General features: G+C 41.0%; 5 protein-coding genes and 1 long non-coding RNA gene across 11 annotated transcripts; 5 read left to right on the top strand and 1 right to left on the bottom strand.

Annotated features, from left to right (window-relative positions):
- Nucleotides 1–18,213: 18,213 nt before the first annotated feature.
- Nucleotides 18,214–20,880, top strand: LOC131564226 (C-type natriuretic peptide-like). Its single transcript, XM_058814565.1, has 2 exons — nt 18,214–18,261; nt 20,392–20,880. Exons 1-2 carry the CDS (start codon nt 18,214–18,216, stop codon nt 20,878–20,880), a joined length of 537 nt encoding a protein of 178 aa, XP_058670548.1.
- A 167-nt stretch (nt 20,881–21,047) lies between these two features.
- LOC131564471 (uncharacterized) lies at nt 21,048–62,717 on the top strand. Its single transcript, XR_009275383.1, has 3 exons — nt 21,048–21,212; nt 39,257–39,330; nt 61,401–62,717. It is a non-coding gene; the product is annotated as an uncharacterized LOC131564471 (long non-coding RNA).
- A 5,178-nt stretch (nt 62,718–67,895) lies between these two features.
- PREX1 (phosphatidylinositol-3,4,5-trisphosphate dependent Rac exchange factor 1) lies at nt 67,896–191,263 on the bottom strand. 2 transcript variants are annotated; one of them, XM_058814926.1, is made up of 40 exons: nt 191,084–191,263; nt 131,385–131,456; nt 129,911–130,033; nt 125,595–125,699; nt 122,663–122,764; nt 115,811–115,972; nt 115,274–115,407; nt 111,412–111,527; nt 110,306–110,455; nt 109,138–109,285; nt 108,163–108,263; nt 107,615–107,718; nt 106,884–106,933; nt 102,766–102,841; nt 100,427–100,499; nt 99,011–99,153; nt 97,223–97,315; nt 94,945–95,093; nt 93,967–94,052; nt 92,276–92,412; nt 91,660–91,831; nt 90,233–90,420; nt 89,320–89,481; nt 88,542–88,752; nt 87,102–87,363; nt 85,246–85,452; nt 83,197–83,285; nt 82,734–82,816; nt 82,027–82,117; nt 80,251–80,379; nt 79,516–79,557; nt 77,693–77,910; nt 76,560–76,659; nt 75,784–75,927; nt 75,031–75,145; nt 74,529–74,595; nt 73,598–73,785; nt 72,825–72,927; nt 72,214–72,281; nt 67,896–70,010 (listed from the first exon to the last, which is right to left on the bottom strand). In XM_058814926.1, exons 1-40 carry the CDS (start codon nt 191,240–191,242, stop codon nt 69,968–69,970), a joined length of 4,965 nt encoding a protein of 1,654 aa, XP_058670909.1. In that variant the 5' UTR covers nt 191,243–191,263; the 3' UTR covers nt 67,896–69,967. The 2 variants fall into 2 exon arrangements, with proteins under 2 accessions (XP_058670909.1, XP_058670910.1); XM_058814927.1 differs by having other exon boundaries at nt 87,102–87,360.
- A 13,004-nt stretch (nt 191,264–204,267) lies between these two features.
- On the top strand, nt 204,268–235,240 carry ARFGEF2 (ADP ribosylation factor guanine nucleotide exchange factor 2). Its single transcript, XM_058814427.1, has 39 exons — nt 204,268–204,494; nt 209,780–209,810; nt 210,625–210,748; nt 211,622–211,768; nt 212,603–212,782; nt 213,168–213,636; nt 214,271–214,342; nt 214,611–214,759; nt 215,145–215,275; nt 215,786–216,020; nt 216,282–216,381; nt 216,603–216,742; nt 217,164–217,272; nt 217,788–217,989; nt 218,737–218,848; nt 219,443–219,648; nt 220,519–220,603; nt 220,695–220,866; nt 221,985–222,136; nt 222,324–222,452; nt 222,784–222,942; nt 224,030–224,177; nt 225,011–225,110; nt 225,877–225,917; nt 225,988–226,157; nt 226,780–226,931; nt 227,081–227,253; nt 227,670–227,830; nt 228,684–228,814; nt 228,924–229,053; nt 229,493–229,628; nt 230,450–230,588; nt 230,728–230,782; nt 231,034–231,148; nt 231,413–231,543; nt 232,578–232,746; nt 233,136–233,274; nt 233,856–233,973; nt 234,640–235,240. Exons 1-39 carry the CDS (start codon nt 204,356–204,358, stop codon nt 234,814–234,816), a joined length of 5,628 nt encoding a protein of 1,875 aa, XP_058670410.1. The 5' UTR covers nt 204,268–204,355; the 3' UTR covers nt 234,817–235,240.
- A 3,436-nt stretch (nt 235,241–238,676) lies between these two features.
- On the top strand, nt 238,677–259,395 carry CSE1L (chromosome segregation 1 like). Its single transcript, XM_058814483.1, has 25 exons — nt 238,677–238,783; nt 240,959–241,054; nt 241,606–241,748; nt 242,756–242,857; nt 243,267–243,412; nt 243,711–243,801; nt 244,064–244,171; nt 245,064–245,156; nt 246,399–246,566; nt 246,654–246,783; nt 247,465–247,530; nt 249,052–249,254; nt 250,238–250,322; nt 251,058–251,119; nt 251,838–251,974; nt 252,133–252,236; nt 252,846–252,943; nt 253,802–253,952; nt 254,440–254,648; nt 255,159–255,256; nt 255,464–255,549; nt 256,622–256,703; nt 257,145–257,291; nt 258,104–258,335; nt 258,867–259,395. Exons 2-25 carry the CDS (start codon nt 240,970–240,972, stop codon nt 258,954–258,956), a joined length of 2,916 nt encoding a protein of 971 aa, XP_058670466.1. The 5' UTR covers nt 238,677–238,783; nt 240,959–240,969; the 3' UTR covers nt 258,957–259,395.
- Nucleotides 259,396–260,677: 1,282 nt separating this feature from the next.
- STAU1 (staufen double-stranded RNA binding protein 1) lies at nt 260,678–287,861 on the top strand. Of its 5 annotated transcripts, none has more exons than XM_058815013.1 (15): nt 260,678–260,795; nt 267,210–267,486; nt 268,273–268,397; nt 269,115–269,271; nt 270,162–270,300; nt 270,987–271,152; nt 275,912–276,010; nt 277,342–277,572; nt 278,125–278,268; nt 280,463–280,609; nt 281,417–281,489; nt 282,878–283,197; nt 283,933–284,055; nt 285,380–285,465; nt 286,110–287,861. In XM_058815013.1, the coding sequence occupies exons 2-15, from the start codon at nt 267,294–267,296 to the stop codon at nt 286,120–286,122; spliced, it is 2,016 nt and encodes a 671-aa protein (XP_058670996.1). In that variant the 5' UTR covers nt 260,678–260,795; nt 267,210–267,293; the 3' UTR covers nt 286,123–287,861. The 5 variants fall into 5 exon arrangements, with proteins under 5 accessions (XP_058670996.1, XP_058670993.1, XP_058670995.1 ...); XM_058815010.1 differs by having other exon boundaries at nt 286,096–287,858; XM_058815012.1 differs by having other exon boundaries at nt 277,360–277,572; nt 286,096–287,857.
- Nucleotides 287,862–288,358: the final 497 nt, after the last annotated feature.

The raw sequence follows: 288,358 nt of genomic DNA, 5'->3' as shown, positions 1-288,358 counted from the left end.
TGAAGAACCTTTGCAAGTCTTTGGTTTGCCACGAAGGGTTTCATTCCAGAAAGAGGAAGCCGTCCCCCACATCTATGGAGATGTTGCTCTGTGCTGTAACACACGGTCCTTCAGGATCCCTGCTATTTCATCTGCCCCAGGAAGAGATTTCTATGCTTCTCTGAGTTTGCTCCCACCCACACACCTTTAGAAATGCAGACATATTTTGCTGTGCAGAAACAGCTTTGTGATACCTTAGATATTACTGTTTTCAAGGATGCAAATTCAGAACTCTTAAAATACAGGATTTCAACTGAAATCCATAGCACTGCTTCCTGCAGAAGCTGGACTGGAAGGTTTTCTTCTCTGACATGGACAACTTAACTCTCAGCTAGAAACGGCTAACAAATCTTTTCCAGTTATGTAATACTAACTCCTCTCCGTTTCTGTATATTTTCATCTTTGTTGAGCAAGGTCAGGAAACAAGTCCTGTCTCTAGCTAGTCCTCTCTGTTGTCAACAACCAAATTCTAGGCATTGCTGAGCATATATCATTATTTTTTTCCATTATGCCATAAGAGCTCTAGCTTTTATATCCTTGGCATGTCTGTCTTTTCACTCCTTTAGCAACATTTCTTTATCCCCTGCTTTAGTAAGTGTAATTACCATCTTACAAAACCACATGAACACTTACATCTTTGTGCACACATTTACAGTAATCAACAATACTATTTCTTTTCTTTGCCAACAGTCTTGACAACTTTCAACTGTACAAGAAGTAAACAATTTTAACTACAAAGTTTACATACCTGTTTCTTTATGCAGCATGTAATTTATACTCAGAATACCAGCACCACAAGAGACAATGATGAAGAAGCGAGATTTTTTTCACTGCATTTTAAAATGGCTGCAGCAGATGCCTTTTTTTAGACCTTGGAAGAATGATGATTCCATTACTTGTAGTATTCAGCAATCAAATCTCCGAGTTTAGCCTAAAGTGAGTACTTTTCCTTACTTTGCATCTTCCATTACACTGATATTAATCATGTTTAACCACTCATTTACCTCTCACTGCTACTGCATTTTGAGAGGACTGGCACATTATTGATTTTTGACTTTTACCCTTTAGAAGCTGGGTAAAGGGCTTTGCAGTTGCTTAATCAAAAGTGACATGATGAGGGCAGGGGAGCTGCAGACCTCAGCAAAATAGCAACTAAACAACATGCCAAGTTATGATAAAATTAAATTAAGAGTCAACAAAGAAAGCAAAATATAATAAACAAAAATTATAGCAGATAATCTCTATAGCAGACCACAGAGTACAAAGCACTCCTTTGCCTTGCAAAGCATGTTGCTAGGAAAGAGGAGACCAAGATTAAGAAGGAAGTTAAACTACAAATTCCCACAAAAAGAAAAATGCAAAGCCATGTTCTGTTACAGAATTGTCAGTTAATGTGATTTGGCTCAAGCAAATTCTCAATTGTTTATCAAGCTTTTTTCTCACAGGAAGCAACACTTCAGCACTCCAACTAGCAACTGTAACAAGAACAATACACAATGTAATATTTTGATAGCTGGCTTCTTCTCTGCTTGCTAAAAAAATGGTATTTTTAAGAAAGTCAAAGAATTCCATTTTTATCTTTTTCAAGAGTGCATATAAACCCTTAATTTCATCTACAATAGCTAGCAAATTCTGCAGTAAACAATAGATATAAGTACATTATAAACCATAAGAACAGCAGTAATGTTGGCTTCATATTTTAGAAGAAAGGCCCACATGGAAAAAAAAAGTGCGTAAGAGATAGTTAAAATTGTCAGGTTCTCATACAACCAAGTTAGAGAGGAACAACTAGAAGGGGGAGAATTTGTGGACTTACAAATAAAAGAGCTTCAGTTCCTATTGCTCTTTCCTGAAATTCTCAGCTTTATTGGTTTTTGACCCTTGACATAATGTTTTGGTCTGTTTGTCCTAAGTTATGCCACCCCAATTCCACCAACCTCAGTGTAGAATATGAGAACCAGAGGAAATCAAATAATTTATCAAGAAATATCTTTCATTAATGTGCTTATTTTTCCATGTATCACATTATTAAAATGTGTTACACCCTGGCAAAAGATATTCTCAAAATCAAACTACGTGGACCAGTGCAACTCTCATCAGAAGTTTGTCATGCACCCTGCATCTACAGCACTCAATTGTCAGTAACTGTTTACACTATGGCTACTATGCAGTAGTATCTCAGGTCAGATGCCAGTGACCTCTCTAGGATCTCTGCTGCTGAGTAAAATCATATATTTTGTCAAAGGCCACTGCAAACATTCCAGTATAACTTATTTTGCAAGTTAAATGGGAACATACAAGGTGTGCCATCCATAGCATGACTTCAATCTGGCACAAAGAATGCAAGCGAAGTAGTTCTGATATGAAAGGTGGCACTACTGCAGGGGAGGTGCTGTTCCCTGGCTACATTAACTGAATGAAGATTATTAATAAACTGTTTATGAAAGTGAAGCTGACCCCTTAGAATGTGATAAATGACAGAAGAAGTTCAAGAAAGGAAAATCAATAATGATACATCTTTAAACATAGTACACATAAGCCTACACATGTGCAAACAGCATGGGGTAACTCCCCTAGCCAGATTTTCATCTGTCTGGCAAAAGATACTGTCAAAAAGAAAGGGTCCTTTGGGAGAAATTTGAAATGGAGGATTTCAAGACTGTACCATAAACAGAAATTACTAGTAAATTTTCAAAGCCTTGTGATGTTATACCTACAAGTTGTCTGAATTCCAGTTTTTCACAATCTGCTACATTTTCATTTAAGTATAATGCAAGAAAATAAAATTGCAATGCTCTTACTTAAACAGTATGATTTGCAAGCTCTTGTATCAAAAAGGAAAGTAAAAATATAAAGTGAAAGGGAGAACATTAAAATTTAGGAAATGGTATTGTTCATACACTGTAATTCATGTACAGCCCGCTCACTTTAATTGTACAATTAAAAATATTTTCATAAATGCTTCAGCATAGAGAGTGCAATAACAAAATACAAAGGTTTTCTTTCTGGGGGTGTTCAGTGTCTTGGCAGATCAGAAGAAATATTGGTGGAAAGGCCTTCTGAACTCTGCTTTCCTGAGTTCACTCTTAAGGACAGCATATGTAAATACTAATTGGTCAAAAAGCAGAAGAAAGAGAAAACGAAGTTACAAAACAAAACAAAACAAAGGGGCTGTTTTGTTGGGTTGTTTTTTCCCTTCCCAGAAAGCTGCTAGGCATGCAAATGAAACCATGGATCATATAATCAACACTGGTTTTAGTTTTTGCGCCTGAGTAAGATTGTTAAATCAGAAAGACCAGTCCCACAACATCCTCAGCCGAGTCCCTGCTCCACGTGAGAACAGTTCTTAACACACACACAAAAGAAACTAATTTTTTTCTCCCTAAAGGCTTTTTTTCCTTTTCCTAGAAAACAACTGTATAGTATTTTCTCAAAATTCAACAGTGTCAAACTGTCAGAAAAAGCTTTGAGAGACACTAACACATTCCAAAGTTCTTACAAAATAAAGGACAGCAAGCAATGCAATTACAGGAGGTAATACCTGCTTATTCTCTACTATGAATGTGTGCTCTGTATTCTGTGGTCTGTTGTCAAGAGAACTGTAAGATGGTATCCTATAACTGTTATCATTGAATTGTGGTTTCAAATAACATGAAATGAAACCTATCTTTTATAGTACAAAGATCTTAGCTGATATCTCTTTCTTCCTTAGTCTTATCATTATTTACAGCAATTGTGAGCAGTAGGGCCTCCTATTTACTCAGACAGAAATCTGGTGCGCTTCTTATCTGCAATACTCAACCCTTCTGACAGGCATCATGAAAGTTTAACATCACCTTTCAACCTTACCTCAATCCAGCCATTTCATGAGACCTTTTACTTTGACTGGACACTTGGACTAGCTTGTAGTTGCTGTGACCAACTCTAATGCAGGAGTTTTGATGAAATGGCAGGGAAGTAACTGGCTCCCCAGCTATAGGTAACCTGATGAAAAGGCTACTGCTCACCAAATACTGACTAAAGACAAATTTATCTATATTTTTTCCTTATTCTGCCTCCACCCCAGTTAAAAAAGAATATCAAAAATACAAATGTTTCTTACTAATCACTACAACACGTTTTATATATTTAACTTCTAAAATACAAGTGTCTTCATCCAAATAATCCTACCAATTCATGTTATGCACAATATTCAGTTCCCTACTAATAAAAAAAACAGCCCCAGAAGGAGACAACAACTATTTTTCTGATACTATGTGGCAAAGTAGTGCCAAAGTCAGATGCTGCGGAATATAACTACACTGTAAAAACAATGCAATTATCCCTGTTATATTTCATAATTTGAGTAAATTAAAGCAAAATGCTCAGTGATCACACTAGTCAGTAGCAGTAAATTCCAGTAAAACTAGTTTAAATTTGGACGACTATTTTGTATAAAATGTTAGTGTTTAAGTAACAAAGAATTTGGTTTGCTTGGGTTTCATGCAGTTGATATTATTTTACATTGCATTGCAGGAAATCTAAGCCACAGGAGCAGGGTAAAACACAGCTGAGTTTGTGGGCACATATTTCCATTTTTTGACACCAAACAGTGTTTGAAAATATGAACCAAACTTATTTGCCTATAAGACTTGAAAAGAATATTCACCATTTTGATTCAATTCTAATGATTGACATGATTACAGCTACAGGCAATGAGTTGGTCACACAGCCTAACAGTCTGAAAAGAGCAGCAGTAAAATGAATGGAATGAGAGTTTGTTAGTTACTTAGACCCCAGAGATCTTGAATTCCACAAATTCTGGTTGGCATCATGCACTGAATCACAGAACCATGCCAAGAGAACAAAACCAATAATAAAGCACACTGCATCATATGATACCCACTCTGACTACCAAACAGTTAATTCAAACCAATGCAGTTTTGAGGATGTAACAGCAAAGTATCTAAAGCTAAAATAATAAAGTGCCGAATATAATAAAGTCATTTCAGAGTGATAGTGCTGAATCATTAAACTTGTAACAAGCAAACTCTTACTACACTGAACACAGAGGTAAAGCTGGCCTTGCTCTTGCTGTCTCTGAGGTTACATGATAGATTTTAACCATTGTTCAATGGCTAAGCAGACAAGAATCATAGCATATCTGCTTCTTGGTATCCTTCCTATCCAGAAGGATACCAACTGGTCAAAAATATTCACTCAGGCAAAAAGGTACCTAGTAAAAGCAAACAGGGAGCTCCCTTTAACTTGCTAGCAGAGCAAGTAATGCACGGGTGGCTTCGAGAAGATGTATCTGTCACTTGTATTCCTCTTTCAGTGGCTATACATACATGCTTTTCTTAAGTCTAGTTGCATGCTGATCCAGACTCTGGCATAGAAAAAAAAAAAAAAAAAAGCTCATTTTGGCAACAGGAGGCCTTCCTGAAAGCATAGTAACTGAACTCTGACACTACTCAGATACTCTGAATCAACAGAGGCCATTCAATTCGACATCTGTTCAGCAAAGCTAATCACATTCAGTGTTTAAACTTTAGAGCAGACAGTGAGATGAATTAGAAATCTGAATTCTTAGCAAGTAGAACAGGAAACTATTGGCAAGTTTTTAAAAGCCAAAAATTCCCAGGGTTCCCTTAGATGAAGAAAATTTGAGATGTTTGCTTTGGAATTTTAACTCGCCACTCAGCAAACATACACTGTACCATTAGTTGTCAAAACAAGTAAACTACTGTCCTAACAGCTCCACTATTGGAAGCCTACTTTGCTTGGCAAATCAATTATTAAAACTTTTCTCTCAAGAAAAATAAATCCTTTCCCCATTTTTTTCTTCATTTATAGCACTATAAGCGAACTATTTTACAAAACAAGCATTATTCCAATAAAGCAAATAAGCTGAGGTAGGTAAATCACAAACTCATTGACAATAAGTTTTATGAAAAATTAAATAGCTGACATACAGCAACATTACCATGAGCCTCTTACTCACACTGCTGTATTTCTCAGCATGACACTGGCACAACTCTGTTTCTGAGGTATAAAGAGACTCCTAATTAAATCTTCATTCTTCAGTGTACCAGGATTTATTCTTCTTTATATGAGCTGGGATTATTATATTTAATGATGAAAAATGTTAATTTTCTGCCTAAATTCACCAAATTACAGATGGGATTTCCTTACAATTTTTTGTTGTTTCCAATTTCTTTAAAATAAAGTGCAACACGTTATTTTGGTTGAAATTAATTGCACTACTATTCCAGTCCCCAGAGCAGGCATCTGAACAGCATCATTCTTAAAAAATTTCCAGTTTAACATATGGGTAGTATTTTGGAGTGATCTTAATCCACAGTCATAAAATTCCACGTAATTGCCTGTGTCTTAATGGCCTTAGGCTTTGAATACAATCATGGGTCTTTGAACACTGCCTGTCAATTTTAGTGCTTGAGTATTGACATTGTATCTCTTTTAGGTTCTTTTCAGCCCTTTAATGACAATGCCAATTAATAATGCATCATTCTCTCTCCTCTAGGTAATTTTAATTGCTGTAATTTATGTCCCTAGACAATTCTTGCACTACAGATGGAATCTATACTACTGTAATGATTTAGAAGATCACACTCTCAAGGTCCTTAGCAGATAAACAATACAATTTCAAGTTTATAGACATCATCTATAATTGACATCAATTACTGTTCAAGGAAACAAATAATGATATTACAGGTAATAAACAGATCATTCTTATGTTCTGGAGCAGTGTGGATTTCACCATTAAGGCTTTGACAATTAATTGTAGCTTCGTAATGCTTTACAAAGATACTCAGATGCCTTGAAAGGGAAAAATGCACCTGAAATTATCAAATAGAGATACTTGTCATCTTTCACTGATCCTTTCTCTTTAGACACAGTGCTGTTTTTAACAGATGAGACGACTAAATGAAAGAGAGACTGAAAAGCAAAATTTGCTGTGTCTAGCAATGCATATACCATCATTCAATTTCCAAGCACCCACTGAAGAATTTCTGAAACAGTACACATTTTAAATTAGTCTATAGTGAAGTCTACTGTTGCATGTTATCCTTGGAACTCATCTGAAATACTCCATAAATTTACAGGCACAAGTAAACAGAAAAAGGTGAAATCCTTTATCACTCTGGCAATACATGTTAAGCCAAAGCATGCCAACTTACACAGGTGACATCCATCATTCTTCTTCATTTTTAGAAATTATCAATTTACACCTGCAGACGAAGTTTGCATCTAATGACTTCAGCATTATTGTCAAGCTCATTTTGAATTTTTTTTGTGCCATACATCTGACAAACCTCCTACTGTTGTGAACTGTCATAGCAGATGAGTCACTTAAGAGGTATACACCTTACTCATATCTTATTTAGCACTGCAGTATTTCTTTTTAATGTCATGTATTGTACCTTATTCTCAAGCTGGGGAAAAGCTCAGCTTCATATTCATATCCGCTCATAGTTCTGATGACTCCTTCTAGTTTTCCCTCTAAGGAATAAAATGTGCAGAGGTGTACCTTCTCTTATGTCTTTCAGAAGAAACATTCTATTCCAATCTCTGCTACCTTCTTTTAACTCCACACACTCACCTCCTTCTCCACTTTTCAGTCTCTAATAACAAATGCATGGGCAACAGCCACTTTTCTTTCAGACCTGTATCTGAGGATAGCCAACATGTCAGACCCACAAAATTAACAAATGCCTTTTTCTTTCCACATAAAAAACTCCCCTTCCCCCAAGCTGACAAACTGGGATCTCTTCTTCACACAGTTAGTCTCTGCAAACTGCTAACGGAAACAAGACATCTTCAAAGAGAAATAGTCTAAAGAGGCAAGACTAAATGCCTTTTCTCTTCCCACTGAATTATCCCAGTACAACTCTACTGAAGTCACTTGACTCCAAATTAATACCATAGTCTATTCTTGCCCCGCCATAAGTAGATTCAATTTGGTATTAAACTCATGGGTTTAACAGCTGCCTCTCTTCTTATCTTCGCAGAGTTTTACTCGGCCAGTTGGGTGTTATAGAAGAGTGACATTTGCAGGCATCAAGACAGTTGGATGGTGAAAAAAAAAAATCCAAATTATTCCACATATATTCAAGGCCTGAAACAACAAAAACTAATTCAATAAAATTCAACAGAGCCATGCTTTATTCTTTCTATAAACATTCTCAAAAAGACATTAGCATTGCACTTGGTTTAGGAAAACACTGTGGTATAAGGGAAGTTTCTTTTTTCAGTCTTAAGCATCCGCAGTACCTGGGGAGATCACAATGTCTAGTTAAATTCTTCCTGAAAGAAAAGTGGATTGACAGAAGTTACTTGAATTCTGCACTCTGTTGAAAACTAGTTGGCAGATGAATTGTTGTCCTTCTCACAACAATTAGGGAGCACAAGGAGGAGAAAAGAGAAAAAGAGGCAGACAATTAAAAGCTTGGTACTTTGTCTCAGAGTTTTTCGGTATATTGTTTAAAAAGAAAACCATAACAGGATGGATTTGAATATATTAAATATGTATAGTAATGGAATCAGTACCCATAAACAGCCAGCACTAACTTCCTGTAGTCCTTACCCCTAAAGCTGTATGGCAATTTACATTTTCACTTTTGAGAGGAAGGTTTTTGAAATTATATCCATTGGGCTAAACAACTAATTCATGAATGTCATTAACAGACAACTTACAGTCATGTTTAAAAAATCAAAACTCAACTTTTTTTTTTTACATATTTGCCTTTTAAATACAAATCTAGTCTCAAAATAACACCATTTTTTCCATTAGTGTTTACACTTCAAACAGAACTACTTTCAAGCCCAAATATTGGAGATGAGCTTCTTCACACCATTCCTATATTACAGAATATTTATGCAAAGTATTTTCAGTCCTTTGTGACAAACAGCGGTAGTATCTAAAGTGTCCTCAAGTGCCCACAATGTAGGCAGTGGCAATTAACCTTCCCGCAAGTGTCAAAGTGCACTGAAGAAAGAAATCAAACAAGAGCGGACTCTCTGACAAGTTCAGTTAGGTAACTGAAATTAGGACCATTACAGAGATAATTTCTTTTCTATAAACAGATAGAGATATTATTTATTATGATATTCATCAAGTAGTATATGAAATCTTTAATGATAATTCAAAACATTTTTTTCCCCTTTTTGCTAATGTACATGCAATGAGAGTCATATTCAGTGGAGAGAATTTCTGAAATACTATTTCAGAAATGTTCTAACATTTTCCTTTTTCTGTCATTCTCATGCTTCCCTACTTCCACCTCAAAAAGTTAATCACAGTTCATCGCATTGTGAGGTACTCAGAAATTACTTGTGATAAATGAATGCATGACATCAGACTGCCCCATCAACAAGAGGGCAAAATTACTTTTACTCACAAAACTTAACCTGAACACATACCACATGAGAACATAAACCGGAACACAGTATATTTTTCTTACATGGTCTTGAAGGAATTAAGGTTCAGCCTTCGATCTAAAAAAGTTGTTTTTGGCTTAATAGCAGCAACTGCACATTTGTACAAATTAATAGAAACATCAGATATATCTATACAGGAATAACTTCTCTCATTGATTTCTTTTTAATCACAAGGGATATCACTGAGCTCAGCATTTGAAACATATGAAAAGCATACTCCCAAGCCCTTTTAAAAGTTTGCAATCTTTTTTCAACCACTAACCAAGAAAAGCAATTCCCTTATAAATTTATGAATAAGGGAATTACACTGTGTGTAATTCCAATCTTCTCAGTCACAGCTGTTTTTTTCCTCTAGCAGTAGGAATACTCAGAGTTGAAATAGGGAAAGGACCCATGGAGACCACCATCAAATCTGAAATCCTGTTAAACAGCTAACAATACCAAAACTAACAGACCCTGACAGAATAAGCTCATAAAAAGAAAGACCAGGGACTAAGCTGTGGAGCACTTTAACTGCCTTTATACACAGAACTCCCTGTACTCGCAGATGACTGACAGAAAAAGTTCTCATTTTCAAGATGCTCCAGTTAGTAAAGAGAGAGGGATTTAATATCTCACAATTTAAAATTCCTTTTGTTTCAACTTAATTTTCAAGAAAACCAAAACAAGACAGAGGCTGATATTCTACATCTTCTGCTGCCATAAGAAAAAAAACCAAAAAACAAAAAACCCCCAAATATCCCAAGAAGATACAGGACACATTTTCGTCATTTAAGTTTAGGCACAAAGCCACATTGTAACAACATAAGAAACCACAACTTAGTATTATTTCTACAGATTCACTCTTTTTTTCACCTTTATGAAAAGGAGAAGGGCTGCAGTGCCCAGTAGGATTCAGTGTGGTGGATCTTTTACGTACATGCCCTTAAAATAGAGGAAAAAAAATCAGTTTAACCACCAGGTAGGATATATGCTAAGTCCCATCTAGATGGCAGTGGTTTCACAGCAAGCAACACCACTTGTACAGTCCTGTCTCAGGATAAATGTTTTTATTATGTTCAATTTGTTTTACAGGTAACAAGGAAATGAGGACAGATAAAAGGATATGCCAGTTCTTTCCAGCTGGTGCAGGTAGATTGATGATCTTGAGCAAAATTGCAGAACATATCCATGGCATACACTGTGCAAAGACACTGCTTATTTGGTGTGGTGCTTGAAGCCACCTGACTGAACAGAGAAAGTTCCCAAGAATCTGTTAATGGAAATTTCTCCTGTCCCTCTAGATATTGCACATTTGTAACATATGATCATCAAGAAGTGATTCTTATGTCATAAAAAGTCCCAAAACAAAACAAGTGTCTGAACAAGTGTCCTGTGAAAGCCCAAAGCTCCACATTCCCCTGCCAAACCCATCTCTCTACACAGACAACAAAGGACTCAGGATTGCTGTAGAAGTGTTTGTCTGTTTTTTGCAGAGCATTCAAGAAGTTGTTTCTAGCTGTTCTTGTTGCTGCCACAGGTAAAACAAAAAATAAGTAAGGATTTTATCTCCAAAAGAAATTTCTGCTAAAAACTTCAAGGAACAGGCAGCACAGAAAGGATTGGCTCTAGAACAGCTGTTTCTCAAGGCTTCACCCTGTAAGCACTCGATGTTCTAATTGTCAGAAAATGCTCAGGTTGTTTTGAATTATGCATTACTTAACAGATCTGTAACATATACAGTATGAACTGCTACTATGAATGGGTGTGAATAACAATTCCACGTTTTTAGCTGATTATTGTATAACTTCACTTCCTTAAAAAGAACATATACTTCATGGATGAGCCCACCCAGGTGCCAGAGAATCTCATTTACATCAGAAAAGCAGTACTCAGACTACCCTTAGACAAGATCTTCATTATTATTTTATGGTTATATTCAGATTTATTTGCATAACACATCCATTCAATAATATAATTGCATCAGCTGCAAACTTCCCTAACAACATCTGTACTGGCTCTAGCTTAATTTAAAGCATGAAAAAGAGGGGAGTTTCTGGGAAGCTGCCAGTAGTAATGTCCTCCTGCACTTTAAGCAAATAGTTTGTTTCCTCCACAGGAGACAGATCAATACTCAAGAAACAAAAACAAAATCAAGAAAAGCTAAAAGCTTAGTCATGTAAATCAGGGGGGAAGAAAAGTGAAAGAAAGCTCCTCATTGGCATTCTAAAACTTCTGCAGACCCCCATGGCCCATTAGCTAATTTCTGTTAAAACACAGAGCTCTGGAATGATAAATGCCAATGGCACATTTCTAAAGGTTTGTGGTTACTGAAATAAACATGCCCCTGTTCCCAGGACACCAAGAGACAGAAAATTAACCAGAGGTTAACTGGGTCATTATCTATAGCACAATATAGGTCACTGCAGATTTAATTTAGTTTGTATTCGGCTAAAGAATCAAATACAGCAACCAGTTCTCACAGCAGGAAAGCACGTAACTTATCAGCATGCTGATGTATCTTAGATACCAGGGCACCATGTCTGTCATGATTCATACCAATTTTAACTGATGTCACATTATTTTGATGAATTGAAATACAGCATCTACACACACATGCATACAACTTAAATGGTTCTGAATCTAAGTATTCAAATACATGCACAAATACTGAATATTAAACATCAAAGGTTTTCCTCCAAAACAAGGTTGGCAAGAAAGTAGTCAAGACACAGACCTAAAAAAAAACATCATGTGGGTTAAGAAAAAACCCAAAACATTAGGCTTTAATGAGTTTGATCAGCACCCAAATAACATCATATAAGTATTTCGTCTCAATACAGTCTCTTATAAACAACATACCTCAGCAGCTCTAACATGAGAAGCCCAATAGCCCAAATGCTGCAAGAACTGGTAATACTGAATAAACATATAGAACCTGTTAGTACCCCACAGATATGCATCAGTCTGCCCTAAGGAAGAGGATTTTGAAAGACTGCATAAATTATCAAGAATCCCATATAATGTATTTCAAACCAGAGGGGTCAAGTTACTTTTTTAAAGTAGATTGATCTTAAGGCCTTGAAACAAGATTAGACAGAATAAAACAATAAATAGATTTAAGCAAGCACTTTGAGATCTTTAATACTCTGTAGTAAAATTTTTATTACAAGTGTGTAGCTCACCTAGAATTCAGAGACATCTAACACCCGCATTAGTAACTTACAAACCTAAAGCTTTTCTTCACTTCATGCAGAGCTACAGAAATATGGCTCATGAGTTCTCTTGCCAAAACTTGCATCAAGATCAGAATTTAAAAAAAAAATAATAAATCAGCCTTTAACAAAACTCCATTCCATAGTACTATTCAGTCTAGCTTCATAATCACATGAACATACAATTTCTGCAGCACAGGGTTTTAGAGCAGATGATGTAAAACGTAATAGCATTTAGACATCAGAAGAATCACCAAGCAAATCATCCCCTGTGGAATCCTTTGAACCCTTCAGGGAAATCCTCAGGGCCTTGCCCTAGAAGAATATACCACAGAGTCACCACCTAGGCTGAAAGACAAGATTTCCCCATGGAACCTTGCCACACTGTGACCCACCCCAGTTTACGTTCCCTGTATGTTCCCAAGACTCGTGGTTACTCCTTCCCCCGTCTCCTCGTTGGCTGTGATATCCCCGGTGGCCGGCCGTGCCTTCCCTGTAGGCCGATGGCCTGTGCCCTGCCCTTCGCGCCGCCCCCGTGCCCTCAGACCCCTGGCCCCCGGCCCGTACTCAACCTCGTGCACAGCGCACAGCCACGTCCTTTGTTCCTGATTCCCTTTCGGCATGCTGGAACACACCTTTGCTGGAACTAATCATACAAAAGGCCCTTCTGCCTCTCTTGGCTGAGCCAGCTGTGGTGAGTGTGGTGTGTGGACTAGACTGCTTTGCCTGAATGCCTGCCTAGGCAGCTTTTCCACAGGAGATGCTTATTGGGAAATAGGTAGCAGCTTCCACTAAACCCCCTTGCTGCTACAATCCCCCAATACAATATGGTTTCCACACCATATGCTTTAGTGTTATTGTTTGGAATTTGTTCTCCCCCCATCCTCCAGCAGATGATGTGGAATATTCAGTAACATCTAAAATTTATAGTCAGCTAAATGTTATTACACTCCTGAGACATCTTTTTACAATACAGTAATAAATCAACCCATAAAAGGCTTCCTGGGAAATTAGTTTATTAAGTGCCTCAGTTCTAGGCCTACTAAGAGTCAAAGAAATCCTCATCACATTCCAACTTAACACAATAACCTTCATAATATACTAAACACATTCAGAGGTCATCAGATAAGCAATTCTAAATGCTGCTGCTTCTGAATACAAAGGTTACATGGGACTTAGAATACAGTTTTAAATTAACGAGTCCTACTGGTTTTATAAAACTAAGCTACAGAGAATCATTGTTTTCTTTCATTGGAAATGTTATCTCTCAACCTGCCATTTTTCTAAGAATTTCCTCTCTTTTTCAGCTGTCTTTTTTCCCCAAACAATCTTATTCTAGTCATAGTTACGCACACATCTTCAAGTTACCTTCTCTTCATATCACCTTACTGATCCATACTCAACAAAGAGCTCAAAAATGCAAACTGCCACCCAAAAGAAAGCTTCAAGAACCTTTGTGCAAAGTGCAATCCAAACATAAATTGTCAAAACAGTAATACAGGTTCAATTTAGTGAAAACATTAATTTATAGGCAAAGAAATTCCATCAAGGGTTACTAATTGTGACATGTAAACTCAGTACAACTTGCAGAACTTACTGAGCCATGGGGACTTCTCAGTATCATACCTCTTTACATCTGTATTTTTCTTACATGCTAAAGTGCCTATTATCAGCTGCAACAAGAGAATACAATGAGCTTGATAGCTCATTGTACTAAGGCTGTGACTGCCTTAGTGTGAGAATAAGAATATTGGATTAGGCCAGGGCGTTACTTATCTGCTGTGGCCCAGAACTATCTTTACTTTTGAGATTCTTAAACAGGTATTTTTTAAAATAGACCAAGAAAATATACACCAAGTTATTTTCCAGTTTCTGCTGATACAAACTGAGATACTCCATTGCTCAAAATACGTTTTCACCACCTTCAGTACATGCATGATAATACTGCTTATAAACCCACCCCAAAATAAGGTCTTGAAACCTTATTTTGCAACATCATTGGCCTATTTAGTAAGGTAGAAATGGATAATGTGCCCCTCAACTATGTAAACATGAACATAGCTAGGAAAGTGGCTATTGTGGCACGCTCTCTCTCACCTTTTCTGTAATTTAAAGAGACTAACTACTTCGAATTTGTCACATGAGGTTTTGTAAAGAAGGAAAGAAAAGTCAAGGTACTCAAGTAGAAGTCTGACATATCAGAAGAATCTGCAGTGAACTGCATTGTACTTGAAGTGATTTCTAGCTCAGCCTTGCATTTTCTGCAACTTACACACCATGAATAGGCTTACTGTAGTATCATGATTAAATCCTACTTTAGAAATAAAACAAGTTCCTATCTGCAGTAAATAATTTCATCTTTGAACTCCATTTAAGGCTCCTACCACAAAGAATAGTTGACATCTTCTGCAGAGGTTTCCACTTGAAGTACAATAACTTCTCTATTACTGGTTTCTACAGAATACATGCTAACAAAGGAAAGAAGACAACACAGAACAAGTATAACAGTTCTTTCTTTAGTGACAATATAATTAAAAAAGTAAACTTGGACTATTTCTTTCAGAACACAGTACAACACTCGAAACACGTTTAACCAAGAGGAATCAGACACTCTTCCTAAGGCTACTGTAAAACAGGAACAGAATCTGGGATCAAAGGTTCGAAGGAAGCTACTTCTGCAGCTGATGATCTTCCCTTCTGTGTCAGCAAAGTACAGAAGGTGAATACAACAAACAATTTGAACACTCACTGTTTTGCAGTATCAGGGTCTATTCTAGGTTATAACCTTTCTATAGGTTATAACCTTTCTAGAGGTCGCAGGAGTTTACTCAAAGTTAAATTAATTTATAGATGACATTATTTTTCCTTCCCCCCCATCTCCCCACAGATGATGATTCATTTCTTCTGATTGATTCCTCTACTGGAAACATTTCTTCAAAATAGTGAAGCGCAGGATTCTTGTCAGAATAGTGAAGTGCAGGATTACAAAACACAATTTTCTGGGAAGCTGACATACACTCAAACATTTCATTTTAATTGACTTGAACTTAATAAGCTTAGTTTGTGTTGTGCAAAATAAATCAAAACTAGACAGTTCATTTTCTCACAGCATATAAGAAAGGGACAGGAAATAGCAGAGACCAAGAGTATAAAAACTGGCATGTTGTACTTCAGTGTTTTAAAATCCTGATCTGATAATTGTGAGACTTTTCTCACCAAAAAATAAAAATTAAGACTTTGATCAAGAGTCAGATTAACTGAGTCAGTGAGATAAATCCAGAGCAGGTGTCTTAAAAACAGAGACCAGAAGTTTGAAAGACATTTAATTGTCGTTATTCTATGATGCTTTCAAATTTCATTTCAGGTTTGATTTGGGGATTTGTTTAAATTCAAAAGCACAACTGAAAAATGTGTTTAATACTACACCACATAACTTCACTGCATTTATTAGTATTAGTAACATATATGCTACACACCAGTGCCAACAAGATATTTCAATTTTTGTTGCTATGCACACATGTCTGCAAGGATAATCAGCATACTGGAAAATTCTGACCTTGGTTTAGGTTTGTTTTAAATCAAAACCACTTTGGAACAGCGGTTTCCCATGGATGTTAGGTGCTCAGTGCCAACCATCTTGCTCTAAGAGGCTGCCTGAAGTGTAATGCAGAATAGCATCTAACTACACACTAGGTGATGAGGATGAAGCTGCTTAGCATACACTAACATGTCAATCAAGAGCTCAAATTTAGTGTTAATAGCTTCTCTGCTTCTGATATAAAACTTCCTTACTACATAGTCGCCATTAAATTTTTTCACACACGTAATTAAAACAAAGGACTAACTTAGCTTTATCCACCACAGTAATCACAGAATATTTTTGATAGTTAAAAGTTAAAGCTTCCAGCAATTCTTAATATTTTTTTTAATGTAATATAACTGTTCTTTTAATTGATTTAATTATAACATCTTCATTCTTACAAAAACTGGCAAAAATTTTTGAGGTATATGAAAATTATTTTTGCAATTTTGAAAATTAATTACTATCAAGGCTATCTGGTTCTTTGCAAACTACACCCATATTACAAGATAAAAGCAGGATGAACTCAGTTTTATTGTTTGATAGCACAGTAACTTCAGCTGTACCTTTAATGAGATAAATGGCACTGGCTGAAATATATACTCAGTCACACTTTAGAACATTGGTGCAGAAGCTATAAAATATACTGAGAAATTGTTCTAGATAATAACCTACTCTAAATGCATGACATTGTTGAAGTTTTTATGATCTGTAGCTAGCAATGTTAGTACTCCAAGATGAAACCACAAATCCTTAATCTACTAGAGACAGGAAGAGTAAAAATTACAAGGATTATCTGAAACTAGATTAAGTCTTTCTCTAAAGGCCTTCCCTAAAGCCATGGTTAATGCATTCACCAATTAAACATGTAAGTTAGTATTACAGTTAGCCATCTGATGGAAAACGACTTAACAAGTGAACTAAAATTGTTAAAAACTAAAAGACACTCTCAAAATTTTCAAGACTATTACAAGAGGAGCAAATTGAAACTGCACCATTTTTCTAGAGTGAAGTGCTGGACTACTTGCCTAATAAAAGCAGGACAAATTCCAATTCAACAGCAGTGCCTGAAAGAAAGGAAGACACCAACACACATATTAAGTATGCAAATCAGTCTCCAGCTTTTTTTATAGAGGTGAAAATGAATCCTCTTGTGCTTAGAGGGGAATATTTTTGTCTTGCCATAGAACAACTTCCAAAAGAATATTTACATTTTCTACAGTCTGCAATCTTCTCATTTACCATTTGTCAGGGCCCGAAGATCTTTTACTGTACATAGGCTGTTTGCATGTTTAATGATCATTTTAACAAATGTCACAGTCTGAATTTAAAAATCAATTAATATTGCTGATGTTGCTAATTTAACACTATTAATATCATAGTGTAAACAGCTACAGAACCTACAGGATCTTGTACTGTATCTAAGTCTGCTGGTTGCAAGTCTGCTCTCCAACAGACAGTACCAAGAAAATAACCCATGCAAATATCACAGGCAAGGTAATTTAACAGAATTTCTAATGATTGCTTTAATCTTACAGTTAGACTGTCAAAGAAGTATGACTAAAGACAGATCATTAGGTAGAGATTTAGATGTACTACTTAGAACTCATTTATCTACTCTTACAGATGCCTCCACTTTCATTAGTGTGCTAAGCTCAGAAACAGTTGGAAGACCCCAACTGGATCACAGACACCACTGCATCATGATACTGCTAGACATCCTACAAAAGATGAGGATTGACCCAGTGAATTAGAAGGTAGAAGACACACTGCAGTGCTGTCTTTGATGGCAACCATACTGTCTCACACTTCCGTCTGCACAACTAAGTTACATTTTTAAAGTAATTTGTCTCCGCACATATTATCTATGGAAAAAAAGCTTTCTAAGAGCAGAAACATATAATTTTTCTCTAAACCACTCAAGTCTTCCACATTGACTACTTCTTCCTCCAATAAAGAATGGATGACAAAGGAGTCCAGTTATTTAAGAAGTCCTTCAATGGTGCTGTACTGTAATACATAGGAAAATAAAAAATTAGGTACTAGTCTTCTTATCATGCATCTACCAAGTATTTGTTGTTGGACAAGTATTGAAAGTTTAGTTCTTAGTATTTTGGCACCTTAACTTTCCTTAGAAGCAAGCTGCAATTTCCTAGACTGCATATTTCAGCATACATCGCACAAATACATATTTCTATTACACAGCAAAAGTGTTTGCTTTATTCTATCACCTTCTCTCTCACAACACAGAAGGCGTTTACTCATTTATAAATCAGCTATATTTGCAAATGTGATATCACCAAGTCTGTTTGAATTACCGTTTGTAGATAAGCAACCATAACTCTTCCAACCTGAGATCCTTATAACAGAAATGCTCAAGAGGAAGTCACAATAGTGAAATACATAGACTTTCTTAAAAACAAAACATAGCCAGAGCAAAATATCATCTGTTACAACTTAACATTTTGTTTAATGAAATAATATCAGCTACTTAGGTAAAAAAAAACTACAGACATTTTCCTATCCATTTAGAAGAAATGATGGAGAAGCTGGTAGTGAAAGGGGAAATGAATCAAATTAGTTTATGCAGTACAGACAAATGCTTTCAGCTAGAAATTACCCAAAATAAGATTTCTTGCAAGGAATCTATTGAAGAAAAAAAAAAAAAAATAAGAGAAAACAAAAAAGCCCATCAAATAATATATAGCCAAAATACAAGCACAATTAAAAGTGTCTTTTTTTTTTCAAAATATCCAAGTCCAGGGGAAAAAAAAAATCCAACAAAGGACTTGAGACCAACACTCTATTTTCTGAATGAGACTAAAACAAACACCTACAAACCCCTCCAAATGCAAATGACAAAATATCCACACTAGGGGAACCATGTGATACTGGAAACCTGGCCTTTAATTCCATGATTTGTGTTGAAGAGTGTACAGAGTTCACCTAACAGAGATTAAAAATAAAGCTGTCCTACTTACACTAACATTTTGCGCATTTAACTTCTCTCATGTTCCCTCCCACCCCACCTCCAAAAAAAACAAGAGGAGCAGCTAAGGTAAACTGAGATGGTAGCAAGGACAGTTTAGCTTTTGAACTGCACATTTAAACTTTTCAGTTTCACTGCTTCAGAAAATTTTATGAAATGCAAGGATTAGTTAAAGTCTATAAAAAGGATTGACTCTGACTACTCTAATAATACATTAAATCTAAAATATATGCTCATTGGTGTCAGTTTTACTTTCACATAATGGGAAATTCAAAAGAAAAACCATACATTAGTGGGGATAAGCTACAGAATATTTTTGTGCAAATTCATTGAAATTATTCTTGGAGAGGAGAGAGAGAAGGAAAGAGAATTGCTATGTACATAGCTAGCACAAAAACAAACACTCCAGTTGCATCCTTCAGAGAACTCAACCACTTTATACTCTAGTGCATAAGTTCTAAAAGCACAGCCTACCATGCCTTATATCTTACATGCACTGAGAATAAACGCTATTGCACTACAGATTAATTTTGGAATGCAGCTGCCACTTAACCAATTTAAAGGCTTTTCACAACAACTCTCTGATGGTATAAGAAGACATTCACTATTAATAGGAAAAAACAAAAAAGCCAATTTATTGCCATGGTAAAAGTTTTGGAAAAAAAACATGGTATTTTACCAATAATTTCCTACTAAGTTTAACATTAGTCACAGAAAAGCATAATCACTTTTGCATCCATTTACATGTCTGAAGGTTGGAGAAAACAAAGGAGATGACACAGATGCTGCACCTCTGCATGCTTTAACAGCCATACATGATTTTAAAACAAACCAACAACATCAACTAAAGAAACCAAAACAAAAAAACCCAAACACAAACAAACAAAAAAACTCTGAGAAAAAAATAGTCCTACAGCCAAATTTATGCCTAGTGCCTTGCAGGGTTGTTGAACACCCCAGCACAAGGCTAGAAATCAGAAGTTTTTAGTACAGGACGTTATTTGCCACTGTCTCACAGACTGACCTTGGGCAAGTCACTTCCCCGGCATCTCAGCTCCCCACCTGACAGTCCGGCCCCCACTCTCCAGTGAGCGCCGAGGACCGAAACCCGGTAACTACTCACTACAAGCGGCTCTGCATGGGTGAAGCTGGAATACAGGGAAAGGGGGAGCGGGAAGAGGGAGCAGCGGTTCCCCTCACCTATCGGTGATAAGAATTCCCCCGGCACGGATTCCGTCTCCCACCCGGGAAGCCCTTCCCCGTTTCCCCAGCGCACCGGTTGGACTGGAGGAGGCGGCGGCTGCGGCTCCCGGCCCCAAGCGCGGGCGGCAGCCGCGCCCTCCGGGCCTCGCGCCCTCCGGGCCTCCCGCCCTGCCGCAGGAGCGGCCCCAGCGGCCCTGGCCGGCTGCCAGTGGATGCGGCGCCACTCGCAGCCTCGCCGGGCGGACACTCACAGGTGCTGGAGCCGTGAGAGGCGACCAACGTTCCGCAGCGGAGGTGGTCTCCGCAGCCCGGCGGGAGGCGAGAGATCTGGGCTGTGGGCGCTGCTCCCCCGCCGCGGAGCCGCCACTGCGGCGCGCCCGCCCGCCCTTTCCCGCGTCGCTGGCCAATGCGGGCCGCGCCAGGAGCCGGCTTGAACCATCTGTTGCGAGGCGCCTCCTCCAGCCCCTCGCCGGGGGCTCCCGCCCAAGCGCAGCCAAGGAGGGGCAAGCCTGCAGGGAGCCCGCGGCCCCTGCAAGGAGCTCTTCGCCCTGTGCGTCTCGGGGGCTGGGGCCGAGCTCCGCCTCCTTGTCGCCCCTCAGGAATCGCCCCGGCCCACGGCTACCGCTTCTCCCTCAGCGTTCGGCTCCCCTCACAGCGCGCTCGGCGCCCGCCCGCCCGGAGAGCCCCTCACGAGTGCCAGGTGGGGCAGCGAGAGGATCCGCGATGCCAGGGAGCAAAAGCTTCATGTGGGACTGATCCTCCTCAGGTGTGTAGGCGATAAAATCCCGACCTGATAAAATTTTTGCACTTCCCACCTAATAACAGGAATTCTCCACATGGAATGTTGCACGGAGAAATGTGTCTCATCCTGCTTCGTTGTGAGAAACAGGGCTAAAATCTGTCTGTTTTTAGACTTAGACGTTTCTTGTGATCAAGCTCTCCCAAAAGACTCAAGTCTCTTTCACTATTTAACGGGTTTGAGTTTTAGCCTTTCACGTTCCCAGTCGGAGAGTTTTCCCACAAACCTGATAACAGTCTATCTGCACAGTCCTTTATTTTAGGTCTTCACCCCAGGCAACAGTAGTTGAGATACTTATAGCATAGGTGTAAAATTTCACCAGAGCAGAGCAATAGTTCTTGTTTTACTTCTCTTTTTGTATTAATAGTTTCCTTGTTGCAGACCTCTCTGATTATGATTTTTAACCAAGTGCCTATGTTTCCTGTCGATTCTGCAGAGAAAATCCAGGGACTAAGACACTAGCTTTATTCAAACAGGTTCTAGAGTAATATTTTTAGGAAGTCATGTCAAGAAAAAGATGCAAATTTCTCTCAACTTTCCATAACTTAAGATAATAATCTTGAAATTCATGCTGTGTAAAGGAAAAAAAGTGCATTTCTTTAATGGGTGAACACAAGTTCTAATTTATTTTTTTTTCATTTTTTGAAACTGTTGGATTCTTATATCTCATGAGAGCAGTGTCAAATTATGGATTTAAAACCGAAATATGGACCAGACACAATTTGCAGGACTTGAGGATTTGACATATAGTCAATTTTATGATGGGCTGAATGTCAAAGGGTCAAAATAAGATGGCTAATCTTGCAATTAAATTAATCATGGGCCCTTTGCTTATTAAAAAAAAAATATTTCTGGAAGCCAACCAGTTGTATTTTATCCTAGTGCTGTTGTGACATGGCTTGTAAGTGGTTCAATATGTTACTCCAAATGGACACGTTCAAATATGGGATGTATTTCTTGCCCACTAAGTCATATCTTTGCATTAAAGGGGCTCAACATAGCTGGGTTTTATCTTATTATTACAAAAAAACTCTAAAAAGTACACAAAATTAAGTGATTGCAATCTTTCTTGTGAGACTCCAAATGGATGAAATTTTGTCCTTAATATGCATGTGTAATGCCTCTAAATCTGAAGGGATGATTTGTCATTATAAGATATTTTTAAGGAACAATTTCTATATAGTTATAATTAACAGAATGATAGATTGACTAGTGAATCATCCATTAATCTTACAAAGCTGTTCTCAAGCTTAAGTTATTCCCATATATATTCTAATCAAGACTGAGCATAATAATTTTGTGAGATATTGTATTTAACATTAATGCGAGGTTTAGTCTTACTACTTCAAGAACGTTATTATTGATTTTATTAATATATAGAAATTCCTTCTAACAGCTTAAACAAATTGACCTAGGTATCAAATACATGCATGAAAAATTGCTCTTCACTTGAGTGAACAGCATGCTGTCATATATGAAAGACAAAGGATGGTTGCAAATAAAACTACACATAGGCACACATCTGACCTCTGAAACAGTGAAAATACAAATAACTTGTTCAAGTGTACAAAAAATCTTGGCAAAATCTATAAGCCTAGGCAGGTAAGTCTGTCTCAGTCCATTGCTACAATAAACAATGCTGGTAAACATAAAACCTTATGTCTTAAGTCTCAAAGTAATATTTCTATTTTAAGTGGTTTAATTTACAAAATGACTAGAGCAAAGACAGTTGCTTACTTTTTAAAAATATGTGTTCTTTCTGCTTGCTAATTACCCTTTTATTACCTTTGGTATGGATTAACAATATGACGAGTTCTGCATGCATATACCGTGCATATGTGTTATGGACATTAATAGGGCAAGATCAATTTAGGGTATATCAATATTTTGATATACACTAGCTTTTTTTTTTTTTTAATCCCTAATGTCTTGGAAGATCCATTAACCTTAAATCAATCCAACAAATCTGATTGTTGTTGCCAACTTTCCTTTTCCAAATAAAGATATATCAATTTACAGTAATAGCATCAGTAATTAAATACTTGTGTGAAGATAAAAGCAAACCCTAAGATGCAAATAGTACAAACTTGAACCATGGATTTAGTTCCAGGTCTTGAAGCAGGCTGTTCTCTGAAGTGAACCAGCTAAAACCATACAAGGGGGAACTCACCATGTGAGTGCAAAAACAAAGTTTGAATTTTAACCCACCTACTGCTTTTCCTTTTTTCTGTATGTTAAGTTCCCGGTGGGAAAAAAACCAACCCGGGACTGAAGAAACTACTCAGAAACATACCTTGGACCCTCAGTCATAAAGAAGTTGCTTTGTTATAAAAAGGCAAAACAGCAAAACAGGTCTGTGGCAATGTTGCCACTTTTTATAAAGTGTCAAAAGTAGGATTTGGTTTGTTTTTTTTTTTTGGTTATGTGCCAGCGATGACTCAGGAGCTGTTATGAAAATGAATGTGCTATTTCAAATGTGGCAAGACCTAGCCTAGAATTAGATAGTGTAGCATATTTACCTAAACAAACAAATCTATCTCGGAAGCTGCAGAACTGAAACCAGTTGAAATGTCATTTAGCTGCTGACACTAGTGAGCAAGCAAAACCATGGAGGGACAGTGCTAACTGCTGGTGCCAGCTGATGGTAAGTGGAATGTTAAGCTCCTACCCCACAGGGCCATGTCTTCTGCTGTCAAACTGTATCTGTAAGAGGAAGGGGAAAAACAGAACAGTAACAATAACAACAAGAAGTACTTAAGGAAATAGGCATCTAAACTTCAGCCGGTAAGATAGTTGTCCATTAGATTCCAAGATAAGTCTGTGTAAACCCAGCTACAAAAACTGTGAGTTTTTGCCTGTTTTTTGATGACTGTGGTAACTGGTAACTGCAATCTCATGTTTCCTATCCCCTTCCTCAGAACACATTAAGGGAAATGGATCGTAACTCCAGTGCTAACTGGGAAGTGTTCAGCAATAACTATCTGTAGCTTTTAGAGCACTTTTTTGTTTCAAAGGGCTTTGCAACCACTGATTAGTTAATCAGTTCTGTGTTCAATTGTGGGGAAGCACACAATCTGTCCTCTAAACAGTTGGGCTTTGTCATGGGTCCTAAAGATTGAACTTTGCTGTGAGTTGGGTGAGTGGGCAGGTGCAGGGAGACAGTACTGGCGTGATAGCTGCTGAAAGCATGCTCTTTGGATAGCTACAAAGAACATGCTTAACAGTAGCTGTAAATCTTTGCCTTTCTTGAGGTGTGAGATGGTACACAGAGTAAAAATAAGCCTCATTATCACCTTCCACAAGTTAGATTTCTCCTTTGATGTGTTACATATAAAGGCAGTTGCTGTGCTGACAGAAGGATCAGTCATCAAGTTCCTTCTGCTACCCACTCATGCTCACAAATTACTTTCCTTTTCTGACTTTCTGTGTCTTTATAAGCATCACTTGCTGTATTCTTTTCTACATTTAACCTTAGACAGATTTAATTTTAGACACAATCCCTCTATAACATGGAATCTGCCTTTTCAGTCCAGTTCATCAAGATGAATCCACTTGTCTGGATGCATTCACTTACACAAAGTGCCTTCGCTTTAGCTAAGAATGGGACTCCTTGGCTTTGTACCTTCTACAGCTTCTGTCTTAGAACACTGATCCTGCCTTTTTCAGCTGGTAATCTAAGTGATCTGAATGATATGTATCCAAAAGTTACCCTTTTCACAGCCCATTTACAACACCAGTTGTTGGTAACTAAACAAAATTTCTTAATTTGAAGTGCATAGTACAGTCATGTACTTCAAGTGTACATAGTTAAAATGGAGTGCTGCCAGTGAGGCTGTATGAACAATTGCATGTATCACACATCAGTACTGCATCTGGCAGATTGTTATAGAATGTATTTTTTCAGGATTTGGGTAGAAGACAGCACCTGAGACATTTTGGCAAGACTAGCAGAACTTTTTTTCCTATCTCCAGTGTTGCAGTGTGAACCTATTTCCTGTTTTAGACTTCCCAGTCCCTTCCCAGGTGTGGCAATACCTCTCCCTTCCCGCTCCCCCTCGCCCCCTTGCTGAGTTCTGTCAGTCAGGCTTAACATTCCAGCAAGGCCGTGGTGTGGTTGGTCAAGTTCAAAAGATGCCCTTCAGCTCTGTGCTTATTGGCCTGTCTGTGTGTTCCCTGAGACCCTCCTCCTCCCACCTGGTTGGTGCTCACCTGTCCCTTCTCCTCCCCCGTCCCTGGGGCTTAAACTGAGCCAGGACCATGCGGTCAGTATTCTGTTGGAGCTGTTACCAAGATTCAGATGTCTGTGACCATGGAATAAAACTCTGGATGTAACCCTCTGACGGAATCTGCTCCTTTTTTGTCTTCACCGTCGCCTGAAGCCTTTCCACCAGAGGTAAACTGAGTTTCTACAAGCCTGGCCTCTTTCCAGTGCCTAGCTGCAACATCCTGCCAGCCAAAGGTGTCTCTGAGGTGAAACACCACAGCTGCCGCCTTTGGCCCAGCAGCAAGGGTCAGACGAGCCCAGACACGTTCTACCTGGTAATATTGGGATCCTATTCCAATACTCCAGTATGTTGAGGAAAAGCATCTTGAGAAAGAATACATGAAGTCTTTTCAGTGGGGAGAAAGAGACAGAGGGGGAAAGTACTTCATATAGTTTAGAATTCTCTGCCAAGTTACTTGCTGTAGAAGCTTCTGCAGGGACACTTTGTAAGCAAAGATTCCTTGGACTCTAGTAGGAGACTGAATATTTTTGTAAAGATGTACAGCTTTACACTGCATGACCAGGTTCACTTTATTTACTGTGAAATGGCTTCCTGCCTGCTAAACTGAAAAAACACTGCCTTGCTAGCATTTTAGCTGAAGAAAAAAAAAAGATAAAATAAGTACTTCAATATTGCTTTATTGCAGTTTTTAGACTCCACCCTTCAGACAGAAAAACAAAAAAATTATTACATTAATAAATGACCCCCTCAAGATCTGAAAACTGCCAGGGCTGTCTGTCTCCTCATTTCTAATGAAGCTTTGCAATTTCAACAAAGTCACAAAGTTGTGATTGTACCGATACCAATACCACACCTGTACATACACGTGTGATGTGTATGGGTGAGTGACCTGCTTTAATTGTATTTATAAAGGGAAAGATCAAATAATCCCATAAAACATGGTACAGATCTCATGATTGATTATTTAATTTTCAACAAGGGAAGTTAAAAATGAGACTAAGAGAAGAGGGATCTCTGAAGTTACTCACTCTTGCAAATACAGATTGTGCACAAATCTGACACAGTTCATATGTGTTGAATGTGCATAAGGCATTTTTCTGATTACAAGTTTCTGATTACAAGCATGTTTCCCATTATTTCTGTATTTCTAAAGCAATGTCAATTGACAAAAGTGCAATTTCTTCATTCTTAAATGCCTGAGGAATTTAACACAGTTATCTGTGGGAAATGTTTCTGTTGGTATTTGGAGGATGTATTTCACTTATACAGTGGTACTACAGGTAGACTAGTATATTAATCAGTAATTTGCAGATGAAGAACAGTACTCCTGTGCTCCTTAAGGCTTTAAGTCAGCTCCAAGTTTCACTCTTCACCAACAACAAACACTCATTGGATTACTGCTGTTTTCAGTCACACATGTTAATTTGTGCTGTATTTAAACATTTTTTTCATACTTCTTGTTTTACATCAAAAATATAATAAAGTAAAAAGTAGAACTACAGGCTAGGCTACACAAATATACATTGGTAGATATTAAGAGAAGCAGGAACCATTGTGACAGATTAACTAGATGATCTGGCATCTTGTTTCTCTGGTTATGCGGCAAATCTTTCCAGCTTCACTGATTACCACTGTCTCTACTACGGTAAATGTTCAATACCACAGATATGGTTAGGCAGTATTTAACTTGCATATGCCATGTGTTTTGTACATATCGAGCCTTAAAAATCAAACTCTCTTTTTGGGACAAGCAGTTTGAACCACAGTCACAACTGTATTTAGCTGTTAGCCTTTACTACTTAAAAGTTTCTAACAGAATTGCCATTTTCTTTATTGACTTAGTATATGGACTCAAATCAGACCTGCACCAGTGAGATACATGTCAGTAGATATGAAGACAGATTTGGAATCTCCAGGGTCTCAAAGACAGTTGAATTGAAAGTACTTGCTTATGCTAGACAACAGAGAATATATATGCAAAAGCAAAATTGCTTTTGAATTTTATTCTTCTCAAATATAGGCACTGCATATATTCTTATATGTACTTTCTTTATGTTGTAAAGAGTTTTCCTGAGCAATATAGATGTGTATAAACATGTATTTTATTGAAGGATGGACAAGTGGTAGGATTGAAGTCAAAGAGCTTTAGATAAAAATTAGATTGTGAAGAATACAGCAGGTATTAGTCACAAATGAGACATCACAGTAAGACATCCTTCTTTGCGCATAACCTTTCTTTATGTAGAAAGCAAGTGTACAGTCCCATGCTGTGCTCTTCTTGCTGCTTGGCATGTTGGTACAAAGCATAGAAATAATAAACAATTTCAACTGTTTTCTTTGTTACAGAAAGAAATTCTGATTTAAGAAATATGTGCTGTCTGTGACATCACATGCTGCAATTCCTAATTGCATGAATCTTTGGGGTTGGCCTTTGAGTTTTGTGTTGACAGAGTAGAGAAATGTGAATGTGCACAGAACGGGGGAAGGGACTGAGCTGTGCAGCTTCTAGGAAGCAGGAGCAACTAATGAGGATCTCACACAGAGGTTTTCATTGTATGGTTCTTATGAGAGAAACTACATTGTGGAATAAATACCCAGACCATTGTTTGATTTTTAACCCATTCATCACTAAGATGAAATCCTGCCAAAGTAGGTTGACATTTCCCAGAATAAAAAAATGGGTTCTATTTTTTGCAAAAGGATTGAAATTTTGTCTGGAAAAATCCATTGAAGCAGGAGTCTTTTTTTATTAAGCAGATTTTACCAGATAGTGTCCTTTTCCAGTATATGGTGTCAAACATATTATCCCCCAAAAGTTATATAGGAAAATTTAGTTTAATACGTTTGGAACAACAGCCATAAGAATCATGATCTTTACAGGCAGAATGTAAACTTAAATATTTATAAGTATTTGCAATAATGTTTATTTCTATACTGTGATGATATAACAAAGAATAACTGCTGAATATATAAAATTGTCATGTGTTATTTGCAACCTGAAAATGTTTCAGAATAGAGAACTCCCAATAGCTTTGACACCCACACATTCAGGTTGGACCCTAAAATACATGAGTCATGCTGTTTTGGCTACTGAACTGTACAAAATAACAAGCAAAGGCAGTGCAAAGGGATTGCAGAGTAACATTACCTAAAGCAGAAATGATTTAGAAAAAAAAGTTCAAATTATTTCCTGCCATGTGGTGGGTGGATTATTTTCTGGGTTTGATTTTTCTGGGCTGTTACTTGTTTGTGAGGCTTTATCCTTTTTTTTTTTTTTATCATCAATGAAAATCATTGTGTTTCCTAAATTAATTTTCTTTCTTTTGAGAGGTAGTTGTCATTTGAAATTTCATCCCATTGCTTGACCACACTGGTGTTATGTTTATTTAATGAATAGGTTAATATCTTAGCACAATGCATGAGAGAACTGAATATGAAGGAGTATTTCTTATAAATTGTATTACATTCTTTTTATTTTTTGTGTTTCTTGCTTTGTGATTATGATGCATGAATATTAGTGTGGACAAAAATGAGTAGATTCTATATTTTGTTCTGTTTGACTGTAAAACTCAAAACTCAGCTCTCAGTTTTTATCAGCAGCTGTTAAAATAAAGAAATTTCCAAGTGTAGTCATATAACTTAATACTAAACCTGGAAAATATAGATTATGACTGGTTGCATATGCATTTTTATTTTACCTTCTTTTATTATTTGAAGAATTAATCTAAAATCAGACCTTCCTTTTTGTGTAGCACATGGTATGCCTTTTTAATGTTGGGTAATACAGAGTAGTGCATGTGAAGCATAATTTAAAGTTTTGTCAGATGATGTTTCCTGCTGTCTGGGAAAGCGCAGCACAGATAGCTGTACTGACTGTTGGTTTTAAGCCCACTTCACTCTAGAGTTCCTATGTCTGGTATTCCAGTTACTCTGTTATTTGCAACTGTATGAGTTATGCATATATCTGCATACAGTCTTTTGAGAATAACCAAAGGCTCAGTATAACTAAGTGTCAGAAATCTCCTAAGGGCTTTTCCTCAATATCGTCATGGCATGTAAAACTTGCTCAATCCAGGGCTGGGCTCATTCCCTGGGGAGCCTGGGCAGTGACCCAGAACCCTCTAGGGGAAGAACCTTTTTCTAATATTCAACCTAAACCTACCTTATATAATTTCCTGACATTCCCTCAATTATTCCTAATTGATTATTGCTAATTATAACTTTTAACACAGAGTAGAGTAATAGTATGTGGTACTGCAGAATGCTATGGTGCTGTTGCGCTAGACTCGATGTGAACAGCTGATTAGGAGAGATCCTATCCAAATGAATATGTTAGGGTGAGGCCCAAAAATATTAAGGTATATGAAATTACAATTTAGGATAACATTATGTTATCCAAGCAAGTTTACCAGGAGAAGATAAAATCTCTGTCTATCAGAGATGGGAACTGAACATTGCCTTTATTCATCGTATTTTGCTTTTCTAAAGATTCAACATACGACATATTGACGGGAAAAGCAAAGATCACATCTTATGGAGATTTTTTAATTTGTTTCAGTATAAATGGAGCACATAATGAAATTACTACGGCCAGGGACATTAAAAGTAAATTATCCAGTTCTTCATAGTCACACAATGTGCCTGGTCTCAGACATGAGTCTTCATAAGTCCAGATTTACTTAGGGAGGTGATTGTCACAGATATTTAGAATTACCTCCAGAGATGTGGACTGGTTAGTTATGAGTAATCAAGTGAATAAGTTTGAAAGATGGGGATATGATTTTAAAATAATGTTAGTATTCAATGCTTCAAATTTTTGGTTTTGTTGCTGTTATTATTCTTCTGGGGTCATTTTTAAATGGTATTGAAGATTCATGCATACTTAGTCCTAGTTAACTCTAGTTTCTTTGGGGTCTTCTGTTGCTAGTCAATGAAAAGTGATTTGTCCAAAGGCAACAATACTCACAGAGTGAGATGGGGAAGATGATGAGGGACACTAATGGATACCATTAGATATTTCAGACTGGAAGTTTAGGTTAATTCTTACTTTGATCTGCAACTATCATTCCAATTATGCAAAAAGTTGGGAGTTTTTGCACAGAAGGATTCTACACTGTTTGGCGATGTTTCTTGTGATGATGGTTCATGACAATAACTTTAGATCAGATTTCATGGGGTTTTTTTCAGAGTAGATCACTAGTTACTTTGACTCCTTTTTTAGCATACCAGCTGCAAAATTAAGGCAGAATATTTAATTATTTCAGATTTACTGTAAACTGATTTGGATTTACAGTTTTCAGATAAAACAGCTACACTTTAATTGGAAAGTGTTAGTTCAGAATGTGTGAATATATGCAATATTTGTATGTATGTATGTGTGTGTGTGTTAAAAATCACTCCTTTAATACTGATGTAATTTACAAAATTACTGTAAACATTTGGAGTAGGAACCATTGAAGAAGATGCAGCTGTGACTCCTAATGGCTTTGGTTTAGGTAAGGTAGTAGATCTTGTGAAACAATGTCACATAGATCTATATGCCTAAAATGGGGTTTGGGCAGTGGATTATGGCAAAGTCTGATTTGACGAATGTAGATATCTTTGTATCATCATGTTTCAGTATGAGTATAGCATTTGAAAATGCTTACTGAGGGAATTTGTTTTGGTCCAAACTTTCATGTCAAGAAATACAGGATTACACTGTTTTCCCTTGAAAAACTGAGCAACATGTTGTTAAAGATGGACTAAAGAGGAGCTACTCCTTTTCAAAATGAAAGTTGAGGGGGGTGGGTAGGGGTGATGTTAGTTTTCATTTCACAGCTTGTAAAACCTGTCTAAGAGATTGATCCTAGAATCAGTAATACATGTTGAAAATGTACTTTACAAGCAGACATGGTTATGAGGAGTACTTACTAGGAAAATGTGAACAGCTTGGGCGTCTAAACTTGTAGAAAAGATGGAGGTTAAAAATGTGCATAGTGATGGTTATCTCTGTCTGCCTCCACCATTTTTTATGACCAGCTTCTGGTGAAAAGACAATTGGGGCAAACTCTTTCTGTTTCCTGAACAATCCAGCAACTTATGGAATATTACCATGGCATTCAGGTGGACATCCTCAGATAGCATCTGTAGGAGAAATGAATCTCACAAAATAAAAGTATGGCCTCCAAGAATTTATAGTATTTAATTTCTTTTTGCAGCTATCCCATTGTCGCCTGCTTTACACTCCATTTTAATGACAACCTTCTTGTACCATTGTCTCATGTCCCATCTCTTGTAATTACTTAGTCTTGGGTGGCACTTATTGCTCCATACAGCAAATAGCCTCCAAACCCAACCAGATGAGTAGTAGTTGCTGTTTTATTGATTTTGGTGGTAAAAATAACAAATTGAAACCATAACATTTATTTACTCAAAGAGCATTAGGCTTGTAGTTACCAAATAAGAACTGTATTCCCACCTTAAATTACCTTGAAAATAAAATCAATAGCTTATTTAAGCAGGTTAAACAAGAAAAAAATTAATTGTCCTCAAAGAGACAAATAACAAGTTTCATTTAAAATAAAACTATACTTGTAAAATAGCAGAAGGGATTGCAGGACAAAATTGGGATATGCTGGTTAACAGAGGGAAAAAGAACAAAATAAAAACCCCACAAAGCTGAGCAAACAAAAAAATCAAGTCCTTATTTCTAGCCCCCTAGAAGCATTTCAACAGCACTTTTCAAATGTAAGGTACCTTATGACAGAAACAATAAGAATGAACACACTCCTGACTCAGCTGTAAATTCAATGGGGATGCTAAATGTTTTCATCTGAGAGGCTATTTTAAGAGGTAAATTCTGTTGGTCGAATGGCAGCTCATACATATTTAGGCCGAAATGGTATAGCAGAGTGATTTAATTCAGATCCCCTATTGCCTGTGATCAGCCTCTCTCAGAATTCTGAAATAGCCAGTTCTTACTTACTGTCTTCTCTTGATGCCTTTACACCTGCCATGTTTCTTGTTGAAGTGAACAGTTACTGTGAGGTAAAAAGCAATGCCCAATCAAGAAAGTATTCTGGAAACAAAGGTGCAGGTTCTTGGTTCTAGAGATTTTTTCATCTGGGACTAATATTTGTATCCTGACACTGCAGTTATTTTAAAAGTAATGATACTGTGATGTTAAAAGTGACACCATTTGCCAATAGGACATGGCAGATCATGTGTGACAGGTGTGCTCTCTGCTGTTTTGGACAAATCTAGTGTAAGTGTGTTCTGTGTGTTATCTGGTAAATACAGGGGAAGGAAAATTTCATTGGCCCACCTATAATCTTTATGCAATCAGATTTTAGGGTGTTTATGAAGAAGGAGGAACAGAATACTTACAGGGTTCTTTCCTGCTGTCATCTCCATCCTACACCCTCTTTCCACACTTGTTTCAGTTAAGCACTGAATCTTCACTGTATTGGAATTGCTACACATAATCTGGTCTTTGTTGAGTGCGTTCTAAAGAAGTTCCTCAGCTACCTCTCCACAGCATTTTGCTTCGTAAAGCAAGTAGCTTTAATCAATCATCTAGGGGGTTTCAGGGGCTAAAATCACTTTGAAATAAAAAAGAAGCCTACAGTGCTGCAAATTGCAGGATACATCTAAGTGGGTAAAACTCAACTCTACCTAGAAGGCTGGTGTCATTCAAGTATTTTAGAGTGAGTTTCACCTGCTATGGCTGAAATAACAAAATTTTATGTAGTTTTCCTAACTTAGTGTACTACACAGACAGCCTAACATTAATACATATAAATTTCTTGGAGCAGGCACTGTAGTTCTGATCTTGTTCTTGCATAGATCATAGCAAAGCTTTCAGAGAAGAGAGTTAATGAGGAAAGCTCAAAATTAATTTGAAAGCAAAAAAGTTATTCTTAAATTTTAAATTTACAAATGCACATACTTACTAAGTTTGCAGCTCCTTTGCAAGAGAATAGCTGTAAGCATTATAATCAAAGTAATTGTAAAGAAAGCATTCTGCATCTTACTTATCCTTCCTGGAGATTCACAGTCTAAACATGTCTGTGAAGTTCTTATTTCTTCAGATATTTGGCATGAAAATTCTGGACCAATGTACAAACATAAATTTTTCAGGAGGTACTAAAAATACATTACAAATTAATGCTGTCACAACTTGCTCAGTTTTAGGTGCATTTGTTCATAAAGTTTTTTCTTTGTGGTCTTTAGAAACTGAAGAAGCTGTTATTAAGTGTTAAAAAATATTTTCACCTGGTCAAATACTGCACTTTCACATTCTTGTTTTGAACTCACTTCATACAAGAGTTTAATGTTTTTCCTCGGTGACTTTATATTTTGATAACTGTTATTAAGGAAGTAAACACAATCCAAGAAGATTCTTCCTCTCTGGAGATGCTTGAAACATGTTTTCATTTGTTTTCATCTTTGTGTCCCAGCCCTAAATCAATATTGATTTTGATGTGAAGGGTAAGTGTTAAATGACTTACTGTAAAACTTGTACTGAGGAAGCATGCTCTCACTCACCTGCAGGCTGAAGGGCAATATGACATTTAGGTCTAGACCTGCTTGGATTCTTGTTCTTTAAGGACTTCAGTGATGCACACAGCGCTTTTGATGCAGATAGGCAATCTGAGGAGGTTACATAAAGGATACCACCCCTGCCAGGAACACAATAGCTTAATGTTAACATTTTACCCCATGAGGAATAATTTACTGCTGGGAAAGGAATGAGGACTGATGACTTGTACAGCCCTGAGGTCATCAAGAAGTCACTTAGGAATTTTCTGTTGACTTTGATTTTGTTTTAACTTCTTCTCTGTGCCTTAATTAATCCAACAGTAAAATATATGGGAACCTGGGGACTTGATAGCACTCTTGAAGCCATGTCCATCTGTAAATATGAGGGAGTTGCTCACACCCAACTGCAGTGCTGTGCCCCCAGAAGCACCAACATTAACCCTGGCCTTTGTTCCACAGACTGCTTGGTTGTGAGTAACTGCCTGGGAACCCCATTCTGTGTAATGTTACTGAATATTTCCTTGGTCCACATAGGAAACATTTACAGGCGTTTTCTGGTTTTGGGGTTTTTTTTAATGTGCAAAAAGTAAATAGCAAGCACAAAATGCTGCAAATTCCCTTTCCTGGTCCTTTTGCAAAAGAAAGGAGAGAAAGATTATGTGACAAGTGAACTGTTACAAATCTATTTTAAAATACAGGTGAGTACATTTACACCACGGATTTGCAAAACAGAAATTAATTGTTTTGTATTCTGCTAGGGTGGACAAAGTTTTTTTTCTTCTCTTTTTGATTAATAAAAGGGAAGGAAGGAAGAAGACCTCTGTTCTTGACCTTGTTAATTGTTCATTGTTAGCTTCTACAAAGTATAGAGTATACAAACAAGATCTTACATGGAGCTGTGTCTCAGTGGTTTGTGAGTATTGTTATTAAACTCATATTTAAGTTAAAATAAATCAACAACATAAAGATAAAAAATAACCAGCTTAAAGGTTGTGTGAACCCTGATGTTCTGAGTGCAACAAGAGCCAAATGCTGTTTGCAGAAAACCAATGAAGCACAAAATATAGCAGCATGTGTCCCTCCCTGTGTGCATTATTATCTCTCACACATTATCTGAGGCACCCCATCTTGCACAGTGTGTGGCTGAATAACCCCCTGCTGCTGAGTGGATTCATGCCTGCTGTTCATTTTTGAAAAGTGATTTTGTACAATTATCCTGCTAAATATTGATAGCTTTCACCACTCCGGCCATGGCTAATTAAAACACACACTGTGTAAAATTTTAATTAGGATTCACGTCAGGGTGAATAATGATAAAAAGGAAGGAAAGGAAGGAAAGGAAGGAAAGGAAGGAAAGGAAGGAAAGGCAGGAAGGCAGGAAGGAAGGAAGGAAGGAAGGAAAGGCAGGAAGACAGGAAAAGAAAGAAAGAAAGAAAGAAAGAAAGAAAGAAAGAAAGAAAGAAAGAAAGAAAGAAAGAAAGAAAGAAAGAAAGAAAGAAAGAAAGAAAGAAAGAAAGAAAGAAAGAAAGAAAGAAAGAAAGAAAGAAAGAAAGAAAGAAAGAAAGAAAGAAAGAAAGAAAGAAAGAAAGAAAGAAAGAAAGAAAGAAAGAAAGAAAGAAAGAAAGAAAGAAAGAAAGAAAGAAAGAAAGAAAGAAAGAAAGAAAGAAAGAAAGAAAGAAAGAAAGAAAGAAAGAAAGAAAGAAAGAAAGAAAGAAAGAAAGAAAGAAAGAAAGAAAGAAAGAAAGAAAGAAAGAAAGAAAGAAGAGGAAAAGAGGAAAAAAAAGGAAAGAAAGAGAGAAAAACAAAACCAGTTGGTGTTTGTGGGGGGACTTTATTTATGACCTGCTGGTTTGCAATTGAACCTCTTTTTTATCCTCAGATTTATTTCCCCTCCCAGGTTGTTCTCAACTCCTGATCTGAGGGTGTGGAAGAAAAGAGTTCCTCAGTGTGAGCCTGTACTTTACACATTCTCAGTAGAGGGTTACATGTTTTCTACTGTGTTGGTTGCTATCCTTTCAATTGCGCAATAACGATGGCAGGAACCGGGCATTTCCTGGGGATTGATGACCACTGAGCTGGAACCTTGGCCTCAAGAAAGAGAAGGCAGTCATTAACTTCAACTGGGCTTCATTCATATTCTATACATTGGTTTTGGTTGCGCATAAGTCGAAATAATCATTGAAGGATAATATATGTGAGAGAGGAAATAAACCCTTATTTTAACTTACATGGCCCACATTATTCCATTTGCTTGAAAATGGAAAAAATTATGTAGAATCTATAGGGAGATACTTCTCATGAAGCAATGTGTAAAATTCGAGGCGTTTGATTGTTATGTGTCAGCTGCATAGAGGCTTTGGAAGTGTTTTCAGGCTTCTCTGATAAGGTTAAAATTTAATGCGTGCAAGTTTTAATTAAAAAAAATTATAGAAAAGGAGTGAGCAAGTTTACACCAAAAGTAATTTAAATTCAAAAAGCCATCTACATTGTGTAGGGACATTTATTTCTATTTGGGGGCTGACTTTGTTTCCCTCACCACTCTCCATATTTGAGGACTTTGCATTTAGGTGTTAGACAATTACAAGTGTGTTCATAATACAAGTAATTTCCTTCAGTGCACTAAAATAACATTATTTAGTGTTAACTAAGACTGTGACTTACTTAAGGCACTGCTAATTTTTTTTTGCATCCATTGACTAACAGACTACATAACGGGCTTTCTTCAGTGAGAAAGGTTAAAACCGAGAAGGACTTGTGTTCGTGGACCAACCTCTAGGATCTTAGAATGGTAATGAAGGCAACAGCTGGCTACAGCTGAGCCTTTTGGCAGCACATCTTTTTAATACATCATATCTACAGAGGAGGCGAAGTCAGACAAGATTTTAAAGGACCTCTTACTACACTTGTACTGCCAATTTATATTTGTTCTATTCTCCTCAAACTGTGAAGAAAGAAATTAAATTGTAAGTATTGCTGGCTGGAGTATATGAATGATCCAGATTATGTAATGTGAATCAATGAAGAGACATCATCATTGTTTAGAGGTAAAATTAACTGAATATGGAGAAAAGACTGTTTGCATTCATAAAACACTGAATTTATCATCTTAATAATATTGGAAGAAGGTGTATAGGAAGGAAAGCTCCAATGTCAAATATTTGTCAAATGAGCCTTTATTATTCATCAGTGTGTAATTTAGTTAGGGGTAATTTATTTTTATTGCTGATTTTAGGGGGTCATTCTCTGTAATTCTAAGCATGCTGAATTCAGCAACTCCTAAAGCTGGTGGCTCCTTTGAGCTGAGTCCAACCCTGGCCCATCTGATCTGTGCTTTGCCTAACTGTTAATGGAATGTGATCACAAAATATCTTTCAGCTCTTTTTTATTTTTTAGTTCAAATTGTAACCAGTAGGAAAAAATTTTGCCTCATATTATGTAAAAGTTATGTGTGCACTGTTTATATATTTATAGATAGTGATTGCAGCTAAATTTTAGCTTATTTTCATATTCTGTTGTGATTTGGATTTTTCTTTAGACAATATAAATATGATGACAGGTTCCTAAGTAACTGATTTACAGCTCTTCTAGAGCAAATAATAATTAATAGTCATAAATGTTCACAACATTTAAGCAGATGCAGAAGCCTAATATGACAAATACATATACTAATTTGGAAATCTGAAAAAGCTGCTGTGACTGTTTTCCAGCATGAAGAATCCTGCTTTTGAAGGGACTGTCTTCCCGGGCAAAACAACAACCTCTGCTAATGAGCATGTTTGTTATTGTGCTGCATGTGGTAATTTGCTCTTACCATATTGTTATGGGGCAGTAGGGGCCTGAGCCATCAAACCCATAATCAGTATGCTGCAGTTCATTTCACCCCATCGATGTTGGAGGTAATTTTGTGTCATCCACCTTCTGTCCTCCAGTCCATTCAATGGTAATTGAACAAGTACTGGGTACTAGTAATGCAACATAAGAAGAGATCAATAGCTCGGCAGCTTTTGGATCAGCCTGTAACAAAATATAATTGAGTTTGGCACATAGATCTGTACAGAGTTAATGTCTTACCTGCTGAAGAACAGGATCCCCCCCAGGTATGGAAAAATTTGGATAGTTTGGCTGCCACAGAACATGTTGGGGTGCAGTGTAAATATACTCCATGCCATGGAACCACTTCTAAACCTTTGGGGCTAAGCTCTGTGATGAACTGCTGGGTTTCCACAGGTTCCAGATCCCGTGAAGATATTTCAGCTCAGGCATAGCATGAGGCTGAGTTTTCTGCATTCACATCCTGCTGTTGCTGAGTTTAGAAGCTGCCAGAACTCAGAGCCAGGAGGGTATTAACTACTAGAAAACAGCACTGAGGGTATAGCACGCTGCAAACATGATACTTCACTCTGCCTGTTGCCCTTAACGTTGACTGGTAAAAAACCAGTTTAACGTGCCTCCGGCACTGAATAGACATTCAGCTATTGCAACAATGAGCTCTGCTTAAACTTTTGTTTTCCTGTGCCAGTTCTCAGAACATCTTTAACAAAAGGAACAAAACTGACACCACTGCAATGCAGTCAATGTCTTTTCCTCTTTCAACTGGCAGTGCATAGATGTTAGGGGAAACGTAAAGTTACAGATTATGTAGTTTTGTTGTCAGGCCTTGGGAATTACTTTTTAATTTATCTTTTAATTTTTAGAGACTACATGAAAGGCAACAATATATAATAGATGTGGCAGCATTATAATGTTGACATTTCAGAATTGTAGAATGTTGAATTTCTCCAGATGTCAATGAGTATCCTGCATTTATATTTCTTTTTCTCCCATTGTAACATGAACTTAACATCAATGTTTTATTAACGTTATTTTATTATTCAAGTATCAAGATACGCAAACCCTAAGCTTTAAGATATGGCTGTAAACTCCTCTGTTCTTCTGGTGACACTGATCATTGATGAAAATGAACTAAAACAGGTTTCTTTTTTCATTGTGTAAGGAATGTTCTCCATTTCTGCCTTGAGATAATGTTTTTGTTCAGTGCAATGATGAATTCTGTGTCGAATGCTTCCATCAGAAGCATAAAAAGAAAACAGATGTGTTTACATTGTCTCCATGGAGACACAAAAGCACAAGCTAAATTCACACTAGCATCAGGGAGAAGATTCCTCCTACTTTGCCTTCCAGAGAAGGGGAATTGCAGACAGAATATTTGAAGCAAATGAGACAGAACTGACTATAGACCATTTTTCTTGCTTGCCTTTTCAGCAGAGGATTCTTTGATCCTTCAGTGAAGATTCCGGGATGCCATGATGGCTGCTTGTATTTCTACTAGGATTTTGGTAAGAGTTCAAAGTACTGTAAGAATACTTGTATGAATAAGTACTTGTATTAATGTTTTAAGTAATGATAAACTGGTAATTCTCTACAGCTACTTCATTCGTTGTCTCTAACATTGGAGTCACTTCAATTTATTGAGTGGGCAGGCATTATTAAACCATATGATGGTTGTAAACCATGTGATGTTCCTTCTGTTCCTTCTGCTTCTCCTCTTGTTTGGAGGACCATTGACTAGGTTTGCATAGACATTAACTATGAAATATTTTCCTGCCATATTTCCATCCCTTTGCACATGTCTATTTTCGTGGATCTTTACAAACCACTGTTTCTGCAAGCAACTGCAATTTGGCCATATGACACATCTGAAAACTGTTTGAGGCTCATAGTGACTGGGAAAGGGAGAAATTTTTTCCCTTTTCTGCTTTTTATCTGGAGACCGTGATTTATTTACAAGTGATACAGGGCTGAATATATCCTTTTGAAGTGATGTGGCTTTTTAAGTTAGCTGGAACTCAAGTAATAAAAGAAGAAGAGATCTTACCTTTAAATTTACCTTTTCCTTACCAGAGGAAAATAGGTCAGTACATTACATATGTGATGTCAAATGAAACTTTATGCAGTTTCGTATTCCACTCACCTAGTAGTGCTTAGCAGTCTAGTAGATTACTAGGATTATAAATCTACTGAATATGGTTTATTCCAATATGATTTATCCTGATTCCTGCTGCAGTCACAGGAATGGACACTACTGCTGTTAGTGACTGCTTATTTTATTAGCTGCTCTTTTGTTTTTTCTTCTGACCAAAATAATGTCTGTGTCACTATCTGCTGTCCAAAGATAATTTTTGAGGGGGCTAGGGCATTGCCGAGGCACTTACCCAACTACCAAAGTTTTTGTTATTTAATACAGAACAAATTATCAGAAAATAGAGGAGAAGGAACAGAATCAGTTGACATTTAAATACAAAAAGAAAACTGTTCTTGTAACCAGTTTAGTCACCAAAACAGTGGCATTTGAAATTCACCAGCCAGTTTGTTTTATTTTCGTGTGATGTGTTCACCCTTCCCAGGAAGTAAATGATACATAAGTATTCTTCACACTGACCTAGAGGGGCCTTTACTTCTGCAGCTGGTATCAGCTTGTCTTACTCTCATAACTACAAAGAGACAAAGAAAACACAGATCGTACTCTATCAGTTCTAGCAATCTATGGCATCTCAGTTCCAAGTAAACAGTGGGACCGGGTCTTGAAGTTAAATATGAGAAAACAAATCATAGAAGTTATTTCTGCTGATATAAGTAGATGAGCTCTTTTAAAAATTAATATATAGATACAAACTGACTTGGCTTGCTGTCATTAACTTTGATCACTTTGTAACTGATGTACACTAGGGACTTTAGGTTTGCCCGGTTCCTGACATTTTAGTGGAAGAGAAACGGCCTCAAAAGATAATCAGATACTGTTCTCCCCTCAGTTTGTGCTGAGCTACAAATTTAGGTAAGGAAGACTGTAATCCTCATAATAATATTCCATGTCTATGCAGTTATCTTTTGGTCATAACGTTATCCAGCACTTTTCTCAAACCTCTTTGAAAGAATGGCACCTTAATGGCAGCAAGTGTCATTATATTCATCCTGTGGCTACATAATGAGACACTGAGATCCTAAGGAAATAGAGTAAAGGGTGATTTATGACTGCTGATCTGACTCATGCTATTGGTGCATGAAGGTGACAGAACATAGAAAGGAGATGTCTTATCCAGTTAATTTAGTGAGAGGGAAAGCGAATGCGTAATATGATTGTTCTCACACAGCTTAACCTTGCACATGTGATTTAAAACCCCACGTTGGGAGACTAGTCTCTCTTTGATTCCTACATAGTCAAAAGAGAGAGATAGTCCTGCCATTATCTCTTACAGGAGCTGTAGAGAACAGAAGCCTAATCTTACTGCAATTCCGGCTTCTAAATGGTTGAGATTTACTTCATATTTTAATTGAATTTTTATTAAGAGTTAATGTTAAATACTGCAAGAGAAACTGATTTATCAATACTGTTTCTGCCAGGAAAGCCACTTAAAATGGAAGAGCCTCGGTACATTTAAAACAAGATTTGTTGATAGACTGTGTGAACCTAAAGGCAAACTGCAATTACATGCTGATGGGTTATTGGACATTTTCCCTGAATATTTTACACAAACTTTTTATTTGTTCATTCAGGAAACGTGGAGCACTTCAAAGCAACTATTTGCATGAAACACAACACTTTGATTGGCAGAATTCCATCATCATTGGTACAATTGTCAAGTAGATACATAAACAATAGGCAGCTAATATTTTTATCCTGAAGGGACAGCTCAAGCCAAAAGCATAATTTTTAGATGGAACATCCTGATGGTGTTAGTGTGTACACACTTATTGGTGGAAAAAAAATGACCAGTGTTGTCCGGGAAGTCTGTTTCAGAGGACTTGCTTGAAGATTCTACACATACAAGTGTTCAAGTACAGGCTTCACTTCAAATTACTGCTAGCAGAAGCATTTATCCTTCTTATTGTCATTCTTCTTTTAGAGTTATAGTGAGTTACAGTGTCTGAAAAGGTTATGAAGTATGAGTTAAGAGGAGGAGGTGATCATTCCTACACGAGAGCAAAACTGGTGACCCTTGTATTATACTGCAGGAACATAACGCTTCTTGGTATTTCTTAGGGTAGAAAAGCCACATAAGTTAAAGGATGAAGCTAAGTAAACACTGTGAAACTGCATTCAAGGGTAGTTACTCAAATGCATTCAGTTCAACTGCACTTGGATAGTTTTTCCTTTTTGTATTTCATTACACTTTCATGTAAATAGACCTTTGTTTGTCTCAAATCCTGGGAAAAACTGCATATATACAGGCAGTTAGGAAAAAGACTAATTATTTATTTCCACCTTGGAGGAAACAATAACTGACCATCTATGTCACAAAGTAGACAAAATCAATTGAAAAACAATAGTTTTACAAACCCTGTCAGGCTGTAACATACTTACAAATAGAGTTATGCATAACCAACAACTTCATAAATATGAAGGTCTGTTTGCAGAAAATTACAAATGTTTTATTCATGCCATACATAGTTCATTACGGATAAAATCCCTGCATATTTGATTGCAAGATGAAATCCTCCTGTGCCCTTCTCTTGTATGTGTAGGAAAGTGAAGAAAGTATATATTTGCCAGCAAAATCTAAATCCTCTGAAGGTGAGTGGGCTAATTGTACAAAAGTCTTTTACTAACTGTAGAAGTGTTTCTGTGGAGCTATTTAACAAAGTTTCTTTTCACAGAACCTCTCTTTAAAGGGGGTGGGTTCTTCATTTCAGAGAAATCGTATATATTTGGCTCTCGATTAATAATGCTTCCTAGTGCTGAAATGCAAAGGCTCAGGCTGAGTTGAACCAGCAAAAAGACCACCCCTAATTATGATTTCTCATAATCCATCTCCCTACAAAACCAAAAATAAATACAAAATGCACCTTAACTTGCTAAAAAGAAGAGAGAAAGAAAGGAAGAAAGGAAAAGAGAAGAAAAAAAAAAGGAGATATGAGGGTATTTCTCTTCTTGAGAACCTCAAGGATAAACTTAATGGCTGCTTGCTCACTGTGGATGTGATCAACCAAAGTAGTGCATTCAAGAGATTCTGAACATCATTCTTTCCACTCTTTTACATCTGTTATGACGCCAGGTTTTGGAAAGGACATTCAGAAAAAGTTGGCCATGGAAAGCAGGAGGGGAAGGGCCAAGATCATAATTCAAGCCTTCAGCCTGGCTGGTTTTCTTGTAGCTACAGTGCAATGCCAGAACTGCTTGCATGCAGACTTCCAGTGTAGTTCTGATCACGCTCGCCGCCAACAAATTTCAAGCCAAGAGGTGGAGATGCTACAACATGGAGGTGCTTTTGTGGCCCATAGAGTACATGTCTCCTCCTCACAATACCACAAAAAAATTTATATTACTCAGGATAAATGAGTAGAATTAACAAATAAAGGCATTTGTCTATTAGGATGTCAAATAAATACAATAAATAAAATTAAGTAGGGCAATAGAAGTAAAGTGACAAACCTTTTTTGTTGCCATTTTGTTCTTTTTGAATACAGTCTTAATCTGGTCCATATGTTATATCGATGAAATATACATGATCATTGTTAAGGAAAGAAGAGGAACATCTTCTGTCTGGTGATTAGTTTAGATCATTTTCTCAAAGCTAGACTAAATAATGTTTACATAGTACAGTCCATCATTCATTATTTACAAGAATTTTCTAAAAAATTTTTGAGAAGGAAAACCTGGAATTTGGTAGATTAATGACCACAAAAATTCAGTAGTTCATACAAGAATAATCAAACTGCAGTGAGAGTATTTACCTTTAAATTAGCAGTCTTGTACAGCAGCTTCTACCCTAGAGAAAATTTATCTTTTCCACTGTAGCTTGTCTGTTGGTTATTATAGAGTCAGTTGCCACCTTGATCCCCACTACTATCTAAGCTCCAGCATTTCAACTGGCGGTTCCGTCTCTCGGTGTTTACCCAGTACAGCTTCAAGCAGAAGAACCCATTGACATCAGCGGGAGCTGCGCCTAGATAAGAACAGAAGATTCTGGCCCCTGAATTGTAACTCTTAGTGCAATGCATTTTCCCTGCTAGTTGGGACACACATTTATGTAACTCTTCATGAAAGATTTTTGGTTTTCATTTGTGGAGCAGAACAATGAAACTGACTAACCTTACCCATAAACTTATTAGAGCCTTGAGGGCATCTGGGGGAGAAGTTGTGAAAGTGCTCAGTGCTTTCCATTCAGATGTTACATCATCTCTTGAATTTAACTGAACTCAGGTAAGACACTGGCTCTTCATGTTTATAATTTTCAGAGAGGCAGAAATTTAGCAATGTGCTGGATCAGCTGTCCTCTTTTCTCCTAAGCAGTGCATTTACAGCACACACGTGCTCTCAGGTGATTATTCTCTTATCGATTATGGTATCTAAACGTTTTTCCTGATAAATCTAGTTCATATAAATCAACAGTTCAAATTACGTGTTTTCTGGGTCTCAGGAGGAGACGTATGGCTCACTTTTGGTTTAGTAACTTAGGGAGATTGAGGTTTGAATAATGTAAATGGGAGGTGAGTGATAATTTGTGATGCTATGAGTGCAATTAGTGAGATAAATACAGAGCGAGATTAATTTTCTCTGAAAAGAGGCAATCTGATTGCTATGCAAAAAGCACTTTTATTTGTGATACTGGCTGTTCGTAATGTGGTTTGCAATGCACAAAGTGGCATTTTGATTTGGAGCTTAAAAGAATTCTGGGATGAATAAAACATGAAATTAATTGCCAGAGAAGAACCTTTGCCAGACTAGATGAGATCTACTGTACTGAATAGAAAATATAACTTATGACAGGGTCTGTTCCACTCCCAAAGGAAACTATGTCAATACCAAGAAAGGTTAAAAAGCACTTCAAATAATTTGCAGTCCCAGAAGTTCTTCCTGTTCATATGTGGGTTGAGGGTGCATATGTAGGTTGAAGGTAAACATATATTCATATGTCCTATCATCCTGCACCAGGTATTAGAACAGAAATATGTAAAACATCAAACTCCATGCTTTGTATTAATATATTTGAATGATTTGCAGTCAATTTTCACCTAGGGAAAGATAGGCAAATAGGCAAATTTATATGTTTTGATATATGGAGGTGTTACCGAAATCCTTGAAATATTTGGGATAAATAAGACTCTTTGCCTTTTTAGTGTTAGGGAGAAAGACAGTACTTTATTCTTGACTGACAGGTGTGTGTATGTAGATGACAAAGTTCTGGCCTCCACACAGACCCCAGTACAAGACTTTTTCACTTCTCTATACACTTTTAGCAAACAAAGAAATTAATGTTCATTGGTTTTAAGTTGCATAACTGCCTTCATTAGTTAGTGTTCTGTCCCCTATTGGTTATTGATTTCTCACTCTTCATGCTAATCTGGTCCACATTCTTTAGTCTTTATCTCTTGCTCAGACAGGGAGACTCCAGCTCTCCAGACCTTAATCTCCTTTGTATCTTCTGGTTATGCCAATGTCCTTGAAGGACCCTAAATTTAAAATCTCAGATGCCCAAACTTCAAATCCCTTTGGTTTTGTTTATTGAAGCTTGCCAGGGTTAGTTTTAACAAACTTTAGGTTTGGATGATTTAATGATCCAAATAACAATGTCTGTGAAGAAACTTAACTGATGCTGGCCGAGAGCGGATACTGCATACAAGTAATTAAAAATTAACTGAGAAAGTTATATACTTTCCAACAAAGGATCCTAAGTCTCTATGTGAAGTTGTATATTAAATGTTCAAAGTACTTATAAAACCCTGCTGAAATCGGGAAACACTCCACGTCCCCGTGAGAGTCCTGGATATCTGTTTAGGAATCTCAATTTATGTGTGTGTGTTTGAAAAGCCTGGAAGATTGGGCATGAATCTCTGAGTAGCTGTTGCTGAAGCGAACAACTGTTGCCCTGTCGATAGATGGACTTATAGGGGAACTTTAATTGGTATAGGAGAACTGAATTTCTGTCTCACAGTAGAAGTCCAGAAGAACAAATTGAATGTGCATATATAATTTTAGGAAACATATAGTAGTGAATATTATTTGAGTTGCATTATTTTTTACTGAGCTATTAAATTCAGCTGAGGTTTGTTGTGGATTTGCCCTGAATGAATAAAGGAGCAGGGTTTTTTTTAGGTTGCTAACAAGTAAATTTTGTTCACTTTAATTCTTGTTGTATTTTGTACCTAGAGTCCACTTGAACATCCCTTGGAAGTGAAATCCAGAAAACAAACCAGTCTGGAACAAAGTAGGAAAAAATGCCATGAGGGAAATTAATAACCAAAGGAAGAGGAGCAACAGCTATCCTAGTTTTGACAGATTCTTACACAAAGTACACACAAACTCCTACAAATCTAGAGCTATAAAATTTAATATTCCAGTATGCTTTTAGAAAGCACATTAAAGGGTTGTGTACATGTGTTGAGTGTCATATGATCTGTAGGAGAGGAAAGAAGATAGTTTTGAACCTCCTTGTCTAGTGAATCATGCCAGAGACCTCACTGAAAATCACAATCCTACTGGAGGCTGTGATAGGAGGGAGTCTTACTGATGTGGAGTATGGGAATGTGATCTCAGAGCATGATTCTTTGTTTGTAACCTGAGTGATAATAGATACAGAAGAAGGAGATGAAAAGAAGTTTAAAGGAAGGAATTCATAAATGAAGATTTTTCTTTTTCCAAAATGTGCGTAAGTTTCATGAATTACTCTTTATTTCTATGTAAATTATGAATTAAAGGTAGAAAGCTTAGGGGATTCACAGGACCATCCAGCAGAGGAAGAGATAAGCAGAATATTTAGCTAAATGATCTTGAAATTAATAAAATAGTCATACCAAAACAATTTTTGTATCAGTATTTGTTACACTTTTATTGATATATTTTAGCTGGATGTTTTCTGCAGATCTGTGAATACAAGTGAGATGAAGTATGTTTTAAGCAAATAGATAAAGAAGGTAGAGATTTCTCTGAGAAATAATATCCATACCCTAGATATTCAGGGTTTTGTCTGCAATGTAATTAAGCAGAATTTGAGCTCTTTCACATGTAAATTAGGTCACTGAGAGCACTGCCAATCTTAATCCTTTTTCTCATTGTTTACTGGGCTTTGCGGGTTTACAGGCTACCTTTTAACTGGAAATTCTTAACATTTAAATATTTGTGTCTTTTCAGCATTTCATTTCTATCATATTGTATTATAGGATGCAAATCATACCATGGTAAATTTAATCTTGGATTAATAACTGTGCCTTCTTAGACTTCCCTGAGGCAACATTTAACAGAAGGACAGTTAAAAAAAAACTGTCTTACCTTAAAATTTCTAGACTCACGAGTATTTCTCCAGTCTATGAGTATTGAATCTCTGTATTTGACCTATTGCACTTGTAATAAATAAATGAAATATATTTGTTTATGAAAAATTTCAGCTGCCTATCGGAGCAAGCATGAAAAATTTTCAGATATTAAGATCTCTTTAAATCATGAAACATGATTATAAACCTATTTGAGCCTAGCTCAGGTATTGTGGATCAGATCTTCAGCTGTGGTTACCACTTGTATGTGTTGTCTGTGGACATATTCCGTTTACATCCAGAAGTCTAGAGAGTAGTTTGTGGCTATTGGATTTTTATTTTTTTTTTGCTCACATTTAGACTCTGTACAAGTGGCATTTCAAAATACAAAAAAAAAAAAAAGAATATGTGCAAACTGTGTGTGGGGCAGCTGTGAAAAAATTTGATTCATTGGTTAAGAATGGATGGTTTGGAATTCTCAGGATAATGTTATGTGGCTCTGGATGAAACCATAAAAGCCTTCTCCTGTTCAAAGGTCATATGTACCATCGTGGGACTCTCATGCTTTCCAAACACCAAGTTGTTTACACACACAGATTATTGCATCAAATCAGCACATGGTGTTGCAGCAGTATGAATATTATGTTACTTGACATTTCAATATCTGTTCTCCAGTGGAGAGAGGGTTTGTCATACTGGTAAAAAGATTCAAATATAGTTTTTTGATGTCCATATTAGGGATTGTGCAAGAGTGACACTTTAATTAAAGAAAGGAAAATGAAAAGCCCAGCTCTTTAAGCCAAGTACCTAACACTGGTTCAAAAACTAGATTAACCAAGCATAAAAAATACCCTAGAGTCAGGGGAGGAAGAAAACCCAAACTCTTTACTTTAAGTAACCTTGAGTGGGTTCATGAGATATTAACTGAATATAAACTGACCCAGTGACTCTCTAGCTTGTGGTTTCCCAGACAAATAGGGCCAAAAAGTACACTGAGAGACTATCAGAACATTCCCTGAGTTCCAAACCAGGATTAACTGTCCTTTGCAATATGTTTGCTTGGCCTGTACTTAACAACCATCACAATGTCAACGTAGCAACCTGTCCCCTTATTTCACTTTGGTTGCGGTTAGATGAAGATTTTGCAGAGGTGCTATGTGTAACATAGCACTGGACCAGCCAAGAATTGTGCATTTTAGTAAACTCTGCTGTAGACTGACTGCACTTCTCTGTACTCAGACTGATCTGATCTCGTAAGGTGTGTAGTGCTCTTTCCAGCTCACCTTGTATCTGCTTGACCTAGTGGACCTTATGGCCAGGTAGCCATTTTTCTCTTTTAAATTTGATTTGATTGTTTTGTCAAAAGATTATTTCTTAAAAGCTAAAGATTGACAATTTTATTGTCTTCAGAATTTGCAGGGTGTATCAATACAAATCTTAATGCTATTATTTGAAGAATGCCAGAGTGAATAAGAAGAAATGTATGTTTCTATAAACAGAGAATGTGATACTGCTACTGTTATATATAACAAACTGCTAAAGAGAATTTTTATTAAGTTCTGACATTTGAACAAGCCTATTAAGAACAAGTCACAAGCTATTTTGTTTTCAGCCATTCAAAGCTGCTCAGTTTAGACACATTCCTTGTTTTCTTTGTAGTAGCTTGAAACCACTTTGTTCTACATCTGTATGGTCATCTTGATTAAATTTTAATATGAAAGGCAGACACATAAGGCCTGGTGAACTAACAATCAGGGATAAGGTCACCATCTGCTCATTTAGTCAAAGTTTTGTGCTTAGAATTGCTTTTTACATTCAATTACAGGCCCTGAATGGCTCTTACAAGGATCAAATGAAAACAGGAAACCAGCAGAAGGCACCTGTCTGTTGTACAGAAACTCGTGGCAGAACTTCTTGATGTTTGGGTCCATTAAATTTCCTGAAGCATTCTTGGGAATGCTTTTGGCTTTTACTTTGCTTTCAGAATTTTCTCAGCTCATTACATGTCCCTGACTTCTGTACTGTACTGTTGCTCAGCCTGACAGTGTTTTCTTGTACTGAAAAACGGGACTGACCGATTCTCATGGTAATGAAAGATTCTGCACAGACAATTCCTACTCCTGGCTTAATCCTTGGGCTTGGAGTGGCTGTACATATTGAGTGTAAAACAAATTCTCAAATCCTGTTATTTGTACCATCTGAGTAAGGAGGGAGCAAAATGAGAGCATTGGAGAAAACAAATCAGGTACACTGATTTGGTGTTGCCATCTCTTTTCTGTTTTGTTTTGGACTTTAATTAAAATGTCTTTTGAATTTTGAGCTCTCTGAAATCTGGGGAGTGGGTGGATACTAGTTACTAGTATGTATTTTTTATCTTAGGGTTATGATCCTGTTCTTCTTCTAGTCAAGGTAAATGGTACCGATTTACAAGGAAGATGAAACTGACTTGTCACTACACAACACACCAAAGTACTTTATACTCCAGGAATCTATGTCATCTTTCAGGAATATTTTTTCAGGCTTTTTCCTTTTTAAAATCTACTCTCTGATTATAATGGTATTTTAGTTGTATCAAACCAACAGATGTGTAAAATGTTTGTTTCTGTGAGTCCATTTCTTTACCATGTTACTGCTTGTGCTGTAACCATTTCTTCTGGAACCCAAGCTGAAAAACCATTTGTTAAGACATCATACATCTCTAAAGTTTCTTATAACTCCTGCTGTGAGACAGGGTCTCTATCAGCATTAATGACTGCAACTGCTATACAGCACAGTGGCCTCTTGTCAAGATTTGGGTGGCACCACAGAAGTATTACAGGGACCCTTGTCAGAGTATGTTTTACCCCAGGAAAGATCATCCCATTTTCAAGAACATATCTGTTATGGAGAAGTACTTTTCATTTCCTTTTGGGGGCTTAGTTGGAAATTGCCAATTACTTGTATATCCTTCCATTCTCCTGAAGTTTTGTTTTGTTATGGCAAGTCCATATGGCCCTTTTGGTCATTCAGGTGCTTGGCTGGGAATTGAGGCACAGGGGTATGTGGCACAGCCCTGCATGTCTGATTCCACTGTCTGTGCCAGTGCTGCTCCTGCTTTAGAAAATGGGATGAGGCTGCAGGCATAGGAACGGAGGAATAATTAAATAAGTACTTGGTTTACCAGGACTCATTGCATAAAAGAACGTGTAGTCTGTTTCAAATGGAGATTTTCACAATTTACCAAGCTTTTGTTCCCTTCTTCTAGCTATGTATTTATTCAGTATTGCTGCTGCATTTGGTGGCCTGTGCTTTCCAGCCATGCCATGCAGTGTTATTTAACTGTCTGTAAAGCATATTTGTCTGTGCAATTCAATTTTCATCCATATTTTTCTAAGTGTTAACGTTTCTTCATAGCATAATCTTACTCTTTTTAAGCTTGTTAACCCTTTGAATGTGGATTCATAATTTTCATCACCTATACAAAAATGCTACAATCTGAGGACAAGCCTTCAGAATAGGTAGGTACATATTGCCGTTTGTGCAGGCAGGGGAACTAAGCATCATGCTTTTAGAGTCACATTTTCACAGAGCAGAACTGATACCATTAGGTTCCCTTGGGATCCCACGTCAGTAATGGGCTGATCTATCAGCACATTGTTGTCATCCATTCCACTTGGAAACAATTTATTTTCTGCTTTAGATCCAATTATTTTGAACAGAGTTCTATAAAAAGTAAAGCAGTTTATATCAATTAGTAGAAGCAAACATATGTTCTGTAGCTGTGCAAAGATTCTATTTAAAATTCTCAAGTAAAGTTAAGACATGCATATTTTAAAATAAAACATAACATGTCACATATGATTGTGGCAGAAGGGGAGCTGAAATGCAAAAACATTATGAACGCCACAGAAGACGTGTGTGAAAGCCTAGAAATATTGATATGTCACCTAGTTACTGTGTGAGAAGCTCTGGGAAAGACTTTTCCATCATGTGCTTTGCAGGACAATTTCTTTGGCATAACAATTGAGTGGCAAGCCTACATGTTTTGCTGCCCCTGAGGCCTGACAGAAAAGAGTACAACCAAATCTGACCATGGAGGGCACTGGCTCTTGTGACTTAGCATCGTGGTCACCAAGCAGCTGAGGTGTCCATCATCTCTCACAGAACAGCTGCTCAGTGGAAGTGATTGACCCCAATGGGCCAAAAGGCAGCCTGTGCTGCCTTTTACCTGCCTAAGTCATCTCATGTGTGATAGGACCTTTTCTGCATTTTGGGACGCTGATGAGGAAAGGGTAATCGAAAAGAGGGAGCAAGCAAAAATAAATTGACATGGAAGTACAACAAAAGGGGGGAAAGACAGAAAATTTGGTCTTTGCTATTCTAAAACTGAGAGGGCAGCAGTGTGAATGATGGTAGGACATTATAGGATTGGTTGGGAATTTCTGAGGACAGGAGAAGTGGGAGATACTGTAAGGGAAGGGAGCATGGGAGAGATGGCAGAGCTACAGAGTTATCTCAAAGTAGGGAACATAAGTCGCTTGACAGCAACCATGGTATGAGTAGGGAGCCACGACCTGCATGAGAAATTCGTGGACAGAATATCACTGTTCAACACCTTGCACTGGATTCATGAAGAAAAAGACTTCATATGTAACAAATGCCTTCCTTATAAGGCAGCCATATGTATGCATGTTTTTGAGGCCTTTAGCCAAGAAGGAAGGGATTTTAAGGATGTAAAATAGTTTGTGTTCTTAAGAAGAAAAACAGATGTCAAACATCAGGTAGTGTCATGGGCATCACTTGCACAGTTCACTTCATGGAAGATAGGCTCAGGATGTTTCTGTGGGAATTGGTCATCCCCCTGCATTGGTACTGGTAAGCTCTGGAGGAAAGCCAGGTGTGTCTGGTATTTTTCACTATTTATAAGGCATGTTTGCTCTCTACTAATTAATAATTTGTTATGTGGATGAAGGGCTTTTCTATTGTCAAAATTGTTGTTGTGGAGGAAAGTACAGTATATCAGAGTAACTGACGTGGTTGATACACTGTGACCCTCAGCCTAATCTGAGACAAGGGAAATTTCAAAATTGACTGTCTTCTCTGAAATCAGAGGAGTTGCATCAGTCTAACATGTGGTTATAGAATCGTGTAGTTAGGCATTCCTGTGTAATTATGACAGTATTTAGCTGAGGTCTGGATTAGTTCATTCAATCATTATGAAAGCACAGCACCATTTCAACATGCTGTAGTTCTCAGCAGATGGAGATGTATTTCAAGCCGTGTATATGTTTGAATGAGACAAGGCAAACATACAGATAAGTAAAAATAGACTAGGACCCAAAGTGCATTTGCTTTTTCTCTTAAAAGCTGAAATACTGCTTGACAACTACTGAACATCTTGTCCTCTTTGAAGCATTTGGTTTTTATTCCATGAAGGTAATATGGTCACATTTCAAAAAATGTTGTTGTATCTTGATTGTATTTCTTGTTTAATGAATAAATCTCACTTTCAGGGTCTCTGAGTATAGAAGTTACAGTTATGAACTATAAAGGTGTTGAAATTTTGCAACAATGAATCCAATGAAGAGGATTAAATATTATTTCTGTACTGTAGACAAGAGAGACTGATGTTGTTTTCCTACCTGTCACTATGAAATGATAATCTGGCAAGGGATGTATGACTTTTACTGACTTTCATGAGCCTTGGGAATGTGAATGCATCATGTGGTACATTTTTGCAGTCCTTAAAGACTCAAACATTCACCATTTCTTCCAGTCCTCAGGAAACAAATTCTAAGTGTAATAAACCAGAGATGGTGTATTTTTCAACTGAGTTATCTCTACAATAATAATAATTTGCATTGTTAATGCACCTCTTTTACATGCAAAATATGGATAAATATTCGTAGATTGGATTTTCTCTTGGTAAAACTAAAGACTATAAAGAGACTTAGTTCTTTTGTGAAGAACTTTAAGGTCTAGTAGTGAAAACACTGTGTAAGAACTAGGTACTACTAGCTTTTATTACTTTTTTCAAAAGACTGCCAGGGTGTCAAGGGAACCAAATGTGTGGAATGGTGTTCTTATGTTAGAGACTAGTAAAGATTCAAACAAATAACTAAAGTACTTACATGGGTTTACTTAATTTTAGACATTTGAATAATATAATCCCTAATGAAAAAGTTGATGAACCTCTATTTTATCACAATTTGTAGACTTTACAGAGAGCCTTAAATAGTGGGAGATGTATAATTTTTTAATTAGATTTTGATAATTTGTCCTGGGGTACATGTGTATTCATGAAATCTCAGAGTGCGCAGTTAATCAGAAGGATGGTGTTCAGCACTTGCACAGCCTAAATTGTGTGTGCAGCTGCATAAATGTTTGATTGCAGTAACTGGTATTCAGAAATGCTTGTGCTGCTTTTAAGTATGGCTGTACGTATGTTTGGCCAAGTTTTTTGATTATGATAGATTGCACAGTTTTAAAAAATTGGCAAATACATGCATGAAAGTATGATTTTAAGTTGTATGTACCTTCCCCATGGCTGTGGGTGGATGTAAATAGGGAATGCAAACACCTGATTAGTTGATTGCAACTGAATGTACAAGTTCTCTGTGAGTTGTTATTGAAAGTATTTGCATAACAGACATGTACACCCTGGTAAAATAGTGACTAAAATAGGAGCTTCTCACCTCATTGACATATTCAAATTAGGAATACAAGAGAGAACAGTTTTGGGATGTAGTAGTTTTCTAAACTACACTTCTTGAATGTATGATTTATCATTTAGAAGGGCTTTCCATCAGAAGGTTGTTTTGGCACTGAGGTAATGATGTTGTGTACTGTGAAAGGATGGAAATGAATCATTCTGTAGTTGCTGGGGAAATAGCTCTTTACTTTTAGCTTGAAAGCAGGGACAATGCAGGCTAGAATGGTGTAAAATTGTAATGAATCCTGTGTGGTATCAATCTATCTTCATGACAACAGATCCAAACTTTGCAATACTTCAGCTGGCGCATAATGAATATGTTATATCACTATGCTAACAAGCTGCTTCAATGTTTTTGTGGATTCCAAAACACTATTGAGGGCATGGAAGCTGTTTAGCTGTATCTAGGTAGAAATGAGAATGAGTGGATATGACTGAAATCCTGTGCAATAATAAGTTCAGTTTAGATTTATGTGAAGCAGGATTGCTTTTTAAAAAACAATTTCCATTCTGTAATGGGTGATAATGATGTAACTGAATACATTAGCCAAATCAAGATTTGAATTTTAGCATGAATTGCACAGTATTAACAATTTTAGGATTAACTAGCAATGGACCATGTGTTCTTCAGATTATGATAGCTGTTTAAAAATGAGCAATCCACTCGATGTTTATGTAACAGGGCAAATTTTATCAAGCCTGTTGGAATTGCATCAGATCCTGGTTTTAAAGTTTGCTTTTTTTGTTTTGAAAAACAGTTTTGTATTGCATTATTCTTCCCAGAGATGCCCGTGTAGCTTTGCAGTATTGTACAGGTTCACTAAAACCTTGACAACAAGATCCGATCCCATTCCAGAGATTCATTCTTGCTAGCCTAATAAGAACATGGTCAATTATTATCCTTTTAATCCCACTGCATTTCCATGAGGAGCAGGGAAAGGACTTACTTCATTGCTTGGCATGTCAGGATTCTGCAAATCTACTGCTACTATTTCAGTCCTGATGCTCATATGGAGCGGAAAAGCAAGTCTTGAAATTACTCCGGAATTTCAATTGAGGTAGATAAGAAATTAGGCCATGGTAGCTCAGAAAGTAATGAGAGTAAATAAGGATGAGAGTAAATGTACACAGCCATCATAGCTGGTTTTTACTGAACTTGGAGACTATCAATTACATTTTTACTCCTATCTGGATATTCTGAGAATCAAAAGTTTCCTTACTGTATCCTGACTACATACACTTTGAATCCACCATGCTGATCTGTTGCTCAGAACTGAGACAGAGAATAGCAATTCTATTCTTGGTAGGTCACAGAGGAGAGGAAAGCTTCCATTAGAAGTCTCTGCTCTGGTAGACTTTCAGCCTAGGAAGTAATGAGTAACATTGCTGTTCCACTTCAGCAGGCTGTCAAATTAAATAAGTTTCTGTGATGATGCTTCTGGCATAGCTGGCCTAATGCATATGCAATTCGTGTATTCAAGTAAGATAAAAATGAAATAATGTGCACAGCGAGTGTGTGAGCTGGAAAACCTTATGTGATTTCTGTGACTAAGGTAGGTGACTTGGGTGTTCAGCTGTGTTTCCCTGGAGCAGGAGGAGAGGCCTCTGGTGTTGAAAGTTGTAGCACTAGTACAGCTGAATGATCAGAAGTTCCTGAAATGATCAGAAGTCTTCAGGCTACATGCCTATCCCCTTGGCACTAAGAAGCAGAGTGACATGAACTGCAATGGCTCCAGCTGTAGGACATATTAGAGTCCTTTCACTAATGCAGATATCTCTAGATATAAATTGCAAAACCTACATTGCAAAGTGAATGGCAAAAGCCTGACTTTGAGATGTAGAAATACTTGAGTGAAATCAAAATTTCCACAGGCATCTATGAGTTTTGAACCTATTTTTCACAGAGACCTTGATGTTTGTTCTAGCTTTTAGCAACTGCTGTCCAGAAACAGAGACAGGGCTCTTTTACAAGTCATATAGGAGCTGTTGCAGCTGACTGACTCTCTGGGAGCTTACAAGGGCTAAAAATATGGGAAAGCTTTTCCTCTGTAATGCTGTTTTGCCTTGTGTCTCTTAGAGCTTATACTGAGCACCTTTTATTATTGAAACAAGAGTTAACCCTGATCCAATATAAGATCCTAGATTTTTATTTTACAGAGGTAATAACTGCATAACCCCCTCTTCCAACTAGACAGGTATGTAAAATGTCGAGTGAGGCAGACTAGCTTCTGCTTAGTGTTCAGCAGTTGAATACTTTGCATGCTGGAGGGCATGAGGCAGGGAGGGAAATGGCAAACAAGACTGGGAGACCAAGGACATCCACTGCTTGAAGACAAATTTGGTGCAATTGGTGTAACTCAAATGTGTCCTGTTCCGGAAATAGGCTGTAATATTACATTATCCAGATACAGAGTATAAGGACAGGCAACTTTCACTGAGAACAGAGGAGGAGATATGAAAGTCTGAATGGGGAAGGAAATTATGCTGAAAACAGAATAGCATTCACTTGGATGGCAACTAAGAGATACCTTGAACTTGAGGCTAAAGACTGAAATGGTAAAACAAGTATAACAGAAAACAATTACAGATCTCCCATCCCATCTTCTGGATGAAAAGAACAGGAGATATTTATGAAGATGGGGAACTGTACTTGGTCTAGGACATTGATCATATGAAACTGCAATTACTCTGACATTGACTGGAATGAGAATTACAGAGGGATTTAGGAAGCTGGAGTTGTGTGTATTGACAGATTCTTCCTACCCTGCAGCTTGACAACCAACAAGATTAGAAGCCATTTGGACAAAGCTGCAATGGCTAAGCAAGGCAGCACATCTGCTGATACCAGCACTCAGGCCAGAATGACATTAGCTGAAAGTTAGGATGGAAGGAAATTGATGTTGAGTGTGAGTACGATTCTGATTTCCAGATGTGAGGAAATCCATGCTCTATTGTACTCTGTGGGCCATAATTTTTGGGTGAATTGAAGTGAATGTCATTTTACTGGATAACGTAAAAGGTTCATTTTCAAGACTACATATCCTGACATAGGTTAGAAACAGACTCACTGACGCTAGAGGGGTTTGATTGTATTTGTCTTAAACTTTTGAGAATATCTAGCTGATGCAAATATGATTTCTAACAAGGATCAAGGAAGTAGACAGCAAGACAGCAAGTACCTGGCCAAAATTGCAAAGGTCTAGCTTTTATAAAGGACAAATGAAAAAGGAGATTATGCCTGTTAACTAATAGATTACAAAATACTGGAAAATGACAGGCCCAGAACACAATTTAATTCAGTTTGGTTTTATTAGACAAAATGAAAGAATGTGGTGGTTTTAAAGAAAAATGTAAAGAGACGTTGAAAAGAAGTAGATCCTTCTAATGATCAAATATTAAACAGGATTTATGGTCACTGAGACATGTTGCTGCAGTTATAGTAATCATATCCATCAAAAATGTACCTTCTCCAGGTATCATCTGATATATACCATATATATGCACATTAGTTTGCAGTAAAAGAGCGAGAGACAATAGCTTTTTGGACCTTTTCATTTTCCTGCTATCATGTTGTTTCTGATACACGAGTTGTGCTGTGATACCTGTCTAAGCTATTATCTCACGAAAAGCAATTAACTCATGATTTGGTGTGTTCAGCCAAATAGCCTTGCATTTGCTTTGAGGTTTTTGTGACTGTATGAGGGTAAACCCAGCAAGTTGACATTGAAGAAATGAACCTTTAAAGCTGTATCAGATGGCTACAATTTAAATCTAAACTAATATACTATACTATACTATACTATACTATACTATACTATATTATACTATACCTAATATAATTAATATAAATATTCCTCCTATAGTGGAGGTATAGGAGGAAAGTTTACAGAGAATGTAAAAAGTGTTTAAAGAAACTTACTAAAAAGCAAACTTTGTGGATAAATACTGGCTAGTGGGACAAAAAGCTTCACCTTTTCTCTTGCTCAAATAGTGCAGTAATGTTTAAAAGTAACACTTTTTCATATGTGCATGACAGAACACTATAAAACAAATACATATTAATGCAAAGTCTGTCATTTCTCTCTTTGGACTGTTATGAGACAGGATGGTAGAAGCTTAATGGAGAAATAATGCTAACCTCTTCCATGTTGTTTTCCTTCATGCCATGGCAGTGTGCTTCCATCCAAGTGACATACACTGCGGTAGCTAGTGTTGACATACATTTTCTAGTCACTGAGAGACTAAAGGCTGCTTTTCATTTACCTATTACATCTGAAAGAAAAGTTGCTGCTCTCCTTAGGCATAGACTACGATAATTACCAAAACATAAGTGCAGTTTTCTTTAAGCCAATTGACTCAGCGGAGACTGGCTGCATCCACAACTAGCTGAAACTGGACTAGTTTTTGTAGATGCACAAGAATTTTTCCTTGAAAGGCAATCTCTGTCCTCCAACCTGTGGGTGAGGTGAATTTGCTCCACAATGCTCCAGGCTGTGTTAATGTGAATTTTCAGCTTCTTGGCTTGAAATAAAGTTAGCCAGCTTGCTTAGATCCCACAGAGAGTATGCCTACATTTATTTGCAAAATGCCTTCTTGCCACAGTGTGATCCAACATAAAGCTATTGAACTTGGAGTGTTCTGTCTGCAGAGCTTCAGTGTGAGCCTAGAGTACACTTATAACCTCCAAGGGACTGGACGATATCTGCCTGGAGGATGGAGAATTGCATGATGTGGAAGTAGTTAATGCCAGCCTGCAAAAAGACAGCTTGAGGAGGAGTTCTTGCTGGGTAGAAAAAGTTAAGACTGACAAGATAGTAATAAATATTTTTTCTGTGGGATGCAGATGACAGCAGTTAAGTGGTTCAGACAAACCACAGAAACCATCACACATACCTACTGAAAGGCAAATTACAAAGATGCAGAGAAAGCCCTATTCCAACAGCCCTTACATAATTTTTCCTGCAGAAGTCTTTTAAAAGCCACATGACATAATTTACAGGAAGACCCATGCCCTTTCTTTCATTGACATAACATTGTGGACTAACTTGTGGTGTATATTTACAGTGATGTAATGAATATTTGATGTAAAAAATTCTCTCATGGGAGCTTCTGTGAGCTGTTTGCTAGGTATGTTCATCATGACTTTTGTAGTGTTAACTCTTTGAATGGGCAAATTATATTACTCCACTTATTCTGCCAGACTCTTGGTAAAAATCTGCAAATTTCTTTTGAATTGAGATTAATGGGGCAGCATCACACAAACCCCAACTGGATCTGTCCTAGTAACCTAATAAATTTCAAACTTTCATACTTCCAGGATAAATATGCTTTTAAAATGTGGTTAGCATTAATATCTTTTAAGAACCACACCAAATTCACTATATTTTTCAGCAGTCTGTCCTGGATATTCCTTCTGTAGAGTACTTCTAGAACTTCAGCAAAATTAAGGAAATAAGCTGTTTCAAAAGCTTTTTTTTTTGTGTATATACATTTTGCAGGTCAGACAGTAAGAGTTTACACAGCCACACAATTCCTACTACTTCTTTAGGAAAGCAAGTTTTTTTCTACAAAATGCTATGGGTTCTAAGGGATCCAGTTCCAACACTTCCCCTGCCATGAGCAAGGACACCTTCTCCTAGCCCAGGCTGATCCAAAACCCATCCAGTCTGGCCTTGGACACTTCTGGTCTCTGGGCACCTACAGCCTCCCGGGGCAGCTCAGGACTGATGCTGTCCGTGTGGACCATGCCTGAGGCAGGGAGGATTTACAGAACGTGCCCAGGATGTGCTCCAGGGATAATGGTGGGAGCTAGGAAGGTGCAAGGGGGGGAGATGGACACAGCACAAAGGGGCAGTGGCAGGGAACAGTGCTGAGAAGCTGCCTGTTCTGAGTCACAGCACTGGCACCAGCGTTTCTCCATCGAGGAGCCTGGGGAGAAGGTGATCTCTTCTGCTTTTTCAGCTTCTTTCTAATGTACAAGCTTCTGAGCATATTTGCACAAATAACTAAAATACAAGTAATATTAACATACACCTGCTGACTGACAGTTATAAATTTGCTGGTCTTGAAATATAGTGCTAAAACTAATACCAAACAAAAAGCTCTGGGAACTGTGCGTCTTCAAGAATTTTTCTTTCTTTTAGACACTAAAGAAATAGTAAAGATGGTCACAGAAACAAGAAAAGCAGCTTAGCTGTATTCCCTCTGCTATCTGCAACGTGATTTTTTTCACTGAGGTCAAGCGTGCTGTTTTCTGCATGTCTTTCCCTGTCTCCTACTCCTAAATGCAGTTCTGTGTCTTTTTGGAGCTTTCTTATTTCTGCAGAGGGAATCACTGCCATCTCCTGGTCAAGTAACAGAGAATAATAAAATCCTTCCACCCACTCATGAGCTGTACCATTGTTCCACTCTGTGGAAGCAGAGATTTTCATTGGGGATCCCTACGGGTTTGGTGCAGGCAATTCCATGACTATTATACCAGTTATTTATCTGAGCATTCAGAGGAATAGGGAACACTTATTTCATTGTAGGTTGGCTGTCTGGTCCCACAGGTCTTGACTACTTAAATTTGTACATTTGTTCCATCTTTGGTGTAATACGTAAATGGAGATAAATCCATTATTTGTGCTATAAAAGTGGGACAATTTAAGTGCTATTTCCTTAGACAGTGCCTTAGACTTCTTTAAAAATACCCTTACGGATCAACAACACTCCTTTTTGTTACAGATCCACATAAATTCAGTCTGTACTTTCAGTTTTGCTTCCTGAAGTGGCTATATCAGCACAGGTCAAGAGCATAAAAATCTGTTGGAGTGAACGGCTAAAGGCGCAGCTGGATGCCATCAGTCCTGCTAACTAGTCATACAGTGCCAATAAATGCCTTATGCTTTCCTTGCTATTTAAGAAATAGAAATATACTTGTGACTGCATGTGAAGAGACAAAACTATTTCCTTTAATTTATTAGGAACAATTGTTTCCATAAGACCTTTATGTCTCTCCTAAAAATCTAAGCTTCAGTATGATTATATTTTCTGTGATCTTTCTTCATCAGAAAATTCTAACTTATATTTAAATCAGCTTAAATATTTATTTACCCAAATACTGGTTTGGAATGAGCATTTCCTAATTTTTATCTTCTAATAACTTGCCTTCATTGTGACCTCTGAGTTCATAGCCAGAAGTAGATTAAAAAACCCACTTGAGTATAGCCACTTCAGAGTGAATCTGCCAACTACTGCTATGTAAAGGTTGCACTTTGAAATGTCAGTATGCATTGTAACTTGTGGGTCTGGAAAAGACTAATGAGTAAGGGGGGAAAGATGGGAAATACCAGTACAGTATTTTGAGACTTTGGCTTGTGTATTACAAGAACAAAAATGTTCTTAAAGAATGAGACATGGGGTTTGCAGCCATTTAAAATTTAGATTCATTGTGTTTGTTCACATCCTTTCTGTGCTCTAATTCCACAGCTTTCCCAGTCGGCCGCGTGGAAGAAAAAATTTGGCCAGAAGCTGACACCACTTCTCAACAAGATTAGGAGCAACCTTTAATCTATTTTTTTTTAATTCCTGGTTCCAATTCAAATATACAATGAAGGACAATAGGGGTTTTTTTACCCACCATGTAGTCTGTGGGACGTTCAGGATAAAGGATTTTGTGCATAATGGTTTTCATCTTTTTGCTTCTTAAAGAGTAGAGCTTATTTTATGGCATTCTTTCTCATACTCAGTAGGCTTCTGCTTATCCCATTAACTGTTTCTAGTAAGCAAATTATCTGAGCATTTTGTTATGCCCCAAATATGCATACATCTGTATCATATGTATTAGCCAAATGTTCCAAAAACCCCCATGCAGCAGAACAGATAATTGTCAAAGTTTTCTCACCAGGAAATAATTCAGAAGAAATCAAACCTGGCCCTGGTAAGTTTTGGGGTTTTTTAATTATCTTTAGTAGACATACAAGATGAATTCAGATTAAGACTTTGACCTGTCTTTGATATAAAGTCCAACAACAGCAGACAGCAAAGTAGGAATGGTGGCAGATTTAATAATGGATTTTACCCACATTCAGCAGGCCAGCAGGGCACTCATTTCAGAGACTCATAAGATTATTCTTTCCCCGTGAAATCCTCTTGCTGCTTTCTGGTTCACTGACAGCATCTGAAAATGTATTCTGATCTGATATAGTGCCACTAACAAAGTATTTAAAAAGTATTTAACAAAGTAATTCTCTCTGGCCTTACCAATAATGGAAGTTGCAAAAGATTTCACTTCTAAACTGGTAACTAATCTTTAAACTCACCTCAAACACAGTACTGAGAGGAGGAGAGAGTGCTTCTCCTGCTCTGCAGTCCCTGCTCTTCTCCTGCACCTTGTGGTGATTTGCTGGACCCTGCTGTGAGCTGATTCAGCTTGCTACCTGAGCAGAACGCATGCCACCAAAAGAATGAAGCGATTGCTGCTGAGTTAGCAAGCTGAACCAGTTCAAGAGAAATGGGATGAGTGCCAAATCTGGCCCAGGACACACCAGAACTACAAGGCTGGAGCCCTTTCCTCCAGTTGCAGCATCAAATCTCTGAGTACGTGTACACCCATCTCTCAGGCAAGCTCCCCCGTTTGACCTTCCATTTAAGTATACATGACTGCTGTGCCAAGCAGCATCTAGAATAAAAGAAAGATATTTTCAGGAAACTAAATTAAACAAAGGGGAATCTGTTGGTTTCTGTAGAAGTTCTGTCGAGGGAAAGACTAAATAAGAGAGAAGGATTTCCATGTCGCCAGATGTATCAATCACATGGGTGTCCTATGTCTAAACTGTTGAAGTTTTGTGGCTCTGCAAAGAGTAATTTATTAAAAACATCTTCCATTTAAGACAAAACATTGAGAAGAAACTATAATTAGAAAAAAAAAAAAGAAAATAAATTATTATTTTTACAATCTGGAATATTTTCATCTTTGTTCTATAGCATCCCCCATTAAATCATGCTGTAGCACTTAGTGCAGGACTGAAGCAGCTGTATATAGGGTGATCTGAATAAAGGGAACCAAAATCTCCTTCCCCTTACACTGACTATACTTCTACTGCTTTCAATAGAGATGTATTATTAAAAAAAAATTAGCTAAAAGTTTCTTAGTTCCTGTGGATGAGATTCAGCTGCAGGGTTAGCTATTGATCTTCTAGTGGTGATTTTAATTTTAATATCAAGTGATGATTCCTTCTGTGAAGAAGCTGGCTTAAATGCCAGGGGAAAAAATGCATTCTGACTTGGTTTTGTGAAGCAATCATTTCTTAGGTATTTTCAGTCAGGAAATGAAACAAAGAATGTCTCAGTCTTCCATTTGGCTGTCCCATGCTCTCCATTGTTTTGTGGAAAAGAGGAAAAAAATCAGATGATTAAAATCCTTTTCAATCTGCTCTTTCAGAGAATGTTATCTTCCTCAGTTTTTTTCATTACAAGAGCTGATGAACTGTAAGAGATTGCTCAGAGAGAGAATTGTGCATATAGTCTTACCATCTGACTTTTAGTTAATCTTCCAAAATGCAATCCATCTGAGTGCTAACTGTAGTGAATGTAATGGAATATAAGGTTAAATTGAGAAACAAATCCTGGCTTCAGGCCAGTCAATAACTGAATATTTAGACAATCCCAAACTGCTGCCACTTTAATGTAATTAAAGTGTACGGAAAAGACATCCTCCTTCAGCACCTACCAGAAGCAGCTTCCATTACAGGTGATAGCACCCTGAATATATTCAGGCCATACTGGGAAAGGAGTGGGAATGGACAGTTGTCCTGTCTTTAAAATCTGTCTTGAGGAGTTTTGTTTTAAAGAGATTGCAGTTTATTGTGTGTATCAGTTCTGGGACACACATGAAAGCTCTGAATATGTTTGAAGATTTTTATGGTCTGTCTAAAACTGGTGAGATTTAACACTTTTGAGGGTAGTTATGAGAAGTCTCTCTAGCGGTTCATCACCTGTGTCCTGTCCAGATGAACAACGGAGTAATATCTGTGGAGTCGTATTATGCAAAAAATCGTGGGAAGGACATAACAGGAAAAAGATATGAACAGTGAAATTAATTTTTAATAATCACCCTTAATGGTGTTCATTCAGTTGTATCGATCAAAAATTGCTTTCTGAAAACAATTTCCTGTGACTGCTTAGGCTGTATTTGCTTATTACTCATTTGCTTATTACTCATTATTATATTAATAAGTGGGAAAATTCATTTGGAGAAAGAGAGAGCCTAGGAGTGATTCCCTGCATTTCCTCTGGCTTTCAGAGGCAAGAAGCAATTTTGCCTGTTTGAGTGTCATTCAACTGCAGTAAATGACCCTGTAGTGTGTCATCACTACAGGGGCTGATGAATCCTTACATTAAAAAGCTGAGTTCGATATGTATCTCTTTTGGAAAGCTCATTATTTTATGGCTGTGTATAACTGGATGGGTTTGGAAATTTCCCGCTGACAAAAAAAATCCAAATTATCCCAGTGGAGCTAACTGAATATTTACTTATTTTCTCCCTTTAGGGGATCCAGCTACACCAGACAGCATTGCAAATCTAGGCTACTGTTCTCAATGTCCTTTCAGCTGTAGATACAGGCAACATAATTGTAAAGTGATAGTGGAGATTTCTTTGCTTGAAAGGGATATTTAGCTTTAATTCTGCAGCCCCTGCCATTTTTAGAATCTGACAATGGAAATTTCAGATTCACATCTAACATGGAAGAGGGCACATCTAATTATTTGGAAGAGTGCACTCTGTCCTTTAATGAGTTTCCTTAAACATGAATCCAGAAGTAGATTTTTACTGTGATAAACACTTTATACAACTTTAATGGTTACCTAGTATTTGGTTATTCTGGGAGGAGAAAAGCCTTGCATTGACTGTCTGCTGATCACGAGCAACCTTCTAAAAGACTGGCTTGGCCCAGCAGAAGATGTTTCCATCTGAGGAAAAGATGACTCTCCTTCTCTCCTCTTCTATCTTGACGTGGTAATTTACCTTCTCTGTGAAAACGACTTTGTTTCTTGTCACTCAAGAATTTCAATGCAATTTTAATGCAGTCATTTCAGTTAGAATTACATCTTGTTCTCATTTCCCATCTATACAGAGGTGAAATACATCCCTACTTCATAGTTTTAAACTACTGCTTAAAAAGTTGAAATCTTCTGTTGTGTTTGCGTTCTCTGCTCAAACCTGTTGGTTGTTGCTGGTTTGCAATCAACTCCATAACACTGATTCCACTGAATTTATTGAATCTTCACCCAAGCAGACAGAAGAAATAAGGCTCAAGGTTTGTAATTTCTTGCAGAAAGACACACCATGTGTTGTACCAGCTCTAGAATTCCTTATTATTTCCAAAAAGTATAATTAGCTCCCTGAAAAATAGAACTGATGGCCACATTAACTTTCATGCGATAATTTGCAGATAAATCCCATCAAAAACCCCAGTACTCAAGCACCTCTAATAATATGAATTTCATTTTTGCACATTAAAACTGTGATAAAGCCATACTAATTATTTTTAATTATCTCAAGATGAGACTGTCACTCATGTAAGTAATTATGTAAGTAATTTAAAGCTGGTTAAACAGTAATGCATCTTTCTGCATTGCCTTCAAAGTGCTTATAACTAAATTTAATTTTAAGCAGGATCAAGAAAATAATCACTGATTCAAACATTAATTACTAATTTTAATCCTAATTCATTTTAAAACACACCTATTTTTTTGCAGACTCTGCAAGGCATTAATTGACATTTTACAAAATGAGTCATTATTTTGGCAAGGAGAAGTATTTTTCAAACAGTGAATCATGACAACCAGAAAGGGCTGTTTAAAAGCTCCAAGGGAGACTTGGCAGCTCAGTGAAAGCAACTCTATTTAGCAGCACTTTGGCTTCTCCGGGATGACTGGAAAAATTGTGGTAACTCTCTTCTCTTCACACCAGCCAGAGGCACTGCTCTCTGCTTTCACTGCTGCCAGTGGGTGAGAGAGCTGGAGAAAGTGTGTCCTAAAGCAAAGAAACAGCTTTATTGAGACATGCTGGAACAGGACAGAGAACACTTTAGAAGGGTAAGAATCAGGAGGTTTACTGCATTATTTCTAATCCAGTTTGAAATGGACAGAGTTTGAGCAATCTGTTCAGGATTTGATCCAGGACCCAGAGCCTTGCAACAGAAGGGCTGGGGTTTTTTGGGAGGTTTTCTGTCTAGACCCTCTGTACCTGCTAACTTCCCTCGTTAGGAAGTGGGAGAGTTACAACACCCTCCAAAATTGGGACAGATTTTTGGATGTAAATTCCATTGGTAAAGAACTACCTTTTTGATATGTAAGTTGTAAGAATTAAACCCAATGGCTGACTGGTTCTATAGGATATGTTAAGAAAAGCTGCATTAATATATCAGTAATTTTTTTGATAGTAGATCTTAAGCCCCGATGAGATTATTATAACGATCATGTGCAATAAGTGACAAATGTTACGCGTGGGTTTTACTACTTTTTTCTGCAGCTAATTCAATTGCTCAATTTTGCTCACTCAAATCATGTGCTTTGTAAACTCAAGGGTGACCAGGACTCCACCGAAGGGAGTGTACTGCATATTGACTGCATACAGTCAGCCTACATGTGTTACGCTTACCAATTTCACCTCTCTCACCTTTCAGGTCCTCAGAGAACCCATCTTAGAACTGAAGAGAGCTTGCATGCTCTCCTGCTGCCCTAGGCACCGCTTCAGCCTTTACAACACGCTTCGCACAAGTTTTTTCTTTTTTTGTCAAAGCCTGATGGAAGGGAAACTTTCAGTCCTGACCATTTTTTCTCCTTCAGGCTGTATTTATGTTCAGTTTCAACTGTCTTTACCTTTCTCATTATTATTTTCTTATAAACCATCTGTTTTCTTCAATACCTAGCTAATGCATTTTCACTTATTTGAACAAAGCAGAGGCCTGAATACTTCTCCATCATAACTGACCACCAGTTTCCAATCCAGGCTTGAGCTTTCACAATTCTATCAAATTGCCTCTGTGTCATCTGGTGACAAACTCTATGACATGGTCCTTTTATTATCAGTTAACAAGAAATATAACAAAATATTTTGTTCAATATTCAACAGCATGAACTAATATTTGTGTGGAAAAATCTAATCCCACTAATTTCAGCCTGTTCAAAGTCCTTCAGCGTTGTTTTGTACGTGTACCAAGATCCTTTACAAGATTAGTGTCTCTCAAATCAGCATCACCCCAGCCTGCCAATATATGTGCTTCAGGGGCTAATGATAATGTTCAGCAAACTCAGTTATGGGACAGATTCACAAGGAATTCCACTCACAGCTGCCACCCAACCATACTCACCTCATCATCAAGCTGCTATAGTTCCCATGTTCTCCATCTTGACTGTTTTCCACATTTTCCACACTTCCACTGTATGAGATACTCCAAATCTACAAAATCTGCACTTGTTCTGTTGTGCCAGGCCTGATTCTTCACTTTTAGCCCTGGAAATTCTGCAGACCTAATCTCTCTTTGCTTGCAAGTTGGTTCATGCATTGCCCTCTTCTTTTTCCACTTGAACCTGTTAGTTCCCAGCACTGGTTCAAATGCCACAATTTTACATCATCAAACCAGTTTTTATTTTCTACCTTAACAGGAATCTGTGGTCTCCCCCACAGCTTTAGGGGACTGCACAAACAGGAAGAGTTCAGCTCCACACTGTCAGTTTGAGCTGAAATCAAACCCACCTTTCCCCTTGTCACTTAAACTTCTGACTGCTCCCCATGCCATACAAGCATATCAGAACTTTAAACTGCTCAGCAGAATGGAGGGCAAAAGTACTAGCGGGTATAACAGAAAATAAGATCAACCTTCTTTCCTTATAATATAAACCAACTTTTAATAATAAAAACGTCTCTCAAGTTTTAAGTGAGAATAACACATACATTTCAGTGTAAAATAGTGCACAGTGTAAATGCCCTTGGACACCCTTCTCTGCATCTGTCATGTTGCCAGAGGCTGCAGGCGTGGGCCAGGATCTTGCCCAGGCCGTTCTGCAGAACACAACTGATGGGGACCCAGGCAGGACTCACCCCACAGGTCCTTTTTTACTTTGGGGTAAAGTAAAAAAGAACCCAGGGGGTGGGGTTCCTATGGTTCTTACAGTATTACGTTCATTTGAAATTCTGGATTCAGAGAAGAAACATCCATTTTTTCTTCAAAAAGCAAATGGTAAGAGTAACTTTTCCAAAATGAACAAAAAGTGCATTGAAATAGAGACCTGCTCATCTGGTTGCATGCCAGAATGGACACCCAGTACCAAATCTGTACGCCAAAGCTGGCAGTCCATAGGCTGTCCTAGTTCCCTGCAACACATTGCTGCAGATCAGAGGAAAGAAAAAAAGAGAAATAAAGAAAAGAGAAATAAAAAATAAAAAGAGAGAATAAAAAATAAGTTCCTTCCCCAAAACAATTTCAGTCTGTGAGAGAAGAAAACACATATTAAAAAAATTAAGAAATGAAATTCAGAACAAACTGCATCTCCTAATTTGCCATAAACAGTTTTGTGTTCAAGAGAAGATTAGAAAAATTAGAGAGGTCTTCATGTCCAAATGAAAACATCCATTAGTTTTTGAGTTGCTCTGGATCTTAACAAAATAAAATTAAGCCCACTAAAAAACAAACAACAACACAAATAAAACCCCCAAACCTTTATTTTCTAAAATATACATTACTGCAAAGTGCTCCTGGGTTCCTTGACTGGGAGCTGGTTTAAAAGAGGCTGTGGAGGAACAGGAATGGGGAGTTTCTTGTACACCTGCTGTGTTAGGGAGGGCTGGTCATGTTAAGGCACTCACTCCAAAAGAACATTATTTCTGTCCTGAGACTGCTGACATGCTTTGATTAGTTTCAGCCAGTAACTTGGAAATAACTACAGTGCTTAAGGTAATACTGACAGAATGAAGAACAATTTTTCAAACAAGTAAAAATAAAGAACATTATATACATGATTCCTTTTTTCTTTTAACTTAAAAGCACCCCTAATACATCTTAATAACTGTATTAAAGACTACTTAAATATTGAAGATTTTAAATAATGTAGATTTTTTTCAGTAAACTGGGAGTAGCTGTGTAACTGCCATTATATTGGTCCCATTTAAAACAATATAATTTTTATTTTCATCTTGTACATATAATAACATGATTGAAAACACATATTATTCCACTCCACATAAATAAGTATAGTTCTTCTGACCTGTTTTAAAAACTACATCTGTTGAAATAATCAGATTATCAGACTGTATTTTTTCTTTGTAAAGTTTTTGTAAAAATCCTATACTCCTCTTCATTAGCACTGATTCCAGAGTGTATAATCACAGGGCATTAGTAAAAAGTGTTAATAAAAAACCTGAAAGCTACAGTAAGTAAAATGAAGCAATGATAAGAAGTATTACGGAATGTATACTCTGCAGCATAGAGAGATTATCTCACTGGGCTGAAGTGGAAAATTACTCCAGAAGAAATTCTTTATGTTCCTATTTGAATAAACCATAGACTGTGCTATTCCTTGCTCAAGTGCAGGTCAGATGATGGAAAAGTGGGGTCTATGAAACTACCACCTAAAGGGTGTTGACCAAAACCTGCTGGCAGTTAAAGGGGCGCCAGGGGCAGTACAGGGAGAGAGAGGAGTGTCCAGCAGGATTTTCTGAACCAAGCCGTATCTTGAAGTCCACAACTTTCTGGTGGTTGCACAAACAAGTCACCAAGAGAACTGTGCTTTCTTGAAGCATAATGGTCATTTTCCAGGCATCTGAATGGCAGCAGCATCCATTCTTGTCTGGCGTGTTTGTTTCAAGAACTTGAAGTCAAGGAAATGCACGGATCCTGCATGGCTCCAGGAATTCAGAGGCAGATTGCTGGGGCCAGCAGGTCCCTCTCCTCCAGAGCACAGCAGCACCATCGGGGCCAGCCTGCAGGGTCTCCGGCCAGGGCTGCTCAGAGCCCGGCGCTCTCGTGGGCTGCCAGAGGTGCCTCTTACTCCTACAAATCCCCTTCTGTAGGTGGCTGGCACAACCTATAGAGCCTTTAGTGCAGAGGAAGAGTGGGGAATGAAAGATCACGGGGATAATGACAAAGTTACTGGATCCACATACAAGGGTCAGCAGCTTCGTGGTTACTCTGCAAGCTTTAGTGGTAATGATGTACCAAGCATACTCCTACTGTTAATCTTAGTAACTGCAAGTTTAGAAGTGTCACTAACCATTTGTTAACTAAAGCATTTACAATCATTGTTTACAATATTATTTGAGACTCTCCATCACTTACTCTTAACCTTGGTTCAATTTGATTTTTCAACAGTCCCTTCTCTCTTTTTCTATTTCTTTTGATTTTAAACCCAGTTCAGCACTTTTCCTGAACAAAAAAGTTCTTCCTGTCATACAGGCTGGGATACCAAAAACATAAAAGAACATATCTGCTTGTTGACATGCTTGAACAAATCTTAAAATTAATAATCATCTTCTCAGAGAAATTTTTGACTCACAAGATTAACAAATTGAGAATAGTGGTTAAACACATGTTGAGCACTAAACACATGTTGACTTGTCATTCATGTATGTCTTGGTGAGCTTTTACTTGGCTTTTTTCTTCTTTACATCAGAATAAACTCAAGTCTTTTATAACTTCTCTTTCAAGACAGCTATTACAGATTTGTATCAAGAAATATAATCCTGGGAGTTAATTCACCAGATGTCCTTTTAACTTTGCTCAGCTTTGTTTTGCATTATGATGGAACCCAGTAGGAACACACATATCTGAGCTTTATTGTCCTGAAATAATCCAAGTAAATAGTTCTGGAATTTTTCACTGTGATTTAGAGTGTACTCAAAAGAAAAAAAAAAAAGCCTGATCTTGTGATTTGTTTTTAAAACTGCTTCTTTTTGAAAGCAACATGGTTATGGCCACATCAATGGAGCCAAAGTAATGTGTGGCCATTAATATGGCAAAATACCTATACTGCCAAAACACTGATGGATGGCACCCTGGCCATGGTACAGGAGCCAACACCATTGTTTTATTTGTTTTTGAAATAGCAATTAAAATTTAACAGAAGGATAAGGTTCTAAATGCAAAATTCTACTCTTTTTAATATCTCTGAGTTAATGAACCAAGACTGTTAGAGGGAGCATCACCAGTGTCTCTAAAGATTAAAATCATTTTCTATAAACATTTTGAGGAGTGGACAGGAGAGAAAAAAAGAGAAAAATTAAAAGAAGGGCTACTATAGACTAACTCAGAAGTCTTAATGGGCAAATAAGATATCAGTGTTTAAGGATGTTTTCTTAACACGGAACCAATGTGCTCTTTGGAGGACTCAGGCACTAGCAAACACATTTATTCTGTCTGAAGATATGACACACACTTCGCTAGACCTTTGCTGATGCCAGATGCTGAACCTTTTTTGGTGCCAGAATTGTTTGGCCTTAACGTAAAAACTGCCGTTAATAACAGCAGAAACAGAAGTTTCTCTGGTATTTGTACAGACAGATTCCGTATATATCATCATCTAAGCCACGACAAATTGGTACTGCCTTTGTGGGAAAATGCTGTCTTACAGTTTATTGAAGAACATTCTTTTCTCTCTGAGAGGTGAAATTGGAAGAAACTGACCAAAGATACTTTACTTAAAAGTAAATGTATTATTCTCTTGTAGAGAGATATAAACATCTCTATCTCCCATTAGATGCAGTGGGATTCACAAATGCACAGTACTTTTCAAAGCTGCCTTCTAGACAAACCCATATATAACCCTGGGAAACTGAGGTTCCTTAGGGTTGCATTACTGTGTGGTTACTCTGACTGGAAGTGCTTGCTCTTAAACCTGCTCTTCCAGAACTAACCATCAGATTCTTGTAAGTACACTACTGTATTGTCTTTGCATATCTGCAGTCAAATTTGCTGTTCAGGAATTTTTCTTTCTAAACATTCTAGAGACGACTGACCATCACTAGCTTTGCCAACTCCTAGAAACAGTCCAAAAAAGATCAGCTATGTTTGATTCAGAAAATGCAGAAATCCTTGAATCTGATGATCTGTAAATTGTAAGCATCAAACGTGATTAATCTATAGTGTGTACTTAGTTTAGTACAGGGAGAAAAAAGAATGATTTTTTTTTCTTTTTTTCCAGTATTGCTACTAAGATCATCTTTGGTTACAGCAGGAACTCCACAGTTTTTACAGAAACAAAATTAGCACTCAGAGAAAATGTATAATACATAATAACCTACCGAGGTGCATGCTGTGGCATTTGGTCCATCACTTTCAGATTCTTGGCAGAGATTTCAACCCTTGGTCCCTGTGGAAACAGAGAATTTATGGTACCAACAGTATTGATAAAGCAAATGATCCTTAGGAAAATATATTATAATGGGAGTGTGGTTCCTATTTGAGAATCCATTAACTACTTCTAAAATACTTGGAATCCATTGGGTGGATACAATTATCATCTATGTTAACCTAAAAGATAAATCAGTCCCAAACTACTTTATAAGCAGTGCTGTCTAGCATTAGGTAATTTCTGCTATTTTAACACTATGATTGAGACTGGTTTTTTTCTGTACAGAAATTGTCTTAAATATTCTGCACATTCTCTCTTTTCTAGCTGTCAGGGCACACACAGTATACACTGAGGCATAGGTTTGAATTGCTGTAGAAGCTGTACATATAAAAGTTAACTTGTTTCTGTCACACACAGGTGTAGTTATTCAGCCATTAGTAGGAGTTGGGACTTGTAGGTTTGCAGCGCACAAAGTACCGTGCCACAGCACAATAAACTGGTGTTTGCTCCATGGTGTCACTGGACAACGGTGGCGTGCAGCAGACACACGTGAACGCTCACCTGCTTTCGCATGATGTCTGTAGCCTGCATGATACACCTGGGCAGGAGGCCGTGGCTGCGGGCCAGTATGGCTGCTTGCTCCAGGGACACGCTCAGCGTACTCCTGAACAAGGGAACAGGAGTTAGGAAATCACAGATCACAGCTTAGAAAATATAAATAGGCTTAGAAAGTATAAATGTGCAGAACACTTACCTGTTAAGTATTGCTTCCAGTAGCTATTTGCTTTTATTTACTTTTTTAGATTTTTTTACATTAAAAACTATTAAATGACCTCAGTCTTGCTGCACCTGGATATGGCAATTATTTGAGTCTCTAACATCATTACTACAAGGCTGTGTGTCACTGCTCTTCTGCATTGATTTATTTTAAAGGGATTCACAAATTAATCTTTACTTTTGAGACACTGGCAGAATAGTGGTTTGTTTCAAAATCAACGTGTGCATACACCAAGATTCTAAAGCTATTTTTGAGCAACTTCCTACATTTTCAGTGTGCAACTGAAGACAATGCTGACTACAACTTCTATGCAACAAGATCACTTGGTTAGTTGCATTGGATGAGGCACTGAAACACAAAATTTTTTGTGTCAATACTACTTATTGACAAAAGTATTAAAAGTTACAACCTATCCTGAAGTAAAGACGGCAGCACATTTAGATCCTTATTACATTCTCTTAAAATTTCCCTTATTTTGCTTTGAATAGGATCACATCTCTAGAAAGGACAGAAGCTGCCATCACAGAAGTAGCACACAGATTTAACCCTCTCTCACCTCTGCATCCCAGTGGCACACATGGTGATCTGACAGGCTCCCAGCCGGTAGCAGAGCTCAGAGGATATGGGAAGCAGGCCAGCTCCTGATGAGGCATTGCTGGAACATCCTGACTGCATTGGCTTTGTACTAATGAAAGACTTCAGCAGCCTGCAAAGCTCATCCATTGCATTGATAGGGCGAATAAGCTAAACAAAGCAATACAAAAACAATCCACAGCATATTAACACCAAGCTATAAAGACATTTACAAGTCTTTATACTATTGTCTAAGCACAATATTCTAGACAAGCGTTAATTGCCTCACAGTAACAACTATTTACAATATTTATGAACTTTGGAAGTGGCAAAATAAAATTACTTATGCTTGGGACAATTTTTTATCACAAATCACACAGATTGTTTACAATGTGTATTACAATTGCAAAGACATTCCCTGCAGTAGCATTTTAATGCTTTACATGCATATATCCACATCACCTGCCCCGTTCGACAGACTGCCTACATGTGAGATGCTGGGCAGCACTATTTTCTTGATTTTTCTGCAACAAAGTGTACATAGTGAACAAAGTGTAACAAATTGCAAATTGAACGTTTGTTCATTTTCATGCATCTGTGGGAGAGAAAAATGAGCCCATTCTGTCTGGCATCAGACACCATGTTTGGCAAGGGCAGGCAGGGCCACACAGAGCCTCCTTAGTGCTGCAGTGAAGGGGGTTTGTGTCTACCCTGAACACTTTCTTCTCAACAAAAGAACTGTAGCCAAGCTTCAGAGAAATTCAGAACCCCCCTTTAAGGTCGGGAATATTTTAAAATGCTGTTTGTGTTTGTATAGATCTGCCATACAGATATCCAACAACTGGAATTTTAGAGAAGTTGAAATAATACTTCCATGAGAGAATTTGTTGCCGAAATAGGCACAGAAACAATACCTGGTCAATCTTCACTGCAGTAGTATTGGAATCAGTGGGCAAGTTGGATCTTTCTAGGTAAAATGTCCTGCAAAAAGGCCAGTAGGTACTACATTAGTTGGGTTTGTCCCACTTCAAGCACATATATGTATACTATCTTGTATAAAACAGCTGAGAAGGCTATGCTAAAAATCTTGCACTTGAAGATCTGCTTCCTTATTGAACCATTGAGATTGCAGTATTTTACAGAGTCTGCACTAACATATTCCAAATCCCCAAATAAGAACAATATAATTCTAGCTCTGCACAAAACTCTGAGGTCAAATCTGCATTCCTTCTGAATGGGCTAATCTATTGGGAAAAAATTATTAAGTTTCCCACACAATGAGGATCTCCAAAAATCCTATTTGTACAAAAACCTCATCCAGAATGGAACATCTTTTTCATTAAATTTTAAGGCCCTTAATAAGGAGTGCTCTGAAATTGTCAATGTCTTCTAAGGCAAAGCAGAAGTACAAAATACCTGAGTTTACGGTAGTATTGCTGCACTTTTTCAAGTGAAACACCATTAATTTGCTGTGGGAGTTCTTCTAGAGATGAAGCAGCTGGTTGTGATTGCCCCTCTGTACTCTCCAGAGCTGAAGAAGAAAACACTTTACTAAAGCTATGTTATTAGTGTTTTTTTAAAATTCATTTATTTATCTCTGTGTCGCCTCACTGCTCAGCAGATGACTGTTGGATCATGTCAAGGCTGATTCTGTCAGTCTACAAATTTAATGCTTTTCCCAGTATGGGAGTACAGTGGTAGCATCACAGAGATGAGTTTCACAGAAAGCAGTTCTGTCTGACAGCAATTACTCCCCATTGGTGGTCCCTTGAAAGAAATTTCCTGTGTTATATTTTGGTGTGAATATTTGCTTATCAAGTTGATTTCTAGCTCAGATGATTCTGTCACGGTGTTCGCTTCGTAAAACACTTCTCTGTAGCCTGGGCACATCTCTTAATCCTACACTAGATCAAACTATCCATGTAGTCCAGTATAATATCTCCATGACTAAGGCATAAAAAAGCCCCAAACAAGCACATCTTGTTCTCATGACTGTGTCTAATTCTAAAGTCCAGCACTCCCCCAGGGCCCTAAAATAGAAATATCTGGTTCCCAAGTGAGTCTGCAGGTCTCAGCTGCTTTTTTAAAAGCTTCATGGTCATTTTTTATTTTTAATCTTTCAAAATCAGTAGTTAGCTTATTTTTCTCAAGAAAGCTTTTTATAGTCACCTTTTGTAAAGAGCACTGTGTGCAGTTTCAAGGTTCCCCCATTCTGAAACCGAGCAGGCAGTTTGGAGAAGTAGTAGCTGTCAAGATAAAAGGTAACCTTCAAGGCCTGACGACTTCCTTCGACGTGGTAGACGACATGAGTATCTGGAGAAATAAAGATGAAACACTTGCTGATTTACCACAGCAGAAGAATTGTGAAATCATTGCTATTTGAGTTTGTTAAATTATCTAATGACATATCACATTACCATAACGTGAATAAGGGAGAGTCTTTTATGGAGAGAATGCAGGCTCTGAAATCTTATACTTAAAAGATCATAGTGTGACCTAGTATGATGTTTGATCCAAATACAGTAAATATGGTTAATAATTAGAATCCCATGTTGTTTCATGGCATTTCATATCCAGTAGACATGAAGAGAGTGATCTGGCAGGGTAAGACACTGGACACTGAAAAGCTGGGAATTCACCACAGCGAGCATGGTGCTAATTCTCTGTCACATCTCCTCCCCCTGCCCAGAATCACACAGATGAGGCACAATGGCACGGGCCACAGCTACACAGCACAGAACATGCACCACCATTCCATCGTGTCAGTCCTGCTTTAGGGGCTGTGTGCTTCCAAGGGAAGCTGAAGGAATACAGCAGTGCTTCAGAGAAGCTGCCCAGTGCTCTCCCGGTGTGACATGGTCTCTTAGATTTACAATCATAGAGGATATTAGTCCATAGAACATACCAAAAAAAAAAAGTGCCTCAAAGAAACAGGGAATACTCACTTGCTACAAGACTTTCATCCAGCTGCTTGAAAAAAAAGGCAACTTTGTCTAGTTCAGCCAGAGTAACCTGGATGTCTTCCAGCATGGTGCGCTCCTCCTTCTGTAGGGCAAGGCAACAGACACAAATAGGCTATTATCTGCCAGAAGATGAGTGACAGGAAGGTACTATTGTTAGGGGCATGGTTTGGTTCAGGACACTTAAAGTAGAGTGCAGAGCCTTCCATTAGCTCCATCCCAGCTAGAAAATTACCAACAGCTTTTTAACTCTGTGATACAACTATAACCACCCTTTGCTAAGACGTCATTTGATGTGATTCACAGAGTCGAGAGGGTTAAAAACAGAGTAAGTTTGAAAGGATCTCTTTCTCCAAACTTCACAAACGTAAAGAACAGCTTAGCAGTTCCTGCAAAATAAATACTGATACCTTCTATGCAATGCTAACAAATAGCAGTTACACACATAGATAGTTAGGACTGTATTTTATAAAAAATCTCCACACTCAATCTACAATGTCTACAAAGAGGAAAAAAACCTCCCTTCTCTATAATATTAGAGCTACTTGTCTGTCTTATGCGTCTCTTTTCTTAGCATTTTTTAGAGTTTCAGCAGCTGATCTCCTGTAGCTGGGGCTCATCTGTTCATTAGGTGCAAATTAACCATGCATGCACGGCTCCTCTCCTTAGACCTGGTGCCTCAAGCCCCAGCACCACAGACTTCTCACCACAGAGAGAGACTGAACTCTGTTTGGCTGAACTCCTGCAATACTCAGAACTTCTTCACCCGTTTGGGAGATGCGTGTCCTCACCAGGGGATGGCAGAGGACACTCATGCTATCAACAGCTGGGCACTAAAAGCTCTCTAAATGCAGTAGTATTATTCCAAATATGAAGGCTGACTGTTTTCTATAGTGTTCTAGTGTGACAATGGGTCCAGCATTTGTGCAGAGATGAATATGCCTAGATAAGGAATAAGGCACTTGGCTGTCAGCTGTGGAAATCTCCAGAGTTTGCAGTAGTGAGAGTCTGAATATGCTGCTGGAATGCAGATAAGAGGTACCAACAGCTCTGGCTGTGCTGAGTGGCAGAGAATCACACATAAGCAGACTCAAGGATACCACAATTCTTATTCTTACCACAGTGGGGGAGAGAAGAGACTGGTAGTTCAGTAAAACTCCAGTGGCTGCTATCTGTTCCAGCCATTTTCTGCTAGCATCTCTGCTGCTCTCTTCATACTCCCCATTGTTGTTGTAACGATAGTTGAGAGCAGCCAGTAACTGCTCCGAAAAGGTGCAAACAGCAGCCACAAGAGACTGACAGAAGATGGAATCACGTCTCAGTTGTAGCTCAGTATCTGTCAGAGAAGGGGAGAGAAGCATAAAGAAGTTATGAATACACACATCTTCCTTCTCACTGCCAACAAAGTAGTTTATGTGTGTGTGTGCGCGTGTGCGCGCACATAATGTTTGGCTTCTGCTGTAGCTTTGCAATGACTGCACAGATAACCTCTCCTTGCTGTGTGACCTGGATGGATAGATAAAGACAGCACAGCTGGCACATGCACATGTTGCGAAATTTTCTAGTTCAATTGACTGTTCATTACTCCCTCTGCATGCTCCTTCTGACTGGAAAGAAACTAAGTATTGGAAAGTAACTAACTCCTTAGTTACAGCCATATCTGGATTGATTCCCTTCTTTTTACACTTACAGGATCAAGAGAATTATTGAAAGAAGGTCCCCACCATTACTTCTCTCCTGGGCTATTAGAGATTAATCTTCCCCCATCCATCTGTATTTTGTGGGCTTCCCATATGCCTAATGCATTAACTGGGCCCATCCATATGGTACCAATTGGTTTGTTTCTTGGGAGAATTTCCCCCATGTTAATTTTGCTTCCAGTGTGCCTGCCAGGCAGCCACATGCTGGTCAAATCAATCTTGTCATGCTTCAGGGGACTGCAGGCCAGAGAGGCACATGAATAAGTAACAAGTTACTTCCCAGGTACCCCCAGCCCCTCCAGCACGTTCTGCAGTGCTGCAGCAGCCTCTCATTGGCAAGGCACTGCTCCCAAGGGAAAGAAGCTGAAGACATCACTCAGAGGCTTCGAAGGTCTGGATTATTTTTATAAGCACTGAACACAATAGACTGACTAACACACTCCAGGCCCTGAGCCATATTCTCAGCTTAAGGGCAATGACCCTTCTTTCCAGCGGATGTTCATGGAAACGCTGCAGGAGATGGGGCATCCATAGAGAGACACTTTGGGAGACATTTTATCTGCTATCAAAACCCAGCCTTTATGGTCAGTAGACTGGCACACAGCATGGATTGGACAGACTCACAGACCAGCCCTGGCAGAGGCTGAGAGATAAGTTAGAGACATACAAATCTCTGATCTTCGTTCTATGAAGATTTGAGAATCAAGTGTGGCACCAGTTTCCAGTTACATATTATGTTGTTTTCAAACAAAAGGACTCCAAGTAAGTGCTACAATTACAAGAAGACTGTGCCCAGGTTCCTTGTAAAGACCTGTCCCTTGCTCTGCAAGTACGTTTAGCATGTGGTAACAGGTTCCTGATGTCTCCAGCGTATTTGGGTTCTCCTTGCACATGTAAGGTCTCCAGTGTATTTGGGTTCTCCTTGCACATGTATTTCATCAACAGATGAAAATACATGTAATTTCAGTATGCCTGCTCAGTTTGGAATGATGACAGAGTCCACGGGCTCAAAAAAGTTGTGCAATAGATCTAATTTTTGCTGCATGTTCTCACCACAGCAGGAAGAGTAAAGGGAAGGAGGGTTCTCTTCCATCTGAGAAGGAGGACTGTACAAAGGAAAAAATGAAGACAGAAAAACCCCGTCTTAGGGAATTCTTGGGTATGTTTTTTTTTTTGGTTAAAAAACACAGTCTTAGGGACTTCTTGGGTAAGTTGTTTTGTAAAAAATGAAAACCCCTTACCTGTGCATTTTAACAAGGCCAAAAGAAGCTGATTCTTCCCATCTAAAACAGTGAAGAAAAGAAATGCTGTAGTCAACATTATACCATGGTACATGTGATTGCAGCTGGTTAACAGTTTCCTAATTCCCCCCAAATGCCTGGCACCTGCATGGCCACCTCTATTTACTCTGATAGCCCCGTGCACAGACATGTTCATGACTGAAAAAAACTGTAGCAAAGAATTTTACTGGCTACACAATCCGTTAACTACCATAAATTACTGGAAACAAATTGCATTTGCAGATGAAACCCTAAGGAGGTGATTACTATCCAGTGCTTCACACTGATCTGTAAACATCAGCTTCATCTCCTGTTTCAGTTCAACCAGACTGCAGTGGTTTAGGATGTTGTAATATTTGATTAGCATTCCCTTCATAGTTTGGAATATACCAAACATCTCTCTCTTCAATTTCTATAAGGGTTTAAAAAGCACAGGAAGATAGATCAGTCTGACATCAATCTGAGTGGGCTGATGAAATAAAGTAAGGGGGGGAAAGTTCTCTGGAATTGCTGCACAGGTGCCATTTTACCATAAAGCACCAGGACTCTGCAAACCATAATCTGCTGTACCTGGTCCTCTCTAGAGCCTGGGACAGCCTTATTACAAAATGAGTTAAAATTATGAAATCAACTGCTAGATTTGATTAAGATCTCTTCTCCCTGAAGCTAGTAACAAACATTTCCTTATTTACAGACCTTCCACATGTTTCTGTATGATGTCAACAAGGCTCTTGATGCGCAGTGGAAGGTTCCATGGATCTTCCTGAATGCTGGCTTGAATATTATTCCGGCACCTAACTGCGGTTTCTTCCTTCTGTTTAAATTCTAGAAAACATGGAATGTGTCAGCCATTTAAGAAATGCCACATAACTAAGAATGGCTTAGGAGTTAGAATGTGAATACAGATGAAAGCAGATAAGCAGTACCAATGGCAGAGAATTCAAAAGATCCTTAAATAGAACTAACAGAGAGGGCAAAAACCCATGGTCCCATTATCAGCAGTCTCCCTGCACTGCTTTCAGGACTGTGGGCCCGGCTGACACGCACAGTGCAGGGGGCTCTGCCCCACTCACTAGACAAAGAACCCCTGCTTCCTCTGCCTTTAATGACCTGCAGGCAGCTGTACTGGGTAGGTCCAGAGAATAAGATCAACTTTCTGGCTGCAACTGTCACATCCCGTTGTACGATGAGAAGAATGCTTTTGCCTAATGAAAGCTAACTATTAATTACAGAGTCGAAAATTTATTCTCCATGACTTAGCTATGTATTTAAGCCAAACACCTCATTTTTTGCGATGAAGTGCATAAGCAAACAGAGAACAAAAAAAAAATTATGCCAAATAACTGATCCTGGACAGGACCAGAAGAGCATTCCAGGCCCATCCATCACAAAAAGGTGGCTATGGTAGCTATTAAATAGACACTGTGGTCCAAGATTCCATCTGAGTGTAGGCAGGGCTTGTCTGTTCCTCAGTATGATCAGTTAAATAAAGACTCAGCATTATTAATCTACTTTTAATAAATGAGATTCTGTTTAAGCAAAGTAAAAGAAACATCTGTTATTTTTTCACTTCATTCCAACAGTGAATGGAAAGGCTAACAGATGCTCCTCAAGTCTACACAAATGTGAATGTGTTCATAGAGATGAGTACATATACCAGAACTTCACAGGAGTTATTTCTGGAGTCAAAGAAAAAAAAAAAAAGTAGGAAAATATCTCTAGTTCTAGAGTTTGCCACCGTAACTAAAAACTAGAGCCTGCAAGAGGTTGGAGCTCTCACCTCCTGCAGCACCTGAGCTACAGCAGGAATAGTAGGGAATATTTCAGCTTTCAAGTGGGAAAGGAAATGCAGCAAATATTTCAAAAATAAAATCCTGTGTATTTCAGGCAGAAAAGAAACATCCTGAGCCCTAAAAGACCATCAAGACCAAAGTCATCACACTCCCTGAGGAAAAAGAAAATATGGTATCATCTTTTTGCTCTCTATGGGAATTAGTTTTCAAAATAAGTGTTATGTGAGGATGAATTTACTCTGGCAATCATCCATCTGAAGAAAAGCAGAGCAAATCATTAAGCAAACTGAGGTAGAACATTTGGTGCCTTGTATGTTCAGTAGTCAATGCCTCATCAGCTTATCACAGCACTCCTTCACCTTGAATCTGACTATCCTTACTTTTTTGTACCCTTCCAAATACGTTCACAGCAAAGCGGGAATTTGGAAACTTGTGAAAGGGCTGCGAGAATTGAGCAGCATGTGACAAAAGAGGCTTCTGTGTGTTTCAGAAGGATTGCCCATAAAAATTACTTTTTGGAGATTCAATAATTTCAGTGGTCAGACATGATATGTGCCTAATGCACGACTGGGTAGACTGCAGAGTTAAGGATCTCTGTGTGGCCACAGCACATATGCTTTCATGTTAAGCTCTGAAGTCTTGGAAATCACATTATTAAACAGTCAATCTATTTCTTTACCTTGCAAACTGTGGTCCATGGGAAAGTGCTTGGTTTCCTCAAAGGCCTTATTTATTCCTGGTCCTTTCAGAAGTGCATTGATTGCATCAACCTACAATTGGAACATTATCAATCAGTGTCAGTAAGACTTGCAGAAGAAAATCTGAACAGAACTCCTGTTGGAAACTGCCACAGCCCTTACACTGTTTGTACTTTGGAATGACTGACACATAGCAGTCAGACTTTGTAGCCATGAATTGGCCTCAAGAGCCATTTAATTTAATATTAACATTTAACAACAGCATTTTGCACAATGATGATCTATGTGCTGATGAGGTAAGAGAATAGCCAACAATTCTCTGTGGTTACACATTATAAACACATCTGCACGCTAAACTTGTGAGAACCTCATGAAATCTGCAAATGTGATCAATTTTCATCAAATTACTTGAAGTTTGTCCTTTTTTTTATGAGAGCTTTTTTTCCCTTAGTCTTAAGCCTTAGGTAGGGCAAGTCGGCCTTGCTTAAATCACAAGGCAACTTTAATAACACAGATAAATGTGATTCATCAAACTGTCCTGTAATATACTTGCTTACTGTATACCCCAAAATCCTGATAGTATGCGTTCCTCAAAATATTATTTCATAACACAATTTAGTACTTAAAATTTCTTGATTACCATTGATAAAGAGAAAGCAATTCTGTGTAAGAATAATGCTTTACATACCTGGTTAAAAAGGTGTTCCAGACAGCCATGAAGTTTGTCTTGCTTGTCTAAGGGTATTCTCATATCATTGGGAAGCTCATCTCCTAATGCAGGAGAAATGAAAAGCTTTGAATTTACAAACATGATCTATGATGAGGCATGGGCACATCTTCACACTGGTGTGAAGTAAATAATGATTGCTGTTTTATCTCCAATTCTTAGGCCAAAATACTCATTATTTTCATATTACGCAAGTGTCCAATAACTAAAGAAAATTACCCCTGCCTAATACCTCTCCCATGTTCCAAATTTACTGTGGTTTATTAGAAAGAGGCAAATCTGTATCTTTATGTTCTTGTGATTAGTTTTGAAGAGACCACCGGTGCAAATTAAATATACAAGCGCTTATAACCAGCAAAGACTTCTGAGCACTGCTGAACGGCCAGGCACAAGAAGGATGCCTGTGACCTGTGCACACACTCACCTGATCCCATCTCATCACTGCCCAGGTAAGAGCTGTTGCTCCGCACGCTGGTGTAGGACAGCACAGAGTCCCGGTTACTGTTACACTCACTGCAAAGGAGAGCACAGAGGGCACTGAACAAAGGCTGTCCCCACACCCAGGCACCCACACTGCTGTTCGGCTTCATTAGCACTGTCTCCCCAAACCTAGCTCTGTGAAACTGAAATGACTGAAATTAATGACATGTACAACAGCCATTAAACAAGGACTGGAGCTGGGCTGCCCAAGGATGCCTTCTTCTATTTGCAGTTAACACGGAATGCTTAATACATCATCCTGCTTCTGTAAATAATGAAAACAGACATCTCCACTAAGCGTTTGCTACCAATTCTATAGTGTTCTAGTGTGACAATGGGTCCAGCATTTGTGCAGAGATGAATATGCCTAGATAAGGAATAAGGCACTTGGCTGTCAGCTGTGGAAATCCCCAGAGTTTGCAGTAGTGAGAGTCTGAATATGCTGCTGGAATGCAGGTAAGAGGTACAACAGCTCCGGCTGTGCTGAGTGGCAGAGATTCACACAGGAATATTAATACTTATGGCAACTACTCTGCAATACAAATCCTTATGAATTACACCTCCAAAATGATCACAGAAAAAAGCCTTGTTGGCTATTGCAAACAAGATACTTTCTTATCTACAATTTGCTTGAGTTTGTAGCTAATCAATGTTCTTTTAAATCAAAACCCATAAAAACACATTCCCCCTCAAGTAACTGCTATCTGTAATATATGCTTAATTGTCTGCCTCTGTGTAATATGGATAAGACAGAATAATGTTTCTCAAACATTTCTCAAACAAATGTGTGGAATTCTGGAACAAGTGACAAGCCCAGAGAGACTGTTTGTGCTGACCCTTTGCTACCCAGAATAAATTAGCCTCAATTACAGAAGTTTAAACTACCGGGAAACCCTATTAACAGGGAAAGAAATAAAGCACATTTCCCTCAGAATGCTCCAAAGCACATGTGCTGATTGAAATCTCGCACAACACAGATGCCCCAGATCTCAGCACTGCAAGTACTCATTCTATTCCTTTACTGACTTCATATTTGCTGTCCTCTGAGGCGATCAATATTCAACCAGACAAGACCCCAAGCAACCAATCTTACTGGCCCTGTCCTGAGCAAGGGACTGGACTGTGCAAAATCCAGAGACCCCTTCCAACACAAACTGTTCCCCTTCTGGAGTCCTGCATCAGTGGCACCTATTGCTACTGGTACAAGTGCCCAACAACAGCAAGTGAAGCATCAGGACTGCAGCAGGAACATTCCAGAGACAGGTCATTCATTCATGAGAACATTCCAGAGACAGGTCATTCATTCAGAGCTGGAATCCTCCCAGCTCTATGGTCTTACTAGAAATGTAAAAATGGCCTATTAAGGACGTTAAATTGCAGCGATCAGACATGGCCACAATTTGTTACCCCACCTATTCTGAACCTGTCTCCAAATGTTTCCCCCTAAAATAGAGAGAATTGGGAATGAGATTTCCTTTGGTAGCAAATATTCCTGGAGAGCTAGAAGTCAATCACGTCCCAAAAAGATTTTGAGGCACCTGAATAAACATTTCTGTTTGTGGTTTCAAAGGGCCATTAAAATAAAAACTCAATGTCCATTTCTGTTTCTCCATGTCTTAGACTTCCAGGAAAACTGGCTGCAGAACCAAGTGTTAATAACAGCTATTATAAGACCAAGTAGTCTGAGAATTCCACTGGACTTCTGTAGTTTCTGGCTACAAGACACAGAAAGTGACACTAGACCTAATTATTTAATTTTATTCACTTTTCCAGATGCCTTAGTATTATGGCATTATTTTGGGGGAACTATTTTTGCTGTGTATGTCTCCAGGGCAATAAATATAATGAATACATCAGTGAAGTGAATACTCTACTAAGTGAATACTACATAACTGACTGACTGGAAAACAACCTATTTGTCGAATCCATACTGTAATGAGAACTTTGAAACACAGTACTAGTAAGGTGCAAGTGGCACAATCTTCAGACTGACCTGTAGGAGTCTCTGAAACTCATTGTGTCATGTCCAGAGTCTTCTTGGTCCTCCTCAGAAACTTTGAAACAGACCTTCTTGATTCCACCATGCTCAGCTTTGTCAGGATCACTTTCTTCCGTTCCCAGGGAAGGTGAGGATGTGTCCTCAGTAGATGGTGGCTCACAGGCACCACCTTCTGTTGGTTCTGTTATGGTGGACAAAAGTCTGCAGAAGCACAACACAGAGCTCTCAGTCCCACAAATGAACTGTCACAACTAAGGCTAAATGCAGCTATGCGTAATCAGAGCTACCTTTGTAAGCACTTTACATAGACTACTACTCAACATCTGATCTGAACATGCTCTCCCTTTGAGGCCATTCTCCCTTGTTCTGTCACTCCAGGCCCTTCTAAAGAGTCTCTCTTCATCTTTCTTCCAGGCTCCCATTAGGTATTGGAAGACTGCAAGTAGGTCACCCCAAAGTCTCTTCTCCAGCCTAAGAATCCCAATTCTCTCAGCCTTTTCCCATAGCAGAGCTACTCTGTCCCTCTGATCATCTCCATGGCCTCCTCTGGATTATTTCCCACATCCTTCCTGAGCTGGGCACCCCAGAGCTGGAAGTAGCTCTGCAGGTAGGGTCTCACCTGAGCAGGGCAAAGGGGCAGATCCCCCCAGCTTCACCCGCTGCCCACACTGTGGGGCTGAGCCCAGGACACAGATGGCCCAGGACTGAACGATGCTGTCAGTGCACACTGATGGCTTATGTCCAGCCTCTCAGCCACCAGCACTGCCAAGTCCTTCTTGGCACATCTGCTTTCAGTCCCTTTATTCTCCAGCCTGTCCTGACTTGGTGCAGCTCCTCGCACTTGGTCTTGTTAAACCTCAGGAGATTCCCATGAATCCCAGTTACCAGAAGGTCCTGTTTCCAAAGGTACTCTACTTCTGTAAGGTGTATCATAATCACTGTAACCATGGTGGCCTGACAGTCCTCACTTTCTTCCTCCAAGGCACTGGATTTCTCCTCCTCAGCTCACTGGCTCTATCCAGCAGCCACCACCCTTCTGTATACATGTTGAAACCAAGGGTCCATGTGCTTTCCACTTAGGTGAAGTTTTGGTCATGTGCTATTTTTGGCAGGGATACAGTTAATTTTTTTTCCATTGGCTGTATGTTGTGGATTTGTGCTGAGCACAAAGCTGATAATACAGAGATGGTCTTGTAACTGCTGAGCTAACACAAAACCAAGGCCTTTTCTGCCCCTCGTAGAGCCACACTGGGGAGGGGACTGGGATGTGTGGGAAGACTGGGAAGAGACACAGCCAGGACAGGTGACCCCAGCTGACCCAAGGGGTATTCCAGATTGTGTGACACCATGCTCAGCATATAAAGTGGGTGGAAAAGGAGGAAAGAAGGGCTATTTGGAGTGATGGTGTTTGTCTTTCCAAGTCACCACTGCACAGGATGGGACCCTACTCTCCTGAAGGTGGCTGAACACCTGCCTGCCCACGGGAAGCAGTGAATGAATCCCTGGTTTTGCTTTGTTTGCATGCACCTTTTGCTTCAGCTGTTGAACTGTCTTCATTTCAACCCTTATTTCTGCCTTAAGACAGACAAAATCTCAAAGGCTCTTGACAACACATAGATTCTTATTTTGGAATATACAGTAAGCAAAACAGTGGCATCAAATTCAGATAGACTTTTAGAAGCAAAAGACAGTAATACAAACACTAGTGGATCTGCCCAGGAGTAGAAACAAACAGCGGCAGGTCTGAAGAGGCAGACAGCTGGGGCTGACAACACAATGTGCTTTTGGAGATTACTGCCTCAATATTATAAGGATTTCTTTCCCCAGTTCATATAGGATTTTGTACTCACTTATTTATCTGAATGACATACTGCTTCATTTCCTTCACCGCAATGTCTAGTTTGTTAAAAAGATGCAAGTAGGAGTCCTGCATCTCCCAATCTTCCTGTTTCAGCAGAAAACTGAGTCCCCTTTCTTCCCAAATTGTTCCTCCATTCTGCTGGCCAAAGCTACCATCAAGATCTCCATCTTCTGGGGCTGGACATCTCCAAGATGGTGCAGCCATAGTGGTGATGCAATGTTGAGTATATGAGACTGGATTTAAGGTACCTACTAAACATTAAAGGATCTAGTTAGTAGGCTCTCACAACTTTCTCCACTCCATCCTAGTGATGATCATTTAGGATAAGTGGAGTTCTGACAGGAAAAACTAAAATTTCACTGAACTGTTTTATATAATGACATTATATGACAAAATCATTCTGGAAAAATACCCAGAGAAGTTGGGCTTTTTTTCCTGTCATGCTAACAAGATATTTTGAATTTACTGCAATTCAGAAACTGGCTAGATTATGGAAGTAAAGATCTATGTTCACATGTATACTCATACAGAAAACTTAGAAGCTCTCTAAAAGCATTTGTTGAGAAGTTAATGAATTTGGTTTCTCAGGAATCAGTCTATGCTATTATTCAAGCTCTACAGACATTTACACTTACACACACACATACATATAAAGGAGTAGGATTCTGTCCTTACAGAAGATAAATTAAGTATTTTTCATTTAGAATTGCTGACAGTTTTGGTGCAGCACTTTGCTACCTACCTTAGCTTATATTAAAAATCCTACTGCCCAAGCAAGCAGGGGTCCTTTACAAACCTCAATTTGAATAGTCAATGCCATTGCTCAGAAAGTTGGTTAGTCTATAGTTCCCTCTTCCAAACATTCCTGCACTCTGACCGTCACAAGGCAATGAATCAGAAGCATATTAAGTCAGATCATGATTAAAAAAAATGCTGGATATAAATAACCAGACTGTAGGAGAAATGCTGCACAGCAGCAATTTATCAGATAACAAGATCCCCTGACACAGTAGAGACTTTCAACTCCACTGCATGGAATTTACTTAGTAATGAGAGTAGAAAGCAGCACTACAATGTGATTGACTTCAGTTTTCCCCCTGAATGAAGCACTAGCACTGCCATCAGCCCCTGGTCACTTTTGGTCAGCAAGTCACCTCTACTAAGGGCAACAGCACCCTGGCCACGTAACAACCATGAGATCATGCCCAAACAGTTCATCTAGCAAAAAAATGGCACCTGAAGCTCCTCTATGCTTGAAGCCATTACTTCTTCACAACACAAGAAGGTTGCCATTTAACTATAAATTTTAACAAGAAAGGGTACTGGCAAGACTATGTTTCCTTGGAACTTGTATTTGACCTTGCTGAGCAGTGGAAACAACTAGCCTTTTAAACAGATGAAATCAGTATGATTGGAAGTTAATTATCACCTTGCTCTGGATCAAGACCAATAATAGAAGGTTTCCGTCCAATGCGAATACTGAACGATCTCCCTGCTGAGGTAGTGCTTTTGGGGTATGACACCTCCATGAGGTTAATATGGCAGTTGGTGGGGCAGAAATCCAGGCTGTTGAGGGAATGAGGTTCCATAACAGCTTGTTTGAAGGCTGGGCTCACCTTTGTTTTCAATTCATCTGCAAACTGGGAGAAATAAAGTAGGTGTGTGCTACTGCACCTTCAAAAAAATTTGAAGCAATACAGACAATTCTTTTCTCTTCCTGCCGCCTACTCCAGAAATCCAGGAATTCAGATTTCTGCTGCAGCTGGAATAACACATTTTAAAAAAGCTCATAAAACAACAAAGGAAAGCAGTTAGCTATACCTCCTAGCACTCTCTTTTCAAGCAGCTCAGGTAACTGCACAAAAAAAGCACATGCTCTTTGTTTGTTTACATCATGATACACTGTAGTTACATTCATGTTAAATAAGACATTCATCAATCCATTCTGATATTTATTCATTAATACAGTGGAAATTAATCTGCAATAATATGTCTTAACTCACAGCTCTGACAAGCAGAAAGGAGTGATTTACAGACAAGGTATTTTCACTCAAAACTTGCAATTTCAATAACTTGCAGAACTGTTCTCATGCTTCCAGGATACCCACCTCAGAAACAGTTTGGATTCATTAATAAAGAATACTAAGACCCACTTAACACAATGAAGTATTGTTTCAAGACTTCACCAATAACTAGTACTGTTGTACCTCTTGGTAGCTTGTGAGCCTCCTGCTAATGCTTTCCAGCTTAGTGTCACAGATTTGCCGGAATTCATACTGGGGCATGGTGGCCACAGCACTGCTTAGGGATATGAGCCTTTCGCAGTTCCTTACGAAATGACTGTCCTCTGCGGCAAAGGCCTCTAAAATCTAAACAAAAAGACAGGATGTCAATGGCATGAGTCCTGGCAGGGAGGGAAAATACAGTTCTCTTCCACTCAGTGAGAGGTAAAGTCCCATGGTTGAATAAAGCTGCCTCCAGAACAAGCTGCCTTTATTACTGCTTGAGAACCACTAATGTGTCTAATAGTCAGAGTCATCTACCATTCCTTAAAAATGTTTAGAATCAAGGAAGTGGATCCAAATATCCACTGCCCAAGTTACCTGCTCTAGCATGCTTCCATGGGACATAACAACAACGTTACTGGGATGTGACAAACTGTCGCTATTAGCTCGTTTTTGTCAGAGATGACCAAGCCACTCAGCAGTCTCTGCTGCTTTCCAGTAGCAGCAGTTCTACCCAATTCCTGTAGCAACCCATCCAGCTTCTCAGGTGGGAAAAAGTTGCTTGATTTTCTTGCAAGGTAAAGCAAATTCCTGCCTGAAAAGATTGATCTTAAATATCAGCTGAGTGTATGCTACCAGGTAGATAAAAGCAAGAATTCTACAGCTGAGGGCTCCCCTCCATCTCCTCAACAGCTGAAGTCCTGGAAGTACTTGCTGATTACTCATACCAAACAAGCTATTGTAACTCATTCTAATGAATAAAACTCTAAGCAGGGCTGAGAAGACCAATGTGAACCTCAACTGAAGTGCCAAGCCCACAGAGGCCTATAATGAGCTATATTATTGGTTTCCCATTCTGTTTAGGCAAAAGCTGACCATGTGTGGTTTTCCGTACCTTCGCGGTGAGAATGAAGCAACCTTTTGGTTCCACAATTTTCTCCAGGACAAAGGATTTGATCCCTGCACTGCTAACATATTCATATACCACCCCGTGCTCCAGGTGGGTGTTATCCACAGTGAGGCTGATGAGCGGGGTTTCTTCTCCAATGACCAGCGGAGAAATTACAGTCTGTGGTGTCTGGGCTGGAACCAAAGTAAGTCATTAGACACGTCTGGCAGCACATGTGAACAGAGGCCTGCCCAGACAAGAGAAACCTGCTGAGAAGAATATTGAATGCAGAGACACATTGGCTCAAAGAATGTCTTGAGCTAAGTGCTGCTGGAGACTGAGAGAATATTCTTAGGAAGACACTCGCTGTTGGCCATTAATGGAGACAGTGACAAAATTTTAGATAATACACATGCTCCAATCCCCATTCTGATGTTCTTCCATGTATGCGTGCACATATCCACGCTCAGGACACTACTTCTAGTTCTGTTCACGGATCCTAGCAGAAGCTTATAAGGGAAGGGAAATATGTAATCTCTGAGTCCTGTTGTCTGCAGCAACTCTCTGGAAGACTGACGTGTGAGGCAGGGACATGGTGAGGAGAAAACATTTTTTAGACAAAGCAGTTCTACTGTCACTAGAGACCAGATTCAAGTTCCAGTCAAACTGAGATTTGCCAGGGAGCTGCTCACACACTTCTACCACGGCACAGCTCCAGCTGTTCCACTGCTGGAACACTCTGTGACAGTGAAATTACCAGCATCACCAGACCATACATGGGATCCACACACACGTGCATCTGTTCCCAGAGAAGTTGCCAATGGCATTCAGAGAGTCCTGTCTCAGTCCTTTGGATTAAATTTTGCTTTAGTAGTCTCCCTTAACATCTACTTTTCTGAATAAGCCCTCAACATGAAAGTAGACCTGTTTTTTGAGCTATGCTTTCAAAAGTTGGAGGAAATTCACCCATACCTTTTCCTGAAACAGTGGCAACATGCCTTGAAGACTTACTCCAGATCAGAGTAATTTAACATCCTAATTTTTAATCAAAAATAACAGAAAATGTGGATTATTTTAGGTGGAGTTACTTGCAGATGTCCCCTCTCCATCAGCTACTGCTCATAAATGCATGGTTTGCAGGGGCTACCAAAAAGATTCTAAAAATGCTGACTATCTTCATTCCCATAACTGGCTGTCTTGTAGAGAACAGAGAGTCAAAGGTGCATGATTTCTATGTGCATCTCAATTTTTTCTTCCCCTGAATAAACTGCAGCAAAGAAATATGTCCTCTGGCAGACCTCATTCAATTACAAAGCTTTGCTAAGACAAGAGATATTCTACAATAATAATTATACCTTATATTTCTACTGTGGTTTTCCTTCTGAAAGCCCATGAATTGTCCCTAGGTTTTCTTCCCCCATGAGAACTTTTACCTGATTCCTGTTGGCTGCTTTGAAGGGGCTCCAGTTCTGCATGTCCTTCTAGTGCAGAGTTGTCTCTGCTGGAGCCCAGGCGACTGCCATTCAAACATGCAGGGGATGCTGCTTGCTGAACTCTGTCCTCTTCAGCATCTTCATGTGTTCTGTACACCCACTGGTACAACCCCTTTCAAGAGACATAGGCTTCAGCTAGGACCTCAAAATGCCCAATCTCCAAATATTTGGACTATAGAGGTGAATCTAGCCATCAATTCTGTGTCTTCTAAGTAGGCTGAAATACCAACATTACCCCAGGTTTTCTCTGAACTTCAGAGAACATAAAATTTAGATCAATAGCTGGGTAAACTTCCATGGTTAGTAACAGTTAATAATTTTCAGTACTGTATGCATGAAATGGCTTTCATATTATTTGTAGGTGTTTTGCAACTATGGGAAAATGGAATCAGCCCCCCTCAGTGATAGCAGGACCCTGGCATAACAGCAAACCAGTCAAAACAAACATGTAGACATTCTTTTTCTGACTATTTAGTGAGCATAAAAACACAGGAACAGAGGAGGGCAGAAGAAAGGTGGGAATTAATGTACTTCCTTTGAGGCTGTGTGTTCATACCAGTGCTTCCTGCTGCCTGATCCTATAGGCTGTGAAGTGCTCCAGAACTTCCTTGTAATTTCCATGTGTTGCATTATTCCCATTAACTTTCAAAATACACTGCCCTGGATGAAGGCCTACGGCTGCAGCCTCAGAACCTGAAAATTAACAGGAGAGAAGTTAAACAGAAATGCCATCTGCCTATGGATGAGAATACTGGAAAGTTTGCAGAAGCTTTCCGGTTAGAAAAAGTAAGAAGAGCTGGGTCAGTCCTGTCATGCCTTTGCTACTATTCAGAGAGCTTTGTTGTGTAAGGATAACATCATGTGTCTATCCTTCATGTTTTCAGCAGTGCTGGCAAAAACAGCCATCTCCTAGGTCTAAATGTATTCATGCTAGAAATTTCCATTTCTGTGGGAAATTGTTTGGGATTCTTATATGGGTCTCTTTTAGCCTTATGGTTACATTAGCTATGGTCTTGTTTAAGTACAAACTGTTGTATTTTTTCCAGCCTCTTGCACCTGGAAGACAGAACACTTGCATGTTACACAATTTGCTACACAAAAAGACTACGATGTCAAACGTAACTATTCTTTTCCAGGCAAAATCCGGAAAAAGAACAATGTTCCTAGCTGCAACTTCCAGCTTGCACTCCAAACAGTGAAAAAGTGGTTGCAGGTGCTGCTATAAAATGGTGTAATAAATGTGTGTCCCTGGGAACACCATCTGTGGGTGCTGCCAAACTAACTGCACTCAGCTGGAGATACTCATTTGTTCTGAAGGAAGGAACTGGTGTATGTCTAAAAGGTTGTATTTTCTGCATCTGCTTAACATGAAGGTTAAAGCTGTGCTTTGCTTGTAGCTAAAGGCAAATATGCCAGGCACAGAAGTAGAAAATATCTCTGTCAAATTGTATTTTCTCCTTTTAAAAAGATCAAGGTGAGCCTTTTGCCTCTTATACTGGCAATTTGTAGCAATATATCCTGTGTAAGGGAGAAGTAGTCTCCAAGTATTATGTCATACTTTGTGATGTCCAGATTGTGTTACAGCTTGTCTACCAACCTGCTGATCCTACAACACCTTCAGAACCCAGACCCAAATTGTGGATGACTACAGGTAAAAACATTGAGGAAGCCACAGACAGCATGACCCTTCAACTTTTTCTCAACCATCTCAGTTTTACGGGCTTTTTTTCCCCTGTGGCTGTTAAGCTTTACCTTAGTAGCTTCAGAAGAAACAAGGGAAGGGTCACTAAGCAAGTCCATTTCTAGCTTGCAAGAGCTAAAGTGAAAGTGCCTTCTAAAGAGTCCATGGTACTGTGCATTGCAGCATTCAAATTTCTTCCACTGTGGAATTAAACTATTCCTTGTATTGTGTTGATGGGATTAGAGACCCAACACTCAGTTCAAAAGAATGATACCATTTGTCTTAGAATCTATTTAGGTGATAAGCAGTTTGAGGCAGAAAATCTCTTTTGAGGCAGGATATCTGTTCTATGGTTATGTGAATGTGATTCTTGTCTGTTACAGGTTCCTGTCACTATGGTCACTAAATGTATCAGGATTTGTACAGAACAAGCCAGACAATGAAACCTGGATGTATCTTTGTTGAAATATATATATACACACACACAAATACCCACACTTTATATACACACGTCTATCTATTCAGCTGTACTCCCAGCTTAACTGTATCACAGAGTTTCTACTTACCTCTCCCTACTGCGTGAACGTATGGTGGTGCTGCTCCCCGGATCTGAAAGCAAAGCGCTCCAGGACAATCTGGGATTTTAATAATCCTGAAGGTAAATAATGGAGAAGAGAAAGCATGGTTTTCATTTAGGCTGCCAGAGCTCTGGGCAGTTCCTAACAGCATCTTTCCTTAGCATTCACAAGTGGGTTTGGATGAAAGCAAGCATCCACAGCGTTTACAAATAAATAACAAATAAACAGACCTGAAGAAATATACTCCATCTTCAATCTCCAAGGCAGATATGAGATTCTATTTGTTAATTAAAATTTGGCACTTCTTAATTTATTACATCTTTAAGTGAATAAACATTTGACAGAGACTTTCTAAGGCATTTATATTCACTTCCATTTCTGTGCAAACTTCAGTGCAGCTGTGCTGACCTATACCAGCAGAGGATTTTTTCCCACTAAAAAAATTTAAAAAAACAAAACAGACTGGACAAGACATTCTGGACTAGAATTCAGCAACAAATGTTCACTGAGATTTTCAGTTCTATGGATTACAGACGCTAACAATACACAAGACACTAACAGAGCCAACTCTCATTATAAGAAACAATAATAGACTGAAAAACTGTAAGGGCTGATATTAGTAGTCTCATCAAAAAATAAGCCAAGCTTCAATGAGTGGAAATTGTTTTCCCATGCACATAATAGAGTATGAGAATCTTCACACCTGAGTTCAACTTTGTTTGTAGACAAGGAAACCAAAAGTCATCTGTAGTATAAAGAGAACACAGGCCTACCTCTCCTAGCAGCCCAAGAGTCATCACTAAAAACAAGCCGTGACACTTGTACCTCTCATTTCTGTCATGCTTTCCTATTGAGTGGCTTCTGCACAGCAAAGTGTTTACACAGGTTTCACTACAACTCTAGAAGTACTACTTAGTAACTGACATTTCTCAATAATCTTTTCTCTCTGGCCATTTTGGCACTTACTCCTTTGCTTTGGTGGCTACCAGAAGCCTAAGTGGCCTTCGTGAGCAGAAGGACTGGGATAAGATTGTTTCCACTTCAGCAAATGGGCGTAGGAATACTAAATCCTCATTGATGGAATATATCTTTCTTCCTGCTTGCAGGCCAGCCATCTGCAAAGGGAACAAACACCACAGAGCACTTTGGATCACTGGCAGCAACACTGAAAGCTCAGGCTCCAATGTTCAACTGTTCCCTACTTATGGACATTTCTTGGATTACTTTCACAGGGAATACCCTATAAGTAGTGTTGGTTCATCAAGTCACTTGTCACTCCCCCTTAAAGTTTTCTGCACTTACAGAAGAAAAAGATATTTCGCCAGTATCTTTAGAAATATGTCACTCTACAGATGTACCTTAGTTTGCAATGGATATATCTTACTACTTTTCTGCTACAAATTTTAAACGGACTATTAAAATAGGAGACTATAAAAAAACAAGGGGTGGGGGGACACAATTGAAAGCTAGGGTCCCATGACAGAGTTGCTGTGATACCCAGTGAGACACAGAAGTTTGACCTCCCAAACCCTGGGCACAGGAGCTGTGGGCAGTTTTCAGCCATCAGCCTTGCAAAACCAACCTATAGCCAGTCAGCAAATGTAACCTGGTTTGAAGTGGTGATAAGAACTGTCTCTGCTTTAAGTGAAGTACTAGCTCTTCATTAGCTTAAAAAGCCATTAGATTTTGACTTCAATCCCTAGGTTTTGCACCCAACTTTAGTTATTTGGCAATGGTCACAGATGCAATGACAAGACTGAGATGCCCTACTGTGCCCACTGGACAATAGCCTCAAACATACCCCTTGATGATCTCTACCAGTTAAAATGTAACATAGCAACATTTGGACTAGGTATTAGGTATCAAGGAAACAGTAAAAAAATTATTAAACCTTCCAGATTATAATTGCTTTATATAATTTCAAGGTTCAGCAGTTGAGGTTCCTCCTAAATGTGGCAAACCCTTTTCTATTCTGCCTGGAATCCACTGACAAGTTTCTTGACTTGAAAAAGGAGGTCCACACAGTACTAGTCTCACAGAGACTCTGGCTCAGGAAGATGCAGATTTAGTTCTTTGATGGACCAGTATTATTAGATCAAATTCAAAAGACGGGCTCATGGTCAAAGACTATCTTGAAAGATCAAGAAAAAGATTCCTTAGAAAATGGTGTGCTGCCATTTTCCTCAAACACAATAGATCTGTAGGCTATTCCCCAAGCTTCCAGCCAAAAAAAGGGCAGAGGATTATCTGGCAGGCAATGGTTCAAAGCACAGGTTTAGATTAATAACATTTTTGGTCAACCTGTGTTGATTTTGAGCACTAGATAAAGCACAAGTTTGGTTTCTTTGGTGACCAAAAATGAAACGAGAATCAGGAATACTGAAATAATTTCATTCTAACACCCAACTTCAGTTCAGAATTCCTTCCCATGTGACATTTTCAATTTGCTAAAACCAATCCATCCACTTCAGCTATTTCCATTAAGCAAGTAATCCAGGAGTTATTTGTAGTCCAAGGAGTAACCAAAAAATTTTAATGCTGACATTCAAAAATTCTGTAATAGTTAATTAAAAGTTAATTAATAGTTAATTAAAAGTCCAGGACTTTTAATTAGAAGCTCTGTCTTGTGTGCAAATGTGAAACCCTTGACAAGTCATTTAGTCCTCTCTTATCTTCAGCAATGTAGCTGTGCCTTATTTTGGTAAATGGAAGATGACATTCTGTCCTTCACATAAGAATTCTGCAGGGCTAAATGGGTGATTAAGAAATACTCAGATCCTAGGACATTTGGGCCATCTATGTGCTTCAAAGAAACAAAGCAAATATATTCTGTAGAACTCCTAAAAAATACCATAGAGAGAAATGACTGCATGCTTTTTAAGGGAAAACACATATCTAAAAATACAGCTTCCATTGAAATAAACCTGTTTCCCCATTAAACATCTTTGCTATCCCAAAAGAATGTTACTTTCCTTCCCTCCTTAAATGAAAGTTGCTAAGGAACCTGAGGTAAGCTGTCATCACACAGATACTGCTCTCATCCTACCACTTACCAATAATTCAAGTCCCCCAGTAATGCCAAAACACTTATCAATTTACAGAAACAGCTTATTACCAGGAATTGTAGAAGACAGCCCTCTTCTATTAGCTGCCTTTAAAGGAAACAGATTTTAAAAGGATGGTTTGTAACTTTTCTAAGTATTGAAACATTCTTAGATACCAAAATAAGAATGTGAAGTCCTACCTCGGCAGAAGACTCTCGTCGAACTGACTTCACCACAATTGCTTTGTTCTTTTCTTCTATGTCAAATCCATAGTCATCTTCTTCTGGTAAAATCTTAAACAGAGCACAATATTTACACAAATTTATGCCTCATAAATATGGAGTTCACAGAAAAGGTGAAGACTGGAGATGAGAAATTAGACTTTTCACTACAAGCCACAATTGATCTGGACTTCTGTTTTAAGATGGAAAGTGACTACCAGATCATTTGGTCTGATTGCCTACAAAACATGATCCATAAAATTTAATCTTAGTCATTTCTGCATAGATCACTTAATATATATTAAAGTAGATTTTCCAGAGTTGCTCAGGTATGATCTGCAGTCTTTAAGAATTGAAAAATCTATTCCCACCCTTGAGAGTTTTTTCCAATGGTTAATCAACTATTCTTTTAGAAACTGCATTTGATTTTAACTCCTAGCCCTTCATCCTTCAACAGATCTTTCACTTCTGGATTACGGAATTCATCATTATTCAGTATTTTCCATTGGTGAATGTACTACAGATTGAGTGCAGTTATTTGTTTATTTTTCAGAATACATCCCACCTACCTGATAATGAATGATCTGAGTGCTTCTCAGCTATCAGTTTCACACAAAATGCAGATCTCAGGCCCACCTTTTATAGATCTAACTACACACTACATAGTTCTAGAGCATAATGGCAGTCTGATGGCTAAAATTCTATCTAATGATAGGACAATTGCTGACATCCATAAGACAGGCACATAGGCTTTGTGTAAGGGAAAAAACACCAACTCCATACCTTGTGCTCAGTTTGCACCTTACATGGTAGACAGAAGTCTTCCTAATTCTTGCTCCTGAATTTCTGCTTCCTCTTGTTTGCACTGAGGTCATACAGACCCACCTTATACATATTCTTTAAAATCATATCAATCGCGACAAATACACATTTCATTCATCCTTTTCTAGTAGTTTATTAACAACAGTAAAAAGCTTAATAACTCACTTCCTATTACTGAAAAATAAACAGAGCCTAGCTACTGGCAAATGGACAAGTGGAAAATCTAACTGATAAATATCTTGCATTTGAGTAAACATTATGTATTTAAGAATCATCTGATAAAACAGAACTGATTTAAGAGGAAAAATAAAGCTACTCAATCTAGCATGCCATGGAGGAAAACAAATTACTCAGAATTGTTTCCTTGCTTCTGATGATTTTTGCACTATTATAAATACTGTCGTTTTTCCTTTAAAGTCAATTACATCAGATTATAAAGGTCTTTTAATAGGAAATCGCCTAGAAAAAAAAAATCCAAGAACCAGAATAGTTCTGTCCTGCAGGACCCATACAGTCAAGTTAAAATAGTGCATAGCAAAATTTCTGGGGAAAAATCCTTATCAGGTGATGTTCACATTAGAGGATGCACAAGAAAGTAAAAGGACTAGAAATTAAGTTTGTCAAATTTGGCTATTTTTAAGTATTTTCAGAAACAATGCTAGTAGTGCTTGTTCAACAAAGGACTTTGGAAAATCAGCTAAATTGCTGGTTAGATTTTTTAATGTTGCAAGTGGAATGAGTTTCAGCCCAACACAACATGCAATTTATCACTTCATATTTGAGATTAAATGGAAAATTTCTGGACTACCTCTCCTCTCCAATTTGCACTTTACATTTGAAGGGAGTATTCAGGTTCTTCTGCTGAATTTTAAAAGCATTTGTGAAATAGACATTTAAAAACCTAGAGGCTTTGATATGCCTAACTTCAGCTGCCATATTTCTTACCAGAAGATTCTTTCCCAGGATGTTTTCCACAAGCTTGAAGTCATTACGCAATTGTTTGCTCTTGGAACTGGTGCCCTCCATCTCCTCATCAGCATAAAAGCGGAAATACAAGGATTCATCCTTAAATTCACTTTTCTCCAGGACTGAAAATTAGATATATGAAATATATATGCATTTACATGGAGAAAAAAAGAGAGAAACAGATGAGAAAGTTAAAGGAAATTCTAAATATTTCCCCCATCTTTGCAAAACACAGACCTTGATGCATCTCTATCAGCCAGTTCCTCAGCTCTGTATTTTTAAGCTAATTCTGTGTTTTAGGACAAGAATTTTCCTGACAGTGCATAGTAGCTCATAACATGATGTGACTTCCCTGGCATGCAGAACTTACATAAAATGCTAAAGAACCTCTTGGAAGGAAGATGCTACTCAAGCCTCATGCTCCTTTCCCACATCCAAATGAATATTAAAAAACTATAAAAGGAGCAAGGATGGGTAAAGGGGCAGTTTAAAACGTAAAGTGTTCACACAGACTAAGGCTCAACTTTAAAAAAATAATTGAGAGAGAAACGAGATCTACAAAATTCTAGAAGGCATGAAAATGTTCTTTACCAGTTTTTCAAATACGAGACCTGGGGCCTTCAAATAAAAGCAGCAAGTGATGAGCAACTCCTACATTCAACATGTACTTATGCAAAGGTCTTCCTTGACAAAGAACGTAATAAATGCCATAAGTTTGCACGGGCTCAGAACAGACCAATTTCTTTAAAAAAGGCCCCAACTATTCTTACATTGTTATTAACTACTATGAAAGGTCTCTTAATTATGTACAATAATCTGCTCTCAGAAACACTATTTAAATACAGTGAGCAAACGTTACTATGACTCAAACTGAATGTTTCATTTGACAAACTATGTTTACTCTTAGGGCTTGTATGTTCTATTTCATATTGATACAGATGTGATTTGTTTACTTCCCCTGTTTGAGGATGGATGATGTCTAACTTGGCAATTTGGCACTTCAGATTTGGATGCCTCAGCACTGAGGACTGTGTTTGTTATCCAAGAGGCAAGAACTAGCCAATTTTACTTAACAGCTGATATCTTTTGGTGATATTTCAGGACAGCATTTGGCTTGTGCATTGCTCACATGGCTCTGGAAGAGATGCAGTGAAAAAACATGCTCCTTCTAGCTTGTCTAATCCCTTCAGTGCTTCCCATAACTATCAGCAAGCGGCTTCCCTTGGGAAGGCACCAGGCTTAGCCATGTATGAGCTTGAGGACTGTGTTCTAGAAGGACTTGCAGTAAGGCCTGCAAATTGTGTATACAGCATGTATGACACAGCCCAAAATAGCTAATCTGACCGAAGTAAGAGCTCATTTCATTTGCTGGGAAAAGCAAAATTGATTCATTACCATGATGCATGAAGCCGTTATTGCAGAGTCCCACACCCAGTGCGACAGCTTCCTCCCGAGTCTGACAGTCTCCCTAGAAACAAGAGAATAATGTTACACCTCAGACCATTTTCTAAGACAAATTGTTCCCCCTTCCCCAGCTCATGGCTTGCAGCTCTGAAATTAGCAGGATGATCCGTGTAGGGAACAATAGCAAGCCATTAAAACAGGTATCCCATTGCCCAAACATTTTCATTCCTCCAGACAGCATCTCTCCCTCCTACAGCAGCCAGGGGATCAAGGACCAGCACTGGGGAAAAATACCATATTACCTCAATGTAAAGACATTTTATTTGAAATCAGAATGTTTGACTTCAGGACCCATTCGTCACAGACAATAAAACTCCTCCTTTGAAGCTGAGAGATCCTGTCCATATTCAGCTCAAGGGAGAAAAGGCTAAGTATGTGAACTCCAAAGGTCAGACAGGTTAAAACTACAGTTTGCATATATAGCAGATTACAAAGGCTTCTGTTTCTCACTACCTGAAGCCTTGAGCATAGTCATTCAAAACAGGTACCAAGGGTGACTTGCAAATTTACAGACTTCCCTGAAAGAGCAGCCTTAAGCTTTATATCTACAAGTCAGTTAAATACAAGAAATGCCTAGTTTTCTCAATATATCTGCTAATTTGCAGCCACAAGGGAAGACTTGACAAACATGGTTGTACTTTTTAGGCAGACAAGTAAGTTTCAAATAGTGCTGCTAAAAATCAGAAGGCTCCAGTGGTCTTACAAAGATTGTTAACACTGGTCCCTTGATGCGAGATGAGCAAAGGGACATGGGGAATCTGGTGTCTGCTATCTCAGTGAGAGCAGCTGCTCAGCTCATTCCATCAGGGAGGGCACCTGCTGCTTTGGCAACAGGAGCAATTTCAGTGTATTACTTTCAGTCCTATTAAACAAGAAGCTGTATCCTACACCAGTATTACACCTTTTTTGCCCTCTATCTGAAGAACTAGATACCCGAAACCTTTCACAGCAGCTGCAGGCTAGGGTACTGACTTTGTTTTTAGCAAAAACAAAGTGTTTCAAGCACACTCTGATCTTGCCAGCAGCACATCAGTCCAACTTCAAAAGCCACTAAGGACAGCAGTAGTTATTTGTCAAGCAAATCCTGGCAAAGACCATCACTATGGTGTATCAGCATTATTTAAAGACAGGACAGAACAGGATCAGCTCTGGCCATACCACAGCACCACTAGCTTTTGTTAAAGAGGCTGAGAGCAAAAAAGATACAATATTTACAAATTAAAAACTAAATAGTGTTGTCTTGGTAGAAAAGGCATCAAGGCAGTTCTGAAAGAACTGCATGACCATGTAATCACACAAGAAAATAGCTTTAAGAAACCAAAAGTTTAACTTTTATTATGAACTAATTTCAAGTCTTCACAAGTCTTCTCTCATTTTCAACATCCTGTCATGAGACAACGCTTAACACTCACATTGTGTTATTTTATGGGATAAATGGATAGTTTATTTTACAGAGACTGGGATTTAAAAATCCCAATTTACTATTTCAACTGTAAATAAACTGGAGAAGAAATGTCTTCTAATATTACCATCTTAAACCTTTAGCAGTCTATGCTTGTTCTAGGCAACAAAAGCTTTGCATAGGAGGGTCTAAACTAGACTTGGCTACCCCTATGAAGTTAACTTGGCCTCAGAACATTCCCCTAGCAAAACAGCATTCTCTAATTAGAAAATACAGCTTTAGTTTATTCAGCTCGCTAAGTACTTCTAAATGTTATGTAGGTATTTGTCCAAATACAATAAAGGCAGTAATGAAAATCTTCAGAAAATAGAGCCATTTACAATGATCAATCTTGACAAAATGTGTCTCGACCTTTTCATACAGAAACTAGATGTGAAACTTGATACACTAGTTTTGACGTGCTCACTTAGGTTTATTCCATACAGTCTCTCCATTTGAGTCATCAGAATTACAGAAACAGTTTACAGTCAATACCACAGTGAAGAAGCATGTCCAGAGCGCATTACTATTACTCTTATTACTATTGCCACCATTAAATTATTATTACTGCTGTCTAGTTTTGGTAATGATGTGATGTCTGAAGCCCTAATCATGGTAGCTGGTTGCTTTGCGATGTGTAAACCCAGCAATTAAGATGGTCTCAGACCAACACTGTTGATAGCTCCCTGAGAGGAGGAAAGAAAGCAGATGCACACAGACAAAAGCAGCTCCCAAACCACTTTTAAATTTTCCACTGATAAATTGAAAAAGGAAAGTTTTAGGATTATGAAGTGTTTCTTAGCAGAGAGTATCTTACAACTTTTCTTACCTGTGCAATAAGCCAGTCCACTAGTTTACTTGCAGGGATTACTGATTTGTATGTCTTTAGGTGGTAGTCACGGTCTCTAATTAAGAAAAAAGAATTCAGGGAAAATCAGGACAAAAAGACATACATTTCTTTTACACTCTAAACCTATATATACTATTTTGACCTACTACTAATGAGCCATCTTTTCTCTGTAGAAAGTTTTAAACTTCTCTAGCAGCTTGAATTAGGAAGATACTTCAGATCAACACAAAGTAGTGTTACTTAAAATTTCTCTAGATGTTGTTTCAAGCCATCTTCAGGGAGCTCATATTTCCACCAGAGGCAACCAGAAGATTCTTTTCACAGATGTCCTAAGCTGCTGCTGTAACTCAGGTTAGAATACTGCCACCAGCAGTCCCACTAAAAATCACACTTTTCTGGCTGGAAATCATCCAAAATCCATTGATGTCCAGCTTATATCTTTTGGCTCAGTAACAGTCCCATCTATAAGTTTCAATAATACTTTTCTAACATTTACCTATTAATATATTCATAGACAGGGACTCTACACATTCCCTCTGTGCCTCCTTTTTGTGAGGCTCCTGGAATTAGGCAGCTTTTAGTCTATTCTGCCAAGAGAGATTTTACACACTTGTTCAGCTTTCACTTCCTTTAGTAAAATAACACGTAATAGCCAGACATAAATATAATATGCAGTATCCTTTAATGGAATTAGATAATTTCAGTCATGTAAATAAGAAGGGTTGTGTTTAGTTCTTGTAACACAACTGGCACCAGCTCACACCTGGCCCTTGCAGAGAGCAGCACTGTTCCTTCAAGAAGAAAAAGGAACCCTATTGTAACTTGATGCTTTTTGCATTTTTCTTCCATTTTTCTTCTCAAAGACATGGAGATCATTGATGGTTTTTGCCTTTTGTGAAGTATTTCTAAAGAATTTTGATACAAATACAAGAGGCAGATGTGGCTCATGACATTGGGCTCTAACACCTTTCACCTCCAAGGTCACTGGATTTAATCCAGTTTGGAAGATCATAAAAGCAATTTCAAGGCTGTTTACTGGCCCATGTGAACTAAGTTTCATGGTCTTCATACAGTTCCTAGTTCCACATCACAAAAGCCATTACCACAATTAATTTGCATTAATTGGCTCCCTCTCATTGAGAGTCTCAGTAGAGAGGCCAAATGCTGAATGGGTATGAAGAATTAATTCCTCTCTCACCCTTAGGGTGGTCCTTGTATTTGAAGCTTGAGCTCAACTGGCATGACTGTAGAAGGAAGCACAGCCACTGAGGCTGCGTTACAGTCTGGATGGATCTATGAGGCAGACTTTATTCTTCAGTTCTGTCAAATCAGCCTCTTTCATTACCACCACACTATCTGAATCTGCCTTTTCCCTAAAAATAGAATATCCAAACACCATCTAAAACCTGTCCTACCCAAACCTGTTCCTTTTACTAATTATCTAGATACAAGTATGTTGTGACTGGCTTTTGTAAATACATGCAGCAGAAATGCAGAATGCAGGGTGTGAGAAATTAGAAAGAAAAGTGGGACTTCAAGAGCTTGGGAAAAAACCAACAAAACATGACAGCATTTCCAGTAATGTGTCCTCAGAAAAAAAGCTCTCCTCATAGTGCTTACACACAGTTTTCAACTTGTCTCCCAGTAATGCGCTAAACACAGCACAAATCTGTAGGAGTTTTCTGGGCAGATTTCCCCTCTCACACTCTCATCTTGAGAAAGTGTACTTTTGAAATGTCACCACAATAAAGGACAACATTAAAATATTGAGCACTAATGAGTAGGGAGTTCCAGATGAGAAGTAACTCTCAAAATTTTCCTAGTGATGCTGACAGTTTTGATAAGTTGCCATCAATCTTGGTCCAAGACCCAGTCTTTCCCTGCTTGCAGGTCATGTTGGTCAAAATCAACTTTAGTTCACTCTCTTTTCTCACCATTTCAATCTACCCTGAACAGGAGCAGAACATGAAAGACAGATCATTATCCAGAACCATGAACTTCAGGTGAATAGCCAAATATAGAGGTGGGAACCACTGAAATTTTGGCAGAACCTTGCTGCCTTACAGAAACTAGAGGAATAGAATATTCTTCACAGGGTCTAGCCAGCAATGCACTGACATATTGTCCATCACATACATAAGTGGGAATAAGTTCTTTCACCTCACAACTTCCCAGAAGTGCATCAGAGATACATTCAGAATTTTCAAAATGTTTTACTTCTTATACTTCAATCCCCAAAGTAGCATGATTTATTTCCAGTGGTGTACATCATGTCACAGTGACAGGGTGTCAAGATTTAACTTGAGGAAAAACATAAAGGCAAAGACTACTAGAAACTCCAAGGCTTCCAGGGAATAAAACTAAATAGAATTGTATCTCAAGGTTGTCAATAAAACAGTTTTGAATCCGTGATTCCTTCAGATCCCTGTGGCACATGTACCTGCTACTCCAAGCTGCTTTGCCAATTTTCTAGAAGGAAGGTTGCACCAGAAAAGGCAGCATGAGTGAAGGGATCAGCAGTCCTAAGGTGCTAGATAAAGCAGTGATCCAAAGGCACAGCTCAAAGGAATGGCAACGAACTCGGCAAAAGCTATCTTCCTTAGGCTAAGGTGAGGCTTGTCAGAGGCAAGAAGTCATGATAAGAAGACAAAACAAGGACAGCCTGAGAGATTAGGTTTTCTAACACAGCTATAAAAGGAAGAAGGAATAAGAAAGAGAAAAGGCAGGAAGAAGAGCCTGAACATACTGAGAATCAAGTCCATTCAGAAGGATCCTAAATCTTCAGAGAGTCTGGTACCTTTCAATGATTATACACAGTTTGTGTTCACAATGTCACTAGCACAGATCAATCCTGATATGAGAAGCTATCCTAATAGCTTCTCCAGCTGGAAAGCTATTACAAAAATAGCACATCAATAAAACTCCACAAGATGGGCCTAGGGGAGTTATTTTGTCGCTATTGATTCCCTAAAGCATTAGAGTAGGTCCACTTCATTTTGTGGGTACCCTGAGTTCAGGAGCATTTTTTGAACTTCACATCCCATCATTTCTACTCTGCATATGAATTGCCATCTTCGGGGTGAAATGTGCACTTGCAAATACACATGTGCATCTATACAATCATTTTGTCTGTTACTGGCACCATCATGCTTCCCTGCTCTCTCCACACCTTTTGGGATAAGTGAAATCTGTGCCATTGTAGAACAGTTATTCTGGGAAAAAATCCAGAGTTCTAATGATGCAAATTTATGACTTATAAACTGTAACTATCATTGCAGCTCCTTTTAGCATGACAGTGGCCTCTCCAGTGAAAATTCAGTTGTACAACTCGTAGACAAGAGGTCAGTTTTGCTAAATTTGAGAATCCAGCCATCTCCACTAGACATATTTTCTTTCTCATCAGTTTTTTATTTGTAAAAAATTAAGTTCTTCTAAGTGAAAATGCCTAATCTTCCATGCAGTTGTAGAACAACTACAGAGTTCAGGGTGGTTTCCAGTATAGGCCAGAAATGTTCATCTGATGTCACAGTAAGGTGAACAACATCTGAAAATCATCTCCTGGGCTCTGGAAAGAGTTACCTAGCATTTGCAGACTACCTCAATTATTCAGCAGTTATTTATACAGAGCCAAGTTCTTAAGATTCCACACAAAACTTTCAGGGTTTCTTTCAAATTACAGCTTCAGCTTTTATTCTGCTTCAGACTGGCTTTTGCTTGTTTAGGGTGCTCTGAATGACAGAATCCTAGCACCATACTGGAATCTGTTTACATCACTTCAGCATCTGCTGGCATTTTCTATAACCCAAATAATACAGTAACTACAATCCCCACCACATGGGGCACCACATCTGCCATGAATCAGAGCCACTGTAACCATACCCAGCTGCTCACTCTCCCTGAATCCCCAGTTCCAACATCCTCTAGCAGCAGCACTGCAACTATAGATCTAAGCTGTGGAGATGCAAGGGCAGTAGAAGAGCCAAGAAAATTCAGAAAATTATTGCTTATAGTAAGAAACAATAAAGATTTCAATAGTAAGGTCATATTTTTAACAAAGCCAGATAATAAATACAAAGGGATCACAAAGGGGAGCTTACTTGACCACTGGAGTATACAGGCAGTGCAGTCGGCAGTACAGCCTCACTCCCTGAAGAATGGAAGACGCAGAGTGTTAGCAGCTTTTTCCTTTTCAAAGAAACATTGACTAGCTAATGCTAACAAAACCTGGACACTGATGTCTCTACTCAGCTGGAATTTTTTATTTATTAGTATTGATATTCAAAACAGCTCCTTTAGTCTCTCTGTCAAACATTCTTCCTTCATTCCTGGCTTTCAACAGCCAGAAATCTGTTTTTACCTCTAATCACCTCCATTCCAACATTTTCTCCATTAATCCTTCCTTATAATTAACCCATTAACCAATGTCCATAAGAAAAAAAACAAATTTATTAAAAGGTATGCAGACAAATATGGCATCAACAGAACTCATTTGACAAACAGTTATTAAGAACAGTTAAATATTAATCTTTTCTATCCCCCTGAACCATAATGCCCAGATCTGCAGCAGATGTGTTACCACCTATTGTTTTAAAACATTTTGTTACTCAACTGGGATTGCAATCAGCAGTCTTGGGTGCAGTCACAATTGTATTGGTGTTCATTGCTAAACTCTGCTTCCTCTCCCTAATGTGAATGTCTCCTCTGGCATTAGGATGGACAGCTCAGAACAACACAGATCGACAGCAATGGCAATCTTCCACACAGCAGGTCAATGACATTCAGAGGGAGAGCAAATCACAAGGTTCCAACTAAGAATGATAAAGCAAACCTTGGACACGATGTCTTCCAATTCACTTCTTGGCTTGTATGTTCCATCATCATAGCGAAATCTGTACATCACCTGTTCATTCTTAAACTGGTGCTTATCTGAAACTAAAATATCAGCATGACAATTTAAATTGTCTTTTGTCCCCGCCATGTTCTTTATAGGCCAGTTGGTAAAAACTGGATTTTTAAATTTTTACATCAGATTCAGTTTACGTAAGTCTTTGGAAACAGTCCTAGTGAAGGGAACTGGGAACATCTGACCTTTCTCAATGAGTTTTGAACTAGATGTTGCAAATTCCCACAATAGCTTTCACAGCACTTACAGCCATTTTTGCAGTTGCACAAAACCCTGCGACTCCAAAAGCAGAAGCATGCTGGTGGCAGGAAATTAATCCCAAAAAGCCCTAAACATTTTGAGGATTTGATGGGTATGGCAGCAAAAAGCATTTCAACATCATGTGAACAGTTTCAGTAAGTTTTCTACCCTTATTTCCAGGGCATTACTGAAATCTGGAAATCTGGTTTCTTTTTATGATATGGCACACTCACCATGATGAATGATTCCATTTTCCAAGAGTGCCTGTCCCAGGTTGACCCCTTCCTCTGGTTTGCTTATCTCTCCAATTTCAGTGAGCCAGGATACAAACTCGCTGCAAAGGGGAGCAGAACACACAAACTTAGCTCCAAGTGGCAGCAGGCACTTGCCTCTGTGAGTCATCAGCCAATCACAGGAGACTCTCCTTGGAGCAAGTGTGAAAACTGTTGTAAGGAATGGTACCTCTACCCAGTGGCTTCATTTCCTACATTCCTGGAGGAAATGCTCTGTAGAAGAATTAGCCTCTTCCCATCATTGCCCTAAGCTCACTGACAGTGTGCACACAAAAGGAAAGATGACACAGCTGTATCTATAAGGATAATGCAAATCCTCATCTTATGGACCCAAGATGTCCACAGAGACTCTTCTGCTTCCTCACGTGTCATCCTTCAGAATTAGTTTGTCATTATTTTGTAATATCTAGCTGAATCAAAGAGGTTTTTTCCAGCCAATGAAGCCCTATACTTCTAACAAACATATCAGGTCATATGATGCACAAAATTTCATTGGTGCCTGTTACACTGACAAACAAGAAACTTCTACATACAATCCTGAGGCTTGGACAGTTCACTGGGTTTAAGTATCACCTGGAAAGCATTTTCTTGTATACCAAAGAGAGTCCAGGTTAGGCCACCCACAGCCTGGAGCTTGTGGGAGTTTAAGGTAGTTTTCTTACTCCTTCTGATGATCTGAAGCAGCTATTATGACTTACTGTAAAACAGAGTGAGCTGCCACACTATTCAGCCTGGGTATGGTGTGAAACAAAAATCAATTATTATTTTTTAATAAATCATGACTGTAATGGGGCTTATGGTCCTTGTAATTAAGCTGCATCAAAGCACATCTGATCTGTGCCACAATGACATTCCCAGAAATTCTAGAGTCTATTAACTGATGTGAAAGACCTTTTCAATTCAAATACCACTTACTTGCCAAGAAAGCACTTGGGAACAGTACTTAATTTTCTTCTCCTATCTTTGATAAGGTTCACTTTCTTGCTCATCATCATTTGGTACAGCTTCTCTCCTTTCTCTGCAATCATGACATATGCATCCCTCTCCATTCCCAGTTTCAAACCTGGAATAGAAAGCAGAAACTCCTTCAGATCTTTAAGATCAAACAAAATGTTTCCTTGAAGTCAAAAGCTGAGGCCAAACAGCAAAAAATTGCAGAAACACAAAAATTTTACTGACTTATTTTCCATTTAAAGGGGAAATTACGTATTTTTTTTTATCTGTGTACAAAACAGTCATTGTTAAGTTTAGTACCACTAAGATGCAGCTTTTCTTCCACATTTTAAAAAGCAGCTTTAAACTTAGGGTTGTATCATACCACACAAAACAGAATGGATTACAGAACCTGAAGAAAGTCCAAAGCAAGATGAGCATGGGTCAGGGCAATCCCAAGCACAAATACAGGCTGGGAGAATGGACTGAAAGCAGCCCTGGAGAGAAACACTTATAGGTGCAGGTGGATGAAAAGTTGGACATGACCCAGCCACATGCACTGCCACACAGAAATCCCCCCCCATGGGCTGGCTGATTCACCAGTGTGAGCAGCAGGGGAGGGGGGTTCTCTTTAGATTTGCAAATTGCTTTAGGAGGACAGCATTCGCAAAAACTGTTTTGGTGCTGTAGATGCTTTATGTGTTCTAGCCTGAACATGTCATTTTCGGGATATGTTACTCTAGAACTTGCAAATCTGGGCAACTCTGGAGTCCAAAAGAGACAAATTTTAGACACCTCCAAGACTAGCTTGAGAACAGGCAGCCTGAAGTGGCCATGCCTAATTTTAGTGGAGATCGACATTAGGCAGAATTTAAGTGATCACTGTAAAGCTAGAGAAAAGGAGAGCTGTACATTTTTTAGGAAGAGAAGTTCATCCTAACTGCTTTATGGTAAGATACTGCAATGAATCAAGAACCTTCTGTGACCTCAGAGCTGTTTCCTAGCTTTTGGAAAACATTAAGGACAGATTTTCATTTTCTCCATGGAAGAAAATGTGTATCCTTTTTTCTTTCTCTCAAATACATTTATGTGCATATACATTTGTCCTACAAGATCATTCAGTGCAGTACAAAATACATCATCCACTTACTCTCTCTCTGCTCCCTTTCCTTGATTATAGCATCCAGCCACTTCTGTTTATCCTCAGCAGTCTTGGCCATACAGACAAACCACTTGTTTTTGGCTGTGTTGTGAATCTTCCAGCCATTTGTCACCGTGTAGCCATTGCTGTGGTAATCTGCTGCAAAAAGTCCAAGCACAAAGCACACAGTGAGCAGGAAGCCTGCTCCTTAAACCAAACCAGTGTGGGACACTTTCAGTAAAATAATCTTCTTAGAAGACCTTGATTCCTGAGGTGTCCCTTACTGACTGCCCATGGAACCAGCTGTACTTACCACTCTGCAAGTACAAGTATCAACAGGCTGTTCAAACTGACTGAATGCTTCAGTCCCAAGTGTGACACTTGCTGATTTCACCTCAGAAGAACTGAAGTCTTTTAAATACAAGGCCATCAGTGGAAGAGTCTATGATGTTTGTTCATGGTATTTGTTCTGAATTTTCTGGGGATACACTATCTTCCTGCACTGTAAGGATTTCTGTCCCATGACATGGAAACTCTTTATGTATCGACTGTTTAAAGGACATAACACTAATTCCTGGCTTATTACAATAGGGGCAGTGGTGGTGTGGCCTTTATGGATGGAATCAGAATCCCACCCAGTCTTCCTGGCTGTGTCAGGATACAAGAATCCTAACAGAACTGTCATTCCCATATTTTGCTCATGGTCACATTCCATGCTACTAATTTGAATACTAAGACTAATATTTAGTAGCATTCTAAATGAGAAGAAGAGCCATAAATTATGGTATTTTAGCTGTAATGGCTCACATTGTGAAAAAAAAAAAGGACTAAAAGAAGACAGAAGTAACTTTTATTAAATTAACTTGGATTGGGACCAAAAACAGATAAACTTTGGGAAAACATACTCTTAATAAGGTCATTTCAGAAGGAAGGACTAGTGCCCGAAAGCATTTCCAGTCTTTCAACCACATAAGTTGGTCCAATAACGACGGTGCTACAAGTTCCATAAATTGCTTCAGATTTTGCTAAAAGAGGTAGACAAGTACTTTTGCACTACCTTCCAACACAAGAGCTGAACTTCCTGTGTTCTTAGAAGACAATATTTAGTAACTTACCTGTTCCATCTTCCACATTCTCTACTTCCATGACTTCTGTATTTATTCGGCCTCTGAAGATATAAAGGGACCCGTTGATTGACTTTGTCCTTTTAGATGCTTTTTTCCCAGTAACTCTGCAATTAGGATGAAAACTGTTATAACACATAAGCAAATGGTCTAACATATATATGAATAAATCAATCTGAGATATGACTATTACAGCAGGATTTCAATATAATGACTGGTGGTATCTCACCATACCTCTGATGTTAAATAATTGGAATACTCATTCAGATTTCCAAAATAGGTGTGTACCAGTGTTAGTATAGCAATAACAAGCTTGTTTTTCCAGATTATGTGAAGATGGGGGTGGCTTCAAGATGTACCTTCTTGATGACTGACTGAAATACATGTCCATGAACAGCACATGGCCTCGGGATGACAACTGCAGCATCACTGACTACATTACATTTGACTCCTCTGTTTGCCTAAAGCTGTGATCATTTTGTGGAATGCACCAAACTTCAAATATGAAACAAACAATGTAAAGAGGCCACTGGCACGCGTGTTACATGTTTTTGTAGGGAAAATTCTGCTGGGGCAATTTTGCACCCAAATTTACATCATCCATAAGCTTTACAGTGTCTCTGTTGAATTCAGGAAAGCACTTTTCATTACCAGTTATTGTGACAGTGTTCACAGGGGTTCTTGGATGAGGCAAGAGATAAGAATGTTGACTCTATGTTCAGAAGGCTTGATTTATTATTTTATGATATATATATATATATATATTACATTATTACAATACTAAAAAGAATAGAAGCAAAGGTTTCCTCTCAGAAGCTAGCTAAGAATAGAATAGAAAAGAATGATAACAAAAGGCAGTTCTCTCGGACTCTGTTTGAGATAGCTCGGTTCTTGATTGGTCATTAATTATAAACATCCAAAATGGGCCAATCACAGATGGACCTGTTGCATTCCACAGCAGCAGATAATCATTGTTTACATTTTGTTGCTGAAACTTCTCAGCTTCAGCAGGAAAAATCTTAAGAAAGGATTTTCACAAAAAGATGTCTGCGACAAGTTATGTTCTCTTTTTTATGGCTAAAATGGGTTTAAAACTATCCAAGTAACACCTGTTGTGTTTTACTATCCAAGAATAACCCTGCTACGCAAGCCAAAACACAACTGGTAATAAATGGTCATTAAGAGATGGCAGATGTCCAAATTCCAGTCAGTGAAGGCTCTGCTGCGGCAATTTGCCAGTACTTCGTAGGATTCAAAAAGTATTGCAGTAAAAATCAGCTGAGGAAAAAATTTCTTGCTAGAGTGAAATACCTATGGTATTTCTATGGTAAAATTGAGGTGAGATTAGAATCACCCATTTTTTTGGAACATTTTTTTCTTTTACAACTACCTTTAGAAACAGACATTTGGTGATGACTACGTATTTACATCCAATCAGACTGACAGGGACTGTGATCTTGAAGCTCTTGGATCCTTTCCTAAAGACGACTCCTCAAGTCAAAAGAAAACCTGCCCTGGAAGCCCTAGGGAAAGCCTTGAACTGTTCAGCCTATTTCCCTACATGAAACACACTGTTCCTGACATCAGGATTCAATTTATACAGCAGTCTACAATCCTGCTAAAACTAAAAAACAATACTCAGCTCTGAAAATCTATGTCATCAGTTTGACAGACTTTCCTACACTTCTGCAAAAGGAGCTATTGCAGAACTAAAATCACAGATCTAGTTCTGATTTTAAACACATCTTACACTGGGTTTGACAATCCTGCTCCTAATTTATGTTATTGTGAAAAAATATGATGTCCAGATTGGCATGCTGCATTACTGACTACTTATCAAAGACTAAGCCCTGAATTCTGACTGCATTCTTAAATCAAGAAATACTCCACTGATTTCTACAAGTTAGAACAACACAATGAGATGAAAACTAAGTCACTTAATCTCAAATTAGGAACAGACAGAGACAGTTTCTTAATGGGGTTTCGGTATTTTTTAAGGTGTGTCCCACCAACATGTTAGTTATTTGAGAGCAGCTGGCCAAATGGACACACCAACACAAAGGAAAAGACACTGATTTCCATTGTAGACTAATTATAAATTGCAGCAAGACAGCAGAAATATCCAAAATTAAGGTAGCTCAGCGATCAAAATATATCTTGTACATTAGGCAACTTTCAGCAGACTTAATGAAATATTATGCTTTTTAGTGGAAATCAGATTCTCAACATTCCATCAGTTTGAGTTACATTGTCAGACAAAGGTAAACAATACCAATCCCTCGAGAAATCCAAATGTTATAGCAGGTTCCTCCAAAATTAAGCCAAACTACAGAGGAGCTTGGTAATGTCTCCTGTATAAAAAGAAACTTCTTCTTAAAGGGCACTAGAAACATTTTGTTTTCAAAATCTTAGTGTTCCAGGAAAACTGTCTGGACAGTGCTGGAGTTAGGCTAACCTCAACTACAAACTGGCTAGAAAAACAGCTTCTAAGAGCTCTGAAGGAGTAGAAGATTAGTATCAAATTAACTGGGCTTTTTAAAGGAATAGTTTCTGTTAAAAAACACATACATTTCTGAACTCTGTTTCATACAGAATTTTGGACTCTGGTAAACCTGGTAAAGGGTCCAAGTGAAGTGTTTCCTCTCCTATGCGTCATTTCAGAGTCAGAATGCTTCAGGTAGATAACATTTTAATTATTTTAAGTCTTTTAGATTTAATGGTGCATTTTTTAAAGTTTAAACATCTATATCTCATCTAATTTTGAATGTAGGCATCACCTAATAATCTGTATTTAGGTCGTATAAATTCAGTATTATAAATTATAAAAACACAAAAAAAATCTGAACATTACTGAAATTAGCTTTCACAGCTTAATGGTTCCAAAATTTCCCTGGGGTGGGGGCGGGGAAGCAAGAAAGAAGAAGAAAAAAAAAGATAAAAAGACACAAATTTTGAGAAATTAGAATTTTCTTTGGAGAGAATACTGGTTTTACAAAATATCTGATTGTGTTGGCTGTTCTATTTGGCCATCACCAGTAAGAAAGTATAACTTGAAGCAGGAGGATTGTATTACAGGAAAGGGAGGTAGAAAAGAAGGGAGTGCAGAAAATGCACTGTAAATTCAGAACAGACCAAGACATGAGAATGAGACTGGGGCTGTGAAGGTGAAAAGCTCAGGAACAGAAATACCACATAATTGCTGCTGAAGCAAGTTGCCTTCTACTCTGCCAATGCTATTTTAATTACAAGCAGCAGGTTTGAACAATACTTAATGTTTATCAGGTGGGATGATCCAAAAAAAAATTACCAGGATAGGAAAGGAGGACAACAAACAGAGCACCTGGGCTGTAAATACTGACAGCAACAGCCAAATCTTTATCTCTTTCCCACTCCCCTGGGCCCTGCATCTATTTTATGTTTGCTTAAGTCTTCCACTTTCCCCTATCTTGGTTTTTTAGCATTTTCCACATCACCCTCTTATGCTTAGGATAGCTTCACAATATAAGCTGGCACCTTCACATTATTCCTGGAGATGCAGCTGCCCTCGGAAGCTTTCTGTCTGTAAGAACTCACCCTGAGCTTTAGCTGCACTGTTTTAATTCCTCTTTGGTCTGTACACTTCTCAGAGGGGCGCTCTGATACTGCCTGGAATATTTATCCTACCACATAGTGATTTCTCTCTCCTATTGCCTAAATGATAGAACTAGCCATGAACAGAGGAAATTTCCACCTGTGACAGTCCTACAGAAGCAACAGAGAATACAGTGAATGATCAGTAAATGATCACAGCTTCCACCTACATTCCACCTACAAGTCTTCTGAAGGGTAGAACTGAAAATAGAGAGAGACTCACCTTGATTTCCTCTTGCAATAGACCAGGAGATTATCAAATAGAAAGAACATTCTCTCCTGGATGTTTCCTGCTGAGATTTTTAACAAAGTCCCTTGCAGCAAGAGCTGTGTGCAAATATCTGTCAGATTTGACCCCTGAAACATAAAAAAGAAATTAACTTTCCTTTATGAGTGCACAATGAACATCTTTTACTAACACGCCCTTATTTTATCTGCCATTAAACTGAAATAACTGATGCACTCATAAGGATTTCATCCAGATCTATTTGCCTTTCAAGTGAGATCTACCCATTAGAAATGTCAGCTCCAATCTAGCTCTAACACCTTCCTTTCTTTCATAATCTTCTTGTTCTGCTACAATTTAGCACCAGCCTGCACACACAAATACACTTTAAATTCCAAATTCCTCTGTGTGATGCTGCCCACACCTTCAAGAGTGTTTACACATCACAAAAGAAACAGAAATCCCTGTGCGTAACATGAGCCATTAAACCACGCAGTTAACAGCCTCCAGGAGCTTGCTGGTCCTGCATCCTACCTCCCACCCTTCGATGTGGGACTGCAACTGTTCAAGGGCTTCCAGTTTCTCCATCTGTCTCTTGGTCTCGTTGATATTTGTACAGACTGTCTTCATTGCCTGCAGTGCATTCTGGACAGCTGGGTGATCAGGATGCTTGGAGGGAGTCCTCTTAGCTAATTCCTTATAAAAAAAAGAGAAAACATGGAAACTGAGAAGTGGTTCATGGAAAGGTTTGAGCATTAGCAAGCAATCCTACAAGAAAATGCCAGAACCATTGCAAAACTAAAGAGAATTTGGAGGCATTTTACTGCAGATGCTGTTCTCTATTCTTCATGTGCACAGGGTTAATATGAATGCTGTTAAATTAATGAGTTAATGAATTAAAACAATTCCTCATGTTAAATATTAAGAGAGCTACATTAAGAGAGCTCAAGTATGTTTTGCTGTGTCAGATATGTTTACTTTGTATGTTTAGAAGGCTGGGGCACGAGTCCTGACATCGAGACAAACAACACCTGGGCTCTGAACGAGTCCATAAGAGTCTCTGCTTCACTTGTGTCAAAGCATAACAGCCCAGTTAAGCCCTGTCCACTGAAAAACAGCAGAGGCAAAACTCAGAACCTGACAGTATTTGGCAAAAGGGGCAACCACTGTCAACTCACAATTAATCATTTTTTATAGACCAATAGTATTTCATAGTCAGCCACAATTGAATAAGAATACATTAAAGAAATCTAAAATATGGCTGGTAATTTAACCTTCATACATAATATGGTGTTTAAGACTGAAATACTTAACTTTCTCACTATCCTTTGCCCCAGTGTATTATTTGGTTGTTTAAAAGTCCTGTGCTGCTGAATTGCATCATTCTGCACGAGACACAAGAATGAATTTGGATACAGCCAGAGAGCCTGCCCAGTACTGTGATCTGGAGCTAGACTGCTTCCACCCATCTGTGATTTACAGAGTAAAAGATGCACAGGAAAAGGAGACTTGCTGCTACAAATGTCAGTTGATATCAAAATGAAATTCCCTGTGGAAGTCTTTACTCTACTTTTGCTGAAAGTGAGGCAAGAAAAGTAAATGTGCAAAAAGCAAAGGCAGGAGACAGGTGTTGCACTTTGGTGACACTAGCCTCTGTGACTGCAAAACAGATTACTCTCACTAAAAATCAGTGAAGTTCTGCAGCTGCAGTGTCACCCATACTGCACTGGGAACAGGTATGTACATACTAGCACTGTCTAAACATCCCATTCAGAAATATCCCCAAAACACAGAGAAAGACCTTCATTCACAGCACGCCCTGCTGCAACAAACAGCCTCTTCCCCATGCCAGTCACACCCTGGGAGCAGGAGAGAAGGCTGGCACCAGCAGGGAGGGTGCTGGCTGGGACTGGCACTGCCCGTCCACAGCCCTGTCTGAAGCTGTCCAAGGCAAAGCCGTGCTATCCTGACACTGCCCTTTTTCCCAAAAGAGCAGAGCTCAGCACTTCTGAAACACAGGGAGAGAGATCGGGGTACTTATTTCTTTTAGTGACACATTTATGATGTGTAAACTCTAAGAGCATTTGACAACATTTTCAAAGAGAGCTGAAAGACAGCCCAGTATGGCAATACCTGGGTAACCTTTATCCTCCACAAAGCCCACAGACATCGCTGTCTGGAATTGCTATCTCCTGTACTGCAACTTGTGTGCTAATAGGGTCAGGAAATAAGGCTGCTGCCAGTTAGAGAGAACTACTTGTCAGGAGTTTCTTAAAGTAATTAATAAAAGACACTTCTTTTCTTTTTTTTAAGAAGTCTCTGACATCCTTCCCCATGTCCTCCCTCACTGCACAATATTGACTGTGTACTTCAAACTGACAGCAAATACACTTCACAGCTGAAAGTTACACATTCCTTTATTTGAGAAATTCCTTCCTCCTACCTTTCCTCCCCTGAGGACACTCGGGCATGGCCTAACATGGACTTTGTCCATGGGCTGCTGACAGTGTGCACTGGCTGGTGCAGATCCCTGCTGCCAGGCTGCCCTGCTCTGGCACACACCGACCATGGCCTCAGAGCTCAGAGCTGCGGCCCTCGCTGGCCTGCTGAGCAACAGAGCTTCACAGAGATAACAAGAGACAACACACTCCTTTATCAGTTCAACAAGTTAAGTTAATCAACAGTTCCGCTCCAAATGTGCTAAAAAAAGAAAAAAAAAGGCAACAAAACCCAAACCACCTTTATGTAAACACAGACGTGCCTGGCAGTTTTATACTTGTATTTTACAGCTCGTAACATTTGCCTTTACTAAGCATAAAATAAATGATACATCAGACTTCCTCTGTGTGCCTGCAAATCACAATATTTTTTTTTATTCTGTGTACTGTTAAAACTTGTACTTTATGTCAATGTCTCTGCAGGGTAAACACTTGACAAGCAATGGTGGATCAGATAAAATAGATTAGCTTCAACATGCCACTAAACCTACAACATATGCTAACTTAAAATGCAATAAAAATGTTTCTGGTTTTATAAATATCAGCAGTTATTTGTGATTTTATATATGTGTGGAAGACAAAAGCATGATTTATAAATTGACAGTGCTCCTTAGAGCTCTTTAGGGAATAGACTATTTTTAATATTATGCTACACAGAATTGGATTTCAACCACACAATGTCATGAATCTAAGAGCAACACAACTTTTCTTGGAGGAGGGAAGGGGGGGAGAAAAAGCCAATCCTCCAAAGACAATTATATTCAATTACGGCCAAATAGAAGATTCTGTTTCTTGAACAGCTACAAGAGGAATGGAGAGGTGAGGGAGGCAAAAAGGTAAGCTTCCTTCATCCTGTTCTGTATTCCCACCAGTGGCTTCCCATCTTTCCTTTTCCAAGTGCAGGCAGTGATTCATGAAGGCCTGTGTATGCCTCACTGCTGGGCTCTCCTTTCCAGGGGATTCTGACTCTGGTAACTCCTCTGCATACAGGTTTTTCTGCCCCTCCCAGGGCCAGAAAAACTCTTCTCCACATGAAGCAATACATAATTACTGTCCTAATTGCCCATGGAGTTGTATGCCCTCAGATATTTTTAAAGGATTAGGGTGGAATGTGCATTTCTGGCTGGAGTTTGAGCAAATCTTCGACAGACCAGACCTCAGGCAAGGTCCAAGCCCTGTGGGCTCTAGGCTCCCAAGAGCAGCAGGGTGCAGCTGTCATGTGCTGTGCATTCCTCCTGTGCCAGAGGAAGGAGACAGAAGTGGCTGTGCCTAATCCCCACACGATGGTATGATTAACTCATTGATTACCACTGCCCCAGGGTTTGCTTCCTGCTGACAGAAATGCTCTTTATTAAGGGGAAAAGACTATTTTTGTTCAGAGACTGGTTTACACAACAGCTGCTTCTACTCTTAAGCAGTAGAGTTGAGATTAGTTAATAGAGTCCCACAATTAGAACAAGTGGGACAGAGCTGCCTTCACCCAAACCCCACGCTAGAAGATGTGCTCGGCAAGTTCTCTGTGGGAAATCAGCACATCCCTCCGGATGTCCAGAGCCGCCGATGTTCCCGTCAGGGGGCTCGGAGACCCTGGCATTCTGCCCGGAACACCTGGTGGCTTGATTTTGATCCTTCCAACGAATTGCCAGCTTGGCATGGGCATGTGAAAGCCACACAGGTTTGAATGGTATAAAAACAAGGTGTTCACAGGGTGAAAATGTAGGTTTTAGGATTTTTTGGAATGGGGGTTATGGGGACAAGATGGAGGAATCAGGGCATGTCTAGTCCTTCTTCTTCCTCCTGTTCTCCATTTTCTGCTGTGATGTTAGCACTTGGGGATTGGTTTAGAATAGAAGTGCACTGTCTAACATAGGTGATAGGTATTGGGAATTAAAAGTAAATATGTTATATGTAGTTTGTAGTATAAAAAGATGACACCACCTCAGGGGTGGTCAGAGTGCCTGTGGCTGCCTTGCTGAGCAGATCTCAGCTGGGCAAAAAGAAAATTTTGTAGATAAGAAATAATAAACAACCTGAAGACCAAAAAAGCGAACAGTCCAGACTCATTCTTCAAAAGCGTGGGCTGCCTCAGAACCATCCCACATATCTCGGGGCAGAGACAGACAGCCCGAGAGTTCTCCAGCCACCCACTCGTGCTGTGTGTCCTTTATCTCTGCTACCTTCCTTCTTCCCAAAAAACAATGCCCATCACAGCCAACAGTTTCATTTTGCTCCAGTCTAGTCCAAGCCCCTTTCTCAGTTATAGGAACTAATTTACTGACTGACAAATTCTACACTAATTTTCTTGTATGTTGTCTGAAGCAGACAAGAACTGCACTGGGGCACAAATACTAATATTGCTATTTCTCTATTTGTGCAGAGATTATGAAGTGCCATAGCTAAGTTTGAGTCCCATCCTTCAAACCACACAAAAGGCTTGCAAACTAGACAGAGAAAAAGCAACAAAAATTGTAAAACTCAAGCCCCCAACCCCAATCAAAAAAACCCCAACAAACCCCACCCACAAAAAAAGATCCCACCCTCTCCCCCTTCTCCCCAGAAAAAATCCCCAAACTGAAAAATCCATCCAAAAACCTGTTTACAGTCAGGCACTTCAAAGCTGCAATGTTTGTGTCACAAAAAATGGGAAACTACAAATAAAATTGAAACGTATTGGCCACCATCATCTTGGATGATGGATCATTGTGTTATGTCTCCATCATATGTTAGTTTAAAAAACCCAAACAGCTTCATCAGAGCATGAGAAAACATAAAGTCACATGTTGCAGGATGATATATTTCATTGGAAATTACTGCAAAGCTTATAGTGGATCAGTACTTGGAGATATTCTAGTGTATTATTCCTAATTAAGTAACTCAAATCAACTCCATGCCAGATTTTATTGCTCTGAAGAAGAACACACATATGTTATTAAGTTGTTACATTATTTAAAATATGTGCCTTACCTTACTACTTCAGTTTACTTTCAAACACAATGGAGTCTGAATTACCTTGTGCATACAAGCTTTATCAAACTCACCTACTTGGCTACATTAAATACTTACATTAGACAAGGTCATATCAAAGTTACCAGATAATCTAGATGTTCACAAACTCTTGCCGAAAACAAAGTAAAAGAGGAAAGTAGGCTAGCTTTGGTCTAAGACTCTTCTCATCAACTAGAATACAATAGTATCTGTTTGCCCTGGGAATTAGATAAAGCAAGATCCAATCCCCATGAATACAAAAGAGCTATTTCAGGAGCCATAACTGAAGTTCAGGAGCAAAGGGAGAGCAAACACTTAATTTGAAGGTTACGCTATTTTTAAATCTATCTCTTTTTTCCCTTGCTTGGAGAGCTGCATTTTCCTGGTCAGCATAAATAAAATCTGGCTGTGTTTTCCCTTAAGTGTTCTCATGTCTGAGACATTTGTGTCTGCTCTGGTAATTTAATGCTAGCAACTATCAAATAAGTCTTGAATGGGACAAATAAGTTGTGTTATTATTTGCTATGAATTCACTACCTTTGAGAATCAGAATCAATCACACTTTATAACAGTCACTGATATTTTCTGAGCTGAACAACTCCTAGTGTTATGCTATTATTTCACCGACTGAGGCAGATTTGTTGCCTATTGAAAACTTAATTCCTCTTTGCTTTTTCTTAAAACTTTTATTTCCTATCCAGGAAGTTTCAACTAGTGTGTGATCTTTATCAGCCTGTATACAAGAAGAAATCCATAGCAAAATGGAATGCAGCCCCACAAGATGGCCCATCACAGCCCCTCCCTGCAAAGCTGTTTGTTCAACAGGTACACATGGGTCTGGGTCAGCACCCCCAGGACCAAGTGTAGGCACAGGTAGGGCAAATTCATCTTTACCCCACTGTGGCTAGAAAGCAAGAAACTCTGTTTCAGTCTTCATCTTGGTGGTATTGGCTTCGGTTTTCAAAGAAAGGATGTTTGGTCCCCAGGAGTTTTGGCATACATTCATCACAGAATTCTTACTTTCTTCCAGAACTCATAAAGGGACTTTTCTTTCAAAATGTGAGGGAAAGTATTTCTATTTTTTTTTTAATTACTTTTCTTTTAGTAAACACAGTGTGGCTCTAGCTGAGGAAGAGACTGACATCATGGAAGATTGATGACTGTTAGCCACAGAGTATCTACCAGGCCACTGGGATGCAAGCTCTCCCAGAAACTGCTTTCTCCTTTTCCCTCTTCTTGTCCCCACCAGGCAGGTGACCCAGCCCTGACCAGGAAGGATAAGAGGCAAGTTAGCCCTTTTCAGGTCCTTTATGCTTTATCTTCTCTGGCAAGAATATTAGCAAGGGGGCCAATTAGTGCCACATACCATAGTCATTTCTGGATTGACACCTCTGCATTGGGAACTCGTCTGAGACAACCAAGGAGTTTTCAAACAAGCTGCCAAACAGCTGTCCGAAGATACAGGATTTTGATCATTACTGACCTGCTCACCATCGAACTAGAGACCTTGTCAGGAGAAATATAACCCATCACGAGTCCCCAGAGCCATCCAGTCCCTCAGAACACAGGCACAGTTCTAGCTGAACTCAGCTTTACAGGAAGTGGCTCAAACAGCCTGCACAAGCCTCAATAAACATCTGAAGAGCACTGAAGTCAAAAGGCTTTGGTTAGTCAGTAAGTCACCCTGTCTGCTCTACCCAGACCATAACAGGACTTAGCAGCCTGCCAGCATCAGGGAGCTTTTTACCCGTACCCGTAAAAAGCAATTTTCTTCAGAGAAAATCCAACTTTCAGAAGTGTAAATCAGGAAAGCAATAGTGGCAACAAAAGTCAGGGCTAAAAAAAAAGCAGAATCACTCCAAGAATAAAACAATCATCTCAAGAAATACTTTCTCTGGTTTACCTTGAGCAGAAGAGGATATTTGCAAATTCTCTGAATTGGAGTCAGCAGATAACCCTCTAGTGGAATGTCTGTTGTCTTTCTGCCTCCCAAGAGCATGCAACCCTATAATCAAAAAAAGAAACAAATGTTACCTCAGACACAAAGCTTTCAGATGATTTTTGACACAATTTTGTATTTCTAAAACATGCCTTATGGTGAGAAAGCAATTTACCATACCTAAGGTACAGGAAATGGCATTTCATTCACCCTACAGTCATCAAGTCTGACATACAGCCATCAAGTCTGCAAAGTTCTGCAGGCATCAGCAAAAGAAACTTTGCAGTGGATAACAATGGCTGCGCAGAATAGTATCTTCTCAGAGAAACACTATACAGCTGGTGACTCAAAAACTATTCTAACAATATGATGGCAAACAGCAAACCTAGATGGACCATTACTTAAAATAATCCAATTTACCTCCACAATGGATACGACCTGTTGTCTTTGTTCACTATGTAAAGTTGTATACTGTCAGTCCAGAAAACTCTTAAAGGCTAAAATAAAGCCTACTAACTAGTAATCATGTAATTAACTTTAGTCCAATTGTTATGTTTGAACTGAACTGGAATTGAAACAAATTAGTCATATGCATAACATCCACCACTTCTCTGGCAAAACATTATGCCTGAGCACAGCTGGACAAACAGCCTGGGCACACTGGCTGGCTAACCAGCACACATGGAACTTCTCCACAGTTTATGGAAATTCATTTCTCAGGATTGATATAGAAGGGGAGTTTAAGAACAGGGGATGACAGTGGGAAAAAAACAACTCTTATAGTCCTTGAACTGTCCTTAATTTGTAACAATAATCTGTAATCTTTGTGACAAATCAATACTGCCCTACTGTAAGCTTTTTACACATTCCCTGATGATTCTACTACTGGTTGCTGCCAGAGACAGGTAACAACTTCAGGTGGCCTTCAAGTCTATTTCAGATAAACTATGTCCACATTCCTATGCTCAACCATGAATATGGACTTTGCTCCAAAAGTCACTCCAGTTGCAAACCTGTCCTGTCAACACAGAAGTTGAACTTTAAATGCAGCTCAGCCAAGAAGTGCCTGCTTTGAGGCATCACCAGTAGTGTTTTCCCCTGTGAAATGCGTGCTGTGGCTCAGACACACTCGGAAATTTAGTGAGCTTTCTGGCTGTAGCTCTTCAATTCTTCTCTTCAAGGAATGTCCACAGGCATCATACATTAAATCTCCTTAGTCCCAACTGGTGTTTTTAAGAGACAATTGTCTGTAAAATAACCTGTCCCCAGGCTATTCTAGATCTGTGGCATTGGCTACCCAGCTCACAATGCTCCCTGTCCAATTTCCAAGTCCCAAGTGATTCAATTCTTGCCATCTCTTTTTTCAGCCCTCTCTCTAGCTCTGGGCTCAAAACTGCCCTTTAACACTTACTGACTTTTCAGACACATTCTCACATTCTATGTTTCAGCAGCTGTGAGGGGGCAATTGGGCCAAATCTATCTTCACAAGTAAAGCTTTGTACTTTAGTGCTGCCTTCTCTGCATAGCAGCATTGTAGCACTGGTTTGGGAGGCAGAGAAGGGAAGGGAGGCCTGGAAGAAACTACCACAGCTAAGCAGACACATCAGTGCAGCCCTTCTTCCCATATTTACTGCAATTTTAAGTCTCCTGGATTCAGGTGCTGCAGCAAGCCACAGTAGACAGTGTGACATCTTTGTTGTACCTCGTAATCAGTTTGCCAGCTGCTGTCTCTAACATGAACAGAAAACTTTGTCAATTCAGTGGAAGTTGAGAACATTCTGAAGGTTGGGAAGGACATGGTTTACATGCACCTTCCCTCACCTTTCTCATTGGTTTCCCTCAGCAGAAGCACTCAAAAAAACCCTCATGAACAAGGTAAGGGTCATTTAGTAATTTAAAATAATGGTTTAATAAGGTTCATTAAAACTCAGACATGACAAAGTGACTCTGCCTACTCTACAGCACGAGGGTAGGCTCCCTCTGCGGCCTGTATCTTGTGGCTAAAGGAATGCTCTGGCCCTGCTTGTGACTGATGTTTATATGTCGCTGTACTACACTGGGAAAGAACAGAACTTTCACAGGAAGCAAAAAAAAAAAAAGAGCAGAAAGAAAAGCAGGTCCTTTGCAAGAAAAACAGTCTTTATTTCACTTCACAGAATTTACTAGGAAAAAAGCTGATGCGACAAATTATTCCCTCACCTATGTGCCACCCCCATTACAAATGCCACTCATCCATGGTCAAGAAAACAAGACATTCAAAAATCAAGCAGAATTCGGGTGAAAGTAAAGAAGAGAAACAACCAAGAAAGGAAAGTAAGGAATGCAGCAGTAGAAGGCAGTGCCCACTGACTGCTTCTCCTTCCAGTCCAGCCTCTAAGGCGTGTTTGAAGGCTATAGGGCCACAGTCCCTCCTTGGATGGGAGTTAGGTTACTTTTGATTTGAGCAGCAATGATGCACTCAAAACAATTCATCCAGACTACATTTCATGCCCACAATTGGATTCCTGGAGAAAAGGGTGCCAGAAGCAGGTCACATTTTTTTCATTAGCCTGCAAATGGTGAATTGGTCAGAGAACTGAGCAGGGGATCAAATCCAATGGGAACTAGCCTCAGTCTTGCTGCTGACTTACTGCATTATTCCTTTCATCTGTGCTTGTTTTTTCTGTTATTTTTTAAAAAGAAAATCTTCCTTGTTTCCACTGCTATCACTCCTGCTGGTACTGCTCATTTCTGTGCCTCAAGTCATCAGTGATTTCAGTACCCCTAGACCCTGAGTGCTCCACACCTGGCAGTGTATACCTGCAAAATGCCCAGCATTCCTGGGATAGCAAAGAGTTATTATGAGCACAGGGCAAAGTCAGATCATTGAGTCAAGAGTGCTAGAGAAGGTGCTTACCAGAAGGAATGTTCTCACTGTGGGGATCTTGTTCAATTCCATCAGCAGTCTGAGTGCCTTCTCATGGTTGCTACAGTACTCCTCATACACAAAGAATTTGTCTTTCTGCAGGGAAAAACAAAGTGACTTATTGACTCAGACACCATTAGAGAGATTATTCTGCCACCAAATTAGTCTGCTACCAAATAATTTATAAACAGAGGTGGACTCCAAGTGGCATTAGCATTGGAGTTTTCAGGAAGTGGGTGACACTCTTAATGTGAGTACTGTATATAGGTTCTCACTAATTCCTGACTTACTGTTGTAAGTTAACAGAGACTTTTCTGAGCACTGAGACTTTCAGCACTTTTCCTCTTAATGCTTCACTGAGATCATTGGTATTCTTTCCTGAAAGGAGGAATTTTGCTATCTTGGGATGGAAGTAGCCAGAAGCAAAACAAAGCCAGGAGCAAAGGGGCTCACCACTCCTGCAGGAGGAAGAAAGCCAAGTGGAAGAGCCAAGGCCTGAAAAAAGCTCTGAGATCTGGAGGGGAACTATAACACAAAGCAGTCAGCTGGAAATCCCCTGCCTTTCAACAGTGAGAAGCCAGGCCTCAGTAGGTTGGCTGGTTTACTGTGTTCTGAAACAAGCAGCAGACAAAACTTAACAGATACATATAATAGTTTCTGTAACTGGAAGAATTTCACCAAATACACACCAAATACCCAATGTATTACAGATAATAAAGGAAGGGAAGGGTAGCTTCACAATTAGATTGAGCTACTAACACTGGGACATGTCACACCCACCAGCACATGTTGGAATGAAATCCCCTGTGAAGAAATGAAGGTCAGCTGGTAGGTCAGGGTCAGCAAGTTCTGTTCTACTGATCTTCAGATTCAAACACACTGCAACTCCTTCGGTCTAAAATGATCAGAGATGCTGAACCCATTGCAAACACTAGATATCTGGAAACACTGGAGTGATTCACAAAAGAAGCAGGAACAACTATTTCCATGCTGAGCAGATACAGAAAGAGCCGAGTTGATCCTCTCAGAGCTGGGAGGAAGGGCTGAACTTTCAGCAGCTATATTCAGAGCTTCCACTATTGCATTCACCAGAATAAAAGGAGGGTCATGAGACTGTATTAGGCTTTAGGCAAAATGAACGATTCAGAAGCCAAAAAAACATCGGGTTTGAGTGCTTCTCAGGATAGCACTTTATTTCCTGGTTCAGGTTAGCTTCTATGCCATAATGCAGCACCATGTGGAGGCACCCAGACAAGCTAATTTGCATATCAAAAATAATTTCAAAGCATTAGTGTGGCACTCTGCAGGGTAATATGTGAGGCTTTCTCAGAGCACCAAGCCATGTAGCCAATGCCTTCCAGAGTTTGCTGCTGCATTCACAGCAGGATTCTGGTCTGAAAACATTCTATCTGAACCTTTTAATCTCCCCAAAATTTGGAAGTTAATTTTTTTGAGTTTTGATTGGAGTCCTAGCACTCTTCCTGTGTCAGCTGAATGTACTTTCAGCATCTAGGTGCTTTTAAGACCACTCACAGTGATCCAAGCAAAGAACTACTGCCAGCTGAAGGAGTTTGGGAAAACATGAGACTGCAGCTGCAGTCACTGGGTATTCCCTTTGCTATTGTCATAACGGAAAGAAATTGCATTTATATTAGTTTAGGAGAATTTGACATTCTGGTCAGATGTTCAATGGTAGCTATACATGTTCAGAATCTGTAAAATGCTTTTGGGTTTGGTTTAATTAATTTTTCCTTTCCTTGTACTTCAAAAGAAAGAACTGAGAATAAATAGATGTATGTCCAAACACAAGAACAATGGTACAGAGCAAATAAAACAACAGCCACAAAGGTTATGGTGCAAAGAGATGGAATGTAGATGTTCAGGACTTTTATCCTTCATCAGCAGCCATTCATGTTGCTATTGGGGTGCAATACTAGGAAGCTGCAAGGAAACAAAAGTTTCTGACCACCAGATGCAGGAGAAGGCAGGCCTGGGTCCACAGCACAATAGAAAAAAGGCAACAGGATTGTTGTCAACCACAAAAACAGGAGAGTTACAGAGTAAAACAGACATAGAAGTTTTTCCCACATCTTCACTCACTTCTCAACTCCCTGGATGCACACAAGTACCATGCTTGACACTAAAACCAGCAGTCATTAACACAGAATCATCTGTTACATCAGTGCACACAAAATGTCACTGCTCAGGTTTCTGACTGCAGCTTTGAGTGCCCGGAGTTTGGGAGGCTATATTTATGTGATGAAAAAATCCTTTTGCTAAAGCTCAAGACAGTACAATAATTATACACACACCAGAGTGCTTTCCTCAAGTCTTTCCCAGCTGTACCCCATGCCATTGACCCACAAATATGAGAACTATGTTTAAAATTGCTCCCTGTCTGAAGTGTTTCATTTCCTCTGTGGGTGATACTCAGTCCTAGGTTCTCCCATAGCCTGGTGAAGAAATTATCAGTTACATAATTACAGACGTTAGCCCAGGAATTCTGAACCTGCGGCTGCTCTAGGTTAAAGTGCAATTATGGTCAGAGATGTGACCAGATAAAAATGGCACTTTCTTACTCAGCAAATCTGCTGGATACACAGCTAGACCTTGACAGAAGTAAGACTGTACTGTTCGCAGTTTGGTTAAAATAAGTCTTTAACCATTAGTTTATTCTCCAAACATATTATTTTAGATTTATTAGTACTGCCTACAAATTAATGCAAATTTGAAAACCATTTTGACTAGAAAAAGCAAATAAGACATTTAGAAAACTGCAACATTTTATTTGAACATATTTTTAACAAGACATGGCATTTTCTTGTTTCAAAGCAGGCTGAAACCAACCTTGTCAACATCAAAAACCTGAACGGAAGACATAACTCTCAATGTAACAATATCCCCCATGACACAGACTGACTTTAGATCAGTAAAACTGATCACTCATGCAACATTGCTCCAAAAAATGATCATAACACACATTTCCCTAGAACAAGATTCTAGCTATTACATTCCCAAACCTCTAGCAATATGGCAATATCAGAAATAAAGGATCAGACAATTCTCTGCCCTTATGCTCAGTCACACACAGTCACACCCTTTCCTGCCCTGCAAAAGCAAGCTTGTGCTCACAAGGTGTGGTCACTCCACTGCCAGCCCATGTGCCCTCTTCTGAGACATGTCTCACATGCTCTTTTTGTTTAAGGCTGTACACTGGATTTGGAATGAGTATTCAAGGATGTTCTACACCACCTGTTGCAGCCACACTGCACCGCAGCTCCAGAATAAACTCTAGCACCTACCATCAGACAATGAATTTCTGATCACCCAACCAAATGGAGTACAGTAGGGCAGACAATGTCTGTCTTCTGACGGAAAACAATTTTTCACACCTGAGTATCAGAGCAAGCACATTTCATCATCTCTTATAATACTTCAAAAAGACAGTATGCAATAATTTCTTTTTTGGAATTCTTGCAAAATCTGCTTGCTTGCTTTAGGTGCTACTCAAGACTTGAATCCTTCTGAACTAAAGGTCCTTGGGACAATACTGGGCCCAGAACAACTACCATCCCTTGATGTATTCAAAAAAGGTGTCAGTGTGGCTGGCACTTGAGCACATGGTTTAATGGCAAACATGGTGGTGGTGCTGGGACTCGATGGTCCTAAAGGTCTTTTCCAACCTTAACGACTCCATGATTCTATAAAAGCAGCGTTCTGTTTCTGAAGGCTGGTGGATCATTGCCAAGTAAGGTTCTTCTAGGCCAAGACTGCTGCAAGGGCTGCACGGACACCCAGGCTGCTGCAACCCACAACCCCAGGCTGCTGCAAGGGCTGCACGGACACCCAGGCTGCTGCAAGGGCTGCACGGACACCCAGGCTGCTGCAAGGGCTGTTTGGGCAGGGAGCATGAACATCACACACCCCTGCCTGCAATACCAGGCAAGCACCTGCAGGAATACTGATTCTGAGGCACTTGAAATTGTACTGCATTTTTGAAACTTTTAAAACAAAAGCAGACAAATTCTCAGCAATAAAATGTGATCAAATGGGTGAGAAAAAAATGAAAAAATTCAACCGGAAAGGGAAGAGTTTCTAAAAATACATCGTTGTTTAGCTCAGTTTGATGTGGTGTCCATTGTTCTAGCCTCATTCACAAGTTTTTTCCCACCCTACCTACAACTTCCACACAAGACACACATTGTCATAGCATTGCTACAAGCCTTAGAGATTAGGGCTTGCTAAGGGGCTGGAGAGCTTATGACAGGAAACTGTATTTTCAGATAGCATTAAGTCATTGTACTTACAAATTTTAAGAAAACATTTCCCAGTTCATGCTGAGATTGGGGTTCTGGTTGCAAACAAAATTCCAGAGCAGCCAGGAACTCCTTGTGAACACCAAGAATGTCTTCAATGTTAGAAAATAAGATCTGAAACATAAGGAGAAAAACATTGCTCGTTTTTAATACATGTCAGCGGTTTTTGCTACGTACTAATGCCAAAATACTGTGGAGCTCTAGACTTACCATGAGAGGATCCAGAGCTCAGACAGGGACTTGTAAAGAACGAATTACACTGTATTTGCCCCTTTCCTAGCCCCCTATAAAAATCTTTAAATCGATTGAAATACCTGCTGTAAATTAAGGCTATCTTTGCAGACTCCTGAGCATGATAAATGCCAACAACCTCTTTTAAGTCTTGCGAATATTTCCTATGAGAACATCCAGGTAAATGGAACCACAAGGCCAAATTAATTTTGCAGGAGACAGAAGCAGGGAGTAGTTTGCCTTTCCCTCCCATGCATTAGAAATCCCTTTCTGGAAGGAAGGGACTTGAAGGTATCACACACAAGGGTGTACCTGTAAATAGGAGACAAAATCTGCTGTATGGATCCAGCTTTACACTGCTCAGAGTACAGAATAGCGTACATTTCTCACAAACCTCAAGAGCAGCATTTAGAGTTCCCTTTCACTGACCTCAGTGACACCAAAAGGCACTTGTAGAGGGGAAGAGGCCCCTTGTTCAACCTTGTATTAAAAGGTAATAGTGACAGTTAAATTATCCCTGTGGTTAGAATACACATGTGCATATGTGTACAAGGTGAGATTTTTTGCCAAATAACTACAGCAAAGTGTTTTGTGTATTTATGACATTAATGAACAACATGCACCCCCTGTGACCACAGGCACTAGAGAAGTCTGTACCTCACAGTTCTCTATGTCCCTTAACTATTGCCAGGGCAAAATTCATTCAGGAACCTCCTCATGCAAGGGTCTCACAATATGTAGATCTCCCACAAAAACCCAATTCCTTTCCACAAAAACACAAAGGAAAATTCTTGCCTCCTTCTCATAAGCCCTATCAAATTTCTATTAGTAGAAAACAGCAGATGCAAATTGGCTAACTGAATACTGTCAAGCCAAACAGACAAGGGCGTGGATTCCTCGCCATTCCTCTCAAAAACATTGAAATGGCCCCTCAGTACTCTACTTAGCATTTCACAAATCTTGCCAAAAGTTAGTATTTCTGAGAACATTACACTGTTGTCAAATTTTACTCAAACTAGCTGGTGATATGAAAAATTACTGGAAGATGACAGCTATAAGAACGGGCAAACGGATTGACAGATAAACTATCAACATGAGCTCCTTTCCTTAGGGAATCAGCTTAATAATAAGCATCAATATGACAAGAGGGTATCTGGTATTCATATCCCTGAATCTAGCCTTTCATTGCAAATCACTTCACCTACCAAGAAAACAAGGAAGACAGAAGAAATACCTTAACATTCTCCTCTGTTATGTACTTCTCAGCTTTGTCCACTGCATTCTGTCGGATCCGGTGAAGAAATGCCTGCAGAGATAAAAGAAGATTTATGTTCCAATTGTTTGATAATAGTTTGATTTCACTCTTTTGTTTCCTCTAGGTTCCCATCCACACAATTTGGCTGGTAACCTTTAAGACTGAAAGAATGTAAACATTTAGGAACTTCCCACCACAGATACCCCGGGCTGCACAGAGGCACTACCAAAGACGCTTTGCTTGACAATAACCATCTTCTCTTTGTGGAAGCCTTTAGCTTTAATTATCTGTTACTTGCAGTAGACAACAGCAGGGTCCACTGGCTCCTCTGAAGGTTTCCCCTGTCTACAGGATGCAGCGGTTCGGTCCCTGGGGCAGCGTGCTTGGCCCACAGAGGTGTGTGTCAGCAAGGGACTGCAGTAACAGGCAAGGGACAGTCACACTGCTAGAGCTGAGACACATCAGAGCCACGAGCTGGGGCTAGGGACAAGTTCAACAGTCTCAGTATGCAGGGAAGGGAAATGGAAATCACCAGACTATCTGTGATAAACTGTCCTGTTCACTTTATTTCAGTGGGTTAAAAAAAGACAAAGCAATGCTAGAACTTTTCACTTAGGTTGGGTTTCCCCTTCTCTCAGCTCTGCACAACTCTGGCTTTAACAGCCAAATCAATAAAAAGCTGCCAGATACAAATGGACAGTGATCTGAATATCAGCCTGAAAAGCATAACTCTGGCTACTGGAAGTTGGGAAGACCTACTTGCATTTGCACTGAACACACCCACAAACCTATTTGATTCAGTAGAAAGAGTTTATAAAAGAATACTTCATGGGATTTCCATCTCAAGACTCCACTGGTTTAGCAACTACTGGCTAAAAGGCACTCCTGAACTGAGAGCAGGGGATTTTCCTATCCACAGGCATCAGCAGAGATGGAAATAGCTGCAGGAGAGACTGAAGGGCAACCACTGAGGACAGAATCTGCTGCAATAAACTACATAACGTCTGCAAAGAAGGGAAGAGAGCTTTACTCTCTGGTGCTGTCAGTGATTTCTAACTTGCCTCCCATACAAAGGAGTGAGCCCTGGGGAATGCAAGGATGAAAGAACTTCTCTTACCCACCTGAGAGAGTGAGGGAAAGTTGGTCATGTCTTTATTTAGGGCACAAAGCAGCTTTCTTACAGCTTGATAACAAAAAGCCTTTAAAAGCTGAACTATTCCTGAGCAAGTGTCCATGTCCATGCACACTCCTCTTTTGCTTTTTCCCTTTTGCCTGCTGGGATTAGCAGCAGCTTACAACCTGTTAAGAAGCAATGCCACTGAACCAAACTTACAGCTTATGGAATGCCTTCATCTCTGGTGTTTTGCTTGGCACACAGTGAACATGTTCCTCTGGCTTTCGGCTCTAAAAGGGGCACATCTCTGTTCCAGCTAAGGCATTGCTCTCTGTCATTCATCAGCCATTCACACTTTACAGGGCAGGTACCAGTAAAAAAGACATTAATTAATGAAGCACAGAAACCCTACATTTGTTTTTAGCCCTGGATTTTCAACCCGCTTTTGAACAAATTTCAGGGACCATAACCACATTGCTCCTCTAGTACTGCTAAACAGAAAGATCTTGGCTAGATTCCAGCTAGATACGGAGAACTCAAAGGAGTTTGTGGGGACTAAGAAGTTTCAAGAATAGATTCCTGCATCAAAGGAACAGGACACGTGCTAGTGACAGAAGGGTTATTTTGTAAGGACTAGCCAGTTCATCCTGACAATAATCTGGCCAGGAGCTGTAGCACCCAGCAGCAGTCAAGGAACTGCCTGAGATGAAGTGTTCAGCATGATTCCTGATGACAGGGGGAATAGCTGCTGCACTCCCACTTCAGCTCTGGGTGTGAGAACTCAGCATTAGTAACCAGGCACCTGAGTCACACAAGGTGGCACATCATTCTAGAGACGCTCATTCGCTAACAGTAAGTCAGGCAGTGATTTTCCTTGCTTTAACCACAAACATGTTTGGAGACAACAAACCCAACTGAAATGATCAATTAATCTACATAATTAGCAGCTCCACTAGTGACTAATAATTACCTGCACATCAGTCCCAGTATGAAGGGTCTAATAATAGAAAGCTGTATACAGGAAGTGCAAATCACATTAGTTGTTACAGGCTACTCAATAAAAAAAGTGGAGACTGTTAATCTAAAAAACAGCTTTTCTGTGATGCTTGTCTGAAAAGACCACATGATGTGAGCACAAGAAAGGGAGAAAAGAAGATAGGAAAATCAAATGAAAAATAAAAAAGGCATAGAAGCAGAGAGAGGAAGAAGGATGAAAGACCTTGAAGGGAAACAATCAACTTTGTATAGTCTTTCAAATCTCCTACAGCTTCTGATTTGCCTTCATGCGCATGGACAGCAGTCTATCCAGTAATAATAAAACAAGACAGTTACAAAATATTTTGGCCTTACAAATTTAATAGTCTACATTCTGAAATGCAATTCCCCTCAAATTAACAAAACTTAGTGGATGCAGAACAAGTTTGTTCCCCATTTTTCAATACCTACTGAGGTGCAAGAAGAATCTTTTGCAACACAGTAATTCAAATAAAAAGTATGAAAACCACAAGCTATTAAACAGCAGCTCACAGAGATAATGCTGCATGTCCTGTTCACATGGCAACACCACTTTCTTCCAAACCACTTCCTGCTTGGAAAAAGCAACCCTTTTCCCAGAGATGTTATTCTGACATTCAGATCAGCATTTCCCAAACTTCCCCAGTGATTTTTTTGCGCTGCTTGTTTTATTAGGGTCTAAGCTCATCTGTACCAGCACTAGCCCTCTAGTCACCTGGTGACACAGACTCCAAGAACTATTACACAAGTAGCATGCAACTCTTTTGGGGGAAGGGAGTGCTATGATATTTCATGAGACCTATTGATTTAGCCGGAAAATCAGATTCTTATTTGGACCAGAACATCACAAAAGTGATGCCAAAAGAGAGATGGTGGTGGTGGATGAATATTTTAAAAAATTCATCCTATGAATTCATGCCTGTATCTTATTTACATTCCAAAATATTTTGTTATAGAAGAGGAAGTAGTTGAAAAGGTGAAAGCTTGTCTGGCCACTAAAGTTAGTGAGACATTCTCTCTGGCTGCTCCAACCTCCTCACACTCTATACAAGTCATATATAAATTCAAGGGGTCTGTTCCTTGGCACTTTTCACAACGAGCTTTCAGGGACTCCACAGTATAACCCTTTCCACCCTTTCCATCCGCAACACCTTCAATCTGTGCAGCAACTAGCCTCCAAGGAGATGTGGAAGCATGGGGGTCAGCTTTCTTAGGAGACCTTGGAGGTATGACCTAGGGACTCTGAAATCATTCCTAGGACACTGCAAGGTGATCACAATCACCTCTCCATTGCAACCAAGAGCAGAAATCTCTACTGTGGCACACTGTTGGTTTCCTCTTCTCTGAAACTATCAGGTATAACTGAAACAACAACCAACTGCAGATCACTGAGACTGTTGAAGAGCTGAAACTGATGAACAGACAACAAAAGTAGGCTCTGCTTCCTTCTATCTTCTTGTTGTACCCTGGTCAGGACTTACAAGGATAACAATTTCACAAAGAGCAGAGATAAGAAGATGGCTAACATCTTTCCTCCTTATCCCCCCACACTGCATTGCTCGCCTGCCACTCTGAGTGCTTCACTGTGCTCACACTGGGCCAGGTCTGAGCAACCCAAGCTGTTTGTTTGGGCAGCAGAGGAAGACAGAAGCACTGGAAGAGCCTATGGATCCAGAACAAGAACAGGTCATGGCACAAGGCAGGGAAAAAATGGGAAGCCAGGCTGATCAATTTTCATACTGCTGACAAAGATTGTAAAGGCCCCATCTTCCATATTTATATGCTCAGTATTAGGAAAACAGTCCGGAGAAAACTTGTTTTGGTTTAAAAGTCAGTGGTAACATAATGTTTATTTGTGCACTGTAAGCTGTTGTCCCAGAGGTCTGCTATTCCCAAACTCAGCAGGCCACAGCTGATGCTTCTCATGTCAAGCATAAGCACAATTTATAGTTTGTCTTACAGTACAAAGTCTTGCACGATTCAAGCAAATCTATGACAAATTAGAATGAGCAGTGAAATGTTTCCTTTCTGCTTCACATCATGCTGGAGAAATTCCTTCCAATACAGACTAACAGAAACATACTACAAATCTAGAATGAAATTTAAATACAAAAGTTCATTTCATTAAATAAGTACTTTTTAATGGCCCCTCTTGTATGAAAGTGTTTTGTTTTTCTATTCACAGTGCTCATAATCCACTGTTTCAATGAAATCGCATTGTTTTGAGTGTTTTTGCAGCACCTCTAAACCACAAAAGCACAGAATATATTTTAAGGAAACAATCAGGTAATTGTTAGTTATTGTCACATGAAACAGTTGCACACATGAAACACACAAAGCAACTGGGATAACTCTTAAACGCTTTTCATATGAGCCTTGTTGAACTCAGCTTATAGCCTTAACCAGGGAAAACTAGTATTTTCCATCTTCTATGTAGCAGAAGTAACACAAGCAAAACACTTGGGATGAGGCAGTGACAGTTTGCTCATGCCCCTTCTCATAATTCATTGTTTAAGGCAGACACTTCCTCCAACATTCAGAAATAGCAAGAGACTTCTCACTAAACAGCAAGGGAGGCCAAGTGTGCCTGCCCCTGAGGGAAATGAAAAGGAGAACAGAAACAGACAGCGGTGAGGCAACTGGTCCCCATGATGCTGGAGAAGAACAACTTAAAGCACAATCCTGTAAAACCTGTTTCCTGAACAGCTGACTGGAATGTCACATTGCACTTAAGAGAAAAGTGAGACAATTTCATTCAACTCATTAGTGATCAGGACTGATTCAGAACAAGGGTCCAGGGATCTAAATGAGCCTAGAATTTTCAGAGTTAATATTAATAATTGCTTTACACTTGTGCCATCAATTGTTTAAAGCTTCTTGCAAGTGCAGATATCATGTTTCCAAGAAAATGTGTTCACAGTGACGAAGTAAGAGGTGACGTGAACAATAAATTCCAACATTTGACCATCACTAGCATCTTTACCTTGCAACTACAGCACAGGGGTCATATATATGAACAAGAACTTGCAAGCATAATTTTAATTTCTCTTTTTTTTGATCACTTGAATTAGCGTTACCACTAAATTTGGCTGGTAGAAGTCTTTGCCTCCGTACCAAAAAACCCTATTTCTTTAGCATAGCAGCTCAAAGGTCCTGTGGGAACCTTTCAGCTTTACTGAAATAGTCTGACAAACTGAGTGTTTGCTGAAGTTCAAGTTTTCAGAGCAAATGCATCCTTGCTCATATTACTCAATTGTTAGCTTTGAACCTTGTCATTTTGATCATGTTCTTTTGCTTTCTATCAGATAAGCAGTTCATAAGCTAAAGCTCTACACAAATGACAGGAAACAAAAATCCTGCATGCCTGTCCCACATGTTAAATGCGGTTCTCACCTGAGGTCTGAAAGACAATGCAATAAATAATCTCAAAGTAACACAACAATGACTGCACAGGGCTATTCAAATCTTTCAGCATTTCCCTTCAAGGGTGTTGCTGGGCTCACAGCCTTGGGTCACCACCCAGCTTGGAATCCAGACACCTCAGCTGCGGTGAACCTGCTTCAGTTCTGCTGCTCCTGCCATGGCCTGCAGTGCTGTGCAGGTTAACCAACGTCTACTGCTGCCCATCCTAGAGTCTGCTGGATTTTAAAGACACATGAAGTAATTCTCAAGCAAATACAGATGACTGGTTTTCCAACATCTCTTGCTGTCCTGGGCAAACACCAGTACACAATGCAGAATACTGGGCCTGAGTCGGTTTTTCAGTTATGAAATTAAGTTAGAGTATTGGAAATCAGAAGCAACTCCTTTGACATTACTAGCATTACATATGTAAAATGGAGCAACACTGAAGCAACAGTACTACTTTTAAAGAGCCTATTACTCTACCTCTTACTGGAAACCCAGTATTCCCTCACTGCTCAATTACTGGCTGCTATATTAATATTTCTATAAAAGCACATTTTAAATTATTAGTGTCTGGAGAAGAAGGAAGAACTTAAGCATCAGATGACTTCATTATACTAAAATTCTCCTAAACAATAGACCCAGCTGTGAAATAGAGCAACTGCAAAAACACTGTACCTGTAGCTGCACTCTACAGGCAAATTAATTCATCAGCAAACACCTGAACAGGGACTTGCTTGACAGACAGAGGTGTTTAGTAAGAGGAAATAGCACCAGAAATATCTTTTATTGCCCCAATTTCAGGCTTCCTGTGTATCAAACTGGCTTTAAAGCCTCAAAGCTTATTGGTACTTTTTTTTCTCTATCCCCTGAAGAGGAACTAAATTATTAGCTAACCAAGGTGATTAATAAAAAGAAAAAAAAAGTCACACACAACATGGAGTATCAAATACTCTCTGCAAACAGCTCAGGCAATCTGAGGTGTAGAAGCCACACAACCATTTCACACACACAAAAGCACAGGAGTTACAGGAGGCACCATCTCTTCCCACAGCAGACTGCATGAACATCTGCAAAATAAGCAGATTCCATTTCAGGTGAAACTGGAAAAACCCTCAGAAAAGAAATGCAGCTTCAGTTGCAAAATTCAGATATGTCACAAGGGTAAGATCCTTTGACCTGAAGCATACTTTTGACGGGTATTTTTTGTAATTGTATAAATACATGTACCCATATTACAAAACCACCACTCATGCTGGCAATTCAATAAATATTAACTAAGCCTTGATCATGGCAACTTGAAACTTCTTCCCCACTTCTTAGTCTGACATATGGTGAATGCTGATAAATACTACATGAAATATAAAGGAGCAGTCAGAAATTCTGCTATTTAAAATTCATTAATAAGTGCATGTATGAATAAAATGTTTGAATAAATAAACTTGATTATTTCTTTAAATACTAGATAAGAGAAACAGCTACTGCTAATATGAAGTACATGCCTGAGATAATTCCAAAACTGATTTGTCCTGAGCCAATCCTGAATTTTAAGATTCCTGCAGTTATGACCACACTTGGCTGATTTATCTTACATCTATCCTGTCGTTGTTACACTGCCTATAACATCAAATCAATCACAAAATACTGGCACTGCACAGCGCTGGGACTTTCAGCTGTGCTTTAAGGACTTAGACATTCCAACTGCTTTCTGCTCACTTTGAATTTCTTGACAGAGGTCCAGCACAAAATGGCTTCTGTCAACAAATCTCTGGGGCTTAAGCGAGGATTCACCTCATCTACTCACAGCCCCTGAAAGCTGAAGCCTTCCCTGAGTTAGTGATCCAGGTTCCCACTACAACAGAGCAATGGGCAGGCAGCTTAGAGGATGAGTCACTGCTGGAGGAGGATGCTTAAGAAGAGAGGCCGAATTACCATCTACAAAGGCTTTCTCTTTCTGGGTGACAAATTTAGCTCAGACCACAGTCCTCTGCTGTACCCCTCTCACTGCATCGGCAAATACAAACTCCAGGGCAGTGAGGGTTACTGAGTCGTCTCTAGAAGTGAACCAGGACTGTCTCAGCCACTCATGGACACTTAGGGACATGGGGGCACTGCAAGTTGACACGTGCAAAATTCACATGCACGGACATTCTCAGCACGGTGGTGTTCTGCGACTAATCACAAGTGAGCTGATCTAGCAGCACTTCCCAGAAAAAGTCTTATACAAAGAACGCTCTAAAAAGATCCCGGACCATTATCTTCCCTTCCAGCATACTGCTGTTTACCCTGGAATTCTGCAACAAAAAAAGCCAGTCGAACCAAATTCATGCTTTGACTGATGGAGGGAGGTGGAACTGAAGGGAAGTCTTAGAGAAATAGGTTGCAGTGTTTCTCACTCCAAAGAGAGATCCCTTTCTTAAGGAGGAGCAGTTTTAATTTAAATTACAAAAGCCTTTTGTGAAGTGAAAGACAGGGTGGTGCTGCAAAGGGCCATTGTCTCTTCTCTATCATTGCCCTGACCTCTGCTAGTCCCTCCTCCCCCAGTCGCTAATATTTGCATTCTCAGACAGGTCAGAAGATCCCAATTCACTTCAGGGCCCCAAAAGCTGTATTTCTCACTGGTGAAATCCTTCAGGACTCATCGCTATAAATTTCTGCGTATCTCCTGTACCCTGACTTCTCTTGACACCTCTTCATGCTCTCCCTCCTGTGCATCGTTATCTCTATAACACTTTGAATAATCTCATTATTGTAGACTTTAAAAACCCTCTCCTCTTCGCTTAAGCATGCCCTTTTGTGAATATCTATACCTGGAAGATTCTAACCCATTCAAATATCAACAGAAAATGTATTTGTTTCGATTTTCAAAAGAAACTTAAGAAAGCTACATGCATAATTCTCTCAATCCTTTGTAATATTCTCCCTTTTACTGGCCTCTTCAAGTCATTTTCCCTGTTCTACAATCATGAGATTATTTTAATAATTTTACTGTACCATGGCACTCTTCAAAATGCTTTCAGGACAAAGTTTGGTTGAACACTATGGTTTGCTTCATTCCACTTTTATGTAGAGAAATAAATTCGGACAAGTCTGTGTCTACTCAGTCTTTATGGTACTTTAACAAAAGTTGTTTCAGAAGTAAAGGCCCAGTAAACAACACATGCATTTTTCAACTCGTATTACTTACATTCACTGTGTTCATAGTGAAGAGATGCCTGCAGATTGCAACCTGTTCTACGTTAGAGATTCCAACTACTAAGATCCTATCAGCACCAGGGGATGTTTAATCAGGTTTCAGGCTCTATACAGCTACTCTTTTTTGAGGAGGGAGGTAAAAGCATCAGAGAGACTAGAAACAACAAGTGGTATCCAAAAAAAGTAAAATCAAGACAACGAATGAAACTGCAGCAAAAATTAGAATTTCTTCAAATAATATTTCAAGATAACAATCTAAGCTGAAGAACTTTGCTATCAGAAAGACGATTCTCTTCCTCTTCTACTCTCTTTCCAGTGACGGAAATACACTTAATACATTAAACATTAAACAGACAACACAGAGGAAAACTTTAAAATTAAATCTAGTTCCCTGAAGCCCATGGAATACTCTTCTTTAGTTGCAACACAGCCTAGGACCTCACCTAACTGAAGGAGACCAGTTCAGCTGACTGCCATCAGTTCACTGACACTTGCCCTAAATTACCTGTGAATCTAAAGCCCACATAGCATTATCTCGGGTGCCCCACAAACTTCATCTACGTTGCAAACATGTAACAAAGTCCCAGGATCTCATTTCGTAGGAACACTGTATATGCCCTGACGATACATACTTAAGATTGTCTCTCATAAGCCATCTCAGCATCAGACTTTGGATCTAAATATTGAGATTGCTTCCAGAGGTTTCCTCTGCAGGGCAGGTCTGTCTGGTGGAGCTGGGCAGCAACAGCTCAGCTCCTGAACGCGGCCGAGAGAGGGGTCCCGGGTTTTCCCCGAAGCCCCGAGCAGCTGGCGAACGGTCCCCTGTTCGGTGAGGCAGGTATCGATAAGGTCCCGGTAAAACAGGCGCTCGTAAGAGCAGAGCATCGCTCACGGTGGGAGCAGGCAGCAGGGGCCGGAGCCCCGCAGCGGTGGCGAGGTCCTCGCAATGAGGCCTCCCTGCTCAGCCGCCCGGCCTCAGCCGCCCGGCCTCAGCCGCCCTGCCTCAGGGCCCCGGCTCAGCCACCCTGCCTCAGGGGCCCCGGCTCAGCCACCCTGCCTCAGGGCCCCGGCTCAGCCACCCTGCCTCAGGGCCCGGCCTCAGCCGCCCGGCCTCAGGGGCCCCGGCTCAGCCGCCCGGCCTCAGCCGCCCTGCCTCAGGGGCCCCGGCTCAGCCGCCCGGCCTCAGGGGCCCCGGCTCAGCCGCCCGGCCTCAGGGGCCCCGGCTCAGCCGCTCGGCCTCAGCCGCCCTGCCTCAGGGGCCCCGGCTCAGCCGCCCGGCCTCAGCCGCCCCGGCTCCATTTTTTTTGCAATTTTTTGCAATTATTTACACACAAAAAAAGAGATGGGAAAAAAAACCGAAAAGCAGTTTTCACATGTTGGTTTAAAAAAGAATTAGACAAATGAACCTCACAAGTACACTTTCATTACTACCCAGAGCAGGAACACACAGTTTGGCTGAAGGTCCAGCAGCTGATCTGAGCTGGTTTTCCTAACCAATCTGCACCATTTTGTACTGGGCACCACCTGGGTGTTCACGGGAATGGCTCAGAGTTTTCCCACCAGACTGCGTATACTGCAACACAGCGAAAGCAAACTGTTTGCGAAAAACAGTCAGGAGAAAATCCTTAATTAATTATGAAATAAAATCCCAACATTTTAACAAAATCAGAAATCTCTCTAAAAGCAATGTCATTCATGGCCCCTTTTTTTTTTCTTCTCTTTCAGAAACAGCACTACAGACCTAAAGGCCACTATAGAGTGGTTTAGAGCCAACCTCTGACCACAGGGCACCTCAGAAACATCCTCAGAAAGCATACTCAGCTTACTGGGTCAGGGTTCCTGCCCAGCTTTACATATCTAGAACATTTGGGCTACTCAAAACCACACCTGTTTGGGGTGCCCAGACAGACCTAAACTCTTCACTGCACCCAATACTCAATGGTTAGCAGTCACATTTCCTCTCGGACAAATGGAAAATACGCCACTTTGTCAGGTCTAAGAGCTAGATGAGTCTAAAACCACTGCCTATCCCACTGCCTCAAGATAACCAGAGCTGGGTTTCATAGTTCCCTCTCAAATACATTCATTTTCTTGTGACAGACTGAAGAAAACCTCTCTCTCATGGCAGCATTCCTCCTCTGCACACATGTTCTTGCAGAACACAATCATATCACACACAGTCCTAAACTCCAGCTTCCTGTGAAACAGAGTGAAGAATGAGACCATTATATTTTAAACATGAAGGGGAAGTTGAGCTAGTGAAGCTTGCTGCAGCCCCTGAACTGAAGGGTTCCAGCAGGCAGACTGCCCTCCCCAGCCTTCCCATGGCCTCGGACCGGCCTGGAGGCTCTGCGAGGCCATGCTGCTGTTGCTGGTGCCAGGTCTGGTGTCCTGGCTTGTGGCAGGAGGGCACTGTTGGCAGCTGTTTGTAATCTATGCATAGTCTAGAGCAAAGCTAAAAACGTACCTTTGGTATATACACTTGCTCTTTCTTTACAGCAGTGCAAATAGATGGAAAACCTTAAAAGGAATTACTAAAATTTTATTTTAGAAGGAGCTTTGTGATCAAAACACGAGTTTGAAGTATCATGACGTTTTTAAATGAAAACCAGATAAAATTTGACCTTCCTTCATCTGAAGCCAACTGAATTACATTGCTAGGAAACATCTCTCCAATTCTCAATCTGTTTCTGCAACCTGCCCTTTTCTCAGTTCTGCCACACCTTTCTCCCCTGCCTTACAAAAACAATTATTAAAGCAGCTTGGGGACCTATCACCAGGACAGTCCTCTGGAAACTGAACTATTTTCAATGTAGGTATCTCATCTGCAGAGCTGCCATTAGGATTACATATAACTTTGTTCACCACTCCACCCCAGGCAGGAATTGTTCCTGCTGAAGAAAGGGCATCAGCATGCTGCCTACATGCCAGTGCACTGGCTGGTGAGTTTAGAAAACCATTCACTCATGCTGCCGTCTTCTCTTCTGCAATACTTTCCCTTCAGCTGCCTTTTCATTAGAGACTGACTAGTAGCACCTACAATCCAGCAAAGAAATTCACACACGGAGTTCCCTCTAGAGCCAGTTCTCCTGCCATTCATCCTATCTTCCAGTGCAGCAGCTCCCAATCCAAGTCCATTGCCAGTCACCTCTGACACTGCTGGCACTACTTCCCCAAGGATCCATCTCTATCAGTCCAAAGAACAAACCTCAAAATATGCTGCCAAGTTCAGGTGCATGCTGGGCCAAAGCAAATAGCTGTTTTAAACCTCATCTACCACATTTACACACTGGATTGAATGTAGCCTTTGCAAGAGTACCAATTGCATCTGTGAACTCAGCTGACTGCCAGTTACTGAGTGCTCACACAGAGCAGGGCTTTTATTTGTAATAAAATATTTAGAGTGGAAAAACACCACGGAATTTAATAAAAGAAACACTTGCAGACTGCCAGTGCCTTGTGGTGCATCTATGCAGATGCTTGGAATTCCCTACATAAAGCTGGAATTTAAAGTTCCAATAATTAAATAAATGTCTGTTTGAACTCAGTTTTGTATTAAAACAGTAACCAATTTTACTTCTACAAAATAAAGTGTGAAGTCCTGGATTATAAATAGGCTCCACTTGTGGATCTCTTTTCACAGCTACTCTGCCTAAATAGCTGACTGTTCAGAGAAAAAAACACATTTAATTTGCATACCTAAGCACAACTGCATTAGCCAACTTAAAAGACAAAACACACACAAGAAGTTGAATTTAGACATCAGATATTATAAATAACTGTTGGTCATTCCCATAGAAAATGCAATAGATCTAAAAGCTTTTTAAGAATAAGTGTTTAGAAGCTTATAGAGGCAACATCTGTTCTAGCGACTGTTTCAGTCTTTGCACAGTAAAGGTACCAGGAAATTCTGGATGCTCCATCAACGTCCACATCAATACAGGATCCTTTATCAAATCCCTTTTTTATTTAAGCCATGTACCAAATTAAGGAACTGCGTTTAAACGCACTACAGATGGTGGACAAAGCAAAAACAGGAGGAAAATTGGAACTGCAATCCTTCCTTCTTTGCTAACAGCCTAAGCAGCATCTTGCTCTCTGTACTCTGGGAATCCCTTCTCCAAACTGGGAAGAGCCCACCGTCCTTTTTTCAATCTACTGACCTTGAAAGCTGTCCTGTGGTTTTCTGGGGAGGAAAGCTTAGACTAGCTCTGCTAGTCTTATAGCAGGAAGCAGAAGAGAAGCTAAACAAGAAATGACAAAAAAAAAATTCTCTAGGACACTTAACTGAACTTTGAAAAACCAACACAAAGCTCTGACACCAACATCCCTGACAACACAAAAGCAGCCATGCCAAAGCACAGGGCCTTGCTCTTGCTGTCAGCCACTTGGGACTGAAAGCACATAATGCAAAACACCCACAAGAAACATCAAGAAACCACAGCAGGAAGTAATAAGCACAGGATGTCACAAGAAGTATTTATATTTATTTTACTTATTCTTTAATGCACCTCCAAAAAACCTAAATTCTTCTTCAGGGCAGTGCTCTACTGAAAGCACCTCACAGCTGGGAGCACATCATCGCTATGGCTAGGTGGCTGTGCATGATTTGATTCTGATGCTTACTATCTTTTCAATGGAAAATGTAGTTTGTCATGCTATTAGTGCCTCCAGATTTGAAGGGAACCTATAAGCATTACAGTCCCTTTATATATATTCTGGCAAGGCGGCTGGAGGTTTTGTTTTGACTTTTATTTTTCCCCTAATAGAACGGTCTTCGAGGCACTGCAAGATCCCTCGATGGTAAAGGGCTGCTGTCTGCGCAAAGCCCTTTTCAGCAACTCCTGGCGCTCTCCAGGTAGCAATCCAAACATTTGTTGGCTTCACTTACTGTTCTAAAAAGCAACATAAAGCAAGGTGCAATTACCCACAAGTCCGTATGCTACTCCTTGTTTTATTATTTCTGGCAAATGGGAGTAGAAAACAGTAAAAGCAAAGCGTTTGATTACTGTTTGCTAAATGCAGAACCTGTGCTGAACCTCTTTATTTTTTGAATACCACAGTAAAGCTATGCATGGCCATTTGGTTTGAAACTGAGCACATAAATTACTCCCTGCTCACTGTATTGACTCTCGGCTGGTTGCTCTTCTATCACTGGCATCATACAATAAAGAACCTGTTTCAAATGCACGTGCTGATTGCATGGGCATAATTCTACAGAATTAGGAAGTTCTAACCTCAGCCTTAAAAGTGACAGGTCCCTTGCTACTGATGGGATTTCTGGCTCGTTATCATACTGCTAATTTACATGGATTTTATCCTATCACTCCCAATGTCTTGTCAATTACTGATTGGAAAGGCAGGCTGGTACCTCACCTTTACCTTACCCCTTGCCCTGGGGCTGCCAGCAATGCTTCTAATTACAGAACTGTCACAAACCAAACTCCATCTTTGGGGCAGCACTCTTACAAGAGTGAACCACACACAAAGTGATGCCAGAAATCTTCTGAGATGTAACCCATGGCCCCTGGATCCACAGTACTCCTGGGCATTACAGTGCTGCTGGCACTTCATACAGGAGGCAGGAAGCTAATAGCAATGATTGTTCAGAATCTAGATGATTAATTATGGTGATTATTGCTTACAAAACCATCCCATTATCCTAGCATCCCCTTCAAAATCCACTGTTTTAAATGTTTTAAATTAAATATAACATTACTACTATAAGAAATAGTATTAGGCCTTATTACTCAAATGAAGTAGAGTAATTTCTAGGAAATGCCTTTCTTCCATCATAGATGATGTTGACATTTTTTATTTTCAAAGTATTTAATCTTTCATGTCTGAATGCTGAAGCGACAAAATAACCACAGGGTTATTTCAGGAAAATCTGCCTTGAGTGCTCCTTGGATTTGTTATCTTTCCTACAAAAGCTTAATAAATCACTACTAATTTGTAAGGGAGAGATGGTATGGTTCAAGCAAACTCTGCAAAACACTAGAATATTTCAAACACCTCTGTAAAACAAACAGAACATTGGTCATATTAATATAGGCAAAACTAAGTCTTTTCAGGTAATTATGAAAGAAACTTTCATCAGAAATTGGGAAATAAAGTAAAAAGAAATGCTAGTTCAGCTGGTCATGAACAAAGATGAAGAACTGAGGCCCACTGTTCTCATTCGAATAGCTTCACGATACCTATATACACATTTTACAATTATCCAAAAGGGTCGGGTAAAAGGGGGTACAGCACGAGTGACAACTTCCTTCCCAGAATTCAAACTTCTTTCCTTCAGCTTTTTCCAGAAACAGCAGAAGGAACAATAGAGAATATGGGGGAAGGAGACAGGCAGACCTGTGAAGAAGTGAGGTGTGTGAACAAAAGGCAAAATTTTCCTTACAAGTTTTCACATGGTGCCCTGGCATAAGATAGCACTAGAGTGCTAATGAGCCTGCACCTTGGGGGAGTGACTGCAGAGGTTCCTTGCTTAAAATTTAGAATAAACCTAAATTCTGTCTCTGAAATAACTGATTAATTTTGACCTAACACAGAATTAAATACTGTCTCTGACATGACTAAATAAGTGACAGTAACAATACAAGCACTGCCCAGGAACATATTGGCACACCTTGCCAAGATTTCTGCACCCCGTTGCTTCTTTTTTCACTCTTTGATAAAGCCAGTTATAAGATCCTTACTTTTAGGTCTGTAACGTGTTATAGGATGCTTTGTTCTAGTTTAGTAGCAAAAGGAAAGTAAATGCTTGTATATCAAAAAGTGTTTTTTCTCCTAATGAGACAGTTTTTTCCCAGGACTCACAAGGACAGGGAACACAACCCATCATGGCTCCATGGTGACAGCTCATGGAGGTCTCTCTAAAGACAGCAGATGTGCTTGACTGATTCGGATCTGGAAGGATCTGTTCCTCTTAGTCTTGGTGCCTTTGCATTTAGATCTCCAAATTTCATGCTAAGCACTCACCACCTACCTCTTTCTTAGAAAGACATTTAATATGGGAAGTCCCTGTCAGTAACACCCCACGGGACACAACTTGCATGTCAGACCCCCAATGCAACTTACAGCTAGTTAAAAAGGATTTTGATTTTATAGAAATGATCTGTGGCTTTTACGAAGGCTTGATTTTCCATATTAAAAAGTACACAAATGTGTATACATCTTCAGCTCCTCTAGCCCACACTACACTTTCCCTCTCCCGAGTGTCCAAGAAAGTATACAGGTAACAAAGGTGACCAGCAAATCACACCCAAAATAAAAGGAGTAGATTTATCTCATTACATTGCCAACAATGCTGTCAGGCTCAGCTCCCCCTGGGGCAGAGGCACAAGGAGACGCAGACTCCACTCTGCCCAGCTCATCGCAGCACACAGTGGCAGCGGGAGGGAGGCCCTGCCCGCCCCAATATAAAATAAAGGACTTCACACATGCGGAGTTTATCGCAAGGCTGTGTTTTTATGATCTGTCTCTCTCTCCCAGCAGGAGGCTCAAGCATGTCCCTGAGAGTGTGTTATCTCTACACAGGAATTCTCTTCACAAAGCAGGCAGATAATCAACAAGCTAGGCACAATAAATGGAGTTTCCCCACACTGATACTCAGCATTCTCAGCTGTAAGGTCACTTGAGCAAAACTATTTCCTCCTTGCCAAATCTTCTGCTTTTAACCCTTTCCTCCCAACACAAGACTTGTTTGGACTAAGAATTTCACAGGATGTATAAAGAAACATTTTTTTAATTTGCTTCTCTCATGAGAGTCCAGCTTAGTCTTATTCTCTGTGTTTCTTGTGTATTGTTTCTAGAGACTTCAGCCTTCTTAAAACAACATGACCAGCCTAAGAGAAGGGAATTACTTAATCCCCTAACAGAATACATGGCATTATTTAGCAAATAATATTTTTATATTGATGAAAAGTGATTGTCTTTCACTGTTGGGGTTATTTTTTAGTGTTCTATAGTCTTAATCTATCCTATTGTAAAGTTTTAACACGGAATGGCAAATGAGCAATTCCTGAATTAAAATCCCACCAATAAAATGGGGCCACTTGTAACCTAAAGTAATCCACCTACAGCCTACAGTAAATCTCTTTGGATTCTCCATTGGCATTTCTTCATTTGCAAAACATAAACAGCATCATTTATCTACATCTTTGACATGACAACATAAACTAATGTACAGATTTAGACAAAGCCTATCTATCCTATCTCTTAAGACTTGTAAGGCATAGTTCTTAAAAACAAAGACAGCAGCAGGTCCACCTCTTTCCTAAGCTGGGGGCCCCAGAGCTGGAGAAAGTACTCTAGATGGGGTCTCGGAGAGCAGAATAGAAAACTCACATCCTAGCCATAGATAAAACACCAGGTTTTAGTTAAGGGTGTTAACAAATGTTTCCAGGGTAACCTAATGGAACCAAATGAAAAACAACACAGAGCTACTCTCACCTTCCTAAATGGACACAACAAGGTATGTCTCCTGCTAATGGGGCTCTCTTGCACACAGGCACCTTCTACTCATGACAGCCACCACCAGTTTTGCATGGAGCAGCTTAAGCATTCCTTAAGAAAGCAGGTACCAGAAAGCTTCTCGAGCCCAATGTGGAAGTTGAGCTCTTCAAAACTATTCAGCAAAGAGTTAAATTAATCAGCATTTACCTTATATCACTGAGACATATACCACAGAAACATCTAAAGACACTGGCAAATATTAATCCTTTCTCTTCACCACTCCACTCACCAAGAGCAATTAAGTCTGAGTTGCATAATTGTTTTTCCATTGCAATATCCTCAGACTGGAAAGCAAAGCTTCTAGAGATAAAAATGATATGACTGAACTACATAGGGATAGAAACTGATAGAGCTGAACTGCAAGGTAATAGAAGCTCTCTGCCTAAAATGTCCAGGGAATTACTACTTTCACCTGAGAGGGCATCTTCTTTGCTGGCTCTCACCTGTCAATCAGGAACTAAGAGCACTATTTATTTTTAAAAGCCTCTCTTATGTCCTTCCTCCTTTTGAGTCATCACAGCAGCCACTGATACCCTTCAAATTTAGGAAAAAAACAGTTATAGAGGAACAACACTTTCCAACTGTTTTTCTTCAAACAAACTTTCATGTTACCAGATTTTAAAAGATTTGTTCACATACACTAGCATAAACTAGTCTCTATCATGTCAAGCAAACACAGAACAAATGTTTGAAAGACATGCTCTGCTTTCCAAAGGCTCATTATGGTGACCATTAACTATGGGAAGATTTATTCCAGGTAAGAGCAGTGAACCATGCAAGGATCTTTCAAATGCTCAAACTCACCAGATAAAACTTCAATCACTGTAAAAACATCTTGCCCTACTGAAGCATGTTCCAGAGACAATTCTGCACTGGCTGAATATCGCGCAAACTCTTGTTTCTACACCCTGTATTCCATCATATTGCAGTTTTGATAGCTTTTGTAGGACATACTCTTAGAATTGGCTTTTGTAAAACATCTTTGATGACTGACAGATTGCATCCAAACCAGCTGCATGAGCAGAGAAGTGGTGTTTTTTTTGCAAAACACCCAGACCCTTCATACAACATACACCAGAAAGGACAAGCCTCTTGCAGAGATTTACAGCTTTGTATACAGCAGGTGCTCTTAAAAGAATCACTAATTATACAATATCCCTGGGTTCTTCTACATGATCTTGATTATCAAGATGCTAGTTGCTAAAACCATATTCTGGTGCTGACAATAATCTCTAGAATGACCTGTTCTGTCACCACTCCGGCGATGGAGGTGAGGCTGACTGGCCAGGAGTTTCCCAGGTCCTTTGTACTGCACTTGTAGAAAATGGGACTAACATTGACTTTTCCTCCAGTCATCAGGCACCTCTCCCACCCTCCACTATTTTTCAGAGATGATGGTGGGAGAGCAGCTCAGCAATATCTGCCAGCTCCCTCAGCACCCACGGGTGCATCCCATCGGGGCTCATGGATTTACGGGCATTTAGTCTGCCTGGCTGAGATCTAACACAACCAAGGTTAAGCCTTCCCTTCTCCCGCCTTCCACTCCTACCTCCAGGGTCTGGGACCCCTCCAAGCTGACCACTTGTATCAAGACTTTACATGAGAATGAAGAGGTGGAATGAAGAGATGTGGGCAAAAGAGAGTATTTTGATCTTGCTAATTTAAAAGGATTTAGTTAAGCAGGTACAAACCTCAACGCAGACACTGATTTCTATGGAAGTATCTTAGATCAGGTTAGTTTGAAACTCCCCATAGATCTAAGCTGAACTGCAAACAACCACTGCTAAAAGGTTTGCACATGAGTAGCCCTTTGGTTTAAAATTCCTTCCCTTAGGTCAGGAGGAAACTAGTTCTAATTCAAGGAAGAAACTAGTACCTTTTCATGCAGGCTGATACAACAATAATAAAAGAAGTCATAGCCCAGCTCTATCCATCTTTTCAATATCTGCTTCAAGTCACAATGAGAACAGGAGAACTATAAGGCTTTGTCAGGCTGACATTTGCATAACATTGCCAAAAGTTCTTTGAGTCAAACTTCTGCTCAAGGTCCAGTTTCATGGCTATTTGCCTATGCTGATTGCAATGATGCTGGCTGTCTAGAAGCTCCAATTCTAAAAGGCCCCACTAGAGTTGTATTTGTGGGCTGAAATCTGGAAGGCCATTTTCAAGACGATATGTGATTTTACTGCTCAGGTATCAAGTGTGACAATGATGTTATAGAGCAACACACGGATTCCAGCCCTTGCTCTTGGGCAGCAACCCTTACAACTGACTCTCCAAGGCTTTTCTGTTATTCATTAAGGATCACATACTCAGATGGTGAAAAAAGGATGTTCCATTTCTAAAGTCTGAGGATTCATGAAGTTCATTAAAATTTCATTCCTGAATCTCCAGCATTCTCAGGACTTGGGGCATTTAGCTAACAAAACAAAACTAACATTTCAGACATGCCTGATCAGCTCTGGACATTTATCTAGAACCAGAATGTACCAAAGGCAAGGTCTCATCAGTGTGCCTGACAGTTCAGCGACCCTCCTTTCTGCAAGCTAGAGCAACGATGGCATGATCAGGCTAACTCCAGGATACCCAAGAGCCTCCCAAGTTGTCCTATTAACTAGAGATGCTCTCTTCAGTATCACCCACTAAGATGAAATATGAGAAGCTGAAAGCCTCCCTCACAAAGAGAAACAGGCTCAGTTACCAAAATGTCACACGGCAATATAAGCTGTCACTGACCCAGAAGCATCAATTTTACATTGCACTAAGTACAAGAGAGCAGTCACTGAGACTAAGTCTCCCATCACAAACAATATTCCTAGCAGTATTTCTGCACACAGCAGACCTTCCTTGCCTGCTTGCATTTCACTCTAATTCTGAAGTCTTACCAACAAAAACACTCTTATAACTTCAGTACCCACAAAAAGAAGCCAGGAAATCTGACTATCAAATGCAAGCAAAATTACCAGTGCTGGAGCACTTGAAAGAAGAAGTGTGCATGCTATTTAAATTTTGTTATAAATAAGATGAGCAACTGATCAGCATAACCGTCTCTAGAAAAAAATCAAGTGTTAAGAACCATTCTGATAATCAAATCAAGACATGCAAAACTGTCCAGGGATTTTTAATGGTAACATAGGTCAGATGACAGAGCATTAGTCAAATGCTCACAAATCTCTTACTGCAGCACAATGAATGCAAAAGAATATTGAAATCAAGATAAAATGTCACAGGCAAACAATACAAGAATGCAGAACAGGAACGATTAAGGTTTTTGTGTTCCTAAGGAAACCTTCTACCTCTCACTCCCTCCTTTCCATTAATATCTCCCAGAAAAATGTCAGTTCCAAGGCCTTCCCAAAGCACTCAGCAATTGAATCTTGGAAACAAGCCTGGAAAGTTGAACCCAGTTCTGATGAGAGGGGTGTCCTTCCCTGAAGGTTTTAGATTTTCCTGTACACAAAAAATTTCATTGCACTGTCAGGATATTGCACCAACAGGGAGGACGGGTGACATTGCCAGCTCTTTCCTTCCAGTGGGCAAGAAGCAAAGCCCCTTCGACCCAGAGGGACTTTGGGTGCAGCAGTGAGAGGCTTCAAGCTTTCCCCTGAGCACAGCAGGGCACTGTCCTGGACCCTGCCCAGGGCTTGCTTCCCACACTCTTCTGCCCTAGTTACTACACAGCACATTAGTTCTGTGCATCAGTTATCTGTAGCAGTGACTGACTCTGCAAAATATAAATACTATGATTTTAAAAAACCATTATGGACTGAACAAATACTGAATCACGTTGCAAAAGAGCTGTAATTCCTGGACAGCCTTGACCCATAATCCATTTCCACAATGGGCAAAAGGAATGCTGGTTAACCCTTCATGTTAGAATCCACTCCTCTCATAAACGGAGCTGCACAATTAGCCCTGATTTGGGATGAGAGGATTTTCTGAAATATCTGAAGTTATCATATAAGAGGATCGATCTGAATTTCAACCAGCATGCAAGATACTCAGCCTCTCAGCAATGCACTGGAATAGTTCTAAGAGCAGCTCAGAGAGAAACCGATTTCCACGGATGTAGAATTCTCAGTTTTATCCATTCATCTTGAAAATAAATAAGATCTGACTTAGGCACAAAATTCTACTTATTCTTCTGCCTAACAGAGAAGACAATTTTGGGGGAAAACCAATTAAAAAAATATATATACACAGCAGCCCTTAGGGTAAATGCATCCAAAGCTATATATTGTAACTGCACTTAAAAAGAAATTTGGATTGATTTATAGTTATAATATGGGATTAAGGGTTTTGCTTTGTTTTGATGTGACTAATGACCAAGGTTCTTGTAATAAGCAAATGCAGCTGCCCTTGACAATGGAGAAGTCTCTGGGGAGGAGATGAGGACTGCATAATGAAGTTAACAAGGAGAGGAGGACACAATGTTTTGTAGAGGATCTGCATGAAAGCACATATAGTCTCATCTCTCAGTAAATGCTATAGAATGCTTTCATAATTTAAAACATTTTCAGGCCACATGTTTCACAAGATGATACATTTTTAATAAATGTGAAACTAGTACAAACTTTTCCATTACAGTTTTTTACTCTAAAAGGGCCTTCTTTGCCTTACTTGACAATAAGATTGCTCAATATATGTAAGTATTCACTATGCACTTCAGAAATGAAGACTATTTTCAAGATGTAAACCTTGTTTCCATGATAACAAAAATACTGAAAGTCAGTTTTAATGATGACCTGTAAATGTTATTATTTAATACTCAAAACTGTACTAATAGAAAAACAAATATTAACAGAAAAAGGGTTTATGCCAGCAGTTTCCAAAATAGAAAACCTTCAGTGGTGGTCTTAAGAGGAGAGAAAGGTAACTTTCCTTGTAAACACAAGTTAGTATAGTCCATTAAACATTAAAGAGTTCTCTGCTGCAACACAAAGCCTCAGTCTCAGAAAGTGTCATCAGCCTCACCAAGACTGCATGGAGGTGAAACAAGTGAGATACCAACAATGTCTGATAAGGAACATATTTCAAGATACATATAAAACATTACTATGGAAGGCAGTGAGGGAGAGTTACTATGTACCTATTATGTCCTGTACAATTCCTAATAGTATCACAATTAATGTTTGCTTTTCAGTGTTAAGAAAGCAGCCATGGGAAATTTCATGATGCCACAGAGGTTAACTTCTGGGCTTTAATAGAATGACAGTATTCTATGAAATTTAACACTTCAGGAGAAGATGACACTGTAGCGATGCCTGTAAAAACCAAGCCAGATGTTCAGCCTGTAACGCATCACAATCCTAAATGCATTAGCAGTGAACAGTGAGCCTCAAGGCCTCCAAAAATGAGTAACATCCATGCATTTAGTGCAAGACACCCCAACGTTTTTTACTGCAGCCACAATCATTCCTCTGAATCAAACAAGGCAGGGAGTATTACAATTTTCACACAATATGCAGAAAATCACTAGACTTGGTCTTCTGTATGTCATTCCATTCTGCCCACAGGATCTTCAGGAATCACAGGAAAAAAGTACAGCCTACTGTGCAACTGTGTGTGCATCTACTACAGCACCTACAGACACAAGCAAATAGCCACCATGTCAGCTTCTCTTTTGCCCAAATATGTAATAGAACAGCACATTGGAGGAACTGATCTAGGCTCTATAAAGTTCAGACTCTTTTGCAAAAGGATACAGACCTGCTTGAGTCTGACTCCTTGCACAGATGTCTCAGCCAGACAAGCAGTTACAGGTCCCAGAAGTCAGCACTATGCTCTTCCTTTCATTCTGACAGAAGAAGATTATAGGCTGTGACCTACAGCCCACTGATCAATGTCATCTCAATCTTCCTCTCTTCTTGCCCCCTCAAACTGCTGCTACTTTGCTCTGCCCTCCACGTCCTCCAGTGCAACAATTACCCATCGCTGGCACGGAAATCACTGCTTCCCCTCTTCTGCCCACCCATGAGAACAGCTTCAGAACCACAGCTCCAATTTAGGGTTAGCTTCTCAGGATACTCCAGCATCACAGCTCTCTCATTTGTACCAGCCTATGGTGTGGCATGAAATACATGCCAGCAGAGCCAGCACACCCTGCCATCTGTGGGGCAGCCCCAAAGGAGGCCAGGCTGGGAGCTCCCATGGGCAGCACTGCCTCCACCTCCTGTGAAGTGACGGAGAAGCCTCAGCAGGAAATCTGCCAATCTGCAAGAAGTGATGAGTATCTACAAGGACATTCGGATCTGTCAGCTGAGGTGACACAGAGATCCGGACTGCTAGACACTAATTCAGAGACAGCTGCTTCCCTGCATGCAGAGTTTGGCTAATCTCTGAATAATTTCAAACACAGAGCTCTGTGGGGGATCATAACACGTACCTGATAGGTGTGGGGACCTGGATTTCAGGTCTGTTTTTCATTTGAATTGAGATACTACTGTAGGAAATCACAAAGACAGACTCATCCAACCAGAGAGACAGAAAGTAGTTCTCGAGAACTACTTAGGATGAGAGGACTGAGATTTACTGCAGTAATTAGTCACAAACCAGGAGGGCAAAGAAAACAATTCCAAATCTGTTGTAGCAACAACAAAGCTACCGGCTGGCCAGTAGCTGGGGCAGCACCTGAGGGCATTGCCTGCAAAAGCTTTTTGATGCTCTAAGTTAGACATATTCAACCTGAGGGATAAATAAGCTATCTTTTTTTCTGTGCCTGGAAGCATAGGATTTCCTTTCCAAAGCCAAGGAGTAGTATGCAAGAATGCATCACTTCCTAGGAAATACTGGATAGACTGCATGAGAACCAAAAGCCTGGTGTTTCTGGATGGCCACATTTCTTGGCTTGCACACTAAGAAAGGCTAGTTCAGAAAAAAAGGCAAAAAAAGGTAGGCCATGAGCAAAAGCTACAGCTCTGTGTGTATCTCCTTCGGCCTATTTCTTTTCTGTCACTTCCACTATTCCTAACACTGTGTATGAAAAAGCAAGTGTGTCACCAAAACAATCCTTAGTGGTTCACCTTCCCTATTGCTGCTTCTCCTAATACGTCAGGGCAGTTTCCCTGTTCCAGCCATTGCCAAGCACGCATCTACTCTGCACAGGGTGTAACACAGCCCATTTGGTTACACACATCGGGCCAAATTTTGCCTCAAAACTGCCACATCTAGCTCCTTCTAAAGGAGTTATTTGCAGTCTTCTGGGGAACCCCATCTGATCCAATTAAAGGAGTACAGAAAAACAGCACAAAAATTAACTTTTATCCAGAATTGATGAAGCCCCAATAGGTGAAAAAATATTTTTTCTGCACAGAAAAGCGATCCACACTACAGAGCAATTCTCTTCAGGAACTGCAGAACACATCAAGTCCAGGCTCTTCTTTTGTTGCAGTAACCACAAGACCAGATCCCTTTTCCAGTAACTCACAGCCCTCTGCTAAAGATCACAGATGAGAAGGGCCTGCCTTTGTCTGCCCCTCTTCTGGCTACCAGGCTGCAAAGAACATGTTTTAGTAATCTCTAACAACAACATACAGCAATCAAAACAAGTGCTGAACAGCAACACCCAGGAAATCAAAGCTATCCACAAAAGCAGCCTGTGGGCCACAACATGATTTAGAATTCGAAACACCTTTTCTGATTCGCCCCCAGAAACACAACTGGCGCAGAAATTATTAGAATAACATACATGAACACATGAAAAAGGAATAAGGGAGGTGTAAGAAAGCTCCAGAATTAGTGTGGGCAGCCTCCAGTTTGTTAGACTTCATCAGACCCAGTGAAATAACATTCAGTGGAATTAATTCAACTGCAAACAGTAAAACTTTAAAATATATGGGATACGTAATAAAATGACAATGGTCCAGGTTAGGTCTATTTGCACAGGCCAGTGTTTTCACTACAGTAAATATTTAGCAGCCACACTGCATGCAGAAGGCGGCTGTGGATAGGAAGCCCAAGTGACTACAAGAGAAAGCAGCACACCTGGAATGTCAGTGAAAGGTCAGAGCCAGTCTATTTAACAAAACAGTCCTCTCAGTAATTCATGGCTGTTAGATAAGAACTTTCAATCCCTGACTGAATTCAGATGCCATATTCCATTTACAGAAAGAACTAAGGATGAAATAATATTTCATTCAATAGCTGACAAAGCTTCTTCAGGAAGGCTACTAAGACAAAATGATCGTTTTTCCCCCCTAAAACAGTTGCTGTCAAGACTGTGGTACCTCACGTATTACATATATATTAGTAAAGACAATACATTAAAAAATACTGAAATAAAACCACATAAAGAGACACAACCCATCTGGGATGTCTTAAGACAAGGATATAGCGTACATATCCACCTTCAGATTGCCTACAGCTGCCCTGACAATCAGTGCCAAAACATCCTGGTGATCGCAGGCTGTAATCATGGCTACTACTTTAGACTTTAGATAGATAAATCCTGTGAGCAGCAGTGTTTCACTTCCAAACTCTAGGGTCTTGCTAAGTATTTTTATTATTTGTCATTATCTTTGCAGACAGAGGTTTAAACCTTGTAAATGCTGCACTGAACAACTACAAAAGGTCTTTAAGATGCAAGGAATCTGGGAGGATTTAAAAACACCTCTGCATTATTCCTGAGCTCTCTTTGATTGGTGTTCACAACACGTAACTGGTGAGAAGGGAACGCAGTCTCTGCGTAGCGCTGCTCTGCAGTGCTCTCATCAGGGAGAATGCACTACCGGGCAGAACCATCTCCTGGAGAGCTGCCCTCGTTTTCTTCCTGTGAATTTCTATAAAATTGTCTCCACTCGACTGCTTCTGAATAATGTACAACAACAGACGAGAACAGTGATTGCCAAGGGAGCTCCAGCCAATGGCAGCTCAGTGAGCCCATTGCTGTGCCCCAGCTTCCACAAGCATTCTGAGGGAATCAGAACACACACTCGGTCAGGAAAGATTCAGACTGTTAAAAAATGCATGTGCCACAAGAACAAAGAATACCTGACAGTTCACTTAGGACTGAAACAAAATTCCCAAACCACCTTCTGCTCACAGGTTTCCCAACTAAAACCCATGCAACCCCAAAACCTATACCAGACATTACAAAGTAAATAAATAGTTTTTCCTGACTTTTTTAACCCACTTTACTACCCTTGGTTACTTCATCCTTAGAGAAAACTCTGGTGACAAACTTGATGAAATATTTGCCTTTTTTTTTTAATAGGATTCAAGTGTTAATAGAAAAGAGGTATTTACACTTCAGAAAATTAAATCCATCGAAAGGGGAACATAAGATTCACTACATTTACACTTGACCTGTCAAGACTGCCCAGTCAACCCACAGCAGCCCCGCATTCTTCAGGCAGAGGGAAAGGTGTATGTATCTATCTCCCAATAGCCTGAACTTGTACCCATATTGAAAGAACTGCTAGTCAGAGGAATCACTGAAGGGAGTCTCCTTTCTAGACAGAACCAGTTTAAGGTGTTTCAATTTGAATAGTTTACTCCCACAGCCCACCACCTCACATCAGTGAGGCTGGTCAGGTGCAGATATATAAAAATTATAAACAGGCACTGCTTCCCTTAGACAGGAATCTTTGCACAAAGGTCAAATTACCAAATTAGCCAGAAGTACTGAAAACTGGAAATGATGGGAGAGATGAACTACTGCAAGTAAAACTCACAGCAAAGCATTTCCTAACCACAAACAAGACTTTGGGAGACATAAGCAATCTCAGTTTGGGGAAATGCTTTACTTCACACTCCATCCAAGCCTGACAATGTTGACTACAAGCAGCAGGCATGTATTGATAGCATGTATTTAAGACAGATCCTGTTCCGTGATTGCTAATCCAGTTCTTCTGCAAACTTGCAAAGTTCCAAAAACGTTTAGGGAGTTCCTCTAACCCAAGAAAATGTGGTAACATATTTAAGGCTGCATGTCACTCCCAGACTGCCAATCATGTCATAGTTTGTGACCAAAGCAGTTGCTTATATTGATATCGGCAAAGGGTGACATTTTCAGTGGGTTTCCCAGTCATGTCAGGCCATGCCTTGCAGCGTGAAGGAGTGCATTACGTGGATAGCAAGGTGTGTTAGGCACAGAACCCCAAATCCACACAAAGCTGGTCCCACCATACGCCTGTACAAATCTGTCCAACAGTGGGTAGTGCAGCACGCTATCTGGCGCCAGCATACTTGACTGTAAGAAGTCATAAATGCAACAACTACATTTGCATTGTAGAGACAATTTGCAGACAACTGGCACGAGGCAGCCAAATGTCTCCTTTACAACAATGCCTAATCCACGCAGCACTGTGGCAACAAAAGGAACTACAGGCTTTGCCTCAACGTTCTGTACCTCTGCTCTGCCAAATACCAGCAGAAAAATCTGCTTGTTGTGCCTTCCACAGCAGCACCAACATGGGTCACCATCTCAAATCCAATCGTGTACATGTGAAAGAAATAAAATAACCTTCAAAACCATCAAAAAAGATGCAACCTTGCAAAGAAGAAAAAAGGAACTAGCAGAATGTTATGACAGTATCTGTCAGAGAGGCTATCAAAATAACCACCCCATTCAAGGGCTTCCATCAGCCTGATTTCATATGCTGAGGCAAACTGGTATTGAAATGCTACAAAGGACTCAGAATGACCTACTTTCACTCTCTATGGACTAAGACACACTGTAGTCCCAACTAATAATACACATGCTTCTGTTTAAATCATGTGCTACAATCTGAACATCGCTTCAGTCCTCAGAGTAATAAAACCCCCAAAAAACTAGTTTACAGAACCATCTTTAATACATGAGCATTTCAGACGCTTGCCACAGACTCATGAGATGAGGCTTGATCCTAAAGAATGTGCTCCTTTTCTGTTGACTCCTTATTCAAGTTAAATCTCCTCTACTTTAGTGAGTTTGGCAGATTATGACACAGGAACAGCCATTCAGTTCTCAAAGGTATTAATTTTTGTAGATCTGATATTATTAAATTTAATATAGCATCCTTTGTGTTCCACTAAGGTCTTCATAAACATTAAGAAAATCTATTTCCACTCCATTACTCAAAAGATTTATGGCAAGGGAATAAATGTGACAGCTTTATCCTAAACTGTCAAATCACTGTTGGCTCCTGGTTCCCAAAAACCTCAGACCCCCATCCGCCATCTTCCAGACCAAAGAATCCCAAAATGCTTTCAAAGCTCTAGATAATGTTTCAATTATACTAGTTTACCTTCTGACCAGAAAGAAGAAGCATGTGGACTCACAGGAATAAGTGGGGATTACCTCTCACCACACAGAAATGTGTGTGAACTGCCATTAGGACAGTAGGCAATCTTTTACTCTGTCATACATCCCCCTCCACAAAAAAAAAAAAAAAAAACCACAAAAAGACTTCAGAATCATCTGGCCAGCCCATGAGGTAACAGTCCCAACTTCTTCTGGATGTCTCCATACTATGAAATAATCCAGGAAAAACTATTCAGGCATGTGTAATTTTCCAAAGCAAAACAGGAACCAGTTGAGGTTATCTAGGCAAAAGATCAAAAAAATCCAAGCAGCAGACAATATACTTCCAAGTCAAACAACAATCAAGGTTCACAGAGCCTCTCTGAGAGCTTGGCCTGGGGAATAAACCCCTTGCTTAGTAGAAGGAGGCCTGTCGACTCAGCACCATGAAATTGAATAAAACCTCTCTTTGTGACAGCAACCAGGGGAGAAGCACAAAGGGTCTCTGCCACAGCAGTGTGTCTGAATGACAGAGGCCTCCAGCACCTCCAGCACTCCTCCCACCCACAGCAGAATCCCAGGAAACTGAGTGCTTATTCATGACTTGGGCTCTGTCCATTTTCTGAGTTCCCTCTACATCCTCCAATGCCGACTATTCAACAATATCTTCTTTTAGCTCGTCTTTTGTTCACCATTTCCGCATTTAATTGCAAGTTCATGGGTATAAAGTGGCCTGAACAGCTGAATTCAGTCATCCTGATTTGAAGGCTCCCTTTCCTCATAAATGGGGAAACAGTTCATTCTCTGTCTTTCTGTCTGTCTTCATTTCCCTTTCCTTGGCTACTTCTCCCCTTCTCCCTCCAACCCGGCAATTTTTCTCTTTCCTGTTCCCTTTCCCATCCCATATTTTTTTCTATGTCTCCCTCTAAATCAAACTGATACTTCTAAGTGACGTTGGTGTGCCCAGGGAAGGGAAGGCAAAGTTCTCAAACACTGGCACCTGTCCCTACAACAGCTCCCAGGCTCCTGCAGCCATTCCTAGTCTGCAGCCCCGTGCTGAACGCAGGGCGGACAGCTCGTGTGATAACACAGCTCTCTGATAACAACAAAACCTCTGCAAAGGTAGCGGTTCCTCTGTCTTGTACAGCAAGTTTCAAGGGGAAATCTGTACACTGAAGCTGTAACTTCTGCATCAGTTAACTGGGAGGAAGCAGCAACACAGATAAACAATGCACTTAAGTTCCCTGTTACAACATGGATTCTGACTGTACTGATGTCACCTGCTCTCATTCACTGGGCAAAAGTAGTTTATTAACACTGTAGTGGGCAAAAAGAAAAAAAAAAAAAAGAAAGGAAATAAAGACGACAACAGGTGTCAGCTTGAAAGGACCTACAGTCCATGCTGGCCAGTTTTTTGACAATTACCATGCAAAAAGGGGGAAATCCGTTGCTAAAACTGAGAGCCATAGTAAGACCACCATTGTCCTGTGAAATCTGAGACACAAACCAAAGAGTTAATTATTTAATTGGGCCATACGATATGCAAAATTTCACCCCTTTCTTCATTCTTGTCTCTTTCCACACTCCCTAGAAGATGACAATGCAACCCATGCTCCTCCTTGCTAATCTGCCAGCATGATTTCTACCTAGAAGAATAAAAAGCTGAGTGCGTTAAAATTGTTGATTATGGGCCAACAAACTGCATGGCAAAGGATACTGAGCAGAGGCCAATCAACCATGAGAGTTTAGCTTCCTTTAAAATCAGAAGGGTGTCTGTGGGAGTGGGGGTGGAGACAGAGGTATTTCAATTCTTTGGCTTTTGAATTCTGAGAGTTTCACTGCTCATACACTGATTCCACAAGCTGGTCTCAATTTGACTGAAGCTCAGACTTCACCATACTCCATCACACCCCTCTGCTGTACAACTGTGGAGCTTGTTATTCAGAGGTACAATTTCATAAAACTGAAGCTGTCAGAGCCTTTCTTATGGCATTTAGTGACAATTTACATGCTTAGGAAAAAAATGATAAGGCACCCTAAATGCCAAAGAATTTTTGTTTGTCAGTTTTAAGAACAAAGGAATGTAGGAGAAAACAGAATGAGAGAAAAGAAAAAGAGGCAATACAAATTGCATGAGACTAAGTCCCCAAGAGAAACCAAGAAGGACTGGGCTCAAGCTGCAGGCGGGTAGCTTGGCCCCAGCCAGGCAGCACAAGCACCATCAAATGCACTGACACTGAGAAACCCTAACTCCTAGTATAGCTAGAACTACTGTCAAATGTCTCTTGATATAAAGCTAGTAATTACTACTATTCGGATCATTAACTACAGATCATAAAACAGTATTTTTTTTCTCATTAAGCTCAAAGAACACTAAGTCTTTCAGAAACAATTCTGACAAAATAGCACGTAAGTCTTAAGCAGATTTTAGACACTACTTGTGCTGCTGTGGCAAACAAAAGCATCCCGTTCCACTGACTCATGGCATTTTATGAAGCACAACTTTGATACAGCAAAAATAACCCAGGAATCCTGAAAGAAGATCTCCCAGAAACAGATGATCAGGCATATGCTCAGGCAGATCATATCTTGCAAACAGATTTCAGAAGTAGACTTTAAAAACAGCACCATCTGGATCAAATTTGCAATTCTATCCATAAATTAGAAGGGACAGCTTGTGGCACCACTGCAAGCATATTTATAAAGTGTGGGAATACCAGGCTGTGAGGCAAGAGTGCTAGGGGGAAATTCTGTCTACAGGAGTGAAAGATGTAGTTGAACTACTACGGAAGTGGAGTGAGGAAGCCACTTCTTAGCAAAAGAAAACTATTCAGGACAAAGAAGAGTGGAAATGAAGCAGCCAAATGCCAAGAATTCAGAAAAAGGTGAAGCCAGCAAGGTTGTGGAGCTAATTGTAACTTATGAACAAGAGTAAATTCATTTGAGTGCACAGCAAACCTCCTTTCTACTATGGTGCTCCTGTGTACAGGGACAGCAGAGCTACGCATGGAGGGAAAGCTGACAGCGTCTGCTTTCCCCAGGAGAACTCAGAAAGAGAATTTCAATGTACAACTGAAAACGGTCCAGTGATTTATATCTTTGAGAATCCAGCCAGACAAAGCACACTTATTCTTTTGACCTAAGTGACTAGCCAGAAATGTGGGGGAATTACATGCTGTCCCAATTAGAAGGAGAAAATTCTTAAACAAGTTAGGTCATTTTGCTTCAAATGACAGAGGATATCAGTATTCTCACAGTCACATCAGAAATTTATATTGTCATTTTCTGGATTGCCACAGAATCTTCAAGTCACCATATTTTTAAGACATATTTGGAGCCAGAAATAAAAAAAATTACCTGGTAAAAAAAAAAGGATGACTTAGGCAGTAATTTTACATTATTAACCTCATCCAAATGTGAAATATTCCCCGGTACCACAGGATGTCCCCCATGGTATCTTTCCTACCACTGGTAACAGCCTCATGACACTGGATTTCACATTTTTAGTTCAGTGAAATGCATAGTCCCAGGATTACTTTTGTTTCACTTTCTTAAAAAAAAAAAAAAAGTCCACACTTTTTCTATGGTTATCCCTCTGCTGCTGGAAGCTGCTGTCCCTGCTCTCAGCCAGTGTATGTGAGCTATTCCTCTGCCACAGCCTCATCATGTCAGCCTGCTCAGTTCAAGGTACCAAAGGAACACCTCAAGCTAAACTTCCTAACTTTTCACTCAGATATATTAAAGAGCCCTCACAAATTTCAGCGAGACCAAAAGGATAAGGGTTATGAATACATAAAAGCAGGTAACAGGAAATACTCAGTCAGGGAAGCTGCCCAAAAGCTTTCGGTACGCTGCGATCCGCACGCGCATTTCTGCAGAGCGCAGGCACGGCTGACTGCCACAGCACACAGCAGCACACAGCTACGCTGGCCCAGCATCCACGCAGGACATCCCTGGTGGCAAATCCACACAGGGAAATATGGACTGGCTCCTTGCTTCTGGATACAAACACTCAGGGTACAAGCAGGACAGGATTTGAAGTATCATGTCAGACAAACGGCTTTTCAGTTGCTTTTGAAGGGAATAGTAGACCTGTGTTCCCACCACTGAAGTGAATCTATACCTCCCTGGCATTTTATTTAATAAAAAATTTGCACAGTACGAAAAAAATGCAGGTTTTTCTTGGTTGATTTTGATGTTTAGCTGAAGAAACAGCCACTGCAACTGCAGAATTTGAAACCTGGAAAGCAGATACGGGCTGCTAAGGAGGAGCAGCTTCATCTGACATTTAGTATCACACTCTTTATGCAACAATACCCTACATAACACTTCAGGTTCTGTCAAGATTTCCAGCTCATCCATGCTTTACTAGTCGTACCACACATCCATCAATAGCTTATAGTTTGGAGTCATCACTGCTATGTAAACTCATTGAGACTCTACTCAAATCGGTAATAGACAAAAATTCACTACAAAAAAAAGTCAAGAACCCTGTCATTCTGCTATAGCTTAGAAGGCACCTACCCTTAATAAACAGGCAAAGTATATATACATGTACATATATACCGACTCTGTGTGTGTGTGTGTGTGTGTGATTTGGGAGGTACTATTCTGGCACAAGTTTTAGAAACTAAAAACTGAAACACATAGGAAGCAGGAACCTGCTCCAAACTAGCAGTAATTTATTGCCAAACAAGATTTTTAGGTAGGACTTGCAAGTATCCTAGCCAGGCCTCATTGCTTCTCTTCCTTGGGCGTAAGCAGAGTGCAGACCCTCCTGCCCAGAGCATGCAGTCCCCTGTGCAGGGGGGACTTGCACACAACTCCTCTTGTTGCACAGGTACAAACCCAACAGAATTTTGGTCCTCTGCTGTTGCGCATTCCTCCATTAATGCAAAGAAATCAAAATTCAGAGATGTTGTAGAAGCATTAGCACTTCTGTATTTGTAATAATGCCTGCAAAGTTAAGTTTTTACATATACACACAGGCAATAAAATCAACTATATCTGAAATACCTAAGACATTATTTTTCTAATCTGTTCTCTTGCCATCTTCTTTATGTCTTTGGGTATATAATTCTGTCATAAACCAAATGACTGATCAACTTTACATGAAGGGAAAACATACTTTATTTCTCAGCAATTCATAACCTTCTGTTTATCACCTTGAAAGTCAAAATAAGTACTAGACTCCCCTTGGAAACAGTTCTTTTATACTAAATTGCTATATAAGCAGCTCCAATTAAACCTGGCAAATGAAGAGTAAGGGCATATGAATCCTCAAAAAAGCAGTTTTGTGCAAATAATACCAAAAATAACAAAAAAACTCACTGCATAGACCTGAAGATTAAATTAACAACTTTTCAGCTTTCTGCCTTAATTCTTAATTAGGAGACCATTGTGTAATTACTTTTGTCAAGTTCTGGACCCTTGGAAACTTTCCCAGTTGATTTTACAGCAGAAATATTAGTATCTTTTTTCTCATAGTAACATTCCTCTGTCCTTACCCATATCCTCTTCAAGAAGAGAGAGAGCGCGGAGAAATGGAATTTCGTGGTTCCTTTCCATCTCTCTCCTGAAATGTGTTTTTTCTGATAACAAGGACTTCTTCAATGGGTATGAAATATTAGTACGTGCAACATGCACACCTCACACACATCTCAGCGATCATTTAAAGAAAGATGTGGAGAGAACTTCCGACAGCATTTCACCATGTCTGAACTTCACACTTGAAACCAATCTGAAATTGATGTACATCTTTTCTCTTCCTTCTCCCTCACTTCTGCAAACATAGTAACGGCACCAGCAAGGACAAGGTGTGATAGAAGAATTGCCTCACCAAGAACCGAGCGCCCTTTTCAGAAGCGCTCCTAAGGAGATGTACACATAGTGAAGCACCAAATTTCTTTCTTCCAGGTACTCCAAAGCAGATCACCCTTTTGGAGAGGCATCCCAGAATTCTGACAGCATCACAGAACCTCACATGAAGTATGTGCAGGATATTATGCTGAGTGTCTGGGATCGTGTGTCCTACCCAAAAGCTTCTGAAGCCATTTATTATAATGGTTAATAGCTTCTGAAAAATAAAAGAATTAAAGACACTCAAAAATATATTAAGGGAATTGCAGCAGTTAATAAATAACCTAAAATACACTTTCAGGAAGATCTTTGATCAGATACTTAGGTAAGGCAATGTAAAAATACACTCACAATATTTGGATAGGTAATCTAAAATACACTCACAGAAGAAACTTTGGAATTAGAATATTTGAAGAAGAAGAAGTGGAAGCCAATAAGTTAAAGTGACCTGCCAACCCGTTAGGATCAAGCCAAGTATAACAGTTACTTCAGCTAAGTCATGGAAAAACATGCCAAGGATAACAGGAAGAAGACCAAATTAGGAAAAGCTTAAAATTTAACTGAGGAAGACCAAGAATTCCCAGAAGACTCCGCCTGCCTATGAATATGCATGTAATAAATGATGTAATCCTTGTTTAAAATTGTATAAAAACCCGCTTTTGCGGTGCATAATTTAGAAATCCACTTCGTGATTTCTCCGACGCGTCGTAATAAAATACCTCCTGCTTATCTGACTTAGGCTGAGTCTCTTAAGCAGTTATTCTCGCCTTTTGGGGCAAAATTCGGCATCATTTTCTGGCGACCCAGATGGGACCAGACAGGAGATCCGGGCCTTGAGGTCCTCCCGGGCCGGGTCCGGGGTCGGGATCCTCTGGGCGCCCCTGACGAATTTTTTTGTCAGAAGAGACCCCCCTGGACCGGCGCCTTGGTGGACGGAGGGTTCCCTGCATCTCCTGCTTCAATTAAGAGGTATTTTAATTGTTTATTGGTTTTATTGGTAGGGAAACGGGGGTCAGACGTGACCGCCCGAAGGGAAAGCTGGGGGACGCCCCGGTAACGAATCCCAGCTGGGTTAAAACCCCAGCATTGGGTTGCTAGCATTGGGTTGCTAGCATTGGGTTGCTAGCATTGGGTTGCTAGCATTGGGTTGCCAGGGTTAGATTCCCGGCATTGTTTTTGTAAAGAAAAGGATAAAGTCCTGCTGAAAGAAGTATTTGTTTATCTTGGTATTTTTGGTTTGTATGGGAAACTGTTTTAACATTGTGTTTGATGTTGTAATACTGTGAATTAAGGGTTAAGAACTGAAACTGCTATCTGAAGAGGTCTGTCAGCCGGTGATCTTTCGTGTCTGTTCTATGTGTTTGTTGCAAAATCTTACAGAAAACATCTTGCTGCTCTCTCTATAATTTTAGAAGAGAATAAGTTGATAGATATCCGGAAGAAAATTGTGACCCCCTGCAATTGTTACACTGTCTACGGTTGCGATTGCACGAATCTGGCAAACCGGTGTCTCACGGTCTGTAGGTGACCTCGCGTGACCAAACCTGGTAACAGTCTGTTCTGATATAGACCATAAGGTAGGAATTCCTTTATAAAGGTGCGCGTGTATGGTTGAGAGTGAATGAGACGCAGCATCGCTGCAAACCAGGACAAAAGCGACTGAAAATTGTGTGTGAAGTGTTAAACCAACACAGGGAATAACTATGGGAAGTCAACAGAGTAAGGACGTAAATATGAAAACCCCCTTAGGATGTATCCTAAAACACTGGAAGGACTTGGGAGGGATCCCGGGGGGAAACATAAGTAAAAAGACACTCCTTAAATATTGTACGCAGTGGTGGCCGTTGTACAAGTTAGATGACAATGAGAAATGGCCGCCGGAGGGAACAACTAATTATAATACTATTTTGCAATTGATGCTTTTCCTTCGCCGACTTAACAAATGGGACGAAGTGATGTATGCTGACATGTTCTTTACCCTAAGAAATAAACCGGAGTGGCAAAAAGAGTGCGGGGTAAATGTAGCACCTCAGGACCCCCTAGTGCTAGCCCTGGAAAAAGATAAGAAAGGTTCAAAGCCTAAAGAACGGTGCTGTGATGCATGTAGCATTGGGCAACAATGTCTTAAATTGACAAGAAGGGATAGTGGAAAGGAGAGTGAAATAAGCCTGTGGGAATACCATCCATTCGCCCCAGGACGGGAAGGGCCTCTTCCCAGGCCAAAGGAGGAACAAGGGGATCCTAGCCCCTTAAAGGAGCTGGAATGATGGTGGAAATCTTAAGTTTGGGCACAGTCCTCAGAAACTAGATAACACTTGGGAGGAGGATAGTCCATTAAAATCGGGGATGGACAAGAGGGAAAGCAGCCCGCAGGGACCAGATAGTCCACAGGGGTCGGGAAGCTACAGGGATGCTGACAACCCACCCAGATTAGAAGTTGAGAGGGAAGAAGGCAGCCCACATGGAACAGAGAGTCGAGGGGAGACACGCAGCCTCCCCGAACTAAGTCCATATGGGGATGGTAGTACACCCAGAAATGGAGGTTTTGGGAAATCAGGTACCTGTAGAATAGAAACTAGCACACCGAGGACTGGGGATAACTCACTAGGAGGCAACGTCTCTAAGCTAAGGTATAGTGAGAAGAATGACACTGAGACATGCGAAAGGGAGGCAGAGAACAACTCACAGAAGCTGAATATAATAATTCAGATAGAGGATAAGAGAGATGGAAGGGGAACAGAAGATGAGGACAGTAGCCCGGAACAGGACAGGCGCCGGCAGATGCGGGAAGAAAGGCGACAGATGCAGAGCGAGGCGCGGCTGGACTGTGTAAACCATGCCAGGGGGGTAGTAGGAAAAGAGTTAACAGAAATAGAAGGTGAAGATGAAGAACAGGGAAAGGGAAAGAGAAAAGAGAAGAGAAAGAATAGGGAAGACATTGAGGCACAGGAAGATCCTGGGGAAGGGACTAGTCATTCGTATTATACCAGATCTGTGGCACGGAGGGAAGCAAAGCAAGAAGAGGAACGGAACCATACAATAGCTCCTCTCCGACAACTTATGCCAATGGTAGGAGAAAGGACCAGGGTAAAGGTACCGTTCTCCACAAGTGATCTGAACAATTGGAGGGATGAGGCAAGGAACTTCAGGAGGAATCCAGAGGGAGTAGCGAAGAGGTTTGAATTAATGGCAAAGAATTTAGATATTGATTGGGAAAATATAGAGGTGATGTTGTCAGAATTGACAGATACAGAAAGGGAACTCGTATTGGAAACAGGAAAACGACATGCTCAAGTATTATCAGGGAGACTAGAAGATAATTTCCCCAGCAGTAAACCAGAATGGGATCCGGGCAACGAAGAGCACTATCGACGATTGGTGCAGTACAGAAAGCTGATAGCGATGGGCTTGCGTAATGCGATCCCTAAGGCTATCAATTGGTCGATGTTATATGACATTAGGCAGGGAAAGGATGAGACCCCGTCAGAGTTTTTGGATAGACTTAGGGCAGCCATGAGACAATACACACCCCTGGACCCGGCAACGGAAGAAGGGAAACAACACCTGTTAGGATTAATGATGGGACAGAGTAACCCAGACATCAGAAAGAAATTGCAAAAGCTTGAACATCCAGAAAATAAAAACCTGGAGGCCTTGCTGAATGAGGCATGGAAGGTATATAATAATAGAGAAGTTGAGGAGAAGAAAAGGGAGGACAGGAGGATAGCCCGAGTAGTGGCTGTGGCAGTGGCAGCTTAGAAGACAGGTTACTCGGAACCTGGAACCAGGGGTAGGGGTAGAGGCTACCCGGTGAGAGGGGGAGGGAGGTTCCAACCCCACCCAGCTAGAGTAGGGCCAGATCAATGTGCATACTGCCTACAGACGGGACACTGGAAACAGGAATGCCCCCAGTTAAAGAGAAGGCTAATGGCCACCACTACCACCACACAGCAAGAAAGTGAATAAGGGGGACCGGTGGGCCATACCCTAGCAGACCCACTGGTTAAAATGGAGCTAGGGGAAGGTAAAAAGGAATTGGACTTTTTGATTGATACGGGAGCAACCTTTTCGGTTTTAAATCAAGAATTGGTACCTAAAAGTGATGAATTTGTACAAGTTGTGGGAGCAACAGGCCAACCAGAAAAGGCTTACTTTTTGAAACCTATCAAATACAAAATTGGGAAACAAATGGGAATACACCAGTTTCTGTATTTGCCAAATTCGCCAAAACCTCTACTAGGGAGAGACTTACTAGAGAACTTGGGAGCCATAATAAAGTTCAAAAAGGACAGATTTGAATTTCAAGTAAAAGAAGAACAACTGATTACAGCCCTAAGCCTAACAATCAGTTGTGTGAAACCTAAACCTGAGAATCACAATTTTGAGCGAGTCCTGAGCGAGGCATACCCATTAGTATGGGCTACTGATATACCTGGAAAATCAAAACAAGCAGCACCGATTGTTGTTGAACTTAAAGACGGGGCAAGACCGGTGGTAAGAAAACAATACCCTTTGAGAATAGAAGACAGGAAGGGGATTGAGCCCATAATCAAAAGGTTTCTGGAACTGGGGTTATTGGTAGAATGTGAATCGGATTTTAATACACCAATCTTGCCAGTAAAGAAACCTAATGGAGCTTATAGACTAGTTCAGGACTTGAGAGCAGTAAACGAAATAACCAAGATATTACATCCTTTAGTTGCTAATCCATACACGCTTTTAACTAGACTCAAGGATAATTTGGCCTGGTTCACTGTATTAGACTTGAAAGATGCATTCTTCTGCCTTCCCTTAGCTCCCGAGAGTCAAAAGATTTTTGCCTTTGAATGGGAATCTGTAGATAAAGGAAGAAAGACCCAACTTACCTGGACGGTATTGCCCCAAGGATGGGCGAACTCCCCTACGATTTTTGGGAATCAGTTAGCCAAAGAATTAGAACAGTGGGAAAGGCCGCTGGGAGATGGCACCCTTCTGCAATACGTAGATGACCTCCTAATAGCAACAGTGACAGAGGAAGAATGCATTGAATGGACTATTTCCTTGTTAAATTTCCTGGGTTTAAGTGGATACCGAGTCTCTCAACAGAAAGCACAGCTGGTGCAAAAAGAAGTGGTGTACCTGGGATACGAAGTCTCCAGAGGACAACGATCCCTGGGAGCAGCTAGGAAAGAGGCCATCTGTCAAATGCCTAAACCAGAGACAGTGAGAGATCTGCGCGCCTTTCTGGGGATGACAGGTTGGTGTCGGCTATGGATCTACCAGTACGGGATACTCGCTAAACCACTGTACGATTTGTTGAAAGAAACTAAGGATGTTCTAGTTTGGACTCCCGAGGCAGAAGGGGCCTTCAAGAAGTTGAAGCTGGAGCTAATGAGAGCACCGGCTTTAGGTCTCCCAGATGTATCAAAACCATTCTGGCTGTTCTCCCATGAACGACAAGGGATGGCCCTAGGAGTCCTGGCACAGAAGTTGGGAACACACAAGAGAGCTGTGGCCTACTTCTCCAAGCGATTGGATGAAGTAAGTAAAGGATGGCCAGGCTGTCTGAGGGCAGTGGCTGCAGTGATAATCAACATAGAAGAGGCCAGAAAGCTCACACTGGGCCAGAAGATGACTGTGTTAGTATCTCACACTGTGATGGCTGTGCTGGAACAGAAAGGTAACCATTGGTTGTCGCCTTCCAGATTCCTAAAATACCAGGCCATCTTGGCTGAATCAGATGACGTAACCATTCAGGTAACTAACATTGTGAACCCAGCTTCATTTCTAGAAGGGAGAGCCCCAGCAGAACCCATCGAACACGACTGCCTGGAAACAATTGAAGCCGTCTACTCCAGTTGCCCAGATCTCAAAGAAGAGCCGCTCGAAGGTGCGGACAACTGGTTCTCAGATGGCAGCAGCTTCGTGAAGCAAGGAGTAAGAATGGCTGGCTATGCAGTCACCACTACAGAAAGGGTAATTGAGTCAAACCCCTTGCCTGCAGGGACCTCAGCCCAAAAGGCAGAGCTGACAGCTCTGACCCGAGCCCTGGAATTGGCAGAAAACATGCAAATTAATATATGGACAGACTCTAAATATGCCTTCTCTGTTGTACATGCTCATGGGGCCATCTGGAAAGAAACAGGACTATTGACTACACAAGGAAAAACAGTCAAACATGCAGAAGAGATTCTGCGATTGCTAGAGGCGGTCCAACTCCCAGCACAAGTGGCCATAATGCATTGTAAAGGACATCTGAAAGGTAACACTATTCCAGAAATAGGGAACAGGAAGGCAGATACAGAAGCTAAATTGGCTGCCACAAGGAAAAGAGAAGTGGAAATAGTGGCCCTAATACCAGGAGAGCTGGATACCAATATCCAGCCAGAATACCAAGATCAGATCATAGATGGATTCAAAAGAATAAAGGTAAACTGTTAGACAGTGGATGGGGACAATTAGAAACAGGACAGTTGATAATACCAGGGAACATAATGTGGCAGATTGTGAAGGCGGAGCATGAAAAGGCCCATTGGGGTCTAGATCCGCTTTATCAACATTTGCGAGCCAGGATAGCAGGACCGAAATTATTTACTACTGTAAAGCACGTCACATCCCAGTGCGAGCGGTGTCTGAAAAATAACCCGAACACAGGAACCAAAGTACATCAAGGAGCCATAAATCGAGGTAAATTCCCAGGTGAAGTATGGCAAATTGATTTTTCTGAACTCCCAAGAAAAGGGGGGTTTCGGTATTTGTTGGTACTAACTGATACATTTTCTGGGTGGCCTGAAGCACTCCCTTGTAGGACAAATAAGGAAAGAGAAGTGACTAAAGTACTGTTGAATGAAATTATTCCACGGTTTGGGGTACCAAAGAGCATTTCTTCGGATAGAGGTACACACTTCTGTGCAAAAGTGGTGAGAGCAATAAGCAAAGCATTACAAATCAAATGGCAACTACACACACCTTATCGTCCACAGGCCAGTGGGCAAGTGGAAAAGATGAATCATCTCATCAAACAGCAAATTGCCAAAATATGCCAGGAGACTAATTTGCAGTGGTATCAGGCTTTGCCTATTGCTCTGCTTAGGCTGAGAGTCAAACCAAGATCAAAAGAAAAGTTAAGCCCATTTGAAATTTTGTATGGTAGACCTTATGCTATGCAAGTTGTAAATGGGGACGCTATAGACCAAATCGGTAATCAGTATATTTATGATTATGTAATTACGGTGGGGAAACAGTTTGATAAGAATGCTACTGTGGTGATAGGGCACTAACCTTCACACCGATATTACGTATTTGCAAAAGGGTTGCCAACCATTGATACAGCAAAGCCTTAAGGGATGGAATGCATGGCTAGCAACAAGGTCTCATCATAGAAGAGCACAAAGAGATCTAGGTGGATGGATTGGCACTGGATTTGGTATATTAAACACGATAGATCAAGAAGTATTAGTGAATAAATTAAGTACCGTCACGTCGAACTTAGGAAAGCTAAAAATGCCCCTCAGTTCATCCATGCTCACATTAGCAGAAACATAATCACTTGTAGTAAAATTACTAACCATGGTAGCAAACCATACTGAAGAGGATTTTTTGAAGTTCGCTAACTATACAGGGGAACTTAGCAGAGAAATTGCACTAGCTATCCAGTGCCCTCAGACACAACAATGGGTACAATCAGTAGCGGCAGGAATAATGAGAGAAGGAACGTCAGGTATATTACCTCAAGAGATAAGAGAAACAATACTAAAGGACAATCATACTACACAATTTGAGAAGGACCACCAAGCCTGGTGGCAATTAGTAAATTTCACTTATGAGCCTCAACAAGAACACATTGAAGCCTATGTCCTCACCATTAGTGCAGCAGAGGAAAGAGCTATCTTTCCTATCCTCACTCTAGGGACAATACATCAAGATGTTATTGTCAAGCCCATAGACCATAATGTCTGGGCTAGTTATGATAATACCAAAAATAGGTGGCAATCGGTTAGCACAGAAGCATGTATTCCTAGAGGACAATTAGGCTATGTCTGTGAAAACGCTGTAGTAGAAGCGGAAGATCTATGTTTAGATGCTGAAAATAGTGTATGTACCTTTGAAATGCTTCCGCATAATAGAACACGATCACAAGTTTATTATATAGGGAATGGGTGCGCTTGTGTGAGGACAGCTTGCGATAACGTCACCATAGATAATTGCCAAGAAAAGACTAACAATACTAACTTTTGTGTATGCAACTTCACCAAGATAGTAGGTTGTGACTTTCATTATACTGTCCCAATAACTACTCAACAGCTAATTAATGCAGATTTTGACCTATATCAAGAGATACCGAAATTACAAATAGGGATGGACGTCGAAGTCCTTAAAGCAATGCTCACACATCCTAAAGTAAGGGAATTAATACAAAAGGTAAATCAAACAACCAAACGAATGGTATGGCAGGTAGAACATAATTCAGAAAAATACAGAATGTCCTGACTAAAGTAGAACAAGTAGGCCAGCATCATTGGTGGGATATCTTTGTAGGATACTCCCCAACAGCTACACAAGTCTTTAACTATCTGGTGCACCCAACGCTAATAATAATCATAGTTCTGTTACTATTAACTCTTACAAATATTTGCATGTGGTGGAGACTGAGAATTATAATGAGAAGAACCCAAATGATCTGGGCTATGGTACGAGCATATCAGCGCCCTACAGGGTTAGAATTTGACGAAAGAATTCGTAAGTAATAAGAAAAGGGGGGAAATGAAGCCATTTATTATAATGGTTAATAGCTTCTGAAAAATAAAAGAATTAAAGACACTCAAAAATATATTAAGGGAATTGCAGCAGTTAATAAATAACCTAAAATACACTTTCAGGAAGATCTTTGATCAGATACTTAGGTAAGGCAATGTAAAAATACACTCACAATATTTGGATAGGTAATCTAAAATACACTCACAGAAGAAACTTTGGAATTAGAATATTTGAAGAAGAAGAAGTGGAAGCCAATAAGTTAAAGTGACCTGCCAACCCGTTAGGATCAAGCCAAGTATAACAGTTACTTCAGCTAAGTCATGGAAAAACATGCCAAGGATAACAGGAAGAAGACCAAATTAGGAAAAGCTTAAAATTTAACTGAGGAAGACCAAGAATTCCCAGAAGACTCCGCCTGCCTATGAATATGCATGTAATAAATGATGTAATCCTTGTTTAAAATTGTATAAAAACCCGCTTTTGCGGTGCATAATTTAGAAATCCACTTCGTGATTTCTCCGACGCGTCGTAATAAAATACCTCCTGCTTATCTGACTTAGGCTGAGTCTCTTAAGCAGTTATTCTCGCCTTTTGGGGCAAAATTCGGCATCACTTCTAAAGACAGGAGAGTTGCCCCAGAAAAACAGACAAGTTTGACAACTGAATATCATAGTATCTAGAGACACAACAGAGAGGGAGATTTCTATCTAGCTCTTGTCAACTGCCTGATGTTTAGACTGCTGGGAAAGTGAGACTTTCTCTTTAAGAAAAGATCTGTATAATGATGAGTGAAGACAGAAGTTATTAACTTAGACAAATTCCACTTAAATGCACATGACAGTTGACAGGTCATATACCTCTAAATGAGAAGTTTTGCAATGAAAAAATTGTGAGATTTCTGTCATTGGTGCCACAGCTGGGGTATCATTAAAAAAAAAAGGACACTCAAGCCCAAACTACTCCCCATACACCCACCCCCCCCAAAAAAAACACCCAAAAAAACCGACTCCAAAAACAAACCAAACAAAAAAAACCCAAATGCATATGAAATTTGCTTTCACTTCATTCCAAAGTCTCAACCCTTCTGACCAATTCCACCAGCTCAACTGAAACTTGCTTACACAGTAAATACAACAAAATAGCATAAGCCTAGAAAACAGAAGCAGACTAAGACAGCACATTTCTCTTCCTCCTTTGAAACTGCCACTCAAACATCATCTGTATTTAACATTTCGTGTTTCTAAAAATCAAGGTAAGTGCCTAATCCTCTGCCACTCCAGCTGCCATCTCCGAGTCAACTACAAACTGTTAATGAACGTGCATTTGCGCTAAGGACTGTGACTCATTTGCAAACTGATTTTAAAAAGCCTGAAGCAATTTTTGTCCTCTGTTCTGTTCCTTCCTCTCCTTAAGGTTAGACCTCTGTTTCTGACAAGACTGCATCTGTTGCTTAAACACTGCCCTCTACAACTCAACATTTAAGTATTTAAACAAACTACTGTAGCATTTAAGCGGCATTTATACAGAAAGCTGCAGCAGCTGAGGAGACAAACCGAGACACCCATTGACACTGTGGGACTTCACCTCTAAGCACTGGGGCCAGGCATGCAATAACTGGCACTGTCATCTCACTTTAACATGCTTGCAAACATAAATCAAAGCTCTAAGCAGTGAGTAAGAGTGAAATTGGTGAGAATATCTTCAGGTTTGATCTACTGCACTCTAAGATAACTAAATGAAATACGGATTGCAGGATAATGGCATATCACATACACCAGTATTTCCAATTGCTTACAATGGCCAATACTGAAATTATGATCTCAAATAATGCACAATAATAATGTTGTATTATGTTCTACATCAACCAGTCCTGGGAGGACTTTCACCTGTCCATCTCCTTTGAGCCATGCAGCAGTGGCAGTGCCCTGCTCCAGCAGGAAGCTGAAAACACTACGTTCTCTTTTTTCTTTGCCCTTGTACAAAGGTACTTGCACCTCACCTCATGAACTGCTGGAGTGAAGCAGAACAGAAATAGACTGTGGGGACAGTGGAGAGTTTGTGATGCAGGACACAAGACGCAACAGGATGCTCTAGTGGTGCAGAGATGCACAACTGAGGAAACCAGTCCAAGCCCACCTCGTGCTACAGTACCCACCAGTGCAGGTGTCTCGGCAGGTCTTGGTTTTCCAGACAGGTCACATCGGCTGGCATATGAGAAAAGGTAAGAAGTGCTCATATGAGGGCATTACTCCACCTCTCCACGCACCACCCTCACTCAAAATCTCACCAATCTCTTACACAAATGGTTCAACAGTCTCATGATTTGCAGAGATGTATCAGGCTACTTTTTTATTTTGGTACTGGTTACTTTGATTAAAGTAGTCATGGCCTCTCAAAGTCAGAGCTGGTGAACAAAAATCTTTTTATATGAAAATAAGGAGAATTTTTAAGGACAACACCCAACAAGTATGGACTGAAGAGGTATCTTTAAAATGAATGAAAAGGAAGGAGGTGAAGCCTTAGAAGATCGGAATTGTGCAGAGGGGTATGAAATCTACCAAAAATAAATGCTCTTGTCCCAGAGGACAAGTTTCTATGGTGAATTTCAGGATTAAAATACTTCCTTAATTCACCTTCAAACTTCAAGTCTGAACCTTGGAGACAGAAAATTACAGAGGAAGAAACTTCCTTTCTGTGGCATCTCAGAAGTTCCAGCTCCTCACCAAGAAAAAGAAGTGCAGAGAAGGCACATAAGTGAAATGTTCTAGATACTGACTTTTGCAACAACTTTTTCAAAATTTCACCTTGGATTCAGCTTGGCATTAGACATTTTTACCTTGCTTGACCAAACTGTTTTCTTCTAGTGAATGCTGGGGCATTCAAATCCCTGTACAGCCATACATTCAAACCACAGACATTTTCACTTCGTTTCTTTCTTTTAAAGCCTTTTTGCTCAATGTGTGCATGATTGCAGAACTCAGGCTTGCACTTACTGCTTTAAAAAGTACTTCTGCATAATGTTGAGAACGGTTTGTTTCAGCAGCTACCACAGAAACAGACTAGGCAAGCATGAAACCAGATGTCCAAGTGTTTGCACTTGGACTTGCCGAGATTTTAGCATGAGCACAACTGTTCAGACAACTGCCACTGAGTAATTCTGAGACCTAACATAGCTTCTCTGTTTACATTTTTACCACTCTCTGAGAGTACTGGGAAAGCACTGACTGGCGGTTCCTGAAGGATCAAGACTTACATTCTACACCTTATGTTCACACAGGAACGCTTTGGCAGGAAGACCCTCCCAGCACAATCGCCGGCATCCAGCAGAGGTTCTCCCAGAAGGGAAAATTGTTAGCGCCTCCCATCCCCATGGATTCTTTGTTTGTGCACAAAGACTGCTTCTGGTTATGCCTAACAGTCCTCGATTGAGCTAAGACCAACAATTCATCGAGTGCTAACTGCCAAGGATGCTCAGCTGACTGAAGAATTAACATTCTTGTTGCACTATTTCACAAAAAAATTCACATCGTTTATGTGACATCTTTTGCTCAGCTTTTTCTCCTAAAGGAGGTAAGAAACGGAGACAAGGCTCTGTTACTTACTTCATCAGCGCCTTTTGTACAACTCATTTTGCCTTTCTGCACCTCAGTTTCTCCATCTACTAAATACCTGTGCTCTATTTTGAGAAGATCCAGCCAAAAAAGTGCTGCATGAACCAGTATCTTTATTCTTAATACACTTCACAACAAAATTTTCTTCTTCTCTAAGTGAAATAGTCTGAAAAGTTTCTTTCCACCGGATTGAGCTGGTTTTTGACACCATGCTGCCCCAGCAGCTCACCCAGAGCCACATTAAAAGAGAAGTGATGTCATGCAGCCTTGCCTCCACACACCACCTGGACATGGTAACTGCTGCCACTGCAATTTAATTCTTGCTTGCTGTTTGCAAATTTCAGTTCCTCTGGCTGTGTGCTGTAAAAATTTTGATTCATACTTTGCTTTCCAAATATTGTGGCTTTTCTTGTGCAACTGCTTCAGAAAGGCCTGTATCGTGCAAAAAGATCTCTTATGACACAGTGCATGCACAGTAGAACAGTCAAAGCCCCTTAAGAGCCTGGCTGTTCTTTCCAGTGTTATTTCATGTCAAGATGCATATTAGCTGTTTTTCAACAGAGGTCACAGTGGAAATGCCGGATGTACCTTGCTGTTCATGGTTCAAATTCTACAAGCAGAAGGTGCTGATGCTGCAAAGTGACAGGCACCTGCTAGAACAGGCTGAGCTTTCCCAGCCCCTCCTGGCTCCTGCACCCCTCAGGATGAAGTCTGCAGAGGTAGCAGGATCCCCAAAAGGCACTCTGCCCGACATCACGCAAAACAGAGTATCACCCCACATATTCCTCCTTTTTTGATTTTCCTCTGCTGCTTGGTATAACTGCAGAAAAATTCCAGCACCCTTCACCAACAGGTCACTCCACAAAGCAAGTTAGCAAGTTTCATCAGCTTGATCTGTCCACCATGCCAAAAATCAAGATGAAGCCAAGCACACTTAGAGAAAGAAAGGCTTGTTGAACAGTCAAAAAGAGGAAAACACACATTTCTTCAGGGACTGTTTTGCTCACTGAATAATTGCCACATTTGGCAAACATACAAAAAACCCAACCCAAACCAACAACAAAAATCAAAGCAAAGTAATAAAAACCGTGCATGTGTTAATGTATAACAACAGGAACTGTCCGCAGCTGATTTTGTTAGAGAACCACCCACCATAGCTAGTGAATAGTGAAAGATTATGTAAGGATGTCATATGTCTTAGTGACCCGTTCTAACCACAAAAGTATGTACTTCAATGCAGAAGTATTGATCTGTGCTTCTTTTTGACTCCTTCCATTTATCTAAAACCAATACTCTTTCTAAATGTGTTCAGTTCAAAAGCCAGGACTATACTTTCAATTCAGTGGTCCAGTTTTGTTTCTAAATGCTTTTTGCTCTTGTTTCCTAACTTCTAAGTGCAGTTATTCTGGCAAATACTTCTTCTTCTGGCAAATGTTGAAGGATGAATGCACAGAAGTGAAAAAAGCCATCTACCGGTAAGATTCTCTGTCCTGGCACAAGGGCTTTGCAACCATTGGAAAGGAAAGCAGTAGCAAGCAAGAACATGGAGATAATGTCACAGCCAGAGGACTGAATACAGTACAACCCTGTGAGTTCAGTGCTGGCAAAGTTGAAGGCCTACTCAGTAAAAAGCCCAGCAAAACAGGTACTGCAACACTCAATGCACTGTATTTCATATCCTCTCTACCATTTAATGACTAGGTTAAAAACTCCCATGGTACTTTTCTCTGCTATTAATAACTTAATTGCTAAATCTCACTTTTCAACTATACCTCCCAAAACCACTGTCTTTGGTCCATATAGCCTAAAAACCATTACTTTTTTAGTGACAAGTTTTCAGAACACATTCTCCTTGTGTGAACAGACGACTTGGTGCCAGCACAGAGGATGCATTTGTAACAGTGGTAGTTTCTCATATACATTTTAAAGAGCCAACAAGGGAGACAAAATCTGTGAAAAGTGTCTCCTCCCCAATATGCATCTCTCATTTTCCTGTTGAGAGATCATGCCTCTGACAAACCAGTGCTCAAAGCAAATGCACTTCTTTGGAAAGCTTCCCCCACTGTTCTGCCCTTATTGTCCTGTCAACACCCTCTCCTCACAAACAGCTGCTTCTCATCGGAACTGATTTCTGAGCACAGTTTCAGTAATACAACAAACAGAACCTCCAGCACCCAGAGGGGTATGAGGTAAAAAAATTATATGCAAGTGTCCAGTGATTATCATTTGAAGTCTTGCATTTTCTTCAATAAAAAAGGAAGTAAATAAAAGAGAAATGATCAAGCATCCTTCATATGAAGGACCAAAGTACCTTCAGTCAACAAGTATCTCAGCTGACAACTGTCAATGTTGACACTGAATTAGGTAATTAACATCCAGTTCCTTTTCACACTGTCCTGAAGTAGTTGACAGCCATTCAAACTGTATTTCCTTTCTGTCTCCTCCTCCACAGATTAAACAAAATAAAAGATCCCAAGTAATGATGGCAAGAGAATAATGGCAAAAATTTAAGGAAGGCTGATAAAACATATTTCTAGCATTTCTGACCTGGCACCTAGAACTTTCACATAATAACAAAGCATCAGAAGTAACACCATCCACATCAGCACCCTCAAGGAAAAGCTAGCACAGCGTCTGGGCGTGAGCTCCAATCTACCAGAATCCTGCTTCAGCACCAAGTGCCAGAGCCTGGGGTGGGCCCTAGGCCATGCCTCCAGTGGCGAGCCCACAGGGCCAGGACACGCACCTGAGCCGTGCGGTTCTGGGAGAAACCTGGCAGAATGTTTCTGGCGTTCTCTGGCCTGGGCTACCAGCATTCTCCCAAACTGTCAGGCATGGGCGCCAGTTTGGGCAGCCCAAGCACCATTCCCAGGAGGGAGTCCAAATGCAGCCATCCTGCTTGGAGACTGGAGTTCAGCACTACAGGGCAGGACCAGACCGTGCCAGTTGGCCACAGGGCCAAAGAGTAAAGCCTGGCACTGTTTTGTTTACTACGCTTGAAGCCCAAGCCTCTAGCTGAACAATACAGGGCATTAACCACTGACCAGGTCTAACAACACAGATAAACTTTTGTGTCCGTGCCTTCTCCTCTGCCACCTACATATTAAATAGCACACAGCCTACTCATGTATACCTACATTAAGCTTGTCCAATTTTCCCACAACAACATGGATGCTATTTAAGAATCAGGTGTGAGAGTCCTAAAAACTTTCACAGCCTTCTGTTACTGCCCCTTCATACAAAATGGGAAGGGCAGTAGCCACCTAGTGATGAGGTTAACAGGCAAGGCTCCCTGTGAGGTGACATTCAAAACAGTTGCCAGATAAAACAGAAAGTCCCGTGGGATCAGAGACCTTGCTATGTAGCTGAAACCCATCTACCTACCTGAGCTAAGAATTTGCATTTTAGTGAGTTCTTATCAAGAGTCTGCCACCTAAGCCCTCCACCAGTGACACACACACTTTGAATATCAGGGAACTCCTCTCATTGTCAGCTTCCTCAGCATCCAAAATAATCCCTGAATGCTACCTTTTATGTCTTCCCCTCTTTCCTGACAAGTGTTTCCCTTATGTATCTCATGGCAAACCATGCTAGGATGCCAGAAGCATGAGCAAGCAAAACTTTCAAGACAGAAGTGTTATCACTAATGTGATTTACTGTAGATAAAAGAAAGTGTAAGAGGGTATGGATGATGTTGTTAGGCTTTTCTTTTTTTAAATCTAAGCCCGTTTTGTCATGTACAAAGGTAGTAAACATCTGGAAGACATTCGGTAAATTGAGAGTCATGGGTTAAAAGCTGTTTCTTGGTAAATTGCTCAGATTCCAAAGATAAGCATCATTCCTTGGTGGCAAGCTCAGCAGTCAGGGACACTGGTGCAAAGGACTGGAGCAACCTCTCTGCAGAAGAGGTGTTCTTAGGGAAGGGGCAAGCAGTGTGCCTCTCAGGCGTCAGCGTTTGCTCATTCTGACACCCTGGGCCAAGACATGTCAGCAGAAAGGATGTGGGTTTGGTGTCACTGGCAGCAGGCTCTGGTTCACAACTAAACCAGCAGCCTGGTAAGTGCAAGCCAGGCTTCTGGCCTGATCACATCAAGCTCCACACCCAAACATACAGTGAAACAGTTCCTAACACATGCTTGAGGCAGGAGCCCTGGAAATGTTGGTCCTATCCCTTAGCTAGTGGTACCTTAACAACTGACAAATCCACAGGGAATATATAAACAGCACTCTGCCTATCAGATTGTTTGCTTCTTCTTTTCTTTTAATTGAAAGTGTATAACTGAGCTAAATAAATTAAGACTAGTCTACAAAGTTTTTTATAAGGACTAAACAACTGCACTTGTTAAGCAAAAAAGGTGTCCTTATTTTAGATAAGCAAAGTAGTTTGGGTACCAAACCTGTTGGCACAAGAAATGACCACAGCAAAACCAGAAGTACAAAATGAAAGGTTAAGAATAGTCACAAAATCTACTCCATGAGTCATGAGACATCAGATTAACTGCAACAAGTTATTATTTGTATGGCTGATATGCTTCCATAAAAATAATTTCAGCAATGGGAATAGGTGAGAATACTGATAATGACCCAGTATCCTCACGTGAACCTAAACGTTCCTGTAACTCAGTTCCACAGTCCCATCATGTCATACCAACTTTTAAATAATCAGGATTCAGAAATCTGTGGCCCCCTCTGCAACTCAAAGATACACAACATAAAATTGTCACTGTTTCCGGAACTGTAGAAGGGTCATTGCCAGCTGGTTTGTAACAAGCTCTTGTGCTGATAGCACTGAAAGGGCAGACAGGCCTAAGAAGAGCCCCACAGTGCCAGAACAGTAAATTCTGTCTTTCTGTCCCTAGGCTTGAAGTGGCCCATCAGAGCAGCATTCAGCTGGGCACTCAGTGTCTCCTGGCCCGACATACGGCATTCAGCTGTGTAAGCAAGGAGGAAGACTCAGGAGGAAGGGTCAAGGTTTTCTCCTCACAGAGCTGTTTTCTCTTATTCTGCTCTTGAGAGCTGCAGCTTAAAGGGAGCCAATGTCTCTTCACATGAATGGCATCTACAGAAGGGTGAAGGTGATATGCAGAAGTCAGGTGTTCCAACCAGACAGCCACCGTGAGGTTCTGTCCCAGCACAGATCCACTGCAGTTCTCTATGTCTGCGACAGCTTGACTCAATCACACCTGCAGAGGCAGTGTGACAGCTTTAATCATGCTTGACTGGGTAATTAAAAAGGACTCTTCGTCTGCAGCAATGTTTAAATCCAACACTTTGGTGAGATCTCAGGCATGTTGTTGGTGCAATCCCCAGTCCAAGAGTCAATTTGTGGCACAGAAGGGAAAAGCAGTCAAAGGTAGTGTTCAGTCTAGATGAGATGGCTTTGCAAGAATTGCATTGCTCCACAAGAAGTCTTTGTAACCAACTGAGAAAGGACATGGTTGCTTATTTCAAGTCCTTTCTTGTCACTAGCTGTACTCACTCCAGGTAACCAGCACAGGCTGCCATTTGCACAGGAATTTCAAGCATCATCAAAACCAAAAGATACACCATCATTTACATCCTAAACCACACTACAAATGTGCAAGGCCTTTACCATTGCAGGCTGGAAATCCATTGGGGAAACAAAATTAGAAAAGGATTCTACAGCTGGAAAGAAGACAGAAATTCATACAGTCCCTTTATATTTTCTTGTAAGAGCCTGAAGCAAACAATAAACAGGCAACAGAAATAAGTAATTTCTTGAAAGCTTCATCTGTCCCGGACTCATCTGGGTGCCCAAAGGCAGACAATGCACCTGGGAGATCCTGCTTCTTGAAGCCTCAGAAACGCTCTGTGTCGGGTGCCTCTGGGAGTGCCAGGATGTGGAAAGGGGGAAAGGGAGCCTGCAAACACATCACCCTCTACCGCTCGGGAGGGTTCAGCGTTGCACTTCCAGGGCACCCCCAGGAGTCTGAATACCTGACCGCTCCCATAGATGCTTTATGCTGACACCCAGTTATTGGTATGAGCAATGAGTTGTTCCCAAATGCAGGTACAAACTCAGGCAAACCTTTCTCTCCTGTGACAGTAATACTCTGTATATTGTAAAAAACCTGTAAGTAATCCACTGCCTCACTTGGTACTGCTAAAGCCTTGGGAGTGCCTTGCACCTGGTGTTTTGGGCACTAGGGTTCAGGACACAAACAGATCAGAGAATCCAGATAACAGCACAGGAATTATCAGAAGTAAAATTAAATTGGTTTTGAGAAAGAAAATGAAACAATTTGACAATTTAGCATAATCTGAAGCAAAATGTGAAAACATTCTTGAAATATTTAAGGGATTGACACAAAGAAAAAAAGAGCACTAAAAAGATTAGACATTATGTTAGGGATTAAGAAGACATCTTTAATACTAACAACATCTAAACACCAGGATAAACCACCAGAAATTAACATCTTTCCATATCAGAATATGATGGGATGGTTTGTGTAGATTCTCTCCAAGGCTACTTTTCATGATTCCATGATAACAATGTAAAATTGAAGAATTACATTTCTCCTCCTTGCAAACCAGTACTTCTGCCTATGGCAGAAATACTGTGTGACCTAGGGAGTAGAAAATTATCAAAGCTTTTAAACTTTTTTGCTTCCTATATTTAGGGACAAACAAGTTTCCCATAATGGGTATCAGTCCGCTTCCTGCAAATATCAGCTGAAAATGCTGTAAAATCAAACATGCATCCAGCTATGCACGGAGGAACTGCAATACTCTGCTCTCTGCGATGCTTGGCTCACTTTTTGACCTTCATGCCCTTTCTACCAGAGCCTTTGTCCCTCCCTTCCCTCAGCTCCCACAGTGCTATGGCAGGAGAGGTTTGCTGCAGAGGCACCAGCGTGGCTCTGGGAAAGCCCAGGGCAGCCAAGCACTCCCTCCTCCCTCAGAGATCATGGCACATGTTCAAACAGCAACTGGCATGCCTGAAATGAGAGGGAGGGACAAACTGCAAAAGGGCTGATTGATCACAGCGCAGCAACCAAGAGGAGGGAGACATGCAGAGCCAGAAAGAGGTCAGACACCTCATTCCAAAGGATGTAACACGACCGAAGTAATTCAGAGATAAAGGGTAAAAAGGATCAGATGCACACCAAGCTGGAATGAGTTAAGGGAAGCAGACAGAAATTAGTTTCTCACCTGTATGGCAGAAAACTGGTAAAACTACACAGGGGATTTATTGATATTTTCTCACCATGGAAATTCTGTGAGAGTGCAAAAAGAATAAACACCTTCTTTCACATAAAAACCTGCTGAACTCCTATGTAACTGATTTGTAAAGCCTCACTGCAAAAGGCATGGGCTCAGCACACTATATTCAAAGCAACACCCTAAGCTCATACAGCTCAGAGCAGGAGAGAACCTGGGTATTCTGGATCCTCCAGCCCTGATCTTAGACCCATGGCTGTAAACGGCTCTCTAGACCACAAGCTCAGATGAATAAATATTTTCAGAGCTCTCTCTTTGCTTAGTTTTGCTTTTCAGTGTCTCACTTTTGCTCCATCTTTCTACATCCAGATTGTTTTCTTCACTTTCTTTCTTTGTATCTGGAGCAAAAGAACCTTTTAATCTATTTGCATTTCAGCCTTTAGCTGCTGATTTTGCACTACACTTGGTCTAAATAGAGAACTCTACTAGCAGAATTGCCAACCTCAAATTCAAGTGTCAAAACAAAAGCCCCCAAACACTCAGAAGCATTTTTGTTTTGCTAATGTTCTATCTTCAATTCGTGCTTTACAACCAGAAGGACTACAAATATGTCATTTAAAATTAAATCCGTGATCTTCCTCAATTTGCATACATCAGGAACCAGACTTAAAAAAAAAAAAAAAAAAAAAAAAAAAAAGCTTGGTAACTTTAAAACTAAACAGAACATCTTTTGCAGTTCTAACAATTGTAGGTGACCAACTGACCCAAAATAACAGATCAGCAAAGGTAATTTAGATCACTTCCAAGCAATTTCCTTTCCCATCTCCTTCCTCTCCCAAGAATGCTCCTTTAGCTGTCTCCTAATAAAGAAGCACCATTACCCAAACCATATGGTTCACCTTCCAGAATCAGCGTTTATCTGTATCTACTGAGGGTGAACAGGCAGAGAACAGGGTAGGACAGGAAACCACAGCTCACAGCTGAGACAAATGGTCTGTTTGCTACTCTATTAGAGCACCAGAGCCTTATCTTGGATGCAAACAAGATTGTGAAATAGAAAGGGAAGGAGGAGGGGGGGAAGACCAAACAAAGCCTGTGATGCTTATCGTGTTTCAAGATGGGTGGAGTGCAAAACCCAGAGACAGATCAATTACACCTACAAGGCAAGCAAGAAAGAGGATCAAAACACAAATATTTTGAGTCTGTAGGATGTGGGCTAATTTATCTGATGGCACATGTCCTAATGTAACATTTACAGAATTAAAAGGATTGAAGAGGACCTCTAGTTTTCATACAAAAATAAAGGAATGCATGACAGTAAAATCTAAAAATAGTATTGGTACAATTACTTATCCAATTTGATACCTATCTGGTAACAATTCACCTTTCCTACTGTTTTCATGCCTGCACAGAACAAGCAGCAATTGCTCAAGCTAAAAGTACATCCTGTCATTCTGACATTAAAATTAGCAAGTTGGTGGTTTGTCTCTGGAAAGGTGAAAGAGACATATATATACAATGTAGAGAACAATTTGACTTTATATATTTGCAATTAGCTAAGCTGTGGGAGCTGCATGTGCAGGTTTGAGCTGAATGTTTGATGAGATAAATGAATGTGAGGGAAAAAAGTGATGCAACAAAATACCTACCACTGCAACCCAGCGTACTGAGTAACTACTGCTCCAACACTTCCACATGTAATTCATGATTATATCTACAAAATGGTAAAAAAAACCTTTTAAAAACCTGACCGCCAACTGCTGTGTGTTCACCATTTAATCTGTTTTTAGAATGATGGTTGACAAGTATGTCTGAAATCGCTCAGGCTCCTGTGTCTCCTTACTTGAGAGCTGATCTTTAATTACTGAAATATTAGTGTCAGATTTGACTGGGTTTCTGTGGAATGACCATGCAACAGTCAAACACACCACAACCTTTCCTTCCCCAACAAACTGTGCATGACTTCCCTGTACCAAGTGACACTCCAGGAACGGGCACCTAGAGCCTGGCCAAGCCTGAGGGCTGCAGCCTGCAGACACTGCACCTCCAGCAGTGCGCCGGCAGCCCCACACTCCTGCACAGGACTGCATGCCACCAGACAGATGCTGGCATTTATCCAGCAGGTCACTTAAACTAAATTATCACCTGCTGCCATTCAAAAAAAAAAAAAAGGAGGTATTTACAAAATTACATAGGACAAGATAAACTTTCTGTAGATGTTACAGAGTTAAAAGAGGCCAAAGGATTAATTGAATCTTAAAGCTTGGAGACTGAAAATCCTTATGGTTTATGATCACACCAGAGACTTAGAACAGAATTATCTGTCTTCATGCCTTTGAAGTTTATCTTACTCCTTAAACTTTTACTGAAGTTCCATTAGGTTCTAACAATTTTCCACTTTGCTTCTTCTGTGATCAGTAGTTCTTTAATGATGTTAGCAGCAATATATTTCCATCTGCACCATGCAGTTCTCCCTGCTGCTTAAAAAGTTTGTCTGTATAATGTACTAGTACAGCCAGTAACACAGCTGCATAACTGCAGTATTGTCTATTAGTACTCCTGAGTTACACAGCACTTCTTCAAGAATAATTCCATAATTAGCAATAATACCATCCCTGCTTAACAAAATGGCAAATAAAACAGGACACCATATCATGTGCGTATATTCGTAACTAAATCAGTAACTTCAGGTCATCAGCTCTGAGCTGGTAGAAGAGAGTTAGAAGTCCATGTTCTATCACTTTAATTATTTAATTATAACTTTCATTATGCTTTATATTAAATTTTACATACTCACTTTATTAATTTATGAAAGCAAAATATGGACCACAATCTTTTAGGTAAAGCAAATAAGGGTTGAGTCCTTATGTTAATAATGAACCTATTTTCCCCTGCACCTTAGTGGGAAAACATTTCTGAACATAGAAAAAGAAAAGAAAAAGGAAATCTTTCCTTAAACATGATCATATATTTATCTCCTAAAACAGATTAAAATACTATAAGTGAACTGAGGTTATTTTGATTCATTTGCAAACCCATAGCATTAAATACTTACAAGATTCTAAATACTTAAGAGATTCTTGTACATTACCAGGGAACACAGGAAGCTGCTGCTAGCAAGCATCTTCAGTGCTGTGAATAAACTCATAGAATTTAGCTATTTGCTTTTTAAAACATTGTTTATTGAGAACACTTAATGAGGACTAGGGCTTCAATAGCAAATATTTAACCAAGAGCACAGATTCCCTCATACAAGCACAGCTGTCCCAGCCTACTTGGGGGAAATTCATTATAATAATAAAAGATATGAGCTTTAGCCTTCCTTTACTTAACCCAAGCTACTGACGTTTCTTAGGCAAAGGAACCCATACCCCACATCTGTCTCATCTCCTTTTTGACAGGAACAAGTTTCTAGAAGATTAGGGTACTGCAGTTCTGCACAAAACAGCAGTCTTTCAGGGCAGCCAAAATTACACTTGGATCATATGGAGTACAAACCATTTTAGTACAATTCGCACTAAGGACAAAACAACTGACCTTGCCAGTGACACTGGAGTGTTAACCTGGTCCATCACCCCGGGCAGGATAAGAGTGTATGTTTATTTTGCACTGGGTAGGTGCTGCCCACAGAACACGAGCTGGGGAAACAGCGATCCATGGGCAGGAGGGGTGGCTGCTGAGCAGGGGTGCCAGCACGCTCAGGAGAGCCAACAAACACGAGCTGGGTGGCCTCTTGTGAGGCCAAGCACAGCTGAGAATACAGTCCCAGGGCTACAGGAGTACTTTCATCAGTATCCTAAAGCAAAACTTTTGCATCTAATCCCAGTGATTATATAGATTATGTTATCCTTGCACGTTGTGTTGGCTGTCCAATGTGGGAGGTGGGGAAGAATTCTTTCTTGTGGGCTGTCTTGTTAGAAGGATTAAGTTATGGCCATCCACAAAATTGATGCAGAAAATATTTCACACTCCAAATTTTATTTTTAAAAATTTCATCCCGTTACTGCTCCTTTTACCCTCACATGCTGCAGTAGATCCTCATTCTCCTTTCCTTGGGGCTAACAACATTCAGCTATAAGAAAGCAGTTGTACAGAGATTCAGTCCATAAGATGTAGGTCAATGACTGAGGAAACTGACATTATTTAGGACAGCACATGAATATTTGACATGTGCACGAAGTTAAGCCTGTGTATGAATGCTGCTCTAAACTAAGGCCCAGAGATGAAGAAGACCCTAACCCTCGGAGCTTTATTCAAACATAATTACTGAAACACAAATTCCGTAGGGGGGTAAAGCTGCACTTCCAGAAGCAACACACGATAATACTATAGCCACTCTACACCTGGTGGCAAAGTGCCTCAGAAGGGCTCTAACTGCCAGCAGCGCCAGCCAAGACCCAGCGAGTGCGCTCCATCAGGATCTTCTCCTGCCATTACCTAGGGCATATTACTCACTACTGCTCTAATGAAAACTGCCAAGTTAACAAATACAAATAAATAAAAGACCTGCTTTGTTTTTTTTAATACATGAAAAACCCATTTAGCTAACACTATGAATACATTGAGCTGTAAGAACTGGAATTAAAAATATATGTAGCTTGAATCTACATTCTAGCCTGCAGCTAACAAAATCTCAAATTCAGTACTTAGGACAGAGGAGTTTTCTGAGGGATTTTGGTTTTGTTTTGTTTCGTCTGTAGGGTGAGGCTCTTCTACATCCTAGAAGAAAACCTCCTTACACTGAGACAGAACCACAGTTCTAAATGAAGCTAACTGGCACTTCAGTTGGAAAACTCAAATTAAAGGCTCGGAGTTCAATTACTGGAGAGAGAAGAGGAGGGTTCAAGTAGAGACTAGTTCATAAAGCAACCACATCCTTGTAATTTATCTTTTATGTTAGACAGTTTTCCACTTTGGTGAATCTGAAAAACACTGAAGACAAACTAATTTTAAAAAACAAACAAACAAAAATCTTGCCAGAAGGACAGGTCAAAAGGGGACCAGGGTCTAAGTGCTTTTAGATGAAACCAGAGTTTAGTCTTTATCTAGAAAAACACCAGATATAATTTCTGCCCTTTAAGAAACAATCTTTTAGAAATCTCTGCAGAGACTTCCTTTGCTTTGCTTCTTGATCGCTGTGTGATCACTAGTTTTTCTTTTATATCTATATCTATCTGTTATCTAGTAAGTTTTACTACATGCTTTTCTAGTTATTTGCAGGAGTGTGGTGGTACACAGATGAATTCCACATTTAGAACCTACATAGGAAAATGGAAATATCCAGATGGATTTTTTTCTTCTGAACTAGCCCGTGAATAATTTCAGAGGCAGGTATAATTGCTTCCACATGCACAGACACACCCGGCACAATCACAAATTTATGTTTACCATTTAACAAGGATACATGTACAATATTTATTTATAAACAACTGACAGTAAGAGTAGATTTTCCAAGTGAGTGTAAAAGCAACTTCTGAACAGCAACAACAAGCAAAGGGACGAGGCATTCTGAGAGCAGAGCCACTCCTGGATGGGTTCCTGCCGCCCCGCGGGGCCGGGAGCGCTGAGGGGCCGGCGCTGCCCGCGCTCCGCGCCGGGGGCGAGAGAACCGCGGCTCTGCCGGCCCCGGCCCGGCCCCGGGCCTCTCCGCACACACTCCCTCTCGGCGGAGCGGACCCGGGCGCGGGCACTTCCACAACCTGCGCCCCGCCGCCCTCGAAGCCCCCTCGCAGGGAGGAGCCGCCGGGAGGAGCCGCTCCGGCCGCCCGCCCGGCCCCGCCGTGCCCCCGAGGGCGCTCCGCAGCCCCGCGGTGCCACTCACCGACTGCAGGAAGCGGAGGGTCCCCACGTAGTCGCGCTCGGTGCTGAGGATCTCGTTGAGGACGCAGAGGCGGAGGCGCAGCTGGCGGTCGGTGTCCTTGGGGCAGCCGGCGGGCTCGGCGGCGCTGGGGGCGCCGGGCGGGGGCGGCGGTGGCTCCATGGTGGCGGCGGGGGCCGGGCGCTCCGCTCCCCGCTCCCTCAGGAGCCCCCCATGGCCCCCTCGGCCCTGCCTCGCCCGCGGGCCGAGGCGTTACAGGAGCCGGGCGCTGGGCGAAGCCCGGCTGCGGGACATGCCGGGCTAGCGGCGCGGCACCGCTGAATAGAGCGCGAAGGGAAGTCCCGGTGGCAGGGGGGGAAGGAGGGACGGGGGGGGAAGGAGGGACGGGGCGGGCGCAGGCGGCGGAGCCCGGCCCCGGGGGCCGGCGGAGGGCAGCGGGGCGGGGCGAGAGCGAGGGCAGTACGGCTTTGTCATCTCCTCGTCCCGCGCACCCGCGTGGTCGCCTGTCCTCGGCTCCCCGTCCAGCACACGCACAGCCGCGTGTCCTCCTCGCACGCAGCCCCTCTCACTTACCGCCTCTCATCCGCACTCCCCCATCTCCTCCCACACGCACTCCCTCACCCCCGTGCGCTGCAGACCCCGCACACCTCGCCCTCTGCCGCCCCGCATTTCACAGTGTGTGGAGTTGCTGCACAGCCCGCACAGCGCGGTCACACCGCGCGGCCGGACACGGGGCTCACCCCACGGCACACGAACACAGCACAGCGCGGTGAACACACCGCAGCTTCCCGCACGAGCAGGGACTTGCCCCCAGCCCTACAGGCCCGACCCGGCCCACCGCTAAGCTGGGGTCGCACAGACACCGCCGTTGTCACACAGGACCGCACACAGCACAATGGACACAAACGGGCAGAAATAAGGAATCGCAGACTTCCATGCCAACAAAGAATAAATACAAAAGCGGGTTTCATCGCTGTAAATCCAAAATGCAGAGGTTTTAAGTTATTTACAACTGCTTGTGCAAAGTGAGTGTCCAGCATAAGGGCAGAGATGAACAGGGTAAACTGCACACAAAACCAGGCTGAGGGCTGCATTTCAGCACTACTCCTCCCATTCCCAGAAGGCTAGGTTCATAATGGTGGAGATTCTCCCAAATATCTTCATTCCATCACAAGAACATTGCCAGGCTTTTGGCAGACTACAAATACTTTTTTTTTCTTTTCTTTTTTTTTTTTTTTCTTTTTAATTAGGGAAAATGGTTTCAAGAGGAAGATTTAAAAATGTTAATTATGTGAACTCCTAAGAGGCATAATAATAGAGACACTTATTGGATATACTACCTTAAAAAGTAAACTTAGCAAAACGAAATGTAACAAATAATGTAATAATTGTCATCTTCCCCCGGCTAAACCAAAATATCTCTTGAACTTTTTTTATCTCAACATGGGCTTTTTTATTTTCTCACTGATTATTTTTTTATCTCAACATGGGCTTTTTTATTTTCTCACTGATCATTTTTCTGGTTTTTAAGTTTTCTATTCAGGAATAAGTCTAACACGCCCAATTACCATCTCAAGGCTTCACGGATATCACATTATATGGAATGAAAAAACAGCTCTTGGGTCAAGACACAGTTACAGCAGGCTGCAGGTCTGCAGTGTAAAGAAAATATCTCAAATGCTTTCAGCCCTAGGTGTGGAAATTGTCTTTATTAAACGTCAATATTTTATTTCCCCATGTCTCCTAATGAGGTAGTCTTGGGTCAAGGTGTGCGGTTGCCATGGCTCTCGTGATGCCCTGCGGTAGCACTTTGTGCATCCTCATCAGCGACAAGCGTTCCCTCGCTCCGAGTCAGGCTGAAACACCATGGCTCAAAGGGAAAAGAAGACGTGAGAACGGCCTTGTCGCCCTGGGTGTCGGTCCCAGGGAAAAGCACGGAGCGGACGGAGCGGCCGGGGTGACCCTGCGCTCCGTGCGGGTCTCAGCTGCGCCGAGCAGCGCTCTGGGCTGCGGAGAGCCTGCAGAGCGCGTCTGGGACATGGACAGCGAACCAGAATCTCTAGAAGGTCAGATTAGACTCTAAATTCACTGGGTTTCTTTCAAGTTCTTTACATTTAACGTTTCATTTTCTTCTGAAAGTCACTTCCATTTATTTACTCATTTTGTATCCAGTTTATCTCTTGTTTAAAATCATCGAATGGTTTTGGGTTTTTTCTGTTTGGGGCAAGAGGCAGGCGGCAAGACTTTCTTTAAAAATATCCTAATTAAATAACAATACACCCTGTTAGGAAAAAACACCATCACCAAAGCTACGCCCCCACCCTGTGGCTGAGTGAGAAAGTTGTTAGTTTTAAAGCTGTTAATTTGCTATCTCTGTCTCCAGCGTTTTCCTCAAAAATCCAATAAGAATTTCATTTCCATAGCAAGTGCTGAGACAGGAGTCTATCACAGCCTAAGCAGAATGTTTACCGATGCGATGCCTCCACCGCTGGAGGACAATTGCCTTTTTGTCACCATGGTGTACAAGCTACATTGCTTCAAAACACTCCTCTAGCTTTAGTGGCAGTATTGTAAGCATTACTGCATAAGGATTTTAACAAGGATGTTACTTGTGACTGGAAATTAAAATTAAAGGAAGATTTTTCACTCTTTTTTGTAAAGTGCTTTCTGTTGGCTGTAGGAAAATTCATTTTGGCAAAGTCCAAATTATTGCAGACATGCACGTAATCCTTACTTTTGAATGAAGATTCTATTAGTTGCTAATGCAGACTTTTATTTTAAAGACAAAGAGTATGTAATTAGCATATTAAATGAGCATATTTCCTATTGAATCCTCCTTTGACACACAAGGTGTTTGCATGGAAATGCTGCTGCTGAACAGAGAATAAACCCCAACTCCTTTCTATTGAATGTCAGCAGCTAATTTAAATTCCAACATTGCATCTGTAGATATACAGAGTAATTCTAGAAACTTCAGTCAAAATAATGTAGTTAATAGAGATTTCCATGTGTCTGGTTAAAATCAAGTTCTGGCCTGTGTGCAGCAGACATTAACCAACTTTCACTTGTACCTATATAATTCATTGCAGATAACTGATTTTGCTAAAGCCACTGCTGATTTATTCTAGTGAAGAACTAATCCCTTTGATTTCTACAAATTATTAATCTTCAAGCAAGATATATGGAGGTAGTTTGCAGTGAGCTTTGCAGAAATAATTTCTTAGCTTCCGATTCTTCAGGAACCTAGACTGCCAGTGGAGCATTTGCATTTCTCTTTTTAACATCAGCCTAAAAATAGGTTTAAGATAAAGATGCTCAGGTAACTTGACAGCAGAGTGACTTGGAACAAATAGAGGCTTAGAGGGAACATGATGAACAAAGAAAAAGAATTGCTAGGAAGGGTGGATGGAATTCTCTGTGATTAGAAGAAAATATAATACACACATTCAGTTAAACTCTGAAAGCACTTAATTAGACATATGGTGTGTGGTAGAAGGACATAAGCATTACGTCCATTTGAAAAGAGGGAAACTGAGATGCATGGCCTGGAGTGGCTGCCCGAGAGTACTGTGGGCATGTGCAAAACAGAGCCCACCCAAAGGGGCCCCCACAATGTCACACGAATTTTCAGGCAGAGACTCAGATTTTACCTGTGGGGTTGTTGGGCCACCTGTGAGTGGGATGAGACAGCAGTGACTGAGGTCGTGCTTCTCCTTGGTGTCCCCACTTACTCGATAACCCTAATGTCCTAGAGAAAACTGAAGGTGAACACCACTTCATGCCATAAAGGACTCTGGATTTGAGAAGAGGGACATACTATAAACTGTATCATGGCACCTGCACACAAGCTTTTGTAAAATGTTACATCACTGTCTCACTTGGCAGAGGGACAACACCATGAGAAGGGAGAGTTGCAGCCTTCCCATGAGCTCCAGGGAGATGGACAAAACTTTTTGAAAATATTCCTAGTACTGAACTCACTCATTAATTGGAAATGCAGCTTATTTCCTTTTCATAGGTTTCAGATTTGTGTCAAATCCTAAACACATATAATTGGAGAAGAAGCATGTGTTATTTCATACATTCTTTATTCAAGTCAAAACATTCAATTTTGGAAGACACTCTGGGTGAAGGCTGTATTTGCTATTACTCACTCCTCTGATACTTCTTTTCTTTCCACTGTCTGATTCACTTCTTTAATCATATTTCCTCTCTTTTGCTCTTCCTCAATCATACCCACCTACTTAAAACTAATCACATACTAAAAAGTGCATAATTAGGTTTTCATTATGTTCTTTCCTGACATAATTTTTGATTATGTAATTAAGGGTTCTCACTGAGCTCTTGAACTGAGAGAAGATTTTTGGTTTAATTAATCAAATGGTCCTTCTCAATTCAGAGTAACTTTAAGTAGTTTTGTTTTTAAGTCAGGTGCAGAAAGTGTTTCTATTACTCCTGACATAATGCTATATGATCTGATCTTTACCCTCTAAAGCCAACAATGGAGAAGCATAGCCTTGACAACAGGCTCAGGTATATTTATCTAAAGAAAAGAAGATATATCAAACTTAAATATGCTTGACATAGGATGATTTTTAAAAATTTTTCAAATTCTTTTTTTTCTATTGTAAAATGGAAGTTTGTCAGATTTTTATTAAATAGTCAATTAAACTAGGGTTGTTCCAAGTGATTTTTCCCCATATGAGACCATTTACAACTTTGCAACTTCTTTCACTTTTTTCTAACAAATTAACAAATTCTTACAAATTTTTTTCTTTTGGGAGAGTACTAAAAAAGGCTGCTGGAAGATTTGCAGATTGTATGCAAATAAGTATTTGCCCTGCGTTGATACAATCAAGCAAATGTTCACTCTCTGTATTTTGTTCTCTGTAAGTACATGAAGTAAAAATAACATGAACAACAGTGCTTGTTTTTGTTTTTGTTATAAATTGCTTCTTCCTGACTGCATTTGCATTATTTCCTCTGCCAGTACATTGAACAGGAAAAGCCACCTACCTCTGTGTCAGCACAACCGAGGTATAGAAATTGTAATGAGGAGGTGGAGGCTGGAATTCTGTGGCCAGTTCAAAACTCGTGGTGTTTTCACAACTAAAGCTGGAAAGAATCTTCTGCATGGAACAGAGAGCTGAAGATCCTAGGAAAATGTTTTATGGCGCATATATAGACCTGGAATACATGGCATCTATCCACTCTTCTTTTCTCCAGTTCTAGTCTTTGCTTTGCCTGATGCACCTCAGTGGTGTTGACGGCATAGAGCATGATTTTGGAGCAAGGGATTGGCACTAGCTCAGCATCCTGTTGCCAGCTGAAGGGGTATTGGTGAATTGTTCTCAGCTTAAGATCAGACCATGCCTGAGGGACTGACTGGGCTGGGGCCCACTCCGTGTGCTGCGCGAGGAAGAGGAGCAAACATCACAGAACGTGCTGCTGCATCTCCTGCATCTTTGACACTTGGTGTTCCAAATGCAGTGTGCAGAGGTGTCTGGGATTTACTGTCTGCACCTGCAATTTTGGTCAGGTTTTTTAAATACTGGAGTATATGAGTAGACTAACATGCATTTCTGAGATGATATGTGAATTCTTCTCCACTAAATACTAAGAGTGATGGACGTCTGCATTTGATGAACTAAAGATCTTTGCTAAGGATGGGTGGAGCCAGTTTCATATCACAACAGCACAAAACAGAGAGCTTGGTCATCATACATAATTTTGCCATTTATAGGCTCCCTGTGCATCTTGTATCCAGTATAAAACTCTCTCCATGGTTATTGTAGTGCACACATTTTGTATCTATAAGGCTGAATTCATGTAACCTGGAAACATTTAGTCATTGGTGTAGCTTGGACTGTGTTTTTATTGTTGAACTTAACTGAAGTGTGAGCTACCCTTTTTTCCCTTTCGACATTGTTGCATGTTTTCACCACTTCCTTTGTGACACTGTGGTGAACAGGATCAGTTCCTGATCAGCTGATCCAGCTCAAATTAACTGGAAGGCAAACAAACAAAAGGTCCTTTTTTGAATCAGATTTGCTCCCTGACAAGCTCAGTGTGCTTGTCAAGAGTTACTGCAGGCATGAGAGGAGGTGTTCAGTCGTGTGGTAAGGGCAGGCATGGGAGAAGGATGGGATTGCCTCCTTTGGCAGTAACTCATCTACAGATCAGTTTAAAGCCATTTGTGAAACTACAGCCTTGCATAACTACCAGCATCAACACTGGATGCAGTCCTTGGAATTATAACCACTCGTTAGACCTTGTGGAACTGCCATGGGCTGTGAGCTCAGTGTAGGGGAGAAAGATGTTCTAGGAAATCATCACCAGCTCTAACAGAACTACAGCAGTCCCTCTAGGGAAGGGGAATCAGACTTTTTTGTACTATTGATATTTTCAAAACAGGCTTCTTTCTTTTTCCTTGGTTGATCTTTGTGCAGAAACACTAAAAGTGCAGCAATAAAAATGCCATTAAACTAACAGTGTCACTCATTAATCACAGAAAATTTTCATTTGAATTACACCGTAAATGCTGTACAAGTCTTAACAGAAAGACATTAGCAACACAGTTAGGAGGACGCTCATATGCTTTGCTATGGAAGATGGAACTGTAGGCTCAATGCTATGCTGAGATCGCTTTTCAGGAGAAAAAGGAAAGATAATTTGATAGAGAATGCTTTGTTTAAACAAAAGTTACTTACCAAAGTCATAGGTATCTGTCTCTGGCCTGCACAATGTTTGGCTTTTATTGCTCATAGGGACACCCTGGTGTGAGGTGAGTATAAAGTGTACAGGGTTAAGCAGAAGGTTCTTTCCCATTCTCAGGATGCTTTGCACTGCGTTGCACAGACACTTTTACAGCTTTACATCCATTGCTGACCTCCATGATGTTTTATTACATCAATAATCCCAAGTGCTCAAATGGACCGCCACAATTCAGACTTTTCTGGGAGTTTTGGAGACATCTGACAGCAGCCCTGAGCTCTGTCAGTCCCTGGGGAAGACGGCAAAATGTCTTTTATGCTTGCTTTCTCTCAAGCACAAGGAGAGAGAACAGCTCTTCAGAAGGCAAAGCCTTCTCTTGGAGTGGCTGATGCTCTGGACATGGCTTGCACTAGGCCTGTATTGTCATCACTCCAGCATCAAAGCCCCCACAGGTCCCATGTGTCCTGTGCTCCTGTAGAGGAGTAGAAGGCAGTGGTTTGTGTGTGAAGTGTGGGTTTGGCTGGATTTCTGTCTGGTATGCACCAGGGCAGCAAAGCACGCTTGTGTGAGTGCTCACACAAACACTCCAGCTGCAGTCCTGACAATGCCCTCTTGCTAAAAGCTGGAAAGGGGCGGGTAAGCCAGTCTGAGTCTCCACATTTCATTGGGATGATGATATGGAAATTGTTTTTCTGTTCTACTGGCTGAAGAAATTACAGAACCATTTCTGTTTCAAATTGAACATGCTGCCTTAGAACACCAGACCAGGACAGCTAACAGGTTCTTTCCTCTGTGTCAGTTCAATATCTTGCAACTCAGTTTTTGCACCTTTACTTTTTGTAACTTTCCATAAAATGGTGGCTGGGACTCAAGTGATGAAGTACAGAGACAAAGGGAAACTAGAGCAACAAAATAGTGGTTTTGGAAAGAAGGCCAAAAGATGTAATATAAAGATGAGACAGAGATTTTCAAGAAGATTGTGGAAAAGTTTCCATTGACAGCAGCATAGAAAAGTATTTTTGCACTTTATAATCTTAACCACTCTGGAAGGAGAGAGAAAGGATCAGTTCCACAGACCCAATTTCTACACACAACGTTTCAGTTTATTCAATATGTTTCTTCTGATCCAGTAACATTTAGTCTCATAAAGCATTTGGGAAATATTGCAAGGACAAAGAAAGAGAAGCTTAAATAAAATAAGAGCGACTGAATAGCTCACTGGACCTGTTGAGTTACACATTTTAATTCTAGTCCAATAGGAAGAAGATACAATAAGCCAAACCAAAACAAAGCTCCTTTTGTCTCAATGAAGATTCCTCTGAAGAATACCCAACTGCAACTCAAGAATAAATGAGTTCAGTAATGAGCAGAGAGAGGAAGCCTTTCCTGCTGAGAGGAAAGGAAACAAGCCTTCTTAAATCTGAATCAAGGAGCCGAGGACCTGCCTTTGGGAAAGACATAAAGAGTTCTGCACATACACGACTAAGGTCTGTACTGTATGATAAAGCTAGGGACATTTCTTGATGATACTCTGAGTTTCTTACAAGAAGTTATGAGAAATAAAGATCGGATTAAAGGTCAGAGAGAAGGTCACTTATTTTAATTCCTCATAGTGTTACTCATATCTTCTGATTGAAGTTATCCTGATCGAAACCCACTAAAATTGAAAACCAGGATCTTCACTAGCTTAGTATTCTGTTTCCTTTGTTTTTACTGAGTACAAGGTTTGTGTCAACAAAATCTACCTCATTACACACTTGCCTTGGTGACAAGCAGAGTGCTGTGCAAAGCAGGCTGTTCTGTGCACAAACAACGTGGAACAGCCAGTTGTGTGCCATTCGGATACACACAACTCCAACTAGCACTTGCTTGTGTGGCAAATAAAGTCTCATTATCACCTCTCAGACAGGAAATTTGCAAGTGAGTGATTATCCAGCCCTGGGTCTTCCACCTCTCCAGCACCTCAGGGTGTGGGAGCGACTCAATTGCATTTGCATCTTTCCAAACAATTACACTTCTCACTCTGCAGGCAAACGCAGGAGTTGGCAAAAATATTTTTCCCAACTGCTCCTTCACTTTGGCTGCTATCCTTTAAAAATAAATGCACTTTTTGTTGTTTTCAAAACATGTTGTTTCTAATGTTTCTCTGTATTTAGGTAATTGCAGACTTTTGTGGCTTAGATACAGTTCTAAACACTATAAAAGGAAAATAGTTAGAAATTTTCAAGCCTGAATATATTAAGCTCTTAAAATGACTGTGTTTAGGACTGCTGCTCATCAGAAACACATGCTGCTATCAGTGAGAGCAATGGTTGTTCAATAACATGGGCCATCAGGGCAATAATATTTGAATACGTGAACATTTTGATTTAAGGTCTGATATTCAGATTCTATTGCAATCTCTGCTTGTCTGAATAGTTATATTCCTAACACATCCTCTTATGGTTACATATTATTTGTTATCATAACAAGGAACAGAGGCCGCAGCTCGGCATCGAAGCGTCTGTGTCTGCTTCCGTCCAGCATACGTGATTTATTGCGATACCTTCACACGAGTCTGGTACCACAGCTGATCTCAGCATCGGCTCCTTCTGACAGGACAAGTGAAAAAAAATTTCTAACTTGGTTTTGATTGAAAGGTCCAAACAAAATTGATTTAATTTAACAAAATTATTCTGTGGGGTAATTGTCTAGTTTCTGCAGACAGGATGCCGATCCTTTGAAATGTGAGAAAAATGAAAATGCAGATTTGGAGTATAGCCAAAGTATGTATTTCAGGTTTTTTTATAAGAAAGTTCAAGTTCTCTTGTGAGAGAGAGAACGGCAAATCTGATCTGTCCTGATGGCTTTATAAGGAAAGAATAATTTAATTTGTATTTACTTAAAATTGCATAAACCTCACCTATTCAAAATACTGCTATTATCCTTTGTAACTTAATTTAGGGTAAAATATTGGGCTAAAAGGCAAATCCCAGCAGCGAGCAGAAGTGCTGCAGTCAGGTTTGAGAGCTGGGCGGTGGCTGGCAGCAATGCAGGCAGTGGCAGCAGTGCAGGGCTGGCAGCAATGCAGGGCTGGCAGCGGTGCAGGGCTGGCAGAGGTGCAGGGGTGGCAGCGATGCAGGGATGGCTGAGGTGCAGGGATGGCAGAGGTGCAGGGGTGGCAGCAATGCAGGGCTGGCAGAGGTGCAGGGCTGGCAGAGGTGCAGGGGTGGCAGCGATGCAGGGCTGGCAGCAGTGCAGGGCTGGCAGGGGTGCAGGGCTGGCAGCAGTGCAGGGCTGGCAGGGGTGCAGGGATGGCTGAGGTGTAGGGATGGCAGCAATGCAGGGCTGACAGCAGTGCAGGGCTGGCAGAGGTGCATGGGTGGCAGCGATGCAGGGCTGACAGCAATGCAGGGCTGGCAGCAATGCAGGGCTGACAGCAATGCAGGGCTGGCAGCAGTGCAGGGCTGGCAGCAGCAGCTCCTGCCCACCATGGCCCAGCTCCGTGGACAAACAGCTCCAGTGCCTCTCCTGCCAAGTGATTTTTCTTTTAATCTCATGACATTGCACAGCACTGTTTCGATATATTGTCTGTCCTTTTTTCACATTACAGAGCTTCTCTGGGCTGGAGTGCAAGTTCTGTGTGAGGCTGCTGGCAGTCAGAGGGTCAGAAGATACAGATGGTCTAAGACTGGGATTTGAAGAAAATAGTGGGAATGAAAGGGAGAGCATTGTCTATACAGATCATGGTGAAATGCTAATATCACATAAATACTTGTATAATTACTCTCTTAGTAGTTACCTAATTATATTGCTAGCAGTGGGAGAATGCTTTACTATGTGTATTTATTGATTTCAGGGCATGCATTGTTGAACTGGAAAAAATTAGAGAGTTGAGACAGTGAATCAAATGAGGACCCCCTGGGAAATCCACTAATAAGTACATTACTGGACATCAGGAAAAGTGGCTGGAAGCCAGGCAGAATAAATAGAATCAGTCCCAAATGAAATTATTAAAAATAGGCAGAAGAAGGGAAAAGAAGTTCTATGCTAATGCTTGACTGGGAACTAAGCTACTATACAGACCAGTGCTGGTTTTCCAAGAATTTTCCTGTCCATTCGGCATCTATTTTTAGACTGTGGTTTCCTTCCTAAAACAAGCTATGCAGCAACATGCCAGTGGGAAAGTGCTGTGAGGTTAGTCCTGCCAGTCAGTACCGAGCACCTGGCCTCTGGGCACATATCCAGAGAGCTTCTTGCCAAGGAAGTAGCTTGTCCAAACTGTGAACTCCGTCCACCTGTTAGGCATTGTTTGCTCATGATTTATGTTTCGCACTACAGATGCATTTGCCACAATGAGCTATTTACAGCAGTTTAATAGTAATTCTTGTAATTGGCACTGAATCCACTGGCAAGCAGATGCATGCAGATACATGTATATCTTCTCCCTTGGTCTGCCTTCTCTCCCACTGGAAAGGCTTTCTTTCTTTGTTTGCCTGCAGCCAGCGACACGCACTGTGCAGCTACGCTCTGCAGCACGGCGCTGTGCTCAGTAGCAGCATTGCACCGGGCTGCATTGCCTTGGAATTAGCCAAATGACTCACATCCTTCCCTCAGAAATCAGCTACTGTAATCCTAAAATACTTTGAGGAAAAGAATATTTGAAAATAGTTGTGAGAATGATATCAACCCCATTACTCTTTCAGTACGTTTAGTTATTACACGGTGATGTCAGTGTAAGGAGAGCACTGAGCAGGCCTAATTAGACTTTAGAACTGTCTGTCTCTGGTGGTTGAGACCTTCTGTGGGCTGGGAGACACTGAGGCATTATGCCATGTGCTGGGAAGCCCAGGTGCATTTGGTGTTCAGGTGAAAGGAGCCCTTGGCCATAACCAAACCTCAGCTCGGGGAGCGTCATCCACCAGCTCTGTGCTCTTCACCTGGCAGTCGGAGAGCTCGCTGAAACTGAGGCCTGCTACTGAATCTGGGCTCTTTGAAATCCAAACCATAACCTCAGTGTAGCCCTACACCTATGAATTCAGATACTAGTCCATGATTTCAAAAATGGGGTTTTGCCTGAGAGAAATTTTTTAAAAAAATCTCTGTTAAACCATCTGTTCAATCTATTTTCTGAAAACTAGCCTGTATCCATTTGCTTCTCTCCTGAGAACTAATCCTGTCCCATGATAAAAACCCTAAAATCAGAACTGATAATTTGGCTGACAATATGTGAAGAGTTCTGCTGCTTAATTAGTTCTGCAATGCTGCTGACAGTAATTACAGCCTCCTTTTGTGTCAATAACTAAGTCAGCAACTCTCAAAAAAGATTCAGGCCCTTATTTGTCTTTTAGTTATGTCACTTCTGCATCCCTGTAATTTCAGTGATAACAGTAGAATTACCCTTAATGAGCAGCAGTGTAAGTGAAAGGAGCATCCAGACGTGTACATTGGAGGTTGGGTTTGCAGTCACATTTCTTACTGGGAGCATATTTAGAAAATATGTATCTGAAAATACAAGCACAGGTAAATTTTCCCTGGGAAATAATACTAAACTGATGCTTTGCACAGATGTTCAGAACCCTTGTTAGTGGTTTTGGGGACAAAAATTGCAGTTCTTGACAAATCAACACTAAAGGTCCATTGATGACATTTTAAGAGTTAGCGTCCTGCTGTTTGAGAAAAAGGAAGCAAAACTGCAATCTAGAGAACTGAATGTGCTCCTGTATTCTCCATTAGATGTGGCCATGTGGATTTGAAGGAGACCTTTGTGGAACTTGCATGAAGTGACGTCTGTGTGCAGTGGTGGTTAATAGAGCGAGGAGGGTGTCAATGGAGCAAACACGGACACACGTCCTGCTGGCTTTGGAGCCCTGAACTGCATTTCAGCTGCGACGTGCTTTACCTAGGCAAAGGGTAAAGGGAGAAGATTCAATTAGGTATAAGGTTATTAACAGAGGGTTAATTTCTGTGACTGAAAATTTAATTTTTAGTGAGTCCTCATTAATATATGACTTTGGCTCTTTCAGACGTGCTCTCTCTCCATGCCTCGTTACAAGACTGTGGGAGAGTTAACAGGGATAATGCGAATGGGGAGATACTTAGGTTAGAAGCGTTATAAAATCCAACATTCCACCGAGGCGGCCTCCCGGGCAGTAATTTACAGCTTTTCTCCAGAACGACGGACCCGGCCCTCAGCCTCAGGCTCCGCCCTCATCTCCGCCCATCGCCCCTCCCTCCGCCCCGCCCATCGCCCCTCCCTCCGCCCCGCCCATCGCCCCGCCCATCGCCCCGCCCACCGCCCCGCCCATCGCCCCGCCCATCGCCCCGCCCTCCGCCCCGCCCTCCGCCCCGCCCTTGGCTCAGCCCTCGCTCCACCCCCCTCGCTCCACCCCCGGGCTCCGCCCCTCGCTTCGCCCCCATCACGCGCAGCCCTGCGGGCGGGGCCAGGGCCGTGTCGAGTCACGTGACGGTGCCAACATGGCGGCGCCGTGGCGGCGGCGGCGCGGCCGCTGAGGGAGGCGCGTCCCTTCCGGGTGGTGCCGCGGGCCCGAGCGCCCGCCCGGCGCTTGCCCCCGCCTCGTCATGCAGCCACCGGCTCACGAGCAGGACGCCCGCACTAAGAGCATGTTCGTCTCGCGGGCCCTGGAGAAGATCCTGGCGGAGAAGGAGGCGAAGCGGCCCCCGCACGGGCAGCTGCGGAGAGCCTGCCAGGTGGCGCTGGGTGAGTCGGCCCGGCCCGGCCCGGCCCGGCCCGCACAGGGCACGCGGGGCGCGGCGGTGGAAGGGGCCCAGCCCTCCGGCACATGTGCCCTCCAGCTCGCGTCCCGGCAGGATGCGGGAGATCCTCTCGGGACCTTGGAGCGGAGGGAGAGAGTTCTCCCTGCAGTACAGGACGTTCAAATACGAGGGGAAAGCCCCCAAATACCTGTTTTAATAAGTTCTGGTCTCGATGTGAAACAGGAGGGTCTTGGTCTTGCCACTTCGGTTTTGAGAAAATTAATTGCAGCTTTTGGACTGGGAAACAAGAGTTTTTAAGGCCGTCGACTTAGGGAGTCTCAGAGCTTCTCGGGATGTTAAATCTGACCTGATCTCCAGGTCGTGTTTGGACTGGCTGAGGACTGTTAGCATTTTGGCCAAGTACACGTAATACCTGTGATGTTTTCAGATCTGGCAGCGCTTTTTGTGAAGTTGGTGGGCTGGTCCTGAAATCTGCAAGTACAAGCTTATGTAAAGGTCTCTGTGGTAAAAGTTCTGACAACATACGGTGTGTCACAGAGAGGGAAAAGATAAACTGAGGAGAATAGTAGAGCTCTGCAGCTGGAGTTCTCTGTGGCCCTTTCTTAATTTGCAAAAGTGACATTTCTCTTTCAGCTTTGGTTGCTTCCCATCAATAATTTCCTTTGAATTGGGAGCATTTCATGTATCCAAGACAAGAAAGGACAGGTTGGGTATGTAAGGAGGCTGGGCAGGTGCAAGTTCTGTCTCAGGCAGAGCGAGCTTAAAGAAATGCTGTCATTTTTATCTTCCAGCAGTCTTTACTGCCAGAGATCCGCAGGAGCTACCTGTAGTGTAAACACATATGCCCCAGCAGTTAGAGACTGCTTTTCCTAATGAGTTCCTTTTCCTAATCTCTTCCCCAGCTGCCCCCACATGCACTGAACCCATTTACTGGCTGAGGACCTGTTTTGCTGCTATATAAATATATCTAGAGGCTGAGAAAGGGAACTTCCTTGTAAGATGCCTGGTGAAGGCCGGTGCTTGCTGAGGCATTGCAGGCGGTGATTTTGGGAGGCGTGTTGTGCAGCAGGAGTGTTGGCACCTGCCGCTTGGGTTATGGCTGTGCCTGCGTGTTCTAAGGTGCAGCCTGTGGGAGGGGAGCTAATGCTCTTGTGGTGGACAGAATAAACCTGCTTTGGAAAGGAGTCCGTGGGCTTTCCTGGTCTAAAGCAGAGATCAGCATAAAGAGATAACCTTATGTTGACCAACTGTTAGGGGCCTGAATGACTGTATGGGAGGATCTCTGTTACATTTGGTGAATATTACTTGATTATTTTAGGTTGCTTACAGGAATGGGGTTTCTTTTATTTACATGTGATTTTCCCTCCCAAACTTTATTCTATTTTGATTGAGCCTTTTTTTTTTCTTTTCTCGAATGAAAAAATCAGTCTTATTTCCATATACTTAATTTTAATTAAGCATATACTTTGTATTAACTAAGACTATGACAGTTCCAAAAGTGTCAACTTAATTTTCAAGTTCTGTGCAATAGTAAATACGTGAGGAAATGTCGGAAGAATGTTACTGGCAGTCTGAAGAATTCAGGCCAAACTTTGTAACCTGCAGAAACTGTCAGGAATGAAAGAAGCTTCAATGCTGTGAATAATAATAAAAAGTCCAGTTAACACTGAATAAAATTAATTCTGTTTGAAAGAAATGTAGTTACTTTATGAAAGTGGTCATTGTGTCATCTGTTGTCTGCTGCACTTTTCTCCAAGTAATACTTCAGATAATCCATTTCTACTTACTAAATCCCTTTTGCTGTGCAGTCTTCTCTATGCAGCAGTGTTTTTATTGGAGCCTTGTGGCATTGTGCCACTTATAAACCAGGCAACACAGGCGTGGAGCATGTGTAGCTGATATCTGCTCCTGGGACGAGGGAATCTAAGATGATTTTTTTTTTCCAAATAGGGAGAAATGGGTGTATTCTACAGCTGCCTAATAGAAATGAACCAGTTTTTATGGCTTCTGCTATGGTGTTACTGCAGTAGTGTTTCTATTGCTTATCTGTGCTTTACATTTGTTGTTTGGTGAGAGAGAAAGAAGCTTCTAACTGTGGGAATGATGCTCTTGTTTTCTTACATGAGTTCTGTATTAATTTGTACGTGTAGCTCCTGAGAATTTAGGTAAATTACTATGAAATGTTGCTGTCTCTCTTGTGTAGGAAATATAGGTATTCTTTAATTCTAATTGTTTTAATTTTTCTTAATTTTTTAAAATTTTAATTACTTTAATTTTTCTAAATTTAAATTCTTCTTACCCTTTTTTCCTTGTAATTCAGTCCTTTCACTGGGCTAATACTGATCAGTTTTGGACTACAAAATACACATGACCTTGTAAAAATCAGAAGTAACATAGGTGCATAAAGGACAGAAACACAAGTGTGGAGGAAAAGGAACAAAACACTTCGCAGTGGTGTTTTTTTGGGTTTTTTGCCTCTTTCCATGCCCTCCTTTGAAATACACAGTGTTAATGTTAAGTAAGCAGAGTTTGAATAGATTCCTTCGTTCAGTCTCTTGCTTCATCAGTAGGTGTAACGGTTGTCTCCTGTAGTTGTAGTGCCAGTAAGTCCTGGGGGAGACCGGGAGAAATTGAGGGTTTTAAACAGAGAAGCTGTTCTGTTCTGCTCTGCTTTAGAAAACCCTGTTCTGAAGAAAGTTTGTTTTCGACAGACCATTTTATTGTATAAAAATAGTTGCATAATGAGCATTTTCATTTACATGAAGCTCCACATACACATGATTCTTAATAAACCTCCTGAAATTATCCTGAAAATTTTGCAGTGGAATACTGACAGTCTGTATCCCCACAGTTCATAATTGTGCATCTGGGTCACTCACATAAACTATTACTCCTGCCCTAGCGGGGCTGTTTTTAATGACATACTGTGCAGCCACCCCAGTTCTGCAGCCTTGTCTGATAGCCTGGGCAGCTCCACATACAGATCTTCAGGCTTTGTGAACAACAGAATTTGTTCAGTTAGCTTGTTAACAAGTTAAAATCTTTTCAGCCCTGCCTTCACTTAGGAATCTGGTTTTGTGTTTAGGAAGTCTCGGTGTATAAATGACAGATGTCCAAAGTAAGTGGTGTTTCTTTGTTTGGCCTCTTGTGCAGTGAATTCGGAGAGCGCTGGGGCAGAGAGCAGAGCGCGGCTTGCCCCGGCCCTTTTCCGAAGGGCTGTGCACAGCCTTGTGTGATCCGTACCTGTTGGGCTTTGCCTGGAGTCCCAGGCAGGCTGCGCTTGGGCAATGCGGTTGTTGGCTTTACTGTCCTGCGAGAGGGAAGTTCTGGCTGCTGCTCCACGTGTTTGTGTTGGCCCTGCTGCCTGCTGCTCGGACCACGGCCCGTGTCCTTGTGCCAGATCAAGCCATTTTTTGCCCAGGGGCTTGCTTGCTGCCACTGACACAAACCTGACTCTAAGGCCACAGAGCAGGCATTGAGCTGCAGGCAGACAACAAATGTCCTCTGCTTTAATGTGTAGTTTTCAATACAAGTGAACTGAACCTATCCATCTGCTAGAGAAAGGCAGCTACCCAATGTCAGCTTTATCCTGCTTTTATGGCCAGAAACTCTGGAAGAAATTGCTGCAAGGCCATTCTTGTTCCAGGTCTGTTGCCTGGGAGGAATGCTGCTGGACTTAGATGGGCAGCGCAGGGGTTGAAGATGTTTCTGACTGAAGGAGGCGCCGTGGGAGAGACAGGGAGCTCTGGTACCTGAAGCACTAAGTGAAGGGTCAGCATTGTGCTGGCGTGACCAGATGTTGACCAATACTGGGACTGTGTTCTGTAGCTGCAGGAGGGAGCTGAGCTGTGCCCCTTCCTCCTGTGACTGGAGGAAAGCAGGACCAGTGGCGGGCGGTTTCTGGAAGCTGGCTGTGTCTGGTTAGGGCTTGGCAAGCTGTTCTTGGCAGCAGCCTTCAATTAGGCAACTATTTCTGTTTCACTCACTTGTGATGGTCAGACCACCAAATGAGTACTTCAGATGTGGAGATTTTCAAACTGTTTTGGTGCAATCAGTAGCAGAAGTGTGCCTGCAGCTTCCTTTTGTCCTTTCATTTATTCTTTTCTGCCAGTATTATCTGTTAAAATACTGTTGTGGTGAAGATATTTTCATATGTCTTTAGAAAAGCTTTTATTATAATAAAATTGTGGGGAACTTGGTCAGGCCTTGGTTTGATCTTTTTTGTTGCTGTTTACAGAGTACTTCTGAGAGTTAAATTGTTGTTGCTCTAATATGGGATATTATTCTTGCACTATTTTTCCAGTGCAAGATCTATGACAAGTATCAGTAAAGATGGGCATGATCATGTCTCCTTAAGACTATAGTCTTTATGAATCTTTCAATTCAACACGTTCTTTACTTTGCAAAACAATCAGTATGGGGGGAAATGATCTCCTTGAAAGAAAATGAAACTTAGTGGAAATTTTTGCATTAGAAAAATTTCTTCATTAAGAAAAAGCTCTGTATGCCTTAGTTCTACAGGGTGTCTGAAATACAGCATTAATTATGTTTTTGCTGACCCTAGAATCCTGCTGTACTTGGGATTGTAGCTATAGCTAAAATATGTCTTTCTCTGCCAAGACCTGGAGGCAGGACTAAGCGTTCTGAAGGTGTAAAGCTACCCAGAAGAGTCCATGTTTTAAGCAGCAGTTCCTGCATGCTATGGGAATGCGCCGTGCTAAGAGCAAGGCACATCAAAACACAATACATTGGGGCACGATTCATTGGTGGGTCACATACATTCTCAGTAGCTCTTTGGATTATATGATGTTAAAGGTGGGGAAGGTAATTAAATCAAAAGGCCTGAATTGAAATTTGCTGAACTGAATTTCTGACTAGTCACCTGATTGGTAGGCCAGCTGGATCCTGGAATTAAAAACACAGTGGTTTAAGAAGTGATGCTGTGCAAGATTTACACAGAAAACCTTGATCATTTCTTACCAACAGCCTCCATTCTGTTGTCTCCTCTCCTGTTGAAGCCTAAAGAATCAGGGGACGGTTGTGCTGGCTTTGGGCTGTCACAGAGCTGCAAAGTTCCTACTGACCCTGAAGCCCCCAGGCCTCAGTGCTTACACCTTTCAATAACTGGTGAAACTGTGATCTCTGAAGCCGAGGTGTTACAGGAATGGACTAGCAAATACTGAAGTGCAAAACTGGATTTAAACATCTTAGCTTTATTACTGTGTTATTGATAATGATAACTAAGGCTTGCATTTTTTTCTCTTCCAGATGAAATAAAAAGTGAGCTGGAAAAGCAAAGGTAAATTATTAATTACTCTAAACAGAAGGGTGTGACGAGATCAAATGGAATAATTTTGGGGAAGTGTAAGAGTGTATATACATTATAGCAGTGAGTTTGTAAATACCCAGACCCACCTTTCTGCCAAGAACACGTGGCCTGGCCTGTGTGTTTCACTTACACAATGTTTGTGGCTGTGGGTACTCAAGCCATAACTGCCTATGAATTTCACCAGGAAAAAGAATTGTGAAATTTCTAAAAGGTGCCGTTTTTTTGCTTCCTTTTACTGGACTCAGTGGCCTGATAGGAAGTTATGGGGAGCAGTACATACCCTCTGTTTGATAGCATGTACTCTTTATTACCTAGATCAAGAAGACCAATTTAAATATTGCGGCAATAAAAGTTTTAAAAAAGTTTTCCAGCACTGTGCTATAATTGAAAAAGAGCAACTGGGTCTCCAGATGTGTTTCTGTTTGCTTAGTGTTCTGCTTATGGGCACAGTTTAATCCATTTTGATTAACATGGGTAGATATAGCAGTTGTGTAGGAGTTTTCCAATATTTCAGGTAGTGGGACAGTGTTGGAGTATAGCGAGGGAAGAGTTAAGCTGAAGAAGATACGAAAAAGATCAGATAGAATATAAATAAATGTAAAATGGGTTTTGTGTGATTTTTAAAGAAAATTGATCTTTGTTTAAGAAAGTATATGGAGGAAAGCTGCAGTACATTTGTATGCTGCTGTGCATAATTTAGCTTTAAATTCAAAAAAAGAAGAAAGTGTGTTTCACTGTGAGATACATGCTTAGAAAAATTAATAATTCTTTGTATCTGACCTAGAGAAGGCACTGCTGCTCCACCAAAAGCAAATTTCATTGAAGCAGATAAATATTTCCTTCCATTTGAGCTGGCCTGCCAGTCAAAGTCTCCACGCATTGTCAGTACTTCCCTGGATTGTTTACAGGTAAGTGTTATGGATAAGCTTGGTCAGAGTGAGATGGAGAAAGCTGCAGTGACCAGATCTGGCACGCAGCTCCCGCAGCAAGGAGTGGCCCTGCCCCGGGGTGACAGCAGGCAGGCCGTGTCCCCTGGGGTGACAGCAGGCAGGTCCCCATCCTGGGGTGACAGGAGGCAGGCCGTGTCCCCTGGGGTGACAGCAGGTAGGTCCCTGCCCCGGGGTGACAGGAGGCAGGCCGTGTCCCCTGGGGTGACAGGAGGCAGGTCCCCATCCTGGGGTGACAGGAGGCAGGCCGTGTCCCCCGGGGTGACAGCAGGTAGGTCCCTGCCCCGGGGTGACAGCAGGCAGGTCCGCATCCTGGGGTGACAGCGGGAGGGTCCCCACCCCGGGGTGACAGCAGGCAGGCCGTGTCCCCCAGGGTCGCAGCAGGCTGGCCCTGCCTGGGGTCACGCTCGGCCGGGCACTGGGCACAGGGAGGAGTGTGGCTGCCCTGCTGTAGCCCCTTTGCTGGGGCTGGGGGATCCTTACACCAGGCAGTAAAGGTGCTTCATCTGTCGTGCTCTGCGAGGAGTCTTACCAAGGGGTTTCTTGTGGTTCTGACGTGACAGAGGAAGTCACACTCTGGTGTTTAAATTTTTTTCTCTGGTTATATTATGAAGAAATGGCTCAAGTTGAAAAAGCTTTTCTGTCGTACTAAAATCTCTTTTGTCCACATATATGAGCTGTCAAAGTATTTGCTGACCAGACTGTAGATAGTGTTAAATTTGTACATTAAAACTAGTTAAGTGAGGTATGCTATCTAAACACACCTTTTTATGCTGTGCTAAACTGTTTTTCTTAACAATATATGGTCATCTAAGCTGCATTCTTTCTACCTAGAAACTCATTGCATATGGGCACATCACTGGCAATGCTCCGGACAGCGGAGCACCCGGAAAACGGCTGATTGACCGAATAGTGGAAACCATTTGCAATTGCTTTCAGGGTCCTCAAACAGATGAAGGAGTACAACTGCAGATAATTAAGGTATTTTATTCAATTCATTTTGGTGCAACATTCATTTGCTTTCTCTCTTTCATTTTGTAACTGAAAAAAAAAAAGACAAAATATTACTGAGGGCTCATTTGCTCCATTTCTTACATTGTCCTATGTGTCGCTGCTTTCAGGGAGGCTTCCACCAGGGCAGAATTGGTGAGGAAAATATACTTCCTGTTGGGAGAGCAGAATGTAAAGGAATATTTTTAAAATGTTTGTCCTTTCTGAGATAAACCATCTCTCCGACAAATTGGTGCTCCTCGTAGAGGCTCGCTATGCCTACTTCCATCAGGCCAGGGAATTGCTTTCAGCCCTAATAGCAGGCCCTGGAACTGGGATGCAGTGCCATGGAATGCTGTTCAAGCCTGTCTGCTCCCCTGGCCATTTTGCCAGTGTATTTCCTAAACAAGGCGTAGTAATGTCCATCAGTAGTGTGTATTCTGGTTCTGAAATCTTCTTGGGCTGCTGTAGCTGAGGTTGGAAGTTCATGAACCTTCCAGTAATCCAACTGGACATTAGTGTAGGCCTATTGGCTCTTGTGTGGAAATGAAGCTATGGAATTTAGTAAATTTTTTTGGAGGTGGAGTATCTCAGTTGGTGGAAATTTAGTTTTGATAAGACCCTCTAAGAACAGCTCAGGAGAGAGCAGAGATGTGGAAGTCCTTTTGAACTTTCTTTGATTTGAAGTGTTGTTGCTTGTAAAGCCTAAAAAAATTATATCTGTGTTTAGTAGCAAACCCAGTGAGTATTTTGGAAGAGATGCATGAGGAGCATTGCTGTCTACTTGCCTAGGTTTCATTTTTACTGTGTTATGGACTTTTCTAGGCTCTTCTCACTGCAGTAACATCTCCATATATAGAAATTCATGAAGGAACAATTCTTCAAACTGTTAGAACCTGCTACAACATCTATCTAGCCAGTAAAAATCTTATTAACCAGACAACTGCCAAAGCTACCCTTACACAGATGTTAAATGTAATTTTTACACGGATGGAAAACCAAGCTGTAAGTAGCTATTACTTTTTCTCATCTCAAATGTTTAGGCTTGAAAATGACAGAAAACTTTTTTACTATTATTGTTTTTAATGAATCTGTCATTGTAGTTGCATATCTGTTGATTCATCACGTTAGAAAACCTGTCAAATTGTGCAGTGAGGCACACTGACTGAGTTGAAAATAAAAGGTGACGTGCTCTGCTGATAACAAGATTTCGCACCATAGCTTCTGCCAAATGGCATTAGATAAACAAATGATGCTTTTCAAATAAACTTGAAGTGTATCTTTTTAATCTTACTGGCCAAGTGGTTGTAGTTTCATGCTAAGACTTGAGACAGGATTTCCCTCAGTGTATTCTGTATTTAGATGAACCTTTCCGTATGTGTTTTCCAAGTTGCAGGAGTCCAGAGAAGCAGAGCGAACGCAGAAGCCGCAGTCCCCCGCAGTGGCGGGGCCGCGGTCCCCGAGGCCGGGGCAGCGGCAGCACGGCTCCTGGGGAGGCAGAGCTGGCACCGCGCTGGCCAACGGGGAGCCCGGCCGCGGGGAGCCCGGCCGCGGGGAGACCGGCGATGGAGAGCCCGGCCGCGGGGAGCCAGGTGGTGGAGAGCCCGGCCGCGGGGAGCCAGGCGGTGGAGAGCCCGGCCGCGGGGAGCCCAGCGATGGAGAGCCCGGCCGCGGGGAGCCCGGCGATGGAGAGCCCGGCCGCGGGGAGCCCGGCCGCAGGGAGCCCGGCCGCGGGGAGCCCAGCGATGGAGAGCCCGGCCGCGGGGAGCCCGGCCATGGGGAGCCCGGCGATGGGGAGCCCGGCCGCGGGGAGCCCGGCCGCGGGGAGCTGCAGCAGGCCCCCACCATGCTGGCGGCAGGTGAGCACAACATGGGATCTGTTGCTTTCACTCACAGCCAGCTTGTTGGAAAGTGCTCTTTGAGGCACCTTCGAGGAGCAGTGGTGGGGTGACTGGCTCCCTTGGCTTTCCTCTGTACACTTCCAGAGTGTGCTGCCATCCTCAGCTTGTGTCTACACTATAACTGCTGCAGAAGGGTTCCTGTTCTCCCTAGAATTCCAATTAAACCATGTGTACTTTATCTATAGAGGATTGTAATGGAATTTGACTTGAACAGGTTGACAGAAGGGAAGGAAAGGAAGAGAATTGTCATGGTATGTGGGATGTGACAGAGCTGCTCTCAGGTAATTGAAGTCCTGTGGTAAAAATGGTGCATATTATGAAGACCATATTATCAGCACATACTGCATCTTAATTAGAAATGTTTGTAACGGTTGATAAATAAAAATGACAAAACAACTGCATTGAAAATATCAGTGGTTTGATTCAAACAGCATAAAGAACATCAATGAGTATTTTTGAATGACTTCTCACAAATTGTTTTCAAGGAAGGAAACTGATAAATTTTTATGCTTCTGCCTTTGTCATGTTTTTCCTTTTAGTCTTCTTCCTAAACAAAAATACTAAATTAAAAATTCTCTCTGTGTTTCATTAGAGGAAACGATTGATGGAGGAAAGGAAATGGTTCAAGGCATCTTGGAAGATGTGGTGGATTCAGCTGTGAAAGGTAGTAAAGTCTTCTAAACTAAAATAGTTGCGTATGTATTGATTATAGAAGCATGGAAGTAATTTTTGTTATTAAGTATCTTGACAAGAACACTTACTAAGGCAGCAAGAACAGGTTTTGATTGTATCACAATATTCTTTTGCTGATAGCTGAGAAACTTTCTAGTTTACCAGTGCTACTTCTCTGCTGCTCGGTGGTAAAGCTTCACAAAGTCGTGGGATAGAAAACTCTTGCATGATTTTAATAATCTTTCCATTTTCCCCTTTAGTGGCTGAAGAAAAGCAGGTAACAGAACCTGGCGAGGCTCTGCCTGCATTAGAGACTGCGGATACTCTTCTTTCTGGCTCTAGCAATGAAAATGTACAAACAAATGGGATTCCAGATGATGGGCAGTCTGTTTCCTCCACTGATAATCTGGTAAATAATTGCACTGGATGCCAATATACATCTACGAAAGAAGAAATGTTTTTATTGTGACAACTAATAGAGTGGGATTTGGCAGAAGAAAGGGACAGAAACTCTAATGTATGTGTCCTACTCAGATTCAAAAAGGAAGCAGCAGCTGCAATTTAAGCATATATTGAAAATACCTGTCCTAAAATTTAATATATTAGTTGTATTTTAATATGGAGTGCGGACAGAGACAAAGGGTCAGTCAACATGTGTGAAAAGATCCAGATCCCTTGTAGTCCTGTTTAGGTTTAGTTTAAACTGTAGCTGATTCTCAGAGGAGCTGTGGAATCTCCTAATTGCTCTGTTTCTTTGTCTCGCTGAGGGTCTTGTTGTGTTTCTTATTTTCAAGGAAACAGATGTATCTGGACATCAAGCTGCTGCCAGATTTTCCCATGTTCTACAAAAGGATGCCTTCCTTGTGTTCAGGTCATTGTGCAAGCTCTCCATGAAACCACTGGGGGAAGGACCACCAGATCCCAAGTAATGTGACAGCATTTATTATTGTGTCCTCTCCTGGTAGCTTTTAGAGACAGTTAAGTTGCTGCTGTATAGTTAAGCAGGTGTTCAAAATCCACTTGTCAGGCCCTTGGTTTAGTTAGCTTGATGAATCTAGGATTGAAATATCTTTAAATTATTAAAAATTCAGTACTTGAGATTTTTGATTTTTGTATAATAGGCTTATTAATCTTACCAGTTGGGGTGGCCTTGACTATAGTATTTGTGAAGCTTTTGGTGGGAGAGTGGGGAAGTGCTTAAGAAGCACTGAGCTGCATTTATTAGGCTAGTCTAAGGTGTTGATATTACTAAAAAAATTTCAAATTTGGATGGTAGAAGTTCAAAATTCACTTGGCTGATTTCCACCATCTTGCCTCCTGCATTTAAATGAATCAAAATACTTCCTGATGTAGAAGAAATGCTAGAATGCAAATGTTGAATGCAAGTATATACTAAGAAAATATAGAAATACATTTAATGTTGAATTTTTTCTAGATCACATGAATTGCGTTCCAAGGTTGTGTCTCTCCAGCTGCTTCTCTCAGTGCTGCAGAATGCTGGTCTGGTTTTCAGGACACATGAAATGTTCATCAATGCAATCAAGCAATATCTTTGTGTAGCATTGTCTAAAAATGGAGTCTCTTCTGTTCCTGATGTGTTTGAGCTCTCTCTTGCCATCTTCCTCACACTGCTTTCTAATTTTAAGACCCATTTAAAAATGCAGATTGAGGTGAGAGACTTTTATTCTGTAAGTTGCATATGCTCTAGTTCTCAAAATACTGTTCTCAAGTTAAAAAGACAGCTGTAACTTCCATTTTAATTTTTAGTTTGGTTTGCTTACTAAACTAATACATTACTATTGTATCCAAATTCTAATATACATGAAATATTACTCTTGAAGAGAAATTACTGAACAGAAATTAATCTGTACATTTGATGTGGTTCTAATAAGTTTCAGATCATCAAGTCCTTAATCTTATTTATTTTGCAGGTGTTCTTCAAAGAGATCTTCCTGAATATTCTAGAGACTTCTTCAAGTTCCTTTGAACACAAGTGGATGGTGATTCAGACTTTAACTAGAATTTGTGCAGGTATTTTCACTGTGTAAAAGAATCACTTCTTCTGGCAGCAGATGAAAATTATTTTGAAAAGAAATGTCACATATCATGTTTAAGTATGAAAATTTGAATTTGATCCTAGAGTGCTTGGATTAAATGTCTGTATTCATCTGCAGTGCCTGCTCCAGCTGGCTGATTCCTTTTAAAAATGTATTGCACAGAATCCTAATACTTCCATTTCCTTTTCTTTTCAGATGCCCAGTGTGTAGTGGATATTTATGTAAACTATGATTGTGATTTAAATGCTGCTAATATATTTGAACGTCTTGTAAATGATTTATCCAAAATTGCACAGGGACGAAGTGGGCATGAATTGGGAATGACACCTTTACAGGTAAGGAAAACAGCTTTGAAGATAAGGTACTATTGTTTCATAAACAGTGCTATCTTTGCATTGTTACAGATAGTTCCAGAGGTTCATGTTTTCTGTAACTTACTGATGTTACTTACTTTTTATTAGTTTAATAATTTGCAATTGGATGCTGAAGCAGTGCCATTAATTACTTGGTGATTTTGCTGCCTGTTTGCACTGTGAGACCAGGCTGCTTCTGGTCTCTTTAGTTTGTGGTACCGTCTGTGGGGTTTGCTTTACACAGACTTTATGCTATATCTCCACCATAAGCATTTTATTTTTAACATTATACTTTTCCAGTCCTTAGAGAGAGACTATTGTAGAGATTGTTCAGCATGGGCTCAGCATGGTTTGTTGGTTTGTTTTTTCTTTTTTTATTTTATTATTCTTCTTTGTGTTTTAGGAACTAAGCCTGAGGAAAAAAGGACTTGAATGTTTGGTTTCTATTTTAAAATGTATGGTAGAATGGAGCAAAGACCTTTATGTGAACCCCAATCATCAGACTAGCTTGGGTAAGATTGCTTCTGTATGGAGAGACTGGTTTATTTAATCAGTTAATTCTTGTGTTTGTTCACTGTTTAGAAGCTATTCAGAAGTGTGAGTGCCAGGTTTGTACCTTAACAATTTGTTTACACAAGTGAGGTATTTTACAAACAGCCCTTAGTGCTGTTGCAGTAACTGATTCTCCAAGTGTCTGTTTTGAATAATCAGGTTCTGTGGATGAGATTTAGCCAGGCCCTTGTCTCCTATAAAGGCTGACGTAGAGCAAGACATGTAACCAGTCTTGGAGTTACTAAGTTGACGTACTGGAATTTCTCCATAGATGCTGCTGGTTTTCTGCCTTTTGTTGGATTATTTTAGACTTCCATCAATAGAGCATCTTCATGTAGTATAGTGCAGCCTGCCAAAAAGTATACATGGTAAAATAAGGATGTTAACTTGTAGATTTCGCTTAAAAGTTAAGTTCTGTAACTAAAAGCTCTTGACTGAACAAGGATAAGTTAAGTCTCACCTTGTTTGTAAATAGGTTCATATAAACCATCTGAACAGGAAATGGCTGAAGGTAGATGCCTGGACACTGGAGGGAGACGGAGTAGTGTCAGTTCCTTGGACTCCACTGTATCATCAGGAGTCGGAAGTGTTGGTACCCAGACTGCTGTCCCAGATGATCCAGAGCAATTTGAAGTCATCAAGCAACAAAAGGAAATAATTGAACATGGGATAGAACTGTAAGCCCAGTATGACAGGAAAACAAAAGTTCACTTTAAATAAAATGTATTGTTTCTTATGGTCTCACAGTCACACCTGCAGGGGCACTTATAAATTGATGTTAATGCTGAAGACTGTTGCCTGCTGTTGTGAAAAACCAGTGCTGGAGGCTGTTGTAGTTAAAAGGAGTTTCATAAAATTCTGGGTGGAGTGGAAGGGGTTTTCTTTCCTCCTTTTTTTTCTTTCCAGCTTTCCTTTCTACTGGCTCAGCTCCACAAGAGTGTGTACATCTAGAGAGAAGTTGGTTTGAGGATCACAGTTGTCTTGCAGCTCTTATATGATTTGTTGCCCTTTATTGAAATAGAGTTGGAAGAATTAAATCATTGTGCAGCTATGCTTTACTTCTCTTTCATTTATTTGAAGGTCTGCATGTTTGAAAATACTAGAGAAAAATCTTGAACAGCAACATTTTTAACATTTCATGTAGACTGTAAAATTTTTCATGTTCAAAAATGTGAGTTTTGTGGTTTTTCAGCAATAACTTGTAAGGTTATCAGCAACTCAGTGTACCTTATGAGGTGGAGCCTATGGTGTGATACAAGTAATAGATTTGTTGCACATTCTTTAACTTTTTTCCTAACTAGAAAGAAAAGATATGGAGCTACAGCACAGAGTCTTTGATTTATGAGGACTCTGTAAAACTCAAATTTTATGGGCTGTTATATTTTTAATTGTATGTCACTTTCCCCATGTTTTTGTCTGAATAGGTTTAATAAAAAGCCAAAGAGAGGAATACAGTATCTACAGGAGCAGGGAATGCTTGGCACTACAACAGAGGACCTGGCACAATTCTTGCACCAAGAGGAACGCCTCTGCTCTGTAAGATTACATGCAGCACATTTGTACCTTTGCCCCTGTACCTTTGGCCCTGCCCCTGGTAGCTCTGTGCCCCTGCTCTGGAGTTCATATCTTAGAGAAATGAATGTGCAAGGCTCCTCATGGACGCACCTAATGCTACAGCTACCTGCTGTTTACTGAGAAGCCTGGGACAGCAAGTAAAGCACTATGTTATAGTAAAGTGCTGGAGGGTTCCCCATCAATGGAATGTGCATTTTGTCTGTTCCTGGAGGCTGGAGGGAAACAGAGCAGTGTCAGTTGCTGGCAGTCCCTTGCCAGCAAGGGAGGATCGTGTGCTGCCGTGGCAAAGCATTCTTTGCTGTGTGTGCAGCTGGGCACAGTTCAGCTTTCCTTGGCACTGCAGTAATGCAGATCTTGCCTTTGGCAGTGAGGGAGGCAGGAGCATGCAGACTGAGGAGGCATATCTGGGACCCCTGTCCCTCCCTCGGCCGCTCTGCCCACGCGGCAGCGTGTCAGCTTTACAGAGCTGGCAGCTGTGCAGCTCTTGGCATAGAAACCCTCTTGCAGAGCTGGCACTTGGATTGCACAGTAATAACTGTCTCTTGTGTTTTTTAGACTCAAGTAGGGGAATTTCTTGGGGAAAGCAGCAAGTTTAACAAGGAAGTGATGTATGCCTATGTAGACCAGCTTGACTTCTGTGGAAAAGACTTTGTCTCTGCTCTGCGTATATTTCTGGAAGGTTTCCGTCTGCCAGGTGAAGCCCAGAAGATTGATAGATTAATGGAGAAGTTTGCTGCTAGATATATTGAATGCAACCAACGGTAATTCAAACCCTTTCTATCAGATCAGTGCCCAAAGAACATTCCGTGGCCGTACTGTTGTGTGGCCCTTAGGGGCAGGGGACTGATTAAGCCCATACCAGGCCAGGAACTTTTACAGGCTTGTGTGAGGAGGAGATCTTGCTGCTGATATTGGATAGGAAGGATACTGATGCTGTCATTTCTTTAAATCCCAAGTACTTGCTGAAAGGAATTACTGGAAAAGGAAAGCCCTAAGTACATTAAAATCGAACAGCTAATACAGAGACAGTTTTAGACAAATGTGGATCAGTCAAATATAAAAAACTGTATTAAGCAGTAGAAATGGCTAGAATTAAAAAAAATCATGACAAAAACAACTAGTGGCATGTTACAGTGCTGTTGCTTGCCTGTTAGATGTGGAACAAAATGTCTATGTGCTATTTGATACCAAATAGGCAAAGCTGCTGTTGTTCCTAGTGCAATCAACACTGAAGTTTAGTCAGGCTTAATTAGTTCCCTTTCCTTAGTCCAGTTGGTGTGTCAGTGGGTTGGTTTTATATCAATCTTTATGAAACTCTGTGAGTAAAAAATAAGCTGTCATTTAACTTTTTTAAGATTATACATTACTGTTCTTTGGGTAATTGGTAGGGAATGCACTTGAAAATCTCAGTCTAGTTTTCAATATTGCAAAGATGATGCACTTCCCCACCCTTTTTATTTTTGTTTTAAACTGCTTGGGGTTTGATGCATTTCTAATGGTTAGCTTCAGGCTTTGTTGGCTCTTTGGTTGAGTCCATAGCACTCCTGGGTATTTTTCTTGCATATGGAACTAGAGCTAATGGATTGAGGAATTGGGAGTCTATAAACCTGTTTTGTTTTTTCCTCCCTCAGGCAAACACTATTTGCTAGTGCAGACACTGCCTATGTTTTGGCATACTCCATTATAATGCTGACTACAGACTTGCACAGTCCACAGGTAAAAGTTTAAAAAATCCAGACTTACAGGACTACAAAGGTCCCTGGAACTTGCATTCAAAATCTGATATCCAACTTATTCCTTCTTACAGGTAAAAAATAAAATGACAAAGGAGCAATACATTAAAATGAATCGAGGAATCAATGACAGTAAAGACCTGCCAGAAGAGTATTTATCCACAATCTATGAAGAAATAGAAGGAAAGAAAATTGCAATGAAAGAGACAAAAGAATATGCAATTTCAACCAAGTGTAGTAAACCAAGTAAGAAGGAACTAGAAACTGGGAAGACCACAGTGCTCTTGGACTGTGGCAGGAGCTAAGGGATGGCACAGTGGTGTGCAGAGTCCTTGTGAAAATGCCTTGTGGCAATACCTAAAGTACATTTGGAATGGTTGATAGAGGTATATGGAACCAAACTGGCTCAGTTACAATTTAACACTCCCTTCTGTGGTGGGAAGAGCTGTGTAGGTGCCTCTGGCACCACTGCAGAGCAGCAGTAGAAACCACATCTCTTGGGGTTTTTAAACATGAGTGTGAGGAGTAACTCGAGAGGGAAATTACTTTGAAATTAACTTGTTTTTGTGTGCTAGACTATGAGCGAGGGCTTGATTTGGGCTGTTTTTTTGTCTTCCTCCATAGCTCAGTGGCTGGGAGGTGTCATAGTCCTTATGATAGTGTTTGAAAACCAGAGAGATTGGAGAGTTTGTCATAATCTGTAGTCACCTCTCCTTATACAGACCAAATGAGGACTTCTTTGTGTAGCATGCAGTAGAAACCAGTATCCCCAGCTGTACCCTACTTTTACTCAGAATAGCTGGTACTAATTTAATTCAAATTTGTGAATTCTGAATCTTCAGCATAGTGGTTTTCCCAGTATTTTTATGCTGTTTGCAGGTTTTCTCAATCAAAATAGGAACAAAATTAATTTGCTTGAAAATGGAAGTTGCACCCTGTAGTACAAGGGTAAAGAAACACTAAGTTACTCATTTATTTACCATTGTGGTGAGGACTTGTTTTGTTTTGGGGATGTGAGCTTAAGAAGACATAGGGTTTTCCATCCACTTTTACAGGCAGAATGACTTAATAGAGTATGCACCTCTAACGTGGAGCAATTATATAATAGCATGTGTTATATAGTAAAGGGCTGAATTAGTTATTTTGCACAGAATAAAGTCTTAAGTTTAGGTGTGGTTTTTAGTGCTGGATTTCCTTGCTTGCAGCTTGGGGCAGCCTCCTGACCTCTAAGATTTTGCAAGATTTCTGTCTTTAGATTTTATTTCCAATACCTTTATTTAACATTTTGTGATGCTCAGTGTGAAGAGAAGGAATATGCTCTTGTAAGAAAAGCAAGCAATGTCTGTGTGTGGTGTTCCCCTTAGGTGTAGCTAATGAGAAGCAGCGGAGGTTGTTGTACAACTTGGAAATGGAACAAATGGCAAAGACAGCCAAAGCCCTCATGGAGGCGGTGAGCCATGCAAAGGCACCTTTCACCAGTGCCACTCACCTGGATCATGTCAGACCCATGTTCAAAGTGAGTGTCAGGTTCTCGCTGTGTCTTTGTTGTGAAGAGTTTAAAGCATGAGAAAAAAAGTGGAAAATTACTTTGAAAAGTTTGCTAATGAAACACACGGATTCTTTGGATATATTTGGCTTCAGTAACCAGTGTTTTGGGCTAAAGCTGTAAGAGACCTCTGAATTTAGTTTCTTCCTCTGTGTAGCTTGTCTGGACTCCACTGCTGGCAGCTTACAGTGTTGGCTTGCAGAACTGTGATGACCCAGAAGTTGCGTCGCTGTGTTTGGAAGGAATCCGCTGTGCCATCAGAATAGCCTGTATCTTTGGAATGCAGGTTGGTGCCAGACTTAGCCTGGGACTCGCTGAGGGCCATGTGGGCTCTAGGAGGCAGGTGAAGAATTACAAACAGCATATACATAGAAGATAAAGTGTCTCATCTGCTTCCTTGAAATGGTAAAAGGTCTTGATGTAATCAAGCATTTCTTCAACTCTGCTTTTCTTGCTGAATCTTCTATTAAGAGTGTTTGCTGACTGGCATCCTACTCTTGTTCAGCTGGAAAGTGCTCTGACAGTGCCAGCTATCCATAGACGAAAAAATTGTAGGCCAGTTGCTTTCTCTGGTTCTTTGGGGACTTGATTTTTGTGCTTGTTTCTCTCTCTTGTAGCTTGAACGAGACGCTTATGTACAGGCCCTTGCTCGTTTTTCCTTGTTGACTGCCAGTTCCAGCATTACAGAAATGAAACAGAAGAACATTGATACCATTAAGACACTCATTACAGTTGCTCACACAGATGGCAACTATCTTGGCAATTCTTGGCATGAGGTAAATCTTTATTAGTTTAAATAGTGAACATGGTGTCATATTTTTTCTTCTACTATCAGCTCTCAGAACTTGCTCAAAAATGTGAAGAAAGTGCATTATATTGTTAAGTTTTTGTGGTTTTTTTTCTAATATGTAGATAAAAATAATGCACTGCATTTTTTTTGAAGACCCTGTGGAAACTGTGTGACAATATTGTAATTTTTATGGCTGCATTTGATATAGGATTTAAATTATATTAAAAAATCTCATTTGGCTTCAGAAAATTTCTCATATAAACTATTGTATTCTTATTCATGGAAACAAAAATATTCTAGCTTACAGGTTCAGACTTGTCTGTGCAATGTTTGGCAACATTTACATCATAAGTGCATGAAAAATTAGGGCTAAAATACTTTGGTGGATGATTGGTAAAAATGAGCTATCAGGATTATATGCATTTTCTTAATGCCTATTTTCCAGGAGCAATTTTATCAGCTCTAAATCTGTGCTGCTGCATTATATTCTCTGTCTCTAGTCATGGACTACATGATATGAGCCAAAATGTGCTAGAGCTGACAGATGCCTCAGACCTGGCTCACAGCGCACTCTCCTGAGCACTTGTGCCAGCCAGGGGATGTGGCTGTGGGAGAGGAGGAAGGAAGCAAGTGCAGCTTTGGCATTTAAACGCTCGAGGTTGGAATGTTGTTACTCAAGTGGCGATAGCTGCAATGTTTCAGTCTTTTCATCTCTAGGACAGTGAAGTCTCTAGAAGATCAGCTCCAATTTGTTTATAGTCTTGAAAGTTAATGGTGTAAAAATAATGAAAAGGTATCCTTTAGTAGTTAGAGATCCAAGTTAGATTTTGGAGCACTGTTTATTTTATTCTTGTATTGGAATGATTTATGGTGGCTGATAGTATTGAATGCAATCAACTTAATTTTCAGTTTTATTAGTAATGTTTTAGTTCCATCAAAGCTCTTATAACAGCCAAAGCTGTTTGAAAGATTGGAGAACCTAGAAAGGTCATAAATATTAAATACAAATATATGTTAAGAATAAAAAGATGGTGGTGTGCAGAAACACAATGTTAAATTTCTTTTGGTTTCAGATCTTGAAATGTATTAGCCAGCTGGAACTGGCACAGCTCATAGGAACTGGCGTGAAAACTCGGTATTTGTCTGGCTCTGGGCGTGAGAAGGAAGGCAGCGTTAAGAGTTATGCCTCTGCAGGAGAAGAGTTTATGAGCCTGGGATTCGGTAAGATGATTAATCCCAAACTTCACGAAGATGCACATACAAGTGGAGTAAGGATGTTAAAGAATCCTCAGTGTTATAGCATACTTGAATATATTTACTTGCTTCCAGGGAAAACTATATTGGATTAATGAAATTGTGTATTCCAATATGTGTTTATAATTACCAAATCTGTTGTAACTTTAGAATTGGGTTAAGCTGTTTAATAACTACTCCACATTATTTGTTGGAATATGTTGTTGTCAAAACTGTTTTGCTGTACGAGCTCATGGTTTTGTTAAAAGTATTATTTAATGAAAAGAAAAGCCATTTATTTTTAGGAATTAATAGATGTTTCAATTAGTTTTCCAAAGGAATTTCTTATCTTTACATGTTGGGTTTTCTGTTCCAGTTTGTATTGTTTCTGCAGTGTGTACAAGAAACAAATCTTAGATTTTTGTCTTAAATTAGAGGGACAAGGCAAGTTGCATTAATCTTTGTAAAACCATTAAGGATACAAATTAATTTTTTAAAACTTTGGAATGGATGCTATAATTATGATTACAATGAATACAGAACTGTGTTCAGCATTAACTATTTGTAGCTAACTTAGAGTTCATATTTTAAAATAGTATTTTATCTGTTCCAATTTTATTAACAATATCATATCACCTTAATCTGATAAATATGATGTTTAGCTGTGTAGTAATCTGGCAAAGGCACTTTCTGCTCCATATAAATTACATGGTAGCTAGAAGCAGTAGTCACTTCTCTTTGTCTACTTGCTTGATGTTGGAGTCAATATAAAGTCATTATTTCCTAATGGCAAATACTGTTTTTTAATGAATTTATGGCAGGGAACCTCGTTGGGAGTGGGGCTGACAAACGGCACATGGCGAGCATCCAGGAGTCTGTGGGAGAGACCAGCTCGCAGAGTGTGGTGGTGGCAGTAGACAGGTACTGACAATGTCACCTCTGCACTCTTACCTCAGTCATCATCTTTGTCATCTGCCCTTCTGAAATGTTGTCTAAAGACATGCTTCTCTCCTAAACTGTGTGTTGGAATGGGAGTTCTTAGTAACTACTGTGCAATGGTGCAAGTCTGCGCAATCGTATATTCAGACTTGCAGTGTTTATTCTAACCATGAACATGTCTCTTACCACATCAAAGTCCAGGACATTTGGGAATGTTCTTTGCTTTATCAGTGTTCTATGTGGACCAGTATCAGCAGTCTGAACTCCTCTCAAGATCAAACAGCTGAAGGGCAAGAAGGGACAAGAGTGCATCCATAGTCTTTCTCCTGTCTGTTTTGACAGCCACAGCTGACCATATTCTTAGAGGATATAAAGATCAAAGATGGCTGATAACCAGTAAAGTCTTGTAGCAAAGCTTTCTGTCTCTTTATTGTCCCCATGAAATTTAACACACTGTCACCCAAATGAGTGTTCCAGTGTAACTTGGCCCGGGTAAACTTGTGAGCCTGTGCCTGTTGCTGCAGTGGGGTAGGAGCATGGTAGACTGTGACTTGGTGCAGGAAAGAGGATGCTTAGACTAAGGAGAGATGCATGTACTGCTGCCAAGGAGCAATACAAGAGGTGCAGAGTTCATGGCATGGAGGACCGTGAAGTGTGTCCAGATGTGCTGACCTTTTGCTGCAGCTCTGAGCTGTAACCGATTCTTGCGGATGTGCAGCTGAAACTCCAACTCTTGTATTTGTTGTAGGATATTCACGGGCTCCACGAGGCTGGACGGGAATGCCATAGGTGCGTATGGTGGGTTCCAGGGCCCCTGGCACAGGAGCAGCCTGGCTCACAGCAGGCTTCTCCCGTGCAGTTGACTTTGTGCGGTGGCTGTGCGCTGTGTCCATGGACGAGCTGGCGTCGCCGCACCACCCGCGCATGTTCAGCCTGCAGAAGATCGTGGAGATCTCCTATTACAACATGAACCGCATCAGGCTGCAGTGGTCGAGGATTTGGCATGTGATTGGAGATCATTTCAATAAGGTACTCTTTAAACTAACGTGACACAATCTGCATAAATAGTGGGACTTCTTTAATCAACTTTCTGTGTTGTTAGTGGCTTGAATTCTCATATTGAAAAGAATTCCATTCAAGGCACCTAAAAGAAGCACCTACTTAAAAATCTAAAGTGTACAAATATAAATGTTTATAGGAATGATCTTTAATTATATAATCTTCATTATATAATTTGGTATTTTTGTATTTTTTCTTTGTGTTTTCCTTCAGATAAAATGCCAAGTTAGTTTTCCTCTGAAATGTACACAAGTGATCCTTGAACAACAGTTGTTTTCCTTGGGAAATTGACTCATGTTAGGATGAGATTTTTAACCAAAGATTCAATTTATTTTATTGTACTGTGTTTTAATTTTAGCATCTAGCTGGCTATTACAATTCTGCTTGATGCATTCAAAATCCATGGGTCTGTTTAGATGGATGAAATGACAGAAAGCCCCCTTTAACAAGAACCCCTTCTTTCCCAAGCATCAGAATACTAGAATGTGCTAGCAGTGTTTAGTGGGCTGAGATGGAACTTGAGTGACGAATTTGTTACTCATATAAATGACACATTAATTGATAAGTGTTTGAAAATATTCTTTTCTTCTAGGTTGGGTGTAACCCTAATGAAGATGTTGCCATCTTTGCTGTAGACTCATTAAGGCAGCTGTCAATGAAATTTCTGGAGAAGGGAGAGTTAGCCAACTTCCGCTTCCAGAAAGACTTCCTAAGGCCTTTTGAGCATATTATGAAGAAAAACAGGTGTGAGGCACTGCAATTTCTGCTTTAGCTTTAGTCCCACTTAAGGATGTCACTTGGTATGGGTCATGGTCATGTACAGGGAAGTGGGGGAGTTACATTGTGCCAGTGTAAAGTAGTCTTGCATTCCTTTCTCTTCTTTTTTTTTTAAGATCTCCGACTATTCGAGACATGGTAATCCGCTGTATTGCTCAGATGGTGAACTCTCAAGCCGGTAACATTCGTTCTGGCTGGAAAAATATTTTTGCTGTCTTTCATCAAGCAGCATCAGACCACGATGGGAATATTGTAGAGCTGGCCTTTCAGACTACAGCACACATAGTTAGTAAGTAATGCTTGACAGATGCGTGCACCCCAATTGGCCTGTCTGCTGTGAGTTGGTTTCAAAAGGCTCATCTGAATAAGGCTTTTGTATTTGCAGGCAAATAAACACACAACCTTACAGCCACACTGTTTAAACTCTGCAGCTGAGTCATACCCTTTAAGTCTCCGGAATGCTATGGACAGGACAAACTAGATACAGCTATTCTGCTGTACAACTCAGGAATGTGGTTGGTGAGGTGGGATAGGGAAGAATGCAGGAGAGGGCAAAGAACCATATTTAATGGAGAAGATCTGGCTCTTTTGTGTCTGTCTGTTCCATAGCAGTATGCCATGCGTGATGTGCCTAGATTGATGCAGTTTATCTATGGATTTTAATATCAGTAATTTTTAAAAAGTGTATTTGTTTGTTCTTTACAGCAAATATTTTTCAGCAGCATTTTCCAGCAGCAATTGACTCATTTCAAGATGCAGTAAAATGCCTCTCTGAGTTTGCCTGTAATGTTGCCTTCCCGGACACCAGCATGGAAGCCATCAGGCTTATTCGCTATTGTGCAAAATATGTCTCAGAAAGACCACAGGTATATTTGAATTTGTACCCCTGCTGCATTTTCATACTCTCTTCTACTGTTAAATGGAGATCAATTACTAAGAAAGAGCTTTCATACTCAAACTTCAATTGCAAGTGTTTGTTTTCAAAGCTTATTTGGATTAAGGAGAAATTTTGGTATTATGTAAGCAGTAAACTAGGGCTAGTTAAGTAATGTTAAGTCTTGTAAGTCCAAATGGGAAATAACTGAACTAAATAGTCTTTGGGGTTTTTTCTTTTGTTTTGTTTTTTGTGGGGGTTTTTTTGTCTGGTTTTTTTTAGTTCTTGTGGTGTTAAGATGACTTGGAAAGTGGTGCTTCCTGTTCTGTCACCCTAGTTATGTCTAGTGCAGTTGGTTACAAATGTGTATTCTTCTCCATCAGTCTGTTGTGTGAATACTGAATGAAATAATCACGGGCTGAGGGGAGCCTGGAGTTACATTGCAGTTGCATGTCTCCAGTGCACTCCATGTTCAGTGTACCAGAGACTTGTAGAACTGCTTTCTGCCAATTTTAGATTTCCTTTTTATGTGTATTGATATAACAGTTGTCTGTCACTGTTAAAGTATCTTTCTAAGACGTCCAAACCTCAGCAGCTTGTGAGGCCTTTACCTGGACTGAAGTAAAAACAGATTGAAGTATTTATTTCCATATATTATTTTCTAGTATTTTTGCAAATAATTAATCTCAGAGTTGTGCTTGTATTTTGCAGAATTGGAGTGTTACAGTACGAACTAAGCTAACTTTCCAAGTTTCTCTGTACCACTGGTAGTATCTAAATTTGTTACGTATAAAGATTTTTAAGATAATTTTTTCTTTATTTTTTTTTTCCTACTGATCTTCAAGGTATTAAGAGAATACACAAGTGATGACATGAATGTGGCTCCTGGGGACAGAGTGTGGGTTAGAGGATGGTTTCCTATTTTGTTTGAACTTTCATGTATCATCAATCGTTGCAAGTTAGATGTTCGTACAAGGTAATAATGCTTTTCTTTTTTTTCCTTTTTTCTTTTAATTAATGCAGTGAAGATATCACAGGAACACATTTTAACATCTGTTCCTATGCTTGTTTGGATTTGTTTACAGAGGCTTAACAGTGATGTTTGAAATCATGAAGAGTTACGGGCATACCTTTGAAAAGCACTGGTGGCAAGACCTGTTTAGAATTGTGTTTCGGATTTTTGATAATATGAAACTCCCTGAGCAACAAACGGAGGTAAAACAAAAAAAAAAAACCCAAAAAGCAAGCATTCTCTAGATTTGACTTTTTAAGAACTTGCACATCTGAGTCAGCAGTTTCTATTGACATCAGATATGGCCACCCCATACTGCCCCAGACTTAACTAAACACATCCTGTATTCCTTCAAATTCTGTGGCATGAGTGAAACTTTCCACAGTCCAGTGACCTGTGTGTGTGTCCATCTGATTATTTTCAAGAATGTTCTCCCACTGTTATGAGCATGTACAATTTTCTGACCAGTGTTCATGTGGCCAGCTGAGTGCTTCTGATAAGACATCTGTGGTCATGAGGCTTTAGTTCTGAGTTCTCCTCTCCTCAGAGCTGTGTCTTTTGTTGACCAGCCATGTATAAGCCAAGTGTTGTAATCATGGAAGAATCCCCATAAAACCAAAGACTTTTCATTTTCTGTCCCAGAAATCAGAGTGGATGACCACGACCTGCAACCACGCCCTTTATGCCATCTGTGATGTGTTCACACAGTTCTATGAAGCTTTGCATGAGATCCTTCTTCCTGACATACTTGCACAGTTACACTGGTGTGTAAAACAAGGTACCTTATTTACCTGTATCTTTTGATTAAATGTAGTTTTAAATGGTCATTACTTAAGAAGGGGAAGGTTAACTGAATTTTGGAAGAATAAAAGTTCCCATTAGGACAATATGTGTTGCAGTAGATTGATGCAGTATCTTGAATATTTGAACATCAATCTTTTTATTGAGTTAGGCAACTTTTTTGTTACTGTGTTCATAAGGGGCTCATGGTGTTACTGTGACACAGCAAAATCTTTTGGAGAATGGGTCAGTCTTCTGAACCTTCTGCCAACAAGCTTTTGTAGTTTGACTGCAGCGATACATTACCTCCTTTATTTACACGTATAGATACATGCATGCATTCTGATTTTTTTCTTTTTTATTATTTGCTTGCACCTGCTTCTTCCCCCTTCTTCCAGCCAATGAGTACTTCTAAATACAGCTTTGAAAAGAACATGTTTTCTTTCTGGCTCCAAGTCTTACACATGAAATCCTGCATCTTACTACCATTGAATATCGGGGGACAATCTTGCAGTAAATCATAAGCTTCCGATTGCTGCTTTTCCTTCCTTTTTCTCACTCTCTGCTTCCCTTTTGCTTCTGTCCTGCCTTTTGTCTTCCCTAGTTGTATTTCCATCTCATGAAGGCTATTTTGAAAGACTTTTTTTTATTCAGTAGGGTCTTCAGCTTCATATTGTTGTAACATATAGGTAGGCTTTGAGCCAAGAGACTGTGCATTTCACAGTATTGGTAAAAAATTTTAATGGGGCAGTAATAGGGAATACTTAATTTTTCCTTGATATTGTACAAGTTGATAAATATGGAACATTTCTTTTACAGATAATGAGCAGTTGGCACGATCAGGTACAAACTGCCTAGAAAACCTGGTAATACTCAATGGACAGAAATTCAGCCCCGAAGTCTGGGGCCAGACATGCAACTGTATGCTAGAAATCTTCAAAACAACTATTCCTCATGTGTAAGTTCATAAGTTTAATTCTTATATTGATACCCAATTCTAAAGCAACAATATTTACCTTTTTTGGTTTTTTTTCCTGTTTTGTTTGATTTTTGTTTGATGTTTTTTGTTGTTGTTTTGTTTCTTTAACTCTTTGAAGCTTGCTGACATGGAAGCCTGTAGGAATGGAGGAAGATTCATCTGAAAAACACTTGGTAAGAGTTAACTCAGGGTGATAAACTGACTTGAAGGGTTTTGTGTTAGGTTAGCTTTTGAAATATTTGTTGTAGTCAATATACTTGTCAAGGAATTGATAGTAGATTGTGTTTGGTGTTACTGTAAAAATGATATGAAGAATGGATGCAGAAAGCCTTTGAATCTAGGAATAGAGAAGTCCTCTGAAAAGTGATAGCTGGTTGGGAGTTAGTGTTTCGGATTGCTGGAATTACTCTGCACTCTCTTCTAGGATTTGGACCTAGATCACCAGTCTTTAAGCAGCATGGATAAAAATGCTTCTGAAAGAGGACAAAGCCAATATTCAAATCCAACAGATGAGAGCTGGAAAGGTGGTCCTTACACAAGTAAGGAAAACGTACAAGCTTTTTCAATGCACCTTTATAGCCAGACTTAATTCACTTCTGTAGCTCTCTACAGAAAGTTTTGGGGCAAGGGGGATAAGTCTTTGCCATTTGTGTTTATGTCTTGCAGTGAGATTTTCTCTTTAGAAGATAATTCACAGCATTACTAAATATCAAATTATTAAGGGGAATGTCATATTTTGCTAGCTTGCTGAAAATGAATCATCATTAATTGCTTCTGAAACTTCTGTTGCTCCATTTCATTAGACCAGAAACTATTTGCTGGCCTCCTGATCAAGTGTGTGGTACAGCTGGAGTTGATACAGACCATTGACAACATAGTGTTCTATCCAGCAACAAGCAAGAAGGAAGATGCTGAGCACATGGCTGCAGCTCAGGTACCATCAGACTTACTTGTAACCTTGTGGTGACAGTAAAGTACAAACTATGGAACATTCTGACATGTTCACAAAATAGTGTCTTCTCCTGACTTTTAGCATTACCCTGAATGCGTGTGTAAACTACTTTTAAGTTGTGATTTTTTTATCTGCCTCCAGTGTTGCCTGGTGCTCTGCCTGTTGTAGTATTCTATTACCTTACTTTTTATTATCAATGTTATAGATTATAGTTGTTTTATCATGAATACATACTATCAAAAATGGGTTTTGTTTGTTTGGTGGGAAAGCATTCTTTTCTGCTCATGAGACTGAGTGTCTTCATTTAGCCACAGCTGAAGCTCTTCTCAGTCTCTGGATATTTGCACTGGAAGTGTTGCAGAGGTTGAACTCTTCAGCAAGGTCAATGGTCAAGATTTCATTCATTGCTGGCTTCAGAGATGTCCCTGTCCCTGAAAGTTCCGATTCTGGGTAGTGGTGCACAGTAGCTCTGGCTTAGCTGTTAATAAGGCTATAAGCTGGAAGTTCTGGCTAGTGCATTCACGTAGTGTTTTGGGAATGGTATAGTTAAATTCCTAGTGAAATTAGCTAAAAATATTGACCAAATTAATTAAATTTGGCATGAGCCAAAGCTGAGGAATTTCTACACTAGGCAACATTTAAACCCACACTGTTTTTATTGTTCATTTTGATGTTTTTAGAATTTAACAGACCTACCCAGTTAGCTTGTAGAGAAGAGGAAATGTTCTGTACTGTATTGCTGTGACTGCAATGTTTCAATAAGGGAGTTGTTCCCTCACTCTTGAGTCTTATTTTCTTATCAGTGACTAGGATAGATCATAACTTCTCTCTTCTTAAGTACCCCACTAAGAAGAATACACAACTCTGATCTTTGACAGGACCACCCTGCTGTGTTGTGCTGCACTAATACTGCATTGCACCTATAAATGAATTAGAGTTACTGGAGTTTACAGCATGTGCTCTCTCTTGCTCTCTCTTGCTCTCTCTCTCTTTGTCCTTCTCCCCCTGCTCTTTAGCGAGACACATTGGATGCAGTTATCCACATTGACACAGAAGACCAAGGAATGTATAAATACATGTCTTCACATCACCTTTTTAAGTTACTGGATTGTCTGCAAGAGTCTCACTCATTTTCAAAAGCCTTTAATTCAAATTATGAGCAACGAACTGTGTTGTGGAGAGCAGGTGAGGTTTTTATTTTTATTTGATAAAAATGCTGAACTACACTTCTAACTTTAAGTATCATGACACAACAATGTGCCATTGCAATCACCTATAGAGTTTATTGGACAGTTGCATGCTTTTATTGCTTGTCTCCTTCCCGATGACTTGAATAATTGTTTGCTAAATTATCTGTTTTTTTTGGTTAAAGTAGATCTGCACAGCTGGTACTGCTGTAGTTAAGTATCTTTATAAATAAATCAGAACTCAATCAAAATCAAGGAGGAGGAAATACTGTCTGGACAAGAAATCATTACTGGTCACTAGTGCACATATTATTGATAAAATTTATTTTTGGCTAGTAATTCCAGCTTTGGATGATCCCTCTTGTCCTGTATGGGACTGATTTCTAGGGTTCAAGGGTAAATCAAAACCCAATCTCCTAAAACAAGAGACCAGCAGCCTGGCATGCTGCCTGAGGATCCTGTTCCGGATGTATGTGGACGAGAGCCGGCGGGAGGCCTGGGACGCGGTGCAGAGGCGGCTGCTCAGGTAGGACAGCCCTGCCCTGCCCTGCCTGGGGACAGCCCTGCCCTGCCCTGCCCTGCCCTGCCCTGCCCTGCCTGAGGGACAGCCCTGCCTTGCCCATTCTTGCTTGCCTGAGGGACAGCCCTGCCCTGCCCTGCCCTGCCCTGCCTGAGGGACAGCCCTGCCCTGCCTGAGGGACAGCCCTGCCCTGCCTGGGGGACAGCCCTGCCCTGCCCTGCCGGGGGATGTGGCCACTCTGCACTCTGAGGTCACTTAGCAGTAAGGAAGCAATCTGCCTAGAATAGATGGAGCACCTTCTTGCGTGACATAGGCTTTTCTTTATGGAAGTGCTGGTGTCTGAATAGCTTTCCCACTGAGTACACAGTGATAGAGGTATAATAGGATACACTATAATTGAAAAAGAGTGCAGTATAAGCTGCTGTACACCTGGAATTTAAACAAATTGTTGCATGTGATTGAGAACTTTCCCATGGAAGTGCATCTTGCTTGAAAACAAAGTACACTGAGAGGACAAACAGATCATGTAATCAAACACTTTATAAGGGTTTTCTTTATGGTTTATGTGAACTGTGCCATCTCTGCAGTGTGTGCAGTGAAGCCCTGGCGTATTTTATCACTGTCAACTCGGAAAGCCACAGAGAAGCCTGGACCAATCTCCTGCTGTTGCTTTTAACAAAAACACTAAAAATCAGTGATGATAAGGTAAGAAGGGGCTGGAAGTCATGTCTGCTTTTGGGTATGTTTTTCATTCCTGCTTTAGCCTGAGTTCAGTCTTTATTTCCATCCAGACTGGAGGTGGGCCATTCCTCATAGTGAGCGCTCTCCTTGCAATACAGCAGTGGCAGCTCCACTGTCTGCAGGCCTTCTGCATTGTAGAAATGAGGCTGCATCCATGCAATTCCCAGTTGTGTGGGAATGCGGATAGAATTACTGAACATTGTGCTTTTTCACATAAAAGCATAATGAGTGTGCAGTAAGGGAGAGGCTTATGCTGTATTACAGCCACACAGGAATGGTAAGGGTGAATTTCACGCCTGTAAAATTGGAATTCTAGTTTCCTTGGCCACCTTGGCAAGAATCATTTTTATGATCTTGGCCCTTTAGAGGAAAACCAAATATTCATGTTGCCACAAATAGACTCTGGCACTACCTCTGGGCTGAGAAGTCACACAACCCTGGCTCTGTTTAGGGAGTAACACCAGAGCACGCCCTGCGTGCAAACAACACGGATCTCGGTGCCCTTGGGCCGTCGGGAGGGCTTGGGTGAGACCTGGTGTTCTAACAAGTTGCTGTAGCCATGAATGTGCCAACATTTTTTATTTTGCTCTAGCAGTTGAGAATGACGTCCTGTTTCTGTGTCTTGGCTAGTTCAGGGCGCACGCTTCCGCCTATTACCCGTACCTGTGTGAGATCATGCAGTTCGACCTGATCCCCGAGCTGCGGGCGGTGCTGCGCAAGTTCTTCCTGCGCATCGGGCTGGTGTTCAACATCTGCGTCACGGGCGAGCAGGCACGCACAGCTGGCACGAGCCTGCCTTCCTGGTAGCTCCCGCTGAGGCTGTTACACCGGCCTGCACGTAAAGCTGTGTCCAGAGATGGATTTAAGTGGATGGGAAAAAATGGGACCCTGGTGTATCACCACAGGAGCAAGTTATTCTTACCACAATGGCATTTGAGAACGAGGAAAATATGTCCATCCTACAGAAGTGTCAGCAGTTTTATTTAAATTATTGCTTACAGAGTCTATACAGTAGATGTGCAGTCTCTTTGTTTCAATGCTAATCATTTGTATGATCCAGTATGTCTCTTCTAGTCTTTTATGCACTGCTCAGTCTTTCATCCCAGCTAGAGCTGATAAATCAGCTGGATATCTCCACAGACATTATGCCCCTTGGAACTAATGACTGTATTTGTGTAGCCTTGTGATGTTGGCAAGTGTTCATAATAAACTTGACTGTGGTGGCCAGTGACCACCCGAGATCCCTCTGGGTTTTCCTTTGTGTCCTGGACCAGGCCAGGCAGGGCACTGGGCTGTTGAAAAGGACAGCCTGGAGGATATTCGGAGAAGGTTTTCCTCCTGTGTAGCAAATGACTTAATTTTTTTTTAATATCAGTACTGCATCTTCTGAGACTTATTTTTAGTTCTATGGAAGATTTTACATCAGGAGCACCAATAGCATCTACTCCTGTAGCTTATTAGGCTTGAGTTAAAGGCAATTTAAGAAAATAAAAAGGCATTTCTTTTCCTTCCATATATTGGCAGATCATAGAGCATACACAGGAACATCAAAAACAAGGCTCAGAAGAAATAAACCTACCTTTTTGACCCTTGAATATAATTTAGCAGTAATGGTGATTGATTAACAAAAAGTCCAATCCTTAACACAACTTTGCCTCCTTTTACTGCAGATCTGCAAGTTCTGATTTGTCATTTTGTGCAAATGAGTTTTGTTCTCAATTCTTAGTTCCTAGTGGCATCTAAAAACCCTGAATTTCCAAAAAACTGCTCTAGCAAAATTAAACAAGTTCATTCACGTGCTCTAAGGTAACAATACAATTCTATGCTTTGAAGGCTTTTCTGTGAAGCAAAATGTGACGTGACACCACAGCTTTGTTTGCCCAAGAGAATTTTCTTTCCTTGAAATGCATCACGTTTCTGTGACAATGTTTCTATGACAGGATGCTGTCTTGACCTTTGAAATAATTTTAAATTTCAAGTTCAAAACTTTTCTAAACCAGGGAGTATGGCAAGATAAGAGGTTCCACTTCCTAAAATAATGCAAAGTAGTATTAAGTGCTGTGCTATCCAGAGTAGCAAACTCAAAATATTAACAGTATTGAAAGAAAAAAACAAACCAACAGACAGCAACAACAACCTACCTACTTGAGTGGAACTAAGTGTATAACATTACTTTCTTTTTTGAGTTGAGTTTCCTGGTAGGATGGCCTCGGGTGAGGTTGTCTTTGGATATGCTGCTCTGAGCTGCTGGGAATGTGCTGTCTTTGGAGGTTTTTTGTTTGTTTGTTTTTGGTTGTTGTTGTTTTTGTTTGTTTGGTTTGTTTTTTGTGATCTTTTTCCCAAAGGGTTTTTATGGTGCTCCTCAATACATCAGTTTGTCCTGTGTAAGCATTGTTTGGGAAAGGTTTTACAGTCAGTAGTAGTGACAAAGCTTTCACAGTTTATTTTCACTTTTTATTTTTAACCAAAGAAGAGTGGTAGTTGTGGTTATTTGACTTTTAAATGCCCATTAGGTTAAATCTATACACTACTATTTAGTAGAAGGGAGTGAATGGCTATATATGAAAATAGGAGAAGACTGAAAAGTAAGTAATGCTGGTATTTAACTTGCTGCATTTGCAATATCCTTTTGTGTTGCATCTCGTGTAGCTGCTCATTCCCTGGGAATGTCACTGCATTGGGTACTGCAGAAAATGAAGTATTTACTTTAATTCTATTAAAATCTGTAATAATATGCTATTCCTTTTCTTCTGGTTGTAGGTAGTCCTAAGGAAAATATTTGAACCATTATTTTTCAGATTTGGAATGTGTTACTGCCTCATGGAATGTGTTCCCTCATGTCCCGTCAGACACACCTGGCCCAGCTGCATGTGTTGCAGGTTTGAAAGCCCTACAGTCATGTCTTGGAAAAAGTCTCAGTTTTGAGGTCTTAAATGACTTCACAGTTGCTTCATGGGCTTTCTTTAGTGTAAAGGGCAGCATTTGTAGTCTCTCTCTGCACATAGGATAAAGATATTTAATCCATGCTTCCTTTCAGCCTTTGGTCTGAGACTGTTCTTCTCCTTAGGAAAAGCTTTTGTTGTATTTATACCAGTTACAAACCCCTGAAGTTGGGCATGTGATATCCGACTATCTCAGGGTCTGCAGAGCATGAAGGAGAAAGGGGCCTGGGATGCCATTGCATTGTCAGAGCCCAACCCTGTCCTGTTCCTGCAGGCCCTGTCCCCAGCACAGCAATAATCAAATAATCAGGGGGTGCTCAGCTTCCTCCACAGCACTCGTGGGTTTTCCTCAGAGAGTCAGGAAGGGCCAAGCCCACCTCCATCCCAGCCCAGCTCAGCCCCTGCAGTGGTGCCAGCCGGTTCCTGCGTGCCAGCGCAGCTCAGCCCCTGCAGTGGTGCCAGCCGGTTCCTGCGTGCCAGCGCAGCTCAGCCCCTGCAGTGGTGCCAGCCGGTTCCTGCGTGCCAGCGCAGCTCAGCCCTCACGCTGGCTCTGCGGAGAGCAGGACTGTGCAGCAGAGGCAGGCAGAGCAGTCACCCCTTGGACGGGCTGTGCAACAGAGGGACGTGCAGCTCACCCACCTGTTAGGGCAGAAATCCTCCAGACTCCATTGCTTTGTTATGAGTCATTTCAGGCCTCCCAAGGGAAGGGAGGAGGAGAGGATGCTAATGAGGAAAACCCTAAACCCTCCCTTTTGTGGTGATTAAAAACTCCCTTCATGTTGCTTCTGTTGTGTCTTACCGTCCAGGAAAAGGTTGGTTTTTACAGCAGTTTGTTATCCATGTCTGGTACATTACATTCTAAATGTGAACAGAACAATCTAAACCAATGTCCACTACTAAAACCAAAACCCCCTCAGGTTTTATTTAGCTCAGTCTTAATATTCAGGAAAAAAATTAAAAATAGTAACTCTGTCAAAAGTGCATCTCGCTTTAATCTGTGACTTCAGTTTGTTCAGCACCTTTGTTTAAAACGTATGTTTTCACATATTTAAAATGCCTGAGTTTTAATATCTCTGTATTAAGTGCATTTACTATCAATAATTTAAAGACTATTCCTTGCCAATGGATGTATAGAGTTCTGGGAGAATACCAAAATTATATAATATGAAAAACTATGTAAAGTTTTCTACATGAAAATACAATGTACAATAGTTATAATATTCCATGCTTTAATCAAGTGATAAATCAATAAAGTTTTACGAAGTGTTCCTTTTTTGTTCAGGTGCTTCCTTAAGCGGCTCAGAGGCTGCGGCGCCACTCGGGCTTCTCTGCGGGTTTGGGGGGTTCCGGTTCGTGTTTTATACCGCACACTCCGTCCTCGTGGCTGTTCCGCCGGGAGGCCAGGCCCGTTCCCTTGACAGTGCAGGCGCTCGGACCGGGCCCCGCTCCCGGGGCTCCAGCTGGGCCCTGCGGCCCCCGGCCCCGCTCGCTTCGGTCCCGGGGCTCCAGCTGGGCCCTGCTGCCCCCGGCCCCGCTCGCCCCCGTCCGGGGGCTCGGGGCGGGGCTCGGCCGCCGCGCTACGAGAGGCGCCGCGGGGCCTTGTGGGAAGGACCCAGCCATTGGCCGCCGCCTATTGAGCGCGGTGCGGATTGGCTGCCAGCGGCGCGCCCGGGGCCGACGCGGGTGCTGATTGGCCGGACCGCAGCGCGATGTCACCGCCCCGCGCGATGCGGTCACGGAGCCGCCGCCGCGCCCTCGCCCGGCGGTTTGAATGTGAAGCGCAGCCGGAGCGCTCGGAGCCGCCGCCGCTGCCGCCGGGGGGGAGCCGCCGGGTAAGGCCGGGACGCGCTGCCCCGCAGGGCGATAGGGCTGGGGCGGCCCCGTGCCCTGGCGGCACCGCGGCCGCCCGCGTGCCAACTCCGCGTTGCGCTCGGCTCTGGGCCCGCGGCGCGGCCACAGGCGCAGCGCACCATGCTGGGCCCTTCCGCCCGCCTCTCGCGGCCCACGATTGGTCCGAGGCCACTGGGCCTGCACAGCCCGCGCCCCTCATTGGCTGCGGCAGCTGCCAGTCCGGGCTGCGGCGGGGGAGGGGGACCGAGTTAGTCTGAGGGGTCTGGGGCCGCCGGGGGTCTCGCTTGCCCTCGGCCCCGCCGCCGCCGCCCTCAACGGCCCCGCTCCGCCCGGCGCGGCCCGGCCCGGCCCGGCGCTCTCTGCAGGGGCCGCCGCAGGAGGCTGCCGGAGCGGAGCAGGCGCGGTCCGGCGCCGGGACGGACGGAGTCGCCCCGACCCTTCCGCGGGTGAACGGCCCGGCGGGCCGCGGGAGGGCGCGGGGCCGGTCCCCGCCGCGGAGTCGCGGCTGCTCCGGCACGGCCCGGCCCCGCGGTTGGCGGGCGGGAGCGCGGGGCCGGTGCCGCTGCCGCCGGCCCTGGCGCTGCTGTCCCAGGCCCGCGCTTTGGGGAAGCGGGAAATGCCCCGGGACCCTCAGAGCGCTGCCAGGATGGCTTTTCCTATCGGATCTGGCTCCTGAACATCGTTCGGCGCTGGGAGGTGTCCGGGCAGTGTGCCTGAGGGGTGCGGTTGGGTGAAGCTCTTCCCGGGCCGAGCCCCAGCGGTACGGCCACGTTCTGCTGGGTCTGGGTTTCTTTTGTAAGTGAGCTGCGTTAATTTGACTGAAGTTGGTGATGTATTAAGCACACTTTATGAGTTTTCTGAGGCCTTTTCTCCAGACACATGGTACAACCCAAGCATCATATCACTCCAGCTAAAGTATCACCAGTGTTTTTCGTACTGAAAAACAAACATGAGGTGCTAGATGAAGAGAAGGAAATAAGCATGTGTAGGTAACAGGTCAAAATATGTTGGTGGGTGTGAATTGGTGAACAAGACTATGGATAGGTAAATCCCAAAAGCACAGGGAAACGTGGAAGAGGACTGTTCGGATAGATTTTTTACTTCTTGCAAAATATGTTAGGATCTGATTTGCTTATTAACATTAATCTAAGAGGAAGCTGCTACTGTCTTTTAAAATTATATAGATGCCATAACTGACATAAAAATTGCATCATTAAAACTCACTGCCTTTGCAAGCATGCTTATACATGCTTATACTGTGTTTTGTACTGGTGATCAGCATAAAACAACTCCAAAGCGGGACAGGTAAATTTTCATCAATTGTACTAAATAGAAACTCCAGAGGAAAAATGGAAACATTTGTTTCCTCATAGCCTTTGTAGGGAGTGAACTGTGCTGGTGGTGGTGGGAAGGACGGGCAGGATTGCTGATGATGTCCAGAGGAGCATCTCCATTAAAGCACATCTTACTGTCATTGTATTGCTGTAATTTTAATTATTCCAGTGCAGGCTGTGAAGTAAATATAAGAATATGTGTGGGAAAATTACGAGAGAGGAGCAATATGGACTTATTGCAGAGTTATTCTGTAAAAAGTATTGCATTCAAATTAGCCCCTACCCTAGTCTGAACTAATTTTACAGGAAGGATAAACTAACTGGCTTTGAACAGTCTTTTGTCTCTTTTTTTAAAAAAAGTATTTTCTTTTGAGATTTTTCGTTTATAAGGAGGTTTTGATTTTTTGAAAAAGCTTTGACTCTTCAACACACTTTGAATTGTTTTGTTTACAATTATGTAGGGCAGGACTGTTCAGCTATTTCAGTCAGGAGCAGTTTCTGGGGCTGGCAGCAGAGCAAAAGCAGAGCCAAGTTCGTGTTGTGTTGAAAGGGCAGGAGATCATCTTTTGGCTGTACCTGTTCGTGTCTGCGGGATGCGTAAGCCTTTTCTGGACTTCGGGGTCCATAAACCAGACACCAGCAGCTACCTGTAGCTTGAGAGCTGGGATGTTTGCTGTGCCTGGTGCACCCTGGTTGGGACTGTGCTTGTGAGCTGTTGTCCCAAAGAGCTGCTCTTGCTACTGTGGGATCTGGTTTTAGATGGGTAGCTTTAGGATAGATTTTCTGATCTCTGGTTGTAACAAAGCTACTTGTGGGTTTTAGGTTCTGCCAAAATGGAGCTCAGTGATGCCAATTTACAAACTTTAACTGAATATCTGAAGAAAACACTAGATCCAGATCCTGCCATAAGGCGTCCTGGTAAGTGATTCTCATGATTGAGAACAAAAAAGTTCTGTTTCTTTTTGTCTCTCCTGTCTCTGTGCAGCAAACTGTAGTGGATATTTATGCAATAACCTCTTTACAGAACTTCTCAGTATCCTTTTAAAATGAAACCCCAGAAAAAACTAATGAAGGGTAGATATAAATAGAAATAATTTTATCTACTTTTTGTGATTTTGTTTTTCTGTATTCTTGCTCTTTTTTTTTTTTTTTTTCTTTTGCACTGTTGTTATTTAAAACAGCGCTGCTGTTCCCAACAAGTGAGGATTTACTTCTCTTGGGTTGTGGCTTTTCCAAGGGTGAGGAGGCAGTATTTCCTCATCCTGCTGGGGATCCAGAGCTGTTGTTGACATCAGGAGCGCTGAGGAGCTGGGGAGCAAAGAAGCTGTGATAAATTTTGTCAGACATGTTCCTGTGAAGCTCTGGGAAGTGTTTGTGTTGGGTGTTTTAAACAGACACTTGAGGAATCGTAGGATTCCCATTAGAGAAAGCAGCTGAGCTTTTGCTAACCGCAGTGTATTCCCTTACAGCGGAAAAGTTCCTTGAATCTGTGGAAGGAAGCCAGAACTATCCGCTGTTACTCTTAACGCTGCTGGAGAAATCACAGGAAAATGTCATCAAAGTTTGTGCATCTGTAACGTTCAAGAATTATATTAAAAGGAACTGGAGAATTGTAGGTATTCTAGTGAGGAAGTATGCTAAGAACTAATTATCCTTTTAAGGTACAATAAGCAGATCCACATCCCACCCAACTCAGTGTCATCTGTGAACCTACTGAGGGAGCCCTTGATCCTCTCATCCAGATCATCAGTAAAGATATTAATCAGTAGTGGCCCCAATACTGAGCCTGGGGGAGCCACCTTTGTGACTGATGGTATAGATAAGCATACCTTGAACTTTTGAAATTACTAACTTTTGATTTAAGTGTGTGGAAAGATGGTAAAATGGATGTGAGAACGTTGGTGGTACCATTAGGCTTAAGATATCTCAAGATTGAGTGTCTCCCTGGAGGTGCTTTTCTCTTTTAATTGCTGGATGATTTCTAGGTCTCTGAACTTCACTGCTGTCATCACAGGTAATGTGACTGTTACTGCTGTCACTAGGCTGGGACAAGCCACCTCATTATTTTATTTTTTTAGTAGCAGCTTTGTGATTTTCTACTACTTGACACTGCTGACTGACTGGACTTGGAGCTGATTGGTGTTTTGAACTGGTTAGATAACCTAAAGTCAATGTTAGGGTTTTGATTGTGTAACTTGCACCTTCATGTACAGTCTCTAGAAAGGATGGCTCGAGACAGCTCACACAAAATCAGTTTGTGGGGTTGGCAGAGATGCTGTGTGGTGTGGTGGAAGAGGAGACGTGGTTAAATGTGGGGATTTTATTGCCATGTGCACCCACCCTCACTGCTGCTCAATTGCTGACCCGAAAAGTTACCCTTAGGGAAGAGAAAAAAAATTCTTCAAAGTTTTACAGAAGGATATTATTTCTTTCAGCTTTTTTCAGATACTGCTGTTCCAGATTCATTGAAGGCAGTGTCTCTAACAGGTCTGCTTCTTAGGTTCTTCAGCATGGTAATAGTTACATAAATCAGTATAAACAGTTGGTCTCTGAAATGCTGATCTTCTCTTATTGCCTGGAGAATGCCGATATGCCCATAAGTTATTGTTTTCATTTTAGGTTGAGGATGAACCAAACAAAATATGTGAATCGGACAGAATAGCCATTAAAGCCAACATAGTGCCCTTGATGCTTAGCAGCCCAGAACAAATTCAAAAGCAGGTAATACGTCATTCCTGGTTGTATCCATGAAACTTCGGGAATATTTCAAGCATGTCTACAGGCTATGTTTATTGGCAGAGCTCAGTTCCCTTACCAGTGAGCTCAACCTTATCCAAATAACTTTGAGGATATTGTTACAGGTATTTCTACCTACTTTAACATTTCTTTAATATGATTATTGTGTAATCTTATAGCTAAGTTCTACTATTAGGAAGTTAAACAGCAGTTCTAGAAGATAAGATTGTATAAGCTTAAGGTGAGATTTTTGTATTTGTGTGGAAAGTAGTAGATAATTTAATCCAGTGATTTTTGAATTGGACAAGAATAACCAGGTTTTTCTGGGATGTTGGCAGCATCTGGCACAAGTGCTGTGTGCTGTTCTGTCAGCGAAGCTCCGTTTCCATTGCAGTTAAGTGATGCCATCAGTATTATTGGGCGGGAAGACTTCCCTCAGAAGTGGCCAGACCTGCTGACAGAAATGGTGAATCGCTTCCAGAGCGGAGATTTCCATGTCATCAATGGGGTTCTGCGCACCGCCCACTCTCTATTTAAAAGGTACTGCAAATAAGGGAGTTTGTGTATGGATGGTAAAAGTTCTGTTCGGCTGGCATGTTTTACTGTTAGACTTCATTTCGGACATTTACAGAAGTCTATAGCTGTGACTTCTGCATACATCTTTCAAGTAGTTATCAAATTGTGCACCTGGCAGGGTTTTGAATCATGTTGCTTAGTTCTTGTTTACTTTACAGTATTTTTTCCATGGTTCAGCACAAAACAAAATTCTGTGTGAATTAATTTGGTAATACATGTAAAGACTATTCTGTTTTTCATGTGTTTCTCTCTTACTTGTCAGGTACCGCCATGAATTTAGGTCAAATGAATTATGGACAGAGATCAAGCTTGTTCTTGATGCCTTTGCTCTACCCTTGACAAATCTCTTTAAGGTATTTCTCGTTGAGTCATTTCTAAAACAAGTTTCATGTTCTGAATTGCTTGCTGTGGATACCGGTATTATTAAAACTCAGGAATTGTTGTTCAAAACTCTTAAAGGGGTTCACATTCAAGGCATGAAGTGAGACCTAACAAGACTGATAAGAGGATGAAAAATAACCATATTTTCTGGTTAAAAAAAAAAGTTCCATGACATTTTTCAATATTTTTTGTTGGTGTGGGTTTTGTACTTGACAATCTTGCGTCTTTTTCTAGGCAACTATTGAACTTTGCAGCACGCATGCAAATGATGCCAGTGCCCTGAAGATTCTCTTTTCTTCTCTAATTCTAATTGCGAAGCTGTTCTACAGTTTAAATTTTCAGGTGAATCTCCTTGTTCTTGGGATAGTTTTGCTTTGTTCTGAGGAAGCTGGTACTATAGAAATTATTTGAGGCAGCCTTTAAGGCCATGCTTTATGGCAAAAAGAAAAATCACCAGTGCATCTGCTGAAGTAAAAGCACAGTAGGGAAGGGTTATTTAAGACGTTAGCTTGAGCCTTTGCAAGCAAAAGTTCAAGAGAGTCTGACTGGCACTGCTTCAACGAGGTGTTGTATGGGGCCTCTGAGTAGGAGCTGGGAAAGGCAGGAGTCCAGTGCCTGAGTTTCTATTCACTGTGCCCCCTTTTATAAATGTGTTTCTACTGACAGGAGCTGGTCATGTAGGTGGGAGTCCACTACATGTAGCTCTGTGGCACTGTAGGAGCAATAATTCTGGGAGCACTGTGGGTTGTCTGGGTTTGAAATCAGATCTACATTTTGGACATTATTAAGTGTGCTCTATGGGAAATGGTAAAGCTCCCTTGCTGAGGTGACATTTATTTAGTATCTCAACATGAACGCAAGTCCGTGAAGTGTGATTGTGCTTGGATTCCTTGGGCTGCTCTTCCATAGGGGGCAGAAGAATCAGCTGGAGTTAAAAAAGACTTGCGCTCTCTTGTTCTGAAAGTGAGAGGTGATAGGACTCATTCATTATAAAAATGTGAGCTGTTTAGAGTCTAAGCAACTAGTTTATTTGGAACTAGTTGCATTCTGGGGCTCTGCCAGAACAGTTTTTGTTTAGGAGGAGGGAGGGGCACTGTTTCAATTTGAAGATTGTTTTCCACAGGTTACTGTCTCTCAGTAGATTATAAGGTGAATGCAATACTTCCAGTGTAGGTATGTTATCTAAGCAGTGCAGCTGGAAATTAAAATGTAGATATATGCTTTTCTTTCACAGGATCTTCCTGAGTTTTTTGAAGATAACATGGAAACATGGATGACAAACTTTCATAGCCTTTTGACTTTAGATAATAAACTCTTGCAGACTGATGTAAGTACTGCATAAACCACCTGTTTTGCATCTGTAGGGGAGAAGGTGGATTGACAACTCATGTCTAATTCTGAACAGCACAGTGTTTTTTTGTGGGGCAAACAAAGGAGTGGAATGACTGCAAGAAAATGGGATTTAGGAGAAGTTGCTCTGCTGTCTAAGGAATTTGAGGTTCAGTTCTTCAAGCTGTATGACAGTTACAGGTATACCCAACTGTGCACAGAAATCAAATTACCAATACTCATCACTGAGTTGATTCTTCCAAGAACAGCTGCTGTAGTGACCTGACCATTAGCATCACAGGGCTCAGGTTTTCTGTATCTGGCAGCTGGTTCTAGAAAACAGGGTGTCTTAAAGGACTTGAAACAATTGAACATAGAGGGCAGGGCATCTCTTCAGTATTTCAGTATTTGTTATCTTGGTCTAATTAAAGAATCAGTAATTTCACTGGTGAAAGCTGATACCAGGTCAGCAAAGCTCCAGTTGTTTTTGTGCGTGTTTTCTGCATTTTAAGTGGTGTTGTCTTCCATCATCACATCATCACAGCACAATAGTTTGCCACTTGATGGAGCCAAAACAACTCTATGAATTTCTTGACAACACATAGGGAGGCACACATATTAAGTGTATGTTGTGCTCTAGTTACCCTTTGCTAAAATAAGCTTTGCTGCTCTTTTGTCTTGTGTCTGTGGGCTGCTCCCAGCACAAGCACTGGTGCAGCTGAACTGGGACAGGCAGTAAAGCTGAAAAGTGGGGGTGGAGGGAAGAGGGGCAGACAGAACTGGGCTGGGGTTTGGTTGAGTTGTTTTTTTTAATTCCAGTTCAATTTCCCAGTTCGCATTGTGGCTCCACAAACGTCTGTGATCTGGGGAGAGGGAAGGAACTTCTACAGCTACTCCAATTAAATAATCATGATGTAGTGGCTTCTAAGTGTATTTTTCATTGCCTTGTGTTGTCTTTTTTGTATTACATTTGTAAATTAATTTTGTGCGAATCATTGTGTCTGTTTTCAAGTACACAGTACCTGATATGAAATGTAGGTATGATTTCTAACTTGAAAAGCAGTTTGGATACGATCAGCAAAATACAGTAGTTCTAGGGACAGTGAGAGGGATTTCTTTCACCTGTTTAGGACATGGTAAAACAGTGATGCAAATATTTAATGTAAATACATTGATATTTTTAATGTTAGAGTAATATTGAGGTTTGGATATTTAAGTCCTTAGTTTTGTTTTATGTGAGGATGAAGAGGAAGCTGGATTGCTGGAGCTCTTGAAATCACAAATTTGTGATAATGCTGCTTTATATGCTCAAAAATATGATGAAGAATTCCAACCCTACCTGCCACGTTTTGTAACAGCAATCTGGAATCTGTTAGTCACAACCGGCCAGGAAGTGAAGTATGACTTGGTGAGTTGCTAAAATCTGATCTTGTCAAGTTTTATCATAAATTATTCAGTCATGCTAAAGTTTTGCCTTCTGTTTGTGGTGCTGTAGCTGGTCAGTAACGCGATCCAGTTTCTGGCCTCAGTTTGTGAGAGACCACATTACAAGCATCTGTTTGAAGACCAGAATACATTGACAAGCATCTGTGAAAAAGTTATTGTTCCCAATATGGAATTTAGAGGTAACTTTTTGAGACTTAAATTTTGAAAAACATAACAAGAATCTAACTAATTATCATGACGTGTTGCTTTACAGGACTAAGAATTGAGGATTCCCTCTTGTGTATCTTAGTGCTAGATACAAACCCAAGTTTCTGCAGCAGATTGCTGTCCTGTGGGCTTTGTAGAGTTGTATGAGTATACCTAACTTTTCATGTTGAAATCCCAGTGGAGAAAGTCTAGGTCATGTGGCACCAATAAATTTCTGCAATTAAAGTGAGTATCTGAGTAATTCAAGGAGCCTAAATAGGCAAGTATGCAGGAATATCAGGCCTACCAAATGTTTAGTTCTCCAGGTTTTAATGATCATACTGATCCTATATTTAAAATGCAGTGAAAATATATTGCAGTGATAAGAAGCTTCTCTCTCTTAAGTCTATGACTCTAAAAGCCTCTTCAAATACACCTGGTGTGGAATATGTGTTGAGGTTTTTCTTAGAATCAATACATCAGCCCATGAGTATGAAAGACTAATTTGTGGGACAGAAGCTAAACAGACTAATCTGGCAGGATACTTCTCGTTAATTAATATTAATGTTATAGAAAGGTCCTTGGAAAAAATAGCAAGTTGATAATGACACACCATTTTGCTATAAAAACCAGAGACTTCACTACTTCAACTTCCATGTATTTTGTATTTTCAGCGGCTGATGAAGAAGCATTTGAAGATAATTCTGAAGAGTATATAAGAAGGGATTTGGAAGGATCTGGTAATCCACAGATTTATACTAAGAATACTTGGTCTTTAAATATAGCTCTAAAGAGCTGAAGCAATTTACTGAAGCTTTTATAACTTCATTTTGAAATTGAGAAGGTTTCCACACACCACCCCCAGCTGGATTTTATCCAGTCTATAATCAAGCCTACTGTCACGATAAGTTTGTCACAGCGTCTTTCTGGTTTAAACAATGTTTTTATAGGGCTTTTTCCTTGATTGGATTGGTATGTCTTCTGCACTGCCCACATTCTCATTTCAGCAAGGACAGCCTATAAGTCAATGCTGAGTAGTAGCCAGTTGTGTATTTAGTTCCTATGTGTGGAGTTTTAAGTAACAGGGAGAGACTCTTGATGTTGTGGCTGAAATTCTGCCTGGGGTTGCACACAAACTGCTTGGGCCAGCTGGCCAGGAGCCAGGCTGGGACGTGGCACATGTTCAGAGCAGTGCCTGCCCTGAGACACGGCTGTGCCAGCGCAGCTGCTGGAGTGCTGGGGGAGGCTGTGCTCTGCAGCCAGGCCAGAGCCCGAGTGAGCCACACCTGGCTCTGTGACAGGGCTGCGCCACCAGCAGTTCTCTGACAGACGCTTTGGAACTGATGGCATTTTGTGATTGATTGATTGAAGAGATTACAGTATTCTTGCAGTGCAGGAGAAAATTGGAGGAAACATTTTTGAACTTTTTTCAAGAAAACATCATTCTTATCCAGGATTGGCTGCATTTTAGGTATTTGTGAAGTTTTTATGAAAATGTACTATCAGGTGTGATGGGCCAATAGCTGGCTTGTGCTCCAGCCTGTTGCAGTCTGATGGGGGCGAGAGAAGGAGGGGTGAAATTGAGAAGACTCATGGATAAAGACAGTTCAAGTGAAAGGGGAGAGAAGTTAGTGACTCACCATTGCCTACAGGCAGACTTTTGCCCAGCCTGTCCCTGAGCAATGGCTACTTCCCCCAGAGCTGCCCCCCTTGGTTTTTATTGTTGAACATGTCATACAGCTTGGAATGTTCTGCTGGTCAGTTTGGATTAGCTGCCCAGGTTGTCCCCTCCCAGCTCCTTGCCTGCCCCAAACTACTTGCTGGGAAAGCAAAGCAGGAGGAAGAAGAAGCCCTGACACTGTGACAGTGCTCTTCAGCAGCAGGCAAACCCTGGGTGTTAGCAGCAGCTTCAGTCATTGGTACAAACACAGCACCAAATGGGCCACTAGGGCAAAAATGAGCTCCCTCCCAGCCAGAGCCAGTACCTTTGGGTGCATGATGTCCAGGCAGTACCGGCCCCCTGCATGCCTGCTGCCACTGCTCAGGGGCAGGTGTCCCTTCTCCTTGGTGTGCAAGTAGTCCAGTTGTGACAGTAAATAAAAGGCTTACTGGTGTTCTTACACAGCAGTGTGGAGGGTTGCAGTAATTAACATGGGATGTGGCTGTCACTTGAGAAGCTGTTACTGTTTTGATTATTTTGTTTATTAATATGAAAAGCTGTCTGCTTTCTTGTATCCTAAGAATCTTTGGTTCTCATGCAGATATTGACACCAGGCGCAGAGCAGCTTGTGATCTGGTCAGAGGCTTGTGCAAATTTTTTGAAGGACCTGTAACAGGGATTTTTTCTGGATATGTTAATTCTATGCTGCAAGAGTATGCAAAGAATCCATCTGTTAACTGGAAGCACAAAGATGCAGCCATTTACCTCGTAACATCTTTGGCATCCAAAGCTCAGACACAGAAGGTACTTGTACATTTTATTCTTTGCAACATGGCTGCATTCAGATATTACAGTGCAGATGAGGCCTGCTGTTTGTTTCAGCTGCTTCAGAAAGGGAGTAACTGTGTATGCAGTAGTTCATATTGATGAGATGAAAAGCTGCCCTTTAAATGATCCTATCACAGCTGGTGCCATCTGACCTTCAGGTAGATGGGGCACAGTGTGGCCCTGTGGCTGACATGTGGGATCCAGCCAGACAAAGAAACAAAACTGCCTCAGCTCTGGAGCCTCTGAGCGGTCCTTAGGCACTCTGGAAGCCATGGAAGGCAAATAGAGCTTTACAGAAGATGATCAGACCTGTTAAGCAGATCAAAAGGAACTTAACCGACTCTTGGAGTTCTTGATATTCCCCAATATTTCCTGCTACTTGAATGTGGGATTTGTGAATGACATGTGGATGCTAATGATGGCTGGAAATGGATGTCATAACTCGCTGATAGAGTGGAGACACTGAAAAAGCACGGCTGGGCTAACCTGTATTTGGAAACAGAAGCATTATATCGAATGTCCTATGGAACAAGTTTAGATGTACTGCTAGATATTTTAAATGCTGTTACAGTTCAAATCTCAGGGTCTTTACAAGACAGATTTGAGGCAAACATAGTAAAATGTGTACATCATTTCATGCAATTTTGCTGAAGGTTCTCAGCAAATTTTGCTGAAGCCATATTATACTGCTGCCCAGCAGTTGTTAGTGATGTGTAATGGGAACCAGTCCAGTAGCATTTGGGAAACGACAAAGTTTGTGTCTTTTTCTATGCTATTTAATGGCAAATATGGACTAATTTAGAACACTTCATTGAAAAATCTCCATCTAAAAATCCTGGTTTAAAAAGAGATTGTATTTTTTGTAAGAGAAAACTAATAGTATTTTTTTAAATTAGTAAGAAAACTAGCAGCTTATATGTCAGCATATAAAAATAAGAGTTGTTTTTTACTTCTTCCAGCATGGCATAACACAGGCCAATGAACTTGTTAATCTGACAGAATTCTTTGTGAATCACATTCAACCTGACTTAAAGTCTGCTACTGGTAAGTTAATGTTAATTTTGGTAGGGTATTTTTGTGATGTATCATAACCTTGACAGTGGCCATTGTTTGTGAAGTCTCAAGCACTCCTTTATCAGCAGAATCTCTGACATGGTCTCTTAACACCTGGCACAGAGTAATTAATTTTTGTTTGGCCAGCAGTGAAGGAGCTCTTACAGCAAGGTGGATTGCCACCTTACCACCTGCTCTCCGCAAGATCAGGGCATGTATACACATGGTTGGTATCAGCTACATGCTTAAACTTGTTGAATCAAAGTAATTTGATTTCTGTATTTGAGACCTTATGGTAAACTTCTATGCTCTACAAAACCCTGAGAAGTTAAAATACTGAGGCCCTATTGATGAGGTTGTGGATGTCTAGATTTAAACCATGTGGTTTATTTTACACTTTAACAATTATCTTCCTACAGCTGAAGCATAGTGGGTTGTCTCTAAATGTGTAATTGAAGGCTGCTGAAATTGAAACCAGAAGATGAAATTCATTTGAGCTGGACTGTACTTTTAATGGTACTGGGATGTGATTTGTACCTAAAACTGATATTCTAACAGTGCCCATATGAAAGTGCAGGAACTAAGAAATGTAGAAAAACATTGTATTATTTTCTACAGGGGAAAATTATTATGTAGTGTCAAGTGTCACTTGTATATATAGTACATGTTCAGTAATCACATTTGTATGAGGAGTATCAACGAAGTTTGCATATTTTTCTATTTCAGTGAATGAATTCCCTGTGCTAAAAGCAGATGGTATCAAATATATCATGATTTTTAGAAACCAAGTAAGTTTTTCTTTCACTCTTATGGAAAAATATATTGTAGGTTGTTACTTTATTCTTGCCAAGCCTAATTTATCGCACTTGGCCATATGCTAACTCAACAGGTGTTTGATAGTCATATACAACACTTCATGCTGAATTTTTAGTTTAGAAAGTAAATGATATTGTTATAAATATCCAATTAACATGTAGTCTATATGCTGTCCATATGCTATGGGAACACTGAATATCTTAGCTGCTTAATTCTGTGACACACTCAGATGTTTCCAAGTGAGTGTTAGTCCAAACCCTTGATTGCTTGTATCATTGTGGTAGTTGTTACAGAGTACAGCAGTTTTGTCCTTAAGCTATTCTGAAACATGAGATAGGGTGAGAAAATATGTTGCATATTATTCTACATTCTGGATTACCTTTATTAATTTCTTATGAAATATATGTGATATTGGTTTTTTCAAACCTTGATATTTTAATTACCTATTAAGACGAAGTAAAATGGAAAGGGAAATATACATTAAGGTTGTCTGCACTTACTGCTAATTCAGTGTACCACTGGTGTTCAGGGGCAGCGTATGAGCCATGACAGAAGTAGGTACCTCCTGGTTGTCAGGGTGTGAAGGAGCTCTGCCAAGCTCTGCATGTCACTGATGAGCTTGGCTGTGCTCTAGAGTTGGACCATCTGTATTTTTTAACATACTTATGATTTGTTGATATACTTTTGTAGGTACCAAAAGAACAACTGCTGGTGTCTATTCCCCTCTTAATCAATCATCTCCAAGCCGAAAGTATTGTGGTCCATACTTATGCAGCCCATGCTCTTGAAAGACTGTTTACCATGAGAGGGACAAATAATGCTACCCTGTAAGTTTCCAAGCAGAAATAAATCCATTGCTAATAGATTTTTGGATATTAAGGATGAGAAATACCTGTAGGGCATCCTTTGAGTCATATACTATGGTATTGTATAAGGCTTGAAGTTTGTTACTCTCATCATTAAGGAGTTGTGTTTCATTTAACAGCATTACAGCTGCAGAAATGGCACCGTTTGTAGAAGTGCTGTTAACAAACCTTTTCAAAGCTCTGACGCTTCCTGGCTCATCTGAAAATGAATACATTATGAAAGGTAAATGCATAATGAGTCCTGCAATATAAGAATAACTTGGTTAACTTGAGGTAAAGGCTTACAGTTACAGGTTCCTGACATTTTTATTTGCAAAACCTGTTTTATGCAAATGTGTTGAAGAGTCTGCAGTTACTTATCAGGCTGTGTCAAGTCATCTTCAGCTAAACTTAGGGTAGCAGAGAGAAACAATAAACATAATGGTACTAAGTTATTTCTCAAATGGTAGTCTTGTAGTCAGGACAACTCCCTGGACAGTGTCAGGGGAAGATGTGAGCAGTCTGGTCATGGAGGGGACATGTGGTCATGGCTAGTGAAAGGATAGATCTGATCATGGCTAAGGAGATGCCGAGATCTCAGACTTGCCCAGGACAAGTGATGGCCTCTGTAAAGTTACTTGATCTCCTATGCTCATCTCTAGAATGAGAATAAGGAGGGTTTGTTTCATGCTTTGTCAAGGTTATAGATTGAATGTTCTTGCAGCAGGTGCTCTTTGTTCTGTACCTAATTTCTTGGGATCCTATTTTAACAGTAAAAGGTAAAGGATTTAGGCATATGTTGAGTGGCAGTGTATTTTGTCTTCAGAAGCTAAAATTTTCCATTTATTTGCAGCCATCATGAGGAGTTTTTCTCTGCTGCAGGAGTCCATAATTCCATACATCCCTTCTGTCATCACCCAGCTCACACAGAAACTGCTGGCTGTCAGTAAGGTAAAGAAGCAGAGCAAAAGGGTCACCTTTTACCTTTTAGAGCAGTCTTGCTGAGGACTTATGTCCTGTTGGTGGTGTTCTGTTAAAATACTCTAAATAGTTCATTATTTTCTGATGCAACTAATTTGAAACAGCATTCCAGTGAGGTACTGACTTCCTTTTAGAACATATTCTCAGATCATTCTTCCTTCTCTCATCTGAAATTTAGAAGCAGCATATGAAAAGCAGCATCCAGCTTTTTTTTTAATGCTAGTTTGTTGTAGTATGAATGCTTGCTTGTGCAGAGGCCACCAGTACAATAATTGGTTTTATCACAACTCCTGTATTCTTTGCCCATGAAACTTCTGAAGCTAATAATAATTGGCATTGAAATGTGGGATTGAATTAAATAAATTACCCTTCTGCTTTTGGTGGGTAAAATTCTCTTAGTTTTGTATTGAGACTTGTCAAATTCTTAACCATTGACAATAGGGAATATCTTAGAATACCTTCATTGATTGTCCAGAAAACTACTCTGTACAGTTTAAACTCAGCTTAAACAGCTTATAAGGAGTATTCAATGGAGAATTGACTGGACACTTGAAAGATGGGAAAATAATCTTTTCCTGGTTTTTGTTCTGTGGTATTTTAACTGGTAGTTTATATAGAGCTTCTGAAAAACACTTGCGACAAAAAAACCCTCTACTTTATGGAATGAATTTCAGAAGCAACTTATGTATATTAATGCATAAATTACAAGTATCCTTACTCTGAAATGCTACTTTATTTAGTCTTCAGTTGAAAAAAATATATATTTAGCAAAATAAGTGACTTGTCTGCAAGTTTGGGTTGATTTATCTGTTTATAACTTGTTTTCAGAATCCCAGCAAACCTCACTTTAACCATTATATGTTTGAGTCAATCTGCTTGTCAATAAGGATAACGTGCAAGGCAAACCCAGAGGCAGTGGGGAGCTTTGAGGAGGCTTTGTTCCTGGTGTTCACGGAGATCCTGCAGAATGATGTGCAAGGTAAGGACAGTCAGTGAGTGCCTGTGCTCTCTCCGCTGGGGTTGGCTTCTAGGATTTACCCTATGGCAGGCTTTTTGTAGCACAGGAAATTCAAGGGGAGAAACAATATTTTCACAGTCTGAAAGTGTTTTGATTGTTCCATAGGGTACGTCAACAGCATTCGTTTATTTTAAATCGCATTCTTAAAATGTCTAGCAATCGTTACTCCAAAGCCTCTTAATATTCTTAATTCTGTTGCCTTTTTTCTAGTAGTTTGTTTTTATGTTCTGAAACATTAACAGGTTGAGGAAATAGAAAGTGTATAGATGCAATGCTTGTTAATTTTTGGAATAATTACATTTGGGAAGGTATGTTTCTTCAGAGTTTTATTTATTGAATTCTTAGTAATAATATCAAAATTGTGGGTTCAATCCATAGATGTGTGGTTTCTTGGAACTGACAGTGACCATGTTGTCTGACTTCGTAAACGTCATCATTTCTCTTCCAGAGTTCATTCCCTATGTGTTTCAAGTGATGTCACTACTTCTAGAAATGCATAAAAATGAAATCCCATCATCTTACATGGCATTGTTTCCCCATCTGCTCCAGCCGGTTCTCTGGGAAAGGACAGGGAACATTCCCCCTCTGGTCAGGCTCCTGCAGGCTTACCTGGAGCGGGGTGCCAGCACCATCGCCAGCGCTGCCGCCGACAAAATCGTGAGTTCTGGGGCACAGTCACAGTTTGGCCTGGAGACATGGTGATCTGAGGTTCCAGATTGTGAGGAACTCCAGCAAACAGCTGCATTTGTGCAGAGTTTGGTGCTTACTTACAAAGACAGACTAATACTCTGAACATAGCTTTTTGGGTTGTTTTCTGTTATGTGGATAAGGTGAATTGTAGGCTGTTATGCTTTTGTCAACTGAGATAAAGAATTCCTGCTTTTAGTTTTTGCAAGCAGGTAAGTTTCCACAGTTTTCCTGTCTTGTTTGCCTCATGTTAAACATGTGCATAATGAGAACTCTCAGGTTCTGTTCAGAACAGTCTTGAGAAGAGTGAGAAGAAGCCAAAATGTGTTTTCCTTGGCCTGAACCATATAAACTGAATCCTGGCTTAGGTTATGAAGGCTCTTGCCTTGGTGTATGCCTTAAATGGTAATGGTCAATTTTCTGGTCGGGTCACATATGAAGAATTGTGGTCTAATGATTTTATATTTGCTTTTTTTGCAGCCTGGATTGTTAGGTGTGTTCCAGAAATTGATTGCCTCTAAAGCTAATGATCATCAAGGGTTCTATCTTCTAAACAGTATCATTGAGCATATGCCTCCGTGAGTATGAGCTGAAATTACATTTAAAGCTAATTTCTGTAGACTTTTATTATGAAGTGTATGAACATGCCAAATGCTAATTTTTAACAACTGAAAACATCACATTTTTCAGTCAGATATATTTGAACAGTTCTATATATGTTTTCTGTGAAGTGACATTAGTAAAATCTCAGTGTGAATTGAATAACTATCCTTTTAAATTTCCAGTGAATCAGTTGACCAGTACAGGAAACAGATCTTCATTCTGCTATTCCAAAGACTTCAAAATTCCAAAACAACAAAGTTTATCAAAAGTAAGTTCCTTGCAGTGTGGAAAGCTCTGGTGCCAGCAGCAGTTCAGAGGTGCAGCTGTGCAGAGCAGGGGTCCTGTTGTGCCCCGCGGATACGCGCACGGAGGGACAGCGCCGACTCCTGCGACTTGTGCACATCACTTGTCATCAGGAGGGGTGTATGGGGCAGTCACCATAGCAGGTGATACTTACTTCATGAAAGTGAGGGAATGGAATTAAAATAACAAACAAGACTTGGGTATTTCTCTTCCTTTCCTAGTGTATGGTGTCATTATTGAAAATGTCTCCATTTAATCTCCAACCAATAGCAGCAAACTTTCCCTCTCATGCAGCACAGCAATACTGACCACATGTCCTGTAGTTGTGTGTTAGTGCTGTGAAATATTCCATGCTTGTGTAATTTTGGCTTTAGTATGACTAAATTTATTGAAAAGGTTTTATGTTAAACTGGCAAAGTTGTGACAGATAATTGCAATACATATTCTAGTTATTCATGCTGTCACAAGAAGATTGTCATAGTTAATAAATTATTTTCATGATACTATTGCTACCCAAATTATGCAGTGTCCACTACTTAGCCCTATAAAATCTGGTTAATGCCATCTGATAGGAACAAGAATGATAAATTTGGTTATAATGGTCTTCCACAAATAAGGCTGAAGTGGTACTTTTTATATACTGCACCCTGTACAAAGGGGCTCATACCTCACCTCAGAGTCTGCATTGTGTGAAGTTTTCTGCTAAAAGTAAAGTTTTTGGAAGAGTTTCTTTGGTTCCTGATCTGAAAAAAAAATTGCAAATGGGTTTTCTAACGCCTTTTTATAACTGCTATGAGGGGAAAAAGGAATAACTCTTGTCTTGTTGTACCACCTTGTTTTTGTGTTGTGGTCTGTAAAAAGCTGAGCTTTTACACAAATTTCAAGGCAGCAAGTTCACATACTTCACTTAAACAGAACTTGTATAAAGACTGCCATTTCTATCCCCTTGAAAAACCTGGAATGTATTTTGCTGCTGACTCTAAAACTATTCTTTTGTTTTCATGTTAAGTTTTACTTTGTCTTTTTTCCTGTTACAGGTTTCCTTGTCTTCATTAACTTGTATTGTGTAAGATATGGGGCATTAGCTCTGCAAGAAATATTTGACAGCATACAGCCAAAGTTAGTATGTTTTGTTTGTTTGAGCTATATTTAATACGGCTGTGTTATTTTTATCTTTTGAAGTAAGAAACAGTTGTCTGTTTAGCTAGACTATCAGACTACATTTATCACTAATTTGAGTGGCCACATGTTTCTCTTAATGTGGTTCATTTATTTGTCTAGAAAGTTGTCTTTTTTTCTGAATTTCTGACCACAGTTCCTCACTGATAGTTCAGTGAAGTTACTAATCTAAAAAGGTTATAAAAAGGAAAGATTGATGTTTTTAGTTGTTATCACTTGTGAAAAGTCTGTATGTACAAATGTCTACTGCAACAGGGCAGCATCTTAACAAATTATCTGGTTGTTTCTATTCCCTAGTGATTTATATTGTTTCTGATTCTCTTCTGTCACAATAAGGCTGATGAGGCTTTCTAATACTTTTTTCTCTCAATGCCACCATAGGATGTTTGGAATGGTGTTGGAGAAAATTATAATTCCTGAAATCCAGAAAGTGTCTGGACAAGTTGAAAAGAAAATCTGTGCTGTTGGCATTACAAAAATATTAACAGAATGTCCTCCCATGATGGACACAGAGTACACCAAACTGTGGTAGGTACCACACTTCTTCAGGATGTGCTGGTGAGGCTGTTTGAGTTATTGAAAATGGGAGCTCAGACCAAAATACATCCCTGTAGGAAACTCCTTGGTGATCTCCTCAGACCCTCAAGGCTGTTTTAGGCCTTTCATCCTGCTTCTGTTTCTCAGCAAATGAAACTGTATTTTCAGAGAGGATGACAGAACTGGTTTGAGATGTTTGTGACGGAGATAGCAGATTTGGCTAGCTGGACCTGCATTTAGGGAAATACACTGCTTTCCTCCAGCTTGTATTCTTTCTGAAAAGCTGGGCCCAGTTTTGACTTACAGCTCTTCTAGTCAAGAGACCTGAGCATATTCATAACCTGGCAGAGAAACTGTAATATCTTAGCTTGAGAGTGGAATTCTGGGGAAAGCCAGCAGGGAAGTTTGATTGTCAACCAGTGCAGCAGTCCAGCATGCCTGGTAGTTTGAATTTGATGACAATCACTGGATCCCAGACTAGATCCCTGAACTAGAACTTTGTTTTTAATATGCTCAGAGGAAAGTTGTGATCTGGAAAAATCATTGCTCTTTTCAGGTATGTTTCATGACAGTTTGAGCTGATAAATACATACATTGCTCATGCTGTTGATAGGAGTACCCACATTATGCCTGTAAAATATTCAGACCCACAGTTCTTCTGGTCCAGCGCACCTTGGGCATTTACAATTTCAGTAGCCAACCAAGTACCTGCAAAGGCTGAATTATAAGGGGTTCCAAATAACTTGAGCCTGTCCTAACATATTCTAAGCACTCCAATTTTGCCCTCCTCTCTTTGCTCCCAGGATTCCTTTGCTGCAGGCCCTCATTGGCCTCTTTGAGTTGCCTGAGGATGACACGATCCCTGATGAGGAACACTTCATTGACATAGAAGATACTCCAGGCTATCAGACTGCATTCTCCCAGCTAGCCTTTGCTGGGAAGAAAGAACACGATCCTGTAGGTCAAATGGTGAACAATCCTAGAATCCATCTGGCACAGTCTCTCCACAAACTGTCTACAGCGTGCCCAGGCAGGGTAGGTGACTTATGCAATTGCATGCTGATGCTGCATTGTGCACAGAGGAAATGCCTTTGTAAGAATGGGTCTGTTTGCTGATGTCTGATAATCAGCAAAATTAAGTAGGTCATAACTAGAATGCAAGATCATGCCTGTGTTCTATTCTTCATTGGAATAGAACCAATTTTTGTAAGGTTTTTCCTTAGGAGCCTTAGAAAGGCTTTATTTTCACAGCACATAATTTTGCAATGAGCTTAAATGTGCCATTTTTAAAAAGAAAATTTACGCACTTGATGGTCTATAACTCATGTGTTTTGAGTTTGATTGGTTGCATGCACTTGTCGAATTCAGGCAGCTCATTTAAAACTAGACAAGGTGAGTGTACAGTTAACTCTTTTAGCCCACAGCATGTTTGTTTTCCCTGAGATTTTGGTAAGTAAAGACTGCCTGCTGCTTTCCCCGTGGGTGACTGCTGTTCTGTGTCTGGCTGTGTTCTGCGGGTGAGGGCAGCCGGGGGTTCTCTGACACCTCTGCTCCCCTGTGCCTCAGGTTCTGTCCATGCTGAGCACCAGCCTGAACGCAGAAGCATTGCAGTATCTCCAAGGATACCTCCAGGCTGCAAGTGTCAGTCTGCTCTGAGCTGCTGAGCTGCTCCACAAGCAAGATCAAAAGCTGGTTTGTTATGCAGAACGTCGACACTGACTTTTATAGCAGAGCTCAGACAAAGTGAAAAAGCTGCTTGAAGTTGTATTGCAGATTCCATCTTGTAAAAGATAGGTGTGGCTTTAAGCTGAAAGTGAAGAATTTGATGGTTTGTGTACTCATAGATAAGGGTGGCTAACTTCCATTCCCAGTTTAATTTCAAAGGGAATAGTCATAGCGGTTTGTTATGGGATTGATTTGAAATCTGCATCTGCAGTGTTTGGATAATATTTGGAAATGTGTGGAGAGCTCTGGCTGTAGAAACTCACTTCAGTCACTAAAATTCCTTTTCATTTTAATGTTGTCCTTTGTATTTCTTTTGTCTTTCCTTAAACTTTATCTGAATTGTGAATAAATAAGAAGTACTTGTTTAAAATGCCTGTCACTGTGGTCTTACTGATTCAGAAGAATATAGTTGTTTTAAAAAAAGATGTTTTACACTTAGAATAGAATATGAAATAGTGGGACTGTGAGGGTTTTTCTTTACATAATAGTTTAGGTGCATTGTAGGATCGTACAGAGCAAATGTAAAACTTTGGGAGAAGAGCAGAGCTGCTCAGCAGCAGGCACAGGTGCTCTGGAACAGGTCCTGTCAGTGCCAAGCACTGAGGGCAGGTGTCTTCCCCGGGAGCAGGGATCAGGCTGCAGGGGGGGTTCCTGCTCTGTTGAAGCTGAAGCCGTGACCGTGGGGGTCGGTCTGAGTCGGGTGTTCTCCTCAGGGCTCTGATGAGGCCTGCGGGCATCGGGCTCCTGCTCGCGGCTCTGGAGTGAGCCGGTGGTGCCTGAGCCGGTGCTCTCAGCGGGCACCCGGCTGCCAGGCCGGCCTTTGGGAGGCACAGCTCCAGTCCCGGGTGTGCTCTGCCAGCTGTGGGTGCTGCAGGTGCGCTCTGCCAGCTGTGTGCAGCTGTGCCCCCAGGTGTGCTCTGCCAGCTGTGTGCAGCTGTGCCCCCAGGTGTGCTCTGCCAGCTGTGTGCAGCTGTGCCCCCAGGTGTGCTCTGCCAGCTGTGTGCAGCTGTGCCCCCAGGTGTGCTCTGCCAGCTGTGTGCAGCTGTGCCCCCGGGGTTGGAGCCTGCTCGGCCGCGTCTGTCCGCGGGCTCCGGCAGCTTTACCGGGACTACTTGGGATTACTTGTGGGTCTTCCTCACCCGTGGTTTGAAATGTGAGGTTTTGGTTAAATGCTCATCAGTGGGTGCGTTGGTGACATCGGCGCTCCCTCCTGCGCTAGCCGCGCTGGGTGACCGCCGCGGCAGCGGCTGCGCGCGCTCGCCTCGCGTTTCTTTTCCCGGAAGGCAGAGAAGCGAGGAGAACAGCAGCGCGATGGACGGAGCGCGGCCGCTCTCCGTGCGGGCACCGGGACGGGCGGAGCCGGAACGGACGGGGCCCAGACGGGCGGGGCGGGGCCGGAAGTGACGGCAGACGCAGAGGCACGGCTCGACCCCGGCCCCGCGCAGGGCACGCCGGGAGTTGTAGTTTCTCGCTCTGCAGCTCGCGCGGAGCACGCTGGGACTCGTAGTCATCGCGGAGGGGGCGGTGCTCCCGGCAAGGCGGCGCGTCTATTGGCCAGGAGCGCGGTGAGGGGCGGGGCCTCTGGGAGCCCGCTCCCTGCCGATTGGCTGTGCGGAGGCCCGGCCCCCGGCGCGATGCCGTCAGTTCCGGCGGGCCGCGCCGCCCCGCTCATTCTCTTTGGTGTTTGCCCTGTGCCGCCCCGCCGGTCCCGCCCGGCCCATGGACTGAGCGACCCCCGCCCGCCCCGGCCCGGAGCCGAGCCCAGCGCAGGTGAGGGGGCGCGGGCGGCCTGGGCCTGGCCGGGCCAAGGGCGGGGGGCGACGGGGCCCGGCGGGCCCGCGCCGGGCCGGAGCCGAGGCCGGGGCCGGGGCCGTGGGGAAGGGGCGGCCCGGAACCCCCTGCGCGTCCGGGGCTCGCCCTGTGCCCCTTCCCGGCCCGGGGCTCGTCCCGCGCACGGCCGGGCCGTGCCCGCTCCTGCGGTGCCGGGAGACCGCCCCGGCGGGGAGCGGGGACCGGACCGCGATGGGCCCGGCGCCGGCGCCCGCGGCCCCGACCTGCGGGGAAGCGTCGGGGCCGACGGCGCTGCCGCCGCCCCGGGCGGGCCGTGACAGCGGCGCTCCGCGCCTCCCGCGGCCGTGGCAGCGCGCCCGGGGGCGGGGGCTGCTCGCTGCCCCCTGCCCGCCGTCCCCGGCGCGGCTCCGGGGCGGCAGCGGCGGCTCCCGGCGCAGGGGCCGGGGCAGCGGAGCCCGTTCGGCTGCCGTGCCCGCCGAGCGCCCAGAGCCCAGCATCCTCCCGGGCCGAGGCGGCAGAACCGGAGTGCCGAGCCGGCCCGGAGCGCCGCGGGGACAGCGCCAGCCCCTCCCGGCACGGCTGAACGGGCGAGCCCGGCTTTCCCCGCGCTCCCACCGGGGCCCGCAGCCGGCGCGCTCCAGGATCGCCTCTCCCTGTTTTTGCCGCGGTGTAAAGCAACAAGTCCCGTGTAAGGCTTCCCCTGCCGCCGGCTGGCTGCAGGCAGCGCCGCTTGGGGTGTCTGTCCGGGAAGCTGGACCTGCAAGTGCCAGAGCCGTTTTTATGATGCATTCATCTGCTCGGTATTGTTGTTGTTGCTTCTCCAGCAGGTTTAGGGCAAACCTAGGAGGAGCATCCTTTGGAATGTCAATGAAGGCTAGGTGTGTGTGTATATATATATGCATATATATACACATATATCAGTGAACTAAAATATATGAATGAAGTCTGTGGTCTGCTTTTGGAATGGTATATTTATAAAATCTAGTTTCTTCTAACTCGAACGTGCAACTGTACTGCACAGTTCCCTTGCTCAAAGTGGAGGCAACGTTTTGAGTTTGTTTTTTTAATACTAGTAGACATGAAAATTTGAGTTCTGATTATGAAGCTATGGCTGCATTGTAATAAAGTGATTTCTGCTTTATCTGTTGATTATTTCATACATGCAACAAATGTGTGTTCTGACTTACAGAGATTCACTCAAGGTCTGTCACATCTTGATGAGAATGTAAAAAGCCCAGGGGCTGAATCTTTTACTATATTTTCTATTTTCTGAAGTTGTATCACAAACTTATTTCCAAGCTGTTCTAAAAGGATGCATGCAAGAAACGATTCCATTTTATGTAGTTATTTTAAGCAGCCACTCTGTTCAGAGTTTTTCATAACATCATGAATCATTTTTGCACTATCAGTAAAGTTAGTCAAAATGTGTTTTGTGGCAAAATTATTCATAGGTTGAAATAAATTTGAGGTGATATGACTGTACAAAGTCAGAGCAAAACTGGAAATTGCTTTGTGCCTTTCAGATCTTCCTGAAGAACAGCAGCTTTATTTTGGAGAGAAAGGAACATTCCAAAAGCCCTTTTCCTGGCTCCTTTGGCCAGGCTCCTTGCCAGGGTTGGTTATTTCACTCGAGGTGCTGCCGATGCCCCAGGGCAGTGCAGGAGCTCCGGGCACGCTGGCTCTCAGCAGTGTCTGTGGGTTCTGTGACCTGTTCTACTGCTGGGAGAAAGCCAAAACCCGCCAACTGTTTTGTCACAACACCAATTGAGCTAGAAGTATCAGTTAGGTGTTTATTGATTATATCACTTCCTGGTTTATCAATTTCCTTTGTTTGGAACTGTCTGGTTTATGTGTATGTTTGGTAGGTCCCTCTTTTCATTCAGCTGTTACTTTGAAGTTTTAGCTTTTCTTCTCTTATCAATAATCTGTATCTTGGCTCCCAGACTACTTTGCATAACATTTAGTTTTTGTACCCTTACCAAAAAGGGCAGCATCTTTTTCTACAGTGTTACTTTTGGGAAGGACCCTGTCTTGCAGAACTGTTGCAGAAGATTTATCTAAGAAGAAAACATTGTTCAGCCAATATTTTACATTTTGTGCAGATAGCCTTAATTCTGTAAAATTTAGTCATTGTTTATCAATTTATAGTGAGACTTTCCAGTTGTAAATAGATGATGTTAAACACTGTTGCAGCAGCTTGAGAATTTTATGCTGTATGTTACAAAGCTCCCATAACGTGGGTTTTTCAAAGGTATTTTAGGTAACAGTATCTCAACAAATCTCCTAGAGTTTGTGGATATTTATTTTTTGTGCCTCAAAGTAGTCGATGGTTGTATCCGGCATTTGTGCTGCTTCAGGTGCAGGTGGAGCAGAGGGGCAGCGCGTGCCCCAGGGTGGGCATGGGGCACACTGGTTCTAGCAGGGCCTCAGGGAGGGCGTCGGGAGCTGCAGCCGCGCGGGGCTGTCCCTGCCGAGGAGCGGGCACCTCCGAGTGCTGCTCCTGGCGGGAGGGAGCTGTGCCCGCTGCTCCTGGCGGGCAGGGAGCTGTGCCCGCTGCTCCCGGCGGGGAGGGAGCTGTGCCCGCTGCTCCTGGCGGGGAGGGAGCTGTGCCCGCTGCTCCTGGCGGGGAGGGAGCTGTGCCCGCTGCTCCCGGCGGGCAGGGAGCTGTGCCCGCTGCTCCCGGCGGGCAGGGAGCTGTGCCCGCTGCTCCCGGCGGGCAGGGAGCTGTGCCCGCTGCTCCCGGCGGGGAGGGAGCTGTGCCCGCTGCTCCCGGCGGGCAGGGAGCTGTGCCCGCGCTTGCCGGGCTCCCAGCGCTGAGGGCAGCACCGCCGTGCCCGCTGTGCTGCCAGCCTGGTGTCCCTGGGTCAGGGCGGGAATGTGCCGGCCCGGGGGCACAGGGCTGTGGGCAGGGCTGGCAGTGCAGCCCCTGCAGAGGCAGCTGTGCCAGGGTGACGGCCCCACGGTGCCACAGGGACTTGCGCCTTGCCCCGGCGGGGGAACCTGTGCCGCCAGGGCAGAGCACTTCAGGGCGGCTGCCAGCAATGGTTTTCTTGATGCATTTTAAGCCCGTTGCCTCTCGTTCTGTCACTTTAGCCATAAAGAACACATTGTTCTTTTCCGCTCCAGAATCCCTTCAAGCAGGTGAGCTGCTGGTTCTCAGTCCCCAGCCAGCCCTTTCCTCTCCAGAACACACAAGTTCAGGTCCTTTAGCAGTTTTCCCGTAGGTTATATTTCTCTGAAGGGACTGTTTTGGGCTTTTCCTCCTTTGCTTCTGCCTGGAGCCTGGTCCCCAGTGAGTGCAGGGCTCCAGCTGAGGGCTCAGTGTGTGAGTGCAGAGCAGGACTAGTGCAGCCCTCGCTCGGGCTGCTTCTTGCTGCTGCATCTCGGCATGGGGAGGGCTTTTGCCGAAGCAGCCTGGCGGTGTCAGCTTGTGCTAGCAAGTGCTGTTGGTTGTAACTCTTCTCCACTCTGCTGGTGCCCATCAGTGGTGTCCGCACAGCCCCTTGGGCTTGTTCTGCTGAGGTGGAGGGCTTCATTCTTGGCAGAGTTACCAGGAATGGCTGGGGGAAAAAATTCTCTGGTCTTTATGCAACTCGGTCTTGACCCTGCCTGCAAACATGATGCATTTCCTTGTTTTTCAGGTACTTAGTTTAGCCTCCAGAAAACCCTGTAGAAGAGGAGTTGAGCTGAGTGTAATCCTCTTGTGTTCCCTCTTCACTCTGCTGTTGGTAAACACCAGGTGTGCTGCCAGCCTGGTTCAGGCTCTGCATCCTCCTTGGTCCCAGCAGCAGAACTGCTCACAGTCCTGGGAGTCGGCCTAAGAGTTTGAAATGCCCGTCTGAAGTAAATTCAGGAGCTCTGTCCTCTTCTAACCCGGATCAAGATTGGGCTCTCCCCCATTTTGTAGCTGGGAATGATGTTGCTAGCATCTGCACGCAGTTGGCTTAGGCATGGAAAAGAAGGATTAAACACTTTGTGCTATATTTGTAAGCAGAATAAAATAGGTTTTGATTTCCATTTAGAGCAGTCCGTGCAGTGACAGGTTTCATATGCGGCACTGAGATAATTTTGTTCTGAAATGGTTTTAGTCTATTTGTGAGTGAAATCACTAGATGGGAAATGTAGCCAAAAGGTAGAATTTTTATCATTTTCTGTGATTTGTAACTACCAGAGTTTCTCAGTTTGTGGCTTGCTTTTGGTTTGGCTTTGTGAATGAAGGTCTAAGTCTAATTTTGGGAGCTGATCTCTAGGGCTCTTAGGAAGAACTTCACTACAGAAAGGAAACCTCACTACAGAAGGAGAATTGGCAAGTGACTGCTCCTGCTGCCCTCGGCACTGCTCTGCTCTGTCCTGGGCGCTCACCTGGCCCCTGACCCCGCGCCGTGGCTGCCTTGGCAAAGCTCGGGCCTTGCTCTGAAAGCACGCTGCTGGTACAAGCTTTCTGAAAACAGTATCAAGCTTCCTTTACAGCATGATCTCAGACACACTGATGTTTCTGACATCAAAATAACTTCTGCTGTTGTCCTCTTAAAACGGGCGGCTGAAAACTGTAACTTCAGTTCCTTAGAAAGACATTGCATTTCAGTAGGAAAGGAGTGTGAGTGTTTGCTTTTCTCATTGCAAGATTTCAGTGCGTTTCTTTGTCTGCAAGACTTTGGTATAGTCTTTGCCAGGCAATTACTATTGTTGTGTTATGTCTGAAAATTTTCAGTGATTCTAGTGATGCTCTCGGGAAAGAAATATAGTGATTGTAAAGTTATTACCCTGGAGTCTTTTTCTAAATACTTTTCTTGTCTTACAGTTTCTTAGATGTCCTTTAGAGAGATTCTCTAATGCCACTCTCACAGTTACAATGCACCTCATGTGTAACTGCTGCAAATTCAGTAGTCAAATATAGGATTTGTTATGAGTATAATCTGCATACGTCTCTACTGGACTAATGAGACCTGAACTGTTTTTGCTCTCTAGTAAAAACAAAGTTATCCAGGTGGTAGTATGATAAGTCTGACATGTTTATGATTTTTTTTTCCAAAGTAAAAATACTCCAGATGGTAGATTTGGTGGTGTATCTGTTGTTTCCCAGTACTTTCTTACCTCTTATTTAATAGATAATTAAATTTTTCTGTCCATGAATGTATTAATCTAGGTTCTCCTTTTAGGCTTGTTTTGTCAATAACTAACTAAAAACTTCCCTCTGACTCATTATTGCTCCTCTCACATTTGGAAACCCGTTCACAGGTTCAGAATTTGAAGCTCAAAGAGCACTAGTGGAGTTGTGTTGCTGCTAATAGCCCTCTGGTGGTAGCTAGGGCGCTGATTTCTCCTTTTCACCTATGAGTTAGGAAAGAATAAACCTTTGTTTGCTGCCCTAATCAGATCTGTAGGTGACTGATGTGTGTGTGTGCATGTTTGAGTGCCTTGGTGTGTAAAATGGATTTACTTGGCTGTAAAATGTATTTTTAATAAATAAATTGATACGTGGCTTGTAAGTGGATCTGGACAGCTGACCTGTTTGTGTCTATTTAGGTTCCACTGGCTGAACATGAAGACAATTTTGCGTCCATGTGGTAGAGAAATCTAATACTAATTTGTCAGCACGGGGAAGATGTGTGACAGCACTGCACACGGGCTGGGGCACCGCTGCGCTCCCAGGGGGTTTGAATGGCCATAGGTGCCCATGGGCACTTCCTGCACTTGCTTGTAGTGCTGCAGAGCCAAGTGACTCTGAATTGGTGCTTGAACTGTGGCTGAGACATGCCCTGCCTTAAATCCAAGTAACCTTCAGGATACATGTAGCTGATACAGTTTGTGAACTCTTACACACCTGCTTTTCCCAGCCAGAGCTACTTCAGCATTTCCTGCTGGACTCCAGCTTTCCCCCTCATCAGCAGCTTGGCATTCTTGATGATCCTGAAACTCTATCATATAATAATAAAGGATGTATTCTCTAGATAGTTTTTTCATAAAGGCTGCATTTATTTCTTGCCCTCCAAGTGAAGAAGTTTAACTTCAAGTGGTAGAATGCACGAAATGTAACTTGTCCGTGGAAGTTGCTCATTGTTCGGCGAATAACCAGTGGCTCTGGGTGTAAGTAACAGGATTTGCTCCTAAGGGGATTCAGTTGTGGGGAAAGGAGATGGACAGTAATGAACAAGCATAAACAAAGCTTCTGTACTACTCTTCTGTGAATGAAAGAAGTGTGAAACACGATGGGGCGTAGGGCTGGAACTGTGCTGTGCAAACTGATGTGTGAGTGACTAACTGGACAAAGTGGGAACAATGACTGCTTGGTTGAACACTTTTTCCCTTTTCGCTGATGGAGGAATTATTTCAGTAGGTTGTTAGAGAATGCTAAATATTTAGTATAATCTATTTTTCATCTTTACATTTTAGGTCAGCAATTTGGCTTCCAAAATTGGAGTTTGTCTGCGTTCAAAGCTGTTTGCCTACAGTAATCTGCTCTGGTTGGAAGTGAACATGTCTCAAGTACAGATTCAGAATCCTTCTGCTGCCCTTGCAGGGAGCCAAATACTGAATAAAAACCCATCTCTTTCACAGCCTTTGAGTATTCCTTCTACTACCAGTTCTTTGCCCTCTGAAAATGCAGGCAGACCTATCCAGAACTCTGCTTTGCCCTCTGCTTCAGTTACATCCACCAATGCAGCTGCAGGTAAGATAGAGGGTCAGTAACTATATCTTTTTAATGCTTATGGTTTGGCATGATATGTTCCTGATGTCTTGCACCTACATGTGATTTAAAGTAATATTTATCCAACTGCAGTAGTTCCCTGTGGAATGAAATCTGTTGGAGACAGGTAGGAGCATACTTTTACATAAAGTTCCAGCAATTAATTGATATGTTTTTAATAGTGAAGAATATTTAAGTTGTATTAAATTTTTGAAACATTACTATCAGTCTTTTCTACCAGTAGCGTGTTTTAAATATGAAAAAGTGTTGTTTGAAATAGTTTTTTTAATTCTGTTATCTTTAGTTATTTTATGACCAGTTTAATGATAAATATATTATGCCATCAAAATGCAGCAGAACAAATAAAAGGTAATAAAAATAGCTAATTGGGGAAAAATAGGAGAAGAGATATAAAATTAACAGAGTTTTTGAAATTATTCAAAGCAAGGGATAATGAGGAAGACTTGGAAGATTTGTTCCTTCACACATACTAGATGAGATGTGAGCTGTTTGCAGGAGTCTTCTAGCGTCATGCTTCAGGCTTGCGTTAGAACCTGAATTTAATGATGGTGCTTTTTAGGCGTGAGCATTGCTAGGAAAACCCAAAGTTCAATAGATTGTTACCAGTTTTGGCCAGTGAGCAAAGCTGTCTATTCCAGCATTGCAGACAACTAGATGCTAAGCCACTGAGATTTCTTTTTTTAATTAAAATTTGTAGTAAAGTTCACAGTTATCAGTTCATTTATCAGATCTTACGTAACCTTTCAGCTCCTTCAAACATGGCAAACCCCAAAGAGAAAACCCCCATGTGTCTTGTGAATGAATTAGCCCGTTTCAACAAGATTCAGCCCGAGTATAAGCTTCTGAGTGAGCAAGGTCCAGCTCATTCTAAGGTAAATGTTCATACCAGTTTCTTACTGCTGCTGCTCCTCTCCTTCACCTTCAGGAGTGGGAAGGCAATGTGTGGGATTTTGGTGCAAGATGATCCAGAGCAATGGAGAAGAAAGGGAAGCCCCCAACAGAATCAGTGGTAGGGAAGTGTGGAGCTGGTGGCTGGGAGGTAAAAAGTTGAGGTCCAAAAAATGTTTCATGAGCTTCAAGGTGTGAAGGAGTTGACATTTACAAAAAGTATTGGAATAACATTCAGAACATCTGTACAATTGTGTTTCATTGATCTGTGGGCATGTAGAAGGTTTTATGGTACATTGTGAACTTAACTTTCTTCAAACTGATGAAAAATGTCTTAAATAAACCTTTTAGAGGATTAAAGCCACAATGGAGTTATGTGTACAGAGAAGGGTGAGTTTCCAGTCTGCTGTTCAGTGACATGGGCACAGCAGCTCTCCCCACACTGCTTTGAGTGTTTATCCTGTCAGATCTCATGTAGGATACTTGCCAGCTACAATTGTTGTGAAATTCTTAGTTCAGTAATCAGGAAAATCCTGTTGATGTCCAAAGTGATGGAAGTCTGGGGATGACATGGGAGTTATGGATTACTGTATTCTCAACTTGTGCATCACTGAAAGACTCATTGTTTTGTATAAGAGAGTCTGATAAACTACATAAATTCTGAAGAAGCCTTTTACAAAATACCTGTTTGTGGTTTTGAGGTGTTTACAGTGCAGCTGACTCTTGGGGACCAGCACTGGGAAGCTGAAGGAACTAGTATTAAAAAAGCGCAACATGCAGCAGCTGCCAAAGCTTTGGAAGGGACAAAATTCCCTAAACCTACGGCTCGTCCATCTCGTAGTGAAGGCAAGAATCCAGGTATATGCCACAACAAACTGATTTAAAATAATCATACATAGAGAGAATACACCTTTCTGCTTTTGGTATGTATTGAAGTTGTATAAAGATGAATTAAAACTGATTCTGCCTGTTTAACAATGGCAATTGTCAGCTAGCAAGTACTTATTTTGTCTGTGCATCTGTTCCATAGGTCATTTTCTTTTGGCAATTACTTTACACCAGACCTCTTGTACTGGATTACAGCTGATTTCTGAGCCAGTGAGACTTGTGGTAGAAAAAATGACACTTACTGAGTGTTCTTTCTCCAGTCAGAATTGACTAGGAGTCAGTTCTTCATGCCCACAATACCAGAGAGAAATGTTTTAGCCCTCAGTAGCAATTTACCTGCCTTTTGACAAAGCCAGTTGCAATTTGAAAATGAAGAGTCATAGAAACCCCTCTAGGTCACTGAGGACAGAGAAATGTTTGATCATTTGCAGTAAGCAGGAGACACAGAAGGGATGTAGCATGTCTGGTAACTTAAAAGTGTATTTGGAGAAATTTCTTCACTGCAGAAAATTCTTCTTCTGCACTTTGTTAGATACACTGTAAACGTAGGTAAATTAGCAGATTCAGAAATTAAAAGCTAAATGATAGAACCCTCCAAAACACATCCAATAAAAGCTCCCAGCAAATTCCCTTTTTTGTAACAGGATTTCTCACAACTTTACGAGGCTGCTTTCATGTGCATCATATAGACCTATTCTCTTTTTGTTCATTAGCAGTTCTGTTTGGAATTCAGTCATTTAAGATGCTGCACGTGGCAAAAGTTGAGCTCATTTTTCCCTGCTGTGAGCCAGCAATAAGAATTTAAGTTGTCTCAGTTCCTTGTGACAGGTGGACAACCCTTTCTATTCCTTTTTCTGTAGACAGTGTAACCCCCACAGTGGAGTTGAATGCCCTTTGCATGAAGCTGGGGAAGAAGCCCATGTACAAACCCATCGACCCTTACACGGGGATGAGATCCACCTACAGCTACACCATGCGAGGTGGCACCTACCCCCCACGGTAGGTGTTGGCTCGGGTGCAGCCCCCGAGCACCCCTGCCCCGCTCTGCCTCTGGGAGCTGCCCGTGTCCCCTTCAGGGACGCTCCCTCCCGAGGCAGGGGCTTGGGAGAGCTCCACCCACCGCTGTCTCTAACTTGCCTTATTTCCACTGCTTTATTTCTTTGGGGTGGGGCAAGGCAGCTGGACTGAAAGTTGAAGTGTTTTTGAGAGTATTCAGGTATAGCCAGCTTCATGGAGCAAATAGCTAAATATATAGATAGCTAAGTATTAGGTAAATATTTCTTGCGTTTCCTTTCAGTGTAAAAGCAGAAGTGAAGAAAACAGATTGATGCTGCTTCTTCTGAAACTATTTAAATTAAAGTTGCAGTTTAAAGAATTTTATGTAGGCATAGGAACTTAAAATTCAAAACTTCCTAGATTGCGAAGTCCGTAGAAGTGCGGTCATGTTCTCTTGGTGTAGCACTTGGTCAGAAATGTGTTCTTGTTGTAAAGCAAGGAATATCAATATTTATTTCAAAGGTAGCTCACTAAATTCTTTTAGACTCTAAATCAAAATTTAGTTTTTTAAAACTAATGCTTCAGTGCTGGTGTGGTTACTGATATCCAAGAGATTGACCCACATCTGACTTAGGTGTCTGTTTGCTTTGCAGGGCAAGTCATTTGCTTATTCCCTGCTCTCTTTGCAGGTACTTTTACCCATTTCCTGTTGGGCCTTTACTTTATCAAGTGGAGCTTTCAATTGGAGGGCAGCAGTTTCATGGGAAGGGAAGAACAAGACAAGCTGCTAAGCATGATGCAGCTGCTAAAGCTCTGAAAGTTCTGCAGAATGAGCCCTTGCCTGAGAAACCAGAGGTGGGAATTAATCTTAAGTGTTGTAAGCATAAATTGCTAGAATAAACTGGGATATTTTTTTCCTTGTTGAGGAGACAGTTGGGAAATCTAATTCTGTGTAGCAGTGGTGACTTACTTGTGTCAATAGAAACACTTTGACGTAAAAGCATAAATTTCTGTGGAACTACCATTTTCCCAGATGAAGTTATGTTAATTTTTTCACTGTCATATTTTTCCACAGCAATGCTGTAGACCTCTGTCAGATATGGGCACTGGAAGCATAGATAGGAATTAATATCTTACCAGGTACAGATCATACACAAACTTCTGAAGAAGTGCATAAATGGGCAACATAAAACTCAGGCATGGATTTACTTCCTATGACAAATTCCTGCATGATTTTGGAAAGAACCACTGAAGTTCTAGAAGAGCAGGAAATGCATAGAAATAGTAGACTCAAACACACGTTTTGATAGGAATATAAGAAGTCAGTTTTTTATCCCTTCATATATTTATGGCTGCCCAGCACTTTCCATTCAATACCATTATTGTGTTTTTCGTGCTTTTTTGTTGAGTGGCTTTAGGCAGAAGGTCTCACGGTGAGCACAGGAGTCGCTTTGCTGCTGGGCTGGCTGGGAGCCTGCACCACATCGTGTATGTTGGCTGCTTTGGGCAAGGACAGAACTGTAACTTGCAGTCTGGGGAGTGTGAGAGCTTGCTGGATATGGAGTCTGGCTGTGTGCTGAGAAAGAAGGGAAATGAAGAATTGGAGGAGAAGGTAACAAGGGGTCTCAGACTGAGAAAAAGAATCACTGAGAACTACCAGGAATCGCAGGGCAAGAGGCTTGAAGAAACATGAATCCAAGGGACATTGAGTTAAAACTTGGTGTGTGTGGGAGTGAGCATTGCCCAGGCGATTGGGCAAAAGCACTGGACCTGACAGTTCAGGGCAGAGGCTTGGGGGGCACTGATGGAGGTGCTTCAGGTAAGAGAAAGCTCTCCTGGAGGATTGCAGACTGAAAGATGGAGGGAAAAGAGCATGATGCTGGGAACAGAGCTGGGACTTGGGCTGAGCCCTGCCCTGAAATCTGAACTGGTGGCTGGCACAGTGTGGGCAGGGGCCAGCTGGTCATCATACAGGAGAGGCCAAGGCAGAGGAGGATGTTCCCCTTCAGTTCTGGGAACCCCAAATTCTGGAATATTGTTCTGTGACAGTGGTGCAGAACATCCCCTTTTTATGCTCACCCTTGTAACAGATGAGCTGCTCTCGTGGGCCCTTTTCCCCCTCAGGGAGCACAGACCCAGGGAGACCAGCTCTGCAGGGCTCACATGTCACTGAATTATTCTTTGTTCACTCTTCTAGGAACGCTTCAGTACAGGTCACTTTATGAAAGTATATAGAATTGTGGAGTTGAATAGCGTGAGGTCTTGAGAACAAACTGCAGTTGTTGTAGGATGTCTCATTCTGTGTGAGGGGTGTAAATCCAGAGGCAGAGGAAGTAAATGAGGCAAGAGACTGCAAGAAGGGAGGATTATTAATAAAACAGGACCTGAATGGTGTCTTGACCTTGAGAAAACTGCATTTGTCATTTTATTTTTCAATTTAAATTTGACTTGTCTGTAGAAGGAACAGTAGGAAATACAGCTTAGAGAAAGGAGAGTGAGCCTTGGAACATGGTGTGCTGGTTTATAGCAAGTACTTGGATAATCAAGTTTTCATTTAAAGTTTGGTACTTAAATTCATTGATATTTGAGGCTTTCAACTGTTACAGTTTTAGGAGTGTCTGAGGGAATTGTTTCTGTGGCAGAATTTCACCATAGCCAAGAGGAATGTGGAATAAGGATGGTTGTGGTGCTGAGTGAATCCTGTTCATTCCTGCATCCAGTGAGGCAAGGGCCGGAAAGGATACAAGAGTGTGAGGTCATGAGAGGTGCTGTTAAAAATGCCTGTATACAACAGAGGCAAATCAAGATTTCAGAAGCAGACATAATCCTGATACTTCCTAACAGTCATTTGATGTTGCCAGTAATTTTTTTTAAATGTAGTTATTTTGGTGTATCCCATTTGAGTGTGTTCTTATGTAAAAAATATTCTGATGTTTGAACTCACGTGTTTTAAGGAGGAGTAATTTTGTACGTTCTTATTATTTGGGGGGATTTTTTACAAGTTCTTGTTTTTATGGAATTTTACTCTTGTTTTTTTAAGTTGGAAAATATTTGGTGCATAATAACAGTTGGGCGCAGTGATCTTAAAGATCTTTTCCAAGCTAAATGATTCTGTGATTCTAAGAAGAAATCATTGAATAAAATTATTAGACTTTAAGGGAAAGAAGGACCATTTCCCACACCTTTTCAGGTGCAAATCTAGGAGCAAGTGGCATGAAAAAACATGGAATGATATTGGCTCTTGGCTGGACCAAGCCCTCCCTAAGAGCTGTGCTGAGTGTTGGAGCATTGAGGGGGGGCTGTGGTGGGAGAGCTCACAGGGACCTTCAGTGGGGCTGGGGTTGGATGTGCTGCTGAAGGAGCAGGGTGGGTTACTGGGCATATTCAAAGACAGATGATAAAACATTGACTTAAAGCTTAGGAAACACGGAGAGCTGGGCTTCCTAGCACGATTCTTAGGCAGGAATTCTAATTTTGCCTCAAAATTTGCTTCTGTGTTTGTTGCCAGCTCACTTGGTAAATATCAGCTGCTCTTTATACCCTTAATGTGGAAGGACAGGCTCAGACTGGTGGCTGTGGTTAGTCACTGCCGTGCTGGGCAGCAGCTCCTCGGAGTTCAGCATTTGCTCACAAGCAGCCCTGAGGAAGGGAAGGGAGCTGGAAGGAGTTCCTGGAAGAGGGCAAGTCCCTTGTAATGGAGTACAGGACTTGTGGAATTTGCTTGAACAACGTGATGAGAGCTAAGAATGGCAAGTGCTTTGGGGTCTCATTCAGATTTAGAGGCACGTAACTCTCCAAGAGGAGAGTTTAGTCAATGCAAACAGGCAAAATACCTCAAAAGCAAACTTATGCATCATCTGCCTTGAAGTGTGCAGGGAAAGGGAGAGAGAGTGTGTGTATGACTATTTTTGATTTATAAAGTAAACTGATCCAGAACTCAAGTAGAGTAAAATAGTTGTATTCTGTTAAGGGTTATTTTGCTAATAATTCACTCTTTTTAGATAAAGGTATTGAGGAAAAGAACCTTCATTTTGCACTATGCACACAGATCTGGAATGCACATACACTGCAATAGAGCAGATAATTCCATTCTATTTATTTATATTCTCTTGAGAGGATATTAAGTGGGAAAATTTAATCCAATAAAGAGAAGTCATAGTCATCGTCACAAAGAAAAATGTAGGAATTTGAAACTCTAGAATCTGTCTGAAATTACAAGGAGAGGAAAAGTGCTTGTAATCAAAGTTGTTGTGGCAGTGCTGGTGAGCGAGGGCAGGGACAGACCATTTCTGGCAGTGCCTTAGGAGTTCACGTGTTCCTCCTGGGAATATGCTGCTGTTCCTTTGGAGCCTGGCGCCGGGTCTGGCAGACGATGCCGGAGACCTCAGGGGGCTGTGCTGGGCCGGGTTTGCTCGGTGTGGAGCGGAGCAGGGCTCTGGCACAGCCCTGCCAGGAGCTGCCCTGCTCTGCCACAGCACCACAGGGCCAGGGCTGGGCCCACACTCCAGCCTGGTGGACAGGGGCAGCCCAGGAGAACAGCGCGAAGTCTGATGGGACGGTGGGAGGAGTGAAAACTTGACATTAATTTTGTCAACTATTTTTTATCTAAGATAAGAAAAGCCTGTCTGAACTGGTGGGATAAAAAAATCCTTTGTGTTTTAAACTAACCTGTTAGTAGCAGACCTGGGGGATGCTTGCTGCCGTCCAACAGGTTTTAATCTATTAAAGCTCTCTAGCTCAGCTCCCCTGATGCTGCTCCAATAAGATACTTAAATCATTTTTATTACCTGGTTGCATAACTAGTATTGTGGCATGATATAATCAGTGATATTGTTCATCTTTATCATAATCTTTCCAATATCACTACTGGACACCTAAAATTTCTCTGTTGCTGTTGACATGCATTAGCTCACGTTGGTGCCAGCATCAGTGAAGACACTTTTGGAATCCCAGTCAGAGTTTTACCTGGAGATATGTAGACATGCCTGTAGGAAAGCTTCACTGGCAGTGTTGTCTCAGCAGGTTTGAGTTCTCAGAGATGGTCAGCATTTCATTTAGGGCAAGTTCCTGATAGGATGCTCTTGACACGAGAAAGCAAAGCTGTAGATGAGGCACTTACAAGGGAGCATGTGAAAAGACACGACTGTGCCAGGGGCTTGTCAGCCATCCCTCATTCACATTGGTCCCACTCTCAGAGTCTTTATTTTTCCTTCCCTTTCTCTTACCTGATCCTGTCTTAGTGCTTTTGGTGCAAATGTCCAATCAGTATATGAAAATTGTATTTCATAAAGGTACTTCCATTTGGAAATCAGTGCGTTTAACACTTCAATTTAGTTTTCTATAAACGCATTTTTAAACCTATTGGCCCTTATTCCATTTGTTCTTTCTTGTAATGAGCACATGAAAATATGAAGGTTTGAAAGCTTTTACACATACACCTTAATGAGCTTTTTAAGATTCAGTTCTGTAGTATGTGGGCTGCTTTTCTTCACATTCATGTAACATGACAGTAAAGGTTAGAGTATTTAAAATTTGGAGAGTTCAGTAAAGTGGTTGAATGGATAAAATTCAATTTAATAGGATCTTTATTTTAAATAGAGTATGCTTCTTTTAGGTTAACGGAAAAGAACCAGATGATGAAAATCTCAATAAATCTGAAATAAGCCAAGTTTTTGAGATTGCACTTAAAAGGAACTTGCCTGTGAATTTTGAGGTATGTTTACTTTACAAGCTCTAGATTTGTTTTTATTAGACTATTAAGAGTATGCATTAAGTTGAGTCTCTCCTAGATAACCCAAACAACTGACTTTTTACATGTCTTGTTAGTTGTGAATACACTTTAACCTTTGATAGTCACCCTGATTGTCTTGGAGTTTATATGGTAAAGGGAAGAAAAAGGAAAAATTCACCTGTTCATAAATTCATGCCCTGAAATGATCACATGGAGTGAACAGCTACACTGTGGTTGTCTGTGCAATCTTTTTTCCAAGCTTTTTAAGAAAAGCTTATTACAGTGAAGAACCAAAGCCCAACCCTGAATTAATGATTAGAACATGGAAGTGAGTAGAGCTCACTCTGAAAGACACATATGGAAGTATTTGCTTAATTAAGCACTGATCTGGACTACCCATGAGTGCAGAATCTCACAAGTAGGTTTCTTTTCTTGCCATGAGGTGACCTCATGTGCACCTGACTTTCCTTTCCCTTTGGCCTGGCTGCTTGCTGCCTCTTTGCCCCTCTTGATCATTTCAGTTATCCTAAATTAGGAGCTTCCACAGGAGCATCTCTGTTTCATTAAAATATTAATTTATCATGCTGCTTTTCTGAGCTGGCAAAGTAACATTTAATCCAACCATCTCAATTATTATAGTAAGAAAATGCCATTGTGTGTAACTAAATTGCTTCTGAAACTGTTCTATGAAATTTTACATGAAACTTTCAATTATTGCAGATTAGCCTGAGTATCACTGGTAAAAATACACTGTCACACAAAGCCAATTGTGGGTGGAAGCTCTTAAAATTAATTCTTACTTCTTGACTTTATGGATATTTTGGAGTATGATGTGTTTTGAATGGAGTTAAAAGCCTAAATCTGTAGTGGGCAGCTGTCTCTTAGATGTCTTCTAGTTTCTTCGGAACTTCAGAGTCCAGAAATCAGAATTTCTGGACTAAAATGCTAGATCCTAAAGAGTTGCTTTCTCCGTAATGTTTTATTGCTGTACCATGATATATTTAATGAGGTGCTGTTAACTGTGGGGAAGTACACACTGGTGAAATAGAACAGTCCTGTTTTTATACTGAAACAGTAAATGAGTAAATTAAATAGGATGGGTTAATGACTTGTGTAAATACTGTTTACTGCTTGCTGCATCTGATCTTTTAAAAATATATGCTTAATTGGGTGGGAATATGTTATTAGAATATGTTTTACTTTTTGGATTGTATGAGAATCTAAAATCTCTTTATCCTTAGTTCTTGAGAGAAGTTTGCTATAAACAATGTGCCCTGCCATTTTTAATAAGTGTTTATCACGCTTTCACTCAGTTTTTCCCTCTGAAACAGGTGACCAAGGAAAGTGGTCCTCCCCATATGAAGAGTTTTGTAACCAAGGTATCAGTTGGAGAATTTATGGGTGAAGGTGAAGGAAAGAGCAAGAAGATCTCAAAGAAGAATGCTGCAATAGCAGTCCTAGAAGAACTGAAAAAATTGCCACCCCTTCCTACAGTTGAGAAAATGAAGCCACGAATCAAAAAGAAAACAAAATCAATAGTGAAGGTAAGGGGGAAAAGATTGTAAATTTTACTGTGCAAATAATAATCAGAGAGGCTTTTCTGAGTCGGTTTTAAACACTCTTCAGCTGCTCAGCCTTTACCAGCCCTCTGGTGCAACAAATGAGCTGGTACTTTGCTCCCACTTTAATGGGGTTCTGACACCACTTTTGTAGCAGTTATCAGTAAATTCAGGATGAAAGAGAAACCTTATAAAGGAAAGAGCAGCACATAAAAATCAAGCTCTGACTTTCAAGCCTCAGACTTTACAGCTTCAGGTTTTGCTTGTACAAATTCTCCTGCAAGCTTGTCCCTCCTAATATAGCAGGATTAGAATTTGTAAAGCTATTAGCAGGGTAGGTTACATGTGGTCAAGTGTGACAGTGGAGCCATATAAATTCAGTATTTCTCTTTGGCTGTGACAGTGTTTCATTAAGCAACTTTTATTTCAGTATTTTTAAAATCTAGAGATGAGTTAATTCAGAGGCATGCTGCATTCTGTCTATTAAACCGAATATTCATAAAGTTTGGCTTATTTCCTAAACACTGTTCTACATAGCTGCAAACAAGTCCAGAATACGGTCAAGGAATGAATCCCATTAGCAGACTTGCCCAGATACAGCAGGCCAAGAAGGAGAAGGAGCCCGAGTACATGCTCATCACAGAACGTGGGCTGCCCAGGCGCAGGGAGTTCGTCATGCAGGTGGGTGTGATGGCACACAGCTGGAGGTGTGGCTGTGGCCCTGTGACAGTGGCACACAGCTGGAGGTGTGGCTGTGACCCTGGCACACAGCTGGAGGTGTGGCTGTGACCCTGTGACCCTGGCACACAGCTGGAGATGTGGCTGTGGCCCTGTGACCATGGCACACAGTGGAGGTGTGGCTGTGGCCCTGTGACCCTGGCACACAGCTGGAGGTGTGGCTGTGACCCTGGCACACAGCTGGAGATGTGGCTGTGACCCTGGCACACAGTGGAGGTGTGGCTGTGACCCTGTGACAGTGGCACACAGTGGAGGTGTGGCTGTGACCCTGTGACAGTGGCACACAGCTGGAGGTGTGGCTGTGACCCTGTGACAGTGGCACACAGTGGAGGTGTGGCTGTGACCCTGTGACAGTGGCACACAGTGGAGGTGTGGCTGTGGCCCTGTGACAGTGGCACACAGTGGAGGTGTGGCTGTGACCCTGTGACAGTGGCACACAGTGGAGGTGTGGCTGTGACCCTGTGACAGTGGCACACAGTGGAGGTGTGGCTGTGACCCTGGCACACAGCTGGAGGTGTGGCTGTGGCCCTGTGACAGTGGCACACAGCTGGAGGTGTGGCTGTGGCCCTGTGACCCTGGCACACAGCTGGAGGTGTGGCTGTGGCCCTGTGACCCTGGCACACAGCTGGAGATGTGGCTGTGACCCTGGCACACAGCTGGAGGTGTGGCTGTGGCCCTGTGACCCTGGCACACAGCTGGAGGTGTGGCTGTGACCCTGGCACACAGCTGGAGGTGTGGCTGTGGCCCTGTGACAGTGGCACACAGCTGGAGGTGTGGCTGTGACCCTGTGACAGTGGCACACAGCTGGAGGTGTGGCTGTGACCCTGGCATACAGCTGGAGGTGTGGCTGTGGCCCTGGCACACAGCTGGAGGTGTGGCTGTGACCCTGTGACAGTGGCACACAGCTGGAGGTGTGGCTGTGACCCTGTGACAGTGGCACACAGTGGAGGTGTGGCTGTGACCCTGTGACAGTGGCACACAGTGGAGGTGTGGCTGTGACCCTGTGACAGTGGCACACAGTGGAGGTGTGGCTGTGACCCTGTGACAGTGGCACACAGTGGAGGTGTGGCTGTGACCCTGGCACACAGCTGGAGGTGTGGCTGTGGCCCTGTGACAGTGGCACACAGCTGGAGGTGTGGCTGTGGCCCTGTGACCCTGGCACACAGCTGGAGGTGTGGCTGTGGCCCTGTGACCCTGGCACACAGCTGGAGATGTAGCTGTGACCCTGGCACACAGCTGGAGGTGTGGCTGTGGCCCTGTGACCCTGGCACACAGCTGGAGGTGTGGCTGTGACCCTGGCACACAGCTGGAGGTGTGGCTGTGGCCCTGTGACAGTGGCACACAGCTGGAGGTGTGGCTGTGACCCTGTGACAGTGGCACACAGCTGGAGGTGTGGCTGTGACCCTGGCATACAGCTGGAGGTGTGGCTGTGGCCCTGGCACACAGCTGGAGGTGTGGCTGTGACCCTGTGACAGTGGCACACAGCTGGAGGTGTGGCTGTGACCCTGTGACCCTGGCACACAGTGGAGGTGTGGCTGTGGCCCTGTGACCATGGCACACAGCTGGAGGTGTGGCTGTGGCCCTGTGACAGTGGCACACAGCTGGAGGTGTGGCTGTGACCCTGGCACACAGCTGGAGGTGTGGCTGGCACCTCATTTTTTTTTCTTACAGCAGTCAGGTTGTCAGGATGATATACAGGCTTAACAGATTTCCATGACAAGATTTAACAAAATATCTAATGGGCTACATTCACAGAAGATAAAGGTTCAAGAAAATTTAAAAAAAAAAATTGCACAGGGCACCAGTAGTCTATGTTGTAACTGCCTAATGTTTTAATTAACAGGAGTATTGATACTCTGCTTAGAGGTACTAAGCTGCTTGTATTTTGTAATGTAGTATTTATTAACACTAACTTGGGTTCCCAAGGTAAGATGATGAAATACAATTCTTTGTGTGACTTTTGTTTGGGTTTTTTGTGCTTGAAGGCCAATGATTATTGATAATAAATGACAGCTTGCTCAGAACAATGATCACTTGAACTATTTTGTGACTCATGGCATGCTGGAGACACAGATCACTAATAAGGGAATCTCAATACTACTGCTTAAGAATTGAATTTTCTTCCTCTTCTGTCCAGGTGAAAGTTGGTGTGCACACAGCTGAAGGAATGGGCACGAACAAAAAGGTTGCTAAACGCAATGCAGCGGAAAATATGTTGGAAATTTTAGGTTTCAAAGTCCCTCAACCTCAGCCTCCAAAACCAGCATTAAAGACAGAAGAGAAGGTGAGTCTTGAGGAAGCAGCAGCTTGTTAATGCTGCAGCAAAGCCTGAGCTGAACAGAAGCAGCTTTGCAAGGCAGTAACAGGATAGGTAGTTCATTCTCTCTGCCCTACTCGAAAACAATTGTATTGAGGGCACTGCTCCCTGAAGAAATATTAAATATCCAGTGTTTTGGATACATTAAGCATTTGGGTTTTCAGGTAAATGAGAGTCTCATCAGACGGATAAATTAATGTATTCATGGTTTATGAAATGTCTCAGAACCTGTGATAATTGATGTGTTGGTCTTAGAAGCTTGCAGACCTGTAGGTTACAGTCCTCTGCCAGCAATGGTTTTACACAGCCTTGTCACAGTTGCAGTGAAAAGTTTGTTCCAGGTCTCTCTGAGGGAAGGAGCCTTCTGTGTTCTGCTGGTGATTCAGCAGATGCTACCAGGGAGCTCAAACAGCAAATCCAGGGTTGCTTTTCTCCTTTTCATGCATGTGCTCATTGGTGTCTGGTGTGCTCCCCTCAGCAGTACCTGTGACTAATGGCAGTTAAACTGGCTTTATTCTGGTATCTGGTTCTGAGTAGCTGTGTTCCTAAACTACCACTTCTCTGAGATGTGGTAGTTTTAGGCCTTCAGTGAATAAGAATCACTGAACTTATCTTTTTTTGATAGCAATGTAGTTATTGATGTTTTAGAATAATAAGTTTTTCAGTAAAATTTTGGCTGGTCAGATCACCTGCATCTTGGAAACTTTAGAATTTTGGGAAAAAAAGTTTAAAAGGGATATTGTGTGTTTGAGTTCTTTTCCTTTTATTTTTAAGACCCCAGTGAAGAAACCAGGTGATGGAAGAAAAGTAACCTTCTTTGAGCCGGGCTCTGAAGAGACTTCAGCTAGTGAGTAACCTGGTGAAAGCAGCAGGGCCCAGCCGGGGGTGTCAGGTCTGCTGCCAGTCCCTTCAGCAGTGCCATCTAGCACTCTGGGATGAGCAGAGCAGTGCAGCTGCTGCCTTGCAAACCAAGTGGAGTCCTTGGAAAGGTTTGGTTATTCCTCCCAAGGCCCCTGTCCTGGCGTGAAGATGAGAAAGGGTGCCAGTACTGACTGGTCAGCCTCGGGCAGAGTTGGAGAGGGAAGGAACCACCTCGGTCTGTGCCTGGTCTCTGATGGCTGAGAGCAGGAGCTGTGCCTGCCCTTGTTTCAGGCAGTGAATAGTTGTGATGGTCACACCCAGGGTGGCAGGCTGGAATCAAAACACCTCAAACCTGGCCTCCCTGTACACAGACATTGCTTTCTGGAATGTCATCTGGTGGGAGGAATCATTATGGAAAGTTTGTCTATCACCACAGATTGCTGTGCTGGAGAGCATATTTCAGGTACCTTACATGTTTACATATGACTTTGCTATTTAAATTATAGTAAGTTGGAATTGACATGGACTTTGGTACTGTTTCACTGCATCCAGAAGATTTTAGGTAAACTTCTGAACTTCCTATTCAGATTTTGCTATTCCTGTTTTCTTCCATTTACAAATTTTGGCTTTCATCCTTAGACTTGAAACAGCTCAGTCCTGCAGAACTTCATTAATCTGTTCTGCCATAAAAATGACTCCTTTGGTTTATTTTGGTGGCACTATCTTCCCCACCTTTCTTGAGCACGCCTGTGCAAGTTTCAGCCATAACTCTGTGTGACTTCCCCTTAAAAAGCTGTTCTTATCCCTCTTTAACTTATACCATAATGTCAGCAAATTGCTGTCAATTGACTGTGGCTGGACATTTGCTGTAAATAGTCTTGCCTCTTTGTGCTAACATTCCATTTTACCTTTCCTACCTGCTTGTTCTCACCATATACAGTTTAAACTTTGTGGACTGTCACTCTCTTTACATCCTTAATGGTGGCTCTGGCCATTCTGTGCTTTCATTATTTGCTCCTACAGCTTAAATAATGGAATAGAAAATTCTGAAAGCAAAGGATATATTTAGAATAGGGTTGCAGCTGAGGTGTCTGTGAGCTTGACTGATCTGGAGAAGCTCCTCCTGGAGGTAAAGGTGCTCCCTTTGGCAGAAGCAGCCGTTGCACTGAGTCAGTAATTCAGTAAGAAAACTCTGTCTTGATGGTGCTGAAGCTCTGACCCTCCAAAGGCCGATTGAGCCTTCCAAGTTTGTTAGTATGTCAAAAGTAATTTGAAAGGAATTATTTTTTTCCAAAGTGACTTTTGGTGCCCGCGTGTGCCTGCAGGAGGGACTCTCAAACAGCAGCTCTTCAGTGTGCACCTCTCTCCTCCCAGGTAATAAAGAAGATGAGTTCAGGATGCCTTATCTCAGCCATCAGCAGCTTCCTGCTGGCATTCTTCCCATGGTCCCTGAGGTTGCACAGGCTGTGGGAGCCAACCAAGGACACCACACCAAAGAGTTCAGTCGGGCAGCTCCCAACCCCGCCAAGGCCACGGTGACGGCCATGATCGCCCGGGAGCTGCTCTACGGGGGCACCTCTCCCACTGCCGAGACCATCCTGAAGAGCAGCAGCTCCTCGGGACACTTCCCCCACGGGCCGCTGACCAGGCCCTCCGAGCAGCTGGACTATCTTTCCAACGTCCAAGGAATCCAGGTAGGCGTTCAACTTCACGGCACTTCTTCCAAAGCTATTGTTCAAAAGCTTTTCAGTTCTGTTGGTGAGAGATGAGTTCTGAGCCTGCTGAAATGCATGTCACCATTTCGCTTTACCTATGACACGTGCCAAATTTTAAATCTTTTTAAATTTAATTTTCAAGTGTGCATTTCTGTACCATTCTCAGCCCCAATTCACTGCTACTCTGAGGTCTTGGAAGAACAAAAAAAAAAAAAGGCAGCATTAAAATTAAGCAGCATTTTCTGAAAATTGTCCCAATATAGGAAGACATTGTGGATTTGATCTTGGCTGATGTGAAATCAGATTTTTTCACTAATCTGTCATACATGAACATTTGCTGTAAGCTCTGCGTTTTCTCACATTTGCTCCCTTTAATGGGAATTGCATTAAGTTCCTGTATTCATATGACAGATGAGCTCAGTGGATCAAAAAACAATACAGAAATTTGAAATGCAGTTAGCAGTGATCGGAATAAAGGGTCCAGTAACAATCATTATTAAGTAGCCACTTGCATTCAGGAGCCTTGCCAAGCTCTTTTGAGTACTAAGAAACATTGTAAGTGAGGTTAAACTTCAAATGGAGGGGCCCTACTGACTGGGAGAACGATGAGAAGAAAGGCTCAGTGTCATATATTTGCAAATAATCTGTAGCAGTTGTGATATACTTCCAGTACTTGGTTAACTGAAAAGAAGTAAATCCTTCTCTTTTCTTCAGGTTGAATATAAGGACTTTCCAAAAAATAACAAGAATGAGTTTGTATCTCTTATAAACTGTTCTTCTCAGCCACCGCTGATCAGTCATGGGATTGGAAAGGATGTGGAGTCCTGCCATGACATGGTATGAACATTGCTGAAATGCTGCTCTTGGGCCTTCCCTGAGGGGAAACCAAGGTTTTATATCACTGATGGGAGCAATTAAATGTTCTACGATTCCCTGGCTAATTTTTGTCTAATATTTCACAGGTTGCAGAAATAATGATTAATAATAACATAATGTAATCTAAATAATGCTTAATATGCTAAACATTTGATCACAGTTTTGGTGTACAAAAAGCACATTTGCTTTGTCTTGATAGTATTTGCATGAGCCCATGACACTAAATGCACAGAAAGGAATGTATAAACCTAACAGCTTATTTCCTTATTATATCAGAATGGGCTGATGTTTCATTGGGAATTGAGATACTTGGGCTGAGGTTCCCAGACTTGCAGTGGAAGTGGAATCCCCTATGGAAGAAATGCAGTTCAGCATTGGATAGTAAAAGACACTCTAAATCTGTTCATCTCCCTTTATAAAAAAGATTTTTTTTTTTACCAGTGCCTGAAATATTTCTTTGTGAAAGAATGAGCCTGCTAAAGTGAAACCTGCAGGGGACTTTGGCTCTAAAATCCTTTAGGTGAAGCTGATAGGATGTTCTCAGTCTGCTCCCATTCAGAGGAATTGTTCTTTTGGTCTCCAGAGGTGATCTGAGTGTGGCAGCCTGAAGGAGTCATTTGCACTATTTGAATACCCTTAGGAAAACCTGATTCTGCTGATTTTTATACTAAAAACTGTTGCAGTACTTTACTAATGGACACTGTGAGCCCCCTCCTCAGTTCAGGGTTCAGCTGTCACTAAGGCACGTGCCAGAGTCGGGTATGCTGGAAAGCTGCGCCTGAAATTGCTCTGAATGAAGTGGGGAAAAAGAAGTCAGTTCTCAGGGGAGGTGTCTGACCTTTAGCCGTGGCACACTGGCCCTGCTAAGCAGTCACGTGGGCCCCTCCTGTTTTGTAGTTTTGATTCTTGTGTAACTTGTTTTCTTTTCTGGAAAAGGACGCTGATTCTGTGTATTTTTCTGTCCTTTTGTCTTAAGCTCTGCACAGTTGGAGCTGTTACTAATTTATTGTCTCTTTTCTTGCTGTTTCTAGTCCTGGTGTGTTAGTTTTCCCCCAGCGCTGAAACAAGTGCAGTGGGAATCCCCAGTCACAGCACCATCCAATTGTTTCATGAAGCACAATGAAATTCTACACCTTTGCATTTTCCACCATCACTATGGAACTTAAAAAAATTCTTTAAAAATATCGCCAAAATAAGAACATTTTTTTGGGTTTAAGTGAGTGCTTTCACTAAGTTACTGAACTATCTGGAGGCTAAATTGCTGAGTGCTCTTTCTTCTTTTTAGGCTGCATTGAATATTTTAAAGTTGCTGTCTGAGTTGGACCAACAAACCACAGAGATGCCAAGGACGGGAAATGGACCAATGTCTGTGTGAGTGGTTCCCATCCACGTCCCTTGCACTGATACAAATTAACCCTATGAGAGTTTTTAGACAAATAACGTGTGAGGGGTTTGATTTGCCAGAAAGGCTGAAATGCCAAGGGCTGTTTGCCTTCCAGCAGGACCAGAGGGAGGGTTGGATGGTCAATCCTGTCACTTTAACATGTCAAAGGCAAAGCACTGAGCAGGAGTGAGTGGGTGACGTGTGCTGGCTGTGGTGTGACCCCAGCAGCTCAGCTGCCCCTTCCCTTTTCTCTGTAAGGAGTGTGCCTCTGCAGTGGCTTGGGGTTCCAAGTGCTCCTCTCTCTCTCCTGCAATCTTGTGTGTCACAGCTAAAGGGATATACAGGGGTCAAAGCTCATTTTCAGCAGAAGCATGGAGAAGTGCAAACTATTCTCTTGGCTGGGTTTGGGAGGAGAGAAAGTTGAGCCTCTCATTCAGATAATAAGCTCTCAAATTAACAGTGGTGAGATTAACAAAGTGCTAATTGATTGAAAATCAGGGCAGTTATATGGTAACAAATTGTTAAATGCGCATCAAATTATTTGTATCCAATTTAAAGTATCTTATTTGTGGAAAAAGCGTTTTGTCTCCCAAGTAACAGGTGTTTTCTCATTTTAGATGTGTGAAACAAGAAATGGAAAGTGACCCTCTCCTCAAACCGGCGAGCGCAAACCCTTTGGGACAAACACTGGACAGCACTGCCTGAAACAGGCTCTTGACTGAACCCAAACCTGAAAGCACCAGAGAAAATCAAATGCTTCCTCTTAATGTAACCTAACTGTTGGAGTGCTACAGTCTCTACAACCTACTGTAGTGTCTAAATCATAACTGTTGCTTTTTCTTCAAACAGTGATACATTTTTAGTTTCATTATGTTGTTTTGATTGAAATGACACTATACATTTTTCATTTAAAAGTTTCTTAATTGTATCTAGAACCATAGCACAGTTTAGAAACTTTGTCTTCTGAGACTGACATGTTACCTGTGAACTAACTTGGGAAGATCATATCCATGTATGTGGTTATTTTGGTTTTATTGGAATAGCAGCGTTTCACTGGAAACAGGCTGTGTCCCACCATTTTAAAAAGCCCCATATTTTTGCAAACCAACCCTAATTATCTAATGGTTGAATGAATTTAAACACTTTAGGAATTTTAAACTTGGTTTGATCATTTTTGGTTAATTTCTAGTTTTCTTGAGTGTGGGGTAGGGGAACTCGAATGCAACGTGACTTTCATTGATCTCTGAGCTGTGTTTTAGGGATTGTGCGTTGGTGGCTCACAGCTCACTACAGTACAGGATATGATCTCAATGTAGTGCATATAAAACTGCAGATTGATTTTCCTTGAGTGCTTTATACTGTTTAATTACATCTCCATGTAGGGCTGAAAAAAATTACCTATGTTTATATATAACTGTGTTGCTTTTGATGTTGTGTTCTTGCGCACGGTCGGTGCGCGCTGAGGTTTGCATTGGTCCAGGTACAGCACGATAGCCGCGCGAGTTCAGTACTGCTTCCGTTCATTGTTTACGCTGGAATTTTTTCTCCCCATGGAATGTAAGTAAAACGTAGTGTTTGTCACCAATAAATGGTAATACTAAATTTTTTTGGTTAGTTTATTCCTGTACACCACCACAGGGGCTGCTTTTTTATAGATTTGTAATGCTTGTGCTCTAGTCTGGGCAGTGTGTTGAGCTGTGGAGTAACTTCCAGTGGTTCTTGAGTGCATAGAGAATGTTCTATGTTCTGTGCTGTGCAGGGTGTGCAGACCTGGCAGAGCAAGGGAATGCAAAGTAACGTGGGTACAGTTTGTTATTTGTGCCACAGTGTTAGTGCAGCTGTATTAATGGGAGCTCAAACTGGACTTTAAAGTGAAACTTAAAAGTTCGCTTAAACGAGGAACCTGGCACAGCCAGCGGATGGGACTTCCTCGAAGTAGAGACTTTAACTGTGTTTCCTTGTTTGCTTGTAAGCTGAGCCACAGCCTTGCGTTGCCTCAGCGCTGCTGGAGGCAGAGCTGCAGAGCAGAGCTTGGCTCCTGCAGCAGCGCTGGCCCCAGCACGGCCCCGCAGGCTGACACGTGTCTGCGTCTTGTCCAGTGCGAGCTACGGTCAGTGTTTACTTACCTGGGACCTGCAGGAGCAGTTCCTACACCTGTGTGCAGCACCCACGGGAACTTCTGCCACAGAAGGCAGTTCCTGCAGGTGCTGTCTCAGAGCTAAATGTCTTGGCCATTTTATTTGCATCATCCAAAGCAATCGGGCCACAGGAACTGAAGACCAGATTGCATTGAATCACGTTGGGTGTGATCATTATAAGCTAAAAACCCCCAAACATTGTAAAGGTTTTTTTGGTTTTAATTTTTTTTTTTACATTTGTAGAACTAAAATGCTGTACATTTAAAAATTAAAAAAAAACTTGCTAGGCTGAGGCTTTGTATTGCAAATTTTTCCAACTCAGAAACTCCTTACTAAACCATTCCTATTGGAAAGCAGGGAGTGCACTGACAGCAGTGGACCCAGGTTCTCCCTACCTTCATCTGCTGCACTTGACTTTTCTCCTCGGATGGGACTAGAGCCTGCTCTTGGGACTCTTCTGCAGCAGTCACTTGTGGCTAATGCTGTGTTTTATAGGAACCTGGATTAAGGCACTTTGGCACAGGGAGCTGTGCAGTGCTGTTAAACACCCTGATCCCCTCTTGGGCCTGAGTAAGAGAAGTGTCTCCTCTCCCAGACCCTGCTGCAATCACAGCCTCCTGGTGGGACATTCCATGGCACCGTGTGGATTCTGGGTAAGCTGACCTGAGCTCTGCATAAAAGTGGGGTTTGGCTGACTACTACAGTCCCTTGCTTTTCCTGTTGTCTCCTCTGTGCCTGATGC

Source organism: Ammospiza caudacuta, chromosome 15 (assembly GCF_027887145.1).
Source record: "Ammospiza caudacuta isolate bAmmCau1 chromosome 15, bAmmCau1.pri, whole genome shotgun sequence".
NCBI classification, from domain to species: Eukaryota; Metazoa; Chordata; class Aves; order Passeriformes; family Passerellidae; genus Ammospiza; species Ammospiza caudacuta.
Note: the sequence above shows the minus strand (reverse complement) of the source record. Positions and strands in the feature narration are given on the sequence as shown.

Coding starts and splice junctions, on each gene's coding strand:
- LOC131564226 (XM_058814565.1), top strand. CDS start 18,214: ATGGATGACAAAGGAGTCCAGTTATTTAAGAAGTCCTTCAATGGTGCT. Junction 18,262..20,391: donor AGAAGTCCTTCAATGGTGCT/GTACTGTAATAC, acceptor GCATGGGTGAAG/CTGGAATACAGGGAAAGGGG.
- ARFGEF2 (XM_058814427.1), top strand. CDS start 204,356: ATGCAGCCACCGGCTCACGAGCAGGACGCCCGCACTAAGAGCATGTTC. Junction 214,343..214,610: donor GGTGGATTCAGCTGTGAAAG/GTAGTAAAGTCT, acceptor TTTCCCCTTTAG/TGGCTGAAGAAAAGCAGGTA. Junction 222,453..222,783: donor CCTGTATCTTTGGAATGCAG/GTTGGTGCCAGA, acceptor TCTCTCTTGTAG/CTTGAACGAGACGCTTATGT.
- CSE1L (XM_058814483.1), top strand. CDS start 240,970: ATGGAGCTCAGTGATGCCAATTTACAAACTTTAACTGAATATCTGAAG. Junction 249,255..250,237: donor CCAAAGCTCAGACACAGAAG/GTACTTGTACAT, acceptor TACTTCTTCCAG/CATGGCATAACACAGGCCAA. Junction 252,237..252,845: donor AAATGAATACATTATGAAAG/GTAAATGCATAA, acceptor ATTTATTTGCAG/CCATCATGAGGAGTTTTTCT.
- STAU1 (XM_058815011.1), top strand. CDS start 267,294: ATGTCTCAAGTACAGATTCAGAATCCTTCTGCTGCCCTTGCAGGGAGC. Junction 271,153..275,911: donor CCTTGCCTGAGAAACCAGAG/GTGGGAATTAAT, acceptor TGCTTCTTTTAG/GTTAACGGAAAAGAACCAGA. Junction 281,490..282,877: donor CTCTGAAGAGACTTCAGCTA/GTGAGTAACCTG, acceptor CTCTCCTCCCAG/GTAATAAAGAAGATGAGTTC.
- PREX1 (XM_058814926.1), bottom strand. CDS start 191,242: ATGGAGCCACCGCCGCCCCCGCCCGGCGCCCCCAGCGCCGCCGAGCCC. Junction 99,154..100,426: donor TAACGGCTTCATGCATCATG/GTAATGAATCAA, acceptor TCTAATTTTCAG/TCCTGGAGAAAAGTGAATTT. Junction 87,364..88,541: donor TGGTCTTGATCCAGAGCAAG/GTGATAATTAAC, acceptor TTTAATGTTTAG/TAGGTACCTTAAATCCAGTC.